The 288,358-nt window shown below is 38.4% G+C and overlaps 1 protein-coding gene across 1 annotated transcript; it reads left to right on the forward strand.

The window, feature by feature from the left end:
- The first annotated feature begins 22,554 nt into the window (after positions 1–22,554).
- Positions 22,555–166,213, forward strand: BMP5 (bone morphogenetic protein 5). Its single transcript, XM_070777766.1, has 7 exons — positions 22,555–23,770; positions 96,626–96,818; positions 119,447–119,595; positions 143,064–143,258; positions 158,264–158,340; positions 160,214–160,324; positions 164,382–166,213. Exons 1-7 carry the CDS (start codon positions 23,281–23,283, stop codon positions 164,529–164,531), a joined length of 1,365 nt encoding a protein of 454 aa, XP_070633867.1. The 5' UTR covers positions 22,555–23,280; the 3' UTR covers positions 164,532–166,213.
- The last annotated feature ends 122,145 nt before the right edge of the window (positions 166,214–288,358 follow it).

Here is a 288,358-nt window from a genome sequence, read left to right on the forward strand (position 1 = left end):
AGACTACATGGTATATTTCTGTCTTCACCAAACCTAAGGTAGAAACTATGTTAGTTGTTAAGATAGACATTGTATCACATTTTGGTATTTCCAAGACTTTGCACCAGTTGCTGCTGCTGCTAAGTCGCTTCAGTCGTGTCCGACTCTGTGCTACCCCATAGATGGCAGTCCACCAGGCTTCCCCGTCCCTGGGATTGTCCAGGCAAGAACACTGGAGTGGGTTGCCATTTCCTTCTCCAATGCATGAAAGTGAAAAGTGAAAGTGAGGCCACTCAGTCGTGTCTGACTCTTAGCGACCCCATGGACTGCAGCCTACCAGGCTCCTCCATCCATGGGATTTTCCAGGCAAAAGTACTGGAGTGGGGTGCCATTGCCTTCTCCGGTTTGCACCAGAGTGGAGAGCATTTACCAGGCAATGCCTATTGTATATGAGTGACTTTATGGAATATAGGGGATTCTGGTTTTAAAGGAGAACAAATAACTTTCATTTTTTACATGGTGAAACCAAGGTGTCATTGGTTTATTCCAGTTTTAAGTACTCAGTGGACAGCTAGAGATGTAGAACTTGAAGTTGAGAAATAATTCAGGACTAAAAATATTGGTTTGGTCGTAACCTTCAGGATGGTGTTAGCTGACGCATGAAAAGTAGACTTTATCTCTTTGGGCAAAGTGAAGCTGAAAGAGGCCAAATAACAGAAGTTTAAGATAAATACATATATGTATGTGTGTATATACATATATATATAAAGCATATTATTAAATTATAGGCATTATATATAACATACTATATTATTACTATAAAATATATATATATAACTGAATGCAAGTAAAATTGCATATATTGTATATTATATTATATTAATATACTATAAAATTCTATATAATTGAATATATATATTGTATGTGTTTACAGAAACAGTGGAAGACAAAGAGGTAGTAAAAAAGGTCAGAAACTTTCCTAAAATACAAAGAAGAGAATCAGTCCCATATAATTCAGCAGAAGAAAAAGTTTCATGTTGTAATAATGGGCCAACATTGTTAAATACTATAATTATAGTGTCAAATGCTGTTGAGATCTATCTAAGATGTCAAGAATGGAGAAAATCCATGTTTAGTATAATTAAGATGTTAGAGTTGACATGTAAGGAAATAGTTTCAGCTAAGTAGTGGAGACAAAAATCTTAATATCATAGTTGACAAATGCATGGTGATTTAATGGTGGGAGTCAGAATAGGAGAGAGATTGAATGATAAGGAATTGGCAGGTGAAAGCAAAGAGTTTGTCTTATATTGAGACCAATGTATATTTGGAAGGGGTATGTATTTGTTCAATGATTGACAATGCTGATGGTAGGAAAACATCAAAAAGGAATGAGTGGTACAGGATGGTATTGGGCAAAGTAGGATGCAAGTGCAAGTGGAGGCGATGGGAGGGCTTCAAGGCACCTTTTCACAGGACGTGAAAAAGAGAAAGAAAGTAGATAGAGGCACGCAACCATCTTGGGGTAAACTGAGAATTCATTTCAGGTTTGTTAAAAGTTCTCTGTAATTTATGATATCAGCTGAAGATGGGCAAGATGAGTACAGAGTTGGAGTGGGAGACTGAGGAGACTAGACCAGTGGAGGAACCACTGGGAACACACTCAACACAGGGCCAGCAATCTGGCAATGAATGACTTGTGGTGCAGTGATGAGGGCCCAGTTGATAGAGCATGGTGGTCTGAAGAGAAACAGAGAACAGGCAGTGGACATGACCTGAGGAAATAGATCTGCTAGATGGGAATGTTGATTTAAGGAGATGTTCCATTGATCTCTCTGTCTTTGTGCCAGTACCTTATTGTTTGGGGTATTGTAGCTTTGTAATATAGTCTGAAGTCAGGGAGCATGATTCCTTCAGCCATGGTTGAAAATAGTAAGGAGGTTTTTCAAGAAATTAAAAATAAAACTACCATATGACCCAGCAATTCCATTCCTGGGCATATATCTGAATGAAAGGAAAACTCTAATTTGAAAAGATACATGCAACCCAGTGTTTATAGTAGCACTTGCCAAGGTATGGAAGCAACTTAACTATTCATCAGTAGACGAACAGATACATATATCTGTTGTATATATAAAACAAACTGTTACTCAGCCATAAAGAAGAAGGAAATTTTGCCATTCGCACCATCATGGACAAACTATGGTGGGCATCATGCTTAGTGAAATAAGTCAGACAGAGAAAGAGAAATTCTGTGTGATATCACTTGTATGTGGAATCTACAAAATACAGCAGACTAGTGAGTAAAACAGAAAAGAATCAGACTCACAGATGTAGAGACCAAACTAGGGGTTTCCAATGGGCAGAGGGTGAAAAAAGGATGGGTAACATAGTGGGGGAGGGGGAAAAGGGTTATTGGGGAATGACATGAAATCACGTGTGTGAAACTTTTGAAAATTGTAAAACACTATAGAATTGAAATAACCTTTTATTCAATTAAAACAATGGTTAGGAGATGAGGATAGTGGCCCTGAAGTAAGCGATCTTTTTAACTATGAGTAAGACAACAAAGAGTGAATGGATTGAGAAATATAGTGTAGAAATCAGTGGCAAGAAATAGTAAAAACACAGGGTAACAGGAAATAGTTTTAGTGGGATGAGAGTTGCTTTGTTGTTTGATGAGAATTTTTCTGTGTTTTTGCTCCTCCAGTGGTCCATATGAAAATGTTATCCTCAGATTCTGTATGACTCCCAGATTTTTAGATTTCACAAACGAATAAAGTTTCAAATTTTACTGACATGAAGTTGCCAGGTTTTAAATTTTTAAACTTATTTTTAACAAATAGCCTCCAATTAAAATAAATATATTAATTAAAATTTGTTTAACAAAATAAAAAAAAACCTGCCATATGCTCTCACTATAACGTGCTAACATAAATGTGCATTTTAATATAAAAACAATCAGAAAAGGCAAAACCTTAGAATAAGAAAATAAAGTTTCCCTAACAAAGCACATTTTGAAATTATATTAATCCCTAAGCTTAAATATATATGCACATTCATATGCATCTATCTATCTTCTGCCCTTATTGCTGTACCAACATTTCTGTAAATTATTTTCTGTTTAATTTGTCACAAAAGCTCACATAACCACCCAGAACCTCAGAATATCTCTTTTTTGGGAAATGTAAATTCCCTTGTAGATAAAATTAATTAAGATGAAGTCATACAGGATTATGACTTCTAAGATCTGTCTATACAGCCAGATCACTCTTTAGGTAGCCTTTGTGGGCTGGTCCACAACACAATTCAACACACTATTTTTACACCATTTGTGGCCCAAATCTGTCCTATAGAAAATCCTCAAATAGCTTTTGCTTTATTAAATTCTTGGAATAAGAGCCCATCTCAAGTCAGACACTCTCCTTACTTTTCCCATCACTGGAGAAATTAACCAATGGTTCCTTGCCTTTAATATTTCCTAGATGCAATGGCACCCCACTCCAGTACTCTTGCCTGGAAATCCCATGGGCGGAGGAGCCTGGTAGGCTGCAGTCCATGGGGTTGCGAAGAGTCGGACACGACTGAACGACTTCACTTTCGCTTTTCACTTTCATGCATTGGAGAAGGAAATGGCAACTCACTCCAGTGTTCTTGCCTGAGGAATCCCAGGGACGGCAGAGCCTGGTGGGCTGCCGTCTATAGGGTCACACAGAGTCAGACACGACTGAAGCGACTTAGCATTAGATGGGAGATGGAAAGCTCAACAGTGGCCACAGGACTGGAAAAGGTCAGTTTTCATGCCAATCCCAAAGAAAGGCAATGCCAAAGAATGTTCAAGCTACTGAACAATTGCACTCATTTCACATGCTAGCAAAGTAATGCTCAAAATTCTCCAAGCTAGGCTTCAAAAGTATGTGAACCAAGAACTTCCAGGTGTTCAAGCTGGATTTAGAAAAGGCAGAGGAACCAGAGATCAATTTGCCAACATCTGTTGGATCACATAAAAAGCAAGAGAATTCCAGAAGAATATCTACTTCTGTTTCATTGACTATGCCAAAGCCTTTGACTGTGTGGACCACACAAACTGGAAAGTTCTTCAAGAGATGGGAATACCAGACCACCTTACCTGCCTCCTGAGAAATCGGTATGCAGGTCAAGAAGCAACAGTTAGAACCTGACATGGAACAATGAACTGGTTCCAAATTGGGAAAGCAGTATGTTAAGGCTATATACTGTCACCCTGCTTATTTAACTTACATGCAGAGTATATCATGTAAAATGCTGGGCTGGATGAAGCACAATCTGGAATCAATATTGCCAATAGAAGTATCAATAACCTCAGATAGGCAGATTACACTACCCTTATGGCAGAAAGCAAAGAGAAATTAAAGAGCCTCTTGATGAAAGTGAAAGAGGAGAGTGAAAAATCTGGCTAAAAACTACATTCAAAAAATGAAGATCATGGCATCTGGTCCCACCCCTTCATAGCAAATAGTTGGGGAAACAGTGACAGACTTTATTTTCTTGGACTCCAATAATCACTGCAGATAGTGACTGCAGCCATGAAATTGAAAGACTCTTGTTCCTTGGAAGAAAAGCTATGACCAACCTAGACCAGATCAGATCAGTTGCTCAGTCATATCCGACTCTTTGCGACCCCATGAATCGCAGCACGCCAGGCCTCCCTGTCCATCACCAACTCCCAGAGTTCACTCAGATTCACGTCCATCAAGAAGGTGATGCCATCCAGCCATCTCATCCTCTGTCGTCCCCTTCTCCTTTTGCCCCCAATCCGTCCCAGCATCAGAGTCTTTTCCAATGAGTCAACTCTTCCCATGAGGTGGCCAAAGTACTGGAGTTTCAGCTTTAGCATCATTCCTTCCAAAGAAATCCCAGGGCTGATCTCCTTCAGAATGGACTGCTTGGATCTCCTTGCAGTCCAAGGGACTCTCAAGAGTCTTATCCAACACCACAGTTCAAAAGCATCAATTCTTCGGCACTCAGCCTTCTTCACAGTCCAGCTCTCACATCCATACATGACCACAGGAAAAACCATAGCCTTGACTAGATGAACCTTTGTTGGCAAAGTAATGTCTCTGCTTTTCAATATGCTATCTAGGTTGGTCATAACTTTCCTTCCAAGGAGTAAGCGTCTTTTAATTTCATGGCTGCAGTCACCATCTGCAGTGATTTTGGAGCCCAGGAAAATAAAGTCTGACACTGTTTCTACTGTTTCCCCATCTATTTCCCATAAAGTGATGGGACAGGATGCCATGATCTTCGTTTTCTGAATGTTGAGCTTTAAGCCAACTTTTTCACTTTCCACTTTTACTTTCATCAACAGGCTCTTTAGTTTTTCTTTGCTTTCTGCCATAAGGGTTGTGTCATCTGCATATCTGAGATTATTGATATTTCTCCCGGCAATCTTGATTCCAGCTTGTGTTTCTTCCTGTCCAGCATTTCTTATGATGTACTCTGCATATAAGTTAAATAAGCAGGGTGACAATATACAGCCTTGACGTACTCCTTTTCCTATTTGGAACCAGTCTGTTGTTCCATGTCCAGTTCTAACTGTTGCTTCCTGACCTGCATACAAATTTCTCAAGAGGCAGATCAGGTGGTCTGGTATTCCCATATCTTAAGCAGAGATATTACTTTGCCAACAAAGGTCCATCTAGTCAAAGCTATGGTTTTTCCATTAGTCATGTAAGACTAAAATGACTTACTAAGTCATGTAAGTCATGTAAGATGTGAGAGTTGGACCATAAAGAAAGCTGAGCACTGAAGAATTGATGTTTGAACTGTGGTGTTGGAGAAGACTCTTGAGAGTCCCTTGGACTGCAAGGAGACCAAACCCAGTCCATCCTAAAGGAAATCAGTCCTGAATATTTCTTGGAAGGACCGATGCTGAAGTTAAAACTCCAATACTTTGGCCACGTGATGCAAAGAACTGACTCTTTAGAAAAGACCCTGATGCTGAGAAAGATTGAAGGCAGGAGGAGAAGGGGACGACAGAGGATGAGATGGTTGGATGGCATCACTGACTTAATGAACATCAGTTGGAGCAGGCTTTGGGAGATGGTTGAGGTCAGGGAAGCCTGGAGTGCTACCATCCACGGGGTCGCAAAGAGTCAGACACAAATGAGCGACCGAACAACAACAAGATGGGAGTAACACACCATCTACTACAACCCCCAGCTTTAAGGAACACACATCAAGTTCTCTGATGGACTCATTTAATCTGTAATTCAGTCTGATGTTAGAAGCAGACACCATGTCCGACTCTTCCCTCTGAAAAGGAGGGACCTTCAACACACAACAGTTTTCTCTATTTTTGACCACTGACTACTCTTGGGTTGGAGGACTTTAGGGATGATTAACTGGTGTTTGTGGAGAAGGCGATGGCACCCCACTCCAGTACTCTTGCCTGTAAAACCCCATGGATGGAGGAGCCTGGTAGGCTGCAGTCCACGGGGTCGCTAAGAGTTGGACAGGACTGAGTGACTTCACTTTCACTTTTCACTTTCGTGCATTGGAGAAGGAAATGGCAACCCACTCCGGTGTTCTTGCCTGGAGAATCCCAGGGACGGGGGAGCCTGGTGGCCTGCCGTCTATGGGGTCGCACAGAGTTGGACATGACTGAAGTGACTTAGCAGCAAAAGCAACTGGTGTTTGTAGACCTCCCTCAAAATATTTTACATTTGATGTCTGATATTTGTCATTTTAAGGTGTTGGTTGAAACTTCCACCTTATTGTCTTTTAACTTGTGATCCACTGTTTAATGTCTGCTTCTTCCTTAAACATATTTTTTCCTAACAAATGTATTCCCAGTATGGACACAAATGCTTAACTTATGGTACTATAAGATAATAAATACAATATTTATTGAATAAATGAGTCAATGTAATTACAGAAGAATTATTTTCCCCCATTACTAAATTTTAAAACTAAAATTTCATGTGATGTTTTAAGAGGACTATGTAGAGAGATGGACAATGTTCTCAATATCAATATCAGAGAAGCTTTATTCTAAAATAATTTATTTTACACCTCATGCTTAGATCAAGTTTTCTCAAGGAGTGAATGGATGGCATGTCCATCAGATGATTTTTTTCTAAGTTAGCTTGTTCATTAACTATTTTTAAAAACAAGAAATCAGATTTTGATATTAATTTATTTGAAGAATTGATATCTGTAAAGTTGATTGATGGCTGATTCAAACCTTCAGAACTAGACTCTCAAGTGATAACACTTCACATTACATTTTTGATGTTGAGATACTGGTACCAGTACCTTTCCTAAGTTAAATGACATCTTGCTCATGTAAGTAACTATTCACTGCTACATAACAAATAGCTCCCCAAGTTAGAAGCTTAAAACAAAAACATTTACTATTTCATAGTATTTGTGGGTCAGAAATCTGACCCTAGCCTACACAGATGTCTGTGGCTAGAGATCTCTCATGATGATGCAGTTAACCTGGTGGTTGTGGCTGTGGGATCCTCTGATGGTTTGATGGTGATGGATGAGGGGAGAGAGATGCCTCTACACTCACTCATGTGGCTGCTAGAAGCTCTCAGCTCTTTACTTCATGGACTTCCCCATAGGCTGATGGGATGTCCCCACAACAGGACAGCTTGCTGGTGGTTCAAGGGAGAGAGCCAGAGAGGGAGAGAGAGCCCTGCAACGGAGCTATAGTTTCTTATAACCTAATATTGGAAGCAAGATCTCATTAGTTCTTTTTTTTTAAAACCATATTAATTTTATTATCTATTCAGAGTTTAAAAGTTTCCCAGCAATACAAAGAATATTTTAGATTTGAGATGTTAATTAAAACTATACGATATATATAGCCTTTACCACTAATATAAATTGCTCTTTAGATTCAAACGTTTTTCAAGATAGTGAGTTGAGTCTTTGTACAAAAATTTCATATTCTTTTTATTTTATAATGTTGCCTTTGTGTAATGTCCATAAGTTGATATCAATTGCATTAGCATTTATTAAGTTACAAAGTCATAAAATACATAAAATGTCAGCAGTTTGATAACATTATTCTTTATACCCAGCCTGTAAAATGACAGGCTTAAATAGAGTTACCCTAATTTTGAAACGTCTGTTTTAAATATCGATCTCTTTTACTTTTAAGGGCAAGTCAATATGATCAATCCACATTTTCAGGGAACCAGTTGCGCTTGAGCACAAATACAGAAGAAGCTATTTTAGAGACCTCCCGTTATATTTAGGGGACCTAATGGCAAAGCTAGAATTATCTTGAAGAATTCAAGTTTCTACATTGTAGAGCATGTAAAAATTCTTAACTTCAGTAATTTAAAAAGCTCTCATTATTTGGCAACTTGCGCATAAATTCTTTTCTTATTATTTCAAGCAATATTTGAGAAGACAGCAGTGGTGATAAACAGAGGAGTTATTCCTGAAATCTGCTTATACATTTTTCATTGAGAAAAACACCCTAAGTTTATTGAAGAGAAACTTGCCATAATATTTTGCAGAGATTTCCAGCGCTTCCTTTTTGCATGTGTTTCTCACTTTATATTTTGAGTGCCTTTGGGTAGACTTCCCAGGTAGATCTTCTGGTTCATTCCTTTTTCTTTCAGTTGTGTCTGGTTGGTTGTTTAAATCATTCACTGATTTTTTTTAAAAAATGGTAATAATTTAAATTTTTTAAATTAAATTTCCCCCCTAAATCATCACATTCTTTTTTATATCCTGCTTTTAAAAATTATGGTTTCTATTTCTTCTGTTATCTCTTTCACCATTTTAAGCATATTTTAAAACAATCTATTTCAGATGGCTTTACTTCCTCCAGGCTGGCATGGGTGACGCCTCTAGCTGTTTTATTTAAGGGCTCCTGCTAATTATTAGATGGTTTGCTTGTGCAGTTTGCAATTTATGATTTTGAAGTTCTCTTCAGTTCCTTTGTTGGAATACTGTGTACCTTAGGATATGATATTATATACTCATGTTTGTTCAATTGGTTTCACACTAGTTTTTTTTTTTTTTTTTTTCCCCTAGACTTGAGGATTTCACTATAATCCTTGGGGATTCGGAAATGACTGAGTGTCTGAACTGAACTTGGAGATTAGTATTGTGAAGTCATTTGTTTTAATTTTTAAAAGGGAATATTGTTTTCCTATTTAGATCCTCAAGCAGAATCAAATATCCTTGTTACTTGGCTTCCCTTGTGGCTCAACTGGTGAAGAATTCACCTGCAATGAGGGAGACCTGGGTTCGATCCCTGGGTTGGGAAGATCCCCTGGAGAAGGGAAAGGCCACCCACTCCAGTATTCTGGCCTGAGAATTCCGTGGACTGTATCGTCTACGGGTTGCAAAGAGTCAGACACGACTGAGCGACTTTCACTTTTCTGCCACTCAGGAGTCATTCTTCCGTTCTCCTGGCTTTTTACAGGGATCTCAGGTCCTTCACCCAAGCTCACGTCCAAGGTCATGTTCTTATCCCAAATAGACATCTAATCCATTGCATCTAAGAATGAGGTTTCATTTGGGTCTAATAACCCCTTCAACATCTACTGAGTCACTTTACAAAGCTTTTGTTTTACATTTCTTTTTTACTGGCTCTCAGGGATTTCTCTTTCTTTTCTTTAAACTCAGGAAAGACAGTGTTAGTTGCTCATTCATTTCTAACTCCTCCTGACCCCATGGACTGTAGTGCACCTGGTTCCTCTGTCCATGGAATTCTCCAGGTAAGAATATTGGAGTGGGTAGCCCTTCCCTTCTCCAAGGGAACTTCCTGACCCAAGGATTGAACCCAGGTTTCTTGCATTGCAGGCAGATTGTTTACCATCTGAGCCACCAGGGAACTCATATGTATATTTTAATTATTATTTTGATTATATGTTGCATACTGTTTTTCCACTTTTATAGCCAGAGGACTGGGTAATAACTGGACTGACAAAAAATAGTATAATATACTGTTCAACTGGGCTTGCCTTGTGGCTCAGCTGGTACAGAGTCCGCCTGCCATGTGAGAGACCTGGGTTCAATCCCTGTGTTGGGAAGATCCCCTGGGGAAAGGAAAGGGCACTCACTCCAGTGGGCTGGAGAATTCCACGGATTCTATAGTCCATGGGGTCACAAAGAGTTGGACACGACTGAGTGACTTTAGCTTTCATCACTTTCATCTGTTCAACCAGTTCTTTTCTTTACTTTATTTGTTAAGTCTGTCTACTCTTCCATTCTTTATTTTCCTTGTTTTGTCCCCATGCTTAGAAAAACATCATAATTTCAGATCCTGCCCTACATGAAATCTATGTCTCCATGTAGCCCTTCATTTCTTCTCATCCGCCAATTATCCCCTATATGCACCTAGGCACCCACTGTATCACTTCTTTTACCCTATAATTTAAAACTGTATACATAAAACACTTATGGGTGAGAAGACATAAATCCTTCTAGCTGAAAGAAATGCAATTAGTGATTTGGGGAATTTGAGTGTGTCATTTCAAAATCCTGTTCCACAGAGTAGCGGTGTTGTTTGGTACAAAGAGAAATAAAAGAAATATTCACAACAGAGCCCCAGGATAGAAAAGTCTCATTGTGTTTTTCATTACTGGGTCATTACTTGCCATTTTTTTTTTAAACAAAATAAACAGGAAGAATTGTTTCCAGGTTTAAAGTTGAAGAATTTGGGGACAAACTTGCAAAATGGAGACTGAAATGCCTAAAAAGTGAAGGACCAAAAGAATGAAAGTCTAAAGATGGGTGTTTTCATGCCAACAGAGAGAGCGTTACTATTTCTAAAAGATGGAAGTATGTCTACGTATTTAGACTGAGAAAAACTAGCAGTGAACTCCTGCAACCTTACAATTTCTATAACCAAAAGGTGGCAGTGTTCCATTTGGTTTCCTCCTGAGCCTCATTTTTCTAGAGGTATAATTTTTAGATATATTCTGTCTCTAATTTACTTTTAAAACAAACATTAAGCAATATTACTATTATCACATGTGCCGGAAGATAATTATGATTGAGAAGAAAAAAAATTTTTTTTGACGACAGGAGCTTTAAAGGATTTATTGTATAGAATACTTTAATCTGGACAGCCAAAATAAAAAAAGATAGACATTTTAAAGATCAGCCTATTGGTAAGTCATATCTCAAATATTTCATTCGTTATTTGATTATCTCTTTGGTCTACTCTCTCTTAAATATTGATTGATTGATGTTATAACACTGTGGAAGATTGATTCATTTCCAGGTCTCACAAATTAATGAGGGAAACGATTTGGCTTTTGTGTTTACAGAAGACAATATGTTTTCATCACCATGATTAAAAATTTTCTTCAAGAAACAAATAATAAATATTTATGGCCCCTGACAAATAGGTTGAAATATATGCAAATATATTCTTAAGCTATTAATATTACAGTGAAAGCAACTACAATAAGCAATTGAAAAAGCTTTCAACCCCAAATCCTAAATCTGCTCCAAAATCTTAAATGAAAGCTTACATGAGGCAAAAATTCTTTTATGAGTGTATCCTGGCAAGAATTGACCTAACAGTCAATTATTATAAACAAAGTCCAGCTTTCTTAATTAAAATACAAAATATTGGCTGTCGTTCTTAGCCTGAAATAAGTTCTGTCTTAAGGAGACTGCAATTATGGTGGCGCCTTCTATTGCCACTGGTGATCAGAGCCTGTCAGTATTTGTATAAAACCCTCTTTTTTAGAACTTTGCAACAGTGCTGCGGATTGTTACTTCCTTAGCCAAAGTTTGGCATCAAAATTCTAAAACAGAAGTTTAGGAATTTTGTTTGGAGTTTGGTCTGAACACCAGAAGACTTTCATTTTTATTCTTATAAATGTGGGGGGGGGTGGGAAATACTCTTCTATTTATTATGGTTACATTTTTGGACTTGGAGATTTTATCTCTGTTCACCTACTATATATAAAAAAATTATAACTGGTTATATTTGGCAAATAATACTGAATATAAATTAGTGAAACATTCATAGTACTTTTCACTTTAAAATGACTTTTAAAGACAGCCTTCAGGTAATTAAATAACAGCTATTTTTAGTTGGTAAACCAAATTAGTTTTTATACCTGATTCTATCAAGATGAGTAAACATTTATTTTCCAGTTATCTGTGTTAGTGGCAAAGTCCTTTTAAATGACTTGACTTATTCCTTTGAAGCTCCTTTACCATCTAACCTAAGAAAAAATTTGTAGGACAGAACAGGTTTGACTAATTCTTATTCCATTTTCTTCTGAGTCCTTATTTCCCAATTGAAAGAATGCAAGTGATAGTAAAATTGACTGCAGTTTGTCAGTGAAAAGAAGAGAAGTGAAAGTCACAAACTGATTTTTCTTACCTTGTTCTCGTATTATGACTGTTTTTTTTTTTCCCCATGGAGTGTTTCTCTTGGTATTTATACAATTAAAAAAAGTAAAACTGTCTTTCCAACATAAGAACACTACCGTTAAAAGCATGTGTTTCTAGATTCTTTTGTTATAGCTCATCTGTCGCCTTTGACTAGTGATGGTACAGTTCACACTGGCACAAGAAAACGTCCTTTAGGAGATAAGCATTGGACCTTTTGTGTATTCAAATGTGGGGTAAACTTTGTGTGCTGCTTTATCAATGTGAAACACTTCTCTGGACCGGTCACAATCATGGCCTATAGTTAGATTGCAGCTATGTGGGTCAGGTAATTAGATGTGTAAATACCTACTGATTTAATAGTCACTGTTGTTTACCTACAGATATATGCTTAGTAAACGTTTTTGAAACAGATGAATGAACATTCATTCTATCGGGTATTTATGTGCCAAATGCTGTGTACAGGCATGGAGGAGATGGTGTGGGGTGGGGGTCTTGTGAGACATGAGAAGAAAGCCCTGTCCTCCAGAAACCGGTCACTAAGCAGTGAAACTGAATGGTAATTGGCATTTATCATTTATTATGTGCCAGGCCCTATGCCAAGTCTTTTTACACTTATATACTCATTTAATCCTTATAAAATCCTGTGTAGGAGGAAATTTGATGAACCCCATTTTACAGATCTGGATACTGAGACAAAGTCTGGTTATACAGCTAGGAAATAGTGGAGCCAGGAATCAAATTCAGTTTGATTTCTGAGGCTGGACTCTTGATCACTGTTTTATCTTGTCTTTCCAACGATAACGAGACACAGATTAATTCTTTCCCAAAATGTGCTGTTTGCAGACCAGTCCTAGGATGTGTTTTTCAAAATAGTAATCAGCTCCTTAGAAAAATGGTAACATTTGCTTGGAAAATACTGTATACTATAACTCCTCTTCATCACCAGCACAATTAAAATATCTTCGCTTATTCTATTGCTAAATGCTTTGGGTCATCTCTCTGTAAAGGTGTGAGAATTGTCAGTTCATTCTCAATGACAGAATTCTGAGTAGTAAATGTGGTGTCATTTTCCCTGTCTAAGATGCGGGAGACCTGGGTTTGATCCCTGGGTTGGGAAGATCCCTTGAGAAGGAAATGGCAATCCACTCCAGTACTATTGCCTGGAAAATCCCATGGACAAAGGAGCCTGGTAGGCTACAGTCCATGGGGTCGCAAAGAGTTGGACACGACTGAGCGACTTCACGTTCACGTTCAAGGTGAAATAACTGAGGAACTTCCCTGGTGATCCAGGGATTAAGACTCTGAGCTTCTAATGTTAAGGTCACAGGCTCGATCCCAGGTTGAGGAACTAAGATCCACATGCCAAGTGGCATGGCCAAAAAAATTTTTTTAAGTTAAAAAAAAAAGATGAAGTAACTGAAGCAGGGGTGTTAGGCGAGCTTTCTTACCTGGAACAAAGTGGGCAGCACAGAGACCTCTGCTTGAATTAATTCTCCTGATTCAAAGCACAGTGCTCTAGATTGTATAGAGCAAACCTCTCCCCAGTCTTTCATCTGTGCCAGTGTGCTCTGGACAGCCCTCTGTCCAAGTCCTCAGTTATGTGTTGCTTATCTGAGTCAAAGTTGAGCAGGCTAACTCTCCCCATTGTTTCACTCACCAAATTTCCATTAACACAAGCAGAAAACCTCAAAGTAGATGTGCATTTTACATTTTCTTTCTTGCACAGTGGAGGAGCAGTTAGCCAATCAAAGCTCTTTTTTTTTTTTTGCCACCGCACTGGGATACTAACAACCACGATGGAAATGGACTGATCAAAGGAGGAGCGAGAAGAGGCTGTCACCAAGGAGAGAGAGCCTTCATGCCTTTGAGATGGTAGGAGATTGTGGGTGAAATTCCTGGCTTTGCCTAGCTTTGTCTATTTGTAGACATAACAACCTTCATTGAGGGAATGATCTTTCTATAATAATTCTGAAGTGTTTTTCTCCCCATCCAGTGATTCAATAGGAATACAAAATGTACATCGACTAGTGGAAAAGCTTACAGATGGAATTCTTTTGGGCTATGTGGCCATGATGAGTTAAGAAATATATCAACCTTTATGAACCATTTGTTCATGTAGTCTCTTCTTTTAATGGGCTCAGTCTTACCCATGGTGAGGTGTTTTTTTTTTTTTTTTCCCCGTTTCACAGATGAAGAAATTTAGATTCCAGAAAGTGACTCCTTCCTGTTTATTCTCTGATTGGATTATTTCAATTTGACCTTCCCAAGATCATTCGGACAGTTAAAGTGGCAAAACCAAGATCTAAATCTAGGCTCTTGGCTGACATTCTCTGAGCATGAGTTAAGTGATAAAATATAGTGGATCCCTAGGAAAACATTCAAGCATCCATTCAAGATGACATTTGGAAACTTGCCAAGAAAATAGCATGGGCAGTGAGTTTTAAGCTCATGCCCTGTAGTTATTGATTTTATCCTTATAAGTAGTTCCAAATAATTCACTACTTTGTTTTGGTAGAAGGATTATGCCAACAAATTCCCATAGAATCAAACATCCATTAACATCTATAGATTTGGAAGAGAAAAGCTCAGGGTGACTGAACTACTCCAGACTTCCAAAGAAATAACTTTTGCCACCTAGAAAACACTCGAAAAGCTTAAGGAGTCCTGAACACTGCATTTAAGCAGCTCTGTTTAAGGAAGGGATCTTATCAGATTGATCTTTACCTAATGAGTCTTTCACTGATTCAGGAAGCTTGTTTGAAAATTTATGTAAATGAGCTTTATATCTACATATAAGGGATTCTTGGATTATGTTAGAAATTATATATGCTCTGGCTTAACTTTATTTCCTCAAAATAATTGGAACATACAATTGATAAGCATTATATCTAGATAGTTTTATAGAAAAGTATTAAAAGACATTTTAAAAGATAATATTAAATTATATTGCATATATAATCAAAGCCTCCTATTAAAAACAGTGTATCTCATGTCAGAATATATAGACATCGAGACTAAGAAATTAATGCTTTGGACTCAAAGGTAATTATCCATTATGTGAGGTATGGACTGGCAATGAGGTATAATTTCTGTAGCTATTTAGATTATTTTCTTGTATTTTCACTATAATGCTGAATACACATTCAAAATCATAATTATTATTATTTGTTTTTAACATTTTAGACAGAAATAATAGAAATTTGTGAATGTAAAGTGTTTGTATCTGCATCTGAAAACACTGTTGGATTGACAGGCTACAGAATTTACTTCTGGTTCTCCTAAAGCAACCTAAAAGTAAAGTGAGTTTGTCTAATGGGAAGAATATTATTATACCACCATTTGATGTTATCACTGCCTTGCTAATGAACATGCAGTGATGGAAAATGCAACTCTTCTAGAAGGAAGAAAGAAGTGGAGATTAGGAGGGGGGGTGGGGGTGGGGAGGGTGGTGGTGGGGGGGTGGGGAGGGTGGTGGTGGGGGGGGTGGGGAGGGTGGTGGTGGGGAGGGGAGCAGGATTACCCTGCAGGAAGAGAGAGGTGGTGAAAGGTAAGAGATAAAGGAAGCAGTTACACACTTGAAAGAGAGTTCTAGATAAGGAAACTAGGCAGGATAAAGTTTTTAAAAATGGAGACACTGAGATAAAGAGTTTATTGTAAAATGGAAGAACAAAAGATGTCAAGAGAATGCAAGGGTGACAAAGAAAAAATCCATAGCTTTTAAATATAGAAAGTATCTGGGAAAGAAGACGACAGAAGCCCCAGTGCCAGAGGGAGTTTCGGAAGTGCATGTGCTCCTCTGAGGAGCGCCAGTGCCTCCACACACAGACACAGAATATACACAACTCTCTAACAGCAGCACGGCATATTCAGAACTGAACCTACTGGGGATAGGCATGAGGGGCATCTGCTCTGTGATTTCAGATGACTTTTTTTTTTTTTTTTTCAGTCGAATTTTAAAGAGTTACATAATGGAGCAGGCCTTGCGATTCACCTTACATTATAATACAGGAAGGAACTGGAAATGTGAGCAAAGAGGAAAGTGTGATAAACAGATACCATTTGAAGGATATATTCTTTCCATCTGTGTGTCTAAGAAATTGCATTTTAAGCTCAGCATTCAAGTATAAATACTTAAGGAAATCATTCTAGAAACAACTAACCTCCAAATTTGGAAAGATTGGACACTGTGTGTTTTATTCATTGCTATAGCAGATGCTGAATAAATTGTATTTAGTATATAAATAAGTGCAAACATTTTTCTGGATGCAAGCATTGTGTATTTCTTTAAACAATGTATTGCTTACCTGGGACTCAGCAGCAACCAAGGAAAAATCAAAAGCCTTGTTCTAATTTGGAAACTCTATTATGATACTGAAACATCCTCATGTGTATAATGGGTTGGAAGCTGCCAAGACTATTTGTTATGGGTTCTAAGTTTGGCTGCTTATTCATAAGTATTAAAAAAAATACTACTGCCTCCTTAGGAGATACGATTTAGTTGGTCTTCTGGCCTAGTCATACTAATGACTAGTGAACCAGTCATTAGTATTTTTTTTTCTTTTTTAAATTGAGGCATAATTGATATATATTATATTAGCTTCAGATATACAACATGATTCAATATTTGTATATATTGAAAAATGATCATTAAAGTCTAGTCTAGTAAGATCTACTCCCTTAACAACATCAATAGTATTTCTCAAAAGTTCTCTCTGCTCCCCATTTGTAGTTATGTAACCTGGCTTGAGAACTTTTGTGTTACAGGGTTAGTGTTATACACTTACACCTTGATATCAATCATTTTTGTCCATCCTTCTCATTATTAGTTCTATTTCCTTGTCATATTATGTCTTAGGGAACAGAGTTTGTATCCTCTAATGATGCAGAATAGGAATGGGTCTTGGGTGACATATACACAGGTCTTTTTGTTGTTGTTGCTGTTGGACAGTTTTTGTGATATAATTGGGGCTAATTTGTGAGGCTCTAAATTTGTCCTATAGCGTTACCCTAAAGCTACTGATGAGGATGCTATGAAATAGTCTCAATTTCCTTAAAAAAGACAATATGGAAAAGTAGGGCTATTTAGGCTCCCCAGGTGGCGCTAGTGGTTAAGAACCTGCCTGCCAATGCAGAAGATGTAAGAAACGTGGGTTCGATCCCTGGGTCAGGAAATCCCCTGGAGGAGAGCACAGCAACCCACTCCAGTATTCATGCCTAGAGAATCCCATGGCCAGAGGAGCCTGGCAGGCTACAGGCCATAGGGTAGCCCTATGTACTGAAGTGACTTAGCAGCACACAGGGCTATTTAATTAAACCACTACTGCTGTCAAGGAACATTTGCATTAGGTAAAGTAATTAAAAAATTTCCTTTGAACTGTCTCATTTTGAATGCGTCGATGGGAAGAACATTTATAGGTTATATCTTCCACTGAGGACTGAAGCACCATTTGTGGGAATTACAGGGGTACGTTGGCAATCATGCCTTCCATTCATCTGTGAGACACCTACAAATTTTGAATTGGTTAGTATGTTGGTGAGATACTTCTAGAGTCTTCCACCTGCTAAAGTGTGAAGGATGGAAAACATGGGTTGAAAGACTTTGACTTTTGGACACCCCAACCTGCTTTATCAAATGCCTCTTCCACCCTCCACGTGTGTTCAGACCTCATCCCAGTGTGTGTCTCAACACTCTACACCTACTTGAATCTTAGCAGGTGTGGTGTTCACTGCTAATGTCTGTTAAACAAAAAGTGGTCCCCTTCAGGGCTTCTTGTAATATGTGTCATAAAACAGCACGCAAACTCAAAACAAATAAGCCATTACAAGCCAAAGGCGGTATTAATTGACAGGAATAGAAGTTGCTCTTTTGGGTGAAGGACCACTTTAATTCAATGGGCACTCACCTCATCAGAGCTCCCTGTGATGACAGACCAAGATATTTTGTAAATGCTAACACAATTCACTGTTGTTTAGGCGCTAAGTCATGTCTGACTCTTTTGTGACCCCATGGACTGTAGCCCATCAGGTTCCTCTGTCCATTGGATTCTCCAGGCAAGAACACTGGAGTGGGTTGCCATTCCCTTCTCCAGGCGATCTTCCCGACCCAGGGATCAAACTTGTGTCTTCTGTTGGCAAGCAGATTCTTTACCATTGAAACACCAGGGAAGCCCTAATGTGACTCATTATATGATGCTTTTAGATATTTGCACTCTGATTCTTGGCTGTGGGATGAGGCCTATAATAGGCTAGTTTCCTTGCAAAAGGAGCCTTTGGTACTGTAGGTGAGGCTTCCTATTAAGAGATAGGGGAATTTGTCGATGAGTATGTCAGAGAAGGCATTGGCACCCCACTCCAGTACTCTTGCCTGCAAAATCCCATGGATGGAGGAGCCTGGTAGGCTGCAGTCCATGGGGTCGCTAAGAGTTGGACACAACTGAGCGACTTCACTTTGACTTTTCACTTTCATGCATTGGAGAAGGAAATGGCAACCCACTCCAGTGTTCTTGCCTGGAGAATCCCAGGGACAGGGGAGCCTGGTGGGCTGCCGTCTATAGGGTCGCACAGAGTCGGACACGACTGAAGCGACTTAGCAGCTGCAGCAGCAGCACGTCTATGAATCCTTACAATTTATAATGCTTCCAGAGAACACTGCTCTTTAAAAAAAAATCCCTGAAATATTGTTCATCTTTATTAAAAAGTCAATTGTTCAACAAATATTAATTGAGCTGCTAATATGTACTGTTTAACAGTGATGAACAAAATTAACTCAGCCCCTGCTTTTATGGTGCTTGTATTCTAGCTAAACTCTCAAGCAAAAAGTGAAATTACCTTTTGAGTAACAATAACATTTAAATAATAATTTTATGCCCTTAAATCAACTGAATCTATAAAACATGATTGTAAGCTTTTTGAAGGCAAGTATATTGTTTGATTTGATTTTACTGTATATGCAAAACAGATAACACATAATAATCATATATAGGCATTCAATAAATGCTTGTTGAATTAATAAATTATTCCAAATGTCCAGTCATTGTGAATGAGTTTTTAAAATTAAGAAGTGTACTCTATAAATGAAATTATTCTTTAATGGTTAACTAAATAACAGCTTAATGCTCAATCTACCTATTTAAATAATCTGTCAATTTGGATGACAGATAAATCCTCTGCCTTAGTAATTTGATTTACCAGTCTCTTAGGGTCAGTTAATTGGAGTCTGTTTGTCAGATGAACACTTAGATCAGTATTTCATTAACAGTGTTTTCTTTCTAATGATTAAATGTTGGTTCATTCTTCCTTAAGTAACTACCAGACTACCTACTCTCATGAAATAAAATAAAACAATCTTAGGAACATGGGCTAATACCAAAGCATATTGATGTATGTTCTCTTCACTTAAAAATATTCAATAATGTCACCATTCATTAAAAATAATACCAACCAAAAGTTTCAAATCTTTTGGGTCACTATCTTTCATTATTCACATTCAATATTTCTTTAACAACTATTAACCCAGCAGAAGGTGGAGGCTATATCCACAATTAACATCGCTTTTGGGTTACTGCAGACGTGTCCAAGTCAGATGGAATGAAACAGAAAGACCTTTCCAGAACCACACAGATTTATAGATACTGCAACCTTCTTTTGAAAGGCTGGGGAAAATTGATCTGTCTGCTGAATGTTGTCGGTTTGCGTATCTGTGGACTAAATGTGTCCAATTTTTGTGAGGGATAGGGAAAAATGAACAGGAGGGACTGTTCCCTCCTGGGAAGGACTTCTTCCATGTATTCAATCTTCTCTGTTTCCAACCAGAAGGCCACTTATATTAGCATATACCCTAGGCAAAGACTACTCTGTGAGAGGTGGGTTTTTACCAAGGCCCCTCTTCTTGGAATGTGCTTATCTTTAGGAACAATTCTTGTGATGCCATGGATTTTTCTCCTGTCCCAACTTCTTCCATACTGAATATATTTCTTCGGTCTGTTCAATGACTTATGCAGCTTTTAAATATATGCTCTGAAATTTGGAACATTGATACGTTGCCACTGCAAAATGCTTAATCTTCTAAATTGCCTTTACATACTTAGATACACACCCACCTGGAAATCCAATGATGTGGCATGACACCTTTACTTTTAAGTTGGAATAAATCTAGCTTTTCGCTTTGTGGTTAGCATTTCCCCTCTCTTTCTGGTAGGTTTTTTTCTTCTTTATTTTCTTTCCCTCTTTACACATGTTGATCCTTTTGAAAATGAATGTTTGCCAAATCTGGTCTGAGTTGGAAGGGAGGTGGGGAAGAGTTGATACGAAAAGCTCTGACTAAGAACGCTAGCAACTGATTTCTAGTCTAGAGGTGGGCTCTGTGCCTGGTGAAGCAATTAAATTACAGTTACACTGATTGATATTATAAATCAGACTTTGGGAAAATGAGTTTGGGGACTGGTGACACCTAGACTCATTTTTATTTTTCACTTCCATCTTAGGAGAAAAATCAGCACTTGTGGAAGATAAGAGTTGTTTCTTCCTCTAGGGTAGCTAGTTTTCACTTGTAACTCTAAGCTGTGCTCTAGAGACAGGAAGCAAATTCATAACCTTGACCATCTCTTCTAAAATGTAAAGAGAAAAACTGCAGTATCTTTTATCTGGGGACATGTTAAATAAATTCAGGGGAGAAAGTTTTTATCTACAAGTAATTGATTTGAATCCTCACCATTGGCCAAAAAAATCTTAGTTTGTTTTGGATGTGAAATCAAGGAGTTTAGTGGTTTCAATCATTTCTTACTGAAATGGTATGCTTTAATTCACTTTCAAGCTGAACTACTGCTATTCATGGGATAGCTATGTTATAGAAGTGTGTCAGTGTTTGGGTCTGCTCCTGGGGCATGCTACTTGGCTGTTAATAAAGTATTGTCAGTAGGGCAAATATTCAACAGCGTCATCAAGTTTGAATGCAGTAAGTTTGTATTAGAAAAATCATGCAGACAATAAGATTCCACAAGCCCTTTTGGTATCTTGCCTTCACCAATAAATTGTAGATTTATGAGAAATATGACTTTGCTTTAAACCCTCAGAGGAAATATTTAAAAAGAATTAAATAAGAAACCAGGCACCTCTAGGTAAAGGAAAAACATTAAAATTTCATAATAGTTTGAGAATTTGTTTGATAAATCTACACTGGTATCAGAATATCCTCCCAGACAATGAAAGCGCTGTGAGCCCTAAGGTTAAGGGAGAGCTTCTAAGGAAAATTATAGCTGCACAGAAACATTGTAGACTTCCAAAGTTTAAAGGCATTAAACATTAAGGATAAACACGCACTTTGCTCATTTCCCTGGATTAAGTGGGGTATGTTAGAAAGGTGTGCACGTACCCCATTATGCCCATCAGATTTTGAAAATGCAAATCTGCATGTAGTCAGAAAGCATATTTGACTTCTGTTTATTTGTATGGGTTAAGGCAAATCAAAATACTGAGTACAACATATGGGAAATATCTAATTTGTAAATCTGCTTATATTTCAACTGAAATGAGTTGAAAGTTAAGAGTCATGACACTATATCTTAGGCTATTTGTATTTCAAATGCACTGCATTAACTAGGGAAGTATGAATATACTTTGGTGCTTAAAATCTTGATATTCAAAGATCACTAAAGCCGGGCTCTCTCATCACCATTATTGAATTATTATAACTACGGCTTTGGGAACTAGAATATATTTACTGATGATGAATTCTCTACTGTATTTTATTCTGAAAAGATCTGGCTGTCATTAACAAACAACAAATTAATCTTCATTTATGAAACTTCCTTTTCTTTTGTAAGAAGTAAACTTAAACAACTTGTAAAAACTAGAAACAACCTCAAATATAGGATAGAGACATCTCATGTTAATTCAGCCACGACCTGAGACTTAATATAGAAATGCACTAAATGTGTACTATTAGAAAAAAAGATCTGAAAGGGTCCTCTATAAAACTGGTGACCAAATTTTCAGTCTGCTGCTTGAAAACTGGCTTTCCCCCACTAGAACTTACATGCTCCATGCATCCCTGTGCTGTGTGAGATGCGTGTCTATGAAATTGTGAAAATGGAGGCTTTTCTGGTAGCAAAGGGGTTAAGTTCTTTTTGCTTTACCAGTTTCAAATTACAATGAGAAGCCTCTTCTTTCCCAGCAGGGTTGTGCTTACATTACTCTTTAGATCTCCCTTGAAGAGGGCTGGTATATTTGTGTCTGCTGGAGGTGGAATTAACACTAAGAAGGAGAAAGAGAGTGAAGGGACTTACAGGAAGGTTTGCAAGTAAATTCAGGAAAACACATTGACTTGAATAGTACAACCTTGAGTCTTGTTTTACACTAAGACGACACAAAAGATGTTAAAGTTATCACCAAGCTGCCGGACAAATATATATTCCAACACCAAGGTGCAGATCAGCATAGATCTGTGATTCAGAAATCAGGATTTATCTTGGAAAGAGCTCAAGGGTTGAGAAGAACTCAAGAGCAAGTGAAGATCACTGTGGGAACTACAGTTTATTAGAAGATCAACTTTCGTTCATTCCAATACCAAAGGCCTGATTATCATATATTGATATAGGAATGCATAGGTCATCTGATCAAATAATATTAGCCGCCTTCTGCTCCATCCATGCAGCAAAAGCTCTTAACAACTGTGGATAATTGGAAATTCGAGTTTCAGCTTTCTTAGAAATAACTACTCGTGACATATTTCAAAATACTGAAAATAGAGCAGGAAAATCAGTGAGAATGTGTGTTCAGAAATGTCACTCTCACTTCAGAAATGAAGAATAGGTAAATTTGTTTTTCAGCTACTGGGAAAATATACCTCCTAAGAACTTAGATCTTTTTTTTTTTTTTCTTTCTGGTAAGAGGACAAGAAGGACTAAAAATATCAACTTTTGCTTTTGGACAAAAATGCATCTGACTGTATTTTTACTTAGGGGTATTGTGGGTTTCCTCTGGAGCTGCTGGGTTCTAGTGGGTTCTGCAAAAGGAAGTTTGGGAGACAATCATGTTCACTCCAGTTTTATTTATAGAAGACTACGGAACCACGAAAGACGGGAAATACAGAGGGAAATTCTCTCTATCTTGGGTTTGCCTCACAGACCCAGACCATTTTCACCTGGAAAACAAGCTTCCTCTGCACCTCTGTTTATGCTGGACCTGTACAACGCCATGGCCAGTGAGGAGAACCCCGAGGAGCTGGAGTACTCCGTGAGGGCGCCCCTGGCTGCAGACTCCCGGGGAGCCAGGAAGGGCTCCCCAGCCTCTCCCAATGGGTACCCTCGCCGCATCCAGTTGTCTCGAGCGTCTCCCCTGACCACCCAGAGTCCTCCGCTAGCCAGCCTACATGATGCCAACTTTCTGAATGATGCTGACATGGTCATGAGCTTTGTCAATTTAGGTATGTTGTTCATTTATTTGTTCATCTATGTTATCGCAAAGTGGAGGTTTTCCTAATGGCTAAGTAGCTGCTTGGTAGGTGGTCATGTTTATGTAAAGTCATTTTCTATAACTCTCCTCTCCAGCTTCTGTTTCCTTTTTTTCGTTGATGTAATATAAGATTTTTGCCTTAGGCAACAGAGTCATATGTACATATATATATTATTTTAATATAGTTAAAATTAAACATGTGGTTTGGGTAGATTTGGGTCTTTTCACATCTTGTAAAATTTCAATTTTGTTTAAATGTATGCATAAACAGACAATAGTCTAAAGAATTTATGAGGACAGCTAATCTATGGGCCAAATAATAATAACGCAGATATTTACAGATGGAAAGGTAAAAGTGACATTCTGAACCTTTTTTTTGTTTGTTTAGTAATTTAAAAAGCATATAAATGTAACTTAACTGCCACTTAAGAACTCTCATTTCAGGGCAGAAACTACTGTGAAAATATTGATGTGAAACTAATTAAGATCAAATAATATTGTAAAAGATTACTATCAGAGACTTTCAAGGACAGATTCTGAAATTCTGTGAAAAATATTTTGGAAAATAATTTTCACTCTAACATTTTTTTACTAGAATGATTAAAATACATCATACTTACTTGATTTTTTTCAGAGGCAAGAGAAATGCAAAACATGCTATGATGGTCTTTACCTATATAAAACTTTCCTTGTCATATAAGATAAAAATATGTCAATCAAAAAATTATTTAATTAACAGAATTCTTAGAGAATAATTTTTTAAATTATATTTTACTGAGTGCTGATACTGACAATACCAAAAAATTGATCTTGACAATATCAAATGATAAATTAATGCCTTGTTTTCATCTTGCAATATTATTAAAGAGTCTTCACTTTAAAATGATTTTACAAGGGCTGTGGTTTTCCTTAAATTTTTTGGTAGCCACTGAAGGTAAAAGTTTGCTATCTTTAGACTCTAAAAAAGAAACTAAATAGAATCAACAAATGTAATCAATTCTTAATGTTAGAGTTTTTAAAACTTTGTTTTAAAGTGCAATCTGCTTGGAGTTAAAATTGACATGTTCTATTAGACACTTAATTAAAAACTTCCTCATATATCAAAAAATATTCTTTGAAAAGTCAGATAGCAACAAATCTTAATGACACATGAAGCTTTTATAATATGTGTTGCTTAATATGCCCCGTTCATTTGCTCTGAGCAATCCTAGTAGGAAGGATAAGGTGCCTGATAAATCATATGTTTCATGTTATAAGAGACAAAGCTCTCATTATAAGCTGTAGTAAGTCATTGGTGGTTGCCTTAATCAAGTGTCCTGGGGGCCTTTTCTTCTCTATGTAATTAACAGGTTCCGTTTGGAACTTTCAAGCCATCAAAATATGTCTTAATTCTAAATTAGTTTGATTGTTTTTTCCTCATAGGAGTGACATGCAAATTTGACTCATGGTATATTTGACTTTGTAGCAATTTCTCAAGATTATTCAATAACTTAACTTTCTTTTTAATATTTTTATAGAAAAAGTACAATCTAGCATGATTTATATATTCATAAATCACTGAAAAAGCAGTGATTGTTTTATTGATTTATAAAACAATAGCTAAGTCTTGAATCTGTCCTAGTAATATATTATATTACAATTGAATACTTTGATCATTCACAAGAGAAGTGTATTTGTTTTTTTAGAAAGGAATGAAATACTATTTTTGAACCCTTGCTCCATTGCTTTTTATAAATTTACATAGAATAAGAAAGCCAACAATAATAATAAACAGTTTTATTCAGGGACTTCTGGGACCATTTTTATCATTAAAGCATATTTATATTTTTAGATCAATAAAATTTTCATTACTTGGATTATAATTACAGAGCAGTAAATTAATTATATTATGAATATAAGTATTAATTTTACACTAAAGAGACAATACTGGGTATGAGTTTCAGAAAATGTTTATTTATTTATTCATATCATGCTTAACTTGCTGAGTAATGATTTATCTTCAGTAATAAACTGTGTTACTTTTTCTTTAAAAATTCCAAACTAAATGTCTCACATGAAATTATTGACTAATTAATTGTGATACTAAGTGAGTTTTTCCTAGGAGTCTCTGAGGAAAATTAAACCACAATTTTATTTTATTCTCTTTAGACTATGCCTTCTAATACAGCCAAAGCTTGAACTCAATCACTACTTAGTAAAAAGCTTTGACTCCTGTATTTCTTCTGTAATAAAATAGGTCAAAGCATACTTATAAAAGGTAAAAGTGTAATATCATTATTAACTGTGCTAAGAATTTCAGTGTTTCTTATGGTAACATTAATTAACAAAGACTCAAGAGGATTTTATTTTATTTTTTTAGTGTCTTTAAAAATATGTATAGAGTGGAGACTGAGGGCAAATGATCAAATTAGCAAGAGGCAAGGGATTTGTGTTGAGGAAGCCACCTGATATTTAAATATGTGAAAAGAATCTGTTGATATTTCCCATCATAAGTTGAATTATATAAAAAGGGTCTAGTAACATCCTTGTTATTCATGCCTGCCTGGGTCATTTTCAAGTTACATAATGGATTTTCTACAATTATCTTGTCATTTAGAAACACTTTTTTTTTTTCCAACATAAGTTTTGCTCCCCAAGAACAATTAAATTTAATTCAAACTGTGATTAATTTTATGTTTATAAGCAGAAAACAGATTGGAAATTACTAGAAGGAAAAATAAAATGTGAATAAATTGCCTCAAAGGCAATGTAATAACTAAATATGAAATTAAACACATTATTCTAATCTGACCTTTAAGTTATTTTTTGTGATTTGTTCACTTTGAAGAAACAAATATTAATTATTAACTGTGTGAAGAGAAACTTTCTGCCTAATTTTATTCATTATTCTTAGGCCAACTTTTATCAGTCTCCTAGTCAACAGCTTTTACAGACTGATTTCTCTGGTTTGTCCTTAAAACTATTTAATATCAGTGGAATTTTGCTTATTCAATTCCACATTATTTTGTTAGTGACAAAAACATCATTCTGGTAATTTTTTTTTAGCTATCACTTTTTCAAAAATGTTAAGGGTTAGTTTATATATCAAATATCTTTGCAAATGAAAGGAATAATTAGGTAGCTTGTTCACAATATTTGAGTACATCTCTAGTTCACATAAAGAGAAACAAGCAGTGCATTTCTAAGACCTTTTAGTTAGAAACTAACTTCACTTGATTGCTTGGTTACTGTATAATTAAAATGATGTAACATTTGTAGACATTTCAGAGGAAAGTACAGAAAACAGCAAACACAGGAAATTCACTTCTATATTACTCTTTGTCTACATGTAGTTCTCTGATAAAGAACTTTAGGCTTATTAATGGGCTTTGATCAGTTGGCTTGGAGTCAAATACCTAGGTACAATTCAAGAATGTAAACTCATTCTCATGCATAAAAGTATGAAAATGTGGTGCTTACATTTGTTTTTGTTTTGTATTTTATAACTACATGTTTAGCATGTTAAAGTATGAAATAGAAAAATAGTTTCACAATTTTAAATGAAAGCCTTCTCCCTTACTCTCCCCAATCATTAAACTCTCCTGGTACTGGAAGAAAAAAATGTGCTTATACTCTCAGTTGACAGATTTGAAAGACATCATTGATATTTATTGTTGGTTTTGGCTGACTCAAGTGCCCAGTGGAGAGGAATTTATACACAGATCTACCTAAAGAAGCCTATCTATGTAGTCCCTCCAACAGGGTTATTAACACTTGTGTAACATAAACACACCTATAAACACACGCAAGTTTTTTTTCTTTTTTTGAGGAAGGGGGGATGGGAGGGAAAAAAAATCTAAAACCATTATAGTACATATTCAAGGTTTATGCCTGGAATAACAAACGCTAATATCGGGTGAAATAGTCATTTTTTCCCCACTCTTCACTTTTGAAAAGAAATTGCTGAGAGTGGAGACCTTTATCTTTTTTCTCCGTGAACTCCTGGCATTCTTGACCATGCCCCAGGGGGGGACCCTGTTCTTCTCTAGTGCTATGTCCTTGTTGATGGACGGCATGGCTGCAGAGATAATTATAACCATAGTTTAATTAGAAGTGTTTTGCAGGTTTGAATGGTCACTCACAAATTGCTAATTTTAGAAGTTCGATCAGGAGTCCCGGTTGGAGAGAAGGTATTGACATGACGACCCACTCTGGAAGGCTTGGGGCGGCTCACACGCCGCCTCCAGCTCCTTCCCTTGCATCCTTCCATTTCTGCAGTACCACCGCCCTGTCTTCTTTGCCTCCCCCCTCCCCCACCCCTGTCTTTCGGCCTTTCCTCTGGAGTTCTAGGGCCTCTCCAGCTCCAGGCTGTCTTGGCATCCCTCTCCTCACTGCCCCACCTCTCCTGGGGTCTGCCTTTGGTCCTTCTTTCTTCATGGCTGGAGGCTTAGATGAGCTGAAAATCAATTTGTCACAGCTCCATAATTGAGGTACAGTCTCCTGTTTTCTCTCTCCTCGAGAAGGAAAAGGATACTAAGGGCCCATGGCAGCCTCCACGCATCAGGAGCAAAGCTCCCCAGGGCATCGGAACCTCTCCAGCAGGCTGTTGACTCCACTTTAATTGCTTCTCTACCATCCCCATTCTTCCTTGCCTCCTCACCTCTCCCTGAAGATCTCCTGGACTATATTTAATTGTTTGTGCCTCTCCTAATTTATAACACTATTAAAATTTAAAAGGAGGAGATTCAAGGACAAGTGTTTCAAAAGGGAAAAACCGCATCACTGAACAAAAATCACGCTCATCAAAAATGCAACTCGTTTTTGCGTTAGAAAACCCTTTGACTGATAGAATTTTTATGGAATACACGTCGTATGTCTGAAGAGTGATGGTTTCCTTTTTTGAGTTGAGGAGAGATGTTGAGAAAATATAAAGAGATCAAGAATAAACTGGTGGAGGCAGGGAATAGGGAGGATGAGACGGAGAAAGAAAAAGTATTTTTCTAAAGCCCTGGAAAGGAGGAAAATGAATGGAATGAGTGTGAGGGGCCGCCTCTGGGCCTCGCAGGTGGAGGCTGTGGGGAAACCCTCCGTCCGCCTCATCCTGAGATGGCAGCTCACGCCACATCCCCAACCGCATCAGCTCCGGGGGAAGCCCTTTCATCCTTGCAGACTGGAATACCGAAGCGGGGCGGAGGGAGGGGGCACTCAGTGTGTGTGTAGAAGGAGCACACAGACGGGCCACTCACATTTGCAGTCATAAATAATGTAGTAACTCAGCTTGAAAAAACCACAGGTTCAAGGAAGAGGCTTCCCTGACGCAGAGAGGGGCTGAGATCAGAGGAGCCACTGAAAGGGTGGGAGGGAAACAATGCGTCCCTTGTTCTAGGGAATATTTATGAGTGCTTCTTTGCACCTTCAGTTCATATTTTATTGGCCGGGCTGTGGGGTTTCCCCATTTGCTCATCCCTTAAAATAATACCCTTGGCTAAGATAGCCTTTAAAATACACCAGTTAGTCCTGACAACTGGCTCATTTATTCGGGGAGAGGGAAAGGGAGCTGCTGAGATGCCCATGTCTGATGGGGATGTTTAAGATCCAGTCCTGGGTCTTAAAATTACAACTCAGATAAAAATCGTAGTGGGAGTATTCACCTGCCATTTTCAGAGATGTTTACAAGAATCTATGGAACCAAATAGTAACCCAGGTTTGTGAAAGTCTTGTTTTAATGGCTGTGATAAAACTGATAATATAATAAGGTATTATAGAAACAAAATCTGTTGAAAAGTACAATGTTCCAATTGAAAAAAAAAATCATTTGTAAGTTAGTAAAAAGTCTGCTTAGTGGTTTGAGGAGAAAAGGAAATAACCTTCATAACCAGAGAGCACATATACTATACTTGGAAAGCAGTGAACTACCCACCTATTGTAGAGAATGTAGAAACCCAGATCTTGTATAAAGTTGAATTGTTTGGTTGGTATAGAAATTAAGCCAAGGTTTAATTATTTTATAATTTCTAAGATGATGAAGATCCTTGGCTTCACAATGATGTGTCCTTGCACTGTATTTTCCCTAAACAAGGCAGTCTTGGGAATTGCGTTACAAAAAGAATGCTGCGTTTTAGAAATAAATCCATCTAATTACATTATCTCTTACATATTGTGTTTATTTAACTTCTTTCTGGAAGTAAAGAACAACTTTTATTGTGCCTGTGGTTTAATCGCTTTTTTGAAGTTGTTTGCAATAAAGAAAATAGTTTAAAGAGGTCAGATGCAAATCTCATTTAGATTTTATGCAGGCCTAGAAGACATGTCAACATTAAAAGATTTATTAACATTTACAAACCCCTTCAGCTATGCTGTCTTGATATGAGAAATTCAATATTATTTGTTGTGCACAGATTTCCTGTCCTTAGTGTAACTTTGCAATTAGCCTTCCTATGCAGGGAGATGGAGTCTATTTGCAGAATCCTAAAGTCCATGGTATATTACTGCTCAAACAGCTATTAGGTTAATTATAAATGGAATCTAATTGCAGAGTAGCAGAGAAGAAGCCAGAATGCCTGTATTAGAATCCCATAGGCTACACTTTCTTTCAGGGTGACCTCAGGCAAGTTATCAATGCTTACATTCTCAAGGTGCCTCTGGTTCTTTGACTAAGAAGTTCTAAAGATAATAATAACACCTTTCTCCTTGAGTGTTGAGAGAATTAAATGAGTTAATTACATACAATTTTAAGAAGAGTATTTGGAGCATGCTGCTGCTGCTAAGTCGCTTCAGTCGTGTCCGACTCTGTGCGACCCCATAGATGGCTGCCCACCAGGCTTCCCCCTCCCTGGGATTCTCCAGGCAAGAATACTGGAGTGGGTTGCCATTTCCTTAGACCTCTTGAAATGGCAGTGATTGTTGTTGGAATTGCATTTGTAGCCAACATCTGTATTGCATTTGCAGGAGCCGCTAAGTAATTTGTGGAGCCCAATGTAAAATGAAAATGTGGGGCCACTTGTTTAAAAGTTATCAAGACTTCCAAGATGGTGGCTGCAGGGTATTAGACCCAGCATAGGGCCCTCCTAAGTGCATATTTGATGACATGTAACACTAGCAGGAATCAAGCCCTATTCATCTATTTTTATCCCCAGTGGAAAGAGACATTGCACAAACTGAGGCATTTGTGGGGAATTTAATTAAGGTTATAATGTTTCTAATGTAGTGGGTGGGGCTTTCTGGAAAAACTGGAGATAATGCAGCACCTGGACTTGCAGGGGAGCCTTCCTTGTCAACTGCTGGGATGGGATGGGAGCAGAAACAGCTACCAGCAAAAGAGCTGTAGGAGAAGGCACCCTAGTGGGACTGGTGGTCTTTGTGAGAGGGGTGCCAGGCAGCCAACTCTAGGTGCTCAGCAGGGAGCGAGGCCTGGGAGTAAACAGCAGACTTCACTCCTCTGCTGTCTCTCCTGTTGGCTGATGGTCACTGAAAGCCCAGGGTCATGGGGCCCATTGGATCGGCTCCCAAAAAATCAGCCTCTTGGTGCAGACAGCTGAGCAGAGAAATGTGGAGAGTGGATCTTGAGGCATAAACTGAAGATCTCTGGGACAAATGGATAAATGCATATTGAGTGTTTAGTCAACAAGAGTTCTAGAATCAGGCCAATGTACAGGTTAATTGCAAAATTTAAGAGATAATGATTTACTGTGAGAGCTGATTACATCACAAGTTGGTTGAGTGGCAAAAACAGGCATGGGATGCTGAAAAAAGTTCTTAAATTGTATCTGGATCTGTAATTTTATATTATACATTAAAAGTATTGTATAGCAAACTAAAATTAAAATCAAAGACCCACAGGAACTTCCCTGGTAGTTGAGTGGTTAAGACTCCAAGTTTCTAGCGCTGGGGGTGTGGGCCCTATCTGTGCTGGGGAACTAAGATCCCACGTGACAGGTGACATGGCCATTTTTTTTTTAATTAAAAAAAACAAGTAGTAAAAAAAAAGCAGAAAACAAACCCACAATATAAACAGTAGACTACCATTGCCAATCACAAAAACTCAGTATAGAAAATACTAGCATAAATGCAGGGAAAATATAAAGAGCAGTATATGTTTGCAATCTCAGGTCTGTTGATTCTCAATCCTATGTCATTCTTCCTCACATGGCCCATGAGTGTGTGACAGGTTTTTAAATTCTGAGTGGAATCACATGATACCGTCTACAGTTCCTGTTGCAGGCAGAAATCATTTCAGGAGGAGGTAAATTAAAATAATTGTCTTTTTCTTTGCTACCTCTCTTCCCCCCTGGCAGAGTTCCTGTGACTCCCAGATGTGTAATTTCATGGGGGAACAGGTGTGTCTGCTATTTAGTTCTCATAAATAACCAACCTCTAAGCCTGGAGGCCAGAGCATCCCCTATCCTTTAATCCCAGATGAGCATCGAGTAGAAGAGCTTCTTCCCAGTATAGACCCTGCTCCCCTTTAAATTGCCGCAGGATGGTTGATTTTAACCTGAGTTTACTTCTATAATTGTCAAAAGCAGAGGAAGAGAGAGTTCCGTTTGGAAATGTTGTAGGCTTCTCAGCAGATAATCTTCATGTAGACATTGATGACTAATTTCATGAGGAAATAGTACAGGTCATCATTTATATGGGCCTTATGGTTAATATTTTGCAGATGTTTTCTTTGCTGAGAGTGAGGACAGGTTACTTAGTCTCCTAACCATCTCAGTAAAATGTTTTGGAGTCGGAATGGCTTGAATACCAACTTTGCATTAATACCTGCATGTGCTGCTTCCCTGGTGGCTCAGATGCTAAAGAATCTGCAATGCAGGAGACCTGGGCTTGATTCCTGGTCAGGAAGATCCCTGGAGAAGGGATTGGCAACCCACTCCAGTATTCTTGCCTGGAAAATCCCCCAGACAGAGAAGCCTGGTCGGCTACAGTCCACGGGGTCGCAAAGAGTCAGATACGACTGAACACTAACACACACACATCTTTGAACAAATTATTTCACGTCGTTGGGACTGTCGCCTTGTCTGTAAAGTGGAGATCATAATACAGAATTGTATTAATAGTTAGAACTTAACAAGGTGGGATTATAGCTCTTTGAGCCAACATGAGCTAAGGATGAAGTTAACAGCTACTGTAACAACTTCTGCTCGAGTAAGGTCCACGGGGTTCTAATGCTGGGGTTGGTGTTTTAAGCCCAGTCCACCAGATATCATCAGATCATTTTCTAACTGAAACTGTGGGACGTTACACACATGAATTTTGCTCTATCCAAAAGAAAATGAACTGGAATTTTCAGGGACTCTGTCTTCAAGTTGGACAGTTGATGGACTCTGCTCAGTCCTTGGGGTGTCCAGGGAAATGTCAGTCCACAGCTGAACTTTTGGGTAACTGGGAAGTCTCCCTGTGATCATCTGAAGGCAATGCTTTCTGGGAGGGGCTACTGAAAGATGCTTTTAAATTACTTTTGGACCCATTCCTAGAAGGAACCCAACATTTTACTTTCATTCCAGATATTCCCTGTTCCATTCCCTTGCTTGTTATGGAGAAGGGGAAATTGCTGGTAGGCTAGTGTTGTAATGAAGACGTGGCCACTCTCTAAAAGACCCTTTGAAAGGATGGAAAAAAATCTTGAGTTTGAAAGTTTGTTTTCAGAAGCTAACATTTTTTTTTTGTTTTCTTTTAATTTTGAAAAAAAGTTGACTCATGATGAAAATCTCAGTGAATAAACTTCTGAACTCTAAAAAGGAAAACCACTCTGTTCAAATAATCATGCAGTCCTGGTGTTCTGAGTGTTATCTGTTTCTCAGATCATATTTGAATTTATGATTTTCTAATTTCTAGCTGTTCTCATTACTGTTTGTATCATTGTTGAAATTTTGTTTCTATTTCACGCAATCCAGCCTGAAGCATTTTGACTTTTCTAGACTATGAGTTTGAATTTTGTTTTGTTTTCTTTTTTTCCAGATGACAGTTGGATCTTTTTATTAATTTTTCTTGAATTGTTTCTTGTTTTAATATTTTAAAGCAAGATGGGAATGCATGGATTTTATCCAAAAAGTCACACAAAAGGCCTTGCATGAATGTGGACCTCTTGTGTTTACACTATCCATATTGTAAAGTCATCACATGGACTTTTGTTATTTCCTGATATGTTGAGTGGAAAAATATGGATTTATTGTTTTTTCATTATTTGATAACATGCTGAAAGATAAGTCATCATGATGCTCTTTGCTAAAGTTTTCATTGTGATGAGTTAAGTTCTTATGATATGGATTCCGACATGTTCTGACATGTTCAAATCAACAATTAAGATTTTTTTCTTCTACAGTGTCATATCAAAAATGGTCAGCATTTTACAGTTGTTTACTTGGAGGAAGAATTTGTCAGAATTAAGCAAGCTGGTTATCATTGTTTTTTTTTGTGTATGTGATACATATAAATTATACATTGTCACATAATTTTATTTTACTTTCAAAAAAAAACTCATTTATGTATTTTGCTACACCAGGTCTTAGTTGCGGCATGTGGGATCTTCAGTTAAAGTAGTATGTGAGCTCTTAGTTGTTGTAGCACTTGGGATCTGCTTCCCCAACCAGAGATCGAATCTGGGCCCCCTGCATTGGGAGCATGGAGTCTTAGCCCCTGGACCAGCAGGGAAGTCCCTGTCACAAAATTTTAAATGATAGTATAGTTGTAGCAGTAGTCATTAAATCAACAATAACAGCAATTAAATATAATTCCTCTGCCTGGACTGGACTAAGTGATTCACATGCCTTTTTTCAGTTAATCTGTGTCTAAAACCCACTGTTATGGGTAAATATCTTTCTGTTCCCTTTTTTTTTTTTTTGGTGTGAAAATTGAGACTCATTAGAAGTTAAATAACTTACAAAGTTCACTCAGCTGATAAAGGCAGAATCAGTACGGGGACCACAATCTGGCTATTCATTTTTTTGTTCTTTGCCACTGCTCTTTAGGTAGGTAGGTAACCTACTTTTGAAATATATAGACAGCAGTGAAACTTCTAACAATAATAATCATGGTTTGCGCTTTTGTACACCATCCTTGCATCCAGCACTCAGGGAAGCAGATAGGACCACAGTACACATCTGTGGGCACTGGAGAGCTGAGACGTTTGTTACTCATTCAGTGACTGGGCCAATGCAGCTGACTACCTACTACTGGGTCAGGCACTGTGGAGAGATTGCCTGTCCCACTGCCAAGATCACAGGGCAAGACACTCGAGGTCCAGGCTCTTGATTCTTATGCCAGGAATTTTTTTTTTCTTTTTTGCTTAATGTCACCTACTTTCAAAAAATCACAAAAATTCCAGCCCCAAGTTAAAAGAAAAGCATTAACAAACATTCTCTAAAACAATGTGTTCCTTTGTTGTTGAACTAACCAGGTAGAATTAACCTCTAGTGTACAGGAAAAAGTTTTCAAACCCCCATCCCTTTAAAGAAAGTTTTTAAAAAGAAGAGAAAAAAAGCTTCTCATCAGCAAACAGAACCTAAGGAAGCCCGTTAGTCCAAAAAGCATAATGCAGAGGTAGCCTGAGGCTTCAGCACAGCTTAGAGGCTCTCTCTGAAATCTGCTCTGTATCACATAGGACCTTACTATGTGAAAGTCCAGTGATTTTAGGGGCAATATTTCAAAAGAAGATTCATATTTTGCACCACATGCTTATTGTATGTTCCAGAGAAGTGTGGCTTAAACATTTATTATTTATTGTGGTGTGCTTGGAGAAGGAATTGTGCTGTGCTTAGAAAACAGGGGTAAAGATCACACAATTTTTCAACATTAGATTATTGGATGTGTCTGAATTTTCACCCCGGACCCTATGTTACTTTTTCACACGTGTGCTAACAAGCTTGTGTTTGCTATCTCCTCTGTTATTGTACATATTGCACATAGTATGGATTCAAGATATACTCAGTCAATGAAGACACACTTTGTCACGTGCAGAATAACAAAAATTCAAAAAACTGGTATACAGAACTTTTGGATATGAAGCTTTGAATCTTCTCAGGATCCTGGGCAGTAGACCATTATTATTTCAACTTGATTATTGAGAAACATTGCTCAGTATTTTACCACTGCTTGACTCTTTACTAGCTATCTTCTGTGATCGTGAAATGAACATATACTGCAAAAAGTAAATCTAAGTCTCCTGGGACGCCATCCCTGTGATTGGTGCTTACCCAAGAATTCATATCAACAAAACACCAGATCGTCAAAGTGAAATCATAGAGGAAGGACTTAAGACTCACCCTGATTTCTGCTCTAGTGGAAGGCACTGTCTTCCTCGGCTAACACTTACTCGGTGCTTCTAAGGTGCCGGCCAGTGTGCCAATAGTATTTCAAGTGCTAACATTTAATTCCCACAAAATGACCTTATTTTACAGATGAGGGAACTGAGATCCAAAGATGTTGTCCCTGGTCCAAAGTCCTACATCCTGTGAGAGGAGGACGTGGATTCAGAGTGCAAGCTTCCCCCTGCTCTGCTGTCTCTCCTTTGTAAATGCTGTCAGGAAGGCTGTTGGTTGGGGCATGGTTTGAACTCTGTCAAACTTCTGTATATTTTTCCAACATTTCCTATATTGGACTTGGGATAGTTTCACTTCATTAGCAATGCTTTAGAATTTAGAGGGGAAAAATCCCTAGGAATGAGCTTACTCAAAGTCTTCTCCCTGGAGCTGGGCTCCTCTAAGCCTTCTTCTGAATGGGGATGCGTGGCCTTTTGAAGAAGGCAGATCCTCATGACACTCGCAAGGCAGAGGGAAGCAAGCAGTCTGCAGACCCCAGGGATGCTGACCTTTGTGACATTTGACCAGTTGGCCAGTAATGAACGAGGGAAAGGGGATCTGTGTTGAGTCTTACCTTCAAAAGTCAGACTTGAGAGGAACAGGAGTAATGTTTGGCCAGAAAGAGAAGAGGTAGACTGTCAAAGCTGTAAACACTAATAGGCCTCAAAAGCAGAGGTTGGAGGGTGGAATAAATAATAGTTCATTTGGATGCTGGAAAACTACCAGATTGCTGGCCAGTGTAGAAGGGCAAGTAACAGGTCTGCCCTGCAGCTAGGATGAAGGCCTTGTCACAGCTTTTGTGACCCAATCCTAGACTGGCTAGCAAATGTCATGAAGAACCTATTAAACTGGAAGTTTGGGCTGCAGGACCCCGTGAACCTACAGGTTAGGAAATCCCTGTGATTGCAGATGGGAGCCCTGGCAGCTAGCCTCTGCTCCATCCTGCTGGTTATGGCGAGGTCTCCTCCGTGTTCTATATAACACTGAACACTCCACATAGAAAGCACGTCTCCTGATTTGTAGCAGCTACAGCCCTAATCTCTTGCATGTGTAAAGTGAGTGCCTTTCACACAGCTCATTCATGGCCCCTACATCACACCAAAGCTAAATCTATTGTTTCTGCTTTTCACATATCTTATGAATTTAAAGCTAAGGCCTTGGGATATTTAGGGCTTCCATCTGGTGGCTCAGATGGTAAAGAATCTGCCTATAGTATGGGAGACCTGGGTGAGATCCCTGGGTTGGCAAGATCCCCTGGAAAAGGGAATGGCTACCCACTCCAGTATTCTTGCCTGAAGAATTCCACAGACAGAGAAGCCTGGTGGGCTACAGTCCATGTGGTCGCAATGGGATATTTAAATAAATAAATATTTATTTAAATAAGTATTAAATAAGTATTTAAATAAATAAATGTTTATTTATTTTCTCTTGTTTTTCAAGAAAAAATATCTTTGGGACAAGGTGCTTGGGGACTCTCAGCTGCCCCCAGCCCTCAGTGGGCTTCCCTGGTGACTCAGATGGTAAAGAATCTGCTTGAAATGCAAGAGTCCTGGGTTTGATCCCTGGGTCTTAATACAAAGCCAAGAAATCAAAAAAGGACTTGTAAAAAGCAAGGATGTTTATTTATGTATCAAATTTCAGCAATAAACCTGAGGACTAATCTCTGCTTTGAAAGGCAAATCAAGAAGTAGCTGCAGCATAAAGATGAACATTTAAGATGGAACCTGCTTGTTTTTAAAAATTCTATTTTCTTTCTCTCTCTCTTCCTCCCTTTACCTGACCACTCCCACCCAATCAATCCACAGTTGTAATGTAAGGGGAAGTATAAACAATCTCAGTAGCTGATTTCTAATTATTTACACTGAGATATGCTTGAGTCGGATATGACTGAAGTGACATAGCAGCAGCAGAATACTTAGAAGGTCAGAAGATAAAATTATTGTTTATGACTGGCTCATAAATCATATTTAATTTTAATTCCACTAACTTCATTGATATACAATAACTCATTCAGTTCAGTTCAGTCGATCAGTCATGTCCGACTCTTTGCTACCCCATGAACCACAGCACGCCAGGCCTCCCTGTCCATCATCAATTACCGGAGTTCAGCCAAACTCATGTGCATTGAGTCGGTGATGCCATCCAGCCATCTCATCCTGTGTTGTTCCCTTCTCCTCCTGCCCCCAATCCCTCCCAGCATCAGGATCTTTTCCAATGAGTCAACTCTTCACATGAGGTGGCCAAAGTATTGGAGTTTCAGCCTCAGCATCCGTCCTTCCAATGAACACCCAGGACTGATCTCCTTTAGGATGGACTGGTTGGATCTCCTTGCAGTCCAAGGGACTCTCAAGAGTCTTCTCCAACACCACAGTTCAAAAGCATCAATTCTTTGGCACTCAGCTTTCTTTATAGTCCAACTCTCACATCCATACGTGGCTACTGGAAAAACCATAGCCTTGACTAGATGGACCTCTGTTGACAAAGTAATGTCTGCTTTTTAATATGCTGTCTAGGTTGGTCATAACTTTCCTTCCAAGGAGAAAGTGTCTTTTAATTTCAAGGCTGCAATCAACAACTGCAGTGATTTAAAGTCAGCCACTGTTTCCACTGTTTCCCCAAATATTTGCCATGACGTCATGGGACCAGATGCCATGATCTTAGTTTTCTGAATGTTGAGCTTTAAGCCAATGTTTTCACTCTCCTCTTTCACTTTCATCAAGAGGCTCTTTAGCTCCTCTTCACTTCCTGCCATTAGGGTGGTGTCATCTGCATATCTGAGGTTATTGATATTTCTCCCGGCAATCTCGATTCCAGCTTGTGCTTCTTCTAGCCTAGTGTTTCTCATGATGTACTCTGCATATAAGTTAAATAAGCAGGGTAACAATATACAGCCTTGATGTGCTCCTTTTCCTATTTGGAACCAGTCTGTTGTTCCATGTCCAGTTCTAACTGTTGCTTCCTGACCTGCATATAGGTTTCTCAAGAGGCAGGTCAGGTGGTCTGGTATTCCCATCTCTTTCAGAATTTCCACAGTTTATTGTGATCGACACAGTCAAAGGCTTTGGCATAGTCAATAAAGCAGAAATAGATGTTTTTCTGGAACTCTCTTGCTTTTTCGACAATCCAGCAGATGTTGGCAATTTGATCTCTGGTTCCTCTGCCTTTTCTAAAACAAGCTTGAACATCTGGAAGTTCACGGTTCACGTATTGCTGAAGCCTGACTTGGAGAATTTTGAGCATTACTTTACTAGCATGTGAGATGAGTGCAATTGTGCAGTAGTTTGAACATTCCTTGGCATTGCCTTTCTTTGGGATTGGAATGAAAACTGACCTTTTCCAGTCCTGTGGCCACTGCTGAGTTTTCCAAATTTGCTGGCATGTTGAATGCAGCACTTTCACAGCATCATCTTTCAGGATTTGAAATAGCTCACCTGGAATTCCATCACCTCCACTAGCTTTGTTTTTAGTGATACTTCCTAAGGCCCACTTGTCACATTCCAGGATGTCTGGCTCTAGGTGAGTGATCACACCATCGTGATTATCTGGGTCGTGAAGATCTTTTTTGTATAGTTCTGTGTATTCTTGCCATCTCTTCTTAATATATTCTGCTTCTGTTAGGTCCATACTATTTCTGTCCCTTATTGAGCCCATCTTTGCATGAAATGTTCCCTTGGTGTCTCTAATAACTCAACCCCCTGCTGAAACATGATTGTTTAAATCTGTTGGACACCTTCAACCACTGACTCTTTTAAATCAGAATTCTTAGCATTTGTAAGGGGATTTCCTTGAAAGTGTTTTAAGTTCTTCTATAAGGGGTGGATCTGAAATTTTACAGTCAAATAAATTTGAACTGTGCTGACAAACAGTCATTAAATAAGGTTTGATATATCCAAGAGAAGACTTCTCAGTATCTTTATTATGTCAATGAGCATTGTGTATCTCTGCAAGGAGGATATGGGTTATGAGGTTTCCAAGGCACATGAACTCTGGAGCTCTCCTGACAGAACCATGGATCCCCAGTGTTGCAGCGATCTCACTCTGAGAAACACTCCTCCTGAGGAAATTCTATTATATGAAATCATTTTTGGAAACAATGGCAAGCAAAGAATTATGATAAGCTAGTTTGTTGACACCATGACCACTTTATTTCCAAAATTAAAAAGAAGCAGCAAAAAAGTTTAAATCTATTATCTAGAACTACTATGGTTGATGTTTTAATATTTCTTTCCATACTTTACAAGCATTCACTTTTTTAGAATTAAGCAATGTTTACGCAATGTTGTGCTCTTAGTTTAGTCTTGATTTTTTTTAGTATATGACTGTTCTCATTTCTTCATGTGCTCTTTATGAGCATATTGTGATGACAATAATATTTCAGCTGAATAAATTATAGTCTGGCATGCAATTTTTCCTTTTTTTTGTTGTTGTTTATTGCTGCTGTTTAGTAGCTGTGTCCAATTCTTTTGCCACCCCATGGACTGTATCCCGCCAGGCTTCTCTATCCATGGGATTTCCCAAGCAAGAATACTGGAGTGGGGTGGCATTTCCTTCTCCAGGGGATCTTCCCGACCCAGGGACAGAACTTGTGTCTCCTTCATTGCAGGTGAATTCTTTACCGCCGAACTACCAGTGAAGCCCTTTTCCAGTTTTCACTATTATGTAATCTGTTGAAATGAACATCTTTATATAAGTGTTCATAAACATTTTTGACAATTTCTGATCACTTTCTTAGAGTCTATTCTTTAAAATTGAGTTAGAATAAAATTATCTTTTAAATCTTCTGAAAAATATTACTAAATATTACTAAATTGTTTTTCAGTAAACTTGTTTCAATTACTATTTGCACCAACCATAAATGCTAGTATTATTTTATCGTGTGTGTGTGTGTGTGGGGGGGTGTTAGTCGCTCAGTTGTGTCCGACTCTTTGCGACCTTGTGGACTATAGACCACCAGGCTCCTCTGTCCATGGAATTCTCCAGGCAAGAATACTGGAGTGGGTTGCTATTCCCTTCTATAGACTATTTTATCATACTGAAATCTAAATTAAGTTGAATATATTTACATTCTTAACTATCTTAAATCTTTTTTTTTTGAATTTGTATTTCTTCTGAATTAAAAAATTTCAGAAAAACTGAAAAACACTTCCATTATTTAACAGTTTGGAAAATATTTCATTCACATCCCTCTCCAGAAATAACTGTTTGAAGGTGCCATGCAGCTGATTACTGGAATAGAAATCACTAAGAATGGAAAGTACATAGTCTTCAAGGAACCATATTTGAGAATAAAAATCCGCAGAAGAAATAAATTTTGGCCTAAATAAACTAATGCCCTAATAATCTCCTATAATTTAATTATAAAACATGCATTTATAGCTAACCTAAGAACAGGGATGGCAGAGGGGTGTAAGTGTCTCATTTATTATACTATTTAAAGGTGGCATTTGGGGACTGGAGGGAGGAACACTAAGTAAACACACAAATGAAAAAAAATATTGTTTTATTTTTGGCTGCACTGTGTCTTCGTTGCCGCATGCGGGCTTTCTAGAGCTGCAGAGAGCAGGGGCTACTCTTCCTTGATGTGCACAGGCTTCTCAATGCGGTGGTTTTTCTTGTTGGGGCACACAGGCTTAGCTGCCCCATGACATGTGGTATCTACCTGGACCATGTATCAGACTTGTGTGGACCACCAAGGTGGTCTCTACACAAATTATTTTTAATTGATTATCCATTGCCTGCATTTACCCACAATTACATACCTTCTAGTTTAGTCTCAAGTTTGATTATTGGTCTAAACCTTTTTCACAGAATCCCAAGATGTGTTGGAATCACTTCTTGCCACCAGCTGTTGTTTAAATGATCATATTGATGAGGAACATTCATGACCCACTTTCATTTTTTTTTTTTTAAAGAAGAAAATAGGAGATCATTTTACTCTCATTCATATAAAAGCATATTATAAAATATAAACTAATAATGCAGTAGGACAGATCTATGAATTTAAAGAGATACAGAGTCAAACATAAATAGAATTTAGGAAATAATAAACCAACTTTTCAAATTAATGGAGTGAAGATTCAATAATTGATGCTGGAACACTTGGAAGTTATTGGAAATTCATAGTTTCCAATATAAACTAAATTTTAAAAGTCTTTATATATACAAAATGCTTAAAAAATAAATACATAATACTAGAGATTATGTAAACATGTAAAAATAAACAAATACAAAGATATAAATTTTAAAGTTCTTCTTTTGCATGAAAAATACCATAAACAAAATAGATGCTTCAGTGACAAATTAGAAAATATTATTTGTAACATACAGGACAAAGAAAATATCACAAATAACCTGGAAGAACTTCTATTATCGAGGAAAAGAGAGATAAAGATAAATAATGCTATTTTGAATGATTGATAGATATAACTACAGATAAAACAAAGATAATGTTATAGGTACATTTTTGTCAAATCTTCAAAGAACAGATAGTCTATTTTTTTTTTTAAAGTGTATCTCTAAATTGGAATTTTATTTTATTTTATTTTTAAACTTTACAATAATGTATTGGTTTTGCCATATATCTAAATGAATCCGCCACAGGTATACCTGTGTTCCCCATCCTGAACCCTCCTCCCTCCTCCCTCCCCATACCCTCCCTCTGGGTCGTCCCAGTGCACCAGCCCCAAGCATCCAGTGTCATGCATCGAACCTGGACTGGCGACTCATTTCATACATGATATTATACATATTTCAATGCCATTCTCCCAAATCATCCCACCTTCTCCCTCTCTCAAAGAGTCCAAAAGACTGTTCTATACATCAGTGTCTCTTTTGCTGTCTCGTATACAGGGTTACTGTTACCATCTTTCTAAATTCCATATATATGCGTTAGTATACTGTATTGGTGTTTTTCTTTCTGGCTTACTTCACTCTGTATAATAGGCTCCAGTTTCATCCACCTCATTAGAACTGATTCAAATGTATTCTTTTTAATGGCTGAGTAATACTCCATTGTGTATATGCACCACTCATTATCAGAGAAATGCAAATCAAAACCACTATGAAGTACCATTTCACGCCAGTCAGAATGGCTGCGATCCAAAAGTCTACAAGCAATAAATGCTGGAGAGGGTGTGGAGAAAAGGGAACCCTCTTACACTGTTGGTGGGAATGCAAACTAGTACAGCCACTATGGAGAACAGTGTGGAGATTCCTTAAAAAACTGGAAATAGAACTGCCTTATGATCCAGCAATCCCACTGCTGGGCATACACACTGAGGAAACCAGAATTGAAAGAGACACATGTACCCCAATGTTCATCGCAGCACTGTTTATAATAGCCAGGACATGGAAGCAACCTAGATGTCCATTAGCAGATGAATGGATAAGAAAGCCATGACCCACTTTCATTAGCTTGGCCTCTTTAGCATCTTCTAGACTGATCTGAGGTTAAGGAAGTATAGGATATGCTTACACTTTTGTTTTGGCTAAATCTGGTCTCTAAATCACGATTTTTCATTACACGTGTTCATCATGTTATCAACATCTCTTAGCCCTGAAAAGTTCAATGCTATATCATAGTGTAGTTTTTAAAAAAAGACATTTATGCAACAGTTAGAAATCTAAGTCGTGTCCGACTCTTTGTGACCTCTTTGCAGCCTACCAGGCTCCTCCATCCATGGGATTCTCCAGGCAAGAATACTGGAGTGGGTTGCCATTTCCTTCTCCAGGGGATCTTCCTGACTCAGGGGTCAAACTCAGGTCTCCCACATTGCAGGCAGACACTTTAACCTCTGAGCCACCAGGGAAGCCCTAGAAATCTAAGTATTAGTACAATGGTGTCCTAACTGCAAAAATTACTCAGCTGAAGTGACAATATCAAATAATTAGATAAATTCTGAATCAACAAACAAGGTGGTATATCAGAAACATACAAGCAGAAAAAATCAGGGGTCGTAATTTTATGTTAGCAAGTCTAAGATGCAAGGGAAAATGAATGACATAAAACAGAGCAAGTCAGTATAACATGGACGGTATAAAACTTGACCAAGCTCCAGGTTTGCCAAATCTTTGTATGTGAAGTAATAAATCAAAATGCATAGAATAAAAATTGTTAGAAGTGTAAGTAAAAATTGAAGCAAAGTTATAGTATGAAAACTTACCATGCAGTTAAAACTGCATAACAGAATACATACATACACAAATATAAAACAATGATGTACTTGAATAACACAGCTAAAAAAGTTAAATTAATTGAATTACCTCAAGGACTGTACTTTGAAATACATTTAGTTGTATCAAGTTGTGTATATACTTTTTCTAAAATTTAGTGGACTGTGTACATAAATCACTAATTTGATAGCACACATAACATTCAAAATATTACAATAGTGATTGGTAAGTGATAGGCACAAACCTGGAGAAGGCAATGGCACCCCACTTCAGTACTCTTGCCTGGAAAATCCCATGGACGGAGGAGCCTGGTAGGCTGCAGTCCATGGGATCGCTAAGAGTCGGACACGACTGAACGACTTCCCTTTCACTTTTCACTTTCATGCATTGGAGAAGGAAATGGAAACCCACTCCATTCTTCTTGCCTGGAGAATCCCAGGGACAGGGGAGCCTGGTGGGCTGCCATCTATGGGGTCACACAGAGTCGGACACGACTGAAGCGACTTAGCAGCAGCAGCAGCAGCAGGCACGAACCATGTTCACCGCCATTAAGGAAATGCTAATTAAAAGTACAATAAGATAGCACTACACATCATAGAAGAAGCTAAAACGGGAAAAGGGGAAAAGAACAAAACCTCCCTGTGCCTGTACTGGTAAAGATATGGAACTCTCATAAATTGCTTCTAGGAATGCAAAATGACACGGCCTCTTTGAAAGAAATGTTGGTAGTTTCTCATAATATTACACATACACTAGCCCTGTGACCCAAATATATCACTTCTAGGTATTTATTATAGAGAAATGAAATCTGCACCTGAATTCCCGTACATAAAAATCTGTATGTGAATGTTTACAGAGACTCTTCATAATTACCCTAAAGTACAAAGAATTTAAATGTTCTTCAAAGGCTTAACCATTGTTGAGAATTCAATGAAATTCTCAACAGTAGAACTATTTATACATGCCAAGATTAATTAATGGTTAAATATCTATTCAGTGGAATTCTCAATGATAGAACTATTTTATACATGCTAAGATAGAGGGGCTTCCAAGGTGGCGCTAATGTTAAAGTACCCACCTGTCAATGCAAGAGACACAAGAGACCTGATTTTGACCCCTGAGTTGGGGAGATCCCCTGAAGGAGAGCGTGGCAACCCACTCCCGTATTCTTGCCTGGAGAATCCCATGGAAAAATATAACATGACTGAAGCAACTTCACATACTTAGATACAGGTGAACTTAAATTACATTTTTCTAAGTGTAAAACCACCAGACCCAAAGGCTACATATTGTATGATTGTATTTATATGTAATTCTAGGAAAAGCATGGAGAAGGAAATGGCACCCCACTCCAGTCCTCTTGCCTGGAAAATCCCATGGACGGAGGAGGATGGTAGGCTGTAGTCCATGGGGTCACTAAGAGTCAGACACGACTGAGCGACTTCACTTCACTTTACAGGAAAAGCAGAGCTATGGAGATGGGGAATAGATGAGTTTTTGCCAGGAATTAAAGATAGGAAGTGTTTGATTACAGAGAAGCTACAATAGTGAAGGGAGTTCTGTGAATCTATATTGTGGGGGTGGTTACAAACTTCTGCATTTGTCAAAAGCCACAGAGCTAGTAGCAGCTTATTTGTGAAAATAAATTGCAAACAGGCAGATAGTTTACATGTCATATTTATAACTGAATAGTCATAAACCATATAATAACTACATAAATTCCCTGACTAAATTAAGAAGAAATTAGATGTTTAAGGAATCAGTTCAGTCCAGTTCAGTCGCTCAGTGGTGTCCAACTCTTTGCTACCCCATGAATCGCAGCACGCCAGGCCTCCCTGTCCATCATCAATTACCAGAGTTTAGCCAAACTCATGTGCATTGAGTCGGTGATGCCATCCAGCCATCTCATCCTCTGTTGTTCCCTTCTCCTCCTGCCCCCAATCCCTCCCAGCATCAGTCTTTTCCAATGAGTCAACTCTTCGCATGAGGTGGCCAAAGTATTGGAGTTTCAGCCTCAGCATCAGTCCTACCAATGAACACCCAGGACCGATTTCCTTTAGGATGGACTGGTTGAATCTCCTTGCAGTCCAAGGGACTCTCAAGAGTCTTCTCCAACACCACAGTTCAAAAGTATCAATTCTTCGGCGCTCAGCTTTCTCTATAGTCCAACTCTCACATCCATAGATGACCACTGGAAAAACCATAGCCTTGACTAGACAGACCTTTGTTGGCAAAGTAATGTCTCTGCTTTTGAATATGCTGTCTAGTTTCATCATAACTTTCCTTCCAAGGAGTAAGTGTCTTTTAATTTCATGGCTGCAATCACCATCTGAAGTCATTTTGGAACCCCCCAAAATAAAGTCTGACACTGTTTCCACTGTTTCCCCATCTGTTTCCCATGAAGTGATGGGACCAGATGCCATGATCTTCATTTTCTGAATGTTGAGCTTTAAGCCAATTTTTTCACTCTCCTCTTCACTTTCATCAAGAGGCTCTTTAGCTCCTCTTCACTTTCTGCCATTAGGGTGGTGTCATCTGCATATCTGAGGTTATTGATGTTTCTCCTGGCAATCTTGATTCCAGCTTGTGCTTCCTCCAGCCCAGCGTTTCTCATGATGTACTCTGCATAGAAGTTAAATAAGCAGGGTGACAATATACAGTCTTCATGTACTACTTATCCTGTTTGGAATCAGTCTGTTGTTCCATGTCCACATGTCCAGTTCTAACTGTTGCTTCCTGACCTGCATATAGGTTTCTCAAGATGCAGGTCAGATGGTCTGGTATTGGTCATAAGTTTTAATAAAAATACCATTTATGAAACTTTATCAAAACATAAGAATGGTTGCCATAGCTATACTCTAGGATAAATTCATGCCTTTAGAGCTTTAACACTAAAAGGAAAAGAATAGAAATGAAGGGAGATTAATGAATTAAGCATTTTACTGAACATGCCCCATTAAGTCCAAAAAGTATAACATATAGAAATAAAAAACAAAATACACTGAATAGGAGACAGACTATGAATTGATTAATTTAAAACTATTAATTTGAAAGATGAAGTAATCAGTGAACTTCTAATAAATACTATTAAAATGGAAATAAAATAGATAAATGACATATAATTATTTATAAAATTTAACACTTTATGGAGTACTACATTAATTCTATGCCAATAAGTTGAAAATGAAATACCTTAAGAATGAGAAATATGAATAGGTAAGCATTGGTAATTATTGAAAATTTGATCAAAATATTTTTTTAAGAGATTTGGAACTTTGTCATTTGGAGCAGAGAAGTGAAAAAATTAAGAATCAGAGAAGCAAATGCTAATAAACTGGTCCAGAATACTAAACAAAAAAGTCATCGAGTAATTTTTAACAATTTAACAAATGTAGATAGAAAATATGAAACAGAATTTAAAAAAATTTTTCAATTAAAATTACTTGCAAATCAAAAAAGAATGCTGTGGCAAAATTTTAATTAAAATATGTGCAAATTGAAATTAATTTAAAATAGCCATAATCTTTATGAAATGAGTTTGATTCTAAAAATGAATGGATATTTAATATCAGGAAATCTGTCAATTCAAAGACTTACATAATCTTGATTGATGGCACACAGAAAATACTGATACTCAGAGTACATGATACCTAGCTCCTCTGACAAAATATATTCAATAATAATCATGAAATAAATTCATCAAAATAAGACCACAAAGAAAATACAGTGAACAATTTCCTTATTGAATGATACGTGTATATATATATATACACATCTATGTCACTAAAATAATAATAAAAAAATAAGAAGAAGAAATAACAAGAAAGGAGGTACTGGATTAACACTTTTAAATTGCACTAAAGAGTTTGTTGAAATAAAGGAAAATAAAAATACTGACTAATATTAGTATTATATTTGGTAAAATCTTCTGAAATTCATAATGGTTCAGAATTTTTCAAGCTCAGTCTGGGTTTTATTTATGTCTCCAAGTCATGTGATATTATATAGTCTCCATTTAAATAGCAGATTTGGTATAAATGTGCAGTGAATATAAAGAAAAATATGTAATTGTACTTAATTTCTTACTCACCCATGTGCATTAGGGTTCACTGTATAAACAGTAGTTCTCCACATTAACATCCACAGAATAAAATGTTTATTAAAGGATATATAATAAAAATGTGCTCATTTGAGGCTTACATGTGTATTATGAAAATGCAACAGTAGTAATAGCAATTTTTTGAACACTGATCAATACAACATTTTTTCTATGAAGAGTATTCTGTCACTGACACTGTTTAGAATTGTGAAGCATGGTGATAATAAAAAGCAGAATGACTTATAGTTGGTTTTATTATTATCCTTAATGAATGCCTTTCTTTTCTAGACCCACAGTAGATTGCTCTAACTGCCTGCTCTTGGTACACCAATGATCTTCATAAAATTAATGGTGTACAATAAAATTCAATTCCCAATCCTGTTAGAGAGCAAGAGGAAGAGAGAGAGAACTGAGAATAGAAAGATATTTTAGTCACATGGTAGAATCTATCACAAATCAAGAACAACATTTTAACACTTTAGTCCTTTTTTTTTTCAAAAAAAAGGACAAACTAAACAAGAAAACCACAACAGCAAAAACAAACCGTGCTGGTTATGATCATGAATAATAAACAGAAGTCTGGGAGTTCTGGAAAATGCAGTCTAACCATACACCATTAACATTATTGCTCACTTTAGAAATCAACTGAAAAGGTACTAGGATAAATTGGTTCAGCTAAATGAACAGGAATAAAATGAAAATCATGCCTACTTCTTGAAAATAACAGCAGCCAGTTAGAATCTATAATGAAAAATTATATCCCAATTACAGGAGAAGTAACGCCACACACAACACAATGAGGTAAAAGGTTCAATGGACCCCTCAACGGAAACATGTGCAGCCTTTGTGAATAAAAAGCTTTACATAAATTAAAAAATAGTATTAAAAAAGGTATAAATCAATTCAGGGACAAGCTATTTCTGAATGAAAAGAGACGTAAAGAATTGTCTTTTACAGATTTATTATTAACTGTACTCACCATGCTGTACATATTAATGTTTACTTTGAAGGAAGAAGTTCTGCTCTTAGTGGGAGTGAAAAAAAACTTGGAAAAAAGTAAGATTTAACTATATCACAAATGAGCAAAGGGAAATAGAAAAAGAAGATCAACAACCAGTTGGATTAAAAAAATCTGGAGTCAACATAAAATATAAAATTTGCATGCTAGCTGTATAATGAGCTTATATAAATAAAAATAAACACCAAGACTCTAACTGAAAAAAGAGGGAATATATTATAGATATGGATCAAACTACTGTTATTAAATATATAACTACTTCTTAATAAGATTTAAAAAATATATCACAGAATCCCTAAAAAAAATGAACCAAGTTTAAATAGATCAATCTCTGGAAATTTAATCAGTGATTTTCTAATTTTATTCTTTATATACTTTGTTACTGTTTTTTCCAAATATAATGAGGTTGTATTTTTATCATTACAAATAATTTTTTTTAAAAATACCTACACCAAAGTCTCTTTCAGTTCAGTTCAGTCACTCAGTCATGTCCAACTCTTTGTGACCAAGTGGACTTTAGCACATCAGGCTTTCCTGTTCATCACCAACTCCCATAGCTTGCTCAAACTCATGTCCATCGAGTCGGGTATACCATCCAAACATCTCATCCTCTGTCGTCCCCTTCTCCTCTGCCTTCAATCTTTCCCAGCATCAGGGTCTTTTCCAATGAGTCAGTTCTTTGCATCAGGTGGCCAAAGGATTGGAGCTCCAGCTTCAGCATCAGTCCTTCCAATGAATATTCAGGACTAATTTCCATTAGGATTGATTGATTTGATCTCCTTGCAGTCCAAGGGACTCTCAAGAGTCTTCTCCAACACCACAGTTCAAAACGATCAATTCTTTGGCATTCAGTTTCTTTATGGTCCAACTCTCACATCCATACATGACTACTGGAAAAACCATAGCTTTGACTATATGGACTTTTATTTTACTCTATTTTAGAAAAATCTCTTTACTTTCTCTATTTTATATAAATTCCAGAGTTTACTCCATATCTTTTTCCTTCTGTTTTTTTCTTCTTTAATGATCACTTATTATTTGCAACTGTATAGTAATTTCAACAATCTTTGGCATTGCCTTTCTTTGGGATTGGAATGAAAACTGGTCTTTTCCAGTGATGGGGCCACCACTGAGTTTTCCACGTTTGCTGGCATAATGAATGTAGCACTTTAACAGTATCATCATTTAGGGTTTAAAATAGTTCAGTTAGAATTCCACCACTTCCACTAGCTTTGTTTGTAGTAATGCTTCCTAAGGTCTACTGGACTTCACACTCAAGGATGCCTGGCTCTAGGTGAGTGACCACACCATTGTAGTTATCTGGGTCATTATGATCTTTTTTGTGTAGTTCTTCTGTGTATTCTTGCCATCTCTTCTTAATATCTTCTGCTTCTGTTAGGTCCATAACATTTCTGTGCTTTACTGTGCCCAGCTTTGCATGAAATTTTCCCTTGGTATCTCTAATTTTCTTGAAGAGATCTCTAGACTTTCCCATTCTATTGTTTTCCTCTATTTCTTTGCATTGTTCACTTAAGATTTTCTTATCTCTCTGTTCTTTCTTATCTCTGCTGTTCTCTGGAACTCTGCATTCAGTTGGGTATATTCTTCTCCTTTCTCCTTTGTCTTTCCCTTCTCTTCATTTCTCAGTTATTTGTAAATCTCCTCAGACAACTACTTTGCTTTCTTGCATTTCTTTTTTGTAGGATGGTTTTGGTCACCACCTCCTGTATAATCTTAACAAACTCTGTCCATAGTTCTTCAGGCACTCTGTCTCTAATCTTTCAAGCTAGGCTTCAGCAGGACATGAACTGAGAACTTTCAGATGTACAAGCTGGATTTAGAAAAGACAGAGGAAGCAGAGATAAAATTGTCAACATTCATTGGATCATAGAAAAAGCAAGGGAATTCCAAAGAAAATCTAAATCCTTTGACTGTGTGGAACACAATAGACTGTGGAATATTCCAGAAGAGATGAAAACATCAGACCACCTTACCTTCCTCCTGAGAAACATCTATGCAGGACAAGAAGCAACGGATAGAACTGAACATGGAACAATGGACAGATTTCAAATTGGGTAAGGAGAACATCAAGGCTGTATATATTATCACTCTGTTTAATTTATATGCAGAGTACGTCATATGAAGTGATGGGCTGGATGACTCACAAGCAATAGTGATGATTGCTGGAGAAATATCAACAACTTCAGATATACAGATGATGTCACTTTAATGGCAGAGAGTGAAGAAGAGCTGAAGAGTCTCTTGATGAAGGTAAAAGGGGAGTGTGGAAAAGCTGGCTTAAAACTCAACTTTCAAAAAACGAAGATTCATGGCATCCAGTCCCATCACTTCATGGCAAAGAGATGGGGAAACAATGGCAACAGTGACAGACTTTATTTTCTTAGGCTCCAAAATCACTGCAGATGGTGATTCAACCATGAAATTAAAAGACACTTGCTCCTTGGAAGAGAAGTTATGACCAACCTAGACAGGATATTAAAAAGAAGAGACATCACTTTGCTGACCAAGGTCCTTACAGTCAAAGCTATGGTTTTTCCAGTAGTCACGTATGGATGTGAGAGTTGGACCATAAAGAAGGCTGAGTGCTGAAGAATTGATGCTTTCGAATGTGGTATTGGAGAAGACTCTTGAGGGTCCCTTGGACAACAAGGAGATCAAACCAGTCAATCCTAAAGGAAATCAACACTGAATATTGATTGTAAGGACTGATGCTGAAGCTGAAGCTCCAATACTCTGGCCACCTGATGTGATAAGTCAAAAGACCTTGATGCTGGGAAAGATTTACGGAAAGAGGAAAAGGGGACAATAGAAGATGAGATGGTTGGGGTAACACTGACTCAATGGACATGAGTTTCAGCAAACTAAGAGAGACAGTGAAGGACAGGGAAGCCTGGTGGGCTGGAGTTCATGGGGTTGCAAAAAGTTGGACCTAACAGCTACTGAACAACAAATTGTTTCAAAGCAAGATTTTATATGTCATATTTACTGAATTGGATCAATTTCAATATAGTGAGGGCAGATATATAAACAAAATTTTTCTTTTTTATGTTTTTGTACTAAAGATGTCTGGTACTTAAATTTATTTTTAAAAAATTGATAAAGAGATATGAAATTTTAGGTGTCTTTTTTTTCCTGAATTTATTGGGAAATCAGTAGAATCTTCACCTTTTTTGTAAATTTATGCTCACAGGGTAGGTTTCAATAAAATATACTTCTTAAAAATCTGACAAAGCCCAATCTTAAAGGTTTTTATAATTTTAAAGTCATTTTTAAAATTTACTGTAAGAAACAGGTAGATGAACTCTTTTTAGATGCTTTCAATGACATCTGATCAGTGTAATAACACTATAGATATGCTTAGTGCTTAAAATGAACAAGTACCTTTGGAATTCTTAATCCTTCTAGGTTGATTTTGATTTTTACCAAAATTATACATGCACGTTTTAAACCATGAGGCAAAGCCCTGTTAAAACGAAAAACCTGCTCTATTTTTCAAGCCCACAGGTTCCTATAAAGTGCAATGTCCCTGTGCCAGTCTGTCTCTTGAGAAAGATTCCAAGAACATTCCCTGGGATTGAAAGCCGACTTCCCATACCCCTTTCAGAGATGTTACCACCTGCTGGCTCCAAGAAGGACCTGGCTCTGGACCCCTTCCACTGTATTGGGGAATCTTTCTGCTCTGCCTGTGGTGCCTGTCCATCTCCATTCAGAAGCATTTTTTTAGCCTCTGTGTCTTCATATCTGACATACTTAGCATAATCCCATCAATAACATTAAGTTATAAGCCTAAAAAAGCCAGGAAGGGATTTTTGTTTGCTGTCATAAAACACAATCATTCCCTGAAAGAGAAGTTTGCATAAAGCCCTATATAGCTTCTTGGAATGGGGAGAGGAAAATTAAAAGAAGAAAATCATAAATGGCTTTATTTTTTTCTTTATTAAAACAGAAAAATATGCAAGCAAAACACAACAGAAAGATAAAAACTATAACTTTGGTAATAACCACCTGTTAACAAGCCCCTGGCTTTGCAATCCACAAAGTGACTGATGTTGCAGATACATTTTATCCTTTGAACCAGTTCCCATCCTGTTATGTAAGTCCTGGTGCTTATGCCATATTTGCAGATGAAGCACTTGAGGCTTGAAAAAGCCAGGTAAACTGCCCAAAGTCACACTACCCATAGGTTAAGAAGATGGGATTGGAAATTATTCTACCCATTCCCATGGCAAATGGCCTCAAGATATATACATTGAGTCGATGCTAAATAAATATTTGATGAAAGAATTTACGATAATAAACACATAGTTAATAGCATATGACAGTGCTGCTGTCAAATAACTGTGAGTGCTTTTGTTGGAAAAGAGCATACTGCTGAGTAGACAGAGGAGATGGTGAAAAACACACACTGAATAAGGCTTACGTGGGGTCAGGTTTAAGCTGGATGGGAATAGCAGAGCTCTGTGGGGTAGAGTGGCATGGAAGTACAGGAGTGTTGCATGTATGAATGGGGCCAGCACCCCTGGTTAGGGATTTACGAGGGAGATTGATAGATTTGTATATAAAAAATCTGTAATGCAGATATTGTCTATAAGGGCTTCCCAAGTGGTGTTAGTGGTAAAGAATCCACATGTCAATGCAGAAGATACGAGAGATGTGGGTTAGATCCTGGGGTCAGAAAGATTCCCTGGAGTAGGAAATGGCAACCCATTCCAGTATTCTTGCCTGGAGAATTCCATGGGCATAGGAGCCTGATGGACTACAGTCCATGGGGCTGCAAATGTTGGACGTGATTGAGCAACTGAGCACATTATCTATAAATGTACATAAATCCATCCCTATATATGAATAGGCTTCATGTCAGGTGAAATTAACTTTTATCTATTGCTTATCATTCATTCAACAGGCATGTTCTAAGCATTTTATATCTACTATTTCAATCCTCAACAGCATCATTATTATATAAATATAATTGTTAATCTTCATCTTACAGATAATTAAAATGAGATTGGAAAAGTTAAGTCATGGGAAATGGCAACTAGTCAATGTCAACTCTGATTTGAATCCAAGTCCTCCAAGATATATTCAAGAGAAACTGGAAGCTTCACTCTAGGTTGAAAACAAGAAGGAAAATACAGCACTGATAGATCTTGACAATTACCACGTGTGTTTCAAAAGACTCCAGAATGTTCTTTGACCATAAGCTCAATAAAAAAACACTTGATAGAAACTAAATGTGATTTAATGGAATACAATTTAAACTTTATTAATAGAATAGATTATCAAAACTTGGGTGGAAACAGTCCTATTCTAGGTGCTTCCCAGGTAGGGCAGTGGTAGAAAATCTGCCTGCCAGTGCAGGAGATGTGAGATGTGGGTTTCATTCCTGAATGGGGAAGATCGCCTGGAGTAGGAAATGCAATCTAATTGAGTATTCTTGCCTGGTATATTCCATTGACAGAGGAATCTGGTGGGTTACAGTCCATGGGGTCACAAAGCCAAATATGACTGAGTGACTGAGAACGCAAGTCCTATTATAATTTTTGATCAGAGAAATTAGTGTTGTTTTCATTACCTTCCAGTCCCCATGATTTAGCAAAAGAGACACTGATGTATAGATCAGTCTTATGGACTCTGTTGCAGAGGGAGAGGGTGGGAAGATTTGAGAGAATGGCATTGAAACATGTATAATATCATGTATGAAACGAGTTGCCAGTCCAGGTTCAATGCACAATACTGGATGCTTGGGGCTTGTGCACTGGGACGACCCAGAGGGATGGTATGGGGAGGGAGAAGGGAGGAGGGTTCAGGATGGGGAACACATGTATACTTGTGGCGGATTCATTTCGATATTTGGCGAAACTAATACAATATTGTAAAGTTTAAAAATAAAATAAAATTTAAAAAAATAACTAAAAACTAAAAAAAAAAATAAAAGACATGTAGAGATAGTTCAGCAAATTCATGGGAGATCACTGCAGGATGTGAGTCATTTTGTTAGTTCAGGAGAGCTTGAAAGAAATAAAAAAGCTTTCCATTACAAAGAATAAAATTCAAACTCCTCGTCTGTTCAACAAGACCCTAAGTAATTCAGTTTCTGATTTGCTTTCTTACATTTTCCTCTGACTCTTCCTGCAGTTCACTTGACCCTTGTCTGATTGCCCTTGAGTGAGTCAAACACCATCATGCCTCAGGGCCTTTGCACCTGTCATCCACATCACCTAAATGTTCTTCCCCAAATGTATGTATGTGGCTTATATTCACCTTACTAAATTACCACTTCTGCAGAAAGCCCTTCCTTGATCAGAAAAAAAAAAAATAGCCCCTGTGTTACTGACTATTCACTTATCCTTTGTGAATGTATGCATATATACATGTATGTATATGTACACCCATAAATTGCATTTATCACCATCTGATGTTATTTCTGTATTCATCAATTCTTAGTCAATGCCATTGCTGCTTTCGCTAGTAGAATATGAACTTGAACCCCATAAAGACTGGGATTTTTCATTGTTCCACCCCTAGAGCTATGGTTTTTCCAATAGTCATGTATGGATGTGAGAGCTGGACTATGAAGAAAGGTGAGTGTTGAAGAATTGATGCTTTGGAACTGTGGTGTTGGAGAAGACTCTTGAGAGTCCCTTGGACTGCAAGGAGATCCAACCAGTCCATCCTAAAGGAAATTAGTCCTGAACATTCATTGGAAGGACTGATGCTGAAGCTGAAACTCCAATACTTTGGCCACCTGAAACAAGAACCAACTCAATGGAAAAAAACAAAAAAACTTGATGCCGGGCAAGATTGAAGGCTGGAGGAGAAAGGGATGACAGAGGATGAGATGGCTGGATGGCATCACTGACTCAATGGACATGAATTTGACCAAGCTCGGTGGGTTGGTGATGGACGGGGAAGTCTGGCGTGCTGCAGTCCATGGGGTCTCAAAGAGTCGGATACAACTGAGTGACTGAACTGAACTGTATCACCCTCCAACCCCCAGAACTGAGTGTGGCACACAGTAAAGTGAAAGTGAAAGCGATGTCTCTCAGTCGTGTCCGACTCCTTGCGACCCCGTGGACTGTAGCCTACCAGGCTTCTCTGTCCATGGGATTCTCCAGGCAAGAATAATGGCGTGGGTTACCATTTCCTTCTCCAGGGGATCTTCCTGACCCAGGGATCAAACCCAGGTCTCCCATATTGGAGGCAGACGCTTTAACCTCTGAGCCACCAGGGAAGCCCTACTGTGTGGCACACAGTAGGCTCACAATAAATATTTCCTGGAGGAATAAATGACTGATCAAATGATCAGGCTGGAGTATGGAAAATGCAGCGAGGCTAAGCATTATCCTCAAATATTTGAATTGCTTTTGTACAGATGTATAATCTGACATAATCAGATTATATAGTAGAGCTCAAGATGACGAAGGACTCTAATAGTCCCAGCTGTCAAAGATGAAATGCACTGTTAGGGGAGTGTTTGTTCCCTGTTACCAAGGATGTTCAAGCAGTGTCTGCCTAACTTCTTAATTAAAGTTTACACACGATCCTGCTCAGACTAGAGGAACATCAAAAGCTCATTTAATCCCCAGTCTTTTATGACTGGGTAGAAGAGGAAAATGCCTTCCATAGCACAGTCAGAACCATAACAGTTTAGGGCTGACAGACAAGAGATATCTTATAGAAAATGAAGTTGCAATCCCTCTGTGGCCATCCACCAATCACAGATAAAGTCCTGGCTCCTCACTCAACAACAAACATTTATTAAGCTCCAATTACACCAGGCGTTGCTTTCAATCCTGGGGTTACAGCAGGGAATGAGATAAACAAGAACTTTCTTCTCATTGAAATTCCATCCGTCATTTGGAAGCCAGACTTACATATGTGTGCAAAATGTATGTGTATAATTATATTGAGTTTATGAACTGGATGAATATATCAGACTATGAGTGGTGGACAAATCAACTCAACTTTGTGTGTTATGATTAAAACAAAAGATAGAGAATAGAATGTAGCGACTGGAATGCAATGTTTTCTCTGTTTACAGATTTGCATTCTTTTGGCCTTTGAATGATTACACCAAAGTGACAGCAATTGGTCAACCAGAAACCAGGAGTCAGCTGAATTTTCACAGGATATTTATTCATACATTAGGGTGGTCTTCCAGGAAACAGAACAACAAACAGAACATTTTACAAGCAGCATTATAGAAGTATATACAAAGAAGCGTTCTGGTTGGAAAGCTGAAACTTGGTTTCACACTGGGAAGTCTAAATGGAATTTAGGCTACCCCAGAAATTTTGACTAAGAAAGTAAGTCAGTTCAGTTCAGTTCAGTCGCTCAGTTGTGTCTGCTGCCTCTTTGCGACCCCATGAATCACAGCACGCCAGGCTTCCCTGTCCATCACCATCTCCCAGAGTTCACTCAAACTCACGTCCATCAAGTCGGTGATGCCATCCAGCCATCTCATCCTCTGTCATCCCCTTCTCCTCCTGCCCCCAACCCCTCCCAGTATCAGAGTCTTTTCCAATGAGTCAACTCTTTGCATGAGGTGGCCAAAGTACTGGAGTTTCAGCTTTAGCATCATTCCTTCCAAAGAACACCCAGGGCTGATCTCCTTCAGAATGGACTGGTTGGATCTCCTTGCAGTCCAAGGGACTCTCAAGAGTCTTCTCCAACACCACAGTTCAAAAGCAAATAGGAGTCATTAAAAAATTGTTTTAAAAATAATAGCTTAAGAATCAAACCTTGCATGTTAGAATCATTTATCCTTCTAAGGAAAATTAATTGGAATAACATTAAAAGTACTCTTTATTGAGAATATTAGTGATCGCTATGAAAACTATCAGTTTAGTCAGTTCAGTTGCTCAGTCATCTCCAACTCTTTGCAACCCCATGGATGGCAGCACACCAGGCCTCCCTGTCCATCACCAACTCCCAGATCCTGCTCAAACTCATGTCCATCGCATCGGTGATATGGCATCACCAACAATCTCATCCTTTGTCCTCCCCTTCTCCTCCCACCTTCAATCTTTCCCAGCATCAGGGTCTTTTCAAGTGGGTCAGTTGTTCGCATCAGGTGGCCAAAGTATTGGAGTTTCAGGACCAGTCCTTCCAATGAATATTCAGGACTTATTTCCTTTAGGGTTGATTGGTTGTATTTCCTAGCAGTCCAAGGGACTCTCAAGAGTCTTCTTCAACACTACAGTTCAAAAGTATCAATTTTTTGGTGTTCAGATTTTTTTATGCTCCAACTCTCACATCCATACATGACTAGTGGAAAAACCATAGCCTTGACTAGATGGACATTTGTTGGTAAAGTAATGTCTCTGCTTTTTAGTGGGTTGTCTAGGTTGGTCATTTTGAGCATTATTTTACTAGGATGTGAGATGAGTGCAATTGTATGGTAGTTTGAGCATTCTTTGACATTACCTTTCTTTGGGATTGGAATGAAAACTGACCTTTTCCAGTCCTGTGGCCATTGCTGAGTTTTCCAAATTTGCTGGCATATTGAGTTCAGCACTTTCACAGCATCATCTTTTAGGATTTGAAATTGCTCAACTGGAATTCCATCCCCACCACTAGCTTTGTTCATAGTGATGCTTCCTAAGGCCCACTTGACTTCACATTCCAGATTGCCCTAGGTGAGTGACCACACCATCATGGTTATCTGGATCGTGAAGATCTTTTTTGTATAGTTCTGTGTATTCTTGCCACCTCTTCTTAGTATCTTCTGCTTCTGTTAGGTCCATACCATTTCTGTCCTTTATTTTGCTCATCTTTGCATGAAATATTCCCTTGGTGTCTCTAATTTTATTGAGTAGATCTCTTGTGTTTCCCATTCTATTGTTTTCCTCTATTTTTTTGCATTGATCACTGAGGAAGGCTTTCTTATCTCTCCTTGCTATTCTTTGGAACTCTGCATTCAAATGGGTATATCTTTCCTTTTCTCCTTTGACTTTAGCTTCTCTTCACTTTGCAGCTATTTGCAAGGCCTCATCAGACAACCATTTTGCCTTTTTGCATTTCTTTTTCTTGGGAATGGTCTTGATCACTGCCTCTTATACAATGTCACGAACCTCCATCCATAGTTCTTCAGGCACTCTATCAGATTTAATCCCTTGAATCTATTTGTCACTTCCACTGTATAATTGTAAGCGATTTGATTTATGTCATACCTGACTAGTCTAGTGGTTTTCCCTACTTTCTTCAATTTAAATATCTGAAACTTGCAGGATCTTAGTTTCCCAACAGTGGATTGAACCTTCACCCTTGACAGTGAAAGTACAGAGTCCTAACTGCTGTATCATTGTGGGTGAACTTTAGAATGCGTTGACTTTGCATCCAAGCTTCAGGACTTTCTAGTGCAAACCTGGACAAATAAATCCCTTGGAACCTCAGATTCTACACCTACAAAATAGAAATGTAATTCTCACTATAGGAGATAATGGAGTTGTGGTTACACAAGGCTGGGGACATGCCTGGTCCATAGTTAGCCATCAGGGGTCACTTCTTCTCCCTACTTTAGAGCAGAGATTTCATGTTGAAATTACCTTTTAACTCCAAATATTTACTTTTCTGGAATGAAAAGCATCTCAAAACATTGTCTGCTGCTGCTGTTGCTGTTAAGTCGCTTCAGTCGTGTCCAACTCTGTGCGACCCCATAGACAGCAGCCCATCAGGTTTCTCTGTCCCTGGGACTCTCCAGGCAAGAATACTGGAGTGGTTGCCATTTCCTTCTCTAATGCATGCATGCATGCCAAGTCACTTCAGCTACATCCGTCTCTTTGTGACCCTATGGACAGCAGCCCACCAGGCTTCTCTGTCCATAGGATTCTCTAGGCAGGAATACTGGAGTGGGTTGCCATTTCCTTCTCCCATAATATAATCTACCTACACCTAATTATAAAATGTCAGTAGATGTTTAAATGTGGTTGATATATATAGGAATAATAAAAAGAAAACTTTCAAAATATTATATATTTAGATATATAAAACTTGAGTCTTGCTTCAATAGATGAAGCAATAAAATAGTTGCTTGAACTTACTAGAAATGAAAATATTGAAATTGAAGAGACATGATGTCAGAAAAAAAAAACACGTTGAAATAAAAGAGAAGATATTCAGGGAAAGAGGAGCTTGTTAAGTAGTATAAAGTGACATGAAACTGAACCGCGTGCACAAGATAAGAGAAGGAGGATGGTCATAAGTGTGTGGCTCAGAGTTCAAGTTTAACTGAAGACATACACACAAAAAATTACCAACTGTTGATATGGAGAAAATGAGGGGCTATTAAAATCTTCCCAGTGAGAATGTAAACAATGCTCCTGTGAGCCCCTTGGGGTGCCATCTGTTCTAGCCTGCCTAAGGTGGTCAGCATTTCTCTCTAATAATGTAGTGAGGACCCTCCCAAACAACTATCATGTGTCCTCAGTAATAATAAGCAAAATAGGAAAAAGCAAAATTTATCCAATTAACACTTGCATTTTCCTTTCTATTTTATTTTACCATCAATGCATAGCATTTAGATTATACATTGGCTACAGTATAGAGTAGCAAGTCCATACTTCACTATAATACTTCACTAATTTCAAGATATTGCCTTTATTCCACTTAGACTTCCCTTTCTGTGTTGAACTTTTGCTGAATTACTGGTGTTTTTTGTGTAAGTTGGGCTTCCCTGGTGGCTCAGAGGTTAAAGCGTCTGCCTGCAATGCGGGAGACCCCAGTTTGATCCCTGGGTCGGGAAGATCCCCTGGTGAAGGAAATGGCAACCTGCTCCAGTATTCTTGCCTGGAGAATCCCATGGATGGAGGAGCCTGGTAGGCTACAGTCCACGGGATCGCAAAGAGTTGGACATGACTGAAAGACTTCACTTGGTCTTGATCACTTTGTGTAAGTTATGGTAAAAACTGTTCAGTATTTATTATGTGCTGAAGAGTGCCCAGTTTCTATTTGCTGGAGGAGACATTTGTCCAAGTACAAGCACTACAGCAAAGGGGCCCAGGTCCCAGCCTGTCTCATTAGAATATTGTAAGGAGGGTTTTGGGGAGGAGAAGGAATTGGATTTCATGTCCTTCTTCCCAAATACTTGATTCCATTAAAGTATAAGAACGATGAATTAAAATAGCTACCTAATGACACAATATGGGCTTCCCAAGTTGGCGCTGGTGGTAAAGAACCAATCTGCCAATGCAGGAGATGTAAGAGACATTGGTTTGATTCCTACATTGGGAAGATCCCGTGGAGAAAGAAATGGCAACCCACTCCAGTATTCTTGCCTGGAGAATCACATTGACAGAGGAACCTGGCAGGTTACAGTCCATAGGGTCACAAAGAGTCAGATAGGACTGAAGCAACTTAGCACAGAAGCAATGAAACAATATACGCTTTCCAAGAAGACTGACAATCGGAAATCCAATATGTTGAGCCAAGAGGGTACATAGTCTTCCCTCCAAATTACAGAAGGATGAAAGCAACATAGCCTTGTCCCTGTATGAGAGAAAAACCAATTCTCACTTTCCCGAGTTTCTCTGAAAGGCTTCTTACTGTGGTTTTGTGATATATGTGTTAGTCACTCAGCCGTATCCAGTTCTTTGTGACCCATGGACTGTAGCCCACCATGCCCCAGGCTCCTCTATCTGGGATTCTCCAGGTAGGAATACTGGAGTGGGTTGCCACTACCTTCTCCAGGTTTGTGATATGACCAACCTCATATTTTAATCCAAATAAGTATATTGGCTATTTAAGTAATTTTCAAGTAGCAGTACACTATTGCTATCATCCGTAGGTCTGCTCAGTAAGTGAAAATCATCTTAAGCTTGTAGAAGACACTATCTTCATACTAAATGAAGCACTGTATATCCACACATTCATGGAAATCCCTCCATATCCTGATTGCATCTTTCCGTCAAACCATCCAGACTATACATAACTTGGATTCAAGAGTTGGTTTACAGACTCATTTAATTTTTCAGGTGAATTTGCTGCAGGATGATTCAGTTACTTACAGATGTCAAATAATTTGTATGGTAAAATTTTATCTTGGAATAATTTATAAGGTTTCATGTTTATTTTTCATTGTCTCAGCATATCTGACTTGTTGTGAAACTTGGATTTCTTGGCAAAAACAGAAATCTCATTATAAATGTCCATTGAAGTAAATATGACAGCTCTGTTGCTTATTACTTGCATGTGCAGTGTAAAGACATTAGCCGTAACATTTGGTGAATGCCCTCTAGGGATTTCAAATTTTAGTATGTTTCAAATAACTTGCAGAATAGCATTTGTTTATAGTTTTTTTCACATGTATAGGAAATAATAAATACAACTGACAGTCATGTACATGGTGAATTAAACTGAAGCTATGTGATATATACAAGGTGTCATGCTTTGGCTTTTGAAATAAACTTAAAATGAAATTAGCATGTCAAAATCAATATTTCAAAATGTACCTTTTTAGCTAAACATTTAAGTCTTTTGGAAAATATTTTGGTAGGTGTTAAACAGCATTATTGCTTTTTTTTCTTAGATAAGTTTCATGCCAAATATTATTTGGTATGAAATCATAAGTATTTATCTGTATAATTTCAAAATTGCTTATAGGAAGAGTTAGACTGTACATTAACTAGATTTTAAAGGGCAAGGAAACAAAATTTCAATGGATCATGTAATTAATAAAATTGTTAACAAAAAGTATTACTATTGCATTTACTGACAAGCAATTGAATTATAACAATCTGCTGTGAGCTTTTTTGGGGTTTGAAGTTTGGAAAACAATGTAATCTCCAATTTGAAGAACTAAAAATATCACTTTCAAGGAAAAAGGTCATCATAAAAAGGAAATTGCTTCTAGTTTAAATACATAACCTTAAAAATGAATTCAGAAATACACATAATCTGTTGCAGGTATAAAATTACATAACTTCATGATACTGTATCTTTCCTCATCTGATAGTTTTTGTTTTGAATTTTGAAAAAGTTTGCACTTTTTAGATTGATGTCACAGAGAAGAAAACCTGAGGATGTTTTTATTCAGTTATCTAAATCAAAATTAGATTGATGAGTCATGGTGATAGCAGTGCAGTTAAAAGAACTGATAAATTATCAGGGGACTGTCTCCAAACTCTGGCTGCAAAACTTATGAATGCAAAATCTTAGTGGGGAAAGTAACTTAATGGAGAAGACAGAGCAATCAACTCCTTGGCTCCCACTGTGCAGATAAATAATAAGATGCTTTATCCAAGGGCGGATGGAAACTTCATTAAACTAAAAGCAACTCATCCTGTAGTGTAAATACTGATTCCGCTGAAGACTCCCCCCGACCCTTTCCCTCATGTATGTGTTGGTAGAGACATGAAAAGAGCTACTCAGGGTCAAGTTTGGCTTTCATTAAAAACCTGCTCACTAAGACCTAAGTAAATTAAAGGATTTCCTTTTTTACTTAAACACAAAAGTAACAATAATCTGAATTTTTAAACTATTCAGATAATTCAAGCTTCTTGCAGGATATTATTCAGGAAGGATTTTGAGTCATGCAAACCTCCATTTGAATCTTGTCTCAGGCAGTATTGAAAAGCCTCGTTAATTTATTGAAAATTCATTCATTAAGTGAATGCCATGTATCAACGATTGCACTTGGTATGATAGAACACTAAACAAATCATTTCTATTTCAAATTAGTTACTTTTTTCTGAATATCAGATTACTCCACTGTACACTGTGAATACTAATTCCTCCATTTTATTAAATAAAATAATTATATAAAGCCTTAGCTCAAAACTAGTGCCTAATTTTTGTTGTTATTAGAATAAAAAAAATTCACAAAAGTACATACTTGTCTAGTATCCATTTGTGTTTTTCAGTTAGTGATGTTGAAATAACAAAACCTAGAAAATAAATGTATCAAATTCATATAGTGCTCAAATTATCTTCAGCAGTAACTTGACTTACTACAAACACTTTTATCCAAATATATTTATATCTATTTAAATTTTATAGCTTTTAATATTTTTAAATTACTGAACTTAGGAATCATGTCATTCTTTAAGGCAGCCTAACCAATGTGAAATACAGGACATATATATTACAGTCATGCAGAAAAAATATAAATTCTGCACTTGGGAGAAAAACATTACATCAAGCAAGATCAAACGGTTATGCCAGTATGCAAGTAATTGAAGTTTTTGCTCCAAATGTCATTATAGAGATGTACACTTATGCTTTGGTTGGCTATATTTCTTGACTGCAGAAAGGTATTAATTTATACAGTTTATAAAATGCTTAAATGCTTAACTATTTAAAAGAAACTTAAAAAAAATTATACTTGTACCAAGCAATCCAGTGAATCAGCCAGTCTGCTTTCAAAGCTAATCTTTTATCAGTCAGTCTTAAAATCATGTATTCGAACTAAAGATACTTAGAGAGAGAATGACGGAATGTTTTGTCGTTCTTGTTGTCCAGTTGATGAATCATGTCTAACTCTCTGTGGCCCCATGGACTGCAGCACACCAGGCTCCCCTGTCTTCCACGATCTCATGGAATTTGCTCAAATTCTTGTTCATTGATTTGGTCGGTGATACTATTTAACCATCTCATCCTCTGCTGCCCCCAGTTCCTTTTGCCTACAATATTTTCCAATCAGTTGGTTCTTCACATCAGGTTGACACAATATTGGAACTTCAACTTCAGCATCAGTCCTTCTAGTCAATATTCAGGATTGAGTTCCTTTAGGATTGACTGGTTTGATCTCCTTGCTGTCCAAAAGACTCTTAAGAGTCTTCTCCAACATCACAATTCAAAAGCATCAATTTTTGGCACTCAGTCTTCTTTATGGTCCAACTCTCACTTCTGTACCTGACTACTAGGAAAACAGTAGCTTTGACTCTAGGGACATTTGTCAGCAGAATGATATGTCTGCTTTTTAATATGCTGTCTAGGTTTGTCCTAGCTTTCCTCCAAATGAGCAAGCGTCTTTTAATTTCATGGCTGCAGTCACCATCTGCAGTGATTTTGGAGCCCAAGAAAATAAAGTCTATCACTGTTTCCATTGTTTCCCCATCTCTTTGCCATGACGTGATGGGACCAGATGCCATAATCCTCATTTTTTGAATGTTGAGTTTTAAGCCAGGTTTTTCACTCTCTTCTTTCACCTTCAGCAAGAGACTCTTTAGTTTCTGTTCGCTTTCTGCCATAAGGGTGGTGTGTCTGCATATTTGAGGTTATGGATATTTCTCCCGGCAATCTTGATTCCAGCTTGTGCTTCATCCAGCCCAGTACATCCATCATGTACTCTTCATATAAGTTAAAAAAGCAGGCTGGCAATATACAGCCTTGATGTACTCCTTTCCCAATTCAGAACCAGTGCATTGTTCCATGTCCAGTTCTAAGGTTCTTGACCTGCATACAGGTTTCTCAGGAGGCTCATAAGGTGGTCTGGTTTCCCATCTCTTTAAGAATTTTCCTTAGTTTGTTGTGATCCACACAGTCAAAGATTTAGCATAGTCAATGAAGCATAAGTAAAAGTTTCTCTGGAATTGTCTTGCTTTTTCAAGAGTCCAACACCTGATGGTAACTTGAACTCTGGCTCCTTTGCTTTTTCTAAATCTGTCTTGAACATCTGGAATTTCTTGGTTCACATACTGCTGAAGCCTCACTTGGAGAATGTTGAGCATTACTTTGCTAGCATGTGAAATGATGGGAATTGTGAAGTAGTTTGAACATTCTTTGGCATTGCTTTTCTTTGGGATTGGAATGAAAACGGATCTTTTTCAGTCCTGTGGCCACTGCTGAGTTTTCCAAATTTGCTGGTATGTTGAGTGCAACACTTGCACAGCATCATCTTTTAGGATTTGAAATAGCTCAACTGGAATTCCATCACCTCCTCTAGCTTTGTTTGTAACGATGATTCCTAAGGCCACTTGACTTTGCACTTCAGGGTATTTGGCTCTAGGTGAGTGATCACACCATAGTGGCTATCTGGGTCATTAAGATCTTTTATATAGTTTTCTGTGTATACTTGCTACCTCTTCTAAATATGTTCTGCTTCTTTTAGGTCCATACTGTTTCTGTCCTTTATTGTGCTCATCTTTGCATGAAATGTTCCCTTGGTATCTCTAATTTTCTTGAAGAAAGAGATCTTTAGTCTTTCCTATTCTAATATTTTCCTTTATTTCTTTGCATTGTTCACTTAGGAAATTTTTAAAAAATCTTTCCTTGCTATGCTTTGGAACTCTGCATTCAGATGGGTATATTTTTCCTTTTCTCCTTTGCCTTTTGCTTCTCTTCTTTTCTCACCTATTTGTAAGGCCTCCTCAGACAACTATTTGGCCTTTTGGCATTTCTTTTTCTGGAGATGATTCAATCATTGCCTACTATACTCTTTCACACTTTCACACTTTCCAACATTACAAACGTCCATCCACAATTCTTCAGGCACTCTGCCTATCAGATCTAATCTTTTATTATTGTATCTATTAAGTATAAATCGGGAGTTCCCAGGTGGTGCAAATGACAAGAATTTGCCTGACAGTTCAGGGGACACAGATTCCTTCTCTGGTCTGGAAGAGTCCACATGCTGCAGAGCAACTGAACCCCCGGGTCCCAACACTGAGCCAGTGCTCTGCAGCCTGTGAGCCACAGCCAGTGAAGCCCCGGAACCTACAGCCTGTGCTCCACAAGACAAGCCACCAAAGGGAGAAGCCTGCACACCACAAAGAAGAGTAGCCACAGCTTGCCACAACTAAAGAAAAATCATGCAAAGCAGCAAAGACCCAGTACGGCCAAAAATAAATTGATTAAAAAAATTTTTTTTAAGTATAAAACATAGCTGGAATACATTAAGGAGATTTAAACAAATGAAGGCGTAGACTGACCTCACCGAAATCTCAATATTGTTAAGACGACAATCTTCCTCTACTTGAATTATGTATTCAACGTTACAACAAATGGAATACCAATGGTCTTAAAAAATATAAATTGACAAACTGTTTCTGAAATGTATATGGAAGCAGAAAAGACCTAGCATGGCCAAAATGATCTTGGGAAAAGGAGAAACAAAGACGGAAAGCTTGTATTATTCAATTCAGAGTTTAGTGTGAAGTTACAATGATCAGGGCTATGTGGTATTGGAAGAAGAACTAAGAAATAGAGTAAAGGAACAACAGATGCTGAAACAAACCCACAGGATTACATTAAAGAATGTTTGACAAAGGTGTCAAGGAGAAAAGGAAATTCAATGAAAAAGGATAGTCTTCTGGACAACAGGACTAAGACAATTGGGAAACATCTAGGAAAAATGAGCTTCAGTTCCTGTCTCACACCATATAATACTAATTGATAATTAAAAATGGACCCTAGAATTAAAGGAAGTTAAATTATCTTGCTTCTAGCCAAAAATAGGACAGTATCTTTATGACTCTGAAAGAACTAAGTAATTAAACCCCCTATCTCTCTTTATATAGATTATAACTGTGTGAATGGGTGGTTAAATACCCCTCTACCATTGATTAAAACAAGCATGTTGTTAAGAGTGAGACTACTCATGTGCTTAGAACAAAATGTTTTAAATGAAATTATCAATATGTAGACTTTGGAATAAATTTTTCTACAAAGAAATTTCCTTTATAACTAATACACATACATGTGTGTGTATATACATATATATGTGTGTGTGTGTGTGTGTGTGTGTGTAAAAGACTCTGATGCTGGGAGGGATTGGGGGCAGGAGGAGAAGGGGATGACAGAGGATGAGATGGCTGGATGGCATCACTGACTCGATGGACGTGAGTCTGAGTGAACTCCCAGAGTTGGTGATGGACAGGGAGGCCTGGCGTGCTGTGATTCATGGGGTCGCAAACAGTCGGACACGACTGAGCGACTGAACTGAACTGAGATAGATATATATATATATATATATATATATATAGAGAGAGAGAGAGAGAGGTGGGAGGGTGGAAGGAAGAGGAGTGGAGAGAGGGAAAGAGGGAAGGAAAGAGGGAGGTATTTTGAGGGGTGGATGGCCTATAGTAGCTTTTGAACGAATGAATAAAAGTGAGTGTTAGTCTCTCAGTCACGTGCACTCTGCTATGCCATGGACTGTAGCCTGCCAGGCTCCTCTGTTTATGGAATTCTCCAGGCAAGAATATTGGAGTGGGTAGCCATTCCTTTCTCCAGGGGATCTTCCTGACTCGGGGATCAAACCCAGGTCTCGTTACCATTTGAGCCTCCAGGGAAGCCCCATAGTAGCCTCTGCTGCTGCTGCTAAGTCGCTTCAGTCATGTCTGATTCTGTGCGACCCATAGATGGCAGCCCACCACACTGCCCTGTCCCTGGGATTCTCCAGGCAAGAACACTGGAGTGGGTTGTTGCCAATTCCTTCTCTAATGCATGAAAGTGAAAAGTGAAAGTGAAGTCGCTCAGTCGTGTCCGACTCTTAGTGACCCCATGGGTGGCAGCCTACCAGGCATGGGATTTTCCAGGCAAGAATACTGGAGTGGGGTGCCATCACCTTCCCCATAGTAGCCTCTGCTGCTGCTGCTGCTAAGTCACTTCAGTCGTGTCTGACTCTGTGTGACCCCATGGCCTGCAGCTCACCAGGCTGCCCCATCCCTGGGATTCTCCAGGCAAGAACACTGGAGTGGGTTGCCATTTCCTTCTCCAATGCATGAAAGTGAAAAGTGAAAGTGAAGTCGCTCAGTCGTGTCTGACTCTTAGCGACCCCATGGACGGCAGCCTACCAGGCTCCTCTGTCCATGGGATTTTCCAGGCAAGAGTACTGGAGTGGGGTCCCATCGCCTTCTCCATAGTAGCCTCTAGTAGGTGTCATTTTACTATTTTCTGAGTTTGTTGAACTAACAGCAACTTTTATGTCTTTATATCCCCTGTCCTTTTCTTGACCTCTCAACATTTCAATTCATTACAAAGCTTTATAACAATACTGACACAAAAATACAAAACTAAAAGTATTTTTACACAATAGATGATACTCAGCATGCCAGTACTCTTGCCTGGAAAATCCCACGGATGGAGGAGCCTGATAGGCTGCAGTCCATGGGGTCGCGAAGAGTCGGACACGACTGGGTGACTTCACTTTCACTTTTCACTTTCATGCATTGGAGAAGGAAATGGCAACCCACTCCAGTGTTCTTGCCTGGAGAATCCCAGGGACGGGGGAGCCTGGTGGGCTGCCGTCTATCGGGTCGCACATAGTCGGACACGACTGAAGCGACTTAGCAGCAGCAGCAGTATGTCCTAAAAGTCACCTAGGAACTGGAATAGACAGAAAATGGAATATGTATCAGTGATGAGGATGAAAACAAATACTGTTGTCTTCATCATTTCAGGTTTTCCCTCTTTTTCGTGTTAGAAAATATTTAAGGCAGTCTAATCAAGGAGGCAGATTAAAACATCAAATGGAATAATAACTGTTAAAGAACCTGTGGTGAACATGTTACATTGGGAAAATTAGTCAAATCGTCCCATAAATGCCATAGTACACTTCAAACACTGAAGGATTCTTTTTTCAAAATAATTCAATCTAATAGTTCTATTCTAAATTTATCCTTGCTGTCATTTCTATAAATATATTTTTAAAGCTTTCTCTTTTTTTTGAGTTGTGTGAAATTACAAAATGCAATTAAAAGGAAAAGGGATATGGAACATGTTGTTATTTATAATTTATAAAGTTCCACAGAAATGCAGCAGGAAAACCACCATGATATATGTGATTTATTCATATTTCTCCGAGCTAATAGTGAGACAAAGAGATATATTTTTTAAAGATATGAATAACTTGGAGTTATAGATCTGGAGAACACCTCTAGCATTTCTTAAAACATTATTTAATGTGACAGCTTAAAAAGATAGGACTGATTTAGTTCAAAATAACTACCTATTTTATCTGTATTTCCATCTTCTATTTATCCATTCAACTATCTAACATATCTAACATCTATCTATTCATTTACCTATCTAAATTAGTTGTATTTATAAGATGTAAATGACTATTTAAAAATGTTTTGCAGTTATAGAGTTTTCAGTATTTCTTCCCATACTCTCAATATAAAAAAAGCACATTTTGCTCTATTAATTTAAAGAATTTTGCTTATAGTGTGTTTATTCTAGTCTTCTATGATATTTTTTCTGATTTGAATTTTTGTAAACCTCAAGTACAATGGAAAAAGTGTTTTTTAAATTGTGCTGTAAAACAGTACTTAAGGTAGGTCTGTGACCATCCTAACACTGATGTTTCATACTGAAATAAGAAATTACAAAGTCCAGCCACGTGAGTCCAGAATTGGCAGTGCTTTCTGAAATGTTGGGGTTTCCCTGGTGACTCAGATGGTAAAGAATCTGCCTGCAAAGTGGGAGACCAAGTTTGATCCCTGGGTTGGGAAGATCCCCTGGAAAAGAGAATGTCAACCCACTCTGGTTTTCTTGCCTGGAGAATTCCATGACAGAGGCTATAGTCCATGGGGTCTCAAAGAGTAGGACACAACTGAGCCACTAACACTTTCACTTTTCTGGAATGTTAGTTGGCATCAGGCTGAAGGAAGGAGGGCAAACTAGATGATCTGGGAGGTCTTCCAAAGAGTGATACCTATTTGTGTGTGTTTGTGGGGAGAGGGGTTAAATCTCTACAGCTTAGAGCCTGTCAACAGGAAATCTGGTGTCAGTGGACAAAAATCTCATTCTTATTATTGATTCATCATAAAACTTCATTCACCAAGATTAGATTCGATTTTCAGTCTGGATATTGCTACTCTGAAGAAAGGTGCTTGTTTGTTTGCTTGTTTTGCTTTTGAAATACGCACTGTAGTCCTTGCAGAAAGTTCTATGTGTGTAGAAGATCCAGGACGTGGTTAATGTTTACTCTTTATTGTTAACAGTTTTGTTGCAAAAATGTAATAGCAATCACTTTTAAGGTTATTTTTAATTTTATAGATTTTATACAGTATTTAACAAAAAGGCATTTATAACCTTTAATTTATTGCATAGTTTACCTTAAATGCTCAATAAACACTTGTAATTATAATAATTATTCATTCCCTGATTCAACTTCACAGAGTGTCAATTTGACATTTGTTTTTGCTTTCTTTTGTTTTCGTTGGGAATACTGAGGGAATACTGAGTAGGCTATACTTAAATAATTAACATTACAGTGTTATTACTCCACTTACTACTGAAGGAAGAAAGAACAGAATCAGTACTTTATTTGTGTAAAATCAAAATGTATTGCAAACATACCAAGAGTGGTGTAGATGATATGTCTGTTTTTTTAATTTCTAAACTAGTACCAGTTAACTTTAAATTCAGCTCTCACTTTGGCTTTAAATTGAAATTGAAAACTGTTTGTAACACTTTCCCCCAAATACTTTCTGACAGAAAATTCCTTTCTCAGTCCCTTGCCACCGAAGTGTTTTTCAAGTGTTGCAACTCTGCTCTCTCTGCTGCCTTTACTCTTGAACACAATGAAGGCCGGAGCTGGCATTCTGGAAGGGAAAAACAGGTTCCTGAAAACTGGACGGAAGCCGAGACTCAGACAGAGGGAGACGGGAAAATAGAACTGTATACCCTTGAGCCCTGAACAATGTAATTTAGTCTCAAACCCCAAAACAGTGTTTATAACATATATTCCACTGCCCCTTCCGCAACTTCGAGTTGAGGAACGGATACAAAATAGGTGCTAAGTAAATATGAGTGAAATTCACTTTGCCACTTATTTTCAAGGCAGTAAGTAATGCAAAAGGTAAAACAGCATCACTTAACCAAATCCAAGTTGTCCTGTACATGTGCATTTAAAGTCAAAGAGATCACCCCTGTTCAATTAGGAAGTTTTGCCCCAATCCATGTTACACTTGTTTTTGATGAAATCTTGCATTCTTTTATCTATTCATTGTTTGGAATTCGGTGGAGGGAATTTGGAATAGGGTCTTGGTTCTCATACAACTATTTTTTTAGATGGTAAATTAAGTAAAAGGTGACTATTTCCCTGTCAATTAGGGAAATTGTCCTAATCATCTCTGTGTCAGAAACAGGAGACTAGTTACATTAAACACAGGAGGATTTAGCTTCACTTACCCATTTAATCTCCATAACATCAAGTATATTTACTTTTATTGAATTCTTTTCTCAGAATATGACTAGGAGGGAAAGAAAAGCAGGATTCTAGGACAAAGGAGAGGCAGTGTTTGAGCGTGAAATCTAACTGAAAGTAGCCCTAAGAGGACACACAATTTCATGTTTCAATAATCAAGGCACTCGTCACAGATGGAAAAGGTGCTCTGATTTAATTAACAGGAATTTCCTGTTACTTTCTGTGATCTTTATTTCTTCTAGTCAAAATAACATTGGAGTATAAGTAGACACTTACAGGTAGAGAACGTTTAAAAAGCTTTATTTTATTGACCGACAGTTGATTTACTATGTTGTGTTAATTTCTGTTGTGCAGCAAGGCGACTCAGTTTATACATATGTATGTGTACACACATATGCATATGTGTTCTTTTTCATATGCTTTTCCATTACGGTTTATAACTGGATACTGAGCATAGTTCTCTGTGCTCTACAGTGGGACCTTGGTGCTCATCCATTCTGTATATAATAGTTTGCATCTGCTAATCCCAAACTCCTACTCCATCCCTCTCCGACTTCCTGTCCTCTCTATGTCTACAAGTCTTTTTCCATTGATAACTTTTTGTTTCTACCTCCTTGGTCTCCTTTCTGTTCCCTAACTGTCTCTGCTAAAAATGGTGACTGAATAATAAGCATTCAATTAATGTTAGCTGAATTTCTGTCTTCTCTCACTAAATACATATTGCATTAAATAAGATTATGTGCATTGGGTATAAAGTCTCATAAATGTTAGTTATAAGTTTATAATAATTTTTATTACTACTTAGTCTGAATAGTCTAAGGCTTTGAAACTAATCTTCGTTAAGTTCATCAGGATTGCGTGATTGAATACAGTGAGAAGAAAGGAGATCCTGACACAGACGCTGCTTTATTTTTTCTATGTTGCTGTTGATTGACATATTCTTTTGACATCCTTGCTTGAAAGTATCAGGTCGTGAATATTAATAACCCTTATTAACCCGTTACTCTCTCACATGCAGTTTCTCTTTCAAATGGGTTCCTCAACCATTTCCATGACTGTCGTCGGCTCTCTTTAGGTGAATGATTCTTTCCATGGTTATTATCAACTTTAGCTGGTTTCCTTCAGGAAGCAAAAAAAAAAAAATAGGTAGCTAGTTTAACTGGAAATGCGTGAAACATATCTTAGCTTTGGGATTACTTTTGTTTTCAGTGTGTTAAGAGCAATGTAGAATAAAACTGCTTGGTGACGGTCCTATGCTTTCAGAGTTACGCTCTGGTTGCCCTTGAGAATGTGCATCTAAAGATGAGAAGACAAAACAGAACTTCAAGTGTATTTTCTGTTTGTATGTAAGAGCCACTCTTGCTGTACTTAAGTGTGATTTAGGAATAACACTTGCATTTTGCAGAGTCTAAATATTCATGTTGATGTATGGCAAAACCAATACAATATTGTAAAGTAATTAACCTCTAATGAAAATAAATAAATTTAAATTAAAAAAATAAATTTAAAACAGAAAAAAAATATTAAATAAATATTCTGTGCTGTGATCAGTGCATGAGGATGGCTAAAAATCCTTCCTAGTGTTAGATGTTCCAGATCACACTATGGTTCCTTTATAAAGGAAATATGTCCAAAGGAAACGTGAGAAAAAGTAGACTTTTGGAATTAATATAAATACTGGTGCAGAGGATAAAGGTAAAAGTTCCAAAAAAAAAAAAAAATTCTGTAGCCTCTTGGAACTTTTCTTTAGAGGTGCTGAGGTGGTTAGACCTGCCTTTGAATCCATACTTTAAGAATCACTGTATATGTGAACTTGAATAAATACTTTTCTCTATCTCAATGAGAGTTTCTGTTTTAATTGGATGTATTTCATATACTAGTAAATATAAAACCAGTTATTATTAAAACTAATAGGAAACACAAGCTCCTTATTTAAGTGGAAGCGTTTTGGTGAATGTTGACAGAAGATGAGCTAAGCACGCCTGTGAGTAACTTATGGTTCATTTGCTTGGCGGTTTTTAAATGCCCTTTTTAGGGAGTGGTGTCCTGGGAATTTGGGGGGCTGTAAGGTGGGGAGGCCGGGTATGACCCAGTCCACTGAAGCCAAGAGGGAGTATGGGCTGTGACGTGATCTCAGCTTCCAGGTTTAGTGTCAACAGCCAATTTGGAGGGATATGGCAAAAGAAAACCCAAAACATTTTTATGGGAAAAGTGAGTATTCTCAGATGACTTGGGCAGCAGGACTTTGAAGAGAGAGCAGGAACTTCATAAACACATGTCAGGAAGGGTACGTCTGTGTCCAAGTGTGACTTGGGCTCACTTAGACTTTGTCAAGGTCAAAGGTTGGTGCCAATGGGAAAAGAGATCTTTAGCCTTAAAGTATCTTTCTGTGGAGTCACACTGCTCCAATACGGACTGTTCGCCTCTGTGCCCAGAGCACAGCTGTCATCCTGGGATTTCCTTCATCATCATTCTGGGAATTATCTTTGCTTCTCCCACATCAAACCTCCTTTTTTCCTGTAGCCTATGCCTTCACCTTCTTTCTGGCTGATACTTTTGTTTGTTTGTAAGATTTTTTTTTTACTTGAGAAGAACTTTTTATTTAAATTTGTTTTTTATTTTATTCAAGTACAGTAGGTCTTTGTTGGTTATCTGTTTTTTTTTTAATATAAATTTATTTATTTTAATTGGAGGCTAATTACTTTACAATATTGTATTGGTTTTGCCATACATCAGCATGAATCTGCCATGGGTGTACACGTGTTCCCCATCCTGAACCCCCCCTCCCACCTCCCTCTCCATACCATCCCTCTCGGTCATCCCAGTGCACCAGCCCCGAGCATAGCAGTATATACATGTCAATCCCAAACTCCCAATCTATCCCTCCCTTCTCACTCTTCCCCCGGTAACCACAAGTTTTTTTTTTTTTTTTATCATATCTCTCTGCGTCTGTTTCTATTTTTAAGTAGATCCATTTGTATCTTTTTTTTTTTTTTTTTTTTTTGTCTTTTAGATTCCACATATAAGTGATATATGATATTTGTCTTTCTCTGTCCGACTTCACTTAGTGGGATGCTTTTGGTGAAGCAAAGTCTTCAGGTAATTCCTAAGAAATGTTTTATGGGAATCAAATTTTGGATACCCTGCACATCAGGAAGTATCCTTGTTATACCTTCATTTTGATGGGTACTTGAGTTGAATTGGAAATATATTTTCATCGTGATTTTGAAGTTAATGTCTCCTTGTCTTGTAGATGGCAATGTTGTTTTTGAGAAGTCTAAATCCTTTTTGATTCCTGATCCCCATGTATGGAACTTATATTTTGTGTCTGGAAACATGTAGAAACTTCTTTTTGTTGACAGAGCAGACATTTTCAATCTTGAAACTTTTGCATTTGGCTCAGTGAACTGAATTATTTCTTTGATGATTTCTTTGTCACTTCCTAATCTCTCTTTTTGGAACCACTATTATTAGGGCTCATTCTGAACTACTCCCCTTATTTTTGCTTTCTTAATGTCTTCCATCTTTCCTTTCTTTCTCGTCTATTTTTCATTCTTTTGACTAATTGCTCTCCTTTTTGAAAATTTCTTCAACTTAATCTTTCAAGCTGAGACTGATTTTCAGCTTCATTTTCAAGAGATGTTTTAGCATCGAGTATTTGCCTTTCGTAGCATCTTGTTTCATGGATACAAAAGCGTCTCTTAACTCTCAAAGGCTGTTTAGTATTTTTTAGTAATTTTTTTCCTTTTATTGAAATACATCCAAGTTTATTTTTAAAAAAGTCTCCTCGTCTCTATATTTACAGGGAGAGGATTTTCTCAGCTATCTAGTAATCTTTGCTTGTTAGCTCTTACTTAATTTCAAGAGATTAAAAAGCTGATTAGAGAGTGGGTGGCTGAGTCTCTGATGTCTCAAACAGTAAAGTATCTACCTGCAATGTGAGAGACCTGGGTTGGGAAGATCTCCTGGAGGGGGGCACGGCAACCCACTTCAGTAGTCTTGCCTGGAGAATCCCCACGGACAGAGGAGGCTGGGGGGCTACAGTCCTTGGGGTTGCAAAGAGTCAGACATGACTGAGGGACTAAGTACATCTTAGAGACTCTTAGCATGAGGGTGGAACTTGGTATTATTTTCCAAGATATTTTTGCATTGCCATTTTGTGGAGACATTCTTTTTTGCTAGGAATGGTCAGATTTCAATAAGAGGGCTCTTTTATCCTCTTGTCTGGAAGGCACGGGCCTGGTTGTCAACATTCAGGAAACTGAGTGGGGAAAGAAGCCTAGGACTCAGCATCAGTCTGCATGGTTTGGTCTAGTTCCTCTGTTTGCAGAATACGACATTCTCAACTGTGCTGGTGATGCCAGTTCTCCAGAAAACTTCCGAACTTCTCCCCATGTGGCCAGAGCACTAAGTACCACAGGTGTGGAGGGTGATCTAGACCCCACCAGCTTCTTAAATGTCTAATACTTAAACATTCTTGCTTTAGCCGCATTCTCACACCTGTTCTGTGTACTCACTTCTAGGTATTAGGTCTCACCAAGTGCTGCCATTTGGAGGAATATGTGGGTTAAATGAGGTTGGTATCCAGCTTTTCTCATGGCTGAATTTTGTTCTTTATGTGACAGCATATATGGGTAGTTGGATGGATTATGAAATAACATTAAGAACAAATCAAACTATTAGCAATAAAAGCATCAGAAAACAGTTCATCTGATAATTAATATAAAATTGAATTGGAGACTCAGGAAGTTATTAAATTTGAATCTAAAATGGGATCATCTGAGCTGGATCTCAGAAGACTTATTTTTTCTCCAGGTGTGCGTCTGAAGAATCTTGGAGGATTTGTATAGTTTGAACTCAAAACCAGATACTGCTCAATGATTCTTCACTGAATTTTGCTCTGAGTTTTGTGGTTGACCTGAAATCCCAAAACAAAGGAAAAACCCAGGAGTGTGAAACCAGATCAACCAAAACATGAAACTGTTCATATGAAAACTCCGTGACCTGAGACCACTAAGAATCCCTTGACTCTAATTACAATGTGGTCTCATTCCATAAATGTGGAAAGGTCATGTGATTTCTTTATTGATTCTGGCACCTGTTACATCTTTATTAAATCTAGCACATGTTCTTAAGTAGGTCTCCAATTATAAAAAGCATTTTTAATACAATGTATTGATTCATCTAACACAATTTTAATAATGTGTTGCAAAGAAATGTTTAAACAAGTCATGTATTATGTATTCCAGTTTCTATCTTTAAACACTCAGACTGATGAAATGAACTTTCACTTTCAAGGATGATGCTAGAAAAACATACCAAATAAAAACAGTTCTAATAATTTTTTATAATGAAAAAGAAACTAAAAAAGCAAAGCATATTTCTGAAAGAAGCAATTATTTTCATTATTTTTGGAAGAAGATTAAAAATATTATGAACATGTTACCAAATATTTGTTTATATTACATATTGCAGAGGAGAAATTCATGTTTTTATATAAATAGAGAAAAATTAACAGAATATATAAATTATTATATTAAATACATATTCTTTTCTACAGCACATGATTCATTTTGCAAATTATTTTAAGTATAATTCTATTAATAACCATAAAATAGACCAATGTTAATTTTTCTATTACCTTTTTCTTCTTTCCTAATATATCCATTGAAGAATAAGAGATTCTATTATTTCAGCATTTGTCTTTAAGTGTCATTCTAGTTGGTGGAAACAAAATAAATATAAAATATTAGGGTTATAAATTATCCTTACTTATTTGAATCCCTTTCAAAGAAGAAAGGGAAAAGAAATATACCATTAGGAAGAATACTATTTTGAAACATGAGAAAGACTCATTTAAGAATAAATGGTTAAATTATAAATCAACCAGACTTCAAATTTTTGAAAAAGAACAAATGGTTGAGGGGCTTAGTTGGTTCAATGGAAAAGTGAAAGTGAAAGTCGATCAGTCATGTCCGACTCTTTGAGACCCCATGGATTATACAGTCCATGGAATTCTCCAGGCCAGAATACCAGAGTGGGCAGCCTTTCCATTGTCCAGGGGATCTTCCCAACCCAGGGATCAAACCCAGGTCTCCTTCATTGCAGGCAGATTCTTTGCCAGCTGAAAGGAAAGCCCAGTTGGTTCATTGGAGTCTGTATTTATTCTCCCTCCTGAAACAAACAAAAAGAAATAGAATCAGACATAAATGCCTATATTCTCATATTCATTCTCTTCCTATGTATATTCCTCACCTACTATGTATCAGAGATTGAAGAAGGAATGGAGTACACAGCAATGAGACAAGCAGAACTGTTGTTGTCAAGCTTAAAATCTGGTGCCAGGGGCAGCAATAGCAACTATCGGAAACAGACTTGGGCCACCATGACCACGTATGGGCCTTGCCCAAGCAGAACAGATGAATTAGTTATAGAGCATATAGGTAATACATTCATATATACCATTTTATTCCTTTATTAAAAACCTGTAAAACCACATAATTGTGTTTCTGATAACTTGATACGGCTTTAAGTCCAGTCACATTTCTCTGTGTCCTCCTTCCTATACCAAACTTCATTGATGCAACCCATTAGGCAGAAAAAATGTAGTTCGGCTTGAACCACAGACTGAATTTGAGTGAACTCTATAAAAGTTATCATACTGATTTCAAATTTAAAGCAGCTCACTCGAGAAACACATTTGTTCAGCTACAGAAATTCTCATATCCTTAAAACAATGCAAATGTCTTAAACTTCCTTCATTTCCCCCCATAGAGAAATTTTGAACACACTTAATGGCAAGTTTTCTAGTTTTCCTTTTTTTTCCACTAAGGATGATTATTATTATTTTTTCCTGGACAAGATGTTTCTGAAATTCTCCAAAATGAACATTGAGTACACTAAAAATGTGATATGAAAACAGTATTTCTTTACTGTATAAATAAAAACTTGCAAACCCTAACGATTAATACACTTAGGGTGGGTGGTTTCACTTTGACCTCGCATATATCATGGCATCACGATATCTCTCAATTATAACCAAAGCAAGTGAGAATGGATTTCAGGCCTGGAGAAGAGCTCTTAAGGGGATAATAGACTTTTGATGTTTGCCTTTTCACAGCAGCACAATGGCTAATTCCTGTAACCCCTGACCTCGTAGTGTCTCCTAACCAAGTATTGACATTAATCTACTGCTCATCTGTCACCCATCACATTTGGGAGTCCAGCCTCTGTTTCCAATTATCAGTCATTAGAGAAGACCCTGAGCAATTTCAGAGAAAACTCACAAAACCTTTGACCTGTTTTTGTCAGATAACCACAAGTATTTGCTGTAGATAAACTATCATTTCATTTCATGGTATCCAAGATGTAAAAGAGGGCTCTTTGCTTTATAGCATTTACTGTAACCTCCGTCACCTTCAGGTGGTTAAAAATGAACTGTGTTATTTTACCAATGGAGCAGATGGATTCACGAGGTCATTCAGTAAAATCTGGTGTGATTGGGATGGTTGACCTCTAGCTGCCAGGCAATCTACAAAGTCCACAGATTTTTCCACTAAAGAACACAAGATAAATATTTACCAAAAGGTGATTATCAGATAGTTGTGTTTTTACATTGACTTCTTGTAGGTAAACACAAAATTTCTCAAATATTTGTATATAGCTTAACTGAAATCCATTATTTACATACTAAGTATATTCACTCACCATTAAGTAATCATTTTTTATTACACAGAATGAATTAATCAGGTACCATCCTCTGGGGATATTAATTCTAAACTGACTTTTGAAGTTTAATATTAACATCCAACCCACAAAAGATGAATATTTGCTTTAAAGTCCAAATAATTATTTCCTGTATAAAACATCTATAATAAAAAAACAACAAAATATTTTCTACATGTCAGGATGCATTATTGTCTTCAAGGGTAAAAAAGCTAAGTGACTTTCAGACTCCTTTAAGGAGGAAATGTTTGAGGACCTGCTAATTTGACTGGATTGATGAGTAATGAATATGTCGAATGAGTGTGCATGTCAAAATGTATGCTGCTGTGTCCTCTATCTTGTAGATGTGAAATATTTAAAACAAGATATCGAGTAAATACAATTATTTTCTAACTACCCACAGCTGTAAAAATCTAGCCTGATTTTTCTCTGTTGCTGTTGTTCAGTCACTAAGCTGTGCCTGACTCTTTGTGAGCCCTGTCCTTCATCATCTCCCGGAGTTTGCCCAAACTCATGTCCATGAATCCATGTTACCATCAAACCACCTCATCTTCTGTTACCCCCTCTTCCTCCTGCCTTCAATCTTTCCCAGCATCAGGGGTGTCTTTTCCAATGGGTCAGCTCTTCATATCAGGTGGCCAAAGTATTGGAGATTCAGTCCTTCCAATGAATATTCAGGGTTGATTTCTTTTAGGCTTGACTGGTTTGATCTCCTTGCTGTCTAAGGGACTCTCAAGAGTCTTCTCCAGCACCACAATTTGAAAGCATCAATTCTTCAGCACTCAGCTTTCTTTATGGACCAACTCTCACATCCATACATGACTACTGGAAAAACCATAGCTTTGACTATATGGATCTTTGTCAGCAAAATGATGTCTCTGCTTTTTAATATGCTACCTAGGTTTGTCATAGCTTTTCTTCCAAGGAGCAAACGTCTTTTAATTTCACAGCTGCAGTCACCATCCACAGTGATTTTGGAGTCCAGGAAAATAAAGTCTGTCACTGTTTCCATTGTCTTCCCATCTATTTGCCATGAAGTAACGGGACTGGATGCCATGATCTTTGGTTTTTGAATGTTGAGTTTTAAGCCAGGTTTTCATTCTTCTCTTTCACCTTTATCAAGAGGCTCTTGATAGTTCCTCTTTGCTTTCAGCCATTAGGGTGTTATCATCTGCATATCTGAGGTTATTGATATTTCTCCCCTCAGTCTTGATTCCAGCTTGAGCTTCATTCAGCCCAGCAGCATCTCACATGGTGTACTCTGCACAGATGTTAAATAAGCAGGGTGACAATATACAGCCTTGATGTACTCTTTTCCCACTTTTGAAACAGCCAGTTTTTTCAAGTCCGGTTCTAACTGTTGCTTCTTGTCCTGCATACAAGCCTTTGTTCTGCATACAGGTTGCTCTGATTTTCTTAATGCCACTTCAGCAACATATGAAAATTTAATTATATAACTATAACTAAACAAATAAAAGTTAAAAAAACTATTACACTGTAACAAAATTACATAGCAAAATTAGAAACCAAAAAATTTTGTATTTTCAATTTGATAACAAAGTTAAACATTACAACAAAATTAAAACATGATAATAGTCATCACCTTTATTAACATGTCTATAGTCCAGATATAGAAATGGACTTTTAGATCATCAGCATAGCTGTGTTTCAGACCAGGTAGCAATTTTGTACAGTTAAATTTTTATTGATCATTTACTGTTTTGGTGATATATGTATAAATACAAAGAAAAGGGACAAGACAAAATGGATATTCCTCTAAACTATCTTACTCAATGGGATTAATATAAAGTTATATAATAATTATAATGTAAATGGAAAGTAATTCACACAAGAGCTACATCTTTTTGAGAAATTGCTCTGTTTCAGAAACTATGTAATGATCCTCTCTCTCAAATATTATTTAACTTCTATAGTACACTGTGGAGAAAGCCTTTCCTGATCAATCTCCATGTTAAAGATAGATAAATAAAGTCTCAGGGATGTTGAAAATCTCTTCTAATATCACCAAAGTATTAGAGCTTCAGTCCTTCCAATGAATATTCAGGGTTGATTTCTTTTCGTATTGACTGGTTTGATCTCCTTGCTGTCCAAGGGATAGATTAGGGAACTAAAGTGAATGTGTTAGTCGCTCAGTTGTGTCCAACTCTTTGCGACCCCATGGACTGTAGCCTGCCAGGCTTCTCTGTCCATGGAATCTCCAGGCAAGAACACTGGAGTGGGTAGCTTTTTTCTTCTCCAGGGGATTGTCCCCACCCAGGGACTGAAGCCAGGTCTCCTGCAATTCAGGCAGACTCTTCGTTATCTGAGTCACCAGGGAAGAGCTAGGGAACTAAGGCTTCCAGCAGGAGAAATTAATTTGGGGGAGATTTCGAAGTAGTCTTTGAAGAATTCAAACTAGAGATTTTAAGTTCAGTTCAGTTCAGTTCATTTGCTCAGTCATATCCGACTCTTTGCAACCCCATGGACTGCTGCATGACAGGCCTCCCTGTCTATCACCAACTCCCGGAGTTTACACAAACTCATGTCCATTGAGTCAGTGATGCCGTCCAACCATCTCATCCTCTGTCATTCCCTTCTCCTCCCACCTTCAATGTTTCCCAGGATCAGGGTCTTTTCAAATAAGTCAGCTCTTTAGATTAGGTGGCCAAAGTATCAGAGTTTCAGCTTCAACATCAGTCCTTCCAATGAATATTCAGGACTGACTTCCTTTTGGATGGACTGGTTGGATCTCCTTGCAGTCCAAGGGACTCTCAAGAGTCTTCTCCAACACCACAGTTCAAAAGCATCAGTTCTTCAGTACTCAGCTTTCTTTATAGTCCAACTCTCATATCCATACATGACTACTGGAAAAACCATAGCCTTGACTAGATGGACCTTTGTTGACAAAATAATGTCTCTGTTTTTTAATAGGTTGTCTAGGTTGGTCATAACTTTCCTTCCAAGGAGTAAGCGTCTTTTTATTTCATGGCTGCAATCACCATTTGCAGTGATTTTGGAGCTCCCCAAAATAAAGTCTGACACTGTTTCCACTGTTTCCCCATCTATTTGCCATGAAGTCATGGGACTGGATGCCATAATCTTAGTTTTCTGAATGTTGAGTTGTGTTTTTTTTAACTTTACAATATTGTATTGGTTTTGCCATATATCAAAATGAATCCACCACAGGTATACATGTGTTCCCCATCCTGAACCCTCCTCCTTCCTCCCTCCCCATACCATCCCTCTGGGTCGTCCCAATGCACCAGCCCCAAGCATCCAATATCATGTATAGAACCTGGACTGGTGACTCGTTTCATACATGATATTATACATGATTCAATGCCATTCTCCCAAATCATCCCACCCTCTCCCTCTCCCACAGAGTCCAAAAGACTGTTCTATACATCTGTGTCTCTTTTGCTGTCTCGTATACAGGGTTATTGTTACCGTCTTTCTAAATTCCATATGTATGCGTTAGTATACTGTATTGGTGTTTTTCTTTCTGGCTTACTTCACTCTGTATAATGGGCTCCAGTTTCATCCACCTCATTAGAACTGATTCAAATGTATTCTTTTTAATGGCTGAGTAATACTCCATTGTGTATATGTACCATGGCTTTCTTATCCATTCATCTGCTAATGGACATCTAGGTTGCTTCCATGTCCTGGCTATTATAAACAGTGCTGCGATGAACATTGGGGTACACATGTCTCTTTCCCTTCTGGTTTCCTCAGTGTGTATGCCCAGCAGTGGGATTGCTGGATCATAAGGCAGTTCTATTTCCAGTTTTTTAAGGAATCTCCACACTGTTCTCCATAGTGGCTGTACTAGTTTGCATTCCCACCAACAGTGTAAGAGGGTTCCCTTTTCTCCACACCCTCTCCAGCGTTCATTGCTTGTAGACTTTTGGATTGCAGCCATTTTGACTGGCATGAAGTGGTACCTGACTGTGGTTTTGATTTGCATTTCTCTGATAATGAGTGATGTTGAGCATCTTTTCATGTGTTTGTTAGCCATCTGTATGTCTTCTTTGGAGAAATGTCTATTTAGGTCTTTGGTCCATTTTTTGATTGGGTCATTTATTTTTCTGGAATTGAGCTGTAGGAGTTGCTTGTATATTTTTGAGATTAGTTGTTTGTCAGTTGGTTCATTTGCTATTATTTTCTCCCATTCTGAAGGCTGTCTTTTCACCTTGCTTATAGTTTCCTTTGTTGTGCAGAAGCTTTTAAGTTTAATTAGGTCCCATTTGGTTATTTTTGCTTTTATTTCCAATATTCCTGGAGGTGGGTCATAGAGGATCCTGCTGTGATGTATGTCGGAGAGTGTTTTGCCTATGTTCTCCTCTAGGAGTTTTATAAATCTAGCCTTGGTAAATTCAAAAACAATTGAAATCATTCCAAGCATCTTTTCTGACCACAATGAAGTAAGATTAGATCTCAATTACAAGAGAAATACTATTAAAAATTCCAACATATGGAGGCTGAACAACACACTGCTGAATAATCAACAAATCACAGAAGAAATCAAAAAAGAAATCAAAATTTGCATAGAAACAAATGAAAATGAAAACTCAACAACCCAAAACCTGTGGGACACTGTAAAAGCAGTCCTATGGGGAAAGTTCATAGCAATACAGGCATACCTCAAGAAACAGGAAAAAAGTCAAATAAATAACCTAACTCTACACCTAAAGAAACTAGAAAAGGAAGAAATGAAGAACCCCAGGGTTAGTAGAAGGAAAGAAATCTTAAAAATTAAGGCAGAAATAAATGCAAAAGAAACAAAAGAGACCATAGCAAAAATCAACAAAACCAAAAGCTGGTTCTTTGAAAGGATAAATAAAATTGACAAACCATTAGCCAGACTCATCAAGAAACAAAGGGAGAAAAATCAAATCAATAAAATTAGAAATGAAAGTGGAGAGATCACAACAGACAACACAGAAATACAAAGAACAAGAGACTACTATCAGCAATTATATGCCAATAAAATGGACAACGGGGAAGAAATGGACAAATTCTTAGAAAAGTACAACTTTCCAAAACTGGACCAGGAAGAAATAGAAAATCTTAACAAACCCATCACAAGCACAGAAATTGAAACTGTAATCAGAAATCTTCCAGCAAACAAAAGCCCAGGTCCAGACAGCTTCACAGCTGAATTCTACCAAAAATTTAGAGAAGAGCTAACACCTATCCTACTCAAACTCTTCCAGAAAATTGCAGAGGAAGGTAAACTTCCAAACTCATTCCATGAGGCCACCATCACCCTAATACCAAAACCTGACAGAGATGCCATAAAAAAAGAAAACTACAGGCCAATATCACTGATGAACATAGATGCAAAAATCCTTAACAAAATTCTAGCAATCAGAATCCAACAACACATTAAAAAGATCATACACCATGACCAAGTGGGCTTTATCCCAGGGATGCAAGGATTCTTCAGTATCTACAAATCAATGAATGTTGAGTTTTAAGCCAACTTTTTCACTCTTCTCTTTCACTTTCATCAACAGGCTCTTCAGTTTTTCTTTGCTTTCTGCCATAAGGGTGGTGTCATCTGCATATCTGAGGTTATTGATATATCTCCTGGCAATCTTGATTCCAGCTTGTGCTTCCTCCAGCCCAGCATTTCTCATGATGTACTCTGCATATAAGTTAAATAAGCAGAGTGACAATATACAGCCTTGATGAACTCCTTTTCCTATTTGGAACCACTCTGTTGTTCCACGTTCGTTTCTAACTGTTGCTTCTTGACCTGCATACAGATTTCTCAGGAGGCAGGTCAGGTGGTCTGGTATTCCCATCTCTTTTAGAATTTTCCACAGTTTGTGATGATCCACACAGTCAAAGGCTTTGGCATAGTCAATAAAGCAGAAATAGATATTTTTCTGGAACTCTCTTGCTTTTTCGATGATCCAACAGATGTTGGGAATTTGGTTTCTGGTTCCTCTGCCTTTTCTAAAACCAGCTTGAACATCTGGAAGTTCACGGTTCACATATTGTTGAAGCCTGACTTGGAGAATTTTGAGCATTACTTTACTAGTGTGTGAGATGAGTGCAATTGTGCAGTAGTTTGAGCATTCTTTGGCATTGCCTTTTAAATAGAAGATTTTAAGGATATTTAAGTAGGAGATTTTAAGCAGTGGGATTTGGACTTTGAACATGTGGGAAGTGTCTTAGAGGATCTTAGGTCTAGGATCTAGGTCCACCCTCAACCCACTGTGTGCAAGCACAATGAACTACTTATTATTCACTCCTGTGGCCCTAAATTTCACATCTAATTCCACCTATACAAACTCCTTTCTCTATGTGGTGATGATTCTTTAAGGCCAAGTTCAAAATGACCTCCTTTGAAGCCTCCTGCACCCTGTGTTGCTCCTTCCTTCGTTATTCTGTCCCCACACATGTCTTCCTCAAAACCCCACCCCACTCTGCCACATGGTGCTTCTCCACATCTGTTCTCATCCAGAGCTCCTAGCTCTTTGCTTCTGAGATCTCTGACCCAGAGCAGTTATCCAATTAATATTTTTGGCTTGATTAAAGTTAGAGGTAGTACCGTGGCTATTTTCAGGATAATCAAGACATGTGTATATGGAAGACCAGAGAGAGAAAAGCAGCTCCCTGACAGCCAGGACTGGGATTGGATCAAGGAAGGGAGAAAAAGTTAAAAATGAAAATGTCTTAATCTTATGAAATCAACAAGTGCTTAATTTATTGCTATTACTGTTTATTACTGAACACATCAATTTTTATTCCAATGCTTGGTTTAACTATTATTATTGAATTCTAATAACCACTGATGGCTGAGTGCTGGGCCCCATCCAGTCTGAGAAGTGAGAGGAAATCTTAAGACAGTCTTCCTTCCAGTTCCAAAGCTCTTTTTGTAGAAGACTTAATGAATTATAGTTGATTTACAAGGTTGTGTTTAATCTCTGCTCTACAGCAAAGTGACTCAATTATGCATATATATGCTTCCTCATCGGAGAAAGCAATGGCACCCCACTCCAGTACTCTTGCCTGGAAAATCCCATGGACGGAGGAGCTTGGTGGGCTGCAGTCCATGGGGTCGCTAAGAGTCGGACACGACTGAGCGACTTCACTTTCACCTTTCACTTTCACGCATTGGAGAAGGAAATGGCAACCCACTCCAGTGTTCTTGCCTGGAGAATCCCAGGGACGGGGGATCCTGGTGGGCTGCTGTCTATGGTGTCACACAGAGTCGGACACGACTGAAGCGACTTAGCAGCAGCAGCAGCATGCTTCCTCATATTGTTTTCCATATGATTTATCACAGGATATTGAATTTTGCTCCCTGTGCTCTACAGCAGGACCTGTTGTTTATCCAGCCTATGTATAACAGTTTGTACCTGCTAATCCCAAACTCCCACCCCCTCCCTCTCACACCTCCCTCCTACTTGGCAGTCACAAGTCTGTTCTGTATATCTCAGGTTTAATTCTTTGGGTCCCTAAATTGCTCATATTTTTAAAGCAAAGTAATATATAAATATTGGATCAGTAATTTAACTTTGTCAATTTCAAAATTATGAGCAGCATTGTTTTAATTAGTTCAGGAAATTAATTTCTTTACCTATCACAGACAAGATTTAAATAATTTAACCATCTAACTATTGTTTTGAAATTTTTCCTCCTTATAAAACTATATTCATGAAGCATTTATGAGTACCAGTAAGAAGACTTCAACTATAGGACATTCAAAAGTCAATTGAAATTGTTCTTTGCAACAGACCATTCCGGGGGACAGTTTTCCCTTTTTCAAGTCACACATGGCTACGGTATTAAGAGGCTCTTAGGGTTTCTGGAATCTGGAGTTTACCACACTCTCTGGGATGGTTATCCTTTCAAAGAAACATGTAACATGTGCATTCACTGACCAATGAATAGGCCTTTATAGGCCCAAGTTTATGTTTCTCGGTGGACTAGTCAGTGAAGAATGCCTTGCAGAGTGAGGCATCTCAGTAGTCACATGACAGCTTTGCTATTTTTTTTTTCACTTTAAAATGTAATACAGATTAATAATTCTATGAGTAATCTCTTAATGATTTTTTGCACTCAGCAGCAAACAATGATCTGTATTCTTTCAACAGCTGGCTGTGCTCCTGGGAAAACACTATCTTTGTCTTGCAGCTACTGGTTCTGTTTGAATCTTCCAAGTTACAGCCCTGTGTGGGAGATTAAGACTGATTACCCATGGATGCATCCCCTTAAAACGGCAGATAAATCACTAAACAGATAAAACTGCAATTCTCTGTTAATTAGCCCTACTCTTCAGATATTGCAGACAGCAAAATATTTAGTTAGGACATTTCTATCCAATTTCTACTTATGATAAAGTCATTCAGAGAGGTGTCTGTTTGGAAAAAAAGGGAATGCCATCAGTCATTGACTTCTGGAAAGTTATATCTCAACAAGAAAATGCCTCAGTGTATGTCTTGTCTTTAAACACAAGAAGCTTAATCTTTGCAGAACTTTGACAATTTAGAGCATTTAGAATGTAGTTTGGGGTTTCTATAAAGGCGATCCTGTTTCTTTTCACTCTCAGCCCATTACTCATGGAATGTGAATCTTCTGATTCATATATTACCTCTTGCATGCTTTGATGTTGCCACTTTTAAAATAAACTATAAAAATAAATCCACTCTCTGTTTCTGCCAGTGTAGGCGACCTTTCAGTTGTTCTAGGTGGTTTGTAGATGGAAATGTTTGGAAGACACAAAACATGCTTTCTGAAAGCAGAATGAGGTGCATTTCCCATCACCATTATAATTCTGTTTTGAGTGGTAAGCTGTATTAATTTTGCTGACTTTTTGATGTTTTTTTTTTTCTGTGAGCTGAGGTGTGTGTGTGTGTGTGTGTGTGTGTGTGTGCGTGTGCAGGAAGCAAATCTTTCATTTTTGTAGAGAGCGCTGTGGGCCACCATCAGCTGAAATGTTAAATAAACAACCCTGTGTTGATGCACTTGTTTAATATACGATGATCTTCGCCGGTTTTCATGTAACAGTCTTCCAAACAAGAGTGTATCACAAACGACAGTGGGAGAGGAGCCTGTGGCATTTGGGTTGTATTTGCATGGCTGTTTGGCAAAATATAACCCCTTGGTCTGGTTAGATACATAAGCAGATAAGAAAATAGAAGTCTAGGCAGGTTGTCCTCTTCTCTTTTTAAATACAATTTTCAAAGGTGAGTCAATTGATAAAGATGTATGTTTTAAATCTAGCTATATTTGTTCCTAAGGGCTTCCCAAGTAGCTCAGCTGATAAAGAATCCACCTGCAATGCAGGAGACCCTGGTTTGATTCCTGGGTTGGGAAGTTCCCCTGGAGAAGGGATACATTACCCATTCTAGTAGTCTTGGGCTTCCCTGGTGGTTCAGATGGTAAAGAATCCACCTGTAATGCGGGAGACCTGGGTTCAGTCCCTTGGTTGGGAAGATCCCCTTGAGGAGGGCATGCATGGCAACCCTCTCCAGTGTTCTTGCCTGGAGAATCGCCATGGATAGAGGAGCCTGGTGGACTACAGTCTTTGGGGTTACAGAGAGTCAGACACGACTGAGCGATTGAGCACATATTTGTTCGTATACTCTCTTTTGCATTTCATATGAGAGAAACTGTGAAGTGTTGTGGGATGAAGAGATGATCCCCCCCAGAAACAAGTGTTAACCTCCTGGTCTCAGCCTATTTCAACCCCTGCATCATTTTATCCCCCTGGACAAGTCTTGGTGTGACTTGAGTGAGCTCACCCTTCTTTTTTATTGCTTTGTTTCCTTTTTGTTTTTATTTGTCTTGTCTGGCAATGAGATCTTTTCTACTCTCGAATAGGAATGTATTGACAGTTATGGTTTTTATAAGATCTGGCAGATCTTAATCTTATAAGGCAGACTTTATTAGAAATGATAATAAGGTTGTATTGGAAACTCATGCATAGCATTTGTTGATTTAACACAGAAGTAAAATAATGAATTGAAAGCTCCAAATATTTAATACATTGTGAATCAAATCAAAACCTCCAAATATTTTGTACATATTGCAATGATTTTTTCTACTTTTTTATTATCTTTTAAGCTTTCCAAGCCATTTACAATTGCATTGAGTTATGTAGCACAGTGTAATATACAGAGAAACACAATATATTTAATATAAAAGTAATCACAATATGAACAAGGCAAAGATAGCTCCTATAAAAAGCTTACATTTAAAGAGTATGAGATGTATGTGTTCTCGTTCATCTATTTTGGAAGTGTTGTTTTAGTAGTAGGTCAGATGGAGAAAGCTAACAGCTAGTGAGTTACAATCATTTTAAAATGTAGTTGTAGGAAAAGGATGGACTTGTTTGCTAATAGATATATTATATAAGGGCTTTTCTGGCAGTCCAGTGGTTAAGCTCTGTCTTCCACTGCAGGGGATACAAGTTGGAACCCTATTTGGAGAACTGGGATCCCACAAACCATGCAATGTGGCTAAAAAAAGAAAAGAAAAAGAAATATTATATAATATTAATTCAACTTGTGAATACAATCGCTTGCTTGTTCATAAACATTTCCTTGGATAAGAAATGGAGTAAGTATTAAAAAAGTGAATATAATATAAAGTTTTCTAAGATAAAGGTTGGAGGGAGTGATTTCTAGAATGAGTGGAGTTCAGAATGTAAGGCATCCTCTCTAGGGTAGGAACATCTCATAGAGGAGAACGAAAGCATTGAAAGATCAACTCTCCTGAGGGATAATTAGACAAAATGAACAAACAAAATGACATCCAGGAAAAGCTAACACACAGTGTCTTGTTGGGGCTTGTGAAGTTGACATCTTGATCTTGGGTTGAAATCTGTTCTCTCCCAATTATAGGCTGTGGGCTCTTGAGCAAGTAAGAGAAACTTACAGACATAAGTAAAGTTGCAAGGATTAAATAAAATATATGTCCCCCCCTCCCCTCAAATGAGAGGCAAATAAATCTGGATGCCCTCAGTCAGTGGGCAATGTGGCTTGATGGTTCTGAGGGAAAACACAGAAACAGCCTTTGATCTATTCATAGTCTTTCATTCAACCAAAGTTTATTAGGAGATTTCTTTGAATCAATATTTTGTTGGGTTAGATGCTGATTATACACTGGTGATCAAACCCTTGCTACTTCACCTGTCCTCCACATTTTTGTGTATTGTTGATAAAGATTGTTGAAATATACAATTGATCCCCCAAACAACACAGTTGGAACTGCATGGATCCTCTAATATGCAGATTTTTTCAATAAACATGCTGGAAACATTTTCGGAGATCTGAAGCAGTTTGAAAAAGCTCAGACATGAACATTATAACCTAGAAAAATCAGAAAAATTAAGAAAAAGTTAAGTATGTCATGAATGTATACAATATACATAGATATAACATACAAAATATGTGTTAATCAAAAGTTTATGATATAAGTAAGGCTTCCAGTCAACTGTAGGCTATTAGTAGTTAAGTTTTGTGGAGTCAAACTTAAACACAGATTTTTGACTGTGCAGGAGGTCAGTTTTCCTGGCCCCTGCATTGTTCAAGAGTCACCTGTACTAACAATGAACTAGTCCCTAAGTAGGATGTCATTATGTAGGTGGTATGGATATTGAACAAAGATTTATAATGAGCTTTAGAAGACGGACATCTGTTACTGCCTAGCTGTCATCACCCAATTTCTTATTCTTAAGTTGGGGATATTAGTATTTGACACTTCCCTAGGTAACTGAGATTACCTTGTGAATATTTGTGAGCATCATTAGGAGTGCAAGGCTATATAAATACTACTTTTATTCCATTACTCATTGCAACATGTCCCATGGAATTTACTGGTGCAATTATAATTCAAAGCAGTAGGATATAGGAATTTGAATTGCTGGACAAATCTGCACTGCAACTTTATTCTGTGTGGTATATTTAATATAAAATTTTATTAAACTCTTTGAAAATCTGCCCCCTTAAGGGGTTAGGTTAAAGAGCCTGGATTAGAAAACTGAAATTTTATAATAACAGCTGAAACTCTAGCTTTCCACTTTATTACACTAACATCTCACAGGGGATTCCAGAACAGTAGATGACTTTACATAATATGAATTCAATACTCATCTGCATCATGCAGGTGCATGCTCTAGATTGGACCTTAACAAACTCATGTCAAAGTTCTGATGTTCAAAATTACAGTTATTCTTGTCTAAATTTCAAATGCAAAATTGATTGTTAGTGGAAAATTGAATAATGGTTGTTATCACTCAGAATTTTGAATATTGACTTTCAGAATAGAGAATATATACTTTTGAATGACTGATGAGTGCTTAGAGTCTAAAGTGTGGAATTTCTCAAGCAGAGTCTGGATCCGTGCCACCCACTCAAACAAACAGAACACTTCTGCAGCAAAGCAATAAATATAAAGTGGGGATAAATGGGGACTTTAAAAATCATCTCAAATTGGTTAATTTTCAGTTTTTATGCCAATTGAAGCTAAAGCCAAAATTGCAGTTTACAGAGTTTTTTGGATTTTGGACTTGTAAATGCAAAATTTCAGATCTTTTATTTCCTTTTTTAAAAAATGAAATATAGTTTATTTACAATGTTGTGTTAGTTTCAAGTGTGCAGCAAAATGATTCATATATATACATATATGTATGCATATATATATATATATATATCCTTTTTCAGATTCTTTTCCACTATAGGTTATTACAAGGTATTGAGTATAGCTCCCTGTGCTATAGAGTAGGTCCTGTTGTTTACTTATTTTATATATGGTACTGTGTATCTGTTAATCCCAAATTTCAAATTTATCTGATCTTTATTAAAGCATAAATACTTAGGACAAAGTAACAGTCTCTTAGCACAAGCAGCCCAGCCTCGTGTTAAGAATCACAGTTTGGTTCAAGTGCTTGGATTTGTCAGGTCAGTTTATTTCTCTTCCTCGGTTCTTATCTTGTCACATCAAAAATTTGGAGCAATGGAGTAAAAGGTGTAGAACAACAGACAAGTTACAGCTCAGTTCAGCTCATGGATCTTTTATAAGACAGACACTCCCAAGACACGGGAGCAGGCTGACCCCGAAGGAGTTCTCATCCTTCCTATCGATCCCTCTTGGCTTCCCCCTTTCATACTTCCAGTTCCTACTTTTGGCTATGCCCTGTGCAAAGCAGGACTTGTACCCACCACCAATTAATGAAAGGGAATTCAAATGGGCATACCCTCAAGGCCAATTGACAATTCCAAGTTATATAACAACAAGCTGTGTTGTTTATGTCTTCCCATAATTCAGTCTGTTATAATTAAATGTAAAATATTCATGAGCCCTTAATGGACTCCTTACTGCCCAAAGTTACTTAGAGAAGCCCCTGTGGTTATTTTGCACTGCCTGTGTACCTAGGGTGCCTGTGCAGGAGTGGAAAAGTCTGTGTGATTACTTTGAAGCATATCTGTGAGCTCTCCTGGGTGTGCCTGGCATGGAGTTTAGAGATCAGTTTGCATCCCTTTAGACAGGACACTGCTTGTTGCTGATGCCTAACTTTCTACCTCACAGATTCAAATTATTTCGCAAAGTTTCTTTGCCTCCTCAGTTTCTTCATCTTCAAAATTAGGATGATAATAGAACCTACCCCACAGATTGTTATGAAGTATAATGTGTTAATGTTAATAAAATACTTAAACCAGTTTTATTTAAATATGTTTCATGATATCTGTGTTGTCTCAATGAGGATCAAAAAAGAAGACGTTTACAGTGAATGAAACGTAGTGTGTAAAAAAAGAGTTTTGGCCAATTTTAAATTCATATGTACACTCTAGCTATTAGAAGTCCAGTTTGTAGGTAATTTTCTGTGCTTACACTTTTGAGGTGGAGACATGTTCATAGCAGACTACACTATAGTCAGCTGAAGTTTAAACATAAAAGCGATTTAATTTATGGAACACAATAGGATCTTAAAAATGCAGTCATCTTTCTTATTTAGGGAAAGGTTAATTAATTTCTCCAGGGATGAACCTCTTTTAGGACCAGTGAAAGTTGCTCAGTCATGTTCAGCTCTTTGTGATCCCATGGACTATACTATACAGTCCATGGAATTCTCCATGCCAGAATACTGGAGTGGGTAGCCTTTTGCTTCTCCAGGGATCTTCCCAACCCAGGGATCCAACCCAAATCTCCTGCGTTGCAGGTGGATTCTTTACCAGCTGAGCCACAGGGGAAGCCCTTAGGACCAAGATAATGATACTTAAATAAAACAAAAGTTCATGAGTCATGGGAGATAGTGTTGGTGTAGCCAGGCAGCCTGAGAGCACCGTTCTCTCCAAGTTCATGGGATGAAGATGACTCCAGGCATAGCTTACCTTTTCCTTTTTGCTGGGGTAGGTATCTAAGGTGGAGGTGGGGCTGAGTTTCTTGCTCTCCTAAACCACCTGCTACTCCTCTAGGGAAAATAAACCAGAGATTATTTTAGAGGATAAAGGCAAAGATTGTGGGTTTCTTTATCATGAGTTTCCTCTCAGACTTGGAACCTGTCTGATGCTGGTACTTAAGCAGCCTTGGTTCCCCAAAATCACTCCTCAATGATCATGACTACCTTCTCTCTTTCTTAATCCTGACCTTCCTCTGGTTTAGGACCCCAATGTCATAAATTTCCAGCAGTGTTGGTAATGACATTTTAATTAATCTCCTAAAGATATTCTTGTATCTTAATGCCATTAACAAACTTTGGGAGTTGTTTTTATAGCATACATCTTTTATCTTCTTTAATGACATTTTAGCAATGAAATATCACTGAATGTAGGTAAAAAATATTATTGTAGGTTTGTGAGACACTTGGAACACAGTACTTTGCAGTGGATTTTTTGTAACCTGTCCTATGCGTGCTAAATTGCTTCTGTCATGTCTCTTTGGACCATCATCTGCCAGGCTTCACTGTCCAATATTATCTGCGATAACTGAGATTTTAAGAAACCTACCAATGCTGCGAAACTTAATTCCATCAAATGATATGTCATTACTAAACATGTGCCCTTTCATTAGGTGGCTCTTTAAGAAAGACTTTGGTACCCAGCATGAGACAAGGTGGGATGCAGGACTCCTCACTGCAGTGCTGCGCCTGGACTGGTCTCCTTGAGTAAAAAAATACAAAGAAACTATAAGGGGCTAAAAATAACTATGTGTATGCCAGTTGGGGCAAAATAGAGACAACAAATACAAAAAGATCAAAAACTCAACTGCCACTTCTAAAGAGCCTGGAGCAAAACCAGGGTGTTGAGAGCAAAAGCAGCGTCCTGCACATGTCCCCTGCACACAGCACCACCTGTCTGAGCCATTTCTCTGGTCTGACTCCTGGACCCTGGACCCTCAGCTCCTATAAGGAGCCGGCTCACTGCCACCCTCCCCTCAGCAGGAAGCAAGGGCATCTATTGCTTTTGCTCCCTGCTGCTGTAACAGGGGCCCCAGTAAAGCCTTGTCTGAATTTCTTGTCTGACCTCTGATCAATTTCTATTGATTAGGGAAGGCCAAGACCCCTGATGGATAACAAGCATAGACTGTATCAAGCAATGCAGCATTTTATAAAGCCAGATTATGTAATGATATGCCTGACACTTCCTGTCCTGAGTTCTTCAACACTCCTTCACATTCCCAAGAGGAAAAATTCTCTGACCTCTTTTGGTAGGAAGGTTGCTGAAGGCGGAATCGTGTTCCTCTCTCAATTACGGAGCCTAAGAACAGGCGGAGGGCTTTGGGAGACTGGATGCTGCTGCACCACCGGTGCAGAGGCGGGGACGGAGGGAGGGGGGCTCAATTGGGGAGGTTGCACTCAGTAACCACTAAGAACTAATGAAAGTGCATTAAAAAAAAAATAGAGCACTGCATTTGCTAAAAGGAGGAAAAAACTCTCCTGGGAAGACATTTTAGAAATAATCTTCCTTGTGAAAATGAATTTGTTTTATTTCCTTGACCTCTAAAATTTCATAAACACAGTCCCGCTGTGCCGGCAGCTCCCTGGGCCGCCTTCCGATTTTCCTCCCTTGGCTGTACTAAATCTCACCGCTGACCTCACCTGGAACTCTGGAGCTTTCTATCACAGAGTCCTAATTCTTGTATGAAGCCTCCTCTGTTCCGGTACTGGATACACACACTAGTAATAACTTTACAACCATCCCTTTAAAAAACATTTTTGGATAACCTTTCCATTTAGGAGCCAGGAATTTGTATAAAACCGCAGAGGTTATATTGCTTTTGAACTAAAGGCTGTTGGTTTGTGGAATTTCCTTTAACTAGAAACACATATGAGTCTGTGGTTTTAGTGTTTTCCCAGTTTTATAACATCCTGCTTGTTTGTTTTCCAAAGTGAAAGAATTTACCATTAATTTCCATACTTAATAAAGGACTAACGTTTTACTTCCTTTTCTGTTTGTTGGTTTCAGTTGAAAGAGACAAAGATTTTTCGCACCAGCGAAGGCATTACAAAGAATTCCGGTTCGATCTTACGCAGATTCCTCAAGGAGAAGCAGTGACGGCTGCCGAATTCCGGATATACAAGGATAGGAGCAACGGCCGGTTTGAAAATGAAACGATTAAGATTAGCATATATCAGATCATCAAGGAATACGCAAATAGGTATCAGTATTTCATCTGGCTTATTATCCTAGCAGATGTACATTACACTGTAGTAAAATCCGTTGATAACCCGTGTAATGTGTCGAATCATGCTTGTTTGCATGTGATGGCACCAAGGCATGTATAGACACGTGGAAGACGCATGTAACTGACTGAAACGTGCCTCGTATATTTCACAGCTTTTTCGTACTCCCGACACCCATCTGTGCTCTATGGTCTTATGCTCCCCTGTATGTGTTCTCCAGGCCTGTTGCCTCGTTTCTAAAATGAGAAGACTTCCATTTTAATTCTGCACATATGGAATTTATGATTAACATTATTTAAATCACTTGTCTTTTAAGTTACAGTGACTTTATTTTTTCCTGGTGTTAAGTGTAAACTGTGTATACTTGTTATGTGGGTTTTGTATTTGCAGTACATTCGGACAGCTAATCTGTATGTCTTCTGTTTATAAAATGCTTAATTCAAAATGGTACAAAAATGGACGAAGAATCTGAAACATGAAATGTATGAAAACCTCAGCTGATAATTACTGCAAATGAGCTATCAAATATAAGAATTAGAAAGAGACTTTAGTGGTATTTTCAGACCTTCTACCAATATAGAAATTGGTAAACCTTTTATTTATATAAAACCTTTGACAACTGATAAGCACTTTTGTTAGACTGCTCTTACTTTTTAATTCTCATTGAGATATTACGTTAAGGTGGAATTTGTTTTCCATTCATTAAATCTAGATTTCCACTTTAATGAAATACTATTCCTTCTTTGACAAGACAAACATTTAGAGACAGCTATCATGAACCTGCTGAGGCCTCTCTCTCCTTATTGAATATTTCTAGCTCCTGACATTTGCTTTTTTTTTTTTTTGGTGTTAGAGTGTACAGGATTTTCCAGTGAGTGTTCCATAGAAACTAACTCCTTATAATACTCAATGAAAGAAGAGAATAAAATGCTTCCGGGGTCAAATGCATTTCAAAAGTCTACTTGTCAGGCTGTGTTTTAGGTGCTTCACCGTTCATATCAAAATAGTAAAGTCTTGTCAGCAAAGAAACCTGTCAATTTAGTTTTACCTAGTCTTTTTCAAAATTAATCAACTACAGAATCTTTTCCTTTGGTTATCCTTAATATCCTATGAAACACTAGTTCAACAGGACACACCTTAATAGAAGCTTATCTCTGTACACTGTTATTTTCAGAGCAGTGATCTCAAAGCAGAAACAAATCTCTCTGCTCTTTTCTCAGCTGTAACACATATACTAGCTGCTTGTTTATGGGTGAGTTTTTTTTGTTTGTTTTAAATTTCAGTCTGGTGGTTCTATTTATAAAAAGATACTAATTATTTTCTCACTACTTTATTTTTTAAAAAATACTAAATAATGGTGGTGTCTTTTAAAATTAAATGAATAGAATTGAAAATAATGATTCAAATACTATTTAATTATATTGCCATAGTTAATAAATCCTTCACTTATTTTCTCTTTTAACTATGTCTGTTTTGACATTTGGGCTTGTGACATCCTGAAAAAAGGGACAGTGTGTTAAGTAACTTTTTATTTTTAGAATCACAACTATGAATTTGTTTGATATGATTTACAATTTTGAAACTGTCATTAGCCACGAATGGGGTACTTCCTCCATGCTGCTGCTGCTGCTGCTAAGTCACGTCAGTCGTGTCCAACTCTGTGCGACCACACAGACATCAGCTCACCAGGCTCCCCCATCCCTGGGGTTCTCCAGGCAAGAACACTGGAGTGGGTTGCCATTTCCTTCTCCAATGCATGAAAGTGAAAAGTGAAAGTGAAGTCGCTCAGCAAACCCATGGACTGCAGCTACTTCGTCCATGGACATATCCTAAAATGCTTGAATTATCTTACTTTTTGACTATTTGCAAAGTATTACTATGTATGTTAAATCTGTACTTGGTTATTCAACATGCCAAGTATTTTTTACAGGAACTGTTTGTACACCAGGCTCCTATTACTTTGTTTGAATCTAAATATAGACATTTACACTGACCACAGTTAAAGGTCCTAACTTTATTTAGGTCCATTGTTCTATCTGCTCAGGATATTTTTGAATGTCCTCCACTGAACTAGCTATGCTTTGAGCTTGTTTTCATTCTATGTTGTAAGTATGGTAACTACAGTTACATAATTTATGACATAATAACAATGATGAGAATAAAGGACTAATACACTTGTAATTAGAAAATAATGCTAATATTTATAATTATTTAATAATTATTCATTGATATTTATAGGTTTATTTATGAATGAATATATGCTGAGTTTTATTAATAATACATTTTGAAATATTTATGAGTATTGATGCTTAATCAGATATAATAGTTTTGGAAAATTTCATTTCTCTCCAAAAATGAAACATTTGTCTATTTTGAAACTTTGGTATTTCTCTAATTATAGCTGATAAACATGTGTTCTGTCTGACTGCTCTATCACTATTCTTGGGTATAATTTGGTTAAGTCTTTACTTATTTTAATATGTGTTTAAATCTACTGTAAGATCCAGAATTTCACTAATATTTTTCCTAATTCTTTGAAAATGATTTTTGAAATCTGAACTACATGTATCTCCTTGATTGATGTTTTCTCACCCTACCATTCCAGACTCTAGAATGGCATAGCTTGGATAGGATTCCATTCAATTTAATGAACATTTTTTTGAAATATTTAACTCAGTGAATTCAACTGAATATTAATTCAGTTCTACCAAGTTCACATTTTTTAATATTTACTATTAAGTACTGTTGCCCTTTGTGATTTTCTCCTGTCCAGTTCAGTTCAATTCAGTTGACCAGTTGTCCGACTCTTTGTGACTCAGTGGACTGCAGCATTCCAGGCTTCCCTGTCCATCACCAACTCCTGGAGCTTGCCTCAGACTCATGTCCATCGAGTTGGTGATGCCATCCAACCATCTCATTCTCAATCTTCTTCTCCTGCCTTCAATATTTCCCAGCATCAGGGTCTTTTCAAATGAGTCAGTTCTTCACATCAGGTGGCCAAAGTATTGGCGTTTCAGCTTCAGCATCAGTCCTTCCAACGAATATTCAGGACTGATTTCCTTTAGGATGGACTGGTTGGATCTCCTTGAAATCCAAGGGACTCTCAAGAGTCTTCTCCAACCCCACAGTTCAGAAGCATCAGTTCTTCGGTGCTCAGCTTTCCTTATGGTCCAAATTCACATCCATACATGACCAATAGAAAAACCATAACCTTGACTAGATGGACCTTTGTTGAAAAAGTAATGTCTCTGCTTTTTAATAGGCTGTCTAGGTTTGTCATAGTTTTTCTTCCAAGGAGCAAGTGTCTTTTACTTTCATGGCTGCAGTCACCATCTGCAGTGATTTTTGGAGCCCAAGAAAATAGTCTGTTACCTGTTTCCACTGTTTCCCCATCTATTTGCCATGAAGTGATGGGACTGGGTGCCATGATCTTAGTTTTCTGAATGTTTTAAGCCAGCTTTTTCACTCTCTTTCACGTTCATCAAAAAGCTTTTTAGTTCCTCTTTGCTTTCTGCCATAAGGGTTATGTCATCTGCATATCTGAGGTTATTGATATTTCTCCCGGCAATCTTGGTTCCAACTTGTGCTTCATCCAGCCTGGCATTTCACATGAACTGAACTGAACTGAACTCTTCATATAAGTTAAGTAAGCAAGGTGACAATATACAGTGTTAACATACTCCTTTCCCAGTTTGGAACCAGTCTATTGTTCCATGTCCAGTTCTAACTGTTGCTTCTTGACCTGCATGCAGATTTCTCAGAAGGCAGGTAAGGTGGTCTGGTATTCCCTTCTCTTTAGGAATTTTCCAGTTTGTTGTGATCCACACAGTCAAAGTCTTTGGCGTAGTCAATAAAACATAAGTAGATGCTTTTCTGGAACTCTCTTGCTTTTTCTGTGATCCAACGGATGTTGGTAATTTAATCTTGTTCCTCTGCCTTTTCTTAATCCATCTTGAATATCTGGAAGTTCTCGGTTTTCTCCTATAGGGTTATGCTATACTTATTGTCTTCTGTGTATTTGCTAATATGTATGGAATTTGTTCCTTATTATTTGTTTAAATCTCTGAAACATACAAATGTACACATGCATCCCTGACACTTCAATTTTATGTATCATTGTCCAGGTGGGAGAATCTCTTGCAAATGCCTTCCTTATATGTGAAAAAAACATGCTTCCACTGCCAATGGTTCGTTAATCCACAGTGTGCATGTGTGCTAAGTCGCTTCAGTTGTGTCCAGCTTTGTGCAACTGTACGGACTGTAGCCCGCCAGGCTCTTCTGTCCATGGGATTCTCCAGCCAAGAATACTGGAGTGGGCTGGCATGCCCTTCTCCAGGGGATCTTCCAGACCCTGGGATGGAACCAGTGTCTCTTATGTCCCCTGCATTGGCAGGAGGGTTCTTTACCTCTAGTGTCACCTGGGAAGCCCTAGCCACAGTGTAATAAATGCAAAATCCTATACTGTGCCATTGTCTGTAAGTCTAGGACCCCCTTTTTGCACTCCAGCTTCTCTGCCAAAGAAAGACATTTAAGGGCCAGAAGCGGTAGAAAGGGCACATACTCTTGCCTCCTTTGTCAAAGATAAGGTGTCCTTATGTACATGGATTTGTCTCTGGGCTTTCTATTTTATTCCATTGATCTATATTTCTGTCTTTGTGCCAGTACCATGCTGTCTTGATAACTGTGGCTTTGTAGTAGAGCCTGAAGTCAGGTAGGTTGATTCCTCCAGTTCCATTCTTCTTTCTCAAGATCGCTTTGGCTATTCGAGGTTTTTTGTTTTTCCATACAAATTGTGAAATTATTTGTTCTAGCTCTGTGAAGAATACCGTTGGTAGCTTGATAGGGATTGCATTGAATCTATAAATTGCTTTGGGTAGTATACTCATTTTCACTATATTGATTCTTCCAATCCATGAACATGGTATATTTCTCCATCTATTAGTGTCCTCTTTGATTTCTTTCACCAGTGTTTTATAGTTTTCTATATATAGGTCTTTAGTTTCTTTAGGTAGATATATTCCTAAGTATTTTATTCTTTCCGTTGCAATGGTGAATGGAATTGTTTCCTTAATTTCTCTGTTTTCTCATTATTAGTGTATAGGAATGCAAGGGATTTCTGTGTGTTGATTTTATATCCTGCAACTTTACTATAGTCATTGATTATTTCTAGTAACTTTCTGGTGGAATCTTTAGGGTTTTCTATGTAGAGGATCATGTCATCTGCAAATAGAGAGAGTTTTACTTCTTCTTTTCCAATTTGGATTCCTTTTATTTCTTTTTCTGCTCTGATTGCTGTGGCCAAAACTTCCAAAACTATGTTGAATAGTAATGGTGAAAGTGGGCACCCATGTCTTGTTCCTGACTTTAGAGGAAATGCTTTCAATTTTTCACCATTGAGGATAATGTTTGCTGTGGGTTTGTCATATATAGCTTTTATTATGTTGAGGTATGTTCCTTCTATTCCTGCTTTCTGGAGAGTTTTTTATCATAAATGGATGTTGAATTTTGTCAAAGGCTTTCTCTGCATCTATTGAGATAATCATATGGTTTTTATTTTTCAATTTGTTAATGTGGTGTATTACATTGATTGATTTGCAGATATTGAAGAATCCTTGCATCCCTGGGATAAAGCCCACTTGATCATGGTGTATGATCTTTTTAATGTGTTGTTGGATTCTGATTGCTAGAATTTTGTTAAGGATTTTTGCATCTATGTTCATCAGTGATATTGGCCTGTAGTTTTCTTTTTTTGTGGGATCTTTGTCAGGTTTTGGTATTAGGGTGATGGTGGCCTCATAGAATGAGTTTGGAAGTTTACCTTCCTCTGCAATTTTCTGGAAGAGTTTGAGCAGGATAGGTGTTAGCTCTTCTCTAAATTTTTGGTAGAATTCAGCTGTGAAGCCGTCTGGACCTGGGCTTTTGTTTGCTGGAAGATTTCTGATTACAGTTTCAATTTCCATGCTTGTGATGGGTCTGTTAAGATTTTCTATTTCTGGGAAATCTGGTCAACCACTTGTAAAAGAATGAAACTAGACCACTTTCTAACACCATACACAAAAATAAACTCAAAATGGATTAAAGATCTAAACATAAGACCAGAAACTATAAAACTCCTAGAGGAGAACATAGGCAAAACACTCTCTGACATACATCACAGCAGGATCCTCTATGACCCACCTCCCAGAATATTGGAAATAAAATAAAAAATAAACAAATGGGACCTAATTAACCTTAAAAGCTTCTGCACATCAAAGGAAACTATTAGCAAGGTGAAAAGGCAGCCTTCAGAATGGGAGAAAATAATAGCAAATGAAGCAACTGACAAACAACTAATCTCAAAAATATACAAGCAACTCCTACAGCTCAACTCCAGAAAAATAAACGACCCAATCAAAAAATGGGCCAAAGAACTAAATAGACATTTCTCCAAAGAAGACATACAGATGGCTAACAAACACATGAAAAGATGCTCAAATCACTCATTATCAGAGAAATGCAAATCAAAACCACTATGAGGTACCATTTCACACCAGTCAGAATGGCTGCGATCCAAAAGTCTACAAATAATAAATGCTGGAGAGGGTGTGGAGAAAAGGGAACCCTCTTACACTGTTGGTGGGAATGCAAACTAGTACAGCCACTATGGAGAACAGTGTGGAGATTCCTTAAAAAACTGGAAATAGAACTGCCTTGTGACCCACAATTCCCACTGCTGGGCATACACACGGGGGAAACCAGAAGGGAAAGAGACACATGTACCCCAATATTCATCGCAGCACTGTTTATAATAGCCAGGACATGGAAGCAACCTAGATGTCCCTCAGCAGATGAATGGATAAGAAAGCTGTGGTACATGTACACAATGGTGTATTACTCAGCCATTCAAAAGAATACATTTGAATCAGTTCTAATGAGGTGGATGAAACTGGAGTCTATTATACAAAGTGAAGTAAGCCAGAAGGAAAAACATAAATACAGTATACTAACGCATATATATGGAATTTAGAAAGATGGTAACAATAACCCGGTGTACGAGACAGCAAAAGAGACACTGATGTATAGAACAGTCTTATGGACTCTGTGGGAGAGGGAGAGGGTGGGAAGATTTGGGAGAATGACATTGAAACATGTAAAATATCATGTAAGAAACGAGTTGCCAGTCCAGGTTCGATACACGATACTGGATGCTTGGGGCTAGTGCACTGGGACGACCCAGAGGGATGGTATGGGGAGGGAGGAGGGAGGAGGTTTCAGGATAGGGAACACATGTATACCTGTGGTGGATTCATTTTGATATTTGGCAAAACTAATACAATTATGTAAAGTTTAAAAAGAAAATAAAGTTTAAAAAGAAAAAAAAGAAAAAAAATAGAGAGGAAGGAAAAAAAAAAAAAAAAGAAAGGGCACATACACTTCGTAGTGTATTTCACGTTTCTATATAGGATTTCAAAGTCATTGTAGACGATGGTAGTGCATAGTAATAACAGCACAGTCTTCAGAATTCCCATATGGAGAAAGCACATCTTGAAGTTTCAGTTTATAAATCTAAGCAAAAATAACCATTTGAGAACAATAAACATATTTCAGATGTTGTGGGAAGGACTAGTGCTTATCACAGTGCTAAGACCAGAGTTGATACTTAATAAATATATCAACAGCTTTCTAGGAGCATCTATTTTATTAGGATTTAGGGAGTTGTATACAAAGGGTAACAAAAAGTACGTGGTTACTATAATAACAGTAGCTACCTTTTATGTCAAGATAAATAATAGAAAATGGTAGCTACTGTTATTATAGTAACCACCTGCTTTTTGTTACCCTTTGTATACAGCTCCTTATATGTCAAGATAACGGAGAAGGCAGTGGCACCCCACTCCAGTACTCTTGCCTGGAAAATCCCATGGACGGAGGAGCCCGATGGGCTAAGAGTCGGACACGACTGAGTGACTTCCCTTTCACTTTTCACTTTCACGCATTGGAGAAGGAAATGGCAACCCACTCCAGTGTTCTTGTCTGGAGAATCCCAGGGATGAGGGAGCCTGGTGGGCTGCTGTGTGTGGGGTTGCACAGAGTCAGACACGAATGAAGCAGCTTAGCAGTAGCCGCAGCAGCAGCATGTCATGATAAAGTAAGCAAAATGATGATAGTTGACTTTGTTTAAAAAATTACCTGATCTTTGATTCATACTAAGGGTAATGGTACATCCTTAAGTCTAATAATGAAATGAACACCATCCAGCTTATGAGCAGTTGAAGCTATTTGTGAGCTTGTTCCTGAAAACCCAAGTTTTAAATAAATAATCTAATTTTCCTCTAAAATACAGTCAAAGCGGATGAGAGACTGCTTATCCGTGAATTTATTTTACAGAAATATCGGAGATATAGAAAATTAGACAAAGATTCACATATAAATGTTTATCACAGTATCATTGTTTACCATTGCATAAGTTGAGAATATTTCAGTTTTAAAGAGAAGAGAAAAAGTTGTACTTTGTTTTCTGAAATACTGAAATGCTACACTTTATACAGCAAGTAGAAATTGTGTTTTATTTTATTTATTTTTTTAAAAAAAGAAATTATGTTTTAAAGATATTTTATTTAATAGTAACACTGAAAAGTGCTTAGGCTGTAATGTTAATTAAATAAAAGTATGAAACAAATTTTATTTATACATTATACATATATTAGTTAAAATAAATTCATGTGCAAAACAAAGGAAGCAGCAAGCTTTCATGAACAGCTTGGTGGTAACTTTAAATTTTAATTCAGTCCCCTTTCTGTACTTTCTAAATTTTTATAGTAAAAATTATTTTTATAATCAGAAGCAAGCATAAGCATTGTTGAGTGAAAGAAGATAATGAAACAGGTTTACATGTTTCTTTACAAAATAGTAATTCAACATTTCCAGGCAGACAAAGGCAAAGAGCTAAACTAAACTGAACAAAACATCAGGATTAAAAAAAAAAAAAAGTTTCTCTTATTTTTCTTAGGCTACGAGAGGCTTAGGAGGAACACAGATAATTTATTTCTTTCCATTTTTTATGGAAAATGTTCTTGACAATTAAAAACCTTGTCTGTAATTCTCTGAAAGTGAGAAGAATGGATTTAAAATACTTTATTTATCAGGTGATCACAGTTAAAATGCAAAGAATTTCAATTTGAAAAACTAATTTTAATACTGAATTGCTGTTATTAGTTCTGGAGTATTAATTATTTGTGGCTTCATATATTTCTCAACTTAAGAACTGAAATGGAGATGGGAAAAGAAACTAGTACTTTCAGACACTTTCAAGTCTTGGTCACCTCTTAAAACTTCTGTTGTCAAGCATGTGGGTTTTATGTATGTACTTCGTTGTTGCTGTTCATTTGCTCAGTTGTGTCCAATTCTTTGCGATCCCATGGATTATAGAACGCCAGGCTCCCCTGTCCATCACCAACTCCCGGAGCTTGCTCAAACTTATGTCCATCGAGTCGGTGATACCATCCAATCATCTCATTCTCTGTCTTCTCCCCCTGCCTTCAATATTTCCCAGCATAAGGGTCTTTTCCAATGAGTCAGCTCTTTGAATCAGGTGACCAAAGTATTGGAGTTTCAGCTACAGCATCAGTCCTTCCATTGAATATTCAGGACTGATTTCCTTTAGTCTGGACTGGTTGGATCTCCTTGCAGTCCAAGGGACACTCAAGAGTCTTCTCCAACACCACAGTTCAAAAGCACCAATTCTTCAGCACTCAGCTTTCTTTATAGTCCAACTCTCACACCTATACATGACTACTGGAAAAACCATAGCTTTGACTATATGAAATTTTGTTGGCAAAACAATGTCTCTGCTTTTTATATGCTGTCTAGGTTGGTCATAACTATACTTCCAAGGAGCAAGGGTCTTTTAATTTTGTGGCTGTAGTCACCATCTTCGTGATTTTGGAGCCCAAGAAAATAAAGTCTGTCACTGTTTCCCCATCTATTTTCCCTGAACTGATGGGACTGAATGCCATAATCTTAGTTTTCCAAATGTTGAGTTTTAAGCCAGATTTTCACTTTCCTCTTTCAGTTTCATCAAAAGGCTCTTTAGTTCCTCTTCTCTTTCTGCAGTAAGGGTGGTGTCCTCTGCATATCTGAGGTTAATTTATATTTCTCCCAGCAATCTTGATTCCAGCTTGTGCTTCATCCAGCCTGGCGTTTCTCATGATGTACCCAGCATATAAGTTAAATAAGCAAGGTGACGATATATAGCCTTGATGTACTCCTTTAGTGTTTAAAAAAAATTTTTTTTATTTAAATACAGTTGATTTATAATGTTGTGTTAGTTTCAAGTGAACTGCCAAGTGATTCAGTCATACATTTATACATACATATATGTTGTTGTTTAGTTGCTAAGTCGTGTCTGACTCTTTTGTGATCCCACAGACTATCGCCTGCCAGGGTCCTCTCTGTCCATGGAATTGCCCAGCTAAGAATACTGGAGTGGATTGCCATTTCCTTCTCCAGGGGATTCTTTCAACCTGGGGATCAACCTGTATCTCCTATTTGGCAGGCATATTCTTACATCTGAGCCACCAGAGAAGCCCAACATCTTCTACATTCTCATCTATTACAGGTTATTAAAATATATTAACTGTAGCACTTTCCTTCTGCTATGCAGTAGGTCCTTGTAGGCTTCTGTCTCATATATAGTATAAGATGTAATAGTGTTTTGAATTCAACTAAGGAAAAATTAACTTCTCATCTATTAAAAGGAAAACTCCTACAATTATGGGGGAGGATCTATATGGTTAACACCAGGCTATGGTCATTTAAGTTTAAAGGCTCCTCTATGTTGGGAACGGTTAAATAATACTAAAAATGATCAATCTAGTAATTATGAGACAAGGCTGGGTGCTTTATGAACTATGCCTGTTATTACCCTTAGAGAGAGTGATTGGTATAGAACTCAGTGGATTTGTGGCACCAAATTATGGCCTTGACATCTACAGGGATGATACAAAGGTGTAGTCTGGGATTCCCATGAATTTAAGGTCGTACATATTAACAAATTACAGGTAACCACAACCAATCTACCATTGGTATGATCCCAATGGGTCAAAGATCTGTATTATACTGGTATGACCATTTAGCAGCTTGTATGTGTGTGTGTGTGTGCCTTCAATGGGGTTGGAGGATGTAATTGACTATATCTAAGCCTTGACAATAACCCTTAAATGATAGTAACCGGGCTATCAGCCTATTGAATTCTGAGATCTCTATGATGAGAAAGGCAGTGCTACACAACTGCAAGACCCTTGACACCTTACAGCATCATCTGTGTTATTCAGTTCAGTTCAGTCCAGTTGCTCAGTCGTGTCTGACTCTTTGCGACCCCATGAATCGCAGCATGCCAGGCCTCCCTGTCCATCACCAACTCCCGGAGTTCACTCAAACTCACATCCATCGAGTTGACGATGCCATCCAGCCATCTCATCCTCTGTCGTCCCCTTCTCCTCCTGCCCCCAATCCCTCGCAGCATCAGAGCTTTTTCCAATGAGTCAACTCTTCGCATGAGGTGGTCAAAGTACTGGAGTTTCAGCTTTAGCATCATTCCTTCCAAAGAACACCCAGGGCTGATCTCCTTTAGAATGGACTGGTTGGATCTCCTTGCAGTCCAAGGGACTCTCAAGAATCTTCTCCAACACCACAGTTCAAAAGCATCAATTCTTCGGCGCTCAGTTTTCTTCACAGTCCAACTCTCACGTCCATACATGGCCACTGGAAAAACCATAGCCTTGACTAGACGGACCTTTGTTGGCAAAGTAATGTCTCTGCTTCTGAGTATGCTATCTAGGTTGGTCATAACTTTCCTCCCAAGGAGTAAGCATCTTTTAATTTCATGGCTGCAGTCACCATCTGCAGTGATTTTGAAGCCCCCAAAAATAAAGTCTGACACTGTTTCCACTGTTACCCCATCTATTTGCCATGAAGTGATGGGACCAGATGCCTTGATCTTAGTTTTCTGAACTTTTTCACTCTCCTCTTTCACTTTCATCAAGAGGCATATAATTCAAACTAAATGCTGTATTTTTGTACCTGATAAATCCTTTAATGCAACACATTTGAACAACATGAAAAATCAGATTTCTGCTCTAAGTGACCCATTCCCTAGTCTTGACAATCTTTAAAAAACACTAGTGAGGGAGGCTCATGGCTAAAACATTTACTTTTAATTCCACTAATGTTATTAACTATACCATTTGCATTTTGCTTGTTTCACAAGATTATTATTTCTTGTATTACCAAGTATATGACTGAGCCTTCAACGGAAATGATGACTAGACTTGAAGCAGTTGATCAAATGTATAGTTCGATATATGATCAATGATTGTAATAGTGTAACTCTAGAAGGCAATGGCAACCCACTCCAGTACTCTTGCCTGGAAAATCCCATGGATGGAGGAGCCTGGTGGGCCACAGTCCATGGGGTTGCGAAGAGTCGGACACGACTGAGCGTCTTTTTTTTCACTTTTCACTTTCATGCACTGGAGAAGGAAATGGCAACCCACTCCAGTGTTCTTGCCTGGAGAATCCCAGGGACGGGGGAGCCTGGTGGGCTGCCGTCTATGGGGTTGCACAGAGTCGGACACGACTGAAGTGACTTAGCAGCAAGAAAGAACTGAAAAGTCAATGCAGGCTGTACTCTTTAAGGCAGTGCATTTCATACTGCAATTGTGCACGTGTGTGTGTGTGTGTGTGTGTATGTAGGTGTCTGTGTGCGAAGTTACTTCGGTCATGACTGACTCTGTGATCCTATAGATTTTAGCCCGCCAAGCTCCTCTATCCATGGAATTCTCCAGGCAAGAATACTGGGATGGGTTGCCATGCCCTTCTCCAAGGAATCTTCCCTCCAAGAATCAAACCCACATCTCTTATGACTCTTGCATTGGCAGGCAAGTTCTTTACCAATAGCGCCACCTGGGAAGCCCATGTATGTGTGTGCATATATATAATTTCACAAATTTAAAGCTTACTTCCCCTAAGGTATCGTCTAGGAGTGTCAGGGTGGGGGTCCTTGTAGTAATTTAGGTTTATGCTTTATAGATATATTTTATGTTCAAGACACTGTCTGATCTATTAACCCTCTACTCTATAAATACTTTGATAGTGTTATGTAATCAAATATGAAAGAGACAGACACATGATGTCATCTCTTTTCACACTTATTTATCTTAGTAAGATCCCAAACACTTAAAATTATATATTTTATTCCTATCATCTCCCACCTCCTTCATTTATTCATACTCTTATTTAAATGTGTGCCATTTAAAAGAGTGTTCTGATATTTATCCAAATCTTTATTTTTCTTGGTAAAAATGTAACATGCTTTGCATCATTTCACTTATTTAATCTTTTCGTGTGAGGCAGACAGCCTCATATTCTGTATAGAAAGCATCACTTTTCAGTCACACCTCATATATCTGGCATTATTGGGAAATGAGGTTTCCACATGATTGAATTTTCCAGATAATACATCTGAGTTGACCGGGCTTTTGCTGAGCACCTTGCACAGGGCCAGCGCAGGGCACACAAGCCTAGTAAGTAAGATTCCCACAGTTCATAGCCTGAGGCTGGGGGTGAGGTGGGCTTGCCACACACAGGCTTTAATAACTGTAAAACAACGCGCTAAGCAGTATGATGTAAGTATGTACTAAGCGTTGTGGAAATACAAATGAGGGTAATTAATTCATGTAGGAGGGTGAAGAACCTTGGGGAAAGCCACTGGGAGGCATTTACCCCTGAGTTGGGCCTTTGAAAATGAGTAAGAACTTTTTTAATGTCTAAGTATATTTTTCTGACTCTTTATTGAAGTATAGCTGATTTACAAGGTAGTGTGAATTTCTACTGTGCAGTAAAGTGACTCAGTTATGTGTGAGTGTATATATATATATATAATTTTCCATATCCTCTTTCATTATGGTTTATCATGGGATGTTAAATACAGTTCTCTGTGCTAGACTGGAGGACCTTGTTGTTTATCCATCCTATATATAATAGTTTGCATCTGCTAATCCCAAACTCCACTCCTTCCCTCCCCGCAGAGTCTCCTCAACCTTGGCGACCACAAATCTGTTCTCTATGACTGAGTCTATTGCTGTTTCATAGATAGGTTGATCTGTGTCATGTTTTAGATTCTGCACATAATTGACACCGTGTGGATTTGTCATTCTCTTTCTGGCTTACTTCACTTCGTATGATATTCACTAGATCATCCACGTTGCTGCTAGTGGCACGGTTTTGTTTACGGTTGAGTCGTATCCCATTGTATCTAGGTACCACATCTTTATCCATTCCCTTATCCATGGACGTGTAGATGGTTTCCATGTGTTGGCTATTGTGAATAATGCTGCTGTGAACGTACGGGCACATGCATCATTTTGAACTTTAGCTTTTTCCTGGATATATCTCCAGGAGTGGGATTTCTGGATCATAGAGTAAATCTATTTTTAGCTTTTTGAGAAACCCCCATGCTTTACCAACTTATATGCCCATCAATAGTGTAGGAGAAACTTCTATAATGAGAGGGAGTGGGGTGGTGGTTGGGAGAGATGTGAAAGAGATCCTAAGAGAAATATTCCTAAGCATTGACCTGTCTAAGTACATAAAGAATTGAATAATTAAATGGTAAGAACAATGCCACTAGTCCTACGACTAAGCAAAGCAGTCAGCACGTGTCCACTTAGGGGGTACTCACTGTGTGTCTAGCACTGTGCTAAGTGCTTTCCTTGAGTTAATGTTTTTCACAAATATACACACATTTTCTTTGAAAGAAAATGTGCTGTGTAGAATTCAACCCCTTCCTAATGTTCTACTGTGAATATAAATGTCTGTGCCCCATTGCAAACACATTTTAAGCCGGCCTGCTGGCTGTCATTCGCCACCTCCCCTACTTGGATATATTTAGTTGAGCTGTCATCATTCCAATCCACAGTCAGTTTCACATTGACATCATCTCCCCCTCTGGCTTCTCTAGGATTTGTGACTCTTCTCTGGACGTACTTCAGGATGCACACTGACAGTAACACCCGGGGGATTTCTTGGGCTCTTGAGAGCGGTGGAAATAACACTCAGATGGGCGGTGCCCTTGGCTCTGAGAATACAGGACAGCACCCAAGCATGACTTGCGTTCCTGCACTTGCAGAGATCAAGCTCTAGCTTCAGTTCTCCACTGAGAGGATTCACCCCCAGGAGACATTTAGTGGTATCTGGAGGCATTTTTGGGTTTCACTGTTGGCGAGGGTGGAGGCCTACTGACATCCAACGGGTAGTAACGCTGGGGTAACAAAAGATGCTGCTGAAACTTCTGCCATAAACAGGGTACCCCCACCCAACAGAGAACGATCTGGTCAAAATTGTCCATAATGCTGAGGTCGAGAAATGCTGCTCTAGCTATAGATTTACGTTATAAAGCTAAAAATGGGAATAATTCATGCCCTAAAAACTCATTTTTTTCCTTGACTGTTTCATATCCATTGGGGTCATAAGAGTCATAGCATAGAAGAATTCTTAGAAACTTGAACGGGGTATATCATTCATTCATTAGGGAAGTTAAAAGTAGTTCGTTTGTGTATGTAATACTCTCACTTCTTTGTTTCTTGTTGAGTGAGGGACTCTCTCATGCTGTGCATGTGTGTGTGTATTCAGTAGCCCATGCATAGATCTCTCTGCAAGGGAAAAATATGAAATGGTGTAGTGCCAGGAATCCTACTAATATTATCAGTATCTTGGCAATTTAAAAAAATCTGCAAAGAGAAAAGTGGTTGAATTTTCATAATGGGAATTCAGCTTGTTTTCCATTTTTGCCATTCGAGTCCATGTTATATTACTATTTTACCAGTTTGTATCTATTCCTTTTCAGTGTAAACACAGCATTGAATTAGATAATCTGAAAATGGGTGTTCTGTGAGATTTACAGAAGCTTATTATTTCTTATTTGTTTGGGGAGAAAAAACAATTACCATCTGAAAATACCAAAGTCAAATTCTAACACTTTTAAAGTTGCTCATGATAGAAACTGTCGACATTATAAACTCCAGAGAATAACATTTGCATCCATTGTTAATTTGTCCCATGCTTGAACCGCATGTCACATTCCTCAGATGGTGTGTATTTACAGTCGGATACCCAGAAAAAGATGTATGCTTTCTTCTTAGGTGGTAATCATTCCATTTCTACTAGCCATGGTAAGCTATTCAGAGACAAAGGAGATGAAAAGAGTTGAAAAAGTTATAATGGAGAAAGTTTGGGAAAAGTGGAGATATCACTGTGCTCTTTAAGGTTCTTGCCTCATGGAAATAGAGTATTTCAACTTTTGCCTGGAAATTTATCTCTGTATCTTCCAGACAGTTTCCCAAAACTTTTCTTGACCAGATTTAGAGCTTTTTGGTTAGACAGTAGAATGTTTATGCTCCTGGATAACTGCTTCTTCTTCATCTTCTCTCTGTTACTCTCTCTTTCTCTCTATATATACATATTTGTGTGTGTATATATATATATCGGAGAAGGCAATGGCACCCCACTCCAGTACTCTTGCCTGGAAAACCCCATGGATGGAGGAGCCTGGAAGGCTGCAGTCCATGGGGTCGCTGAGGGTCGGACACGACTGAGCGACTTCACTTTCACTTTTCACTTCCATGCATTGGAGAAGGAAATGGCAACCCACTCCAGTGTTCTTGCCTGGAGAATCCCGGGGACGGGGGAGCCTGGTAGGTTGCCATCTATGGGGTTGCACAGAGTCGGACACGACTGAAGCGACTTAGCAGCATATATATATATATATATATATATACACATATACACACACACACACACATATACATGCGTACATATGATTGAAACTGTAACAATATGAAGACTACTTCTCTTTCACCATTTTATTGTTGATTATATAAATAACTTTACTTCCTTTTGATGTTTTCAATTTCATTTTTTCCTCTTGTGGCAAAAGATTCAACTATAATTTTCCTCTCTTCCAAACAGAGATCCAGATTATATTACATTTGGTCTGCACACACTCTTTTAAGGCAGGGATTATCATACTCTTTTTATGCATGGGGAAACTGAGGCTGAGGAATTCCTTAATTGTTCAAGCTCTGTCTGCTCCCTAAATCCTTATTTACTTCATTATAATACATTGATATTTATATAAAGATGATAAAAATTGTTTTAGCTCTTCTAATGTCATAGTCTTAGATGTGCATGCATGCTCAGTCCTATCCAACTCTTTGCGACCCCATGGACTGTAGCCTCCCAGCTCCTCTTGTCCATGAAGTTTTCTAAGCAAGAATACTAGAGTGAGTGACCATTTCCTACTCCAGGGGATCTTCCTGACAACAATCAAACCCATGTCTCCTGTGTCTCCTGTATTGGTAGTTGGATTCTTTACCATTAGCGCCACCTGGGAAGCCCAATGTCATAGTCTTAGATATGTAAAACTATTTTCAGATGTGTGGTTTTAGGATGATGGTAAATCAACTTTTACTGAATTTGGCTCCTGCTGCTCAGTCCTTAGTTGAAGTTCCTACCCTTTTGGTATTTCAAGACTCCCAAGGCACATGTACAAGAACCTTTCCTCTGTCAGTAAAATAAAGTGTATTCTTCCAATTTCCCATGAATAGACATGTTTAAACCTCTGGTCATGAATGAAGTAAAATATGCTCATGTGTTTGTAGCAAACTCTAACTGTATCTACACATTTACATATTATTTTTCACCTGTGAGTAATTACATTTAATATATCTATATATTTCATATCTAATATATCTATCTTTGCTGCAAATCCTATATCTGTTCTCTGTGACTCTATATTTAACACCTGCATGATAGCTTAATTTAGCTTTATGAGGAATTTGTATGCAAATCTATATCATACTCAATACAAAGGTTCAAATTTTACCTGAAAAATAAAAATACAAATTTTAGTCATTATGAGTTATTTTGGTCAATGTAAATTGACTTCCTTGTTTTTTAAAGCATTTCAGTGTTGATAATTGCTATAATGTCAATAAACTGAATGCTCACATCTAGGATTATTCCTGCCTTTTAAAATTTTTTTCAAAAATAGTATTATGGGTTAAACTGTGCTCGTCTCTTTCCCCCATCCATATGTTGAAGTTCTAGCCTCCAGTACCTCTGAATGTCACATTACTTGGAAACAGTCTTTAAAGAGATAACTCAAATATTCTTTAAAGAGGTAATTTTAAAGTAGTCTTTAAAGAGACAATTCAAAATATTCTGCTATTTCCAGGGAGTTAAGTACTGTTCTTTAGTGGAGTAATTTTATACTTCTAAAGAAATCACATCTAGATTTCTATAGAATGGATAGAATTTATTTTTAAGATGCTATTATGAGAGTTGGTGCATGACTGAAAATTATGTAATTATTAACATTGTGCTTGTTAAAAATAGACTTGATTCTCCTAAAGCATATTCTCTTGTCTATAGTTAATGCAGAAGAGTTCTTTATGCAAAAAGAAAGAGGAGAAATTTAAAAGTAGAAGTTAAGGGTCAAAAATAAAATAGCTTTACTCAAGAATAGGAAACCATGAAGCTTATGAAGGTAACTGAACGTTTATAACTTTTCAGAGGTGAGCTAGAAATATATAGATTTTTCAAATCATACTGTTTGCCTAGGTTTCCTTCCAGTGCCTTGCGATTTGCATCACAGAAATTCAAGTATTTAGGCTTTGCTTGGATCTGTTGGCTGATGCGTCTTCTAAGTATTTTTAAAACTGAAACTATTTTCCTAATAGACTTGCTTAAGTTTTGAGATTTGAATGTTAATAGTTTGGGAATGCTTTTTTCTGAAAAAGTAGCACGATTTAAGAATAATAAATAACTACCTAAAGGTAAAGCTTCCTGGATGACTTAACTGGTAAAGAATCCACCTGCAATGCGGGAGACCTGGGTTCGATCCCTGGGTTAGGAAGATCCCCTGGAGAAGGGTAAGGCTACCCACTCCAGTATTCTGGCCTGGAGAATTCCACAGACTGTAGAGTCCATGGGGTCGCAAAGAGTTGGACACAACTGAGCGACTTTGACTTTCACTTCACTTTCACCTAAAGATATTTGTTAACTAGCTGAAATTGCTCTCAGAACTTACCTCTGTGACCTGTTTTGTTATTCAAATGTTTATTTATATCATGCCAAGGATTGGTAATGCTTTGCAGGGTTTATTAGAACACCTTTCAGTTCAGTTCAGTTTAGTCGCTCAGTCGTGTCTGACTCTTTGCGACCCTATGAATCACAGCACGCCAGGCCTCCCTGTCCATCACCAACTCCCGGAGTTCACTCAGACTCATGTCCATTGAGTTGGTGATGCCATCCAGCCATCCCATCCTCTGTCGTCCCCTTTTGCTCCTGCCACCAACCCTTCCCAGCATCAGGGTCTTTTCCAATGAGTCAACTCTTTGCATGAGGTGGCCAAAGTACTGGAGTTTCAGCTTTAGAATCATTCCTTCCAATGGACACCCAGGACTGATCTCTTTTAGGATGGACTGGTTGAATCTCCTTGCAGTCCAAGGGACTCTCAAGAGTCTTCTCCAACACCACAGTTCAAAAGCATCAATTCTTCAGCACTCAGCTTTCTTCACAGTCCAACTCTCACATCCATACATAACCACTGGAAAAACCATAGCCTTGACTAGACAGACCTTTGTTGGCAAAGTAATGTCTCTGCTTTTGAATATGCTGTCTAGTTTCATCATAACTTTCCTTCCAAGGAGTAAGCATCTTTTAATTTCATGGCTGCAGTCACCATCTGCAGTGATTTTGGAGCCCACAAATAATACAGTCTGACACTGTTTCCACTGTTTCCCTATTTCCCATGAAGTGATGGGACCAGATGCCATGATCTTCGTTTTCTGAATGTTGAGCTTTAAGCCAACTTTTTCACTCTCCTCTTTTACTTTCATCAAGAGGCTTTTTAGTTACTCTTCACTTTCTGCCATAAGGGTGGTGTCATCTGCATATCTGAGGTTATTGATATTTCTCCCGGCAATCTTGATTCCATCTTGTGCTTCTTCCAGCCCAGCGTTTCTCATGATGTACTCTGCATAGAAGTTAAATAAGCAGGGTGACAATATACAGCCTTGACGTACTCCTTTTCCTATTTGGAACCAGTCTGTTGTTCCATGTCCAGTTCTAACTGTTGCTTCCTGACCTGCATATAGTTTTCTCAAGAGGCAGGTCAGGTGGTCTGCTTTCCCATCTCTTTCAGAACACCTTTACCACATTTCAAATAAAATCAGGATAGCACTTGAGTAGTTTCAAAACTGCAAGGTGGATCCTTCTCTTAGGAAGTTAGCAATGTGATTAAATTAATTCCAAGATAACAGTCTCAAAGATAGTTTTAAAATATATCAAAATTTTAAAGATAATCAGTTTTTCTTAGATTTGTTTATTTGGTATATTTTTCAAGTTACGAGAGGCAGGGAGAATTTTACTTTTGTTCAACCACAGTGTGAATATGATAGATCCTTAAACTTCAACTGGGAAAAAATTAATCTTTTCATTTCATTGTATTATATGCTTGTTGTATATCTGCAGTAACTCAAACTGAGTCCTGTATTGGATGTGAAAAAGTGTCTGTAACCCTTCCTTGGTAAGAAAATTGTGAAGGAGAATGAAAGCTGCATTTTTGGGTGTATGGTAGCTGGTCAATTTAATTGATTGCATCATTAATACATTTATTTTAACCTCTCTAGGTTAATGGAAGGATGGTTTAAATCAAGTTTAAGTAAAGAAATGGAGCTATAGCCTCTAAAATATTGACTGAGATTCTTCTTTTACGGTTCACTTTTTAATGATCACTGATGACTTTTTTCCTAAGGAAATAATAAATGTACATGATTTTACTCAAAATTAATTGTTTAAATTTTGTAAGCCATCTTTGAAGTGACTTCTAAGATACAGATTGATGGAAAATACAATAGAACAATAGAGCATAACTTATTATGACATAGCTCTGATCTTCCTCATGAATGACATGCTGCCAAATTCAGCACCATCATCAATGCATAATAGTATATTTCTGTTCTACTTTGATGGATTTCCTTTGTTTTTACCACCAAACTCCCTGAGCCTCAATTTCATCAATATAAGAGATCTATTGTAAAGACTAAATGTCAGATAGAGTACAGATTTGTGATTGCCAAGAATGAGGGGGAATGGCAGAGGGATGGAGTAGGAATTTGGGATTAGCAGATGTAAACTATTGATATATAGAGGATGGATGAACAACAAGATCCTGCTTAATAGCAAGATCTTGCTATATTCTCTTGCATATAGCAAGATCTGCATCTTGTTTCTGTATAGCAGAAATTAAAAGAACACTGTAAATCAACTATATTTTGATAAAATAAATTTAGAAAAAGATTAAATGTCAAAAATATGTAGCATTTGCCTCAGAGGCTGCCTATAGAAAGGAAATAATAAAATAATTCATTATACAGATACTCATACATTTGTAAAGTTAATACTAAAGTTAAGATTGATAAATATTAGTAACAGTAACACCATGGAGATCATTCTAAAACATACAAGTTTATATTCATAGCTGTTACTGCCCTCAGGGAACTTGTGCACACAGATGATGTTAAAGCAAGTCAGGGTAGATCCATAGCTCAATCCATGGGAAAAGTGAAAGTTGCTCAGTCATGTCTGACTCTTTGTGACCCCATGGACTATACAGTCCATGGACTTCTCCTGGCAAGAATACTGGAGTGGATAGCTTTTCCCTTCTCCAGAGGATCTTCCCAACCCAGAGGTCAAACCCAGGTCTCCAGCATTACAGGTAGATTCTTAACCAGCTGAGCCACCAAGGAAACCCAAGAACTCTGGAGTGGGTAGCCTATCCCTTCTCCAGCATGTCTTCCTGACCCAGGAATCAAACCCGGCTCTCCTGCATTGCAGGCAGATTCTTTAGCAACGTAGCTACCAGGGAATCCCCAATCTATAGGACTTCTCCCTTAATCCAATGATGTATTTGGTGACCTTCTTTTGGCCTGGTATCCATAAAATAATTATATAACAAAAACATAAAATGAAATAAAAATGGGAAAAAGTGTAATAAAGTGGAAACTAAAGGAAAATGATCTCTAAAAGAGAAAATGATCTCTGAAAGGCTTGCATCACAGACTGCCTGCCCTCCACCTCCATGGAGAATCCACAGCCACTCAGACTGGAGCAGCTGCTGTCGCTTCCTCTCTATTCAGTTCAACAGTTGCTCATGAACTTGCCAGTGTCCTGTTCCTTACAGGTAGTGGTTAGGGGAAATACTGATTATCAGGGACTAAATCAAGACCACTAAGCCAGTTTGTAAAGGAAACTTGACAGTGAAGAGCAGGAAAATGGAAATTACTTTCAGATATTCCTAATCTGCACCAGATTTGGGTTGGGATTCTAGCAATAAAACATCCTGTATCTTATTAGTCATCACTTGAGTAATTTGTTCCCCTTGCTCCTTAATCAACTCCTGTCATTTTAAGAGTGGTTTTGTAGAGCTTTCACTTAAGTGTAGGGAATGATGATTTTCACTCAAACCTGTAACTGTTTTTGTTGTTGTTTTCTTTCTCCTTAGGGACGCAGATCTATTCTTGTTAGACACAAGGAAAACCCAAGCTCTCGATGTGGGTTGGCTTGTCTTTGATATCACTGTGACCAGCAATCATTGGGTGATTAATCCACAGAACAATTTGGGCTTACAACTTTGTGCAGAAACAGGAGATGGTAAGCACTGAATTTTGTACATTTTGTGGTACTGGTTTGTACCCATTGAGAGTTACAGCTTTTTGTGGGATTTAACCAATGTATTTTTTATACACACAATGTGCAAAGTGGTGCAGTCTATAAGACAGAGCAATATATTGATTAGTTAATTGATTTGTAAACAACATGCATTTATTGTCAGGCTCTGCAATGGCTGTGGGAGGTAAAGACAACTTAAGCCCTCTTCTTGGTCTTGGGGTTTTTATTCTTGTGTTGAAGGCCTGTATGTAGATAAACAGCACAACTGTAATATAGCAATACTGAAAGAAAGTGATGTGTGAGGTGCTGTGGATCCATGTCTTAACTGTGGTGGTGGTTACACAGCTATGTAATTTGTAAAAACGTATAGAACTGTACTCTAAAGAAGAATAAATATTACCATAGTCAAAGAATGTCTCAAAACTTGACTTAAAAAAGAAATATATATCAAAGCAGGCGATAGGGAAACAGACAAATGGCCTACCATAACACAGAGGAGGGTGAGGATGGAACAAAAGACTCACGAATATGCAGAAGATGTTACTGAGTTAGATCTTAACATACTGTAATATTTGATCAAAAGACAACAGCTCCAGGATCACTTCTGGGAGAGATTTGTTGACTTTAAAAAAAGAAAAGAGCAACCTAAAAGTTGAGAGTTATGTTTTACTTGGTGGACACAACTGAGGACTTAGGCCTAGGATGCAGCCTCTTATATGACTAAGTTCAGTTCAGTTCAGTCACTCAGTCGTGTCCGACTCTTCGTGACCCCATGGACTACAGCATGCCAGGCCTCCCTGTCTATCAGCAACTCCCGGAGTTTACTCAAACTCATGTCCATTGAGTCAGTGATGCCATCCAACCATCTCATCCTTGCATGACTAAGGGACTGCTCTAAAGAGGTAAGGGGGGAGCCAGGATATACAGAGATTTTTTTACAACAAAGACCAGGTAGTTGGAATATCAAGGGATTACTGTTAATTAAAGAAAGCAAGACATCTCAAGTTAGTGAATTTAGGGCTTTTCTATGTATGGGAAGATGCAAGGGTCTGGGCTCACTGAAATCATCCCTCTGATATGCACCTCAGCTATTGGGGGCCAGTATCCTGTACTTTCTCATCCGGAGTCTCCTCCGGTGCACTGCTGCGGGGATTGGGTGGCTGTGGCGGCTGACAGTTTGATAGGGAGGCATCCTGTTTCCACCCTGAGTTCCCTCGGGGCTGACTGGGGCGTCTGTAATGGGATGGCTTGATGCTGCAATGACCTTTGTTTACTGATACGGCAGGTGGTATTCTTAGTACACAGGTCTATAGGAAATCTTTGCTGAGAAGCTTCAGAAGGTATTTTTATGCTCAGAAGTACTCATTGAATAAGGATGTGCTATGTGCTTGGCTTAATGCTGGAGATAAAATGGTGAACAAGTACAGAGGTGGCTTCCTGAGGCTTGCAGCTAAATGAGGCATAAGTAGTCCGCACATAATATCATTGAGTCCGTGTCGCTACACGCTGAGTGTCAAACAGTGAGAAAATTCTGGCTGCAATGATAACGTTCAGGAAAATGTGATTGGCAAAGAAATTGGAGGGCAGGCATTTTGGGCAAACAAAAGAGTGTTCACAAAGTCTATGATGAGAAGGATTTTGGCCTGTTTGATCAAGAGGTCAGGGAGTGCAAGGCTTTGTTCACCTTTGATCACTCAGAGTCCAAAGTTTTAAATTCAAATCTAGACTTCCAGGTCATTTAAAATTATATTTGTTACCACAGGAGGATAAAACATCCTTTAATGATTTGTTTCCTTGATCAGTGCTTTCAAAATATTCAGAAGTCTACCAAGTGGGCCTAACTTATGCTTTTGCTCAACACCCGAAAATAGTAGGATCATGGCTGCAGAGTGTGGTTTTAAAAGTGATGTTTTCATCAACATGCATCTGCCACAGGTGTACACATGATGCATGTTGATGTATGGCAAAATCAATACAATATTGTAAAGTAAAAAAAAATAATAAAAAAATTAAAAAAAATAAAAGTGATGATTTATTAGAGAATGTGCCCTATTTTAGTTTACTATCTTTAGCTTTTTGCAGGATCCAGCAATAGAAACATCAGCCCTAGAATCCTTCTCCTTTCTATATTACACTAAAGCCTTGCTTAATAAACTGCTGAGTTAAGTAAAAGTTAGGTCTGCCCTGGGTCTTTTTCAAGGAGGATCATTACTGATGCAATTGGACTTCATGGAAACATTGTTTTACCTGCAACCAGATTTGTAGCCTGAGAATCAGACCATGCCCAGTGCTGTTACCCCAAAGATTGTGTATGTGGAGTGAGGTTGACAGACACAAATCAAACATATTCCAGAGTTTGTCTACTGAAGGTTTCACGTGCCTCAGATCTTGAGCTAGAAAAGGAAGGCTCTTATTGAAAGTGTTACAGACAAGTTTGAGACATCTGCTCCCAATCCAGACTTTTCCATAGATTTTAATTACAATACTGATGTTTTAAATTCTCATAAGCAATTAAGATATTTTGAATTATAAGATATTTTCCATAATGGCTTTGAGACTATCATTGAAGATTTTCAGAGTTCAGTCATTGTAAATGTAGACAGAAAGGCATACATCTAAATAATCTCCCTTAAATTTTTACAGTGTTCAACTACTCTACATTTATGGTCAGAAATGTGACAGGGAAATGTACCCGGAGGGGCTGAGCCAGGAGTCTCTTCCCTGGTATGCGGTCCAAAGAAAAATTAAATTAGTGGTATGTGCTTCCCTCAGTCTTTTCCTTGGAGATATGCTGAAATGTCTAACTAAACAAAACTCAGGAGATCTGTGAAATATGACCCCTGTTTCTTTTTAACTTCCTCACCCTTCCCTCCCAACTAGAAAATTCTGAAATTTCTCTATTTTTTTTTTTTACTTCTTCTCTTATGTTGGTTTTCTTTCCTTTACACTCTAAACTGTTTAGTTCTTTCTTGCTTCCAATTCATCCTTTCCTTTGAGAACTACTTTATATTTTGTTTATCCTTTTCCTTTGATTGATTTCTCTTATATTTTAGGAGTAATTTTACTTTAAATGACTCATATTATTTATGGGTCTTTTTTGGGGCCTAAACTAAACTCACATTTAACTTCTTTCAAAGGTTTCCAAATTCTTTATTTAAAAGTTAGGCTTGAGATAGACAGCATTATGTTGCTTTTCTTTGATTTTTTAGTATTGTCTGATACAAAAATGTTAAAAGGATTAAATATGCTGGCAACCTGGCCTTTTGTATTTAAGCGATACTTAACTTTTAAACACTTAACAGATTTTAACCGGCATTAGAGCATATATGGCTCTGGGAAAGCAAGTGACCCTCTGGGGTCACCTTAGTTTTATTAACTACAACCTCATGGAAACTAGGCTTGTGGCATGCTTCTGTAAACATAGATAACCAGATGCCCCAACTTATTACTGCTCCTTCATCACTGCTGATGTTCTCAATGTTCTATTGGAATATTGCTTCAAACGGATTAGACAGACATCTTTTATTTGCAATAATGGATTCTGAACATGTTTACTTCTCAGCAAAGTAGTTGGAAATCGTAAAAAATGAAGCTCAGGAAAGCCAGCTTTCAAATTCTTTTGTTGACCATTATTCATTTATTGATTTGTTTGGCACAAAATCTTCTAGTGCCTATCCAGGCAAGACAAAGTGTTGGGAACTTCCTGGCAGTCCTGTGGTTAAAACTACAGACTTCCAATGCAGGGGCCAAGGGTTTGATCCCTACATGGGGAACTAAGATCCCACACGCTGTGTGACACAGCCAAAAAGTAAAAATAAATAAAGGCAAAGTGTTAAGGAGACTATGAACTGGGAGATAGACATTTGTAGTTACTTTAGAAGGAATAAAGTGCCTTAAATCCGAAAAATAGTAATACAATCAAGACACTACAGGAAAATGTGAGAGAGGTGGTTAAGTCCAAATGGAGCCAAAAGCACCACGGCCCAGGTGACTTTTTGGGCTCCGTCACTTGGCTAAGATTTCAAGAAATGAAGATGAGGAGGGAGTGGAGTTGGTGTAAGGAAGGAGGAGTGAGTTAGTTCTTGGATGAAGAAACAGTGGGAGTAAATCCATAGAAGGGCAAAATGGCATGGTATACTTCAGAAAAACCAGAAGTCCAGACTGGGCTAGAACAGCTTTCATGTATTTCTACGGTTGCGAGTGCTGTTATTTTATGAAAGGGACTGGGAGATCAGTTATGGACAAGCCATGACATTTATGTATATATTCTTGTAGCTTGACCACAAGTCATTGAAGAACTAGACTTGCTGCTTTAATCAATCAGAGTAACACTTGCATGATTACATATTTGAATATCTGTTTCATAAGATCATAGATGTGTATTTCTGGCTCACAGTGGCATCCTTGGTATTTGGTACCGTGCAGGTTGTAGGTATTAAAAACATGTTATGAATGATCACTGAATGAATTTGTGAAGTAAAAGATTCTTGCAGACCACCTGTCCTTCAACATGTTATTCTTTTTTTTTTTTTAAGTTGAAGTATAGTGGATTTACAATGTGTTTGTTTCTGGTGTGCAGTAAATTGTTTCAGTTATATAAATATACTTGTTCATTTTCTTTTCCATTTTGATTTATTACATGATATTGAATATAGTTCCCTGTGCCATATAATAGGACCTTGGTGTTTATCTATTTTACATATATGAACATGTTACTCTTAAGAAGAAATTCCAAACTATAAATTTGGGTTGATTATTAACCAAACAATTTTGGTTTAACACAGGAGAACTTTATACCACAAACCACAGTACAGTAGTTAAAACTGCTTCAATCTTAAAGTGGGGAGGAAATCACTGATACGGATTGTTAAATTTTGTTTACCCTGCTCTCACAAAGAAAAAACAGCTAAGAAGCCGAAATATATTTTGGAAATCAAAAGACTGTTGAAATCAAAAGTAACATCATGATTCCTCAGAGGACATGTGGAAAGTATGTCAGTTTGTAAAATATTCTTTTTAGTAATTTGATAAATGAACTGCCATGGATTTGGCAGGAGAGTTTAAGGATATTCTATTGATTTTTTTCAGGCAGAATAGAAAATTCTCTGAGTTCCATATGTCTGTTTCAGCTAAAGAAAGCAAACTTATGAGCAAGCAAATGGAAAAGAAACATTGCTACTTCTTAACAGCAAAATTTAGAAATTCCATACAAGTGGTTGTACCAATTGTGCTAAATTAGTTTCAGAATTCTCGAACACTCTCTCATAGTAGTCAATAACCTGGTAAAATAGTTACTTTGTCTTTTTTTTTTTTTTTTTAAGCAGGAAATGATTAGGTTTAGATCTATCTTAAAATCTAAGATTTTCAGTTCCCTGATTTATAAAGATACATTAATTACATGCCTTGTTAGATCTTTATTAAAATTGCTAGTAAATCTGCAGTAATTACGATCCTTTACATATATAAACATGCACACACTCACATATACATGCAAACACACAGACAAATGTGTATGTACACAGAGTTTATTATCCAGAGAGCAATTTACTCTAGATTTTAACACTTGGGTTTTCTCGGCAAACACTATAATTTTCCATTGTTTGATGCTTTATATAGTTTAAACCTTCCAAGTAAATTAATTCTTTTTTTTTTTTTTTTTCAAATTTGGGTTTATAGAATAATTTAAAGATGGAAAACAAAGATAGTATTTTTGGGACCATTAGAATGTCTTTTTAAAAACCCTGTGTTTTCAGACGTTTTAGGTTTGGCAATACTCAGGGTAAATTTTGCCAATGACTTTTTCCTTTCTATTCAAACCCACTTATATGTCAAGGAAAATTCAATCCGTATGTTTCTGATTCATTTGTATTCAAGTCATCAAAATGTTGTTCTGTCAGAGTATTGTTTAATGTCCAAGAAACAGTATAAGATTCTTTAAAAAAAAATAAGACTCTAAAATCCATTTTTCTTTGAACAAAGTTTGGGGCATAATTTCCAAGTGTATCAAGGTAAAAAATCAGATTTTAAGTCAGGGATTTCAAAGTTTTAGTAAATTTTGTAGCCAAATAAAGGGCAAGAAAATTTCAGAGGTATGAAACTATCAAATTAAATTCATTATAATGTTTAATATAATATAAAGAAATTTATAGGTCTTGTATGAGAACTTAGATTTTAAGGTTTTGATACTTAATTTAAATAAGGAGGATAAACAAAATAGAAAGCTCCATTCTGGAAATACAATTTCTAGGAAGAAATCATTAGGAAAACTAGATTAAAATTTTGGCTTTGACAAAATAGTTTACATTTTAACCATAGCATTAGCTAAATGAGTAAACGGGTAACACCTTTCAAGACTGTTGCACGGTTATATTAGACAGTAGTACCTTAAACATGGTAGGACAAGAATAAAATCTCTAGGTTGAATTGGATGAGAAAATACACAAAGACTTACTCCACATGACACTCCTTTAATTTAGGGTCAGTGCTTTTATTGTGGAGATTTTACAGATGATTTAATACGGTTTCAGATGAATTCACAAATGATAGTCCACTGGAGAGAGGCCGCATTGCAGGAGGATTCTTTACCGTCTGAGCCACAAGGGAAGCCCCAAGATTATTGACATATGTTCTTAAATCTTGAGTTGGAAGCATAATGTATTAGGTGCACGTCTAGTAACTTCGGTTAACATAATGATTATTGGTAGGAAGCTTTTAAGTACATTCAGATCTAGGGTATGAAGCCAACAGAAATGAACATTCAGTGATATGTGCCATGATCAATTGAATGCTTATATTGGCTAGGTCTTCATAGGCATCAGGAAATATCAAGTTATTAATAATATGATAGCTTTAAGACTCAATCATTTTATTTTTAAGAAAGAATAATATAGTTATTTGGGAAATAACTAGTTACATCAATGAATATAAGGGAAACAGCAGTTGTTATAGGGTAATGTGTATTGTACAAGCATAATTGATTAAAGGCTGAAAAGGCTGACCTATATAAGACAAAAATTTCAACCCAGAGATACATCAGTGTAAATTACTATCATTTGGCTTCATAAACTCTTCATAAAACTATTAACAAACCTTGCACATCAATATGGCTTCTTTCAAAGACAGTTGAATTACAAGCAGTATTTTAATAGAACACGTGATTAAAACACGCTGATTGTCTTTGTTGAAGAGTTGGGCCCAAGAGCTCCTAATGTGTTAAGATTTTTAGCAAATTGTATAAAATCCCCACTACATAAATGATATTTTCCATTAAGAAAATCAGAAAACTGAAGATACTCTATGCATTGATTGGAAAAACATCATAGATGACCTCTGAAAGTCAAGGAAATGAACTCTTAAAATTGTTGCTTTCTCAGATTATAACCCATATTGGTTAGCAGCTGTATTTCCCATACACTATAAAGGGGTAAAGTTATGGCTTTTAAATTTTTTTTTCTGCTTACTGTGTGCTCAGTCTTGTTTGACTGTTTACAACCACACAGAGTCAGACACGACTGAAGCAACGCAGCAGCAGCAGCAACCCCATGAAGAGAGCACATGCCTGCCAGGCTCCTCTGTGCTTGGGATTTCCCAGGCAAGAAGACTGGAATGGGTTGCTGTTTCCCTCTGCAGGGGACTTTCCTGACCCAGGGATCAAACCCGTGTCTCTTCCCTCTCTTGTGCCACCTAGGAAGACTATTTTTCCTGCTTGTTGGTACACAAAAACTTCTCTATTCCATATAGAGAAGGCTGAGTGTGGAAGAATTGATGCTTTCGAACTGTGGTTTTGGAGAAGACTCGAGGGTCCCTTGGACTGCAAGGAGATCCAACCAGTCCATCCTAAAGGATATTAACCCTGAATATTCATTGGAAGGACTGATGCTGACATTGAAGCTTCAATACTTGGGCCACTTGACGTGCAGAGCCGATTCACTGGAAAAGACCCTGATGCTGGGAAAGATTGAGGGCAAGAGGAGAAAGGAGTGACAGAGGATAAGATGGTTGTATGGCATCATTGACTCAATGGACATGAGTTCGAGCAAACTCCAGGAGATAGTGAAGGACAGGGATACTCCATGAAGGACACTGCATGGCTTGCTGTAGTTCATGGAGTTGCAGAGAATCAAACACGACTTGGCGACTGAACAGCATCAGAGCTTTTCTAAAAGCACCAACAATTTAATCCTCTTGTATTTTCACCAACATAATTATTCAAGCTATATAAAAGATCTTGAGTTAGTGCAATTAAATTGAAAGTGCATATTTTTAAAACTTTTATTACCCAAGTTTTTGCCATGCTCTCTACTCTTCACTTGTGGGAATTTTAGGGTTCATTCCTGGAAATTGATAGCTGCCACACTTACATTAATAAGAAATGGGATTCCATTTTGTTTCTCCAAAAATATGAATGGGTTGCTTATTTCTATTGTCACTTCTTAGGTGCAGAGTAATTTAACATACTGATAAATTTTTCTTTTCCAAAACTGCAATATTTGTGAGGTCTTCTTAATGTGTTACCTTAAAAATTAGATTTTTCAAAAATTCCATGATATATTTTGAATTAAAGAATATATACTCCTAATTAGAAAAATCTATTCTAGAATCTAAAGTTTTCATGTTGCCATACATTAACCAAATGTGCGGGTTACTCACTTTGACATTCTTTTCCTTTTATTAAATGTGAACACTTCTGTCTGAGAGAGATGTGGAGTTCTGAATGTGATATCTGCTTAAAGTTAGTAAGTCCTGGAATCTGTTTCTTTTCAATTCAAGTATCTGATTAAATAAGTTTGCTGAGTTATCCCTGGATTCCCTAACACAATCTTTTTTACTTCAGGGGGAAATTTTCCAAATTAAGCCCCTGTGTTGTCAATGACTATCTATCTGTGTTAAGGGTCAGATGATCTATATGGCTGCTTAATCTGAATATCAGCTGACATGGTGCTAATAAGTAGCAGAAGAAATTCAGAGATCAAGTGTGATATTTTTCTTTTTGTCCTGCTGTTTTGACTACAGTTTCTCATTATTATGCATCTCACTTCAGAAAGTTGAGGTATGTTCCCTTATCAGAAGATCTCTTAAACATTTTAAGATTTGATAATAGCTTTTCCCTTATCTGAACTTGATGTTTTAAAGCAATTAAGTCATTTTTGTTCATAAAACCATGTGCTTCCCTGCTGCTGAATTTATGGTGATGACAATTGGTTTCAAATAAATAAATGAGGGTCTCTACTTCCAAGAAAATGTAAGAATCACATATCTTGCTAAATGTTCTAATAGGAAAAAGGAACATATAGTCCTATGATTTGTTTTCAGTAAATATTACTATAAATGAAGTGGTTCTTTATGTACTGTTTACTGTTGAGGATAACTAGAGCATACTTGCTTGACTTTAGGATGAACATTTAAGAATAAATTAGGAAGATAGTCAAGGAATGCATGTGTGTGTGCTTAGTCGCTCAGTTGTGTCTGACTCTTTGTGACCCCATCAACTGTAGCCTGTCAGGCTCTTCTGTCCATGGGGATTCTCCAGGCAAGAATACTGGACTGGGTTGCCATGGCCTCCTCCAGGGGATCTTCCCAATCAAGGGATCTAACCCAGGTCTCCTGCATTGCAGGCAGATTTTACCATTTGAGCCACTACGGTCAGTCAAGGAATCTTCAAAAACTTAAATGCAATGAAGATGTAAAATTAAAATTTCCCCTTAGTTCAGAAATTAAATCCGTGTGTGAAAAAGGGCAGGTTGAAGGCATTAGATTAAAAATAGTGCCCCAAGACCTGGGTGTTAATGGCTATGGAATTGTTTGTATCATGAAGGAGTGAGTTCATGTGACTAGAAGAATTCACTGCTTATTTGACCTTTGTCTAGGGATTATTATATCTCCTGAGATAATTTCTCAGATAACTGCAATTTATAAGCATATATTTATACTTTTAGCATGATACATATATCAATATTATATTCAGAGGGGGTACAGTGAATTCAAAACAAAACTCAAGATATTATATAAAATCAGAGATGGAGAAATAGGTAAAGGGAAATAAATGTTAGATATCCCATGAACTTTCTTTTGGGGTAAATGTGTATGTGTATACAAAGAGGCAAAATACTTGGGCATAAACAGATTCCCAACTAATCATGTGAAGGACCAGATAAGCTCACAGTTGAAAATCTATAATTATTAAGGTATCTAGAGAGCTCTTATTACAGCATTTAGTAGGATTATATTTTTTCTTTTCTTTAAGTGCCACAATGGAAACCTAAATTTCTCTAAAACATTTTAAAACGGCTTCTATTTCTATAAATTTTAAAAACACTAAAGCATAAATAAATCTATGGCAATATGTCATTTTTCAATTTTTTTTTTTGTATGAATCAAGCCAAAGCAAGATTTAGAAGATAGCTAAACAAAACAACTGCCTAGGTCAATTTATGTGAATGATTTAGAAGAGTTTCCATTGAGAAGAATTTTTTTCTGTATCTTTATGGTAAAAATGACTAGATTTCTACTAAAAATAAATATGACATAGATTTCCTTTGGGGTTTAAGATCAGTATTTGTTAATTTTCCAAACCCATGTAAGCTGTGACCTATGGATTTTCTAACTTGTGTTATGTCTTAAAGCACATCAGAGAACATAAATCTTTCCTGGCTTTAGATTTTTGCTCTTTTCCCACTGCATAAAAATGAGCAAAGTCATCAATATGCCTTTCATGGCTAGAGTAACTAAACAGAAACATTGAGGCACTGTTAAATTTCTACCTTGTTCAACCTAACATCTTATTAATTCTCCTCTTAGTCATATACTATTTTTATAAACTATACTTTATGTATTTTCAAATTGACTCAACCTAGTAAAACATTTTCTGTCTATACAAAGAACTGCTTTTTAATAATCTGATTTTGTCGGTATGTTTAATAATTCCATACTCATATTTTGTATTTTTTTAGTTTTCATGATCAATTCAGGTTTTATTTCCTAAGTATATCTGTAGCTCATATAAAATAAGCATTCAAACATGTATTTGCAGTGGTGGTCAACCAATATAATATTAATAACTTATGGAAACTTACATTTCTTGAGAGGGTGCTAGATGTCAGCCATTTGGTGAGATTTTTAAATGGAATGTCTGCTTTATTTTCACTGTTTTCTCATTTTGTACACGAGGAAACAGTCTTATAAAGCTCAAGAATCTTGCCCATGAATCTAAAAATGATTTGTCTTCCAAGTCAGATCTTATATACTATGACTCTCACAAATGAGATGAATTTTATATAAATTCCAAACTGAAAAACAATGCATTTTTATAATTTCCAAACAGAACAGTGGATTAATCATGCTTGTTATGGAACAAAATTGAGCTTTATGTTGGATTGTTGGGAATTGCCTTTGGGTTTTATATTTTCTGCCTGGAATCTAACTGTGATCTGACCGACAAAAGGTAACTGCATTTTTGGCCAGTTTTTTGTTTTTTAAAATCTATCTACTTCAATATTTCTTATAGCTCCATGCACAGTTACTGTTAACTTGATAATTTGTAGAGTGAAAAGAAGAAACTGTAACTTTTTCTGCCAGTGATCAGCTTCAACATGTAATTAAATTTAGTCAAATTCCATTTCTTTATTTTGATAACAGACGTCTCCTTTTCTCTGTGCCCTGGGTTGCTCACTAATGTATTTTTCTAGGTTCTCCCTCCCACCCCTCGCTTCCTCTCCTTCTGTTTTTGTACCCTTAGTCCAAACTTCCCATCATGGAATCCTCAGGTCTGCTCTCCCATCATCCTTTACTAAGTCTCAACTGGTACCCAAGTTTGTAGTTTCAATCACGGTGCAACGAACTCACTTGAGGTGAGTCAAACATGCAGTTTGCATAGTTTATTGATTATTTGCAAAATTTCAGTATGAAATTCGTCCTGTGTCTTACCTCATCAATTCTCTTCCCAGCATCTAGGCTGATGGTGACCTGTTATTATGCCAGCCCTAAAGAGTATTCCCTGAATTGTGTTTTGGGGAGCAACAAATTGGTATAAAATTTTCCTCCAAAATTGAAAAGACAAAGTATCTGGCAATGAATCACACTTTTAATTTGTCAATGTGCTTAGCTTTGCTTTCTAATTTTTTCCCCTATGAGCAGAGTTACATTGGGTTAGCCATAAAAGCTTTGCTAAAAACATCATATTTTGAACAAAATTGTTTCAATGTAAATTACACATCCCTTAGTTCTTTTGGATATAACAACTCATGCTGATGGTTTCTTTTTAAATATCTATTTTGCTATCTCTATTATTATATTTTTCTTTAGTTGGTATCTGAAATGAGCCTCCATAGCCTAGTTGAGTTTTGTATAATGATCAGTAGAGGGAAAATAACTTTTCTTTAAAAATAGATTTGACTATAGTATATATTCAGTAATAAATTGAAAATATTGAGTGTGGTGTTTTATGTCCACTATGTATACAGTGTTTTAAAACCAAAATTTAAATCAACTTATTTGTTTTAATTTATAGTATGTTTATATTTGAATAAGAGCCACTTGGTAAACATCATTTACTTATCCAAATTTTAGCATCACAACTCAGAAACACACATGAAAAATAGTTTTGGAACCAAACAGGAGTTCGTGCTGCTTCACTACCTGGTGAAAGAGGTATTTTACCATGTTTTAGATTTCCCTTAATGAAAAGGGAAATGGAAGCGTTTGGCGACATCTGTATTCCTGTTTTTGATTTTCCCTAATTCAAAACAGTAACTATGGAGCACCCATCTTGCCAAACAAATGCCAAGGTCAGGAACATATTCCAGTTTTTCTAGGCCCTAACTCTGCTTTGACTGATGATCTGAAGGGTAAATATTTTCGTGGTAATATTTCATTTAGGGGCATGAAGAATATGAGATTACCCTTTTCTCATCGTGCACAGAAATTAACTCTGTCTCTTCCATTGTTCTTTCCCCTCTAAGTTGAATATTGTTGAATGTATTTCTTAAAGACATATTGCAGAATAAGGGCAGTGCTGGTTTTGCATCTTGAGTATGGAGTACAGTGGGAAGAAGTAGTTAGTTCAGTCACTCAGTCATGTCCAGCTCTTTGCAATCCCATGGACTGCAGCACACCAGGCTTCCCTGTCCATCACCAAGTCCTGGAGCTTACTCAAACTCATGTCCATCGAGTCCATGATGCCATCCAACCATTTCATCCTCTGTTGTCCCTTTCTCCTCCCACCTTCAATATTTCCAAAATATTTCAATATTTCTAAATCCAGCTTGAACATCTGGAAGTTCACGGCTCATGTACTATTGAAACTTGGCTTGGAGAAGTTTGAGCATTATTTTGCTAGCGTGTGAGATGAGAGCAATTGTGCAGTAGTTTGAACGTTCTTTGGCATTGCCTTTCTTTGGGATTGGAATGAAAACTGACCTTTTCCAGTCCTGTGGCCACTGCTGAGTTTTCCAAATTTGCTGGCATATTGAGTGCTGCACTTTCACAGCATCATCTTTTAGGATTTGAAATAGCTCAACTGGAATTCCATCACCTCCACTAGCTTTGTTCGTAGTGATGCTTCCTAAGGCCCATGTGACTTCACATTCCAGGATGTCTGGCTCTAGGTGACTGATCACACCATCATGATTATCTGGGTCATGAAGATCTTTTCGGTATTGTTCTTCTGTGTATTCTTGCCACCTTTTCTTAATAACTTCTGCTTCTGTTAGGTCCATATCATTTCTGTCCTTTATTGTGCTCATCTTTGCCTGAAATGTTCCCTTGGTATCTCTAATTTTCTTGAGTAGATCTCTAGTCTTTCCCATTCTATTGTTTCCCTCTATTTCTTGGCATTGATCACTGAGGAAGGCTTTTTTTTATCTCCTCTTGCTATCCTTTGGAACTCTGCATTCAAATGGGTATATCTTTCCTTTTCTCCTTTGCCTTTAGCTTTTCTTCTTTCCTTAGCTATTTGTAAGCCCTCACCAGACAACCATTTTGCCTTTTTTCATATCTTTTTCTTGGGGATGGTCTTGATCACTGCCTCCTGTACAATGTCACAAACAGGTCCATAGTTCTCAGGCACTGTATCAGATTTAATCCCATCAATCTATTTGTCACTTCCATTGTATAATTGTAAGGGATTTGATTTAGATCATACGTGAATGGTCTAGTGGTTTTCCTTACTTTCTTCAATTTAAGTCTGAATTTGACAATAAAGAGTTCATGAGCTGAGGAAGAAGAGAGAGCTCTTAGTCCGTGAAAGGCATCGACAGTCACTGGTGACTTGGCTAAACTTTGGCTCACTCACAGGAACGAAGGAAAATCATAACAAACCAGAGCATCCACCCACCTAAGTCAACAGTGAGTATTGTAAGTGAGGACCAAAACTTGAAATTGGAGGGAAGATGCTTCGATAGGAAAATCACGAGTCCCTAATCCTTGAACATGGGTTATAATTTCTCTGTAGTCAAACTAGTCAAGTTTTAATTTGAAAGGAATGGAAAGGGGTAGGGGGACCACCCGTGTTGTGGATGTAGGAAGTGTTGAGTGGTCTTCCCTCTTGATGTTGTTGCTGTTGTTCAGTTGCTAAGTTGTGTTGTTGTTGTTCAGTTGCTAAGTTGTATCTGACTCTTTGTGGTACCATGGACTTCAGCACGCCAGGCTTCCCTGTCCTCTACCTTAAACGTCACAAAACCAGCAGCTACCACAGCATCCTTGACAGATGCAGTGTAGATGTCACTGCCAGACCCAGGAGATGTTTGGATTTCCTCCAGTCTTCTCAAGGTGGGGAGCAGAGACCCAAGAGGAAGGCATTAGCCCTAAAGGATCCCTAACAAAAGGGCACTCTGTGTGCTGAAAGGAATAGAGTGGGCAGGGATGACTTAAAAACATGACCCTTCTCGGACCTTTATTTATTCCTTTAAAAAGTATAATCATTATTTTACTGGGAAGAATACATAAGACATTGTGTGTAAAACAACTGTTAAATTACCACATGTCAACATGGCAGCTGCTTCTTCCTTTTTAACTTTAGAAACATTGAATTGGCTCCTCTCCTCAATTCCCAGTTTCCCTGACCCCTCTGAAAGGCTTGCTGGCTACAACTTTTGGGTATCAGCTCTATTTATGAGTGGAGGTACTCACATGATTTCTCTGGGAGGTAATAAAATGATAGAAGCATGACAGTTGAGGTGTGTTTCTGACTCGAGCAGACCAATAAGTAAACACCTGGGAAGTACCTGTTATTTTGCTTCCAGACAGCTCAGTAGGATGCTTTTGCTCTGGGGGCCACCATGGAATCATGAGGTCTCACTTGGTCCCTTATGTGTAAGTAAGGCTCCACTTTTCTTCACTCAAAAGAATGGTTTGTGATCCAACCATCATATGTGAAGGATTAAACTAAGTCCCAAATATCTTAACTCCATTTTTTTTCTTTTTTGACAAAAAGTAGACACTTATCATGGTATATACATTAGGTATCCAGTATCAGGCTTTCACTATGTGTATTTTGGAAAGTATCTTTTACTCCTTTCACTCTTTCTTTTTATTAAGCGTCAAAATGATTTATTTCTCTTGCATTTTGGTAGTTCTGCACTATTCTAAGGCTTCTAGAAGTAGCTTATGATCATTTCATAGGTTCATGTATCAAATTGAAAGGGAAGGTCAAACATTTAATGAACTATGTTTTTCTATATGATAAAAGTTCTTTTTGCATAATCTGTCATATAAGCTGGTAAAAAAGAATGTTTCCTTTAGAGACTCATAAATTTCCCAAGTAACTGCATTAAGTTCATTGCAAAGACCACTTTCATCCACTACAGATAAAATTCAGCGTCTGAAATTAATTTCAGTGCTATGAAACAAACCCAAACGAGGCTTGACGTCTAAAAGCTTTTCTTCATTGATATCTTAACACGTAGTAATATATAGTTTTTAAAAACTTTTTGGTTGATTTCTGCTGAAATCCTGCTTTCATTATAGTTTTATTGAACTCTCCTGTGATTTTAAAGGAAAGACGTGTATGTGTGTGTACACGTTTCTTATTTTAAAAAGTCACATAAGAACTGGAAAAGATACTAAAAATAATTCACTCTTCCCATGGTTTTGTGAAAAGAATGTTTCTGCTTTCTTAAAATAAATGAGACCTGTAAGACCAACTGTAACCAAGCTTTTGGGGGCGTGTGACAGATGATGTCTGTAAAACTCTTAGGGCCTCAGGGGAAAGGCTCTATATATAAAGAGAAGAGCTATTAAAAAGTAAGTGCTTATGTGAAGGTAAACTACAATTCCTAGTTTGAGATTCATATTTCCACTAGCTGAAAAGAGAGCTTCAGTAAAAAGCATTTGTGAGGCTGGTCCCGCCTGAGACGGTGAGCCGCTGTGTTTCAGACAATGTCCCTGGAAGGAGACTAATCCTTTTCCATCACTCAGGCCCACCCTAAGCACAATAAAACATTTGCGCGTTCTGGAAAGCTTCCCCCATGAGGCACAAACCTCTGGCCCTGCTCCTTTATGTTTCTCTTCCTTTCTTCCTTCTGCCCCGGCCCCCCTCCAGAAGCCTCTTGAACTGCAGGTCTCAGCTGTTTGAGTTTCCCTCTATCTTGCCTTGAGCCACGATACCCATATTTCTAACGGAGAATCCCAATTTCTTTTATCACCTCCATGATTTTCTCAGGTAGATGATAATGATTCCTTCCACAAACTTCACAAAGAATTGAAACTCCTTAAAAAATCTTTTCCTCCTTCAAACTTCTCTATCCTTCACGTATCCCAATCCTAGAGGAAAATGAATTTCTTCCATTGCACTGTTACCAAAAACTGCGACTGCATTTCTTGTCTGCCGGTATAACTCAACCCCAGCTCATGCTGGCTCCTCAGGAGCTGGTCCCCAGCTGTCCTCTGTGGGTGTCATACCTCCAGTGTTATCTTTTCCTCTTTATCATCAGCCACAGAATTCTTTCCTTATTTGCACACATTATTACATTTGACCGTTCTTTTCTTGTTGACACTTTTTAGTAATGAATATATATATATATAATTGCTAATATATAATACTTAATATAAGATGAAGTAGTTATTTTTAATTTACTCTTTTAAATTTAAATATAGCAAAGGGATTGCATGAAGCACCTGGCTTGTTAAATAGTGTTAAATAAAAGCTTAGAATCACCATGAAGAATCACTAAAAATTCTAACCACCTTGCACTCTGAAGTTCAAGAATATATGTAATTTGCTAATACCACATTACTGGGAGTTTTAAGTATCACTGAAATAGTTTAAAATCCCAGCTTTTCCTTGTTTTTGTTTGAGATTACAAGGCAATGTAAACCATCTTCACAACAGGAAAATTCTGAGCATGAATGTAAAATTCTATTTATGATACTTCAAGTATCTGGCAATAGGTCTGTGCTTTTACTATAAAAATAGAAACTGCAAATTTTTCATCAAGTTATAACACAGTTGAAATTCATAGCTAGATTGCAATTTGCTTAGTTTAAGATTTCACTGAGTTAAAATGTATATGGAATTTAAGTAGACAAAATTCTATCTCCCCCACATTCCTTAAAATCGGATATAAAAATGATTTAGTCTATATGCCTGGTAGAGAATTCTGCACATTTTAAATCATCTGTTTCTAAAAAAGGTACAATTCCAGTATAATTTAGAGCCGGGGAACTATAATTTAAGAGCACCAAAATCAAATTTAATCACAGATTGAAACTAAGCAAAAAGCAAGAGAGTATGTGAATAAGAAACAGTGCAGTGATTTGTTTTCTGTGAACTAGCCCACAGCGGATGCTGTGAGCTCTTCTGAAGTGAAGAATAGGTAATTTGTGCACAAGTTTCATCACAGGTGTTTTGGGTTAAGCATTCAATTACTGTGGGTTTATAGGGGGAAAAAAAACAAAGTGGAATTTATGCTAACATCTTACAGTGATATCAATGTTTGGGCTCTGATAAATCCTCAAATGAATGTTTTTCAAATTGTGTATTCTGGAGGAAACTGAATGCTCATATTTGGAACCACTTATCCTTATAACATCAACATGTCTCTAAAGAGCTGTTTTATGTCAGAGGCTCCTTTAATAACCCTGTTTCTAAAGAAATAAACATTTCAAAAGTCACATTTTCCCCAAAAAAACAGTCTGAAATACAAAACGAATCAGTTGAGGATGGATCCTTGGTTTGCCAGTGTACCTTCTGCATGATTCCAAACTTTAAATAGTTGTGTTCAGAGGCAGACATGAATACAATACTCTGACACCCAGGACTTATATAAAGTCATACAGATCAGGGGAGCAAATCTGGAATCTTTATCTTCAGTTATGGCAAAATGTGTAGGTTAAAGCTCCAGCATCACATACTTTCCTAATGATTCTTGTGTGAAAAGAATAATTATTTCCTTAGAAGATACTATCCTAACTCCATCTTTATTCATTTCGCAGTTAATAAAACTGAGAAATGTCCCAATATTCACTTCTCAAATTCTTCCTCTTCCCTTGATACTGTACAGTAATTTTGAAATGAAAGCAAGATGGCCAAAATAGGAATAGTTCTAAAAAAATTCACATGGAAAGATTTAATGGGCATTCTTTGTTCAAATGTGAAAGATGATAACTCTGGACTCCCATACTTGTCCTGATCACCCCTTTTATTTTATAATCCAAGAATTCTGTGATACATAAACCTGGAATAATTGGGCACCATGTTCTTTTGGGTCCTGTTGCCATCAGTGAAATCACTGGAATGCTGATATATCCTTCAGAGAAGCTTTTCTATCTTCTCTCCCATTTTGTGTGGGAGATTCCAACTGAATTTAAACTTGAACAAATCCCAACAATCAAGTTCTTCTCCCTCTCTTGCTCTCACCCTGCCCATTTCCTCTTTCCAGTGAACAAGATCAGGACATGGATGTGACATAAAGAAAGTGTCCTCCTGTTCTAGGACCATTTATTCCCATCACTTGCCCTGCCCCTCACTTTGAGACGGTTTTGGATCTACCTTAAAACCTCCAAAGCCATCAGATTGCTGCTTGGCGTACCTCTGAACTGCTGCAACTCTCTGAAGCTGACGCTGCTATAGTAGGTCATCTGAACCCACCTTCATCCTGGGGCTGCCGTCTTGTACCAGTGTGGAGCTACTTGGAAACCACTTTTCTGAGGTAGGAAGAATCTTTGGCCATCACTTGTGTTACATCATTAACCAAACGCCAAAGTAGGGCTCCCTTGCTGTCTGAGGATTTTATAGGGACTTTGGGTAAAAATAGATCTGTTAGATTTCCATGAATCCCCTTGGTTCTTAAGGAATTCATCATGCAAACATTGGAGCAAGGCCAGAAGGAAGACTGAGTTACAGACTCAAAATCCCTGCTTCCTCATACTCACTGGGACATTATTCTGAATCTGTACTCTAGGGCTTCACCTTTTCCTTATGATGAGTTCTCTCCCTTTAGGTCTTTCTATTCTCTTCCAAATATATGCCTGATGTTTTGCTTACCCATCTTCTAGCTATGCCTAGACTTGTCTGAATCCTAAAATGATTAAGCGTGGATTCCAAGTTGGTGTCCCTTATCACCATTTTATTACTCTTTTTATTTCCCCAGGTCATTTTTATTTCCAGTTTATATTCTTTTATATTTTAATTTTTCAATGATATATATGTATATATATTCTTTATATATAGTATAGTGATAGTGAAAGTGAAGTCACTCAGTCATGTCCGACTCTTTGCGACCCCATGGACTGTAGCCTACCAGGCTTCTCCCTCTATGGGATTTTCCAGGCAAGAGTACTGGAGTGGGGTGCCATTTCCTTCTCCAGAGGATCTTCCCGACCCAGGGATTGAACCCGGGTCTCCCGCATTGCAGGCAGATGCTTTACCATCTGAGCCAATGCGTATATTTACATATACATTCTTCTTCATATTCTCTCCCATCATGGTTTATCAGAGGGTGTTGAGCATAGTTCCACGTGCTGTACAGCGGGACCTTGTTTCCTATCCACGTTTTCTAATGAGAAGTCAAAAATGAGGATTAGCTTTGAAAAATAAAACCACTGCAATACACGTCTACGTACATAATGGTTTTCCTAAATCACAATGTTTCACATAGGTTTCTTTACTGATATATTTGCAGTATCTAAATCACCCTGTATCTTAAATAGTAAAAGTCAGCATTGTTAAATAGACTTTATGAAAGATTCCCTACTTTTAATACCTGCAATAGAGTCTGGATTTCTTTAGCACTTCTAAGGAGAACGACTGTTCAGCCCTATTCAAAAGGTTCAGTCAACATCATCAGTGGAGGTGTAATGTGTCTGAAGGAGAAGGCCAAATAATGCTTCCATGGTGTGGCTCAAGATCAAGACCCACTGAGCAAGTATTAACTTATGGAATCTTAATAGTCACCTCATTGCTGAAGTGGAAAGGAAACCAAGAGGAAACTTAATAATATCAAAAGTTATTTTAAAAGGAGTTCACGTTTGTTTGAAGGGGACTTTGCCTCACACACAATGTCCCCCTTTGTAAAGACCAAGAAACCCATATTTGTCACACATACACACACACACACACCTTTATAGTTTTCAAAGCATAAATCTTGAGAGCAATCTTCTTTCTCCAGAGATAAAAATCAAAATATTGAAAGTCTTTCAAATAATTACAAAAGGTACCCTCTTATAAACCAAAGACATTTGGAACTTTGGGCTCAGTGCCTATTTAATGAGAATAGGGTCAGTGCGTTGTAATGAATAGAAAACTGATTTTATTGTATTCCATTTGTGTGTCGTGTGGCAACCTATTTCAATATTAGAAAGATCATCTACTAAAAATGATTTCTGCAGTTATCCGTGTATACAAGTAAAAAATTTCGTTCCTGTTAAATTAACACTTCATTAAAACATCAAACTCAAAGCTCAACAAATACTTTTTATGTTGTGTTCCAGGACAGAAAAAAAAAAAAAAAATCCAAAATTTAAAGAACAGATCGCCAGTTATTCTAGTCCATCACAGTCAGGTTTCTCAGTTCTGGTTTTCTTTTTTTCTTTTGCTGTGCTCTCTGTCACTGGAAACATCTTAAACCAATTTCAAGGGCTACACCTGAATAAACATGTTGTAAAAGTGTTTATGTATCGAGGTGGGTCAGTTCAAGGTATGGTATTTGGCTGGAACTTCTAATTTCTCTTTTTACAGCAAAAGGGCTGCCAGAAGGAGGAAGTCTGAGCTGAATTAATACATTTGTTACAGTGGAAGTAGAATGGAAACTACTCTGACCACAAATCAAACTGCCTCTTTCATTTATGCCAGTGATAGAGTTTTTCTAAGAAATATAGACTCTGGCATGGAGCCACTGTAAGTTTGCATTTAAAAGAGAAACCCATAGGCTTATTTGTTTAAGGTTTACTGCTCTGATTATTTTGAAGTTCTTTCTCTGCTAGGATGGAGTGGAGTGGCATTTGGGAAGGGAGCGGCTATTTTCACGTTTGTAGGAATGTAACAAGTTTTCCCAATGAGCGATTGTTGAGGACACCAGTGAATGCTGTCTGCATTGACACACATGCATTTTTTCAACCAATATCTCCACATTTGAAGGACTTCTGTGTCCCTTGCAACAGCTGCACCACCTCACTTAACACAGTCTCGTTTTCTGACGGTAGAAGGTCCCTGCACGATACAAGTATACACAAAAGTGTTTATGCTGCCAAAATAAATTGTGTTAAGAGCAAGAGTTTATTTGCTAAAATGCCACTGATGCCATTTCAGGGACTTGATTTCTTTCTTCCAAGGTGGGTTAGGTCTTATAATGCACTGAAGCTGCTGCACAGTCTTGACTGAATAAATATTTTAAGAAAACTGGCACATCCCTCCAGGGGCAAGGCACAGCCAATCATGCACGTATTTCTAACCACATGATATATTACTCTGAAAAGATTGGTAACTTTTGTATCTGGAGTAGAATTTGTTTTTGCATGAGCTTTGAGTAATTTTCAACTAAATGTACAACTTAAAGTTAAATACTTCATTCTCTCTGGGTAATTTTCACTGAAATTTTTATCGGTCAATAGTTTTCTTTATATATATGCACATACATACATAAACACACACACACATATATAATTTTCTGGGATATTTATTTTAAATGAGAAGATCATAACAAGAGTGAATTGTAAAATGTATAACAAATGCCTAACTCCTAAGGTATTTGTGAAATCAAATCAAATAATGCATGGAAACCACTAAGAAAATTGCCTATCACAGAGTCAGAAAGTATCATGGTAGATGCCAGTGGCTGCAGGTGTTGAAAGAGATGGGGAAGGGGGACGGGGACTAGCGTTTAATAGTGACACGAGTTTCAGTTTAGGAAGGTGAAAAATTCAGGACATGGATGATGGTTGGAGTTGCACAACAGTGTGAATGTACTTAGTGCCACTGAACTGTGCAAGGTATGGTTAAAATAGTATATTTTATATTAATATTTTGTGGCTTTTATCACAATAAAAATATTAAAATAGAAAAGAATACCTAGTGTACATAGCAAGTGCTCCAAATGCATTTGATGTTGTTATAGTGATGAGTATTATTTTTGCTACTCCAATGGGAGAAGCACGTGATCAACATCTACTTCTAGTCTCTAGGGCAGCTGACTTCTCACCCACTATAGCGCAGACCCTGTGCGCACTCCTTTTCTGATAAACACCCACCGCAGTGGACTCAGAAGGGTCTAGGACACAGACTGCTTTAGACTAAGCTCATCTGGAATTTTTCTCCTTTCTGAGCATTTCCAGGCTTGATTTGCATCCTCTGAAATCCTTTCAGTAAACATCATTCAAGTGTGTCCAAGCGCAGAGAAAATTTTGAAGTTTTCATGTTTGCTTCAAAATCCTCTACATAGAGAAAGACCTGGTGCTTAAAGTAAAGCTCCATGCCCAGCAGGGGCCTCTGGAAGGTTCTTTGAAGTGCTTTAAGTGGATCACAGCTTTGTAAAGTTTGCTGGGCACAGGCCCGAAGTGAGGAGGGGTTTATCAACCCTGGAAAGTCTCCAAAGAAGCAGGGAAAAGTAGAAACACCCAGCCAGCTATCCAGCTTTAATCACACAAAGGAAAATTATAAGGCATTTAATGCAGAAGTGCCTGTAGCTAATATTTCTGAAATCACTGGTTAACACGGACATTTCCAGCCTAATGGTGGTCAAGCCATTTAGAACGTTACCAACTTTCAGGTCTGAGAAAGAGCCCAACAGTGAAGGCCTGGGGGTGTTGTGTGGCTAAAGGGTGATACGAAATGGAAAGCCAAGAATGGATAATCGTCTGTAACAGTACATTTTCCACGTTTATGAGATTCTTTGGCCCGCAAATAAAAGGTTCTGACGGTGTTTTCAAACATTTACCTTTTTCCACGGACCCTCTGAGCTCACCCCTCAGCAGCTGAACTTCATCTCTTCTTAATAAACCCAGTGCCCCTTCCTTGGTTCCAGGTCACAGCATCAACGTGAAGTCGGCCGGCCTCGTGGGACGACATGGGCCTCAGTCAAAACAGCCGTTCATGGTGGCCTTCTTCAAGGCAAGCGAGGTACTTCTCCGATCTGTGAGAGCAGCCAACAAGAGAAAAAATCAAAACCGCAATAAATCCGGCTCTCATCAGGACTCCTCTAGAATGTCCAGTGTTGGAGGTAAGATAAAACCAGAGCTGCAGTTCTGCACAGAGAGTTATGGGGTCGTATGTTGCAAATCAAGTAGCCACAGTAAATTTACCCCCTGGTATACCCTCATTTGGTCTATTAAATCATCCAGCCGTGTTTCTCGCATCCCCCAAATGTTTCATTAGCAAATCATTCAGCAATTCATTTTAAAGTAAGTGGGACTTACCTAAATCTGCTGAAAGATGCAATTCAAATTCAAATCAAGCTGGCAATAATAAAATTATTAAATGGCTACATCAACAAAAGCTAGTCCAAACTGAACTCCACAACTTGTGAGCTGACCTTTCCCAGGAATCTCACATGGATGGGTAACAAGTAAATTCAAAATAAAAATATTCCTTTGGTACTTAAAACAGTACATGTGAATCATGAGCTTAATTTTTCTGCCAAAAGAAGCAGGGTAGATTGTATGGAAATTAAGTTAATATTTATATTCCCATTAATTATTTAGAGAGATGTTATGTGGATAATTTGCTTTGAGTGTGTGTATACATATACATGCTCATATGAAATCAAACAAAATGTTGTAAATGCACAGTTGATCCCACTGTACTTGCAATTTAATCTATTAATTGATAGATAAAAAATACACTTGATCTGAACTTATCTACATGATAAAATCTGAAGTAGTTTAATTATATACTTTGTACCAATGAGTACCTTGTTTAGTTCAGTTGCAAACAAATTTTTATAAGCTGTTCTTAGATGAAAATGATGGCTATTTTATTCCTAGGAATTGTCTTATCTATGAAAAATAAACCTATTTGAAGGAGAAAACTTGCCCTAGAACATCGCTAGTTAGTACGAAGTGTTTGTTCATTTGTAAAATGTGTCTTCTTCTGTGTCGATGGCCACCATATGCAGTGTACTTGTGAGGCACCATGAATGAGCTGGTGAACAAAACAGATATGACCTCTGCATAGGTATTTCAGCAAATACGAATGTTTTGCTCTTCCAGAAAGACACATCCACACAGTGTTTGCCATTAATGATTATAAATGAAACAAAAATATATAGAATTTTTTTTGATCCTGGGACTCTTAGCAAAAATACTAAGTGGAATTCACTGGAACCCTCCTAGAGTGAAGGCACAGGAGAAGTGTGTTAGAGAGAAGTCTATTTTATGTATCTAGCAACAGAAGCACAAGGAAGGGTTCTATGAAATTGCATTATAGTAAATTACATTCTACACAGAAATCATGCTTTAAAATAATTTTCCATCAAATAAGCTTCACTGTCTTTTTCACTTGAAAGTAAATGTGATATTAGTACCTTATTACAAGGCTATTTTATAAAGATCTTCACAAGATATTTAGTTTGGCAAAAATTTTAATTGCTTAATATGAAAGATGGAGAAAAATAACTTTCTAAGAACTTTTCTTCCTTGTAAATACTAGCCTGTCAAAGTTGTATATTTTTCTTTTCATATAGAATGGTTCTGAAATGGGTTGAAATGTTTTTAATTTAATGTAGCAGATTGCATTAAGAAAAAGATTTGTTAAATCTTGAATAGAACAGTAAATAATTTTTGAGAAAATTTCAAAGGGAAAAGTCACCTGCGTATTATTAGAGCTGGTAATGACTCTGGCAGAGGCATTGCAGCAAATGAAATCATCTAAGTCTTTCTCCCTATTGGTGAAATCTATTTATCTTCCCTTCCTGACCACAGGTAACAAATGTGCTTCTATAACTAGAAATGAATAAAACACATGAAGCAGAAATCACGTAACTTTTCACCAGTTTCCTAACACCATTTAGAGTACAAAATTATTCTAATATAGACCAATATTTTCTTTTCAAAAAGTGTGTCATTGGCACCCATTTCTGTGAAATATGTAGTAGGTGGTTTTGGAACATGTTCATATTTTGATAATAAGAAGAAAGAAAGTAGTTGGTCTGTGTGTATGAGACTTAACCTTTCAATAGGTAGTAATCAAGCAGACGGGAAAAGTTCTCGCAGGATTTGACCCAAAAGACAGGGGTTTAATATAAACATAAAATCTGATACTTAGGAGACTTGAAATGCTAGTGAAATTTTAAAATTATCCATGATTGAAACACTGTGTGAAGATGCTGTAACTAAGAAAGGGGGTCAGTAGGGAGAATGGAGAGATGTATTCGAAGTTTGCTTGGTTGCATTTTTTTTTGTTTGTTTTTGCAAAGTATATTCTCAAATGTTAAAAATCTCCAACAGTGCAGAACCCAGGTCATTCTTGCTGTCTTTACCTCATCCCTTTCTTCTTTCAAAGAGTCCTGTCTTCTGACTTCTTAGTGCCCTTTTACTATTCTGTGCCCCTGTGGGAGAACCTAGAACAGTGTCCAACACAAAACAGCAACTGCACCAACACACATTCAGGAAATTAACATGGTCACTGTCTGGGAGAACCAGCTTCCTTTTTCAGCTGTGCATATATAGAACCACTGCCCGTAGACTTTCTGCCGAAACCCTCTGTCTTTGCTGCTCTTTAGGTTTTTAGCAAGAACTTTGAGCAGACACTTTGTGAGAGATGTTACTTACTTCACAATGAGCCACCACAGTTGATTTTCCTTTGAACTTGGGTTTAGGGGAAAGGAAATGTAGGCAATAGCTGAATATTAACGTTACCACCCTTTGGGTTGGAGAGGCACTAAGTTGATAAGATTTTAAAGCACCTACCAAGAGCAAGATGCTATTTGAAGGACTATATCAGTATGCAAAAACAATAGAGCATTCAAAATTTAAAGTATTTGCAAGGCACAGAGCAAGTTCTTGTTTACTGCAGAACTGCTTGAAAAGGTGCTTATCACAAGCTTGGTATCACGACCACTGGTGCCCTGCCTGCAACTCCCAACTCTGACAGGTGCTATATCTTGCCTAATGGATACAATGTAAAGTCATTCCTCTTGGACAAACATTTTAATCAAAACCAGAAAGAACAATCCATTGAAATTATTTGTTTAGAGTATGTTGTTATATAATTAATACATAATTTTATTTTTTAAAAATAATCACAAATAAAGCTAAAATTCTCCTTTAATCACTTAATTCTTTTAAGATAAGTTATGCTGATATACTGTTATCAACATAATACAAGTACTTCCAAGTTTTTTCCTCCCTATATGCGTCACTTTTGGAGAATATGATTTTATCATGTGTTATATAGATACATATTCTTTTTCAGATTCATTTCTCTTATAGGTCATAATAAGATACTGGATATCGCTCTCTGTGTGGTACAATAGGTCCTTGTTATTTATCTGTCTTATATACAGTAGTGTATATCTGCTGATGCCAAACTCCTAATTTCTCTCTCCTCTTCCAGCCCCCTTTGGTAACTATTAGCTTGTTTTCTATATCTAAGTCTGTCTTTGTTTTGTACATAAGTTAATTTGTATCTTTTTTTTTTTTTTTAGGATTCCACATATAAGTGTATCACATAATATTTGTCTTTCTCTGTTTTACTTATTTCACTTGTATGATAGTCTGCAGGTCCATTCATGTTGCTGCGAATGGCATTATTTCATTCTGTTTTATGGCTGAGTAATATTCCATTGTATCAATACATGTTTACTACTTCTTTTTTTATCCATTCACCTCTTGTTGGACATTTAAATTGTCTCCGTGTCTCAATTTTGTAAATAGTGCTGCTATGAACACTGGGGTGCATGTGCCTTTTCAAATTATAGTTTTCTCACTCAGAAGCGGGATTGCTGGATCGTATGATAGTTCTATTTTCACTTTTTAAAGAAACTTCCAGACTGTTCTCCATAGTGGGCACCAATTTACATTCTCCCCAACAGTCTAGGAGGGTTCCTATTTTTATGAACTTTTTTAAGAGCAGTTAAGTTCACAATATTGAAAGGAAGGTACATAGATTTCCCATGTACTCCCTACCCCACAAATGCATCGTCTCCTCTGCTATCAACACCACTCACCATGGTGGTGCATTTCTTACCAAAGATGAACCTACACGGACACATCACAATCAACTACAGTCTATGGTTTACCTAATGTTCACTCTTGGTATCATATAGTTGGTCTTATGGATTTTTTAAACAACATATTTCAACCATCTTTCAAATTAGTGACTTCATTTTTTTATACTGCTACAATATATTCAACACTCCTTTTTTAAATTTTGTTTTATTTTTAAACTTTACATAATTGTATTAGTTTTGCCAAATATCAAAATGAATCCGCCACTCCTTTTGTCAGAATTTATTTAGTCATGTCACTCTTAAAAAGACATTTTGGCTGTTTTTAAATTGGGGCTTTCAAAATCAATGCTGCAGTAAAAATCCTGCAAGGCTGCACCAGTGAGAATGGTTTTAATCCACATGGTTTTATAGTAATTAACACTAAAAGCTCTGAATATGCAAAATTTTGAAGATCCCTTCTCAAATAATAGTTAGCTTGTTACCTAGATCTAGTTCGATCCATCTTTTTATCTATCTATTCATCTGTGTGTGTGTGTGTGTGTGTTCACGCGCACACTCAGTTGTGTCTGACTTTGCAACACTATGAAATTGTAGTCCTCCAGGCTCCTCTGTCCATGGGATTTCCCAGGCAAGAATATTGAAGTGGGTTGCCATTTCCTTCTCCGGGGCATCTTCCTGACCCAGGGATAGAACCTGTGTCTCCTGCTTGATGGGTGGATTCTTTATCACTGAGCCACCTGGGAAGCCCCATTCATCTGTACCTTTATCTTTCCTTCTGTCATTTAACCCTGGGTCCACCTCTTAGTAGCTGTGTAATCTTGGACAGGGCATGTTACATCTATTTCTTCATCTGGAAAGTGAGAACATTAATGATACCTGCCTCACAGAATAAAATTACATGAGTTGCAAGGATTAAACGAGTTAATGGGTATAAAGAATGGAGAACACTGTGTATACTTATTCAGGGTTAAACATAATCATTATTACCAAATTATGGTTTGATTTTTCCGAACTGGTGCCTAAAGAGTTCAGACTTTTGCATCCGTACCCATTCCGCTGATCACTTATTGTCAAGTTTCTATCTAGAGAGAATTCTAGAGATGATATGTCTGGGTGTGGTTTATTGCAAAATATTTATTCATTGTTAAATGAATGTGTCACAGTGTGACACAGCATTAACTACATGATCATGCAAGATGGGTAGCATCAGAATCTTGCTTCTGAAAAGGCATTCCCTTAGACAGTGGCAAAGATGTGCATGCTAGTAATTATCAGGAGATCAATTCTACTAGAGTAGGTACAAGGAAGTGTGGGAGCAGTAAGGATAGAGCATGATTCCAATGAGAAAAAATAGATACTTTTCATAAATGGAGGTGAAGTCATTTCAGAACTTATATGCAGTTACAGAACCACATAGCAGTGTCTGATGGCCATGGAGTGCTAGTATTCTTGTATGAGAGCGGTGTGATATCAGCTAGAAAGTTATGCAGGGACCAAGTCATAATGGTCAGTAACTGTGGTATTTCCATGCAGGCATTTGGAAAAAGGAGTGTCACCATCAGATACGCATTTTTAAAAAGTTCAATTTGGCATCAGAAAGAAGGATGGTATGCCAAAGGGAGAAACTGGATGCCAAAATATGATTAGGAATCTAGTCTAACCCTCCAAGCAATGAAGATTATAGATTGGAGACAAGGGAAGTGGGATCCAAAATACATGGAATGGAGTTAGCAGGACTCCAGAGATGGGGGTGTGAGTGGAATATGTAAGGCGCACGCAGCCTTGAGCCCCAATGGTTAGATGAAGCACAAGACTCGAAGCTGAGCACAAGTCAGTAAGCTGAGTGCTTACTAGAAACTGGAGTAAGAGAGAAACATTAAGGATGGATCCTCCACTGGGAACATTAGTACTTTAAGTAAAGGCAAAAGAAAAAGAGCAATTCCATCAACAAGGCAAAAGACTCAAGGTCAGAGAGCAAAGAGGAGTCAGGGATGAAGGGTTATCCTAGGCCCAAGTTCCCAGAAAGGATGTTGGGGGAGTACGAGGTACCCAAGAGTGCAGAGGACTCTGATAGGTTAACTAGGCTAGAGGGTGGTCGCTTAAAGGGAGTGTGGACAGATTCAATGTTGGGTAGGAGTGAGAATGAAAGAAAATCAAGAAATGTATTTATTAAATTTTCTGGCTTGAGCCACTAGATCCTATTAACCAAGTAGAAGGAATGGAAAGAGTATGAGGTCAGAAGCCAAAATAGTGAGTTGGAGGCATTTGAGAAACTTTCATGCAGAGACATCTTGCAGGCATTTGGAGACAGGTTTGTGGATGGGTTTTTATGTCAACAAGCTCTAAGGTGAGCACGTCCTCTGCATCATCCACAAAGACACATTTTGAGCAGAGTCAAGCGAACACACCAGACAGTTATTGTGTTGTGGTGTCTGTTCTGTGTCACACATTTGTACACAAATCCCTACACAAATAAATAACTGTGACTCCTACTGGGTTATATGTCAGTTCGGTGAGGGGTTCATTGGATGTGGGACTTGGGGATTAAACCAGGGTAGCAGTAGCATTTGAAATGCCTCATCTTTGGGGGTGGTGTTATTTATTTGGGATTTATCATGATTTTCTCTACCCCAAAGGCCATGTCAAAATTTACATTATTGAATACTCCAGTAACACTGCACCTGCCACTTTATAGGCAGGTCATGCCTTCATTCATTTGACATTTTCATTTTCTATTAATTAATGAACTCCTGCAGCGTGGAGACTGATGTCTGTGACCTCCCCCAGGGTATTAAGCAAGAGATGTTGATGTCTCTTCCTCTGTTTTGAGACACAGCATCTCGTTCTATTTGGCTAGGTTAAGCTGTTGATTGTTTAAATGTTGAATTCTATTTTGGACTTTTTTTTTCTTCTCTTACAGATTTAACCATATTTTATTCCTCAAAGACACTAACACCAGACTTTAAAAAAACAAAGAATCCTGTACCTGTTTGTGGAGTTTTTTGGATATTCTTTTGTGCTCTTCACAGCTTACCTAGCATGTGTCCATTTATCTGGTGGTTTCTTCAGGGACTAGTGGACAAACCATTGAGGCCCTGTGTAGACCTCAGAAGTTTTATTTACCATGCATTTCACTTTTTTCTAACATAAAATGAATTTTAACAAATCAAACTAAGACAAAGGTTAAATTTGTATTATTGAAATGAGAAGGGGGAACGGGAAGAAGGTAGTCAAATAGTATAAACTCCCACTTGTAATAGAAATACTAAGGATACAACATGATAAATATAATTAACACTGTTGTATGTTAATATGAATGTTGTTAGAAGAGTAAATCCTAAGAGTTCTTATCAGAAAACAAGAACATCTTTTATTTCTTTAATTTTGTGTATATCCGAGATCACTGTTCAGTAGCTAAGTCGTGTCCGACGCTTTGTGATGCCATGGACTGCACCATGCCAATCTTCCCTGTCCCTCACTGTCTCCTGGAATTTGCTCAAACTCATGTCCATTGAGTCAGTGATGCCATCCAACAATCTCATCCTCTGTCGTCCCCTTCTCCTCCCACCTTCAGTCTTTCCCAGCATCAGGGTCTTTTCCAATGAGTTAGCTCTTCGCATCAGGTGGCCAAAGTATTAGACTTGATCTCCAGCATCGTCCTTCCAGTGAATATTTAGGGTTGATCTCCTTTAGGATGGACTGGTTTGATCTCCTTGCTCTCCAAGGAACTCTCAAGAGTCTTCTCCAGCACAGTTTGAAAGCATCAATTTTTTGGTGCTCAGCCTTTATGGTCCAATTCTCACATCCATACATGACTACTGAAAAAACCACAGCTTTGACTATATGAACTTTTGTTTGCAAAGTAATGTCTCTGGTTATTAATATGCTGTCTAGATTTGTCATAGCTTTTCTTCCAAGGAGCAAGCGTCTTTTAATTTCGTGGCTGCAGTCACTGTCTGCAGTGATTTTGGAGCCTAAGAAAATAAAATCTGTCACTGTTTCCACTTTTTCCCCATTTATTTGCCATGAAGTGATGGGATCAGCCCTGGGATTTCTTTGGAAGGAATGATGCTAAAGCTGAAACTCCAGTACTTTGGCCACCTCATGCAAAGAGTTGACTCATTGAAGACTCTGATGCTGGGAGGGCTTGGGGGCAGGAGGAGAAGGGGACGACAGAGGATGAGATGGCTGGATGGCATCACCAACTCGATGGACGTGAATCTGAGTGAACTCCGGGAGTTGGTGATGGACAAGGAGGCCTGGCGTGCTGCCATTCATGGGGTCGCAAAGAGTCGGATATGACTGAGCAACTGAACTGAACTGATGGGACCAGATACCATGATCTTGGTTTTTTGAATGTTGAATTTTAAGCCAGCTTTTTCACTCTCCTCTTTGTCCCTCATCAATAGGCTGTTTCATCCTCTTCACTTTCTGTCATTAGAGTTATATCATCTGCATGTCTGAGATTATTGATGTTTCTCTTGGCAATCTTGATTCCAGCTTATAATTCATCCAGCCCAGCATTTCCCATGATGTACTCTGCATATAAGTTAAATAAGCAGGGTGACAATATATAGTCTTGACACATATTGACTCCTTTCCCAATTTTGAACCAGTCTGTTGTTTCATGTCTGTTCTAACTATTGCTTCTGGACCTGCATACAGGTTTCTCAGGAGGCAGGTCAGGTAGTCTAGTATTCTGATCCTTTTAAGAATTTTCCAAAGTTTGTTGTGATTCACATAGTCAAAGGCTTTAGCGTAGTCAATGAAGCAGATTTCTTTCTTTCTTTTAAAATTTTATATCCTGCAACTTTACTATAATCATTGATTAGTTCTAGTAATTTTCTGGTGGAGTCTTTAGGGTTTTCTATGTAGAGGATCATGTCATCTGCAAATAGTGAGAGTTTTTCTTCTTCTTTTCCAATTTGGATTCCTTTTATTTCTTTTTCTGCTCTGATTGCTGTGGCCAAAACTTCCAATATAAAATCAACACACAGAAATCCCTTGCATTCCTATACACTAATAATGAGAAAACAGAAAGAGAAATTAAGGAAACAATTCCATTCACCATTGCAACGGAAAGAATAAAATACTTAGGAATATATCTACCTAAAGAAACTAAAGACCTATATATAGAAAACTATAAAACACTGGTGAAAGAAATCAAAGAGGACACTAATAGATGGAGAAATATACCATGTTCATGGATTGAAAGAATCAATATAGTGAAAATGAGTATACTACCCAAAGCAATTTATAGATTCAATGCAATCCCTATCAAGCTACCAACAGTATTCTTCACAGAGCTAGAACAAATAATTTCACAATTTGTATGGAAATACAAAAAACCTCGAATAGCCAAAGCGATCTTGAGAAAGAAGAATGGAACTGGAGGAATCAACCTACCTGACTTCAGGCTCTACTACAAAGCCACAGTTATCAAGACAGTATGGTACTGGCACAAAGACAGAAATATAGATCAATGGAACAAAATAGAAAGCCCAGAGATAAATCCATGCACATATGGACACCTTATCTTTGACAAAGGAGGCAAGAATATACAATGGATTAAAGACAATCTCTTTAACAAGTGGTGCTGGGAAATCTGGTCAACCACTTGTAAAAGAATGAAACTAGAACACTTTCTAACACCATATACAAAAATAAACTCAAAATGGATTAAAGATCTCAACGTAAGACCAGAAACTATAAAACTCCTAGAGGAGAACATAGGCAAAACACTCTCTGACATACATCACAGCAGGATCCTCTATGACCCACCTCCCAGAATATTGGAAATAAAAGCAAAAATAAACAAATGGGACCTAATTAAACTTAAAAGCTTCTGCACATCAAAGGAAACTATTAGCAAGGTGAAAAGACAGCCTTCAGAATGGGAGAAAATAATAGCAAATGAAGCAACCGACAAACAACTAATCTCAAAAATATACAAGCAACTCCTACAGCTCAACTCCAGAAAAATAAATGACCCAATCAAAAAATGGGCCAAAGATCTAAATAGACATTTCTCCAAAGAAGACATACAGATGGCTAACAAACACATGAAAAGATGCTCAACATCACTCATTATCAGAGAAATGCAAATCAAAACTACTATGAGGTACCATTTCACACCAGTCAGAATGGCTGTGATCCAAAAGTCTACAAATAATAAATGCTGGAGAGGGTGTGGAGAAAAGGGAACCCTCTTACACTGTTGGTGGGAATGCAAACTAGTACAGCCACTATGGAGAACAGTGTGGAGATTCCTTAAAAAACTGGAAATAGAACTGCCTTATGATCCAGCAATCCCACTGCTGGGCATACACACTGAGGAAACCAGAAGGGAAAGAGACACGTGTACCCCAATGTTCATTGCAGCACTGTTTATAATAGCCAGGACATGGAAGCAACCTAGATGTCCATCAGCAGATGAATGGATAAGAAAGCTGTGGTACATATACACAATGGAGTATTACTCAGCCATTGAAAAGAATACATTTGAATCAGTTCTAATGAGGTGGATGAAACTGGAGCCTATTATACAGAGTGAAGTAAGCCAGAAGGAAAAACACCAATACAGTATACTAACGCATATATATGGAATTTAGAAAGATGGTAACAATAACCCTGTATATGAGACAGCAAAAGAGACACTGATGTATAGAACAGTCTTATGGACTCTGTGGGAGAGGGAGAGGGTGGGAAGATTTGGGAGAATGGCATTGAAACATGTGAAATGTCATGTATGAAACGAGATGCCAGTCCAGGTTCAATGCACGATGCTGGATGCTTGGGGCTGGTGCACTGGGACGACCCAGAGGGATGGTATGGGGAGGGAGGAGGGAGGAGGGTCCAGGATGGGGAACACATGTATACCTGTGGTGGATTCATTTTGATATTTGGCAAAACTAATACAATTATGTAAGGTTTAAAAATAAAATAAAATTAATTAAAAAAAATAAATAATAATAATAATAAAATTTTATTATTATTATTTTTTACTTTACAATATTGTATTGGTTTTGCCATACATCAGCATGCATCCGCCATGGGTGTACACGTGTTCCCCATCCTGAACCCCCCTCCCACCTCTGTTGGTTTTTCTATGATCCAGTGGATGTTTGGCAGTTTGGTCTCTGGTTCCTCTGCCTTTTCTAAACCCAGCTTGTTCAGCTGTAAGTCCTTGATCATGGATGTTCACTAAACTTACTGTGGTGATCATTTCATGATGGATGTAAGTCAAACAATTATGCAGTACATCTTAAAGTTGTACAGTGCTGTATGTCAATTACATCTCAATAAAACTGGAAGAAAAAATAATCAAATAGCTTGTAAAACATAAATTTGCATTTTTTTCCAGAAATTGATCATAAACAAATTGGCAACAAGTATTTAACAATAGTCATTGTTTTGGCACTGGTTTCCAATATTATTGCCATTAACAGGCAAAACAGAAATACTGTGTCTGTGGTACCTGCCTTGTGGTTGAGGAATGCTTTTCTAGTGTTGGCTGTGACTTCAGAATGTGTAGCAGTTTCTGGTGACACTCTTGAATTCTAGGCGGGTTTGTCAAGAGCAGCGTCATGTCCAGCTCATTTTCATATTTGAAGGGTTGCCGATCAATGTTTTTAAAAAATATAAATCTAATTTCTTTGCCTTTCTTCTCAGAGGTTTTTCTGCCAACCATTTAGTAAAGCTAACTACAGACTTTGCTGGTTTGGGTACAACATTTACTCAGTATCCATTAATTTTTATTTCTGACCAACTAAGCATATGGTCCGAATGCTCTATGAAATCAGACTCTTGGAACCAGATTCTGTTATAAATTTCATTGCTCGTTACCTTTATGTGATGTTGCAGTATATACATCACTTAGCCTGCATGAAAAGCTGCATAGATGGAACAGATCTATTTTGACTTTTAAGTTTTACTTTCTTTTTTTATAAACACAGAATTCAAATGGCCATAGACATAGTTATAGTTTTTCACATATACTCAGATGTGTTATTGGATATAAGGTCTTTATTCACATTCAATGGTTTTTATTAAGACAAGGATGGATGAATAAATATTCCCATGACTGTCTGATGCAGGATTTGGCAAAATAAGCCATTGCCTGTTTTTGTATGACCTAACAATGGTTTTTACATTTTTAGATGTGTAAAAAACACTTAGAATAATATTTTGTTTCATGCAGAAATCATGTGAAATTCAAATTTTAGGACCCATAAGCAAAGTTTGTTTGAAATACAGTCACATCCATCCTTTTATCAATACGTCCTAAATCCTGCGTTCATGCTACTGGGGCAACGCTGAATCATTGTGAAGGAAACCCCGTAGCCTGAAATATATATTATCTGTCCTTTTTGAGGAAAAATAAATTGCTCTCCCTTGCTCTAATGCATAGCTGACACTTTAAAATTTTTATTTATTTATTTAAATATCAAGAAGTTTATCCAGTCAAACTAATACCAGACTTGAGTTATTCCTTTTTCCTAAAAATGATGTAATATTCAAACTTACCCATTTCATGGTATTACACCTACTGTACTCTATGCTGCTTCATTGCTTGGGCAAAGTTAACTTTTTTTGCTATTTCAATTAAAAGTTTACCCAAAAAAGAGGAGTGCTAAATCTCAAATAAATTCTCTTTCCTCCATTTTCTGTCATTATCTATATACTTATTGTTTTCAGATCTTTTAGTTTATTGTTAATAAAACAGCGAGCATCTTAAGGACAGAAGTTGTATTCATTCTCCTGTGCTCAGTGTTGGCATGTAGGTGCTTACTAAATGTAGTTAGTGCATGAATGATTGTGTGCATGCATGAACAAAGTGTCAGAGTTTCCTTGCTCGAGTTTTCTATGTTTTGTTTGACTGATGTGTTTTTATGATAGGAATTTTTTAAAATTTATTTTTAATTGAAGGATAACTTTTACAATATTGTATTGGTTTCTGCCATACATCAACATGAATCAGCCATAGGTACACATATGTCCACTCCCTCCTGAACCTTGTTCCCACCCCACCCCATCCCACCCCTCTAGGTTGTCACAGAGCTCTGGTTTGAGCTCCCTGAGTCACAGCAAATTCCTACTGGCTCTCTGTTTTACATGGTTTAATGAAGGTAGTCACACATAGGAATAACACTGGTCTAGAAGTAAAAGGATTTCTGCATTCAGATTTAATCATTACCTTCTTTGCTAGACTCACATTAATTAAATAATTAGCTGATGTCACTATGAAAGGTAGATGACAGGATGTGTTAAGACAGGTCTTTTAGATCTTTGATGTGACTTCATTTTCATTAGAGGTTGAGGATAATTAAACTGGAAGGTGACACCTTACGACAGGCTGCTCTTTATAGCAAACTTCTATGTTGATTTGCCAGAGACAACTGTCAGATGAAAGTAGCATTTATTCCTAGAAGAAAACATTAGCTGTCTTCTTTAAAAATAAATTATTTTGCAGTTCCCATCACCCTAAATTTTTTCCTCTTTCATTTTTTTGCATTGGAAATAATTAAAATGGGTTCCATTATAAAGCATGACTAGACATTTTCTGTAATGGTCTGTTTTTCTTTTGTATTTTACTTTATTCCAGATGCAAGTGGAATTCTTAATTTTTTTCAACAATTATCAAAGGTTATGGATTTTTCAGATTATATTCCAAAATAAGTTACGGAAAGTGTGTATTTCCTTTGCTTCAAGCCATTCCTGGAACATTCTGAAGCATCCATTCTTCAGTTCCTAATTATTTAGTATCTACTGTGTGCCAGGCCCTGTTTCTGACATTTGGGGTATCAGAGAACCAAATGGAGCCAGGCAAGATATTTACCCCTAGAGAGCTGACACTCTATTCTAGAGGGAAGAAACAGACAAGAAATGGTGTACATGGTGAACGAGTAAGTGGTGTAACATATTAAGGGATGTAAGCAAAATGGAAAAAAAAATCAGAGCAGGAGGGGTGAGAAATATGAGAGCAGGGGTTAGGATATGAAACAGGGGAGTCAGTGAAGGCTCTGTTGACAAGATGATGCTTAAGAGCTGAGGAAGCTCTGAGCGTTGGCTAAGTAGATATTCAGGGGAAGAGCATTGCAGGGAAGGGTGGGGTTGTTGAGAGTAAAGGAACTAAGGTGAGAGAAAGCAGACCTGTGTGCAAAACAGCGCAGAGGCTGTTTGGAGTAGAGTGAAGGAGAGCAAATGGGCCAGAGGGTGATGGGGCTGGATCACGTAGAACCTTGGGAGCCTTGATGATGCAGGAACCACTGTGAGACTTTATGCTGGAGCGTGACGCTTGGTCCACTTGGCTGCGTTGATGGGATGGGGACAGTGCAGAGCAGGACGAATAGCAGCGAGCATGTGGCAGTGATTCAGGAAAGAGAGGATAGCAGCGTGGACCAGAGCCAGTCATGGAGCTGGTGAGGGTGGCTGAGTTTCAAATGAAGGTAAAATGAGTAAGGATTTCCTGACAGATTGGTTGTGGAGGTGAGAGGCCAGAGTATGTTTTGACTACAGTGTTTGTTTTGCCTGAGAAGTTGCTCGCAGTCATCTGCAGGTGAAATTGGTCTGGGGGTGGGGGGCAATCAGCAGCTCCACTTTGGGGATCCTGAGTTTAAGATACATATTAAGATAACATGTACTCTGGAACATCCCAGTTGGTACTTTCCCAGTGCCTGCCTTGTGAAAGAATACAAAACATAGTGTTTGAATATTTTATATGCTTAAGTATAGTAAGCACAACTGCGGTTTGAGTTAGTTAATGAATGAGCACTCACTGAATGGCAGGTATCAGGCTACTGTTGTCATAACACAAAGGACCCAACCTGATCCTCGTCCGGACCCCTCAAGGTCTGCATTTTACAGAAGCAGAAACTCAGCACAAGTGACTTGCTTGAAGTTCACATAGTTAGTAAGCGGCTTTCGCTTTGAGATTCAAACTCATGTTCTACAACTTCAAATACAGATTGCTTTTGACTTTATAAGTGACCTCACAAAAGAAATATTAATATACCCGATAGACTGCCATTTGTTGACAATCTGATTTTCACCTTCAGATTATAACACCAGTGAACAAAAACAAGCCTGTAAAAAGCATGAACTCTATGTGAGTTTCCGGGATCTGGGATGGCAGGTAAGAATGGTCGGTCAAATTGGTTGCTTCTTTTCTGCTTTGTATCAATCCTAAATCTCTTTTAATCTTTGTAACCTTTCCTATACAGCAGCCAGTTATTTTTTATAATTTATTTTATTTTTTATTGGAGTATCATTGCTTTACAATGTTGTCTGCTGTTAAAATAATGTGGATCAGTTATCTGTGTACCTGTATCCCCTCCCCTTGCCCTCCTTCCCACCTGCCCCCAGTCTCACCCTCTGGGTCATCACGGAGCACCGAGCTGAGCCCCACTCACTCCCTGTTCTACAGATGGTAGTGAACATACGGCTGTGCTGCTCTCTCAGTTCGTCCCACCCTCTCCTTCCCCTGCTGGGTTCACACACCCTTTCCCTGCATCTGTGTCTCTATTGCTATCCTCAGGAACAGGCGCATCTGGACCATCTTTCTAGATTCTGTATATAGATACTTGTTTTTCTCTTTCTGACTTCACTCTGTATAACAAACTCTCGTCCATCCACATCACTGCAAATGACCCAATTCTGTTTCTTCTTCTGGCTGAGTACTGTTCCACTGTATATATGTACCACATCTTCTTTATCCATTCATCTGTCAATGGACATTCAGATTGCTTCTATGTCTTGGCTATTGTAAACAGTGCTGCAATGAACATACCAATTATTTTTGACATTGTCTGTTCCATATAAGGATTATGCACATCATTTTTATTTCTGCATTATCCTTTCACTATTGAAACATAATTAATAGAGTTTATGGTAAAAAAAAATTATGCTGAAGAACAAATGCAACCTTAGAAAGTGAAAAAAAAGAAGCCCTGTTGTTTAAATATACCCAAATTTCCATTTTAGTTCCCATTTTTCAGATTAACTCAAGCAATTTCCATTTGCCTCCTACAGTCACAAATTATTGGTATAGGAAGTAGAATCCTTGACTCTGTCTGTGGTAAGTTAGACGTAGAGAAAAAATTTTTTTTTTACTTAGAAATCATATTGCTGTGTTTTACATAAGCTTCACAAACAGTGAGGAGGAAGATTTAACCACAGTAATTTTCATATGCCAAAAGAGTTTAAATTAAATTGTTAGATTATTCCATTACAATGGATCCTCAGAATAGAAGCTATTATATTGAGAAGTGATAGTCACATGTGAGCATTTTCAACTTTATGATAAACCTTCAACATTAATTGTTCAATAATTTTACATCAGTGACAAGTTTTATATCTCTGGAAAAAAAAAATCAGGGCCACCATCTGAAGTGCCAATGTTTTAGCTTCCTAAAATCTTTCGTATACAATGCTTAGGATTTTTCTCCAACTCATTTCTTCTGAAGAGACTATAAAGTTGACACATGATTGGAAAGAAAAACAGGACAAGGAACAAATCTTAGCGCCTTAAGAGGTTGTCAAGCTTCTAAAGCAGGACTGAGTTATTAAGAAGTAATGAGAATTATCTCAATTAAGTTATTCTTCTTTTCCTTTCTGGTTCAGTTGAACTTTGCAGAGTTCATCATTTCCTGTTTAAACAATATTTAGAACGCTATTTCATGATTGCAGCTTTATTCATGAATATATGGGCTAATACAGGCTAGGAATATCTTATGTAGTGACCTCTGGGAGAAATTACAGAGGACAATTCCTTGTGAAAATATTTATACTTTTGTTGTAAACTTTAGCTTAATCATAAATTAAAGGCTTTGGGGGAGCCTGTCTTATTAGAATAATTGTTGGACCAAAAAGAGAAACCAATCCAGAGTATTTAATTTAATATTATATTATATTGAATTATATTAATTCTATTTAAGTATTCTGTAAGAATTGTTTTTCTGTGCTTTTATGTTGGTGATATTATTTCTTCTGCTTTCGTGCATTTTTAGGACTGGATTATAGCGCCAGAAGGATATGCTGCATTTTATTGTGATGGAGAATGTTCTTTTCCACTCAATGCCCATATGAATGCCACCAATCATGCCATAGTTCAGACTCTGGTAAGTTTTCTTTTGGTAGAATAGAAAGTGGTTTATGATGCAAGCTTCTTATAAAGTTACTTTAAAGAAAAGCATCTATTTGGAGTTAAAAATGCATTTTCTTCTCTTCTCAAACTCCTAATGTAAAAATTGTGCCAGAGTAAGAAATGTGGATATAGTCAGGAAATTCAGGCTGCTCTAAAGAAAAATCCTAATTCCAAAATGAGGAAAGATTCAGCAAGGAAAATTGGAGCAATCACACAAAATGGTATTTTGCACTGATTTCTTCAGTAGACAATATGATTAACCACGCAGGGGCTGTTTCTAACCTAACCATTCATTAGCAGTCATTACAAAAACTTTGAATAATAGCTGTGCTGAATTTCATCTGATGGCTTTTAAACTCCTTGTTTAAGAATGTTCCATAACATACTTTGGTATCATGGAAGCTCTTCAGTGTAGAATACAAGTAGATTTGTTTCCTTTTTTTTGATATCTTTTTCATTTATAATCATTAAGGTGGAAATTAATCTTCATTTCTTCCCTCCCATACTTAGGAATGTAACAGTGATTTAATCTCTACTAATGTAGGCTAATTTTTATGAAGGAGATAATGAAATGTTAATCTCATGGTCTCTCAGTGATTGTACTTATCTAATGAGCTCAGGAAAACCCTTGAGAGTCCGACTCCAACATCCGTACCTTTTAATGTGATGGGGGAGCGGCCTCTGGCAGACGAGGAAGAGGTTCTAGAAGATGCTTAGGCTGTGTGATGTGACCCCACATCAAAATTGGGTTCACAGGAGCATTTCAACTATAAGTAATCAGGACAGAAGGAAGAGAACAAATAATTTTGGAATCAAGACACTGATGGGAATAGAGTTATTTGGTAGATAACAGTAGGAGAGCAGGAGCTGTAGAAAAAAAAATCTATCTTTGTGGGTGAAGCTTATTTATGACCAACAGAAAGAGCAGCTATTAGAATGTGTGAAGAGTTGACTCTTCAGAAAGTTATCTTCTTTTGAAATTTATTGAAAAGTTAAAGTTGATGGAAATAACATCCCAGTTCCCTTCTGAATAAGAATGGTGTATACACCTTGACAGATGAAATCCTTGACTTGACGTTTTGTTGGCATCTTACTGACCTCAGAGGCACTAGCGGATAGCTAGACCACAGAGATGCACCTCTGTGGCAACTAGAACATAGATTTTGTTAAAGACTTTGGAAATAACCTTGGAGTAGAGTGGAAGCAGAGAACTAAAACAAATATGTATTTTGAAAGGTAGTCACTTATAAATATTCTTTTCTCCCCCAAGTTTGAAGAGATTTATTTCAGAATACAATCATGTAAAATTATCAAGTTGCTTTTTAATAATGAATGGAAAACATTTGCTCATGTCTATCCTTCCCTAACACTGATTTTTACACCCTAAATTTCTTTAATATATCATACTCAGCAAACTTATAGGTGTGGGGAGAAACTATTATTTCTTCCTTGATTGCAAAATTTATATAAATTGAAAGAAAACCTTAGGTTGCTACAGCTCTTATTTCACTGTCTAAAGTGAAGAAATGGAGTCTAAATTTCAACCAGCATTTTCTTTCATGCTTGCTTTGTGTTGCCAATGCCATAGAAATATTCTTCTTTTTGTTGATTTTTGACCAATGAGCCTCCCATATGCAAGTATAGAGTCAATTCCTGGGGGTATTTTAAGTTTTGATATGTCCATGCTATGTCTATGATATGTTTTTATGCTATCCATAAAAATAAGCACTTCTTTAACAAATTTTATTTAGTTTTTTTTTTTTTTTGCCTGCCCTGGGTGTGCACTGCTGCAGTTGGGTTTTCTCTAGTTGCATCAAGTAAGGGCTGCTCTCTAGCTGCGGTGCTCAGGCTTCTCATTCTGGTGGCTTCTCTTGTTGCAGAGCGTAGGTTCTACGTGCATGGACTTTAGCAGTTGCAGTGTGCAGGCTTAGGTACCCTTGGCATGTGGAATCTTCCCAGACCAGGGATTGAATCCCTGTCCCTTGCTTTGGCAGGTTGATTCTTAACCACTGAACCATGAGGGAAGCCCTATAAGCGCGTCCTGATATATGGTATCAGTGTTGGGGCAGGGAGAGCAGGTATGCAGCATAAGAAAAGTTGTTATATTCAGATGTCCTCCAGTAAGATGAATGTCTGGGGGTCCAGCCTTCTATCAGCTGAAAGCCCGTTGCAGAGAGAAGGATGCTTCCATTTCATGCCTTAGAGGAAGAGCCCTCCTCACTGTCCATCTGTAGGGTCACAGATGAACAGCCACTATTTATAGAGAAATGCCACTTAATTTCCCAGAAATTAAGCTCTTTGTACTGTCATTTCAATGACTCAGAGAGCTTTCGCTGTTTCCTTAGATATGCATCTAACACATCCAAGTTCGCTCAGGCTCTGCAAAGCTGAATTATTGAAAAACCTCTGTCAAATACCCCTATCTCTCTCTTTTTTTTTCTTTTCTTAAAAATAAATATATAATTACATACTGTCAGCTTTTAGGACTGTAGTCTAGAAGGCAGCGTCTAAAAACAAACATTTTTTAAATCGCTGACAAGGACTTGGAACAGGCCCCTCGTCTGTATCGCTGTCCTGGGATGTGGAGCATAAGTCATCACAGAACTTGAAGGGAACATGGGAAGTTCAGTGTTTCTGTTTTTTTTTTTTTTCCTGGCATTGTGCATTCTGTTTATTTTGTGACGGACATGAAACAAGAACACAGGCACATTTGTTGTTAAAGGAAAGCAGGTTTGTGGCGAACACGTTTGAGACATGATGGAAGAACAATCTCATTTTTTTTCAGAACAATGGCTGGGTGAGGTGATCCTTGAAGCAGGGGGTTATCCATCCATCACGGGTGAGGGGGTTGAGGAGGATAAAGCCAAGGAGGGCTTCAGGCTGCCTCTGAAATTTGGAGAACCATCCAGCTTGCAGCTTTGTGAGGTCTTAGGAAATTTCACGTCCGTGTCGGATCACCTCATTTTTCCTGCCATGTCTGTCCATAGGCAGGACTCCTATATCATTTCAGCCAGGAGGGTTTGCAGCCAAGATTCTAAGAGCTGTATTTTCTCTTTGTCGATCCCCGAGGACTCTGCAGTGGGACTTCCCATAAACTCCTCTGGGGGAAGGGCCGGGGTAGGCGGGTGGAAAGGGGGAACTGAGTTCTGGCTCCTTCTTTGATTGTTGAAGATCAGAGGTAAACGTGCCAGTTTGCAGAAAATGAGAACAAATCCTTTACTTAAGCATTTCACTGTCCGTGTTTCAGCTACCTTTTCAGGCTTTGTAGGGGGAGAGGTAGGGATGTATATTCAAGTTGTAACATATCTAGGCTTCTTTCTTCTGATTGAACTTAGCTTGATTTTGGGCACTTGTCTAGGGGAGAAAGCAAGTCAAAGGATGCTAAACTCTGGCCAATCTGGTAAAACATTATGGGGAGAAGAGTTGAAATCATTGCTTTAAAGCAAGTATTGGATTTTTACCTGGAGTTTATTTTGCTGTGATTTTTATGCTTCCTTTATCAAAGGAAATGCAGAATTTGCATGCTTTTAATTTTATTGTTAAAAATGCGTTGATTTATTGTTTAGTTATCCTTTTACGAATAATTCTTAGATCCAGATCTTTCTACAGTCGAGTGCTGTGGCTTTGTGGATTTTGCATTCGTAACTTACGTGTTTCTCATGAAGTACCTAGAAGTGGCCGTTTTAACTAAAAGCAGCCCAGTCCTAGTTACCATGTTCTTTCCTCCAGGAAAATTTCCACTGAATATTCCATAGAGAGAGTTTTCCTTCCTTGGTAGAATGTTTTTCAAAGCCCCAACATGTAATTAGAACCAGTGGGTCGAGTCTAGGTGTTAATACTTAAGGATACACATCCTTCACTACCAGCTCCCAGCTCACCTCACCATGGAGCAAAAAATAGAAGAGAGGGAGGTAACTTAAGAGAGTGCCTGATCGTCAGTGATAAAACAAGAATGTCACCTTAAAACTGCAGACAAAATATCTATTTTATTTCTTAAAAAGTAAAACCTTTTCTTCCTCCCACCCAACCAGGTTCACCTGATGTTTCCTGACCACGTACCAAAGCCTTGCTGCGCGCCAACCAAACTAAATGCCATCTCTGTGTTGTACTTTGATGACAGCTCCAATGTCATTTTGAAAAAGTACAGAAATATGGTCGTGCGTTCGTGTGGTTGCCACTAATAGTGCATAATAATGGTAATAAGAAAAAAGATCTGTATGGAGGTTTATGACTACAATAAAAAATATCCTTTCAGATAAAAGGGGAATTTAATAAAATTAGTCTGGCTCATTTCATCTCTGTAACCTATGTACAAGAGCATGTATATAGTCACTTTTATTTATTTAAAGGTATATATTCTCTTTTGTGGATGCCTTTGCAGTAAAATGTATTTTAGCTCACTTCATTATGCAAAAAATTGCCCAGTCTAATTTTTAATAGGATATGCTGAGTCCAATTCAATTCAATATTTTTAATGTAATTTTTATACGATTTTCTGAAATTAGACAGAACTCCTTTGACTGTTAAGTATTGTTGAAGGAAGCTGAATGCATTTGGTTATGCTGTGCCAATGTAAACTGATAGGATATTTATTGATATTTAGAATGAAACTTAAAAAAATAACCAGCCCCCCAAAAAAATGCTTGGAGGAACACAATTTTTCTTTGAGAGTTTCTGCTTCATTAGATAAAGTGAAATGTTGAGCTCGATTTGAGTAAATAAACGGGAGCAGAACACAGAAGCTGAAAGATTGCACGTAATTGTTGTGACTGTTTGCTTGAACAGAATTGGTTTAGCTGTAGGAAAGCGTTCCTTCTTGGCTCACCGGTTGTAGATTTTGCAAAGAGCTCAAAGCTTCAGGAATTCTGTGGAGACAGACTTGAGCCTGTGTCCATAATTTTCCAAGTTAACACTAAAAAAGCGTAGTACAACCTTCTTACCTCAAATAAATCATGTCTGCCTATTATCTAGAACACTACTACTGCAGTGTTTTTTTTTTTTTTTTTTAGATTTAAAAACAGTCCAAAATAAAGAAACATTTACACGTGCTCCCCTTCCCTCCCCACAGATGAGAGTCACTGCATGCATAAAATATACCCGAGCAAAGCGACCGACAGAGCCGCTTTCTGTAGCTCTCTTTTATAACTGAGTTTGCTGATTGATGTGATGCAAGGGATTTTATTTAGGGTAAAAGCACTGAAACTCAACTGGAGGAAATTACCCCAAATCCCAGAATGGCTTTGACAGAATTGCCATTTCGAAAGAACAGCTGAAATCCATTTTTCATATCTTGGAGAATGAGCTCATTGAAAACCTTATTTTGGAGGGGGATTTTGTAAACCTTCCTCCAAGCACAAATAATTCCAAGTGGGAAGGTTCTGTTGCGTGTATGTGCCTGTGTGTTCTTCCCTCTGAAATTAATTTATTTTCTCTCTCTGTTTCTCTCTCTGCCTTTTAAGGCTTGTCTTTAACCCACTGACTTTTGGAAGAATGACATTTAGTGCATAAGTTGCTATTTATGTGGGCTCCACGGCTAGGATTATTTACAGTTCATCTAAAATACTCATAAAGCATCATTTATTAATCACCCTTTTGGACTTTTTAAGTAAAACTTGTATCAAAAATAGCTTAAAAATGTTATGGGTTTGTTCATGATTCAGGAATATTGCAATGTTGTTTTAAAATACAGATTATCTTAAAGTAAACTTGATAATAACTCTATTGGGGGTACATTAAGTAATATATTTTTGAATTAATGGTATACCATTATAAGAATAAGAAATGAAAGTCTATTATATTATTCTTTAAATGTGCTGTTGAAATATATTTCTATGTTTTAAAATATATTAAACTTGTGATGCTAGTTTCTATTGTGGTTCTTGATTTGGCTTTTTATTTTTTTAAGAGGGATACAAAATATAAGTATGTCCTAAATGAGACTCTAAGCATATCAGATCTAAAATGTTTGTGGATTACATGATTTTAATCGCCAAAACTAGTTTTTGTGTTGTTGATAAGTAACTCACTATTAAATGAGCAAAGAAACCATCCATGAGTTAAATATTTTCTTAATCTGTTCCAACAATACGGAAAATTTTTAAATAGCAAAAAAATAAATGATTAGAGTGGGAATTGACCTTATTTATTCTCTTTCATTTAAGAAGGGAGATATTTAGCATGAGTATTTTTATATTTTCTCAAAATATGTATGCATATATATATATATAATATCTGCGCATATGGTCAGTCACTTTATTTTCAAATAACTGTTAGAGAAAATGCTTAGTATTACTTTGAATACTCAAACTATTACAAGAAATCAGAATAATTTGGTCTGTTTTAACAGGATCCAAACTACTCAGGTCTTTTTGGCTAGTTATGCATTGACTTTTCTGTTGGTATGTTTCTAATTTTTCTGCTTTGTAAAGTGGTCCTAATCATTTTTGATACTAGAAGGGCAAAAATGACAAATACTCATTGTTTTTTAAAACTAAGGCAAAAATAAGTTTGTCTATATTGAAGAACAAAACACACACAGAAAAGAAAATGCAAAAACATTTTTTTTCTCAAGTAAAGAACTGTCATTTAATAATTCCTGTATCACCAGTGTTGAATCTAAACCAGCATCTAGGGGCAACTATATAGCCTGCAAATGTCATCTCTCAAGACATTTACAATAAATAGGTAGCTTATAGTGTAACTTCACTCAAGGCAGAAGAAATCCTCATTCCCAAACACAAGTCACTGTCTCATAACAATTCAGTCAGTTGTGCAGTCGATCATGCAATCTGGCTCTCAGATTACCTGCTTTTCTGTGTTCTTTCTTTTGCATTTTTGGGGGAGGAGCCTGGTGCTTTTCAAAGTTACAAGTGAAGATGCCTTTGTTGATGAAGCATATATATCACTACGTATTTATCTATACATCTGTATTTTATCGTTTGCTTTCTTTTTAACCAAAGGAAAAAGTAGGAAAAGTAACATGGACAGTATTTACTCTTATGTAGGCAAAAAGGTGACACTCTATTCAAGTTAACAATTAAAAAAAAAGAGCCAAGTTTTGCAAGATTACTTCCAAGTCTGTTGTCATACTTGTTAAAGGTTGTTTGAAAGATGGGGATTTCAAAGACAGGAGAACCAGGATCATACCAGCCGTTAAAAGTACAAAGAAACTTCAGACTTTGAAAAACATACACTTTAACCTTTGCATCTTAGTTTCAACTTTACAGAGGCAGCTAGCCTCCAGTCGGTGGGTAGAGGATGGGGAGAAGCAATTCAGCCTCAAATCCAGCGGCTCAAGTACAGGAGGATGAGACGAAGCACTGCAAAAACAGCTTCCAGACTAAGCATCTGGAAACAAGACCAAAGCTGATGGTTCAGTGGGGTGTGGTTGGTGTTTTCTTCCCAGTTCATTGTGGCTCTGATGACATGATGAAATACAATAGAACCAACCTAAAAAAAAAAAAAAGAACTAGACTGGTTATTTTCCTGTCAATACCTATAGGAAAAGCCCAAACTAGGAAAATAATTTTCTACCTTGAGCCACAGGCCAATAAGATGTCTCTGATTATCTTTACTCTTTCTCCATTAAAACGTACTTATTACACAATCACTTATAAATAAGTGTATTTATTTAAACAAAATGCACACACTCACATATTTATAAAGACATATTGTTTTAAAGAAGAGAGAATAAGAACATGAGTGTGAGTACATGTGCTCAGTTGTGCCCAGCTCTTTTGTGACCCCATGAACTGTAGCCTGCCAGGTTCTTCTGTCCATGGAGTTCTAGGCAAGAATACTGGAGCGAGTTGCCATTTCCTACTCCAGGGGATCCAATCCATGTCTCCGGCATTTCCTGCATTGGCAGACAGATTCTTTACTGCTGGCTCGCTTGGGAAGCCCACAAAAACATGAATGCAAAATGTTTTAGGAACTCGCCTGACAGTCCAGTGTTTAACACTCTGCACTTCCAATGAAGGGGGCACACGTTCCATCCCTGGTCAGGGAACAAAGATTCCATATGCTGATGGTGTGGCCAAAAAAAATTTTTTTTAAAGCAAAATGTTTTAAATGAAGAACAGAACTTCTATGAAGGAAAAATATAATACTGAATTTAAACTTTATGGGATATGTTATGGGAAACACAGTGGGTGGAAAGACAGATAAGAAAGAATTATCCAGAAGACAACATTGAAACAGATAAAGTGATGGAAAGTCAAAAAGAATTTAAAGTTAACAAAGTTGTAATATCCATTTAATCAATATCGCAGTGAACTGGGGACGCTTTAGGGGCAAACAGCAGACCTATGAATCAAAGCTGGCTTCTCAACTTGGAAGGCAGTGAACAGATAGTCACTATCTTCAAATTGCTCAGGATAAATAGCTGTCATTTGGAAGTCTGTATCCAGCAACTCTATCTGTATCCAACAAAACATTAGGGCAAAAGAAAAACATTCCTAGGCAAATAAAAATTAGAATTTACCATCAATGGTAAAGCCACTGCTAAAGGTTTTACCTCAGGAAGAACCAAAATTAACCCCCAATGGTAATGTATACAAATATAATGAACAAGAAAATAATTAACATGGAGTAGATTAGAATAAAAATGTCTAGCAATTGTGGTTTAAAACAGCAAGAGAGTTAAATTAAGTAGGGCTAGCCTGGAAAATCCCATGGACGGAAGGGCCTGGTGGGCTGCAGTCCATGGGGTTGCTAGGAGTCGGACACGACTGAGCGATTTCACTTTATTTTTTTGCTTTCATGCATTGGAGAAAGAAATGGCAACCCACTCCAGTGTTCTTGCCTTGAGAATCCCAGGGATGGGGGAGCCTGGTGGGCTGCCGTCTGTGGGGTCGCACAGAGTTGGACACGATCGAAGTGACGCAGCAGCAGCTATAGCGAAATATTGTACAACTATAGAATGTATTGGAAGGTAGATGTTTGAAAATATAGCTTTTGAGTTTTGCTCAATGATGATGATTAAATTAGACTCATAAACAATGTATATTTTGAACCAGGGTTGGGCAAACTCTTTCTGTAAAAATGTGGTAATAAATTTTAATGCTTTGTGTTTGCAACCACTCACCTCTGCTACTGCAGTGTGAAAGTAGCCATTGTCCATATGTACACTAGTATGTATGGATCTCTTCCAATAAAACTTTATTTACAAAAACAAGTTGTGAGTGGGATATGGCTCATTGGCTATTGTTTGCTGACCTCTATTCTAATCCAGTAGAGGGAATAATTGCAATGTGGTAAAATGAAATCAGTTCAACAAGATGAGAAAAAAGAGAGAAAGGGATAAAAAGAAACATAACCAAAAGGAAGTATTGCATAATAATAATAATACGATAGAATTAAATCCAACATAATTGTATAATATTAAATGTAAATGGCCTAAAAAGATCACTAGTGGCAGGTTGGATATAAAATAATAATGTCAACAACCAGCTACAGTCTGTTCAAAGGAGGCACACTTAAAACTTAATAACACAGGAAGGTTGAAAGCAAAATGAAAGTAAATATGTATCAGGTAATACCCATCAGAGCAAAACTGGATAAGCATACCAAGCCTTCAGGGAAATGAGAAGCAAAGCATGTCAGTAAGATTTTAATCACTATTGTCATTTCTCAGCTTAATAAGTAAGAGAATTCTATGTTTTAGAACCACATAAATCAAAAATTGACAGAATTATGAAAAGAAATTAAAACTTCACCTTTTTAGTGAGAAATTTTAACAAATCTCTCTGATTAATTGACATACTGAGGAAAGATAATCAGTGAAGCTAGAGCAGATATGCCCAATTAACAAACATTAACTAATGAACATGTACAGAACATTAAAAAATATACATGATTTTCCAGAAAATATGGAAAATCTTTGAAAATTGATCATTTCAAGCAACTCTAAAAAATAAGGTTCCTAAGTCAAATCACTTTGGTGACAATAATATTGGAAGAATTTCTCTCTTCCTTGTCTTTCTTCTTTGAGATGTGCAAGTAAATAAAGAAGAGACTATGTCCTTAGAAAGATTGCAGCTGTGGGGATAGATTGCCTCCTTTTCTTTTAAATATAAGGACATATTGTTAGACTAATAATTGTTTTTCTGTCTCCCCCCCACACACACTAAATTCCTTCAGAAGGATGTTAGTAGTCGCTCAGTCGTTTCCAACTCTTTGTAACCCTATGGATTTTAGCCCACCAGGCTCTTCTGTCCATGGGATTCTCCAGGCAGGAATACTGGAATGGGTTGCCATTTCCTTCTCCAGGAGATCTTCCCGACCCAGGGATCAAACCCAGGCTTCCCACACTGCAGGCAGATCCTTTACCATCCGAGGATGGGAAACACATTATTATACTTTGTGCTTCCTCCATTCTTCAAAATCATGATGTATTACTACGTCTTTTTTTAAATTTAGAAGTATCTACAAAAGTTTAATTATAACATTATTTTAGGAAATGAGGTAAAAAGAAATAAAATGATAACTAAAATGCAAAATATAAAAGCATTTTTGCCTATTCAACTTTTGACATAACTTCTTGTAAAACGAGAGAAGGAAATTAGAGAACAAAATGGCAACCCACTCCAATATTCTTAACTGGAAAATCCCATGGACAGAGGAGTCTGGTGGGCTACAGTCCATGGGGTCATAAAGAGTCAGACACAACTGAGAGACTTCACTTTCTTTCTCATAAAATGGTCTCTAGAATGCCTTTTAAAATTGCCAGTTTAAAATGGGTAAAGAAAAATGATTTTAGTTTGGCATATAGTATCATAGTCTTAAGGCTATTAAGACGTCATTTGAAAACTACTTGTCTATAATATTCAATATTATTAATTGAATTTCAATACCTGCTGATGTTAGTAAGTCTTTCTAAGTTATCCTACTTAGAACATGAAATAAAGCATTAGGAAATGAACAAGCAATTAATCAAAGATGCTATGATAAAAAATAAGAATATTTGAACAGTCTTGGCTATGGACTACAATGGATCCAATGAATCTCATCTCATACTAAACTCCTAGGGTTATTATTAAGTGAAAATAAAGTACTTTTGTATTCCCAATACATAAATAGATTCTGGACCTTGATAACAATTTTCCATTCCTGGGAAATATCTTCCCTAAATTCTGCTCACTGACATTCTACCAATTCCTGAGGGCTCTTCTCATTTGCCATTTCTTCAAAAAGACCAAATACGCCAAACCACACGTGTTTGATCTGGTTAATAAGCCACTGCAGCCCTCTTGCTTCTGAGACATGCCTCTCATTGTGCCAGTTACTATAGTTACTTGGGAAAACCTTATACTCCTAAATTGTAAGAGGAAGAAATTTACCATATCCATTTTAAGGAATTTATTAATTCCTTAAAAATTATCATAAAGATATTCTTGGAGTTGATGTTCTACAAATGACTTGGAAAAGCATAGCTTAATGTACTACTTTATTGGGAAATAAACAGCAAACATAAAGACACTACTGTCAACATTGGTGTAAAGGTACAAGATGGTAAAGGTACAAGAGTTCTTATTTTATTCACTTTTCACTTTCATGCATTGGAGAAGGAAATGGCAACCCACTCCAGTGTTCTTGCCTGAAGGATACCAGGGACGGAGGAGCCTGGTGGGCTGCCATCTATGGGGTCGCACAGAGTCGGATACGACGGAAGCGACTTAGCAGCAGCAGCAGCAGTCCCTAAAGTATCTTTCACTTTTAGGGCATTTGAACCTCCATTTTGTCAAGGTTTTGTCTGAGTTTTTATCTTGTTCTTTTGCTTGGAACATATTCTTCTGTTTCTTCATTTTGCTTGACTGTCTGTGTTGGTTTCTATGAATTACATGAAACAGCCGCCTTCTTCCAGTCTTGTAGAGTTGGTGCTGGATAGAAGATGAAAGTTGTTATTCAGCCCTGCCCTGGCTCTTGGCCATTTCTCAAATTTCTGTAATTGCCCAAGCAACATATTTTACTTTAATTGCTCCCAGTAGTTGAAGGTGAGCCAAGATAGTCAGTGTCCCAAAGGGGAAGATCTCAGTCAATACCTAGATTCAGACAGATTGGCAGCTTGACACTCAGGGAGCAGCTCTTAAGGGATGCAACTATACACTGTCCTGTGGGACCAGAAGCATAAGCCCTGCTGACCACTAGGGTCAGGAGATCTGGAGTTATTCCTTGGCAACAGCTGCAAAAATTTGGGCTCCATAGGAATGTGTAAGCTTCTTTCTGGGAGTGAGCTGCATTGAGGCAGAGGGAGAGTGCGAAGCTGGCATCCCCCAGCCCATGTTCTGTGAGGGCACTCTTGTAGCCTGTAGATGTCTGTTGACTCTGAAGCCTGCCCCTCAGGTTAAGCCAGTACCAGCAGGTAGAAAGGAAGGTGTGTGTTCTGGCTGCTCTCTGTGCACTGGCCTGGGGTGGAAGCCAGTCAAGAACTCTCTGACTGTTTCAGCCCCATGCAGCCCAGGGAACACAAGGCCCCCTGGGCACCAGAGTCAGACGATGTAGATGCATCCCCTGCAGTGGCTGCAAAACTCAGGGCACCAGACATATACGAGCTCCTGTTCAAGAGATGTTGTGTTCTGAGACAGAGGAGCTGATGTGAAATTGGTATCCACCTTCTGAGTTTTCGGGGAAGGCTTACTGTCAGCCCTCGGATGTGTGCTTCATTAGGAGCCTAATGAAAGGCTGTTGTTGAGCCATGAAAGATGCTGGGATTCTTGGTCTCCGGAGGAGAGCAATTCAATCCGGGGCCAGTGATGAGGCTTGATCGCTCACAGTTTTCGTGTGATAAAGTTTTATTAAAGTATAAAAGGGATAGACAAAGCTTCTGACATAGACATCAGAAGGGGGCAGAAAGAGTGCCCCCTTGATAGTCTTTAGCAGTATGTTATATACCTACCAGCAGGCTGCTAATTACAGCAAGGAAATGTCTCAAAACTCAGAGAGTGGCACCAGATCCCTCACCCGCAACATGCATATTGAGATAACATTGGCACAATGTGAACCATCCTGGGCCATGAAATGATCGACATGAGTCTTGAAGAAAGGCAGGTTTCCAAGCAAATATATAGTTTCATTAACATAGATTAGGAGAACAATTGCATGAGTAAAATACACTGGTTTGCTGAGTTATTATCGGTTCTTAGGTGGATTATTATTAGGTTCTTAGTTATTATCAAGTCTTAGGTGGAACCGACTTGAAGAAAGACAGAGTCTAGGGTAAATACATAGTTTATTAACATAGTTTAAGGAAAACACTTTCATAAGGAAAACGCATTGGTTAGCTCAAGGTTTGAGAAAAGTCAAGTTCAGGTGGAACCAGGTGTCCTCATGACAACAGAGAATTTTAAAAGAAACCTCCTTTGGCCTTTGTATAGAGAAGGGGGAAAAAATCTAACACTTGTAGTTTGTTTCCTCCTGCCACTTAACAGAGAGAGAAAAAATGTCTGACACTTGCAGCCCGTTTTCTCAGTTTGGAGAACCCTAGCCTTCCTGCCCATTACCCTCTCAATGCCACACAGGCTGCAGCTATAGCAATGGGATAACAGGTTTCATTCACTTAAAGACAGCTTCTGTGTCTGTGGCCTCTTGCTGAACCCTGGGGGTGCTAGATTTTTGATACCTCCTTCTAGGTAGCTTACAGTCCTGGGACCCCCCTCAAGCCTAAGCCTGCTGGCCACCCAGAACAGAAATGCAGAGGTGAGCCCTGGAAACCCCCACAGCAATCAGAGCATCAGATGAACTCCCTTCTGCAGAGAACAGAGATGACATCCCAGGTCAGGAGCAGCTCATGGGACCTCCAGAAGAGACTCCTCAGAAGAGCTCCAAACCAGGAGCCTATCCCCCCAGGCCAATGCTGTTGGATGGAAAAGAGGCTTCTTTCTCAGAAAGGCTGCTGTATATCTCTGCCTGTGCAGCCCTGGGTTTGCAGCTGGCCAAGAACTACCTTTCAGACTGTCACAGTCCCCTGAGACCCAGGAACTCAAGCCCCAAACCACCACCCCCACTCAGGCCTCCAGAGCCAGGTGATGAAAGGGCATCCCCCGGGGGGCAGCCACAAGATACCTGGTCACCAGATGTAAAAACTGGGACACCAGACATTGGAGATATCGGAGCTCTGGATGGTGTGGAGATGGTGCCCATTGGCTAGAGGGAAATAGAGGGGCAGTGCTAAGATGGCCCTCAATGAAAAAAGGGGGAAAGAGTTAAAAAAGAAGAAGAAAAGGAAAGAAAAAAAATTGAAGAATAAGGAAAATAGAGGGGAAAAAAAGAGGAAAATCATTCAGAAAATAAAAATGAGAAAGAAAACAGAGAGAGATGGTCCCTGCGGGGTGGCCCAGGAGCAGGAGACGTGCCTGTGCCTCCACCGTGGAGAGTCTCAGCAGGACCCTGCCTCAAACCATTGCTTCAGAATGAGCAAACACTTGGATCTCTTGGATCAAATCTGAGTGGTTTTCTTGGGCTGCCTCTGCCTGGGCCGAGTCTTTGGCAGCTTGGAAGAGGTGTCCTAGCACACCACAGGTCATGGGTTTCTATGCAAGAGCCACTTAATCTTAAAACCCTGCCTTCTATGGGCTCCTATCTTGGGTACTGGGTGTAGCGGAGGATGCTTTGCTCCTGGGGAAGCCATGGTGTGAGCTCCCTGCCAACTGCGGGCCCTGCACCTAGGGAGGTCAGGGAGAGACCGCCTCAACCACTTATACCCACTTGGGAGAGATTTCCCTCTCGTTTGCCCCATGTGTAGGGGCTACTCTACCAGTTTTTAGGTCTTTTTCAGTGAACATTGTTCCCACATAGCTGTGGATTGAGTGCACCCTGCCGCTGCTGCTGCTGCTGCTGCTGCTAAGTCGCTTCAGTCGTGTCCGACTCTGTGCGACCCCATAGACGGCAGCCCACCAGGCTCCCCCGTTCCTGGGATTCTCCAGGCAAGAACACTGGAGTGGGTTGCCATTTCCTTCTCCAATGCATGAAAGTAAAAAGTGAAAGTGAAGTTGCTTAGTCGTGTCTGACTCGTAGCGACCCCATGGACTGCAGCCCACCATGCCCCTCAGTCCATGGGATTTTCCAGGCAAGAGTACTGGAGTGGGGTGCCATTGCCTTCTCCGTCAGTGCACCCTAGGAGGAGGTAAATTCAGAATCTCACCTGTCTTGAACCAGAACCTGTAATTCTACTCTGGTAAAACAAAGAGCACAAGGAGCCCACAGGATGATTAGTTCTTAACTGTAGGAGCAGAGAAAGACCTCTGTAAAGGTAGGAAGAGCTGGCTGGTTCCTACAGAGGAGAAGCAGAGAGAACACAGACAGGAGGAGTGAATTCTGTAGTCCGTGGGAAGAGAACTCCAGATTCTTTCTCCCATGAACACAGCCTGGGCAAGGGGAAAGGAGGTAGGGAGAATTTCCCGAGCTTCAGCAGAGGATGGATTGCACCGAGTTCTTGAGTGTGTGATTTGGGGCATGTCAATTTCTGAGTGAAATATCCAGAAAAGTAGTTAAAAACAGGAGACCTGAGATTACTAGACAGGGCTGACCAGACATAAATCCATAGGTCATCAACATATCATTTTGATATTTGGCAAAACTAATACAATTATGTAAAGTTTAAAAATAAAATAAAATTAAAAAAAAATAAAAATAAAAAATAAAACCATGTGATCAGAGAGATCACCACTGCCGGTAGAGACACTGCTGTGAATGAGACCCTTCCCCAACTTCTTACCCACAGCTCATTCATACCCAAGGTCTACCTGTGGGAATCAGGTACAAGAAGTTCCCTTTATATGAATCTTCAAGTTGTGACCTTTCAAAGATGTGAATATGTGTTTCTGTGTCCAGTTATGTAAGTTCACATGTCTGGTGTACTTTGTCACGTGCATCCAACCTCCACAACTGGTTGTGCTTTTGTGTACCTTACTATACAGGGCTTCCCTGGTGGCTCAGCTGGTAAAGAAGCCACCTGCAATGCAGGAGACCCCGGTTCATTTCCTGGGTTGGGAAGATCCACTGGAGAAGGGATAGGCTACCCACTCCAGTTTTCTTGGGCTTCCCTGGTGGCTAAGACAGTAAAGAATCCACCTGCAATGCAAGAGACCTGGGTTCGATCCCTGGTCTGGGAAGATCCCCTGGAGGAGGGCTTGGCAACCCACTCCATCTTCTTGCCTGGAGAACCCCCATGGACAGAGGAGCCTGGCGGGTTACAGTCCATGAGGTCACAAAGAGTCTGACACAACCAAGTGATTAAACACAGCACAGCATTATATAGAGTTCAGTTCAGTTCAGTTCAGTTCAGTCACTCAGTCGTGTCCGACTCTTTGCGACCCCATGAATTGCAGCACACCAGGCCTCCATGTCCATCATCAACTCCCGGAGTTCACCCAGACTCACGTCCATTGAGTCAGTGATGCCATCCGGCCATCTCATCCTCTGTCGTCCCCTTCTCCTCCTGTACCCAATCCCTCCCAGCATCAGAGTCTTTTCCAATGAGTCAGCTCTTTGCATGAGGTGGCCAAAGTACTGGAGTTTCTTTATTTCAAGCCCTGAATGTCCTGAAGCAAGCGTAAAAGCAAGGGTGTACAGCCATTGTGCTAGCTGGGTACCTAGGCTAATTTTGTTGGACTTAGAAACATACTCTCAGAATGGAACTCAGTCATATATAGAGGACTTACTGTATTGACACGAAGGCAATCACTGTTCTGCTTCTGGCTTCCAGGGGGCTTTCTGAATCATATTATCTCTGTTTGCAGTCAATTGGAACTCCCTGAAATCTATGCAGAAAATAGAATGTAGGTATTAATTTACTAAACATATTTAAATAATTTTGTGATAATGTTTGCGGTGCATTTAAGAGTCCAAGGAGCTTTGGGATCACGAACATGGCAGTGAGACAAAGCACAGTATCCTGGAACATTGGTATAAAATGTCATTGATATAAATGCTATATGCATATGAGTTCTTAATAAAGGACACATTAAAAAGTAATGCATCTTGGCATTAATGAACCTATCTACAAAACAGAAACATATTCACAGATATAGAGAAGAGATTTGTGGTTGTCAAGAGAGAAGTGGAGAGGGAGAGGGATAGGCTGGGAGTTTGTGGTTAGTGGGTGCAAGCTATCGCATTTAGAATGGATAAACAACCGTGTTCTACAGTGTAGCACAGGGAACTATATCCAGTCTCCTGGCACAAACCATAACGGAAAAGAATATGGAAAAGAAACACACACACACAAGCTTAGTTACTTTGATATACAGCAGAATTACCACAACATTGTAAATCAACTATACGTCAATTAAAAATGTTTTTAAGGAATTCATTTTCTATCAGTTCTATATATGTAATAACAAGGGGAAAGAGCTTTAGTGATAGCATTAAAGGTTTAGGAGAGATATAAGGAGGCATTTACAATTCTACTGAACACTGAAAAGGTTCTCCAAGAAAATACTTTGAAAGACTATAGAAGTGCTGTTGAATTTCATCATCCCTATCTCTCAACTTTTACAAAGTACAATTCTGCCTTTTTGCTGTAAATTTCTTTGTATATTATTAAAATTTCTTTTATTTACCCACTTTTATTTAGAACTAAATTTATAGCTGTTTGCTTCTTGTAAAACTGAAACTTTTTCTGCATTAAGACCTACTTAGTAAGAAACTTTGTTTTTTATAAAACTGAATATACTAATGCCAAAGAATTTGTATTATAAGGAAATAATGTGAATATCAGTCCATTTTTTCTAGCTGTTGTAGCATTAATGCAACTATTCTGTAAGTGAACACTATTATTGTTGGGTTAAGGTGCGTTATTTACCACTAGATATAATCACATATCATGTGTTAATACTAATTATAAAAATAGAATATATGGATTTTTTTTCTGATACCTTTCTTGAATATGTGCTGGTAGCTTTTATTTCAGTTTTACTAGCTTTAGATAGCAATGCTTCAGCTTTTGTATCCAGAGCCTGGAGAAGTCTTTAAAATATATTCTGTATTTTATTTGTTTTATTATTCTATGTTGCTAACAACTCTCTTAGGAAGTACTTTATCCTACGTGATATCGTGGGAGTTGATTTAGAAGAGTTTAGCTGAGTGTGTTAAATGTTTAACTAGAATGAACATTCTGAAGAAGTCTGTTTTCTCTCTTTACCTTTTAAACCTCTCCTCACGAAGATGTGGAAAGGACCAAACCATCAAATGCTTTAACTGTTTGGAAATAAGTGCCACAAGCCCAGGTTTTATCTGTGAAAAATAAAAATAAAATTAGAAAAATGCTCGTGCTGAAAGGCTGTGTAAATTGACATGTGTCATCCTTTTTTATTTAGGTCTTTTTAAAAACTTTTATTTATTTTTAATTGGAGGGTGATTACAGTATTGTGTTGGTTTATACTATACATCAACATGAATCAGCCATAGGTGTACACATGCTCCCTCCCTCCTGAACCTTCCTCCCGCCCCTCTAGTTTGTCACAGAGCATCAGATTTGATCTCCCTGCATCACACAGAAGCTCCCACTGGCTATTTTATATATGGTAATGTATATTTTTCAATGCTACTCTCTCAATTCATCTCACTCTCTCTTTCCCCCACTGTGCCCACAAGTCTGTTCTTTATGTCTGCATCTCTATTGCTGCCCTGCAAATAGGATCATCAATACCATCTTTCTAGATTCCATATATATGCATTAATATACCATATTTGTTTTCCTCTGACTTACTTCACTCTGTATGCTAAGTCTCTTCAGTCGTGTCCAACTCTGTGCGACCCCATAGATGGCAGCCCACCAGGCTCCCCTGTCCCTGGGATTCTCCAGGCAAGAACACTGGAGTGGGTTGCCATTTCCTTCTCCAATGCATGAAAGTGAAAAATAAAGTGAAGTCGCTCAGTCGTATCCGACTCCTAGCGACCCCATGGACTGCAACCCACTAGGCCCCTCCATCCATGGGATTTTCCAGGCAAGAGTACTGGAGTGGGTTGCCATTGCCTTCTCCGTCACTCTGTATAATAGGCTGTATATAATAGGTTCATCCACTTTATTAGAACTGACACAAATGTGTTACTTTTTATAGGTGAGTAATATTCCATTCCATATACCATAATTTCTTTATCCATTCATCTATTGATAGACATTTAGGTTGCTACCATATGTCATTCTTGATGGTCTAGGAAAAGCTTTTCTTGTGGAAGATTTTAAGTTGCTACTTATGAAACTTACATGAGACACACTCTAAAGATAATAGAAATGAAATGAGTGTCCTCCTACTTTCCTGTATATTCAGTCTGTTAATTTTTGAGAGTTTGATATTGAAACTCCAACTAAAAATCTTAATTTATCTATTTAAAAATAATACATAGTGGAACTATGTGTAACTTTGTTCTGTATTTTCCAAGTCTCCCATAAATGTGTTGTCATACCTTCATAGCAAACACCCTCTTCCAAAGACATAAGAAATGACTCTACACATGGACGTCACCAGATGGTCATTATTCAGTATTAAAATCAAATTGATTACATTTTTTGCAGCCAAAGATGGAGAAGCTCTATACAATCAGGAAAAACAAGACTTGGAGCTGACTGTGGCTCAAATCATGAACCCTTTTGCAAAGTTCAGACTTAAATTGAAGAAAGTAGGGAAAATCACCAGGCCATTCAAGTATGACCTAAATCAAATCCCTCATGATTATACAGTGGAAGTGAGAAATAGATTCAAGGAATTATATCTGATTGACAGAGTGCCTGAAGAACTATGGATAGAGTATTCATAACATTATACAGGAGGCAGTGATCAAAACTATCCCCAAGAAACAGAAATGCAAAAAGGCAAAATGGTTGTCTGAGAAGGCCAGAAAAATAGCTGAGAAAAGAAGAGAAGTGAAAGGCAAAGGGGAAAAGGAAAGATATACCCTGAATCTAGAGTTCCAAAGAATAGCAAAGAGAGATAAGAAAGCCTTCCTAAGTAAATAGTGCAAAGAAATACAGGAAAATAATAGAGTGGGAAAAACTAGAAATCTCAGAGAAAATTAGAGATACCAAGGGAACATTTCATGCAAAAATGGGCAATATAAAGGACAGAAACAGTATGGACCTAACAGAACCAGAAGATATTAAGAAGAGGTGACAAGAATACACAGAACTATACAGAAAGGGTCTTAATGAACTGGATAACCATAATGGTATAATTACTCACCTAGAGCCAGACATCTTGGAGTGTGCAGTTAAGTGGGCCTTAGGAAGCATTACTATGAACAAAGCTAGTGAAGGTAATGGAATTCTAGCTAAGCTATTTCAAATCCTGAAAGATGATGCTCTTAAAGAGCTGCACTCAATATGCCAGCAAATTTGGAAAACTCAGCAGTGGCCACAGGACTGGAAAATGTCAATTTTCATTCCAAACCCAAAGAAGGGCAATGTCAAAGAATGTTCAAACTACTGCACAATTATATTCTATTTATATGCTAGCAAGGTAATGCTCAGAATTCTTCAAGCTAGGCTTCAATAGTATGTGAACTGGGAACTTCCAAATGTACAAGCTGGATTTAATAAAGGCAGAGGAGTCAGAAATCAAACTGGCAACATTCATTGGATCACAGAAACAGTAAGAGAATTCCATAAAACCATCTACTTCTACTTCATTGAGTACACTAAAGCCTTTGGCTGTGTGGATCACAACAAACTGTGGAAAATTCTTAAAGAATGGGAATATCAGACCATCTTACCTGCCTCCTGAGAAACCTGTATACAGGACAAGAAGCAACAGTTAGAACCGGACATGGAACAGACTGGCTCCTAATTGGGAAAGGAGTACGTAAATGTGTATGTTGTCACCCTGCTTATTTAATTTATGTGCAGAGCACATCATGCGAAACCCTGGGCTAGAAGAAGCTCAAGCTGGACTCAAGATTGCTGGGAGAAATATCAATAACCTCAGATATGCAGATAACACCACTCTTATGGCAGAAAGTGAAGAGGAACTAAAGAGGCTCTTGATGAAGGTGAAAGAGGAGAATGAAAAAACTGGTTTAAAAACTCAACATTCAAAAAGTAAAGATCCTGGCATCTGGTCCCATCCCTTCATGGCAAATAGACGGGGAAACAATGCAGCAGTAACAGACTTCATTTTCTTGGATTCCAAAATCACTGCAGAGGGTGACTGTAGCCACTTGCTCCTTGGAAGAAAAGCTATGACAAACCTAGACAGCATACTAAGAAGCAGAGACATCATTTTGTGGACAAAGTTTCATATAGTAAAAGCTATGGTTTTTCAGGAGTCATGTATGTATGTGAGAGCTGGACCATATAGAAGGTTGAGTGCAGAAGAATCGATGCTTTCAAACTGTGGTACTAGAGAAGACCCTTGAGAGTCCCTTGGACTGCAAAGAGATCAAACCAGTCAATCCTAAAGGTAATCAGTCCTTAATATTCATTGGAAGGACTGATGCTGAAGCTGAAGTTCCATTACTTTGGCCACATGATGCAAAAAGCCAACTCATTGGAAAGACTCTGACACTGGGCAAGATTGAAGGCAGGAGGAGAAGGGGATGACAAAGGATGAGATGGTTGGAAGGCGTTACTGATTCAATGGTCATGAGTTTGAGCAAAGTCCAGGATACAGTGAAGGACAGGGAAATCTGGTGTGTTGCAGTTGATGGGGTCACAAAAATTTGGACAAAACTGAGAGATTGAACAACATACTTTTATAACTTAAAAAAATAAAAATTAAAAAAAAGAATACAATATTGGGGATTTCTCTGCAGAAAAAAAGAAAATGAAATGAGAATAATAGTTGAGAAAAGGTATAGAAACATCTAGCAGAAAAATGAGTAAAAGTTTGAACAGGCAATTCCCCCAAAAGGAAAGAGTTATGGCAAAGTAATATGTGAAACAACGTTCAGCTTCACACTATTTACCAAAAGATAAATAAAGACCACTATGAAATAACATTTCACACCAGATTGCCAAATAATTTTATCAAGAAATGTTTTAACATTGACTGTTGGGAAAAATATGGATCAATATGCTGCTACAGGTAGTGTAAATTGGTAAAAATATTTTTGAAAACAATCTAGCTGAATCGCATAAAGAATATTCACATATTCTACCACCCAGTGATTCCTTTTCTAAACATTCATCATGGAAACACTTTGGGAGATGTGAGCTAGGAAACTATCTTGTTGTTTAGCTGCTAAGTCATCTCTGACTGTTTTGTGACCCCATGGACTATAGCCCACTAAGTTTCTCTGTCCTTCGGATTTTCCAGCAAGAATATTGGAGTGGGTTGTCATTTCCTTTCTCCAGGAGATCTTCCTGACTCAGGATTTGAGCTTTCATCTCCTGCATTGCAGGCAGATTCTTTACCATTGAACCACTGAGAAGGGAAACTATACCAGAAGACTTTGTGACAAAGCTATTTACTTTAGCAAATAGTAATAAATAACCAAATGCCTGTATGTTACAGCTAAAAACCTGGACACAGAGATGTTTATCTACAGAAAATGGACAGATAAATCGTATTGTACTGCAGGGAAAATGAATAAGCGATAAATCTCACCAACATAATGTTGAAAAAACAAAGTACATTGTAAAACACTCTGGTTTGATGTAAATTTTATAAATCTCAAAATAAAAAATTCTGAATGAAATATTTGTAGGTGTATATATGTATATGTAAGTTAAATAGCAAGAAAATAGTAAAACAAATATTCAAAATTCAAGAAAATAATTATCCCAAAGGGATGGGAAAGTAGTTTTAATTGAAATAGAGCCATCTGTAATGTTACTTTTTGGTATGAATACATGATTGAGGGCTTTCCAGGTGGTGTTAGTGATAAAGAACCCACCTGCCAATGCAAGCTATAAGAGACATGGGTTCGATCCTTGGGTAGGGAAAATCCCCTGGAGGAGGGCATAGCAACCCACTCTAGTATTCTTGCCTGGAGAATCCCATGGACAGAGGAGAATGCTGGGCTACAGTCCATGGCGTCACACAGAGTTGGACACAACTGAAGTGCCTTAGCATGCAAATTTATGGCTGAGTTCATTAATATTTTAAAAATGTATACATACTTCGTGTTTCAGTTAGCTTTTGCTATGTAAAAGAACACCTTTGCATCTTAGTGGGACACAACAATGATTTATTAACTCACAGTTTTGTGGATCAGTTCATTCAAATAGACTCAGCTGTGATTGTTCTACTGATCATGCCTGAACTCACTCCTCAGTTATAGTCAGCCTATGAATCTGCCGGGGTTGAATGTTCTGTGACAGCCTCATTTGTGTCTGGTAGTTGATGCAAGCTCCTTGGTCGGTGCCAGCTCCTTTGGTCAGTGCCAGCAGTCAGCTAAGAGTAATATGGTGGGCAGGCCTATGTCTCTAGCAGGCTCACACAGGCTTGTTTTCATGCTGATAGGCACAGAATTCCTAAGAGATCATGTGTATAACCTCAGATACCACGTTCCCTTCACCACTTCCCCAAATAAGCTTTTTGGAAGAAGTGTTTGCTCAGTGGTGTCTTTATGGATCAAGAAGGGTTTGGTCCTATTTAAGTTAATTGTGAACGGCTTGAGCGATGCATGATATGTCTAAAAGCAAATGAAAACCAGCAGTAAAAAATGTGAAAGCCCTCAGGCCTGCGGAGTCAGAGAAGAGGAAGGAAGCCAGAGGAGAAGCTGGAGCAGATTTCCGTGTGTTACAGCAGGGGTTATGGCAGATGATGTTAACAGATCCACTTACCACCACCACCACCCCAGAATCCACATCTTGTGTCATCAAACTGTGAGGTTCCTCTCACTAAAAGGTGAGGTGTGTTTCTACAATCGGTGCCTTTGAACTTGAACCCATAACTTACATTGTCTAATGGATGATTGGTGGATGTGATATGAAAAAAAGTCATTGGAATCTACTTGAATGATTGGGTTTTCTCTATTGCCCCCCCTGCCAATTCCCTAAGGATGTATTTAGGCTAGCTCCCTCTTCCAGGAGAAGGGTGCGTGCTCAGTCACTTCAGTCGTATCCCACTCTTTGCAGCCGTATGGACTGTAGCCACCAGGCTTCTCTGTCCATGGGATTCTCCAGGCAAGAATACTGGAGTGGGTTGCTATGCCCTCCTCCAGGGGATCTTCCCTGTATCTATCTCTCCAGGGATCAAACCAGTATCTCATGCATCTCCTGCATTGCAGGCAGATTATTTACCACTGAGCCACGAAGGAAGACCAGGAGAAGGATAAGAAACTGAGAGCTAGGAAACCATGGAAACATGAAAGAGCCCAGTCAATACCAAAAGAGCTGCTAGTCTTTCCCAGTTTAGATCAATTAACCTACAAATTGCAGGAGACTCTTGAGAGTCCCTTGGACTGCAAAGAGATCCAGCCAGTCCATCCTAAAGGAGATCAGTCCTGGTGTTCATTGGAAGGACTGATGTTGAAGCTGAAACTCCAATACTTTGGCCACCTGATACAAAGAGCTGACTCAGTTGAAAAGACCCTGATGCTGGGAGGGATTGGGGGCAGGAGGAGAAGGGGACGACAGAGGATGAGATGTCTGAATGGCATCACCGACTCAATGGACATGGGTTTGGGTGGACTTTGGGGGTTGGTGATGGACAGGGAGGCCTGGCGTGCTGCAGTTCATGGGGTTGCAAAGAGTTGGACACGACTGAGTGACTGAATTGAACTGAACTGAACCTACAAGTGAACTGCAGAAGTGTGAGTCAATAAATGCTTATTCCTGTATGCTGTTGAGATGTTTGTGGGTGAATTTTAGACAGCATTATTTAGAATTTAGCTCACTGATACAGAGCTATAAACATGTGGAGTTTTGTTCCGAGATCTCTCTCTCTTCACTGAAGAAACCACATTTTGTTGATTAGACCTAGTGTGAGTATCACTATGCTTTGGTTTCCCAAAAATGTTAGTTCTGGGCAAGTGCAGGTATCTGTTTTGGTTTTTATTTGTTTCTTTGTTTTTTTAAAGAATTTTTTTTTTTCATTTTGATGTGGGTCATTTTTAAAGTCTTCATTGAATTTGCTACAATATTGCTTCTGTTTCTTTATGTTTTGGTTTTTTTTGGTTTTTATTTATTTATTTTTTTTTTGGCTGCAAGGCATGTAGGAGCTTAGCTCCCAGACTAGGGATAGAACCTACATCCTCTGCTTTGAAAGGCAAAGTCTTAGCCCCTGGATCACCAGGGAAGTCCCAGAGATCTGTTTTGTATTGCCCTTTCTAAAATGTATGTCAATGTCCAATATGTCTCATATGTTTATTATTTTTTTGAAGGGAATTAAACTCAAGATTTACTCTTAGAATCACATCTCATGTTACATTGTGATAAAAGAGAAAGAAACCAAAGCTGATTTTTGCTATACATGTCAGATAATTTTCAATAAGACTATTAAATCACAAAGGTAAATATTATTATATTCTTTAAACAAACACCATTTACTTGCTGTTGAAATTATTTTCAGTGTCAGTTCCGTTCAGTCACTCAGTTGTGTCCGGCTTTTTGTGACCCCATGGACTGCAGCACGTCAGGCATCTCTGTCCATCAGGAGAGAAATAACTTAATCACAATTTTTAAATACCTTTTTTTTAAATTAAAATTCTATTGGAAAATCGGGGGTAGTTTGTAGTTTAATTACAACTAGTAGAAGAATTCTGATACTTGTATATTGCAAATCGGGGGTAGTTTGTAGTTTAATTACAACTAGTAGAAGAATTCTGATACTTGTATGTTGCCTCCTATCAGCTGCTGCATTTTGTTTTATGAACATCTGTATACCTATTGTTCCTTATATGTTTTAGTGAAAATAAGGTTATATTTTGACAAAAATGGTTATTTATCCCCTGATAGGATACATATGAAAAACATTTCATTTTAGAAATGCTTATAACAGAAAATGTTCCAAAGGAACATACTGTGATGAATAACATACATGAGAAAAGTAGTTGCTGTGTTGAGTTGGTCGACCCTGAGAAATATGATAAACTAGAACTACCTTGCCCTTCACCTGTACCCATTACTCTTCCTCAATATCTTCTTCGTAGACTATCATACCAGTTCTGGTTCAGCTCTGGTTACTTCTGTCCCAGGTATATGTACACCCACACCCCTCAAGAGTTCATGACATGCCTGCATAGGTTTAGACATGCCTGCGTAGGTCCCTGATACCAGAAACCTCTTTTGTCTCTTTCTTGTTCTGCTGAAGCAACCGCATACCATATACTAGAGGTTACCATTTTTGTTTGGTCCTGCTCTTCTTGTGTTTATGTCTGGGAATTCATGAGGGTGCTGTCACCGGTTTAATGTCTCGTCCTAGCTCAAGCAATATATTTCAGCTTCCACAGACTCAAGATTTCACTGGTAGATACAAGCTGTAGTTACAATATGAAAGGAAGTGGTGTGATAATAAGAATTACAGAAACTACTCAGAGAGGAAGATATTTTTGTATAGGTGGGTCATATGCAGCCTTACTGTACTTTCCTTGTCCAGGGCTCAACTCTCAGAGACTTATGCTCTGAAACATTGGCCTTGAGCCACTGGCTATAATGTCTTCCAGTTCAAAAAAATGACATTGTGTATGATGTTTTCTAGGATAAAAACAATATTGACAGCAACAGTAACAATAAATAACCTCCAAAAGAGCAGCAGCAATTCTCAACTATTGAGACTTAGTTAAAAACTCTGTATGCCATATGAAACCAGGAAAAAGGGAGTTCAATAAAAATAAGTGCCCTTAACAGTTTTTATATATTATTACATGCTAAAAAGAAGGGTGTTAGACGCAATACAAGAAAAGAAAGACGATATCAATAACTGACCTATATATCTACTTTACCAAGCATCTCAGTCAGTTTAATTGAGATGAGAGTCTTTTACAAATAATGTATTAAAATTTAAAATTTTTGACCAGAATTTCTCACTCACAGAGAATCAATGAAATTAATCACAATTTCTTGCATCTGGATTTCAGCATATATAACAGAACTGACAAACCAGAGCTCTAGAGCTGATTTATAAACATTTTATTAGGACACAAAAACTTCAGTTTTACCTTAAAATTGTCAAATACAATTTAAACTCCATGAAAATTAAGTGCTTTAGATTTAAAATTTAACCTTGAATATCTTTAAGGAAAATCCTAATAACCAAAGAAATGTAGTTTCTATTTAGTCAACCACACTAAATAGATACAATTTGAGATTGTTTTTTAATTGGAATGTAAATGGGTATAGTTTATAGGATAGGACAATAATTTTATTTTGAAAACGGGATTCTTATTTTAGAATTAACAACTTAAAATCTAAGATCATATGAAGTGCTAATATGAAAAATTAATTTCAAACCTCATCTCCAAAACCAATGCGAGTTTTTAATTCCCATTATGCAATTACCCAAGTTCCATAGTAACTGAAAAGAAAGGAAATGGAGTATGAGTGAAACAATGAGCAGCTGGTTAAATCTTTACATGTTTTAGCTCCACGTTGATCTAATGAAATAGGCAATTACTTTCTCACCTGGTGAAGATGATATATAATATGCTTTTCTATAAAAGCTGGTTAGATATATTTTGTAGAATCAGAAACAGTGTGTTGGTGGAAAGGAATTTGAACCTAAATTGGAAATTTTAATTGCCCCATTGTTCTGAGGTAATTCTTGAACCAAACATAGTATTTCTTGAGCCAATTTATCATTAATGATCAAACTGCTGGAATTATATTTTTATCAATGGTAGCCTATGAGAATTTAATTGATATATCTAATGCAGCAAAAACAAGACCAGGAGCTGACTGTGCCTCAGATCATGAACTCCTTATTGCCAAATTCAGACTTAAGTTGAAGAAAGTAGGGAAAACCACTAGACCATTCAGGTAGGACCTAAATCAAATCCCTTATGATTATACAGTGGAAGTGAGAAATAGTTTTAAGGGACTAGATCTGATAGATAGAGTGCCTGATGAACTATGGACAGAGGTTTGTGACGTTGTATAGAAGACAGGGATCAAGACCATCCCCATGGAAAAGAAATGCAAAAAAGCAAAATGGCTGTCTGGGAGGCCTTACAAATAGCTGTGAAAAGAAGAGAAATGAAAAGCAAAGGAGAAAAGGAAAGATATAAGCATCTGAATGCAGAGTTCCAAAGAACAGCAAGAAGAGATAAGAAAGCCTTCCTCAGTGATCAATGCAAAGAAATAGAGGAAAACAACAGAATGGGAAAGACTAGAGATCTCTTCAAGAAAATTACAGATACCAAGGGAACATTTCATGCAAAGATGGGCTCAATAAAGGACAGAAATGTTATGGACCTAACAGAAGCAGAAGATATTAAGAAGAGATGGCAAGAATACACAGAAGAACTGTACAAAAAAGAGCTTCACAACCCAGATAATCAGGATGGTGTGACCACTCACCTAGAGCCAGACATCCTGGAATGTGAAGTCATGTGGGCCTTAGAAAGCATCACTACGAACAAAGCTAGTGGAGGTGATGGAATTCCAGTTGAGCTATTTCAAATCCTGAAAGATGATGCTGTGAAAGTGCTGCACTCAATATGCCAGCACATTTGAAAAACTCAGCAGTGGCCACAGGACTGGAAAAGGTCAGTTTTCATTCCAATGCCAAAGAAAGGCAATGCCAAAGAATGCTCACACTACCGCACAATTGCACTCATCTCACACGCTAGTAAAGTAATGCTCAAAATTCTCCAAGCCAGGCTTTAGCAATATGTGAACCGTGAACTTCCAGATGTTCAAGCTGGTTTTAGAAAAGGCAGAGGAACCAGAGACCAAATTGCCAACATCTGCTGGATCATGGAAAAAGCAAGAGAGTTCCAGAAAAACATCTATTTCTGCTTTATTGACTATGCCAAAGCCTTTGACTGTGTCGATCACAATAAACTGTGGAAAATTCTTGAAGAGATGGAAATACCAGACCACCTGACCTGCCTCTTGAGAAACCTATATGCAGGTCAGGAAGCAATGGTTAGAACTGGACATGGAACAACAGACTGGTTCCAAATAGGAAAAGGAGTACATCAAGGCTGTATATTGTCACCCTGCTTATTTAACTTCTATGCAGAGTACATCATGAGAAACGCTGGGCTGGAAGAAGCACAAGCTGGAATCAAGATTGCCAGGAGAAACATCAATAACCTCATATATGCAGATTACATCACCCTTATGGCAGAAAGTGAAGAGAAATTAAAAAGCCTTTTTTTGAAAGTGAAAGAGGAGAGTGAAAAAGTTAGCTTAAAGCTCAACATTCAGAAAATGAAGATCATGGCATCCGGTCCCATCACTTCATGGGAAATAGATGGGGAAACAGTGGAAACAGTGTCAGACTTTATTTTTTTGGGCTCCAAAATCACTGCAGATGGTGCTTGCAGCCATGAAATTGAAAGATGCTTACTCCTTGGAAGGAAAATTATGACCAACCTAGATAGCATATTCAAAAGCAGAGACATTACTTTGCCAACAAAGGTCCATCTAGTCAAGGCTATGGTTTTTCCAGTAATCATGTATGGATGTAAGAGTTGGACTGTGAAGAAAGCTGAGGGCCAAAGAATTGATGCTTTTGAACTGTGGTGTTGGAGAAGACTCTTGAGAGTCCCTTGGACTGCAAGGAGATCCAACCAGTCCATTCTAAAGAGATCAGTCCTGGGTGTTCTTTGGAAGAAATGATGCTAAAGCTGAATCTCCAGTACTTTGGCCATCTCATGCAAAGAGTTGACTCATTAGAAAAGACTCTGATGCTGGGAGGGATTGAGGGCAGGAGGAGAAGGGGACGACAGAGGATGAGATGGCTGGATGGGATCATTGACTTGATGTATGTGAGTTTGAGTGAACTCTGGGAGTTGGTGATGGACAGGGAGGCCTGGCGTGCTGCAATTCATGGGGTCGCAAAGAGTCGGATATGACTGAGTGACTGAACTGAATGTATTAAATATCATATAAGTATATATATATACATATGTATATATATGTGTGTGTGTATCTTATATTTAGGATTCTATGTCTGTCCTACAGTATGGGACTGTAAGCTTCCAGAAGGCAAAGACTGTTTGTGTGTGTGTGTGTGTTGAAGTATCCCTGTTATTTCTAGCAACTACCCAGGTGACAAGATATCATAGACAACACTCAGATGTCAATGAATTGATGAAAGAAAGAATGAATGGAATCATCTATCTCATTTAGGTTTTTTCACTTTTTAGGTAAAGAGCAGTGTAAGAATATGTGTTACTGGAATTATTCTTTAAGCTTATAATTTAGTCTTTAGATTCATGGGGTTTTTTCTCTATAAAATTTCCAAATCCAAATGTATTACTCGTTTTAGTCTTTAATTTCTCTACACCATTTATACTGTTCCCTGGTACCCACCTAAGTATACCCCAGATCTTTGCCTCCATAGGATGCTTGATAACTGATGTCCCTAGATAACACATTTAATCAGATGTAATCAGTTCACGTTGAGATTTGTTTCATTCCAACCTTGAAATATTAATGAGACTGTTGCTGCCTTCTACCCTATTTCAGTCATATGCCCAATACAAAATTTCTTACATTTTCTGTAGGTTTTTTCCCAGCCATGTTGTGCAAATCTCATGTTGTAAAAAAAATAGAAACTGACATCTTAGGGGGAAAAAAAAGGCTGTTCAAGATTGAAAACTAACAATTACCATCATAGAAAATCAATGGATTGCTGAAGAGTGAGACTTGGAAAATGGATGTTTAGAGAGGTGTTACTGCTCTGAAATCCTGAAAACACAATGGCAGAGTGTCTAAAAGGATGATGAAGTGAAGAGGAGTATAGTAAATTTTGTCAGTGCTTATCCGAGAACCCTTTCTACAGTTCTGTTTTCCTCACATCAGGCAGAAAGCCAGAAGTACCTGGGGATTCATGTATGAACTAAGAAACAGCAAGGGCAGGCGAACATCTCCAAGCTGCAGGCCCCTGTCGTGTGAGGCGGTTCCAGCACTGCAGGGACACCCGTGGGGCCAGGCCAGAGATGGTCTCTGATGGGCTTCCCTGCGCTTTCCCCGTGCTGATGAATGAGTTTCTCATCACCCTTCACGGATGACCACAGACTCAGAGGCTTAAAGCTACACAAGCTACACATGATGGGCTCAACACTCCGGGCTAATAGACTGTTACCAGTGCTGCCCTCTGCCAGGAGGTCCCGTCCTGCTTCTCCACTTCTGAGCCCTCCCTCCATCTTCGTCTCCAAGGCCATCTCCCAGCATTGTCAGCTCCCTTTCAGTCTCTGACTGCTGTCTCCCTCTTTCACTTGCAAAGGCCCTTGTGATGGCATTTGGCTCACTTGGATAATCCAGGTAATCTCTCTGTCTCAAGATCCCTAATTTAATCACTGCTGTGAAGTTCCTCCTGCCATGTGATATAACCATACTCATAAGCTCCGGAGATGGAATGCGACGTTTTTGAGGGAAAGGGGTATTATTTGCTTATCACGTTTGCCGTCCTTCGTCCTTGACCGTCCCCTGCCCCCAACTCTCATACAAGCTCCCTCCCACCTGAGCAGCGTTTCCTCAATAAATCACTTACATAGGAATCATTGTCTAAGGATATGTTTTGGGGGAACATGACTAAATACAGGGCAATTGGAAATAAAAAATGATGAATATCTATTAAAGCCAAGGTCTGTAATTTATTCAGGAAAGCTTCCGGTATACATAAATACTTCCCCTCCTACCCACAGTTTCATGAAAATGATTGGAATCAACATTTTAAATTAAAGCACCCAAACACAATCATGTTGGAAAACAGGAAATAGAGCTACCAGTGGACCAGAAAGTTTAAACAAACCCTAGAAGCTAAAAAAAACAGGTGGGATGGAATTAATGGGGAAAACAGAGCAGAAGAATCGAAGCCAAGATTCCAGAAGTGAAAGCAATCAATCCTAATGGAGCCCATGAGAAATTCTAAGATCAGAGACAATGCAAAGATGAGGAGAGGGTCCTGGGAATCATTGGGGAAATTAATTAATTAAATAACTGCTTTCGAAACAGCAGGGCCTGAAGAAACGTATTCCCTCTCCCTTCTCCTTTGCCATATCTGCAGATACAGTGACTGACAGCAGCAGTATTTGCCTCCAGGATAGAACCTAATACCTGTCTAGGGAGGTATTCTAGAATGAATTTGGGCCCGTGAGAGAAGTAGAGATGGTTTTGAAATGACTCCAGACCTTTACATCAGACACTGAGAAAACACCAAAAAAGAGAGAGTGAGAGAGAGACAAAAAAGCTCAGTCTGGTATGAAATACAGTAAATTACTTTATCCCCAGAGAAAACTCTCTTTAAATTGATAATAATTAGTTTGCGTGCTCTATAATCAAGCACTCTACAGTATATTGACCTGTTGATATGACCCTACTCTCTAACAGAAACCAATAATTAGGTCTCTCAGTTAAGCTCCTGGGATGATAGACAACACGACCCAAGAGAAAATTCATGAAATAACTGTGAACTAGGAACGAAGATCAACGCATATTTGGAAAACACACACACAGATACACACACAAATCAGAAATAGATGGAAGAAAGCATAACAACTAATTCCAAAGGAATTCAAAGTGGTATATGGAACAAAGGTAACTTTCAGTTTCTAACAGGTACATTCCCGTGTTTCTCAACTTTGGTACTATGGACATTTCGGGCCAGATACTTCTTCTAGTGGGTGTTCCTATAAATTGTAGGATATTTAGCAACACCTCTGACCTATGCCCACTAGATATCAGTTAGTAAATCTCATCTGTGATGAGCAAATGTTGTCAAACTTCCCCTGGGAGGCTGATTCATGTGCAACACTGGGAGGATTCATAGAAAGTTGAAAGAGTATATATAAATAAATTAAGAATTGATTGCTACTGAAGAATGAACAAGTTAGAAATCAAGACAGAAATTTTAAACAATGAATACCTTTTTCCCCAAAACTGTAACACATTAAGTGAACCAGCTAAAGAATAAAATGGTTCAGGTTAAAAAACCAAATGAGTGATCTATCTAAAAGTATGGAACTTCCATATAATGCAGAGCTAAAGAAAAATTCAAAAATGACATGAGAGGAATCTGAGAGAAGATTGAAAATGGAGGAATTTATTAAATAAAACATGTTCAGAAGCAGAGTGAAAGAGACAAGAAGATGGAATAAGTCAATCAAAAAATAATAAAAGAAAATGTCCCCAAGATATGGCAAGACATGGTTCTTCAAATTCAAAGGACCCAAAATTGCCCAAAGGAATGAACAAAAAAGGGTTCACACATGCATAGTTTCAATCCCAATGAAGAAAAACATTCCAAAATCTTGCCAGTAAATTGATTAAACACAAGAAATTGATTACACACAGATAAGATCAATCAATGGATCGATCAATGGACCAAAGATAACATCAGGCAATAGGATACAATAGAGCAAAGATTTCAGTTTCTTTTAAACAATATTTTCAACTTAGAATTCTATACCAAACCATGTTATCAAGAAAGTAGGAGGACAATATAAACACACTTAAAACTAAGAATATTTTCTGCTCATGTGTCCCTAAGAAAGATATAATTTCTCAAGTAAATTTGAGAGCACAATAAGAAGAGGACGCCTTCAGATAAGAGTGACAGCGGATGAAGACTATCAAAACCAGGGGAAGCTGAAAAGCCTAGTAAAGAGTATGTTGGACTTCGGTGTTTGGCACATTCCCCTGTGGTCTTCAGGGACTTAGTGACATAGGAATGCACTTTCTTCTCTAAGCATTTCAGTCCATTTCTTAATTTTGCATTAAGGTTCAGTTCAGTTCAGTTCAGTTGCTCAGTCATGTCCGACTCTCTGCAACCCCATGGACTGCAGCACGCCTGGCCTCCCTGTCCATCATCAACTCCTGGAATTTGTGCAGACTCATGTCCATTGAGTCAGTGATGCCATCCAACCATCTCAACCTCTGTCATCCTCTGCAATGATATATTTATATAATTCTAATATGCTAAATTTTATTTTTATTCTTTATATATGAAAATGGTCAGTATCATACCATCTGTAGAACAGTGACAGTTTTACTTCTTCTTTTCCAATTTGGATTCCTTTTATTTCTTTTTCTTCTCTGATTGCTGTGGCTAGGGTTTCCAAAACTATGTTGGATACAAAGTCATGAGTATGGGCATCCTTATCATATGACCCAGAAATCCCAATCCTGGGTATATATCCAAAAACAAAAACACTAATGAAAAAAGATGCAGCATCCCAATGTTCATATGTTCATAGTAGCATTATTTACAATAGCCATGATATGGAAACAACCCAAGTGTTTATCAACAGATGAATGGGTGAAGTGTGTATATATATATATAGTCCATGGGGTCGTACAGAGTTGGACACGACTGAGCGACTTTCACTTTCACATAAATATATATATACACCTACATACGGTGGACGCTTAAAAGACGCTTACTCCTTGGAAGGAAAGTTATGACCAACCTAGATAGCATATTCAAAAGCAGAGACATTACTTTGCCAACAAAGGTCCATCTAGTCAAGGCTATGGTTTTTCCAGTGGTCATGTATGGATGTGAGAGTTGGACTGTGCAGAAAGCTGAGTGTGGAAGACTTGATGCTTTTGAACTGTGGTGTTGGAGAAGACTCTTGAGAGTCCCTTGGAGTGCAAGGAGATCCAACCAGTCCATTCTGAAGGAGATCAGTCCTGGGTGTTCATTAGAAGGACTGATGCTGAAGCTGAAACTCCAATACTTTGGCCACCTCATGCGAAGAGTTGACTCATTTGAAAAGACTCTGATGCTGGGAGGGATTGGGGGCAGGAGGAGAAGGGGACGACAGAGGATGAGATGGCTGGATGGCATCACTGACTCAATGGACGTGAGTTTGAGTGAACTCTGGGAGTTGGTGATGGACAGGGAGACCTAGCGTGCTGCGATTCGTGGGGTTGCAAAGAGTTGGACACAACAGAGCGACTAAATTGAACTGAACTGAGCATACAGTGGAATGTTAGCCATAAAAAGCATGAAGTTTTGCCATTTGCAGAATATGGATGGACATAACAATGGGCATTGTTCTAAGTGAAATAAATAAGTCAGACAGGATAACAAATTTATTAAATCACTTATACTTGGAATTTAAAATACAATAAACTAGTGAATATAACAACAAAAAAGAAGAAGCAGACTTCAAATATAGAGAAGAAACTAATGGTTGGTTACCAGTGGACATAGGAAGGGCAACATAGGGGTGGGGAGTGGGAGGTACACACAACCAGCTGTGAGATAGGGTCAAGAGTACATTGTACAGCACAGGGGATACAGCCAGTATTTTTTAATAACCATAAATGGAATATAATCTTTAAAAGTTGTATAAAAAATAAAACCAGAAAAAAATATTCATCAAATCCAACAAAACTATGATGGAATTTCTGACCAGAATCCTGAGACAATAGCACTTAATATAAAATATAGATACAATTGTCCCAGTTATCTATTGTTGACCCAAAACCTAATGGCTTAAAACAACAAGCACGTTATTATTATCTCTCATGGTTTGGGTATTGACTTGACTCAGCTACTCTGGATTTCTCAGTGATGACTGTCACATGGCGACTGGACTTTGCAAAATCTCCAAGGCTTCCTCACGTGTCTGGAGTTTTATCCTGGCTGTCAGCGAGGACCTCAGCTGGGTCCTACACATGGCCCCTCTTTGTCATCAGGGTTTCTTCGGAGTCTGGTGGGTGGGTTCCAAGAATGAATATCCCAAGAGAACCGTGAGAAAACTGTGTTGTCTTTTATGACCTACCCTTGAAGGTCATGCTACATTACTTCTGCTGTTTTCACGAGCATGTGAGATTCAAGGGAAGGGAATGAACATCCCACACCTCAGTGGAAGGAAGGGGAGTCAGCATCACACTGTCAGATAAGGGGTGAAAGATCTTATCTTGGAAAACAAAATTTGCCACAGTCACTTGGGATGTGAGTGAAAGGAGGCAATGGAGTGCAGTTTTGGTGAATTCCTCCTTCTTTACAATGGCACAAGCAATAAGTACATTCTGCATCAAAACAGAAAAATATATTATTTGGAGTCATAACTATAACATTGGGACGATGTAAACTGGAGAATTTGCCAGTTCTGGGAAAGCACCAAGGGGTAGGAAATGGGGTGATGGAGTGTTGTCTTTTTTTTTAATGTTGCCAGTATTACTCATTTACAGTGTTATAGGAATTTTTATTTAAATACATAATGGAATATGTATTTTATTTAAATACATAATGGAATATGTATTTAATATATACATATTATAAATATGTACATATTATATATTATATAATATATACATACATATATATTGTATACATATATACATACATATGTATATATTATATCATATATACATAATATAAACCAATATTAATATAATTTTTTTATATTATAGTAGTTTTATAAAAGACAACTAAAAAAGATATAAGGGTAGTATTTGCCAATCATGGCCATGTATTTCATCTCAAACAACAAATATTTATTGGATACTAACTGAACGTTTGTCCTGTGCAAAAGTCAGGAGATTTTAGGTAAAGACACAGAACTGGAAAGAAAGTTAACACATATTTGGTCTAATTTCTTAATTTTGCAATAGGAAACTGAGTCTAAGGGAAGGCTCCTTCTTTGCCCAGTATCACACAAGTTTTTCCTAGTAAAATTATTATAGGCAGAATTCCAAAGTTGTGTTTTCCTCCCAAGCTTTCCTTGCTTGGGTTGTTTAATCATAAATGAATTTAGGCACTACTGTTAAGAGGCTTTGCATATGAAATTAAGGTTGCTAGACAGGTGACTTTAAAATGGGGAGATTAGCTTGGACTATCAGGTGTATTCAGGGTATTCACACGAACTCTTAGAAGATGGAGACAGAAGAGGCACCCAGAGAAATGCAGCCAAGAGGAAGATGGACAGGGGTGGTGGGAGGAGGAAGGTAAATGAAGAGAAGCCCTTGACCAGCTTTACTGGCTTGGAAGATGAGGAAGGAGGGCATGAGCTGGAGAATATGGACAGCCTTTAGAAGCTGCAAATGATCACAACTGATGAACGGCAAGAAGATGGGAACCTCAGTCCTACACCCACAGGGAACAATCTGTGTCACCCGGGATGCAGATCCTTTCTTAGACTCTAAGCATCCTAGTAAGAGCCTATTCTGCTGACATTTTGATTACAGCCCGTGAAAAGAAAGGAGTTGAGACTCCTGAGTTACAAAATTCAGAGCTAATAAATTTCTATTGGTTTAAGCTAAATTACTAGAGAGCTCTTCAAGAAAATTAGAAATACCAAGGGAACTTTTCATGCAAAGATGGGCTCAAGAAAGGACAGAAACCGTATGGACCTGACAGAAGTAGAAGATATTAAGAAGAGATGGCAAGAATACACAGAAGAACTGTACAAAAAAGAGCTTCACAACCCAGATAATCAGGATGGTGTGACCACTCACCTAGAGCCAGACATCCTGGAATGTGAAGTCAAGTGGGCCTTAGAAAGCATCACTACGAATAAAGCTAGTGGAGGTGATGGAATTCCAGTTGAGCTATTTCAAATCCTAAAAGATGATGCTGTGAAAGTGCTGCACTCAATATGCCAGCAAATTTGGAAAACTCAGTAGTGGCCACAGGACTGGAAAAGGTCAGTTTTCATTCCAATCCCAAAGAAAGGCAATGCCAAAGAATGTTCAAACTACCGCACACAATTACACTCGTCTCACACACTAGTAAAGTAATGCTTAAAATTTCTCCAAGCCAGGCTTCAGCAATATATGAACCGTGAATACTTTATTCATGGAATCACTTTATTTTCCAGATGTTCAAGCTGGTTTTAGAAAAGGCAGAGGAACCAGAGATCAAATTGCCAACATCCACTGGATCATGGAAAAAGCAAGAGAGTTCCAGAAAAACATCTATTTCTGCTTTATTGACTATGCCAAAGCCTTTGACTGTGTGGATCACAATAAACTGTGGAAAATTCTGAAAGAGAGGGGAATACCAGACCACCTGATCTGCCTCTTGAGAAACATGTATGCAGCACAAGAAGCAACGGTTAGAACTGGACATGGAACAACAGACTGGTTCCAAATAGGAAAGAGTACGTCAAGGCTGTATACTGTCACCCTGCTTATTTAACTTCTATACAGAGTACACCATGAAAAACTCTGGGCTGGAAGATGCACAAGCTGGAATCAAGATTGTCGGGAGAAATATCAGTAACCTCAGATATGCAGATGACACCACCCTTATGGCAGAAAATGAAGAACTAAAGAGCCTCATGATGAAAGTGAAAGAGGAGAGTGAAAAAGTTGGCTTAAAGCTCAACATTTAGAAAACGAAGATCATGGCATCCAATCCCATCTCTTCATGGCAAATAGATGGGGAAACAGTGAGAAACTTAATTTTTCTGGGCTCCAAAATCACTGCAGATGGTGACTGAAGCCATGAAATTAAAAGGCACTTGCTCTTGGAAAGAAAGTTATGACCAACCAGGACAGCATATTAAAAAACAGAGACATTACATTGTCAACAAAGGTCTGTCTCATCAAGGTTATGGTTTTTCCAGTGGTCATGTATGGATGTGAGAGTTGGACTATAAAGAAAGCTGAGTGCAGAAGAATTGATGGTTTTGAACTGTGGTGTTGGAGAAGACTCTTGAGAATCCCTTGGACTGCAGGGAGATGCAACCAGTCCTTCCTAAAGGAGATCAGCCCTGGGTGTTCATTGGAAGGACTGATGTTGAAGCTGAAACTCCAACACTTTGGCCACCTGATGAGAAGAGCTGACTCATTTGAAAAGACTGTGATGCTGGGAAAGATTGAGGGCAGAAGGAGAAGGGGACACAGAGGATGAGATGGTTGGATGGTATCACTGATTCAACGGACATAAGTTTGGGTAAACTCTGGGAGTTGGTGATGGACAGGCAGGCCTGGCGTGCTATGATTCATGGGGTCACAAAGAGTTGGACATGACTGAGCGACTGAACTGAAGCTAAATTTGTGGCGATTTTTATGGCAGCAACAGAAAATAAACACAAACACTAAAACTAAAATCCAGTGCTTCTGATATTTCATTTTATTTTCTTTTCAATGGACAAAGACTAGAAAAGATAGTATCTTTAACTCAAATTTTTACAGTTTAGTTTGTTGGGGAAAAATAAACAGAGGTACATCTGAAAGGAAAATGTCAAATGAGATCGTCCAACTGACAGTCCTTTCCATGCCAGACTTTCTATAGGTCCCCCTAACAAGTTCCTTTAGGCCCACTTGAGACAACATTAGGTGATCACTCACAACCCTTACTTCTCTGTTAGATTATAGAGTGAACTGACTATTTCTCACACAGATCGGGGCTTTCCAGGTGGTGCTAGTGGTAAAGAACCCACCTGCCACTGGATTGAGAAGATCCCCTGGAGGAGGGCATGGCAACCCACTCCGGTATTCTTCCCTGGAGAATCCTATGGGATTGCAAAGAGTTGGGCATGGCTGAGGTGACTTAGCACACACACACACACACACACACACACAGATTATGTTTCCCTTTGTGAAACAGCCATTTTAAACCACAAGGTCACATCTATATAGATTACAGACATTGCAGTGAAGGGCATTCTACTTTTGCATGATTTATAGTCAAGTCTGTATTTTTGTACTACATTTAGTACATTTTGTACTGTGTGTATATAAATGTGCAGAAATGAATATAGTGTGATTTCAAGTCACTGATCTTCTAAATTAAAAAAATGGGAAACTAATTTAAGTCAAAATGTGTAAATTATTGAAATGTTCACAGTGATAATGCTGTGTATATAGACATAAGAAGTATCTGTGGATTTGACTATATCTAGAGTAAATGCTACTAATAAATCATTTAAAAATGCTAACAAAGTACTAAAATACTTTGGTGGGAAGCACCATTTTTGAAAAAAAGCATTGCATCTCCTAGTGTTTAGAGATAAACTTATCTCTTTTTTCTTCACCCATAAACTTCATTTGTTAAATATCCAACTCTAGTCCCAGTCTATATTTATATTAATCATATAATTATGATTAATAATATTTGCACAGGAAAAAGCTCTGTGGAAAGCAGTTTTCAAAAAAGCAAAAGTATGTGGTTCACAAGTCTGTACAAAGCTAGATATTTTTCTTTCTTGTCCCATCTCTTTTCCTTTATCTGTTACAGAGAGTTTCTTACAGATAGTTTGAAATTAAGAGTGCCTAATACTTCCTCCTAACTCTTGGTGATTTCATAGTCATTCATGTTATACCTGTACTGATTTCAGGTAATGTAATCATTCAGAAGGGAAGAGGAGAAGGCAATGGCATCCCACTCCAGTACTCTTGCCTGGAAAATCCCATGGACTGAGGGGCCTGGTGGGCTGCAGTCCATGGGGTCGCTAGGAGTCAAACACAACTGGGTGACTTCACTTTCACTTTTCACTTTCATGCATTGGAGAAAGAAATGGCAACCCACTCCAGTGTTCTTGCCTGGAGAATCCCAGGGAAGGGGGAGCCTGGTGGGCTGCTGTCTATGGGGTCACACAGAGTCGGACACAACTGAAGCGACTTAGCAGCAGCAGCAGAAGGGAAGAAAAGTGTAGGGCTTTTCTCATTATTCCTACTACATCCCTGGTGGCTCAGACGATAAAGCATCTACCTGCAATGCGGGAGACCCAGGTTCAATCCATTGGTTGGGAAGATCTCCTGGAGAAGGAAATGGCAACCCACTCCACTGTTCTTGCCTGGAAAATCCATGGACGGAGAAGCCTGGTACACTACGGCGGTCCATGAGGTCGCAGAGAGTCGGACAAGACTGAGCGACTTCACTTTCACTTTCTCATTATTAGAGATGTTCTTGGTTTGATGCTTCTTTGAATGGAAGTTCATTTTCTTTCGACCTCTTCTCCCAAGGAACAAAATAAGATACATAGAAAATTGAAAATTGATTCTTTTCTTTGTAGTATTGATGGTTTCTATGGGGGTAAAGAGTTAAGAGTTTGAAGAATCTATTTTAATGCATTTGGACTGGGACTGAATCAGCAGCATAAAGAATTTCAAAGTTGAGAATTCTATGGTGATTAGAACTATTTGCATCCACTGCAGGGGGTGCAGGTTCCATACCTGTTCTGGGAACTAAGATCCAAGTGACCCGTGCAGCCAAAAAAAGAGGGGGGAGGGGCTGGGAGACAGACAGACAGAGAGAAAGAATTCCTAAGCATTCTGTAGTAAATTATGTTTTTGTGTTTATTTCTACCCCCCAACCCCCTATAAATGACATGGTTGCATAAAATAACTTATTTTTAAAATGAGTTATTTAAACATGTTAAAAACATGTTTAAAAAACATGTTAAAAAACACCCATCAAATAATATTTCCTGGCACAAACACACACACACAAAATCAAACTAAGCTGGTTTGCTATCCATACATATACTCTAAGAATTAATCATTCACTGGTATTCATTCTGCTTTCTTATATAATTAGCCTCTTGAGAAACCTATATGCAGGTCAGGAAGCAACAGTTAGAACTGGACATGGAACAACAGATTGGTTCCAAATAGGAAAAGGAGTACGTCAAGGCTGTATATTGTCACCCTGCTTATTTAACTTCTATGCAGAGTGCATCATGAGAAACGCTGGTCTGGAAGAAGCACGGGCTGGAATCAGGATTGCTAGGAGAAATATCAATAACCTCAGATACGCAGAGGACACCACCCTTATGGCAGAAAGTGAAGAGGAACTAAAAAGCTTCTTGATGAAAGTGAAAGAGGAGAGTGAAAAAGTTGGCTTAAAGCTCAACATTCAGAAAACGAAGATCATGGCATCTGGTCCCATCACTTCATGGCAAATAGATGGGGAAACATGGAAACAGTGTCAGACTTTATTTTTTGGGGCTCCAAAATCACTGCAGATGGTGATTGCAGTCATGAAACTAAAAGATGCTTACTCCTTGGAAGGAAAGTTGTGACCAACCTAGATAGCATCTTCAAAAGCAGAGACATTACTTTGCCAACAAAGGTCCATCTAGTCAAGGCTATGGTTTTTCCAGTGGTCATGTATGGATGTGAGAGTTGGACTGTGAAGAAGGCTGAGTACGGAAGAATTGATGCTTTTGAACTGTGGTGTTGGAGAAAACTCTTGAGAGTCCCTTGGACTGCAAGGAGATCCAACCAGTCCATTCTGAAGGAGATCAGCCCTGGGATTTCTTTGGAAGGAATGATGCTAAAGCTGAAACTCCAGTACTTTGGCCACCTCATGCAAAGAGTTGACTCATTGGAAAAGATTCAGATGCTGGGAGGGATTGGGGGCAGGAGGAGAAGGGGACGACAGAGGATGAGATGGCTGGATGGCATCACTGACTCCATGGACATGAGTCTGAGTGAACTCTGAGAGTTGGTGATGGACAGGGAGACCTGGCGTGCTGCGATTCATGGGGTCGCAAGGAGTCGGACACGACTGAGTGAACTGAACTGATATCTTTTGAAGGAATAAATAAAGATAGCTTATTATTTGCAATTTATTTCAGTGTTTTATTCACCTAAAAGATATTTTCTTTAAGTAATCTCTTTGAGTTAATGAAATATGTGATCTTAGTAATATCAAAGATAATTAGTATATTCATTGCTAAATTCATACTGACTCATCCCTACCATGGCAACTATATAGACTGATTCTTTTCATGAAAGAAAAAGTTAGACTTCATTAAAATTAAAATTGTCCTACAAAGGTATTTGTGGAATGAATATACAAGACTCAGACTGGGGGAAATATTTGCAGGAAAAAAAAAAAAAGCATTTGATAAAGACCCATATCAAAAAATACAGAAACTCCTAAAATTCAACAATAAGATAAACAGCCTAATTTAATACGTAGTCAATTGATCTGAACAGATCTCTCATCAAAGATGTAAAGGTGAATAAACATATGAAAAAATATTTAACATCATTTGTTTTTAGCTATATTTGTTTCCTGTTATTTCTATAATAAACTTAGTGATATAATCCAATACAAATTTGTTATTTTATAATTTGGAGGTTAGATGTCCAAAGTGGATTTCTTAAATTATTTTAAAAAATTGGAATATAGTTAACTTGCAATGTTGTGTTATACATGTTCTTTCTCAGATTCTTTTCCATTGTAAATTATGAATTAGACTGACTTTTAAATGTCAAGTTTTATTTCAGGACAAATTTTATCAACTAAAATTTTTCATTTATCCAAGTAAGTGCTTTTTAGTAACTTCAGCAGTTTAAAAAATTACACCCTTTAAGAACAGATTTTCTTTAAAAAAATAGAATTATAATCCAAATTTGAAGCATAAAGTTCATGGTCAAATTTACAATCCTACATGAGGTCAAAATTTAAAAGACAACTGATTTTATTATGTGATTGATGGTCTATCCCTGGAGATATTTAACACCCTGGAATTAAATACAGAGACACTACAGAGGGCAGCAGACAATTGTGCTAAATTTATGAGTTATATTGATTTGATTATCATAAAGTGACTTTTAAATTTAGTTATTATAATCATTTTCAGACAAGTCAAACTGCAATACCTTCTCCCTGTGAAAACTTACAAAGAATTGAGTTTACCTCTTAATCTAGAATCTGTGTTTTTAATACAAACAAATGGCATTTTTCTACTTGGGTAAATAATTTAACTATTTAGAATTCATTTCCTTTGCTTTAGCTGCAAATAGCCTACCAAATTACATACATATAATTATAGTTCATCCCCTTAATTGCTTTCTCTGTGTGCACATTTAACAACAGAAATGTTGCAACATAGCATTTCTTAGAGTATTAGGGCATAGAAACCCACATCCACAGGACATTAATATGTGTTCTAGGAAAAAAGGGAGATATTTACATTTATATTTGGAAAATATTGAGTTAAAGACATTTAAATAGGTTTATTTATTGTAGGAATTCTCTATTCTTTTTAATAGACTAATGCACATTTTGAACTCCTAGTAAGAAAATACATACCACAGAAAATATTTGGCAATAAAATTCTTTTACAATAGGCACTTTCAAAGGTAGTATTAATACTATTCTTTTGAACCCTTTTTGTGAAACACTGATGTAAGGAATAAAGAACATATGACTAATTTATTTATTTAAGAATAAATATTGTAACGTCTCTTACAAGTTTAGGTGATAAGACATAGTCTCTGTCCTCAAGAATTTAGAGTTCACTGATTGAGATCAACGCATAAACTCTTAAAAGAATCATTGCAATAAAAATAATAATATTTTGAAATCTAGTGAAACTTACACAAAAGGAGAGAACAAAAGAAAGATGGGCTGAGTCTGGTTGAGGCAGACAAAGGGAATTTCATATGATAGTTGATATGTTGGCTGACTCTCAAACCGTTTGCCAGGAAAAAAAAAAGGTACATGTTTCATGTAGGCAAATATAAAATATTTTGCAAGGTTCAGAACTACAGAGGACCTACCACAATAGATGTATACAATATTATAAAGTACTGATCCTTCTAGGTTTGGGAGTTTGGGATTAACAGATGTGAACTATTACATATAGGATGGATAAACAATGAGGTCCTACTGTAGAGCACAGGGAATTCTATTCAATATCCTGCGATAAACCATAATGGAAAAAAGCATGAAAAAGAATAGGTATATGTATAACTGAATCACTTTGCTGTACAGCAGAAGTTAACACAATGTTGGAAATCAAAAATACTTCAATAGAATTCAAAAGAAAAACAGGAAGCATTCATCCTTCTAAATTCATTGCCTTTCTGCTTGGAAATTTAGTTACTCATATAATCTATATAACATACTGCTTTATAACAAGTATTTCTAAGACAGAAAAACCAGAAAATGTTTGTAAGCTTAAAGCAAGTGATAAAAACTCAGCTTAAAGAAAGAACCAAACTATATGAACATGCAAAACAGCTACCTCATAAAGATGGTGTAAAAATACAAATCTGTGTGACAAAGGACATAGAACTCTAACAATTGTATAACTTCAATTCAGTTCAGTTGCTCAGTCGTGTGCGACTCTTTGCGACGTCATGGACTGCAGCGTGTGAGGCTTCTCTGTCCATCACCAACACCCAGAGCTTGCTCAAACTCATGTCCATTGAGTCGGTGATGCCATCCGACCATCTCATTTTCTGTTGTCTCCTTCTCCTCCTGCCTTCAACTTTTCCCAGCATCAGAGTCTTTTCAAATGAGTCAGCTCTTCGCATCAGGTGGCCAAAGTATTGGAGCTTCAGCTTCAGCATCAGTCCTTCCAATGAATATTCAGGACTGATTTCCTTTAGGGTGGACTGATTGGATCTCCTTGCAGTCCAAGGGGCTCTCAAGAGTCTTCCCTAACACCACAGTTCAAAAGCATCAATTCTTCAGCGCTCAATTTTCTTTGTAGTCCAAATCTCACACCCATACGTGACTACTAGAAAAACCACAGCTAAAACTAGAAGGACCTTTGATGGCAAGGTAATGTCTCTGCTTTTTAATATGCTGTCTAGGTTGCTCTTAGCTTTTCTTGAGGAGCAAGTCTTTTAATTTCATGGCTGCAGTCACCATCTGCAGTGATTTTGGAGCCCCAAAAAATAAAGTCTGTCACTATTTCTACTGTTTCTCCATCTATTTTCCATGAAGAGATGAGACGAGATGCCATGATCTTCGTTTTCTGAATGTTGAGCTTTAAGCCAACTTTTTCACTCTCTTCTTTCACTTTCATTAAGAGGCGCTTTAGTTCTTCTTCACTTTCTACCATAAGGGTGGTGTCATCTGCATATCTGAGGTTATTGATATTTCTCCCAGCAATCTTGATTTCAGCTTGTGCTTCATCCAGCCCAGCTTTTCTCATGATGTACTCTGCATATATGTTAAATAAGCAGGGTGACAATATACAGTCTTGACGTACTCCTTTCCTTATTTGGAACCAGTCTGTTGTTCCATGTCCATTTCTAACTTGCTTCTTGACCTGCATACAGATTTCTCAGAAGGCAAGTCAGGTGGTATTCCCATCTCTTTCAGAGTTTTCCAGTTTGTTGTGATCCACACAATCAAAGGCTTTGGCGCAGTCAATAAAGCAGAAGTAGATGTTTTACTGGAACTCTCTTGGTTTTTCGATGATCCAACAGATTTTGGCAATTTGATCTCTGCTTCTTCTGCCTTTTCTAAATCCAGCTTGAACGTCTGGAAATTCATAGTTCACATACTGTTGATGTCTCACTTTGAGAATTTTGATCATTATTCTGATAGTGTCTGAGATGAGTGCAATTGTGTGGTAGTTTGAACATTTTTTGGCATTGTTTTTCTTTAGGATTGGAGTGAAAACTGACCTTTTCCAGTCCTGTGTCCACTGCTGAGTTTTCCAAATTTGCTGGCATATTGAGCACAACACTTTAACTGCATCATCTTCTAGGATTTGAAATAGATCAACTGAAATTCCATCACCTCCACTAGTTTTGTTCATAGTGATGCTTTCTAAGGCCCACTTGACTTTGCATTCCAGCATGTCTGGCTCTAGGTGAGTGGTCACACCATTGTGGTTTTCAGAGTCATTAAGATCTTTTTGGTATAGTTCTTCTGTGTATTCTTGCCACCTCTTCTTAATATCTTCTGCTTCTGTTAGGTCCATACTATTTCTGTCCTTTCTTGAGCCCATCTTTGCATGAAATGTTATCTTGGTGTCTTTAATTTTCTTGAAGAGATCTCTAGTCTTTCCCGTTCTTTTTTCCCCTCTATTTCTTTGCACTGATCACTGAGGAATGCTTTCTTATCTCTCCTTGCTATTCTTTGGAACTCTGGATTCAGATGGATATATCTTTCCTTTTCTCCTTTGCCTTTAGCTTCTCTTTTTTTCTCAGCTATTTGTAAGATATTCTCAGACAACCATTTTGCCTTTTTGTGTTTCCTTTTCTTGGGGATGGTCTTGATCACCACCTCATGTACAAGATTACAAACCTCTGTCCACATTTCTTTGGCACTCTGCCTATCAAATCTTATCCCTTGAATCTATTTCTCACTTCTACTGTGTAATCATAAGAGATTTTATTTATGTCATACATGAATATTCTAGTGGTTTTCCCTACTTTTCAGTTTAAGTCTGAATTTTGTAATAAGGAGTTCATGATCTGAACTTTGTTCCAGCCTTGTTTTTGCTGACTGTATAGAGCTTCTCCATCTTTGCCTGCAAAGAATATAATCAATCTGATTTCAGTATTAGCCATCTGGTGAAGTCCATGTGTAAGATCATCGCTTGTGTTGTTGAAAGAGGGTGTTTGCTATGACCTGGTAACTGATATTGATATTTCTCACTACATGGGTAAGGACAAAATACCCAAATTTAATGTTTTATGTGATGGTAGGAAGATTTTTAGAACATTGGTCTCCAAACTTATAAAAATCATACAGTCATTCAAGTTTTGTAGCATGATTATAATATATTGTATATTTTTGTTGCTGTCGTTTAGTTGCCCAGTCATATCTGACTCTTTGCAACCCCATGGATGGCAGCACTGAGGCCTCCCTATCCTTTACCATCTCCCTAAGTTTGCCCATCTTCATGTCCATTGCATTGGTGATGCCATCCTCTGATGCCCTCTTCTTCTGCCTTCAAAATTTCCTAGCTGCAGGGACTTTCCCAATGAGTCAACTTTTTGCATCAGGTGACCATAATACTGAAGCTTCATCTTCAGCAGCAATCCTTCCAACAAGTAATCAGGGTTGGTTTCCCTTAAGATTGACTGGTTTGACCTCTTTGCTGTCCAGGGGACTTTCAGGAGTCTTCTCCAGCACCACAGTTTGGAAGCATCAATTGTTGGTGCTCTGCCTTCTGTGTAGTCCAGCTCTCACAACCATACATGACCACTCGAGTATATGGACCTTTGTCAGCAAAGTAATGTCTCTGCTTTTCAACATGCTATCTAGGTTTGTCATAGCTTTCCTTACAAGAAGTAATCGTCCTCTGATTTCATAGCTGCAGCCACCATCTGCAGTTATTTTAGAGCCCAAGAAGAGGAAATCTGCCACTAGTTTTACCTTTTCCCCTTCTATTTGCCATGAAGTCGACTTCAGTTTCCCTTTTCACTTCCATGCATTGGAGAAGGCAACGGCAGCCCACTCCAACGTTCTTGCCTGGAGAATCCCAGGGACAGGGGAGCCTGGTGGGCTGCTGTCTATGGGGTCGCACAGAGTCGGACACGACTGAAGCGACTTAGCATGCATGCATAGCAATGGGGTCAGATGCCATGATCTTAGTTTTGTTAATACTTACTTTGAAGCCAGGTTTTTCACTCTGCTTCTTCACCCTCATTAAGAGGATCTTAGTTCCTCTTCACTTTCTGCCACTAGAGTGGTGTCATCTACGTATCTGAGATTGTTGATGTTTCTGCCACCCACCTTGATTCTAGCTTGTAACTCATCCAACCTGGCATTTCTCATGATATGCTCAGGGTATAGGATAAACAAACAGGATGACAGCAGGCAGCCCTGTCGTACTCCTTTCTCAACCTTGAACCAATCAGTTGTTCCATACAGGGTTCTAACTGTTGCTTCTTGACCCGCATCCAGGTTTCTCAGGAGACAGGTAAGATGGTCTGGTGTTATCATCACTTTAAGAGCTTTCCACAGTTTGTTATGATCCACACAGTCAAGGCTTTAGCATAGTCGATAAAACAGAGGTAGATGTTTTTCTGAAATTCCTTTGTTTTCTCTATGAGCCAGTGAATGTTGGCAACTTGATTTCTGGTTCCTCTTCCTCTTCTAAATCCAGCTTGGATATCTGGGAGTTCTTGGTTCACATAAATGCTGAAGCCTAGCATCCAAGATTTTAAGCGTGACCTTAGCATGGAAGATGAATGCAATTGTCTGGTGTTCAGCACATTCATTAGTACTACTCTTCTTGGGAACTGGGTTGAGGATTGATATTTCCAGTCCTGTGGCCGCTGCTGGGTCTTCCAAATTTGCTAACATATTGAATGCAACACCTTGATAGCATCATCCTTCAGGGTCTGCATAGCTCTACTGGAATCCTTTTGCTTCCACTAGCTTCGTTAACAGCAGTGCTTTCTAAGGCCCACTTGACTTCACTCTCCAGAATGTCTGGCTCTGGGTGACTGGCCACTTCGCCATAGTAATCTGGTTCATTAAGATCTTTGTTTTTACAGTTCTTCCATGTATTCTTTCCATCTCTTCTTGATCTCTTCACCATCTACTAGGTCTCTCTCCCTTCTGTCCTTTATTGTGTCCACGTTTGGACAAAATTTTCCCTTGATATTTCCAATTTTCCTGAAGAGATCTCTATATTTAAAAATTAAATTGTATATTTATTCATATATAAATGATATACATAAACCACTGGAATAGCAAACAATAAACATTATGCAGTACACAAAATACACATTTAAAAGGAGATAAAGTGATAATTTAAAAGTTAACAGATATATAAATTAATGAATAGATTTGGAAAAAAGTATATATTTGAATTAAATATTTTAATAAAGTTGTAATTTACTTTATCTGTTAATGGTAAAACCAATTTATCAATACTAATACTGCAGTGAGTGTAATGTAACTGAATTAATTTTATTACTTTTACACTCTGTTTAATAATGTGGGACAACAATAGAATGTTCATACTGATTTCAAGTTTGTTCTTTTCAAGCTTGGTTTTGAAGCTGTCAGCTACAAAAGATAATTCAAAATGATCTATAGATCTAAACTTTTTTATGGTAATAGGGTTATTAAATCTTCATCTTCTTAGATGTCAAACAGTTTTCTTATTATCATTACTATTTTGAAGTTGTATCTGTATATTTTAGTGATTATAACAAACTGGTTAAGTTCTTACTGAAAATCTTCATGTGAAATGTTTTAAGAGTACTTAATAAATACCTTTTTTCACAACTTTTTAAAATATGTATGGGATGGATCTAGAGATTATCATACTAAATGAAGTAAGTCAGAAAGAGAAACAAACATCATAAGATATTGCTTATCTGTGGAATAAAAAAAAAATGATACAAATGAACTTACTTATGAAATAGAGTCACAGATGCAGAAAACAAACTTATGGTTACTGGAGGGGAAAAAGGAAATGGGATAAATTGGGAAATCAGGATTGACATGTACACACTACGTATAAAATAGATAATAAGGACCTGCTGTACAGCACAGGGAGCTCTACTCTGTATTGGCCTATGTGGGAAAAGAATCTAAAAAGGAGAGGCTATATGTATCTACATAACTGATTCATTTTGCTGTGCATCTGAAACTACAACATTATAAATCAGTAAATGTTTTTTAAAATATATATGTATATGACTTTATAGATAGCACAAATTATTTTTAATTATAAAACTCTTAGAATGGTAAAAACATTTTCTAAAGTGAATTTTCAAAATTCTCTCATTCTTTTTAAAAACATTATCTTTTTTTTGAAGGTCACATGAAACATGATCCACACCACTCACTCCACATATACCTTAAACAACATGTATTATCAAGTTATCATTACAGAAAAGGTCAGCAAACTGAGAACACATGTCTTTTTGTAAAAAAACAAAAACAAAACTGTAATTCATTCTCATACTTTTTTTTCCTCTCTCTCCTCCCTCCTTATTGCTTGGAGGGATATATATATATATATATATATATATATATATTTAATTATGAAATATATCATATATGCCAAAGTAAATAAAATGCACACATATAATTTAAAAATAATAAAAGTATATATATCCATATAGCCACTGTCAAAGTGAAAGAATAGAAAAGAACCTTATTTCTAGAAGTTAATCACTCACTTTATTAGCTCTCTTTCAAAGTCATTTCTTACCTCCACTAGTTAGCAGCCATCATACTGGATTCACTTGCTTTTCTCACAGCATTTATATATACATATAAAATCTTGATAAATTGTCTTGTTTCCCCTGTTTTTGACACTTATATAAATAGAATCATACTATATATTTTATTTGTGACTTCTTTCATAAAACGATATGCTTTTTAGATTCTAATCTATTGCTGCATGTTGTAATCGATTTTCGCTGCTCTTCAATGTTTCATAGCATAAATATACCATGTCTTATTTGTTCATTTCATTAATCTGTTTACCTTGCCTTCATTTCTTCTGCAGCCCATGAAACCATTTCTATTCTTTTCTAGAAAAAAATCAGCAAAGAGTTGTTACCAATGTTCATTACTCGTTGGTCTCTATTAATCAAAATCCTGGCAACTAGTTTTTTTTTTTTTCCCCCCACAATTCTTTCACAGTTCCTCTAGAATGCCTAAGCTTTTCTTGGATAAATCAATTGACAAAGTTTATACTGCATATACTTAAAATTTTTGTATCTATTTTCCTATTTGCTCATTAGACATATGGATTATACTGAATTTCATCTCCTCACTTATCTCTCCCCAAATACTCTGGGAAATGTAACTCCCATTTATCATTCTATCTTTGTTCCACATGGCTTTCTCAAATAAGACGTTTTCATAACCTGGTGCTGTTTCCTTGACTACAGTTGATTAGAACCAAGGAGGGACCCAAGGTAAGCTCCTCACACATTAGCCTGTTGATTGATCTATAGATAAGCTTTGCCAAAGTTTAACCAGTCAGGGCTCTTCTCTCTGCCTCTGGGTCCCAGAGAGTGAGGCCATTCTCTCTTCAGTGTGTGAATCTGTAAGAATTTAAGCTCCAGACCTGTTGGCAGCCATGTGTACCAGTGCAGCTGAGGCCTTTGGTCTCCAGAGAGAATCAAAAAAATGAAGCAATGAAGCAATAAAGATAAAAGAAATGAAGTTGTGACGCATGTTACAACATGGATGAACCTTGAAAACATTAGGCTCCTTGAAAGAAGCCAGATGCAAAAAGCCACATGTTACATGATCCCATCGATATGAAATGTCCAGAATAGGCAAATCCATAGGGACCGAACTTGGATTATTGGGTGACTAGGGCTGCAGGGAGGGAGAATGGGGAGCCACTGCTAATAAATATGGGGTTTGTTTTGGGATAATGAAAATATTCTGCAATTAGATGGTGGGGAAACTTGCATAATCTCGTGCACTGTACACTCTAAAAGGGTGAATTTTATGCTATACAAATTACATCCCAAGAAAACTGCTATTAAAAAATGAATGAGGGAGAGGTTTGAAAACAGATGGGAAGAAGATAAAGTTCTGGTAACAAACAAGTGACAGGTTTTAGGTATATTTAAGATTTAGGGGCTCTCCTGATTCAAGACTGTGACACAAATTGCTCATAAAACAGTTGGTTTTCCTTCATCTCATGTGAAAGCGTCTAGCTTATATCATTTTTATTACCCTCATTTTGCATATGAGGAAATTGGCCTCAGGATAGCCTAAAATAAAGGGGAACATACTTTACCCCATATCCTTATTTTAATTTATTTCTATTGCCCTCTTTACAAGTTTAAGCCTATTGTAAATATACATTTTTCACATTTAGTATATTCACTAATTATTTAATTTAATTGCTTTTCCCACTTCCCAATGTAGGATTATTTTGTTCTCAGGATGATTTTTTTTCCTTCATTCCTTTTTTTTCGCTTCTGTATTCATCAGTAATCCTCCACCTAAATTCTGCACTAAAGGCACATTTTCTTGAAACTACTTCTTTAGGCAAAGTTCAAAGAAAGACCAAGTAACAGATTGCGATGGTGATTAGTTTAATGGGAATTAATATAAGGATACTATGTAATGTTTCCATACCTCATGGAGCCATTGCATCAAGTTATGGAAACCAAAGACTAGGAAGCCATAACCTTTCCTGTGTGTATGTCCCTTGAGGAGACCTTTCCTCTCTTGCTCTATAGACCAACTACCTCTGTTCTCAAGTCCACAAAGAATACACATCGCATTAATCCCAAAGATTATTCATTTCTCATCCTAAGCCAGGATTTCTCAACCTTCGTACTATTAATGTTTTGGGGTGGTCAATCCTTTTTTATTTTTAATTGAGAAAAAATTGGCATATAACACTGTATTTAGTTTTAGGTGTAAAACATAATGATTCAATATTTTTATATATTGCAAAATGACCACCACACATAGTTACATACATTATTTTATTCATTATGAGAACTTTTAAGATTTACTGTCTCAGAACTTGCAAATATGCAGCGCAATATTAACTATGGTCACCCTGTTGTGTATAACATTCAAGGACTTAGGTATTTTACAATTGGTAATTTCTACCTTGACTCTCTTTACCTATTTTGTCCACCAATCTGTTCTCTGCATCAATTATCATCAATAATTCTGTATCTTAGAAGAATATGAAACCCTGTAAATTAAATTTAAAACAAACAAAGCAAACAGTTAATAAAAAAAAAAGTAGGTAGAATTAAAAAGTCTTAACGTCAGGGAAGTAGAAACCAAAAGATCAACTGTGGTCATCAAAATATTAACTGTGGTCATCTCCGGGTCATGGAATTACATATGAGACTTTCTTTGTACTTTTCTAATTGTTTTTACAGGCCATGTCTTGGATTTTAATCAACATACAGTCATTAGCTTTGAGAAGCTAAATGAAAATATATTAATTTAATGAATTCTTTAGTAAAATGCTATTCATTTATTTGGGAACATTTGCTTAGGTTAAATGTTTGGCAATTTTGAGCTCGTTTCAAGTAAGGTGTGACCTCTGGATGGTCATTTCTCAAGTGAGGAAGTAGTGGGGATAAGCCCTAGTGAACAATCAGAATCAAAACAATGGAGCTTCTGCAGTGCTGCAAATGTATTTAGTCTGTGTCTGTGTGACACCCAGAGTAAAGGCAGTCCTGGCAAATCAGACTGTCCAGGAGCCAAATTCAATAAAATATAAAAATCAGCCCCAAGAGGTTTTTGACAGTTGTGAAATCTAACCTGAAATTTCCTTTATCGCCTTGTGTTTGACTATAACCTAAGGAGATAGAAAAAAGTGTGGCTGGATAATGTATTTCTTTTTCAGAATAAGAAGAGTCTGTTAAGTGGTTTTTTAAATGCTAGAATAGGCCTCACTATACCTATTTTTCTTTCTTATTCATTAATTTATAAAGAGAAGGCTCTAGCCTTTTCATGCTATTCATGATCCATTGGGAGAAAAGGTTCAAAATATGCTTCGGAAAACCCACAGAACGTGTAGAATAGAGTCAGATCTCCTTACCATAGTCTCTAAGGCACAGTGAAAACTACTGCCTGTAGTTCTCTAAGCTCAGGTTATGCTGGATTTTTGTCTGTTCCTGAGACACATCACACCCATTCCCCACAGGACTTTTGCACTTGTCATTCATTATGCAGATTATGACAACTTTTAACTCCAGTTCTCTCATGACTGACTGTTTTTCGTCACTGAGTCTTACACCAGGAGACGCCAATTTCAGGAAGGTCTACCTTGACCAGTACAGCAGGCTGCTCACCCACCCCGATCTCCCCACTGTTTCTCAGTTCTGTTGCTTGCTCATTTCTTCATTTACTGCCTGACTCTTAAGGCAATGGCACCCCACTCCAGTACTCTTGCCTGGAAAATCCCATGGACAGAGGAGCCTGGTAGGCTGCAGTCCATGGGGTCGCTAAGAGTCGGACACGACTGAGCGACTCACTTTCACTTTTCACTTTCATGCATTGGAGGAGGAAATGGCAACCCACTCCAGTGTTCTTGCCTGGAGAATCCCAGGGACGGCGGGGCCTGGTGGGCTGCCATCTATGGGGTTGCACAGAGTCGGACAGGACTGAAGCAACTTAGCAGCAGCAGCAGCTTCTCATTAAGTAGAGTTACCCTCTGAGCCCATTGAGTTACCTTCTGTCCTGTTCACACTTGTATCACCAATGTCTAGAACTGTGCCCAGCATGAAAGAGACTCTAAAAAATATTTCTTGAATAAAAGAATAATCTCTGAATAAATGACACATAAGGCTATTGACAATAAATATAAAATTTTGCATGGGATATTTTATTCATGTAGATTATTTTTCCTAAAAGCGATATTGATAATGACATGACAAAACAAGGAAAAGAAGAAAAGTCAATTTAACTATAAAAATTAATTTCATAGGTTACCACATCTTAAATAATGTTCTTCTTATTTAAACTTTTGGCATTTTCTCTGAATATTAATTTTTATTAAAAAAAGTTATTGAAATCTATATCAAAATAGTATGTGTGTATTGTTTTAGTTTTTATCTTCTACAACAGTTTGATTTGTACAGATGGGAGATTTCCTTTTTGCATTTTGGCCACGTTCAACCCCGATTTGTTATTGTTTGAAATTCTGAGAATGTTTTACACACGTTTACAAAAGAGAAACATTTGGCCTCTGATAAACGAATGACGAGCATGATATAAACGCTCGGGGAAGATGCTTCAGGATCCCAGCAGGAGACCCACACATCTGTCTCCAGCTGTGCCGCTCCTCAGAACCAAAATGACTAATCCTGCTCTGGCCACTGCCAGTAATTATTTTTACTGTTGATCTGAAGATCAAAGGTTATTCCCAGGAAGTAAGGCTAGGGCGTTGGACTTTGCTATCTAACGACAGTGGAGATTTATGAAGCTATGGTGGGGCTCACGGCTTGCACTTAACCTGGCGCTAATGCATATGGATGACAGCAGAAATGTAAACAGCCTTGATGTGATATTCAGTATAATTGGCTCAAAGTAAATGAATCTACTGGTCTTGAATCATCTTTGCCCTTTTGCCTGGCCTCGCATCCTGACCCCAAATGTTAGAAAAACTTACAGCAATTGCATCCCACTTTTAAAAGAAAATATGTAACGCTCTGAATCCTTGCTCCTATTCAAAACTTTTTTTGACCTTCTCCTCATTAAGATCATTTTACATCAAAAGCTCTTACTTTCAATGACTTGCACAGGTGAGAACAGTCTAATCATCCTGATAAATTCCTAAGAAATCCTTAAAATGTAAGTGTTCAGTATTATTTTTACATCAAGCAGAGCATTATTTCTTCCCGTCAGTTTGCAGTATGATGTGCTCTATATTTTCATTGTTCTCTGATATTGAGCCAGACCATTCTGCAGGGGATGTTTCCATAAGAAATCATAAAATTTTGATCAAGGACCTGCTCTTTTGGGGCCACATTTATAAACATACATATATTATGTCATGCGTATTTTCAAGATATACATATATCTTTAAAAATTATTTTAATCTTATCATATGTTATACATAAGAGAAAATCAAGTATGGTTAAGAATAAACATTAAAATTATAAGAGTGTATACATTCTATGTATACAGCAAACTCCTCTGTTTTTGAAATTTTAACTTTATTGATTTACAACTTTATGTTAGTTTCAGGTGCTTAGCAAGTTCGTCTTTAGTAGGAACGTTAGAGACTATATACACATTGAAAAGAGCATACTGATTTGGGCACATACCATACTTACTAGGGATGTTTTTATTTTGCTACATTGCCTTAATGCATTAATATTTTGATTAGTCATCCTTGAAGAAACAGATGATTTATTTACCCCATAGTTTCATGGAGTCTTATTTACAAATATCTGTCACACAGTAGTAAATATATTAAGGATATACTCTATATTTAACTGTCCCAGAAATGATACCAATAGCATTTAGTTCTCTTTAAAGCTATATCTCTTTGAAATAAAGCAGCCCCAGACTTAACACTTCTTGATGTTCATAAAACATCCAGGATAACAACCTGTACAGTGGGTATTTTCAGCACTGTAGCTGGCTAGAACCGTCACCTACTTGATGCTATTAAAGTTACCAAAAAAATCTAAAGCCCTCTCTTCTCTATTAGTATTTTGTCCGTTTGGTAGCTTTATGCTTTAAACTAAAAAGTCACTTATCAATGAAACAGCACCTAATTCTCCGAGTTCACCATTTCAGCAATAACATTTGCTCTAAGAAAGGCTCGTGTTTAGAGAGCTACAATGATTTCTAGCTACATTTTTTTTTTTTTTTTTTTGGCAAAATGATACCAGCTAAGTGAACATTTTTTTTTTAATTTTTCAAGAGTTGCTGGCATTTAGATATATTTCTTATTGTTTTTCTTTGAATTTTCTTTCTTTATTTCCTGCCTTCCTTTCTTTTATGCAGAGGATGTTGAAAATCATTTAAACACTTCTTAACATTATGGACTTTCAATTGCTGTGAAAGTTTGGCATGGTCTCATGATCTCTTTCTCATTTTGCTCATTGGCAGTAAAGTTATTGAAGATCCTAAAGTTACAATCAGTGATGTAAAATTTGATGAGTAGGATTTATATGAATTGAAGAAAGGTAAAACTATCAGGCCATTCAGGTATGACCTAAATCAAATCCCTTAAGATTATTCAGTGAAAGTGACAAACAGGTTCAAGGAATTATATCTGAGAAACAGAGTGCCCAAAGAATTATGGGATGAAGTTCGTAACATTACACAGGAAGCAGTGATCAAAACTATCCCAAAGATAAAGAAATGCAAGAAGGCAAAATGGTTGTCTGAGGAGGCCTTATAAATAACAGAGAGAAGAAGAGAAGCAAAAGGCAAAGGAGAAATGGAAAGATATACCAAACTGAACGCAGAGTTCCAAAGAATATCAAGGAGGTATAAAAAGCTTTCTTAAGTGAACAATGCGAAGAAACAGAGGAAAACAATAAAATGGGAAAGATGAGAGATCTCTTCAAGAAAATTAGAGATACCAAGGGACTATTTCATGCAAAGATGGGCACAATAAAGGACAGAAACAGCAAAGACCTAAAAAAAGCAGAAGATATAAAGAAGAGGTGGCAAGAATACATAAAACTATACAAAAGAGGCCTTGATGACCTGGATAACCACGATGGTGTGATCACTCACCTAGAGCTAGACATCCTGGAATGTGAAGTCAAGTGGGCCTTAGGAAGCATCACTACAAACAAAGCTAGTGGAGGTGATGGAATTCTAGCTGAGCTATTTCAAATCCTAAAAGATGATGCAGTTAAAGAGCTGTGCTCAGTATGCCAGCAAATCTGTAAAACTCAGCAGTGGTCACAGGACTGGAAAAGATCAGTTTTCATTCCAATCCTAGGGAAAGGCCATGCCAAAGAATGTTCAGACGACCATACACTTGTGCTCAGTTCACATGCCAGCAAGGTAATACTCAAAATCCTCAAGCCAAGCTTCGACAGTACATGAACTGAGAACTTCTAGAGGTACAAACTGGATTTAGAAAAGGCAGAGGAACCAGAAATCAAATTGCCAGCGTCTGCTGGATCATAGAAAAAGTAAAAGAATTCCAGAAAAACATCTACTTCTGCTTCATTGACTATGCTAAAACTTTTTATTGTGTGGATCACAACAAACTGTTGAAAATTGGTAAAGAGATGGATATACTAGACCACCTTACCTGCCTCCTGAGAAAGCTGTATGCAGGTCAAGAAGCAACAGAACTGGACATGGAACAATGAACTGGTTCAAAATTGGGAAATGAGTACGTCAAGGCTGTATATTGCTAGACTCTTATTTAACTTATATGCAGAGTACATCATGAAAAATGCTGGGCTGGATGAATCACAAGCTGGAATCAAGATTGCCGGGAGAAACGTCAACAACCTCAGATATGCAGATAATACCACACTAATGGCAGAAAGTGAAGAGGAACTAAAGAGATTCCTGATGAGAGTGAAAGAGGAGAGTGAAAAAGCTGACCTAACACTCAGCATTCAAAAAACTAAGATCGTGGCATCTGGTCCAATCACTTCTTGGCAAATAATGGTGAAAAAGTGGAAACAGTGGCATATTTTCTTTTCTTGGGCTCCAAAATCACTGCAGATGGTGACTGCAGCCATGAAATTAAAAGACGCTTGTTCCTTGGAAGAGAAGCTATGACTAACCTAGACAGTGTATTAAAAAGCAGAGACATCTGCTTTTTTTAATATAAATTTATTTATTTTAATTGGAGGCTAATTACTTTTCAATATTGTATGGGTTTTGCCTGCTTTTTAAAGCCAACAAACGTCCGTATAGTCAGAGCTCTGGTTTTTCTGGTAGTCGTGTACATGTGAGAGTTGGACCAAAAAGAAGCCTGAATGCTGAAGAACTGATTTTTTTCAAACTGTGGTGCTAGAGAAGAGTCTTGTGAGTCCCTTGGACGGCAAGGAGATCAAACACATCAATCCTAAACGAAATCAACATTGAATATTCATTGGATAGACTGATGCTGAAGCTGAAGCCAATACTTTGGCCCCCTGATGCAAGAGCTGACTCCTTGGAAAAGACCTTGATGCTGAGAAAGATTGAAGGCAGGAGGTGAAAGGGACGACAGAGGATGAGATGGTTGGATGGCATCATTGACTCAATGGACATGAGTTTGTGCAAACTCTGGGAGATATTGAAGGATAGGGAAGCCTGGTGTGCTGCAGTCCATAGGATTGCCAAGAGTTGGCACAGTAAATGAACTCTGAAGGATCCGTAGCTGAAGTCTCACATACAGATATAGTTTGGAATTTGCCTATCAGTCTATTGATTATGTTTAATTGCTATTGTGTGATAAACACAGTGCTAGACAGGATTAGAACCTGTATCTGCTCTGATTCAAAATAAATCTGATACAATATGGTCTCTGGAAAAGTCAAAATGATGATTTCAATGCTAACTTCTACAATTACATGGAATTAGAAAATCTAGTCTGCTATTCAGCTATTTAGCATTTTCTTTGTTTTGATACAATTACATTTTATGATTATGAGCATTCCATGAAGGATAAAAATTCCATGGGTGGCTAGACATTTTTCCTCCAGTCATTAGAATATAAAGTTTATTTATATAAGCTTCCACATGAATTTCATCTTCTTGGGAGTGATAGTCTTTCATTTTAATAAAATTTTTATTTGTGTAGCCCTTATAGAAATTGCATACAACAAGCACTCAATAAATTCAACAAATGTTGAATTTTTTCACAAATTTATACGCAAATATCAATTCAGCGTGACTTGAGAAAGAGGTCAAGGCAATTAGAAAACCATTTGAATTTTTTTCACAAATTTTTTGTAATTGTTGACAGAAAATGAATATATATGGGCACAAGATTCTACTGTTCATTCTGTTATTCAGAAATTTATATCACTCTTCCAAGGACTTTTCTCCATGAGGATGTCTTTGATTTTATTAAGTCCAGTGACATATGGAATCTTTTGAAAAAGGGTATAAGTATACAGCTTGAGAAAAAGTTTTGCATTCAGTTCAGTTTGGTTCAGTTCAGTTGTGTCTGACTCTTTGAGACCCCATGAACCACAGCACACCGGCCTCCCTGTCCATCACCAACTCCCGGAGTCCACCCAAACCCATGTCCATTGAGTCGGTGATGCCATCCAACCATCTCAACCTCTGTTGTCCCCTTCTCCTCCTGCCCTCAATCTTTCCCAGCATCAGGGTCTTTTCCAATGAGTCAGCTCTTTGCATCTGGTGGCCAAAATATTGGAATTTCGGCTTCAAAATCAGTTCTTCCAAAATGAACACCCAGGGCTGATCTCCTTTAGGATGGACTGGTTGGATTTCCTTGCAGTCCAAGGGACTCTCAAGAGTCTTCTCCAACACCACAGTCAAAAGCATCAATTCTTTTGCGCTCAGCTTTCTTTACAGGGGACCTTGGGTTTAGGTAGAGATGAGGAAGGGAAAAAAACAATGTTTATTATGGAATTCATTGTCTTGTCTAATGACTTGTTAAATAGTAAGAGATGACTTCTAAAGAAATAAGGACAGTGTAGGGAAATTAACAAGATAGTGCCCGTCAGGCTCTCACCCCAGCTCTCATGCCCTCTTGCCCCATATTGTGTAAAAAATGACTTTGCATGGTTATGTAGCAGCTGAGATAACTTATAACACTGCACATGCACGTCATGAGGTACTTACTTGGCCACGGGCTACTTCTGTTCTGTAAATATAAATAAGCTTTACCTGGAAAACCCTGAGAATTTGTGTGGTTATATTGTGTTATGTTATGTCTGCTACTATGGCTGCTGTGCCATCCAGGAAAGAATAAATGCATCTGCAGTTCCTATGGCTCCTCGCATTTTCTTCCAGCCGCTTAGCTCCTTCCTTTCTACCACAGGTCCAGGGAACAGTGTGTACGTGAGATAACAGTGAGACAACTGGTGCTGTGAGCAGGATCGCAGTTGGCATAGTCAATAGACTATTGGCATAGCCGGCAGGATACCCAGCAGGTAGGGGAATGTGAGGCTCCACTGGATGGAGGAAACCAGTGAGCACCATATAGCATGTGGTACAGTGTGGCCGCGATCCTCTCAGCATGAGCTCCAGTGGAAGACTGGGAGGTGATGGACAGTTCAGCAGATAGCATTGAAAAAGCATTGCAGGCCTTGAGTTTCTGTTTGCTGAATAAGGTGGTATGGACTGCAGCTGGCACTGTGGGTGGATTTTCCTGAGTGCTCCGATAGTGAATATAGATCCTGCCCTATGCAATGCAGTGCAGTGCACAATGTGCAGAGACACTTGTAAGATCTGGAGCAGCATATATTGGTGTTAGAGCAAGAACCCTGTGGCCTTGAAGAACTCAGCATCTCTGACAGTGAGGTGGTAAGTGACGGTGATGATGAACGTTATGAGCCCGTGGGTCCCCACTTGGCAGTGAGGCCCGCTGTGCAACAGAAAGTGAAGCATGAGCAGCCTAAGGCCAAAGATGGGGGGGGGCATCATCAAGGGACCCCAGTGTGAGTTCATGATATATCAACCATATACTCAGGCAGAGTTGGTTGACTTGGGTACGCAATTTTGGCAAAAGCAAAAGGAACCTTTGGCAGCATGGCTCTTGTGACTTTGGGACACACAGTAGCATATATGTTGGGGATGAACTAGAATGGTTGGCATCCACAGCCACTCACCGCTTGTTGAGACAAAGGTTGCCAAACACTAGGTGACTGACTCAAGGGGCACCTAACCAAATGCGCACACTTATGGAATGGATTAACGCTGCCATCCACATGGTGGGGTCAAACATGGGAGAGCTCCAGATACTGTGAGTCAACGGCCTACCCATGCCAAACTGACCCAAGTGGTGAGAGAACTGGGCATGAAGCAGTCAGTATTTAACCCAAACGCTCAGGGCCCAGATGACGAGCGCTTCTGCCGGCGGCGTTGAGGACGCCCTCTTGACCGCTGCCACATCTGCCTCGATTCCTGGCTGCTGTGCTTGCACCCCATGTGCGGCGCCCCATCTAGGTGGGGACCTCTGTGGGGGCTAGCTCGACAGACAGAGGGGGACAGCCGCAGGCAAAGGGTATTGTAAGCGTGAAGACCCTGAAGGGGGCCTGAGATGGTAAAGCCTCCAATCGAGCGATGAGAATGCAAATGTGGGCTGATTTTCTGGCCTTTGGAGTTGACAGAAATAAACACCTGTTAGACACCCAGGGCTCTGGGCCTAGAGCCATGGAGGCAACTGAGAGCAGAGCAAGTTTACAAGTTTGGGAAGCACCCACAGCAAGAGATACGGGCGGTTCAGTTAAAAGATTGCATGACACGCAAGGATGTTACTTTAGAGGATGCCCTTTTCTGCTTTGAAGAGGGCTCGGACCAAGGTGTCTTCCTGAAGAGCCCAAGCAGGGACGGGAGGCCCCCCTGTAGAACTTGCAATTCACTGGTCACCAGCTAATGGACAGAGAGTAATGGCCTGGGTTGACAGTGGTGCTGAATGCAGCCTTCTTTATGGCAAGTCCGAGCAGTTTCCTGGCCTTAGTGCATACATTGATGGCTATGGCAGCCAAATGATTAAGATTTAGGCTGTGTCCTGTGATGCAGATTTAGCAGAAGAGTGTACAGTAAAGACTGTGTCCTCTGATTTTCTTGCAAATTTAGAACAATAGGAAAGCATTTGGAATTATGTGGTGGGGGGGCGGAGCTGTAAATGCCACACACACACACAAAATCCCATCTTTGAAGGGATGGGCCCAGTGCCTGTGGGGGGTTTTGTGGGTCCTTAATAAAACTCCACAGGGGTGGGACTGCCCCTGTAGAGGCTTTCCTGCAGTTTCACAAGGACAGACAGTGGATTGGACTTGGCCCTGAAAGATAAAGGCTCTCTCCATGTGGTGGGTGATTCTTCTAGCCCCATAAGGGCAGGGACTGCAACAGGAGTTCCAGGTGATACCTGGCATTAGGTTTTGCTGTGTATTGGGGATATAACTGTTTGTTGTTGTAGCTACTGTTGTTGTGGGGTGTGGGTTCAAGCGGCGGCACTGTGTACTAGGAGGATGCCGCAGAGGTTAGAACCTGCATAATCTGTGGGACAAGAGACCCTGAAGGGATGGAATGTGGGGAAATTAACAAGACGCACCAGTCAGGCTCTCTCACCCCACGCTCCCATGCCCTCTTGTCCCACGTTCTGTAAACAATGACTTTGCATGGTTATGTAACAGCTGACATCACTTATAGCTCTGTGCATGCACATCACGAGGTACTCGCTTGGCCACAGGCTACTTTTGTTCTGTAGGTGTTTGTAAGCTTCACCTGGAAAAGCCCTGCAGGGTTGTGTGGTTATGTTGTGTTATGTTATGTCTGGTGCTATGGCTGCTGTGCCAGCCAGAAGAGAATGAACGCATCTGCAGTTCCTATGGCTCCTCACATTTTCTTCCAGCCTCTTAGCTTGCTCCTTGCCTACCATGGGTTCAGCGAACAGTGAGTATAGTGAGAAAACAGCAAGGCAATTGGTGCTGTGAACAGGATCAGCAATACAGACAGCTCATCTCACCTCCTCCTGCCACATGCATGCATGCGCATGCACGCGCACACACACACACACACACACACACACACACACACAGAGTCCAAGAAGCTCCTTACCCAAAGGCATATACACCACAGATTTTCCCAGGGACAAATTTGTTTGAGCTGATTAACCACTCTTGGGAGGAGGAGCTATATTCTCCTTTTCCATTCAAAAGCCATAAAGCATTCATTAATTACTGACTGGGGGGCATTGTGCCAAACCAGGGGGCCCCAGAACAAACTACATGTGGCTTTTAAAGAGCTCATGGCTCCAAAGGGGAGACTGGATAGTAAAAGACTATTCCATAAAGACACTATTTAAAAATGCTGTGAGAGATAATGATTCAAGCATTTAACAGGGGCATCTTAATTCAGGGCCATCATTGAAGGATGATGCATTTACACTGGATTTTGAACCTGATTAAGTACATATTCCTTTGTTCAGTTCCTTTGAGTGACCTCAGCAGGTAATGGAACTTTCTTGAACGGAAATTTTAGTTAGAGGAGGATGAATGTTTTTAGTATATGAAATGCTTCCCCAGAGCACCTCTTTATCTCCACACCAGCTTCCTGGACCTGGAAAACATCTCTTCTGCTAAACGATATGAGCCTCCTCACCAGTTGTTTGAGATCCACTTTGCCCCTTACTGCTTTTCCACACCGCAGTCAAGTAATAACCTGGCATGTTTGATCAAGTACTTTCTTAATTCAAAATCTTTCAGGGATGCCCCCAGTGTCTTTAAGAGAAAACGCCTTCAGACAGCTGACACCTCCCTGTGATCGCTCCCTTCCTGCCTCTGCAGCCCTTCTGGCACCACAGTCTGGTCAGTTTCTGCAGTTGGCAGACCTGCCCTTTGAGTGCACTGTATTTATCCATCCAGCAGACGGCTGGATCCAAGCCCCCTCTGCCATCTACCAGCTGCCTCTCTGTGGGCAAGTTGCCTAACTTCCCTGTACTTTAGCTTCCTGTCTGTATAAAGGGGATAACAATCTCCCCATGTACATCATAGTGTGAGGATTATACTAGTAAAAATGTAGATGGGAACATGATAGCAACTAAAGGTTTTAAACTGTTATCATTTATTGAGAGCCTAGGATATGCAGGAAACTCTGCGAGACATTTTGTATATTCTATACATTGTTACATTTAATCTTGATCCAGCCTTTCTTTCTTTACTTAGCTCTATTAATGTCCAAATTTCCTATATACTGCATCCCTCCAAAGCGGAGGAAATCATGCCAAAAAAACAAGACAAAGAAAAAATTCATGAAAATCAAGTGAGTCCTCAGACACTAGACAAAAAGTTTACTCAACATTTTCACAATTTAAATGGCTAAATTACATATATGGTCCAAAGGTAGATAAAATCAAAACTTTATTTTCTTTAAAACTTTTCAGGGGTGAATTTTGCATTTTCATTAAATTTTAAAAAATTGAAATATTGTTGATTTACAGTATGTTAAATTTTTGCTGTACAGTAAAGTGACTCAGTTCATATTTACATTTGTTTATATATATATATATGTGTGTGTCAGTCCTGTCTGATTCTTTGTAACCCTGTGGACTGCAGCACACCAGGCTTCCCTGTCCTTCACTTTTCATGGAGTTTGCTCAAACTCATGTCCACTGAGTCAATGATGCCATATATACATATGCATATACATACTTTTTCAGAGAAGGCGATGGCACCCCACTCCAGTACTCTTGCCTGGAAAATCCCATGGACGGAGGAGCCTGGTAGGCTGCAGTCCATGGGGTCGCTAAAATCAGACATGCCTGAGCGACTTCACTTTCACTTTTCACTTTCCTGCATTGGAGAAGGAAATGGCAACCCACTCCAGTGTTCTTGCCTGGAGAATCCCAGGGACGGGGGAGCCTGGTGGGCTGCCATCTATGGGGTCGCACAGAGTCGGACACAACTGAAGCGACTTAGCAGCAGCAGAAGCAGCACACACTCTTTAATATTCTTTTCCATTATGATTTATCACAGGATATTGGTATAGTTCCCTGTGCTACACAGTAGGACCTTATTGTTTTCAAAGGTTTTTAATATCACAGGCTTCCAGATCCAAAAGTCATCAGGCCTATATTGGCAATGGTTCCTGGCAAATTTAAAGAACATTTTCAAATAATTATCAGCATTTCCTTCTAGAAGTTTGTTAAGTACTTTTCAGATGTATAGTCCACTATTATCCCCAAAGTTCATTCTATGAAGCTTATTCAGACCTCCTCCTGACCAATATTTACCTACATTTCTGAAAAAATAAGCATCAGTTCAGTTCAGTTCATAGTTCCCTAATTAAGTATCAGGAAATTTGAAAGATACTATCCTGTTTTTAATAGAAAAAAAGGGATCTAGTTACAAACCAGTCCACCTACTAAAAAATACCCTGGGGCTTATGTGCACTCATGAGTTTAAGTTGAACGCTTTTTAGAGAAGTGCCATGAGAAAAGTTGAGCCATGAGAAAAGTTACATAACTCAGCATTCATTTCAAAGGTAATTTCAAAATCATTTAATCATAAGATTAAAATCATCCTTAAGAAAACAGCATGTGTGCCAATTCACAATCTTTTAATCATTGTGTGTGTGTGTGTGTGTGTCTGTGTGTAATTGTGATCTTGACAACTACCTACAGGAGTCTAGGAAACAAAACGCATGCATGCCCAATCCATCCTGATGCCTCTTTGCCTTCCTGTTTCAGCTCCAAGGATGCTGGTGAGGTACACACCTCTATCACTCAAGGTTGAAGTGGGTGTGGTACCAGGGAGCACTTCCTCTCTCTTTTCTCCTATTTGCCTCACATCTTCTATGACCCACCCACTGCCTCATCTGACTGTCTGTCTTGCTTGCCTCTAGGACATTATTTTACTGGCCTCAAGAAAATACTTCTCACTCACTTCATGGGTAGAAGGCATGGATCAAATTGTTTAAAAATAGAGAATTTTCAAAATAAAGAGCATTAATTTGATCCATCATTGCTGTTGAATAGAATGGTACTCTAAGAGGTTCGACATTAAGGCAACACTGTGGATATTTGGAAAGGGCCATGGAAGGGCTTATGAATGTGGCCTTATATGTAAATTTCCCATGAGCCCTGGAATGGTGGCACTTTTCAAAAGGAAAAACTTAGTTTTCCTCTCTCTCTTTTTTTTTAAGTTTCTTCTTGCTAAAAGAAGATGGGTTATCCACATGATAAGATTTCAACTCCATTGAATGTGGTAGTCAGTGGCTTTTCTAGGATAGAACTTCATAAATTCTACATAATATATGTAAATATATCATTTATTATTTTTTAATACATCATTTAAAATTGAAAAAAAAATGTGGAGAAAGTTTTTTTCTATTACTGCTTTTCAGTTCAGTTCAGTTGCTCAGTAATGTCCGACTCTTTGCGACCCCATGAACCGCAGCACGATGGACCTCCCTGTCCATCACAAAGTCCCAGAGTTCACTCAAACCCATGTCCATTGAGTCGGTGATACCATCCAACCATCTCATCCTCTGTCATCCCCTTCTCCTCCTGCCCTCAGTCTTTCCCAGCATCAGGGTCTTTCAAATGAGTCAGCTCTTCGCATCAGGTGGCCAAAATATTAAAGTTTCAGCTTCAACATCAGTCCCTCCAATGAACATCTAGGATTGATCTCCTTTAGGATGGACTGGTTGGATCTCCTGCAGTCCAAGGGACTCTCAAGAGTCTTCTCCAACACCACAATTTAAAACCATCAATTCTTTGGCACTCAGCTTTCTTTATAGTCCAACTCTCACTTCCATACATGACTACTGGAAAAACCCTAACCTTGACTAGACAGACCTTTGATGACAAAGTAATGTCTCTGCTTTTTAATATGCTGTCTATGTTGGTCATAACTTTCCTTCCAAGGAGTAAGCATCTTTTAATTTCATGGCTGCAGTCACCATCTGCAGTGATTTTGGAGCCCCCCAAAATAAAGTCAGCCACTGTTTCCACTGTTTCCTCATCTGTTGGCCATGAAGTGATGGGACCAGATGCCATGATCTTAGTTTTCTGAATGTTTAGCTTTAAGCCAACTTTTTCACTCTCCTTTTTCACTTTCATCAAGAGGCTCTTTAGTTCTTCTTCACTTTCTTCCATAAGAGTGGTGTCATCTGCATATCTGAAGTTATTGATATTTCTCCCGGCAATCTTGATTCCAGCTTGTGCTTCTTCCAGCCCTGCGTTTCTCATGATGTACTCTGCACGTAAGTTAAATAAGCAGGGTGACAACATACAGCCTTGACATACTCCTTTTCCTATTTAGAACCAGTCTGTTGTTCCATGTCCAGTTCTAACTGGTGTTTCCTGACCTGCATAGCTATTTCTCAAGAGGCAGGTCAGGTGGTCTGGTATTCCCATCTCTTTCAGAGTTTTCCACAGTTCATTGTGATTCACACAGTCAAAGGCTTTGGTATAATCAGTAAAGCAGAAATAGATGTTTTTCTGGAACTCTGTTGCTTTTTCGATGATCCAGCGGATGTTGGTAATTTGATCTCTTGTTCCTCTGCCTTTTCTAAAACCAGCTTGAACATCTGGAAGTTCACAGTTCACATATTGCTGAAGCCTGGCTTGGAGAATTTTGAGCATTACTTTACTAGCCTGTGAGATGAGTGCAATTGTGTGGTAGTTTGAGCATTCTTTGGCATTGCCTTTCTTTGGGATTGGAATGAAAACTGACCTTTTCCAGTCCTGTGGCCACTGCTGAGTTTTCCAAATTTGCTGGCATATTGAGTGCAACACTTTCACAGCATCATCTTTCAGGATTTGAAATAGCTCAACTGGAATTCCATCACCTCCACTAGCTTTGTTCATAGTGATGCTTTCTAAGGCCCACTTGACTTCACATTCCAGGATGTCTGGCTCTAGGTGAGTGATCACACCATCGTGATTACCTACATTGTGAAGATCTTTTTAGTACAGTTCTTCTGTATATTCTTGCCATCTCTTCTTAATATCTTCTGCTTCTGTTAGGTCCATACCATTTCTGTCCTTTATGGAGCCCATCTTTGCATGAAATGTTCCCTTGGTACCTCTAATTTTCTTGGAGAGATCCCTAGTCTTTCCCATTCATCTGTTTTCCTCTATTTCCTTGCATTGATCACTGAAAAAGGCTTTCTTATCTCTTCTTGCTATTCTTTGGAACTCTGCTTTCAAATGGGTATATCTTTCCTTTTCTTCTCTGCTTTTTGCTTTCCTTCTTTTCACAGCTATTTATAAGGACTCCCTAGACAGCCATTTTGCTTTTTTGCATTTCTTTTTCTTGGGGATGGTCTTGATTCCTGTCTCTTGTACAATGTTATGAACTTCCATCCATAGTTCATCTGGCACTCTGTCTATCAGATATAGTGTCTTAAATTTATTTCTCACTTACACTCTATAGTCATAAAGGATTTGATTTAGGTCATACGTGAATGGTCTAGTGGTTTTCCCCACTTTCTTCAATTTAAGTCTGAATTTGGCAATAAGGAGTTCATGATCAGAGCCACAGTCAGCTCCTGGTCTTGTTTTTGTGACTGTATAGAGCTTCTCCATCTTTGGCTGCAAAGCATATAATCAATCTGATTTTGGTGTTGACCATCTGGTGATGTCCATGTGTAGAGTCTTCTCTTGTGTTGTTGGAAGAAGATGTTTGCTATGACCAGTGCGTTCTCTTGGCAGAACTCTATTAGCCTTTGCCCTGCTTCATTCTGTACTCCAAGGCCAAATTTGCCTGTTACTCCAGTTGTTTCTTGACTTCCTACTTTTATAACAAGAAAAAAATCTGTCACTTGTTCTGTGAGTTTTTTACTACCATCTTGCTCAGATAATCATTTCAAAGTTTTTGGAGTATAATACTAGCTCTTCTTTTCTTTTTTTTTTTTTTTTTTACCTTCTCTTCATTTAAGAAATCTGAGTTCCTGTTCTTAAACAAATTGAGAATATTTCAAATTAATAAAAAAACACAATGTTGGATTTTATTTATTTACATGGAAAGGAGTTACATGGAAAGTTTTTTTTTATAGTAAAAAAAAAACCATAAAGAATGTTAAGCTTTAAAAGAACGCCTCTGTCCATGGGATTTCCCCAACAAAAATACTGGAGGAATTAAGTATTCCTTAATTAGGAAATTACCATTTCCTTCTCCAGGGAATCTGTCTGACCCAGGGATTGAACCCAGGTCACGTGCCTTGCAGGTGGTTTCCTGCATTGCAGGCAAATTCTTTACCAACTGAGCCAATAGGGAAGAAAAACACATTATTTAATGGATCTAACCCCTAGTAATCAGGAGTAACACAGCTGAAGTGAAGAGAAAATACTAGGTCACATGAAAGAGGATTCTGAATTTTCTTAGGATAAGGCAAGTCAAGTGTTGTAACAAGATGAGAATGTTGACTGTTTATGGTTGCTTCTAAAATAAGTAATCTGTGTTTCTCGTTTTATGAATGAGGGTTCATATTGCCTTCTAATATATTTTCACAAGGTCTGTTAGATTTGTGAAACTACAAAAATAACTTTAAAAAGTAGAATTTGGGATAAGTATTAATATCAGGATGGAACTGTAGAGAAAGGCCTCTATCAAGGGCAAGGGAAGTAGATAACAGGCCAAACGAAAGAAGGAAAGAATTGAAATGTTCTCGCTTTAGGAAAAAGGGGTTTCCATAAGGAATGAATACGATCCAGCAAAAAGCAGCATTTCCATGTCATATGAATCTTTCTGGGTTTAATAACTGATCCTAATTATCTTTAAATCAAATTCCTTTCACTGAGCTAGAGGAAAGACTGATTTGAAATCATTACACAAGGGCAGAAATAGCCATAGATTGACTAGATTCAAGAGATTAGATCTGGTAGACAGAGTGCCTGAAGAGCTATGGACTGAGCTTTGTAACATTGTATATCAGGTGGTGACCAAAATCATCCCTAAGCAGAAGAAATGCCAGATGGCCAAGTAGTTGTCTGAGGAGGCCTAACAAATAGCTGAGAAAAGAAGAGATGTGAAAGGCAAAGGAGACAGGGACGGATATACCCAAATAAATGCAGAGTTCCAGAGAATAACACGGAGAGATAAGAAAGCCTTCTTACGTGACCAATGCTAAGAAACAGAGGAAAACAATAGAATGGGAAAGACGAGAGGTCTCTTCAAGAAAATCAGAGATACCAAGGGAACATTTCATGCAAAGGTGGGCACAATAAAGGACAGAAATGATATGGTCCTAACAGAAGCAGAAGATACTAAGGAAAGGTGGCAAGAATACACAGAATAACTGTACCCAAAAATGTCTTAATGACCCAGATAACCATGATGGTGTGATCACTCACCTAGAGACAGCCTGGAATGTGAAGTCAAGTGGGCCTTAGGAAGCATTAATACAAACAAAGCTAGTGAAGGTTATGGAATTCCAGCTGAGCTCTTTCAAATCCTAAAAGCTGCTGCTGCTGCCGCTAAGTTGCTTCAGTGGTGTCCGACTCTGTGCGACCCCAGAGACGGCAGCCCACCAGGCTCCCCCGTGCCTGGGATTCTCCAGGCAAGAACACTGGAGTGGGTTGCCATTTCCTTCTCCAGTGCGTGAAAGTGAAGTCGCTCAGGCATGTCTGACTCTTTGTGACCCCATGGACTACAGCGCACCAGGCTCCTCCATCCATGGGATTTTCCAGGCAAGAGTACTGGAGTGGGGTGCCATTGCCTTCTCCTTCACATCAGGTGAAAATTTATTAATTTCAGTAGACACAAAATTAAAGAGTAGAATACATTTTGGGATTAGAAGATACTTTGGAACTATCCAGGCTAAGGAAACTTTTAGTATTATTAGGAAGAGAGATATTTATAAAGGAAATACTCAGAGTTTCATAGCTTTTCACCTGGGTAATAATAAACAGACAGCAGTGGGGGTTTGGTACTAAATCAACAGTTGAAATGGAAAACAAAAGAAAAAATAGCTCAAGGTCCAGAGTTTGGGTGTTTGAGCTTGTGAAATGGCCTAATACCACGTAGGTATGAAAACAAATACTCTCATTACAATTTATGTGGAAAGAAAGGTTCTCAGTAAGCTAATTTTACTCAGTAACAGACCACAGTTTCTCAGGGTTTACTGTCAATCATCCATGCATTTCACCCCTTCACCACTTGAGATTTACAGATAGCAGGTATAATTGCAGCATTTTGTGCTCTGGCACTTTTATCTTTACACCTTTTAATATAATTGCAGTTTCTTTTCTTTTTCTGAAACCAGGAAGGTTCCTCTATCGTATCTTGCAAGAAAGAGGTGAAGTCTTCTTTTGGCTTAATTTCTTCTTGTAATGCTTCCTCTTTGCCATATAATCATTTTCAAAGAAGTTCAACTGTGCTTTTTTAATGCAGATTTAAATCAAGAAATAGAGACCAAATGCTTGTTTTTTATTTCACACATTTGAAGATTGAAAGGTAAGCGTATTTTTAGCTGGACTCACCTCCCTAAATTCTTAGTCTTCTTACATTTTAGGGAATGGAAAAGAAACTTGTGTTGGCATTCTACTTGGTGTCATTTGGATCCTCGATTTTCTGGCTTCAGTTTACATGTTAAGCATTTGACATAGTGAGGCCAAGACCATTATAAATATACCCCTGGCTTCTGAAATACTTGGAGCATTATGCTCATAATGCAAGAAAGCTTAAAACATTGCCTTCATTATAATTAGAGCCTCTATAACAATCCTACAGACGTACTGTTTATATCTGGATTTATTTTTCTCAATTTTATTTTGTAGATGGCTTTAAAAAATGGTTAAAATGAAATCAAGATGTGTGGATGCCAGAAAGATGTGTAGGCCATGAAAAATATGATGACTTCAAGAGTTGATTTTGTCCCTACATCATTCAGGCTTACCACTTACCCTATTCACACACATTGGAGACCTGCCATCTTTCTACTTTGCAGTAGGAAGAACTGGCCCAGAAGCTTCCTCTTTATATATTTATGTGGGTGGGAAAGGAAATCTTCTGGAAAATTTACTTTGGTAAAATTATTGTCATTTCTGTGCAACTGAATCTCAGTGCCCATAGAAAAGTTTAAATTATTTTCTAAATCGATTTATTTTAAACTTAATTAAGCTAATAATTTGACTATCCATGTGGACAGACTCAGTAACAAATACTCAGGTAGAAAAGGTTGTATTTACGATGGAGGTAAGAATTACATTTGTCCTGAAGGGTGCTATTTACAAACAGAAGGAACTCTTTGCATGACTTTAAACACAAATTAAGACATAATTTTTAGGGAAAATAATTGAAAATTATTTGTGATAACCATCGCATTATATCTGTAGCTTGGCTTTCTGGCCCCAATTTCAGATTTGAAGGTTTTTAACCTAAACAACAGGAAGAGTGGGCTTGTCTGAGGATGAACATCATAGATCATTAGGTGTATTAAGGTTTAAATTCATTAACATTCTCAGTAAAAATAGGACCTGTCAGCATTTAAATACAAGGTACCATTGGGACCTGGTATTTATAGCCAGGAGACTGGCTGAGATCATCCAGGGAGTCAGTGCAGATGAAGAAGAGAAGATGAAAAATGAGCCCTGTCATTTTGCACATGCAGTGTCTGGGGACGAGGGCAGAAAAAATGAATGGAGCTGGAAAGGAAGAGTAAGTAGGTGAATCAGGAGGTAAATGAAGAAATTGTGACATCCTGGAAGACAAGTGAAAAAGTGCATTAATGAGGTTAAAGAGTTGAAGCTGAATCTGGTTTCTGTACCCTGGCACTGAGTTAAATCTTAGAGACAGTGTTGTGGGTGAATTTAAAAAAAAATAAAATAAACTTTATTGGTTTGCCAAGCACAGCAGACCACAGCAGGCTAATGCCCTCAAACCTGTGTGTCCCACCCTGGAGTAGATAGTGAGAAGATGTATAGTAAGAATTCAAAGAGGGCATGACCAGCTCATGAATGCTTTTCTGATTGGTTGATGGTGAGGGAGTTGGTGATGGACAGGGAGGCCTGGAGTGCTGCGATTCATGGGGTCGCAAAGAGTCAGACACGACTGAGCAACTGATCTGATCTGATCTGATCATCAACCTGGTTCCAACCAATATGGAGTCTAAGTGCTTGTGGACAGCATACAGTTAACTTTTCCCACGTGGTGAGGGTTTCAGCATCTGCAAACCAGCTTAAAGATATTGTTGTGTGTATCTTTTGAGGGGGAATCAGGACCCTGCCCCAAGGCTGTACTACTGTTTCTTGCCTACTCCTTCCTTGTTTTAGCATCCCTTCTCTTTCCTGGTTACAGCTGCTTGAACTTGCTTGTTGGAACTCAAGGAAGGTCAAGGAGGCTGAATGAAGCTTATTTTCTGTAATCAAGAAGTAGTGGACACAGGAAGACTTTTGTGAACAGGAGCCCCACAGGATTCTGCTTGGTATTTAAGGTCCTGAGAAGTCAATTAAGATGAGGTGTGGAAGTTTTGGCTACCCTTAATGGACAAAAGAAAGTGAAAGTCGCTCAGTCATGTCTGACTCTTTGCGACCTCACAGACTATTGAGTCCATGGAATTCTTCAGGTCAGAATACTTGGAGTAGGTAGCCTTTCCCTTCTCCAGTAGATCTTCCCAACCCAGGAATCAAGGTCTCCCACATTGCAGGTGGATTCTTTACCAGCTGAGCCACAAGGGAAGCCCAAGAATACTGGAGTAGGTAGCCTATCCCTTCTTCAGTGGATTTGTCTGACCCAGGAATTGAACTGGGGCCTCCTGCATTACATGCAGATTCTTTACCAACTGAGCTATCAGGGAAGCCTAATGAACAAAGGATTAGGGCAAATATTTTTTTAGAGTGGTTTGAAAAAACTGAAGGGGGAGGCAAGTGTAGACACTTCCATCCTTAACTGTTTCTCTTATCTACTCCATTGTCTCGTGGCCAAATTTCTTGAGACAGGAGCTGGAGTTCCCCTTTTAAAATGGAAGTCAGATGTGGTCACTCTCTACTACAGACTCCCCTGTTTTATGGAGAACAAGGAAGGCATCTCCCCTGGCTCATCCCCTCCCCCTCTCCCTGGTCCCCTCCCTTCCAGCCATCCAGGTGTCCTGCCTACCCATCAGACTTCAGCCCCTTTTTCTCATTCTGTTTTTTCTTTGATAGAGATGCTCTTCTAAATATCCACAACCTTCAGTCTTTCCATGAATATCATTTCAATGAGGCTTTTTGGGTGATACTATAGCAAATCATACTCTCCTCTGTCGCCTCCCACACTGACATTCACTTTTGGACTTCAACTTTTGTCCTAGGCACTAGCCAACATTTTACATATTTATCATCCTTATTGTTTGCTTCTCTCTCCACCAAGTCAGCTCCAGAAGGGCAGGAATTAAATGTGTTTTGTGTCCTAGTGTAGACCCTGTACTTAAGAACACCACTCATCACCAATGGGAATGCAATAAATATTTGCTGAAAAAGTAAATGAGAGACATGCTATTCACCTCTGTATAAAATAAAACAAATCTCTGTTGTAGTTTTCCCATAGCAAAGATAAACACCAGCAAATAACATCACTGTCTACTTCCAAGTCATTAGGTGAAACATGTATGACTATCCTAAATGGCAATACATATAAGTAATAATTGATGAAATTATTACAGAAGACCTGTGTTTTGAAGTAAATTCAAATGTAGAATAAAGAAAAGATAAAGGCACCTTGACATAACCCTATATGAAACTAGAAAATGGTACTTTTTGAAAATATTTATCCAAAGTGAAAAGATATTGAAACAGAAGACCTTTGATGATTATCTTTGCTTTTATGAAATTAATAAACTAAACTGTTTGTTGTTGTTTAGTCACTATGCTTTGTCCAATTCTTTTGTGACTCCTTGGACTATAGCCTGCTAGGCTCCTTTGTCCATAGGATTTCCCAGGCAAGCATACTGGAGTGTGTTCCCATTTCTTTCTCCAGGGTTCTTCCTAACCCAGGGATCAAATCCATGTCTCTCGTGTTGGTAGGCAGATTCTTCACCACTGAGTCACTAGGGAAGCCCGAACCAAACTACTAGGAAGTAGCACTTTTTTGCAGATCACACTCAGGTACATTTTCTTAGACTAAAAATGATCTGAAATGTTTTTTCAATCATGAGTTCTGCTCTCATAAAGAAGTGTTATTGAATGGTATTACAATATATAAAACAGAAAAAAGAATTAGATTCCAGGAAATATGAAAATTTCTGTACCTCAATAAGAAACAGCAAAAAAAAAAAAAAAGCTAATAGAGAAGTGAGTGAAGAATATTATAGCCAGAATGGTTAATAAACTATTGACAAAATTCTCAATTGCCCTAGAATTCAGGAAAATGTTCATTAAATGGTAATGCAGTAGTATTTTATATGCAGATTGACACACATTTAAAGTCTGGAAATGCCAAATATTGGTTTGGTTAAGGAAGAAAACTCTGTCGAAGGAAAGTAACTGATACAATTTGACAGTTTCTACAAAAGCTGAAATATATATATATCATATGATCCAGCTTTTCTACATTAGTAAAGTACAGTGACCACATCTTAAAACTCCAGCTAAGTTGACTTGATTACAATCTTAGGGATACAGGAATGGACTATATTTGGGACCAGAAAGGTAAAATCTAATGAGCTATGTTTGTAGCCTGGTTGGAGGCTTCTGAATGAAGGGTTGATAAATGATCAGCATGGAGGATAGAAATGCGGAACATAAAGGAAAAAAAAAAAGTATTAATGTACCTCCAGTACTTCCTGTGAAAGAAGACAGAGGGTCGGTTGGGATGAATTGCTTGCATCAGTGGACTAATGTGTGCCTCTATTGCAGAGTTTTAAAATCTTGGCTCCTTGGATTTTTGGGCTGAATCATTGTTTATCATAGGCAGGAATGTGGGGGTACATCTTATGCAATGTAGGATGCTTAGCTGCATTCCTGGTCTCGCCTTACTAGATGTCAGTAGTAGCCCTCTGTTGTGAGAATTAAAATGTCTTCAGGCTTAGGTAATGGCCCAGGAAGTTAAAAGAACTCCTCTGTAGAGAGCTGCACTCATCAAATGCCTTGAATATTTCATTTGACATGAAGGTAATAGTCCTGATTCCATCAACTGGCATTTCTACTTGAGGCTGGTACCATTCTCTCTGAACCTTGTATTCACTAATAAAAATTCAATTTCTTGACTTTTGAAACTGAGGACCTGAATATTGAAATGGTGAAACACACCCACATATGGTCACTCTTTCGAAGCCTGCCTTTATGGCTGGCTGGTCTCCAGGATAACGATGTCATGGTTCTTTTAACTGCAGCAATAGCCAGTAAGATTTTGATATATTCAGTTCCCTCTAGGAATCTATAATAAGAAAATAGGAAGAAATTAGGACAAAGGTTTATGCACTGAGAATTCGTAGCTGCTGCTGCTGCTGCTAAGTCGCTTCAGTCGTGTCCGACTCTGTGCGACCCCATAGATGGCAGCCCACCAGGCTCCCCCGTCCCCAGGATTCTCCTGCAAGAACAATGGAGTGAATTCATAGCTATGTAATCCATAATAGCCATTATATTAATCTCTTTATACCAATTTGATTCAAATGATTAAAAAATTACCCACTAAATCTACATAGAAAAAAACAAAAGCAAATGAAATAAACAAAAACAAAGTATAAGTGACATATTTGTAAATTTAATAAAATTGCAGGGAGGGAAAATGGGGAGCTGAATTTATGCAGCTGGATCCAGAAACCCAAATGATGTCAACACACCCTTGTTCTAACTTTGTCATCCTTGCTTCTCATAAATTATAGATGAATGTTCCTGTGTGGGGTGGAGCATAAATACTGTTGAAAAAGTATTTTTAAGTCATCCGGCATCCAAAGATATGCACTACTAAGTCTTCCCTTCCAGGATTCATGTATATAATTTTTTGCATACATAATGCCCCAAACACACATACAAGCGTAAATAATCATTTGGGGACCAAACTATTTACAGTTTTGTAGCTTGCTTTTATTACTTAGTACCTTTTAAATCAAAGTTATTACTATTAAACTTTATTTAAAGTTGATGCTCAAAGACGGCCTCCTGATTCATTCTATCTTATCTTTATGTAACCGTGTCCTGCAAGGTGCTGTCAACATTTAAGATGATTTCAATGCTTCATCATTAAAACACAAAATAAAAGCAATCAGATAAACATTTCCAGCTGTAAAATAAATGTCATGACGATGTAATGAACAGCCTGGAGACTATAATTAACAATACTGCATTGCATATTAAAAAGTCACTAAAAGAGTTGGTCTTAGAAGTCTTTATCATAGGCACACAAAAAAAGATAAGTTCTGTTACTCTGTATGGTGTTGGATGTTAACTAGACTTTTTATGATAATTACGTCACAGTGTATACAAATATCAAATCGTGATGTTATACACCCAAAACTAAAAATAATGTTAGGTGTTAATTATACTTCAGAAAATCTGAAACAAATTTTTCATTGTGTCCAAGAACAAATTCCTAGACACAGAATTCACGGGTCAATGGATATGTACATATTTGAGGTTCATAAACATGATTCCCAAAGTCGAAGAAGTTTTTCTGATTTAACCTTTCATCAGCATTATATGAGAATGATTTTATTACTAGAAATCTGCCAACATTGGGAGTTATAATTTACAAATATGTTTGCCAACTTGACAGATACCTTAATTTGCTTAAATAATTCTTCATGTGTTTATTATTAATTTTCATGTTAAATGTTGAGAATTGCCTAAGTCTGTGTTTGCCAACTTTTATTGAAATATTTTTCTTTTCTTTATTGATTTAAAACATGCATTTATTTAATAAATTTACTAGCCGTTTATCATATATGCTGCAAACACTTTAAAGTGTTTTGTATTGTAATTTTGTGGTTTTGATACAAATAACTTCAGATTCATGGTCAAATTATCACTTCTTTCTTCTCCATTTTCCACAGTTACCAATACCCGTTGTTGTATTTAGACATTATTATAACTGCAGTACATACCTAGATCTAATTTCAAACATATGTCCCTTTTCAACTTTCCAACTCATATCCTCTTCCCTATAGGACTTTCTCTCTATCAATCCCTTTACTTTTCACTCTCCTTCAAGCCCAAATTTCCCTCCTTATCCAGCAAAAAGACCATCAAGATGATAACCTCCCAGAATACCTCCTAAACTCCCCTAACCCTCTTATTTTATTTGTTCTATACAAAAACCTCTTGATTGGATTCAATTCTAGACTGTTGGCAGCAAGACTCAGTGTGATGGGAGAAAAATACTGTGGTGTTGACTGGTTTCCCAATAAATCAATGACCGCTAACCTCAACAGGGCCTCCTTGCTGCAGTCATATAATAGTTCCAAGAGGACTCAGTGGTAAAGCCTCTGCCTGCCAACGCAGGAGAGGTGGGTTCAGTCCCAAGGTTGAGAAGATGCCCTGGAGAATGAAATGGCAACCCACTCCAGTATTCTTGCCTGGGAAATCACACGAACAGAGGAGCGAGGCAGGCTATAGTCCATGGGGTCACAAAAGAGTGGGAAAAGATTTAGTGACAAAACTACAACAAAAAATTGTTAATACCCTTCTTCCCTCCAACTACCAGCTTATAACTTTTGTTCCTACTACACTAAAAAAATAGAGTCTGTCATTGTTTCCATTATTTCCCCATCTATTTGCCATGAAGTGATGGGACCAGATGCCATAATCTTCATTTTTTTTAATGTTAAGTTTTAACTCAGGTTTTTCACTCTCCTCTTTCACTTTCATCAAGAGGCTCTATAGTTCTTTTTCACTTTCTGCCATAAGGGTGGTGCCATCTACATATCTGCTACTGCTGCTGCTGCTAAGTTGCTTCAGTCGTGTAGAATAGGGAAAAGGAGTCCAAAATGGCAGTGGCTAAAAGACAAGGAAGGGAAAAGCCAGCGAAAATAGAACAAAGAAAGGTCCGAGGACTGGAGTGAGGACCTCAGGTAAAACAAACAACACTTCTGGCTGGCCCAGTTTACATAAGACAGGCACAGGGAGAAAAAAAAAAAACATAAAAAGAGGAGCCAAAGCTAGCTCTCTCTCTCTCTCTCCCCCACGTGCTGGGAGGTCTTCTCTTCTCGTCTTTGGATCGATGTGCCCTCACGGCTTGAAGATGGATTTTCCTGCTATCTTCTAAATAAAATAGAGCTGTAACACTGAGCTGTAACACTGATTTGTCTAAGAGCTATAACACGGTCCTTTCGAGACCTGAGAGCTATACCACGGTCTATCCAAGACCCAAGAGCTGTGACACGCCAAGGAGGCTTTAATGTCCATCGTTCCAAATCTTTGTTGTGACGAGACAAAAACCGAGGAACATACACTCGCATGACATCTATGGTGTGGCAACCCAGTCCAGTAATCTTGCCTCCCCCTCCAAAAAAGGGGCTCAAAGAAATACATATCTGAGGTTATTGATATTTCTCCCAGCAATCTTGATTCCACCTTGTGCTTCATCCAGCCCAGCATTTCTCATGATGTATTCTGCATAAAAGTTAAATAAGCAGGGTGACAATATATAGCCTTGACATACTCCTTTTCCTATTTGGACCCAGTCTGTTGTTCTATGTCCAGTTCTAACTGTTGCTTCCTGACCTGCATACAGGTTTCTCAGGAGGCAGATCAGGTGGTCTGGTATTCCCATTTCTTTAAGAATTTTCTACAGTTTATTGTGGTCCACACAGTCAAAGCCTTTGGCATAGTCAATAAAGTAGAAGTAGATATTTTTCTGGAACTCTCTTCCTTTTGAGGATCTAATGGATGTTGGCAATTTGATCTCTGGTTCCTCTGCCTTTTCTAAATCCAGCTTGAACATCTGGAAATTCTCAATTCAGATACTGTTGAAGCCTCACTTGGAGAATTTTCAGCATTATTTGCTAGTGTGTCAAACAACTGCAATTGTGTGGTATTTTGAACATTCTTTGGCACTGCCTTTCTTTGAGACTGGAATGAAAACTGACCTTTTCCTGTCCTGTGTCCACAGCTGAGTTTTCCAAATTTGCTGGCATATTGAGTGCAACACTTTCACAGCATTGTCTTTTAGGATTTTAAAATAGTTCAACTGGAATTCCATCACCTCCACTAGCTTTGTTCATTGTGATGTTTCCTAAGGCCCACTTGACTTTGCATTCCAGTATGTCTGGCACTAGATAAGTGATCACATGATCATGGTTATCTGGGTCATTAAGGTCTTTTTCATAAAGTTCTGTGTATTCTTGCCACCTCTTCTTAATATCTTCAGCTTATGTTAGATCCATACCATTTCTGTCCTTTATTCTGCCCATCTTTGCATGAAATGTTCCCTTGGTATCTCTAATTTTCTTGAAGAGATCTTTACTCTTTCCCATTCTATTGTTTTCCTCTATTTCTTTGCATTGATCACTGAGGAAGGCTTTCTTATCTCTCCTTGCTATTCTTTGGAACTCTGGATTCAGATGGGTTTATCTTTCCTTTTCTCCTTTGCCTTTCACTTCTCTCCTTTTTTCAGCTATTTGTAAATCCTGCTCAGACAACCATCTTGCCTTTTTGCATTTCTTTTTCTTGGGGATGGTCTTGATCACTGCCTCATGTGCAATGTCACGAACCTCTGTCCATAGTTCTTCAGGCACTCTGTTTATCAGATCTAATCCCTTGCATCTATTTGTCACTTCCACTGTATAATCATAAGGCATTTTATTTGGGTCATACCTAAATGGCCTAGTAGTTTTCCCTACTTTTTCAATTTAAGTCTGAATTTTGCAATAAGTAGTTCATGATCCGAGCCACAGTCATCTCCCAGACTTTTTTTTTGTGACTGTATAGAGCTTCTCCATCTTTACTTGCAAGGAGGGGAGTTCATCTTTCAGTGTCATATCTTTTTGCTTTTTCATATTGTTCATGGGGTTCTCAAGGCAGGAATATTGAAGTGGTTTGCCATTCCCTTCTCCAACGGACCACGTTTTGTCAGAACTCTCCACCATGACCAGTCTGCCTTGAGTAGCCCTACATGGTATGGCTCATAGTTTCATTGAGTTAGACAAGGCTGTGTTCCATGTAATCAGTTTGGTTAGTTTTGTGTGATTGTGGTTTTCATTCTGTCTGCCCTCTGAAGGATAAGCATAAGAGGCTTATGGAAGCTTCCTGATGGGAGAAACTGACTGTGGGGAAACTGGGTCTTCTTCTGATGGGTGGGGCCATTCTCAGTAGATCTTTAATCCAATTTTCTGTTAATGGGCTGAACTATGATCTTGCCCTGTTGGCCTGAGGTCAAGCTGTGGTGGGGGTAATGACACCTCCTTCAAAAAGACGTGAACTCGCACTGTTGTATTCAGTGCCCCTGACCCCACAGCAGGCCACTGTCCACCCACACTGCACCAGAGACTCCTGGACACTCACAGGAAAGTCTGGCTTAGTCTCTTGTGAGGACATTTCTCCTTTCTTCCGGCTCCAGTTGCACACAAGGTTTTGTTTGTGCCCTCCAAGAGTCTGTTTCCCCAATCCTGTGGAAGTTTTGTAATCAAATCTCACTGACCTCCAAAGTGAAATTCCCCAGGGGTTCTCAGTCTCTTTGCTGGATCCCCAGGATGGGAAATCTGTTGTGGGTCCTAGAACTTTCTTAACAGTGCGACAATTTCTTTGATATAATTGTTCTGCAGCTTGCGGGTTGTCTGCTCAGTGGCTCTATGGTGGGGCAAATGGCAACCTCCTCCAAGAGGTCTTATGCCACACACTGCATGACCCAAGTCTGCTGTAGTCAGAGCTCCTTTCCCCAGGGCAGGCCACTGCTGACCCATGCCTCCACTGAAGACACTCAAACACTCAAAGGCAGGTCTGGCTCAGTCTATGTGTCTTCTCTGGGTTCTGGTGCATGCAAGGCTTTGTTTGAGCCCTCCAAGCATCTCTGGTGGGTAGGGGGCTTGATTCTAAACATGATTTTGCCACTCCTACCATCTTATTGGGGCTTCTCTTTTGCCTTTAGACATGGGATATCTTTTTTGGTGGGATCCAACATTCTCCTGTTGATGAACAACTAATGGTTGTTCAGCAGTGAGTTGAAATTTTGGAATTCTATCAGGAGAAGATGAACTCACATCCTTTTACTCCACCATCTTGTCAAATGCCACTGCAAATGGTGACCACAGTCCTGAAATTAAAAGACACTTTATCCTTGGAAGAAACCTATGACCAACCTAGACAGCATAATAAAAAGCAGAGACATTACTTTACTGACAAAGATCTGTCTAGTCAATGCTATGGTTTTGCCAGTAGTCATGTATGGATGTAAGATTTGGACCATAAAAAAGCTGAGAACTGAAGAACTGATGCTTTTGAACAGCGGTGTTGGAGAAGACTCTTAAGAATCCCTTGGACAGCAAGGAGATACAACTAGTCCATCCTAAAGGAGATCAGTCCTGAATATTCATTAGAAGGACTGATGCTGAAGCTGAATCTCCAAAACTTTGGCCACCTGATGCAAAGAACTGACTCATTTGAAAAGACCCTGATGCTGGGAAAGATAGAAGGCAGGAGGAGAAGGGGACGACAGAGGACGAAATGGTTGGGTGGCCTCACTGATTTGATGGCCATGAGTTTGAGCAAGCTCCAGGAGTTGGTGATGGACAGAGAAACCTGGCTTGCTGCAGTCCATGGGGTCACAAAGAGTTGGACATGACTGAGTGACTGAACTGAACTGAACTTAAGGAAATAGAAGTCATCAGCAAAGAATCCATGTTCCCCAACAATCACACAGAGCATGCAGCCAAACCTCTGTTCCTATGGATGACCTGTCCTTGTTTCTATGAAGGGACAGTATTGTATTTGGTCACTTCATCCCAGTTCCTCTCCCTTAAGCATTACTTAGTTCCAGAAACAGTTCCCTCTGGATACTGCAGTGCAATTGTATCTAAGTAATCACTGTCCAGGGACAAGATCAGACTTGTGAATCTGCAGAGAATCCAGAACACATTCAGAACGTACTAAATGGTCACAGGGGTTGCTTCTCTATCATACTGAGATTACTCAAGCCCCTCAGTCCTTTTATAGATTCAGACGAAATACTGGAGACAAGCCAAGGATGGGAGAGTATTTCAAAGATAGCCTCCCCCCACCCTTTGGAGTCTGAGTTTCTGGTTAAAAAATACGTCAAACAGAAGACGGTATCCTGCTTTTTCAAAAAAAACCTTGAGTCCAATTTTCTCTATTCTCTTCTACTTAGCTTGGTGTAGACATTTTTTGTTAGCACTTTTGATTAGTATAATAAATTTTCAACACACAAAATGAATTTCTAGTTAAAGACGTAGTTGAGTGCCAACTTTCTTATTCTGTCTGAATAATATTAATATGAACTGGTAAATACAATGATGTAGGTGCCAACTTTCAGTGAATGGAAGTAAAGTAATTCCACCAGCTCTTTAATTAACTAAAAATATTTCAGAAGAAATATGTATTCTGAAGTAGCAACTTTATTTCTATAACAGTAAATTCGAGGCTATTTATTGCCACACTTACACAGAGCAGAATCTGTTATACATATTCTTTAATACCCCAAGTGAATATCCTCTTTCAGAAGTACATATGACCTACCAATACAGCTAGTGTAGGAGTCAGGTAGGGTCGTTTATAATAGTAAGTAGGAGGCAGAGAGACAGAAAAGTGAATTTTGCTCACAGTAAATTAGAATAAGTAGTCATCCACCTCTCCCTCCTTTCCTCAGGGTGTATTGAGGGTGGGTGGGAGGGGCTCTCTCGTTCCTCCTGAGTGTGTGGTGTGAAGCCACTCCTAGTCTCGCCAGTCCACCTACTCTGCGGTTAGGTGCATCATGGAAAACTTTTTACTTTATGACTGGTCACTGGCTGGGGCTTTCAGACCCAGGTCCCTACACACACACTGCTCTTCACCAGAAGAACCAGCAGAGAATCTGTTGTGGTGTGTAGTGCCTTCAAATTGCTTCCTTCTTCATTTCTTCACATCACAACTCCTATGACTTCATCAGATTTTCTCCAAATTTAGTGGTATTTATAAGGAATCAAAGCACAGGAGAATAAAACATAGGGGAATTTAAGTTTATTTTTTTAATCTCATTTTCCCCATATACCAATTAGTTTACTTTTGGGAGAACCCATTTTTTGAAGTCAGTTTTCTCCACTGCCAAATGACATCCCCCACTCATCCCCACCTGCTGTGGGTTGTCTTCTAACCTCTATCATGCAGGCCTTTTAGGATGCCTCATCTTCTATCTGCAGGTTGATTTGCTTGAAGACTCATCACATTCCCATCACAAAACCATAATCAACCTAGAGATGAATGATTCCAAAGCTCTGCGTGATTGGTCATAAAACCTACTTAGGCCTGAATGGTGGTGGGCATGCCAGGCTCGATCCTGGGGACTAAGGTACCTGGCTGTGCTTGTGATACCAGTGACATCTCTCCACTGGTATTGTTAAGTCTCCATGAAGTCTAGAAAATAAATGGTGAAATTTGAGCTTAAATCAATGTGATTCTCTCATGCTTTGGGAGACAATGGAGGTAACCTCATTACTTTGTTCTTTCTTCAGTCTATGTCTTTTGTTGTATGGCTGCACAGGCCTGCTGTATGATCTAAGCAATCTTTTTTTTTTTTTTTTACTAAATGTTTCTCTTCCTGTGAGACTTACTAAAAAGCAACTTAGTGGCAAAAAGTAATGTTGTACTTACACTTCTGTACAGAAATGATGAGTTGAATATATGGTTTTGCATAGTAGATATCCACTTGTGAAATGTGCAGGTCAGGAAGCAACAGTTAGAACTGGACATGGAACAACAGACTAGTTCCAAACAGGAAAAGGGGTACGTCAAGACTGTATATTGTCACCCTGCTTATTTAACTTATATGCAGAGTACATCATGAAAAATGCTGGGCTGGAAGAAGCACAAGCTGGAATCAAGATTGCTGGGAGAAATATCAATAACCTCAGATATGCAGATGACACCACCCTTATGGCAGAAAGCAAAGAGGAACTAAAAAGCCTCTTGATGAAAGTTAAAGAGGAGAGTGAAAACGTTGGCTTAAAGCTCAACATTCAGAAAACCAAGATCATGACATCTGGTCCCATAACTTCATGGGAAATAGATGGGGAAACAGTGGAAATAGTGTCAGACTTTATTTTTCTGGGCTCCAAAATCACTGAAGATGGTGACTGCAGCCATGAAATTAAAAGATGCTTACTCCTTGAAAGGAAAATTATGACCAACCTAGATAGCATATTCAAAAGCAGAGACATTACTTTGCCAACAAAGGTCCATCTAGTCAAGGCTATGGTTTTTCCTGTGGTCATGTATGGATGTGAGAGTTGGACTGTGAAGAAAGCTGAGTGCCAAAGAATTGATGCTTTTGAACTGTGGTGTTGGAGAAGACTCTTGAGAGTCCCTTGGACTGCAAGGAGATCCAACCAGTCCATTATAAAGGAGATTAGTCCTGGGTGTTCATTGGAAGGACTGATGTTGAAGCTGAAACTCCAATACTTTGGCCACCTCATGCGAAGAGTTGACTCATTGGAAAAGACCCTGACACTGGGAGGGATTGAGGGCAGGAGGAGAAGGGGACAACAGAGGATGAGATGGCTGGATGGTATCACTGACTCAATGGACATGAGTTTGGGTAAACTCCAGGAGTTGGTGATGGACAGGGAGGCCTGGCATGCTATGATTCATGGGGTTGCAAACAGTCGGACACGACTGAGTGACTGAAGTGAACTGAACTGAAGAAATATATCTTAGATTGATTGCCTTAAACAATGTTACTTTCTTATAGTGCTGGAGGTTTGAAAGTCTAAGATCAAGGTGCTGGCCGACCCAGTGTCTGATAAGACTCACTTCCTGGTTTGCAAATGCTCATCTTGTGTCCTCACGTGGCAGAGAGCCAAGGAGAAGTGAGTTCTGTTGTGTCTCTCCTTGTAAGAGTGCTACTTCCATTCATGAGCGTCCACTATCAGGGCCTAGTTACCTCTCAAAGATCCCACCTCCGGATGCCATGATATTGGGGATTAGGTTTCACATGATGAATTTTTGGGGTGGGGAAGCAAACATTCAGTCCATAGATGTGGTATATGCTGCTGGGGTGGAAGAGGGGTGCATATGACCTTGACAGTCTGGGTGGGGGTAGCTCTCGAGGAGGTCTTCCTAGAAGATGTGATCCTTAATTTGAAACGTGGAACTCCAGCAAGCATTAGCCAGTTAGAGGCAGAGGAAGGTGGTGGGGTATTTGATGATGGAGAATGTCCCAGGTAGGGAGGGCCACACCACAGAGTGTGCAAGGTCCAGAGGTGACAGAAAGCGTGTTTGTGGAACTGACATAAAACATGAAAACAGTAATCGCTCATCCCTTCTTTTAAAGATATATTTAATGCCTATTATGTGCCAGACCTAGTGCTAAACCAGAGAATAAACCTGTGATCAAGGCAGAATTGTTCTGATTACTATGAATATAATCAAGTGTTCTTATGACTTCATCTCTTGAATACCAGGCACTTGAAGTACTTCACCTTCGTTATCTCATCTCATTCTACAACAGCCATTTGAAACTTTTAGCATCACTATACAGATGAGTAAACTGAGGCACAGATGACCTCAGTAATTTCCCAAGGTCACTGTGCTGATGGGTTGAGGAGCCTAAATTCAGGCGATCCAAATCTAGAACTTAGTCTTGGTTCATAACTGACTGGATTATGTGCAAAGGACCATAAAGAAGGCTGAGTGATGAAGAACTGATGCTCTTGAACTGTGGTGCTGGAGAAGACTCTTGAGAGTCCCCTGGACAACAAGGAGATCCAACCAGTCCATTCTGAAGGAGATCAGTCCTGGGTGTTTATTGGAAGGACTGATGCTAAAGCTGAAACTCCAATAATTTGGCCACCTCATGCGAAGAGTTGACTCATTGGAAAAGACTCTGATGCTGGGAGGGATTGGGGGCAGGAGGAGAAGGGGACGACAGAGGATGAGATGGCTGGATGGCATCACCAACTCAATAGACATGGGTTTGGGTGAACTCTGGGAGTTGGTGATGGACAGGGAGGCCTGGCGTGCTGCAGTTCATGGGGTTGCAAAGAGTCGGACAGGACTGAGCGACTGAACTGAACTGAACTGAATGTTAAATGAAATGTGTGAAATTTAAAATAAAGAATATTTATTAACATGCAAAAGAACATATCCCCCTCTCCTAAATATAAGTATTAATTCTCAAGGCAGCAGAGTTTAATTCTACAATGAATAAAGAAATTATCTCTCCAACTGTTTCATCCTTTAAAATGTCTCTCACACGACACGAGTTCATCCATCTTGAGGAACGAGTTATGATAGACATGTATCATGTAAAATTTTACTTAAGCTTTGAAAAATGATTAAGTTCGTAAAATGAACATTTCTTGAGCACCATTTACCTGTAGGCTGCTGCTGCTGCTGCTGCTGCTAAGTTGCTTCAGTCGTGTCCAACTCTGTGTGACCCCACAGATAGCAGCCCACCAGGCTCCCCCATCCCTGGAATTCTCCAGGCAAGAACACTGGAGTGGGTTGCCATTTCCTTCTCCAATGCATGAAAGTGAAAAGTGAAAGTGAAGTCGCTCAGTCGTGTCCAACTCTTAGCGACCCCACAGACTGCAGCCTACCAGGCTCCTTTGTCCATGGATTTTCCAGGGTGCTGGCCTCTAAAACTGGAAATCTGGGTGAGATGCTCTTGCCCCAGCCTCCTGTACTCTTGGTCCGACACTAAGGATGGCTCATTCCTTGCATGAATGTTCTAGCAGATTGTATGCATCATGGTGCTGGGGGTCTATACTTCTTTTCTCTCTCTTGTCACCAACACTGAGCACAGTGTACATTACACAGTGTACATTTTGTGAACGTCATTAGCGCATTCAGAGTAGTTGTTTAAAACCTATTTTTGAGTGGATCAGTTATAAATTTCATAATAAGATCATTGACACTTTAGAGAAAAACAGGTATCTGTCTATGCAGCTGGTAAAAAATTGTGTGGAAGGATAATATACTGAAAGGTTGTTTTGTGGCTTATTTTTGTTACCACAGGGACAGAAAAATATGCCAGATACTTTTGCCTTCTTGAAAGAGTCCAAACATGTCTATATATACTTGTTTCTGAATCCTGGGTGGTGTTTTTTGTTTTTTAGTGGAATGGGAAGCAAAAATTCCTTTGTGTTTGTCAAAACTTCTTGATGAAAATCCCTACACAGATTGTATCTTGCTGGTTGAAGCTCACTGAGAAACTCATTTCAGGAACAGATTAAGTGAAAGGTATTTGACCCGGCAGGGAAGGATGTGAGCTTCTCCTTCTCAGGACCATGGCGGGGATAGCTGTGTGCAGTGTGTGGGGAGGCTGCACACTTGGCTGTGGTCCCAGAGCTCAAAACATCTTCTTAGTGTGGAAGGAGAATGAGTAGTCCTGGGCTTTCTCAGTGAAGTGAAGATGACCCTTGTCTGCCCAACCTAAATCCCTTATAATCCCTTATAATCTCAGCAATTCTCTGGGCATGGCTCATATGGGGACCCGCTGGCAATTGAGGGCTTGAAACCAAATTTCATGTGCTGCAAATTGTTCTAGAATAATCCAACCTCATGAACAACAGATGAAGTGATTTAGGAGAGGGCAGTGAGCAATTCATTTTTTCCCATGACTTAAGTGTGAGAGGGAGGGATATGAAACAGGAGTCTGTAAGCATTGATTAGACACAGAAGGGGAAGGGGCATCCCCTGGTGGTCTGGTATTTAGGGCTCCATACTCCCATTGCAGGGGACAGGAGTTTGATCCCTGGACATGCAAGAGTTCTACAGGTGTGTCTGATGAGAAGGTGAGAAACGTGGGGATAGAGGGGGAATTATAAAGAAAGAATCATGGGACTTTAGCCAAAACTGAGATAGACCTGGATTTTGAAGAATGTTGAACGTGTTCAAAGTTTGGAGTCTGAATGAAGGAAATTGCATCATCTTCCACATATTGTATATATTTTATTATACCTGCTTATGCCATTTTTTGTATTTATATTGCTACTCATTTTATCAGAATTTCCCCCACACTCCTTCCTTCTGTCCTTCATTTAATAAACACATTTTGAGCACCTCTTATATGTTAGACACAGAGGTATGTATGCAGATGTAAAATAAATAATCCTTGAGTTCAAGAAGTTCTTAGTACAGTTCTGTTAATACTTTACTAGACTTTTCATAAAGATTGAACCATTGGTTTGCAAGTTAGAACTTATGTCGACGAATTGTATATGGAAGCTTAATCTATTTCCAACAAAACCCCATATTTTCCCCCTAAAACTTTGAACGTTTTTACTTCTGAAGCAAAATTCTGCCTTTAACAGATATTTTAAGGAAGAAAACACTTACTAAGTCATAAGATCATTGCAATGAAATTCTAAATGAAACTTTGAAACCCTTACCACCCTGCTGGCCTTTGTAATTTAAATATTTACAAAACAGAATGAACATCTTTAAGAAATTTCACTCTTAGTTGTCTCTTAAAGAGTGATGATTGAAGTGGTTTTGATAGTGCCTTATTCTACATAACTTGATATATGCAGTATGTATGTATCTGGGTGTGTACACTTCCAGGTAGAATTACAGTTACAAATAGTTTAGGCTTTAGATTCAGGCCTCAGAAAATAATTCCAAACTCTGACACTTTCTCCTGTTGTAGGTTTATTTTCTATAACTTTATTTTGAAAAGGTGTATTATGGTTATTCCACAATTTCTTCACACAGAAATATCTCAAAAGTACAAAATATTAATCATAAAAGAACTGGAAGAACACGTTTCTTCCCTTATGAATGTGTTGGTCGGTCATGAAAATACCAAAAAAAAAAAAAATGCATTTTGTAGAATGCTGAAATAATATATGGACACTACAAGAGAGTAAAACTAGCACGCAATCTAAGGTGAAGTGAAGTGAAGTCTCTCAGTCGACTCCGACTCTTTGCGACCCCATGCACTGTAGCCTACCAGGCTCCTCTATCCATGGGATATTCCAGGCAATAGTACGGGAGTGGATTGCCATTTCCTTCTCCGGGATCTTTCCGACCCAGGGATAGAACCCAGGTCTCCCGCATTGTAGACAGACGCTTAACCGTCTGAGCCACCAGGGAAGTTTTAATCAATCAAAAGTAAATGCCCTATTTCTTTGCATCATGAGGCGTACAGAAGACACCTATTTTGATGGTGATTTTCTCATAGGAAGGAACAGTGTGTGGCCTGCATTCTCCTTAGTGAGAAGCACCAGAGGCCTTCCAGGTGTTCCGGAGCTGGAGCCCAGAAGTGGGTGGGCATAGGATGCTCCGGCAAGGCCACCTGCTGGCCCCACTCCTGGCTGCTCGGGAGGTTTGCGTTCCTGTGGCCTGCTCCCTGCAGGACCCCTCTCACCACCTCCCAGCCCCCTGGCCTGGTTAGCATCATGGCTGCCTTCCAGCCAGGGAGCCTCTCTTCTGTATTAACATCAGTTCTCAAGAATGAGGGCCCCTGCCACGATTTCTTTGCTTGGAATATGATGTTTTTACTTCATCGAGGCTACATAAAATAAAAGGAAATATTTTTCTACAGGCTGGATTAGGAACAAATAAATGTCTTCTTCCCTAAAATCATGAACAGATCATTTGTCCTCTCATGTTTCATGGAGGTAATGCTCCTCATTTTATTCTACAAATGGTGTAAGTTAGATAAAAAATACAAATCTTCACAATATTAATATCCATGAAATGCTTTGATTTTGTTCCTTTATATAATTAATATGTTATATAAATTATATAAAGGCCAGTAGAGTAAGTCACTTGAGTGTGTTAAAATCAGATGGCAAAGGTGGTGATCGGATTCATCTATAAACCTAAGGCATTTCAGGTTTCAGAGAGGAGATACAATATCTACAGCAGGCGGCAAGACTGTTGAGAAGATGATTCATAGCACAGCAGTGTGGAATATATTGAGAACACGAAGAGAAAGAGGAAGCTGTCATCGAAGGAACTTGCCAAAGAGTGATTTTTAAATTTTCTGAAGAGTGGCATAACTATCAGGAGTGTATACAGGTAGATTTGGTGCATTGCCCACGAGAAATTGAAACAATGGCTCATCCCAAGCACTAATGTCAGAGGGTAATGTCAGACAATATTTATGGGATGCATCTTTGTAGTTTTTCTTAAATAATTAAGGCTTCATATTAAAATGGAAAATTATATTTAATCCTATACTTATAGGTTGAAATAAAATATGTCTGATTCATAAAAAAAGACCTAAAGCATTTTGCATATATCTTTCTTGGTTTAAGGAACAATTACCTAAATTGAATCAACATTTTTAAAAATAAGCAATTCATGAGGGAACACTTTTACTATTCTGAGGTTCTCTAACATGTCAATAGGTTTCATGTACAAACCACTTATCATGGATTGAGAATTCATAGAAGACAGCATTTCCAAGCAACATTTAAACCTGATTGGACCTGGCTTTTAAATAATGTCACCTGTGACCTAAACAAGCATTGTTGTTGTTTGTTGTTCAGCACTCTAACAGAAAAGAGGAGTAATAAGTCTAATACTTCAAATACATTTATAGTATTGTTTTCAACATAATCACTGCCATTTTTCCTAAAGATAATTCATTTGAACTTTACCAGTAGTGAGGTAATTTTAAAAATTTTAATATAATTGGAAATGTTATGTTATTGCTTATGTTTATTCCATAGGATACTATGATAATTTAATAGTCAAATTTATTTTTTCTATGAATTGTACACTTATTCTAATTAAGAATTATTTTAAAAATATTAGCAAATTGAATTCAACAATATATAAAAAGTAGTATACAACATGATTAAGTGGGATTTATTCCAGGGAGATCATTCAATACCCTCAATGTGCTAGAACCACATTAACGAAAGGAAAGATTAAAAACCTCATGGTCATTCAGTAAATGCAGAAAAATCATTTGACATATTTCAACATCTATTCATGACAAAAATTGTCATCAAAGCTAACATCATAGTCAATGGCTTTATAGCCATTGGCTAATAGCTTTTATAGACAATGGCTATAATCTTTATAGTCAATTGCTAATAGCTTTTCCTCTAAAAAATTGAAACAAAGACAAAGATGCCCACTCTCACCACTTCTATTTAGCATAATATTAGAAGCTCTAGCCACAGCAATCAGACAAGAAAAAGAAAAGGCATTTAGATTGGAAGGGAAGAAGTAAAATTGTCACTGTGACATTTCCAAGAACAAAGAATTACCTAAATAAATTACAGCCTAACAACATACTGGGATAATTTGCAATGTCTTTAAACCTCAGTTGTTTCATCTGACAAATGGGGATAATGCCTACCCTTGACGTTGTTGTGAGGATTCTATGAGGTTACATAAGTAAGATAGCTAGCACGGTTCACTGCCAAGGCCATCCTCCACTTTATAAATTCATGTTTAGGTGAATAGAAATGTATTTGGAAGTATATAAAAGTAGGCATAGATTAGGGTTGGCATTGAACAGCTTTATAACTTTTTAATATTCTTCTTGTATCTGGCAATTTCCTTATAATAGAATCATGATATTTTACTTTATATTTAAGTCATCTGGACAACAATAACAACAATAATTTAATGGAATCAGCAAAGAAATTAAAGCAAAGATCTATTATTTAGAAGGATTATCTTATCTAGCTCCTTCTTTCTTTTTCCTATTTTTCAATTTATTCAAAATATTCAAATATTTATTCAAAATATTCAAAATATTCAAAATATTCTAATAATATTAATATGAGTTAATATTTTTAAGATATGCATTTTTATTTTATTGTATTTCTACTGAGCTCACATTTTATTACTCTTGCATATACACACATATTGATTTATAAACTAACTTAGTATGACTAATACAAATAGGAAAAAACAATACTATTTGAATAAAAATGAAATTTAAAAATCAAAAAATATACAATCCTTCAAAACCAACAAAACTTCTGAACAAAAGGTCAGAAGAGATTATAAAACTTCTCAGTGATACTTCAAAGTTAAGTGGTTTGTGAGGAAAAAAGTGACTCGATTCACTTCTTACCAAATAATTATTTTGACAAAAACTTTAATAGTTTCTTCTACATTATTTTCGACTGAATTGCATGTCTTTATTTTGGAGTTCAAGAACCTAAAACAGAGTAGTCAAGAGATTTCTGTCACAGGATATGCTAGAATTCCAGGAAATGCTTAATTCCAAATCTTAAATACTGTATTAATAAAAATGTTCTATTTTTCTAAAACAGTGGAAAGCACTGAAGGCTTTATTGGGCAGGACAGCAATGTCAGAAATGTGATCTTTAAGCAAAATTACTGTTGGCAGTGTGGTCAATGGATTGGAAGGGCAGAGTTAATTGAGTTGAAAACCAATATTGAGGAGCAAAGACTCATTTGTGGTTTGTTTTATGTGTGAAACTCTAGTTTCAGGCTTGGTCTAATGTAACAGGGCATTTTTCCTGGAAAAGTTGTTTTCACACCAGAGGGCTTTCCCAGAGGTCTTTATAATCCTCCTAGCATCATTGCACAAGGACACTGTCTGAAAAAAAGTTACTTTCTCTCCTATGGATCTGTTTCATACATTTGGATGTTAACTACAGATAGGGATGAGGGGTTTCACCTGAAAATCAAGACAACCACTGCTAAAACTCATTTGAAAAAAATTCATAATTCTGTAGCCCTGTAGTGTGTAAGCAGACAGCCTTCAGTTTCATAACTTCATCACTTTTATTGAAAGATTCCATTGTGAAACTACCTGCTTACTATCTGTCTTGAAGATATTGCAGGGTTGCTGCTTATTACAGTGCATCTGGAATGAGTCACTTTGATACTATTATCTACGTAGAGTGTGATCTTAGTCTTTGAGGCTGAAAGTCCTCATTTGAAGTTTAGGGAAAATACTTAACCCCTTTCTTGCAATCTGTTGTGTCGCTTGTAGGCAGGTGCTATTAAAACCTTCAGTTTTAAGCTAATGTGAATTGTGAAGTAGCACTACCCACAATGTCATCTCTGGACCAGTAACCCTGGCATCTCCTGGCAACCCGGGCCTCCTAAATCAGAGCCTGAACCTTACCCACAAAGCTCACATGATCCTGTGCCCATTAGCCTCAAAGCAGTGTCGTACAGAACATGCGGGCACCTGAGTCCAGGAAGTGAGAGGCACGGTGTGCCCTGGCAGTAGCTATTCATAGGAGAAACTACACTCGACTTTTCATGGAAAACACTAAGAAACGTTTAATAATACTTATGTGCTGGGGATTGTCCATTCATGTCCTTTCTCCTTTCCCCCAGCCCGCTCATCTGTTTTCTAACTAGTTAATACAGAGAATTCTGGGGAAGGTTTGTGTCTTTTTTCAAACTTGTACCTTCCATGGACAGGGAAAAACTGAAAAATCAGTGAGATGGTTGTTTTTCTAAATGATAGAAAACTGTTTTGAAGCTAAATGACAGGGAATGAGATTGCATTCCGTCAGAACAGCTACCTTCTCTTTGTGGCTTCCTTTCCTTTTTGCTCAGTATCACTAGGCAGGTTGGCTGTGACAGGCTCTAATCCTGACAGCACAAGTTCATTTCATTATCACCTTACTTCCAGTCCTTGTGTGTAGGTTGGTGCCCTCAGGACCATAAGTCAGCTTTCTAGGAATTTACTTTTTATTTTATTTGTTAGGAATTCTTCTTTATTTTTTATTTATCCCCTGTGTTTCCTTTTAGTCCACATGCTGTTTTTCTCATGCATCTAATAAACTGCCTCGAGGCTCCAAAGTTTGTGCCATTGGTCTTTTCCCGTTCCTGGTAAATTTGACAGTCTTCACAGGTGTATCTCCATTTTTAATCTAGGTGAGGAATAATGATAAAGGATTTAGAAAAGAAAAGCAAGGATAAATTAGGAATGACCTTTCCAGAGCAAATTTATCGGATCATGCCAAATATTTAAATCCCTACTTATTAGTATTATTGTAACAGGGAAGAACAAATCTGGCTCCGTATTAGGTCTGTTCTTTTTATTTTAACACTTGTGCTTTGCTGCCTGTGCTTGGGCATGCTAGCTTTGCATCTTTTGTAAAGGAATGCTGCCTATAGCCTGAAATATACAGGATAGCCCATTCTCAGGGCTCTGACCTTTAAGATTCCATTCATATTGAGATAAAAAGCTGTAGAGCTGAGAATAACATTTGTTTTGTTGACAGTTCACCTGAACATAATGACCTGACCTAAATGGACAGCTGCAAGAACAAAGGATTTTGACACCAAGAATTTTGCAACAACTTATCACACCCCTCCCTCACTTTGCCTTTAAAAAGGCTTTGCTAAAACCCTTCAGGGAGTTTGGGTTTTTTGAGAATGAGTCACCTGTCTCCTTGCATAGCCCTGTAATAAAACTTGCTCTATTCCAAACTCCAGTGTTTTAGTTTGTTTGGCCTGACTATGCATCAGGCACATGAACTTGTGTTCAGAAACATTATCTCAGTGGTAGCTCTTGACTCTCAAAATACCAGTCATGCATGTGGTGATGTCCTGATCTGGAGCCATTAATAATTCTTCATATACAGTAGCTTTCTGGCTGATAACATACCATATAGGTATTTTCAGCTTGACACTGTGGGAAGTGTCTGGAGGCTGGGTTGTGCCTCTGTATCTGTGGTATAAAAACACAGTCTCACTGAATGCCTGCAGATAAGTCATCATTGTCATCAATAATGCCATCATGATCAGATATTGATCCTTACAATTTTAATAAGGATTGTCCTTATTATTATTATTAAGTCCTAGTATTAAGTTGTAGTATTATTAAGTCCTTACACATGACAGGTGGAAGCAGTGAGTTAGCCAAGATGCCTAAAACATATGCCTTCTATCATTACCTTATGGGATAAGTGTGAAGATGAGACAAGATTCATATCGATGGCCTTCAGAAAGAGAGCATCACCCCTGTGATATGATCGTTTGAAGGTTGCTTCATGCTTACACTCTTCGCCTCTTGGATTTGACTATTTCCTTTTCCATGTTGGGGAAATTTTTGACTATAATCTCTTTAAAAATTTTCTCAGATACTTTCTTTTTCTCTTCTTCTAGGATCTACATAATCGAATTTTGGTGTGTTTAATATACCCCAGGGGTCTCTGAGACGATCCTCAGTTCTTTTCATTCGTTTTCCTTTATTCAGCCAATATTTCCAACATTCTATCTCCCAGCTCACTTATCCAATCTTTTGCCTCAGTTATTCTGCTATTGATTCCTTCTAGAGTATTTTTAATTTCAGTAATTGTGTTGTTTATCTCTGTTTGCTTATTCTTAGTTTCTTCTAGGTCCTTGTTAAATGTGTTAATTCATTTTTGCATTTTCTCCATTCCATTTTTGAAGTTTTGGATCGTTTTTACTATCTTCACTCTGAATTCTTTTTCAGGTAGTTTGTTTATCTTTATGTGAGTTTTAAGTGAGTTTCTAGCTTGTTCCCTCATTTGGGCAATGTTTCGCTGTCTTTTCTTTTCTTTTTTTCCTAACTTAATGTGTCTGAGGTCTTCTTTTCCTAAACTTTAATGTCAAATTCCTCCTTCCTTTTGGTTTCTGCCCTCAGTGATGGGCAGGGCCATGTGAAGTGGTAATCCTGTTACTGATGATTGGATTCTGTGTTTGTCTCATTTGCTGTTTGTGCGAGGCATCCTGCACTGGGTGCTGCTGGCCCGTGGGTAATGCCAGGTCTTGTATGCAGGTGGAGGCCTTTGTGGGAGTTCTAATTAATAACCCCTGGGGCTAGGAGTTCTCTGACAGTCTAGGGTCTTGTGCTTCCATTCCAAAGGCTCAAGGACCAATCTCTGGCTGAGGAACTGAGATTCCACAAGTGGTTCGTTATGGCATCAAAGGGGATTAAAACAAACACACAAAAGCAAGAAGCAAGAGCCCCAGACAAATGGTAAATACAAAATCAGGCAAATGCTAACAAAAACAATGGAATACACACACACACACACACACACACACACACACACACACACACACACAAATACACAAAATCAAAACAGTCCAAAAAAAGAAAGCAGATTGACCCAGTGAGAAAAGGAAACCAAAAATGATATCAACCAGTTAAAAACAAAACAGACTAAAGAACAAATTGGAAAACAAAACCAAGCAAGGTGCTAACTGGGAAATAAAGCAAAGAAAACAAAACAACCTAACATGGTGAGAAAAAGAAAGAAAAGGAAGAAAAGAAAGAAAGACTAGAAAAGCAAGTCAAACAGAGGTAGATAAAAATGATTTATATATATTAAAGAATAACTATGACAGGAAAAGAGTAAGAAAGGCAAATGAATAAATATAAAGATAATGAATTTTTAAAATTAAATTTAAAAAAAAGAGAAAAGAAACAAACCCACAGAACTGCAAAAGGCCAATGTAGAGGCAGAAGTATATCAAGGAAATACAAAGTGTGATTATCGAAAAAAATTCTCAAAAGCTTAAAATAGATTTATTAGTACTAATAAAATCAACAACTGTGGCAACAGAGGAAAAAAGAAGAAAAAAAACCCAGACACAACTATAGAACAAGTCAAAATATAAGAATAATGCAAAATGTTTTTCTTGATTCTCAACCGTCAATGTCCTTCCACCTTGCCTCCCTCAGATGCCCTCCAGGACTGGGCTTGTCTCTGGACCTGCTGTGTGGGCAGCTCAGACTCGAATCTGGTCCTCCTCCTGGGTGTTCCTGCCTCCAAGGTCCACAGCTGCCAGATCAAGTGCGTTTTCTTTTGTGCGAGCTCTTACTGTCTTTTTATATATTCCACAGGCATAGAGTCTGCCTAGTTGATTGTGTGGGTTTACTCTGCAGCTTTTCAGCTGGTGGGGAAACTTTGGGTCCTCGTCCTCAGCCATACTGCCACTGGGTTTCAATTCTGGTTTTTTCTCCACCTCTGCAAGTGAGTGGTCCACAGAGGTTTGCTCCTGAAGTTGACCTGGAGGACTTGGGTCTGCCCCAGTGAGAACTGGGTGTGGAGGGGGCGCAGCTGCCTGGACCACAGGAGTTCCGGCAGCACCAGGTGTTCAGGGGAGCCAGTGGCTAGAACAGCAGGAAATAAGGTGCTCTTAGGGTTTTTCCCTAGGCTCTGTGGGCTCTGCCTCAGTGGGGATCGAGTGTGGAGGTGGCATGGTTGCTTGGATCCTGGGGAATACGCAGGAGTACCGGTGGCTATTGTCCCAGGAGATGTGGTGCTATTATGGCTTTTCCTAGCCTCTAACATTTCTGCCCCAGTGAGGATCAAGCGTGGAGGTGGCATGGCTCTGCTTGGACTGAGGGTACCCTCATTGCATCAAGTGTTCAGGGACACCGACTGCCTCAGCCACAGGAGCTATGGCCCTAGTAGAGTCTTTTTCTAGCCTCTGGCAGCCGGTGGTCAGAGGGCCTATTTGGCTAGCCCTTCTCTGTTGCTTGGCCCATTCAGGTACTTAAAGGGCCCCCACTGGCTGGGGTCCTTCTCTGTTGCTCAACACATTAGGCACTCAAAGAGCCACATTCTTTGGGGTCTACAGTGATGGCTCCACCCCCTGCACGTGACTCAGCAGGATCCCCTTGCCTCCACAGCTGCCTGGTTCTCCTCCACAGGGATTTCCCACTACGATCCCCTCCCTCAGGTCCCCGAGGGCCGGCCCCCCACAGTTAGCAGCAGCCCTCACCCTGCGATTGCCCTCCAATCCCTACACTCCAGCTCCCAGCCGCTGTGCTTTCTAGGGGACTTGTGTCCCTGTCTGGGGTATATAGGGCTGGGGAAAGGATTGTCCGTGTGATTCTCATTCCATTCAGACTGTCACAAATCATCTCCTACACTCTCAAAAAGCCTCAAATGCTTCCCCTCTGCCCCAAACAGTTGCCCTGATATAGGGATCTGACCCCTGCTTCAGGTCCCCCACCCCCTAGGAACAAGTCCAGGCCTGCTCGCTCTCTTCTTTTTCTCCCTTCTTCCTTCATCCTCCTGAGTTTTGTGTAGGTCTGTGTTCTTCTCCAGTGGTCAGGTACTCCTACATGCGCTCAGCTTTTATTCTTCAAGATCTTCTGTGTCTGAAGGTGTTTTCCTGATGCATCTGAGGAGAGAGACGTACTCCATGCCCACCCACACCTCTGCTCTTGTCAAGTCTCCCCACTTACTCTCAGTTACTAAAGATCGGGCTGTAAATAGATGTGATTAGGTTCTTTGGCAAAATAAATTCCTCTCTATGCAATCATTTGAGAGCAGGGATAGTCTAAAGTAGGATGAGAGCATTTTGTGGCACATTAAAGCATGTCATATTTTAATTGAAGAATGACTGTAACAGAATTCCCAATCAGAGACACCTCAAAGATTCTTTTGACTCTGAAATAGCAGCCCAGGGACTTCCCTGGTGGTCCAGTGGCTAAGATTCTATGCTGTCAATGCAGAGGATCCAGGTTCAATCCGTGGTCATGGAACTAGATCCCACAGGCCACAACTAAGAGTCTGCACCCTGCAAATAAATATTCTACGTGCTGCAACAAAGACTGAAGATCCGGTAAGTCACAAGTAAGATATGGAGCAGCCAAATAAATTAGAAAATGATAATAAATAAAGTAAAATAAATATTAAAAATAAAATAGCAGCCCTTAGGTATCAGTAGTTTTTAGTATTATAAGAAAAACAGTCTTGGATTTAGATGTGTGGGTTTGGATGTGGTAAGTTTCTCCTCATAGTATATCTCAGGCTATAAAAGAATTATGTGGAACATATTTTGTAAAGTCATATCATTTAATTTTTCTATTCTCTGGGTTTGATGAAGCCTAGGAAATAGCAATTAGATGACATTTGCTAACACTCAGATTATACCTACCACAATACTACCCCTCCCTACCATTGTAACTAGGTGCTAACTGCCATTGTGTTCAAGTATATGAAGTCATAAATAGGCCCCAAGTGCCACGCGGATACAAAAGTAGACAAAGCACTTTTCCTTGCATATGGGAACCATCTCTTATGAATTTAATTTCAATCAAGATAGGCAGTTTGAATTGTTTCTCTATTTCCTTTGTTAAGAAACTCTTTATATTCTTGAAAACAAGCTTTCCCTTTTGGCCCTTGTATAAACACAGTGGACAACTTAAATATTTTGCAAACTGGAGAGTTTTGGTCCGTGGTGTTTGTCTCAGGCACTTTTTGAAAGTGTATGAGGATTATTATGACTTTGAATATTTCAGGTGCTGTAAAGATTAGGCTCCACAGTCAGACCCAGGCTGTCCCTGCGCTGACGTTATTAAGTTTAGGCAAATGTGTGCAGTGAGTGAGGGGAATGTTTGGACATGGGCCATGCAGAAGGGGTGAGGAAAAGCCAGACATGGAGGCTGCTGCCATCAGCACTTCCTCAGTGCAAGGTTATTTAATGAACTTAGCCTTCACAGATTTTTAATAAGTGTCAAAATTTTGGAAGGATATTAACGCTATTTTGCTTTTCTCATAAAAAAAAGAATTGAAGGAACATTTGCTACATCTCTGGATTGTCAGTACTTTACAGTAGTTGCAAGGTAGCACCTTGTTTTTTGTTTATTTTTGCCTGTTTTTATGTTGGACCCTAAATGAGCCTAAGAATATTGTTTCTCTGACATGCAGAATTGCACGTTGATAGTCATTAAAACTTGGGAAATGAGTGGTGTTTGGTATTAACCAGCTGTGGCCTTGAGTGATGAAATTCTGAAAATATGTAGTGTGCCTTCTCAGAAAGCATATGCCTTAAATATGTAGAAGTAATTAAACACATAAGAGCAACCTTCAGGCAAAGTTAGCTGGAGGTGGTATAAGCGTTCGGTTCTCAACTCCAGGGACTATGGTTCAGGAGCTGGAGACTTTGATATGTAAATGGGAATAATTGCATAACTAACAATTCTCAAATGAGCAATAAATAAAAACATTCCTATTTTATTTTATATGTAGATATAATAAAAACGAGCACATGCACACACCCAAAGAATGCCATAACTAGGTCAGATCTATTAAAGGAGTCTTGATTTCAGAAAGGTTGATGCAAGATGGAAACAAAGCCAGTGACCCTCGGTATGTATATCTCTCGCCTAAATTCATATGCTACTTATTATTTCATATTGTTGATCTTTCAAATAGCTTAGGAATTTAGGTTTTGAAGAATCACAATAAGATAGCTAGTCACCACAGCATTAAAAAAAAATCCAGCATACATTAGTCAGCTAGAACATAGCCACTGACACCTGAGAAGGTTCATAATTTATTCCAAGAATGAAAAACTTTTTATTGTTACAAGCAGTGTTAATATCAGTGTAATCTGAAAGAATAAGAATAGACCAGAGAAAAATGTTTCCATTTTTTCTTTCACTTTTGTGAAAATAAAAAATTTATTCTTGAAACTCCCTGTAAATAGTTTTTAGTACATTCTATGCTAAGTCTCTATTAATTCTATGTTCTACTTTATGGCTATATTTACATGGAACTTTTCATTTAAGTACTTTAATCAAAGTATTCCTTTAGCATATTATCAGATGATGTAACAAAAAATACTACTTAGGCACAAGTAAATGTTTTTGTTTCCTTCCTGGAAAATGCATTGGAGAGAGTGGGGTTTTGTTTTTTATGAAATTCTTTACAAATATTTTAAAACATTAACTCATAGATTTTTTTCTTTTTACTTCCAAAAATATGGAGTCTTTATGTCAACTCAGCAGATGTCAAATCTAAATTTCTCTTGCCACAATTGAAGCCTGTCTCCTCTTCCTCTTGGTTCACTGGAAAAAGAGAACAGCTGTTGGATATTACCATCTAATAATAATAATTCCCCTCTTAACTTTCTCTTTTTCAGCTCATTTGAGAACTCCAAGCCCTAATTTTTCTCATAGGTCATATTATTCTTGCTAAAACTGTTGGATGCAATCTTAGAGTCACACTGCCATGGTCTAATACGTGCAGAGCCCCAAATTGGGAAAAGTTGCCTCACAGAGACGATGTTTATCACAAAGGTACTAAGATCATGGCTTCCGGTCCCATCACTTCATGGCAAATAGATGGGAAACAGTGGAAACAGTGGCTGACTTTATTTTTCTGGGCTCTAAGATTGCTGCAGATGGTGATTGCAGCCATGAAATTAAAAGACGCTTATTCCTTGGAAGGAAAGTTATGACCAGCCTAGACAGCATATCTAGGATCTTCCCTGGTGGCTCAGACAGTAAAGCATCTGCCTACAATCCCTACCATGTGGGAGACCTGGGTTCAATCCCTGGATCAGGAAGATCTCCTAGAGAAGGAAATGGCAACCCACAGTATTATTGCCTGGAAAATCCCATGGATGGTGGAACCTGGTAGGTTACAGTCCATGGGGCCTCAAAGAGTCAGACACCACTGAGCGACTTCACTTTCACTTTCAGACAGCATATTAAAAAGCAGAGACATTACTTTACCAACAAAGGTCCGTCTAGTCAAGGTTATGGTTTTTGCAGTGGTCATGTATGGATGTGAGAGTTGGACTATAAAGAAAGCTGAGCACCAAAGAATTGATGCTTTTGAACTGTGGTGTTGGAGGAGACTCTTGAGACTGCAAGGAGACCCAACCAGTCCATCCTAAAGGAGATCAGTCTTGGGTGTTCATTGGAAGGACTGATGTTGAAGCTGAAACTCCAATACTTTGGCCACCTGATGCAAAGAGCTGACTCATTTGAAAAGACCGTGATGCTGTGAAAGATTGAGGGAAGGAGGAGAAGGGGACGACAGAGGATGGATGAGATGGTTGGATGGCATCACTGACTTGATGGACATGGGTTTGGGTAAACTCCGGGAGTTGATGATGGACAGGGAGGCCTGGCGTGCTGCGGTTTATGGGGTCGCAAAGAGTTGGACACAACTGAACGGCTGAACTGAACTGAATGGTTGCCTAGCTCATTTGCATAATACTTCAAGTTTGATAAGACTATAGAGAGGGCTTCCCTGGTGGCTCAGTGCTAAAGCATATGCCTGCCAATGCAGGAGACAAGGGTTCAATCCCTGACCCGGGAAGATCTCACATGCAGCAGAAGAATCAAGTCCATGTGCCACAACTGTTAAGCCTGTGCTCTAGATCCTGGAAGCCACAACTGCTGAAGTTAAAGGCCACGTGCTTCAACTACGAAAGCCCACAGCTTGGAGCCAGTGCTCTGTAACAAGAAAAACCACTGCAATGAGAAGCTCATGCTCTGCAACTAGAGAATAGCCCTTGCTTGCTGCAACTGGAGAACAGGCCCATGCAGCAGTGAAGGCCCAGCACAGCCAAGTAGAAATAAATAGAAATGTATCTATATACATATATATATATGAATTGTACATTTAGATTCCATGTTATCCTTTCATTGCTTTTCATGATTTTGTATTTCATTTCATTTCAGTGAGGTATTCTTGTGACTTAGATCAAATTTTTTTTTTTTTCAAATTATCCATTCCATTTTAGGTTGCTGCTACTGCTAAGTTACTTCAGTTGTGTCCGACTCTGTGCGACCACATAGACGGCAGCCCACCAGGCGCCCCCGTCCCTGGGATTCTCCAAGCAAGAACACTGGAGTGGGTTGCCATTTCCTTCTCCAATGCATGAAAGTGAAAAGTGAAAGTGAAGTCGCTCAGTCGTGTCTGACCCTCAGGGACCCCATGGACTGCAGCCTTCCAGATTCCTCCGTCCATGGGATTTTCCAGGCAAGAGTACTGGAGTGGGGTGCCATTGCCTTCTCCGTCCATTTTAGGTTAGGTATTTAATTTATAAATAGAAGCCAGAATGGGTCATAGGGCACCTCACTTTTCCTGAAAAGGTATCTGATTGACTTACTAAAGTCCTTGCTGGAGTTAGGATCTATAAAAATTACGACATTGTGAGAATAATTTGAAAATGGTGATAATATAGCTACATCATTTTCATATACAAACGTGAAATACTAGTAACTTTTGAAGTAATCGCTTTCTTCCCTCATCACTCTCAAACGTATGAATCTATTTTTATTCTATTTGTATTCATAGATGCTAGCAGTATGTATACTATACATATGTACATGTATAGTAGTTAATAATGTGGGTTTTGAGTTTTACCTTTGATGTTTACTGTCTCTCTTATACACATGGATGTTCTGAGTATTTTTAAACTTTGGATAAAGAATTGTGTGCAGTGCAAGAAACACAGGTTTGATCCCTGGATCAGAAAGATCCCCTGGAGGAAGAAAATGACAACCTAGTCCAGTATTCTTGCCTGAAAAATCCCATGGACAGAGGAGCTTGGTGGGCTATAGTTCAAAGGGTAGAAAAGGGTTAGACAGGACTGAACAACTAAGCATGCACTTCACCTGTAAAATGGCAAAACCAAAGCTGACCACAATATCACAGCGTGGCTGCTAGAATTAAATTAAATTTGAAAAACTTGGAAGATACCTGACACAATGAGCATGCAATACATATTATCACAAGCCCTGCAATTCTATTATTTTTATTACTATCATTATCCCCCAAGTGACATCATCATTAACATAGAGTTCTCTGTTACACATTACTCAAGCCAAAGCTGTTGTGTATTAGTGACTTTACAAATATTTTAACGTGGTTGCTTTCTAATCCTACATTTTCATTGCTATTTTATTTGTTGTTTTGTTTATTTGCTTGTTTCATTCTGTTGAAGGTTCTTTACTATCTTCTCACAAGCTATTTGCCCTAGTACAGTTTAAACTGTTATTCCTAACTTGGTTATATATATATTTTTTCTTTTCTTTTTTTTTTTTGCACTGCATCATTTATCTTTATGTGGGTAATGTTTTTTTCTTTAAGTTTGATAATTGTATAACACAGGAAGAGGACAATCACCGTGTAAAAAACACTGAGAACAGCTGATTTCCCACAAACAAGGAGACCCAATTTCCTCTCTCTGACATTTACACAGGACCTATGAGGAGGCAGAGCCTCCTTTAACAGAGTTGGAAAACTCTGGACTTTCAAATTGACTCTAAAATCCTGTTAGCATGAGAAACATTTTCTATTTCTATTTGGACAATGACTTCCTGGGAAGTTTGTATATTAGTATTTATATCAATGTGGCCTTGGAGTCCACTTTGCTAAACTACTTTTTTTTTTTTGAATTGGAGGATAATTGCTTTAGAATGTTGTGTTGGTTTCTCCCATACAACAGTGTGAATCAGTCATAAGTATACATATATCTCCTCCCTCTTGGTCTTCCCTCCCATCCCCTACTCCATCCCACCCTTTTACATCACCATAGACTGCTGGGCTGGGCTTCCTGTCTTATATAGTAGCTCCCTACCAGCTTTCTGTTTTACACATGATGGTGTATATATGTCAGTGCTTCTGTTTCGATTCCTGCCACCCTCTCCTTCCCTCATTGTGTCCCCACAAGACCACTGTCTACATCTGCATCTCTATTCCTGCCCTGTAAAGCAGTTCATCAGTAACATTCTTCTAGATTCCACATGTATGCATTAATATATGATATTTGTTTCTCTCTTTCTGACTTACTTTGCTCTGTTTAACAGGTTCTAGGTTAATCTATCTCATTTCAACTAATTCAAATCTGTTCCTTCTTATGGCTGAGTAATATTCCATTGTATATATGTACCACAACTTCTTTATCCATTCATCTGTCAATGACCATCTAGGTTTCTCCCAGGTCCTGGCTATTGTAAATAATGCTGCAATGAACACAGTGGTACATGTGTCTTTTTGAATTACAGTTTTTTCAGGGTATATGCCCACTGGGCATATGGGTCATATGGCCATTTTATTCCTAGTTTTTTAAGGAATTTCCATACCATTCTCCGCAGTGGTTTTATCAATTTACATTTCCACCAACAGTGTAAAAATAATTCCCTTTTTCTGCTAAGCAGCCTTTTTTACTCTTACCTGGAAAATCCCATGGACGGAGGAGCCTGGTAGCCTGCAGTCCATGGGGTCGCTAAGAGTCGGACACGACTGAGCGACTTCACTTTCACTTTTCACTTTCATGCATTGGAGAAGGAAATGGCAACCCACTCCAGTGTTCTTGCCTGGAGAATCCCAGGGATGGGGGAGCCTGGTGGGCTGCCATCTATGGGGTCACACAGAGTCGGACACGACTGAAGTGACTTAGCATAGCATAGGAAGAGTTAGGGTCATCCAGGGGCTAAACTGAGTTATCAATGATGACTATTGGTTGAGAAAATTGAAATTTTAGTCTGGCAAAACTTGGAAAATAATTTCAACATCCGTGTTCCTAAAAGTTTCCTTGCTAATGACTAATATGCACTTATAATCAAATAGTTTCTATGGAAAAATCAATCATTTTACATTTAGCCTGCATGAGTACTAATTTTTAATAATACAAATTGGAAAATTCAAATAAGATATAGGTTCCTATAAACAGTAAAATCTGTAAAGATTTTATATAATTATGAAATAGTATATAACTACATAATAATAATTTCAGTGAGGTATATGCATGCTTAAATAGTTCTCCTTACGTTTAAACATGATGTTTGATAACAAGACACATTGGTGAGTGTCAGTTGCAAAGTGTCTACATCCCAACTTGGTCTGTTCTTTTCTTTTTCATTATTATATGCCTTAATCTCTGAAAGAAACAAGTTTTTGTGTGTGTGTGTGTGTGATTTTTTTTTTTTTTTTTTTTTGAGAATTAGTATGCCTGAGCTCTTTGGCAAGAATATACAAGATGTATTCCAGGAAAGAGAAAGTTTTTCCGTTTGATTATAATAGGAGGCTTATTAGGTCAGTTAGGAAGATAGATTAGGTATAAATGATCCAAAATCTGGACTGCTAAAGAAGGAATTAAAGTGTACTCTTTAAGCAAAGAATTTGAGTATAATAAATACACTTTATTTTATAAAACTTAAATTCATAAATTTATTTTTAAAGTTTATTCTAGACTACATGGAAGACATGGAAAAGTATGTGGACTAAATATTAAGGAGTCAGAAAATGTTAAAAGCATAGTAGTTTATTTCTCTTTCCTCTCTTTTCTATAAATGTAATTTTAAACATGGTCAGGATAACACTGATTTTTTAAAAAATAAAATTAGGTATTGATATTTGAAAAGGTAATAATCTCTCAAGGTTTAAAATTCAGAAAGCACAGACAGGGTGTGCACTGAAAATCTCCCTCTTAACTTCATTCCCTGGTATGTCCCCCAAAGTGTTGATTCACTTGCTTCCCAGGCTAATCATGAGCATCTGTCCTCACAGCACAGACATGCATCCTGCTAGCTGATGTTTACTTTCTTTTGCACCATATCATTTTCAACTAGCAATGTATCTTCAAGATCAGTCCACATCAGTATGAGACCTGTCTCATTATCTCATGTTCATATGGAATGTTATTATGTGAATGCTTTGTCCTTATTTAAATAGTACCCCTTTGGTGGACTGCATTGACCAAGAAATGCTAGATATTATTGTATTGAGAACAACAAACATCCCCAAGTCTTAGTTGCTTATATAACAGAAGTTTCATCTGGGTATCAAGCTCCATCTATTCCTTCTTCCAAGGAGAGTTGAAAGCCTTCATCATTTAAATGTAAATAAATGACAAATCTCATGATTAAGTTCTTACATATTTTTACTTGTTTTGTATATACTAGTTCTATCTATTACTGAGAAAGGAGTGTTGAAGTCTTCAACTAGAGACTAGCATCTATAATTCCAGTTCCATCAGTTTTCGCTTTATGTCAAAGTTCTTTCCTTATGTGTTTGCATTACTTTTCTATTGCTCATAACAACTTACACAAACTTAGTGGCTGCAATCCACTTCCATTTATGACCTGGAGTCCTAGGAGGGCTCATCTAGGAAGCAACAAGTCCAGGAGGGCTCATCTCAGTTCCAAAGAGAAGGGAAGAAATGCTCCAGTCATCATACATTTGGCGATACTTTGAATTTTGTGTCATTTCTTCTCCCCACCTGGTATATGCACTTTTCAGAGTCCTCTAAGGGTGACACATTAAACCTGTGCATTCTTTGTAGTTGTTCTCATGGAGGAAGGTAGGGTGCCATATTTTCACTCCCCTGGTATCCAGAACTTGAACCCCAACTCAGGGTTCTTAGAAGCATCAGGCTAGATGCCATGCTCCAGGGATGAAGCTCTTAATCCCATGATGGAATCCTCCTGCTCAGGGAACAGAAACTCATATTCCACAGTGGCTTCTGCTGTCCATAGGAAGTCAGTCTCCAAATCCAGAACCCAAACCAATGTTCATCTTTGTCTGCAATGCGTTCTTGCTCAAGCCACTCACTTCTAAATCCATGCTCTCATAGATGAATCTAATCTGTGAGAATTATAACACATGCCTCTATGTGCAAATCAAGTCACATACTTGTTATTTCTAACATTGAAATCCCAGGATGTGGAAGTGAGTTCTAGGGTCCTGCCCTATGAAAGGAAATTCCCTTAGCCCACCCAGGGTGTTCAAAATATGCTGGGCAACCAGGATATGTGACAAGTATCTACTGCACTTTGAGTATATTGTATAAAACAAAAGAAACTTTGATCCTGCCTATTTAATAACAATGTGTGATCAATTTTGTAGTTAAAACTATCGATGCTAAAGTGCTTTATATACCTAGAATGTTTAATGAAATCACCTGATATTTTTAAATGCTTTTCTTGTGACATTGAACATAGGTAGATGAGAAAAATATAATAGATTTTTGTATTATTTTGCTTAAGAATTCATTATGCCAAGTTTTTATTATAGGGCTGTGCTAGAAACAAACAACAAACACACACTGGATTCTTGCCTTCTAAAGTGTTTATGTCTTCACATATTTGTTATTGTTCAGTCACTCAGTCATACCCAACTCTTTGCGACCCTGTGGACTGGGGCACGCCAGGCTTCCGTATCCTTCACCACCTCCCAGAGCTTGCTCAAACTCATGTCCGTTGAGTCATTGATGCCATCCAACCATCTCATCCTCTGTGTCTACTTCTCCTCCCGCCTTCAATCTTCCCCAGCATCAAGGTCTTTTCCAATGAGTCAGCTCTTCACATCAGGTCAGTTCAGTTCAGTTCAGTCGCTCAGTCATGGCCATCTCTTGGCGATCCCATGGATGGCAGCACTCCAGGCCTCCCTGTCCATTGCCAGCTCCTGGAGTTTACTCAAATCCATGTCCACTGTGTCAGTGATGGCATCCAACCATCTTGTCCTTGGTCATCCCCTTCTCCTGCCACCTTCACTCTTTCCCAGCATCAGGGTCTTTTCAAATGATTTAGTTCTTCGCATCAGGTGGCCAAAGTATTGGAGTTTCCGCTTCAGCATCAGTCCTTCCAATGAATATCCAGGACTGATTTCCTTTAGGATGGACTGGTTTGATCTCCTTGTAGTCCAAGGGACTCAAGAGTCTTCAACATCACAGTTCAAAAGCATCAATTCTTCGGTGCTCAGCTTTCCTTATAGTCCAACTCTCACATGCATACAAGACTACTGGAAAAACCATAGCTTTGGCTAGATGGACCTTTGTTTGTAAAGTAATGTCTCTGCTTTTTAATATGCTGTTTATGTTGGTCATAACTTTCCTTCCAAGGAGCAAGCGTCTTTCAATTTTCAGTTCTTCTTCGCTTTCTGCCATAATAGTGGTGTCCTCTGTGTATCTGAGGTTATTGAAATTTCTCCCGGAAACCTTGATTCCAGCTTGTGCTTCATCCAGCCCAGCATTTCTCATGATGTACTCTGCATATAAGTTAAATAAGCAGGGTGAAAATATATAGCCTTGACATACTCCTTTCCCTATTTGGAATTAGTCTGTTCCATGTCCAGTTCTAACTATTGCTTCCTGACCTGCATATAGATTTTTCAGGAGGCAGGTTAGGTGGTCTGGTATTCCCGTCTCTTTAAGAATTTTCACATCAGATTCTGAAGTAAAAAAAAAAAAAAAAAAAAAGGCTGCCTTGTATCCTTGCTACCTGCTAAGTCACTTCAGTCATGTCTGACTCTGTGCGGCCCCATAGACGGAAGCCCACCAGGCTCCCCAGTCCCTGGGATTCTCCAGGCAAGAACACTGGAGTGGGTTGCCATTTCCTTCTCCAATGCATGAAAGTGAAAAGTGAAAGTGAAGTGGCTCAGTCATGCCCGACTCTTAGCGACCCCATGGACTGAAGCTACCAGGCTCCTCCATCCATGGGATTTTCCAAGCAAGAGTACTGGAGTGGGGTGCCATTGCCTTCTCAGGCCTTGTATCCTTACCTGCTACTTGATAGCTGAATAATCTAGAGCAAGTTAGTCAACATCTTGACATCCATGCTTAGCTTCTATAAAATGAGGCTGATAATACCAGTTTCAAGCTTGTAGAATTACTGAGGGGATGAATGGAGATAAAGGTAAAGCCACTACATAGAAAATGTTCAGTAAATGTTGCTGCTGCTGCTGCTGCTGCTGCTAAATCGCTTCAGTCGTGTGCGACTCTGCAACCCCATAGATAGCAGCCCACCAGGCTGCCCCGTCCCTGGGATTCTCCAGGCAAGAACACTGGAGTGGGTTGCCATTTCCTTCTCCAATGCATGAAAGGGAAAAGTGAAAGTGAAGTCGCTCAGTTGTGTCTGACTCCTAGCGACCCCATGGACTGCAGCCTACCAGGCTCCTCTATCCACGGGATTTTCCAGGCAAGAGTACTGGAGTGGGTTGCCATTGCCTTCTCCAAATGTTAGGTATGCTTAATGTTTTGGGTGCCTTTTTTCTTTTATATGATAATAAAATGTATTCATTTTACCTTCTAAGATACTGAAAAATATCTTTCATGTTGAGTAAAATGAAACCATCTGCTGCAACCAGTGGATATATCCTGATTCACTGTGCACTCTTGAAAAATGATTAGAAATAAATTGAAAGCATTCTAAATGTTCAACAGGTTCACCTTCTTGTATGTGGTGGTCTTAGCAAGTAGCTAAAATATGGATTCTCTCTCCTGGAAACCTGCTTATGTTTATCTTCAAACACACGCCACAGGACTGCTCAAAGTTAAGGAGCCAGGGCAAAGATCAATGGATAACCTAGGCTGTATAAGCCCATGATGTGCAGAACGTTGAGTCTTGCCCCAAGGTCACAGGTGCAAGACTTTGTACCAAAGCCACAGAAGTGGAGCCCAGAATCAAAGTCAGCTCCAAAGCTCACCGAGCCCCTTTGCAACTGTTGCCAAAAGCCCCCCGATCATCACCAGAAAGCTTCCAGACCCCAAATTAGGCAAAAATGCCCACCCTGGTAGTCACCGTATAGCAACCTAATCAATCGCCTAATGCCAGCCTTCCAGCAGGAATCTTCCTGAGGTCACCGGCTCCTAACCCGTGAAACACGTCGACTCTCCCTGGCCTGTCAGGAGCTTGGCCTGCTGTACTCTCAGTGTCCACACTATCTCTGTCCTTTGTTCTGAATAAACTCATTACTTTCTGAAATGCTCTATGTCTGGAAATTCTTTTCCAACCCGTGCTTGGACTGCCTCAACACTGAAGTCCAAACTTTTGAAAAAAAAATTGTGAATGTTTCTTGGCTTCTGTGTCTCATGTTATGATAAGAGAGATTCAACTGCAATGTCTTTTGGTCCTTCCCCTCTGTCTGTTTAAGGGTGTTTCATGCTGCTTTGGCAGATGATGCTTCCAAAATTATGAAATGTTTAACTGGTGCAGCTTTCTGAACTGGCTGCTACCCATGCAGTAGGATTTGTTTCCTTTTGGTATAAATCAAACGTTTAAGATGATAGCTCAGAGAAAATAATTGGAGTTTTATTGCTTTGGAAAGTATCTGTGTGAGTCCTTCATGCTCTGTTAGTCAGAAAATATTAACAAAGTGTATGAGTCCTGCTATGAATCTGGGATAACATGTGGACCGATCTCCCATAATAAAAAAAATAAAAAATAAAAACTCTAATCTTTACAAGACTTTAACATGTAACATTAGATGTAATAACATGTAAGTTTTTTTTTCCCCCCCTTTCACATGGGAACAAGTGAAAAAAAGAGAATGTAACCGCTTTTGCTTAAGGTCTTAGAAAATACCTCCCCTGACTAACTCAGGCACTTCACAAAGATCACTGACTTTTGATACTTTGAGTGGATAAAAATGTGGTTTTCCATGAAGAGGGTTAACTTATTACTGAGGACCCTGTGGGTTAATTCTTGAAATGGGAGCCAATTTCTGGCATATTGCACAGTTTAGTTAATGCTGGTTTTAGGCCCTCTTTGTAAAAATTATTTGCATGGCTGGGTCAGGTTGGCCCCATTACATTTTAGCATACAGCTGGGCCTGCAGAGTCTCTACACGATTCAGAACCAAAGAATAGGGTTTATAAAAATGCGTTCCTGTGGAGGGAAAGCTTGGGAGCTGAGAATTTATGAGCGCAGGGCTTCCTTTCCTCTGCTTCTCTATGTCCCGTCATTCTCAGAAGCTTATATTCTTGTCGAGGGAGCAGTAGTTCCTTGTGTGGATATTATGGGGCCATGCGGCCCTTCCTGTAGGTTTCAGTTATTTAATAGTTTACCAACTTTTCCAACTTCATAGTGGCTATATTGCATTGTTTTGTCTTTAGAATTAAATACATATACATTTTGTTGAAAAATAATTCAGTTATAATGTGGTAGTTTCAGGTTTGTAGTACTGTGATTCAACTGTACATACATGTCTATTTTTCAGATTATTTTCCTTTATAGATTATTACAAAATGTTGACTATAGTTATAGTTCCCTGTGCTATGAAATATATACTTGTTGTTCAGTCACTAAGTGGTGGTTGATTCTTTGCAACCCCATGTATTGCAGCACGCCAAAGATAAACATCACAATGATACTTTCCACCAATTTACTTTGAGAAATTTTAGAATAAGCTACATCTTAAAGAATTATTTTTAACAATAATTTTAAAAACTTCCTTCTGTAACTAGATCAGTTCACAGGACAATCTTTTGCACCATGGCTGAGATTTGAGACAGATGACTTTTCAGTAATGTTTTAATTCCAGTTAAAAGCTCAAGAGGATTTCCCAGCAAGAACAAAAGGAAGGGTTTGGAGCTGGCCTTGGATGAGGAAGCAACTTCCCCAGCTGCAAAACTGTCACATGGGGGGAAGCAGACAGATCACGTGCCAGGGACATTAGTAAGAGAAGGGCACCCCTTGTTTCAGCCTTGAGTCTCCCCCTAAATCTTATATTTCCCAGTCAACCATAATCTGACTGCCATTTTCCCTGTCTACAACATAAAGGAAATGTGTGCACTTGAAAATCACCTTGTAGCTGCTGTGATGAATGAAAACACCAATGACTCAGCCACGGAGTATATTCTTACTTTACAGTCAAAACCCTATTTGGAGTAAATCACATCACCTAACACTGCTGCTGCTGTGGCTAAGTCGCTTCAGTCGTGTCCGACTCTGTGCGACCCCATAGACGGAAGCCCCCCAGGCTCCCCCGTCCCTGGGATTCTCCAGGCAAGAACACTAGAGTGGGTTGCCATTTCCTTCTCCAATGCATGAAAGTGAAAAGTGAAAGTGAAGTTGCTCAGTCGTGTCCAACTCTTCTCGACCCCATGGACTGCAGCCCACCAGGCTCCTCCATCCATGGGACCCTCCAGGCAAGAGCACTGGAGTGGGTTGCCATTGCCTTCTCCATCACCTAACACTATTCACCAAATTTTTCAGTTTCAATTTAAGGAGATAACTGTTTGCCTCCAAAAATCAAACCAAAATCATCAAAAAGATAGCCCATGAAGCCAAAACTAAAATTCTCTTGCCTGATTTCGATAAACATCTATTCCCTTAACATCCAGACGTAAAACCATGCGTTAGGCAGCTTCTAAATGGCCCCTTGTATTCATCCCCTTGTGTAACCCCTTCTGCTTGAGTATGGGCTAAACCTATTCACTCACTTCTAAATGACTGTATGTGGTGGAAGGAATAGGATGACACTTATAAGCTTTGCTTATTAAAGCATCAGGGCTTTGTCTTGCTCACTCATTCTTATTCTCCCTCTGGGAAAAGCCAATGGCCATGTGGCTGAGGGGTTGCTATGTGTGTGGACAGACCAATGTAAGAAAGGACTAAGGGCTGCCAGCGACTATGTAAGTGAGCTTGAAAGTGGATCCTTAAGCTAATGAAGTTTTGAGATGACTGCAGCCTGGCTATTAATCTATACAATATCTTGACAGACCTTAACTGAGACACGTTCCAGCTAAGCCTCATCCCAGGTACTAAATCCGGAGAAATTGGTACATACATGTTTATCGTTCTAAGGCTCCAAGAACAATAATTGGGGATATTTGTTACAGACCATAATAGATAGTTCAGTTCAGTTCAGTTTAGTTCAGTCGCTCAATTGTGTCCGACTCTTTGTGACCCCATGGACAGCAGCATGCCAGGCCTCCTTGTCCATCACCAACTCCCAGAGTTTGCTCAAACTCATGTCCATAGAGTCGGTGATGCCGTCCAACCACCTCATCCTCTGTCGTCCCCTTCTCCTCCTGCCTTCAATCTTCCCCAGCATCAGGGTCTTTTCCAGTGAGCCAGTTCTTCACATCAGATGGCCAAAGTGTTGGAGCTTCAGCTTCAGCAGATAGATAGCTAAAAAATCAAAACACTTAAGTTGATTGTTTAAAAATGTAATGTTTTACTTCATCAGTTCAGTTCAGTTCAGTTCAGTCGCTCAGTCGTGTCCGATTCTTTGTGACCCCATGAATTGCAGCACGCCAGGCCTCCCTGTCCATCACCAACTCCCGGAGTTCACTCAGACTCACGTCCATCGAGTCAGTGATGCCATCCCACCATCTCATCCTCTGTCATCCCCTTCTCCTCCTGCCCCCAATCCCTCCCAGCATCAGAGTCTTTTCCAATGAGTCAACTCTTCGCATGAGGTGGCCAAAGTACTGGAGTTTCAGCTTCAGCATCATTCCTTATAGACATAGTTTTAATAGTATATTCACTAATGCATATCTGCACATATGTAATTCATCTCTGTAGATATCTGGAATGCAAGTTTCTCTCTCATTCTGTGCTCTTCATTCTCCAGTGCTCTTTCCAAGATGTAACCACTGTTACTATTTCATGTATCCATCTGAATATCCTCCATGCATACAAGTAGTTATGATTATACATCTTTTAAAGATATACAAGAGCCATCCACATAATGATTATACATGTTGCTTTCTAGCTTACTGACATATTTTTGAATCCAGTTATAAATTGCCTTATTTTTTTAATGTCCACATGCCATAATTTATCCATCAAATTCTAAACCAATGAACATTTTGATTTATAGTATTTTGCTGTCACAAAAATACCAAAATGAACATCTTGTATTTATTCCTATAGGAAAACTTTTTAGAAATAAAACTGCTTTGTCCAAAATTTTTTTAAAAAATTTAGTTTAGATAGATGTTGCCCAGTTTTCTATGTAAACTTTGTTCCAATTTACACCCCCACTGACAATGTAAGACAATTCCCCACAATTGTATTAACATGGTTCTCCAATTTTTATCTTTGCCAGTCTCAAAGTCTAGATAAATAAGTTCTTATGATCTAATCTTAATTGAAAGTGTGGCTGGACATTTCCTAAGATATTTAAAAACCCTTCATTTCCTTTCCTATGGACGGCATATTCATATTCTTTGCCCCTTTGTTAAAATCTGATCACTAACTTACATTTCTTTGTGGTTTATAGAAGCATTTTATATATAAGAACATCAGTCTTTTATGTTCAAAACATTTGCCCTCATTTTTCATCTGTTTTACTATTGTGGGCATAAGGACATGGAATATTGAGATAAGTGAATCAGGCATGAAAACATGGTTAATGGGAGTTCATCTGTGCTTAGATCACTTTGTGTGTTTTGAAGGCTACCTACAAAGTCTCAGTTGCAGGGATCTACACATGATCCAGGCCTGGCTGCTTTCCTTTGACCATATCAATGTGCGGGGGGATAGTGAAGATTTTAGGAAAGTGTTGTAGTTAGCACTTCATTTTGAAGAAGCCACAATAAAAGGAAGACAAAACTGTTCAGCAAAAGGAAAAAAGAAGATATCTGAAAAGACCCGGGCAAACATTAAAAAAAAAAAATTAAAAAGAAAAAGCAAACTGAGAGGCATTAAGTACACTGGTTTTGTCACAGGAAAGTGTAGAAAAAATTCCGAACTACACATTAATTACATAACTAAACTTATATAACTACTAACTAAATACTTACTAAATATTTGTTAGTCATTCACATATGTCAGGGGCATTACTGAGAATTCAGTTCGCTAACCAGTTGTTCATTCAATTGTCTCCTTTCTGAAATAGGGAAAATCTAGGCCGAATGAAAATTTTAAAGGATTTCACTCTGTGGATCACAACAAACTATGGAAAATTCTGAAAGAGATGGAAATACCAGACCAACTGACTGGCCTCCTGAGAAATCTGTATGCAGGTCAAGAAGCAGCAGTGAGAACTGGACATGGAACAACAGACTGGTTCCAAATAGGAAAAGGAGTACATCAAGGCTGTATATTGTCACCCTGTTTATTTAATTTATATGCAGAGTACATCATGAAAAATGCTGGGCTAGATGAAGCACAAGCTGGAATCAAGATTGCAAGGAGAAATTTCAATAAACTCAGATACACAGATGACACCACCTTTATGGCAGAAAGCAAAGAAGAACTGAAGAGCCTCTTGATGAAAGTGAGAGAGGGGAGTGAAAAAGTTGGCTTAAAACTCAACATTCAGAAAATTAAGATCATGGCGTCTGGACCCATCACTTCATGGCAAATAGATGGAGAAACAGTGGAAACAGTGGCTGACTTTATTTTCTTGGGCTCCAAAATCACTGCAGATGGTGACTGCTGCTGCTGCTAAGTCGCTTCAGTTGTGTCTGACTCTGTGCAACCCCCATAGACAGCAGCCCACCAGGCTCCCCTGTCCCTGTGATTCTCCAGGCAAGAATACTGGACTGGGTTGCCATTTCCTTCTCCAATGCATGAAAGTGAAAAGTGAAAGTGAAGTGGCTCAGTCATGCCCGACTCTTAGCGACCCCATGGACTGCAGCCTGCCAGGCTCCTCCATCCATGGGATTTTCCAGGCAAGAGTACTGGAGTGGGGTGCCATTGCCTTCTCTGGCAGATGGTGACTACAGCCATGAAATTAAAAGACGCTTGCTCCTTGGAAGAAAAGCTGTGTCAAACCTAGGCAGTATATTAAAAAGCAGAGACATTACTTTACCAACAAAGGTCCGACTAGTCAAAGCTATGGTTTTTCCAGTGGTCATGTATGGATGTGAGAGTTGGACTATAAAGAAAGCTGAGCATCAAAGAATTGATGCTTTTGAACTGTGGTGTTGGAGAAGATTCTTGAGAGTCCCTTGGACTGCAAGGAGATCCAACCAGTCCATCCTAAAGGAAATCAGTCTTTTTTTTTTTTTTTTTTTTCTTTTATTTTATTTTTAAACTTTACATAATTGTATTAGTTTTGCCAAATATAAAAATGAATCCGCCACAGGTATACATGTGTTCCCCATCCTGAACCCGCCTCCCTCCTCCCTCCCCATACCATCCCTCTGGGTCGTCCCAGTGCACTAGCCCCAAGCATCCAATATCGTGCATCGAACCTGGACTGGCAACTCGTTTCTTACATGATATTTTACATGTTTCAATGTCATTCTCCCAAATCTTCCCACCCTCTCCCTCTCCCACAGAGTCCAGAAGACTGTTCTATACATCAGTGTCTCTTTTGCTGTCTCGTACACCGGGTTATTGTTACCATCTTTCTAAATTCCATATATATGCGTTAGTATACTGTATTTGTTTTTCCTTCTGGCTTACTTCACTTTGTATAATAGGCTCCAGTTTCATCCACCTCATTAGAACTGATTCAAATGTATTCTTTTTAATGGCTGAGTAATACTCCATTGTGTATATGTACCACTGCTTTCTTATCCATTCATCTGCTGATGGACATCTAGGTTGCTTCCATGTCCTGGCTATTATAAACAGTGCTGCGATGAACATTGGGTTACACGTGTCTCTTTCCCTTCCGGTTTCCTCAGTGTATATGCCCAGCAGTGGGATTGCTGGATCATAAGGCAGTTCTATTTCCAGTTTTTTAAGGAATCTCCACACTGTTCTCCATAGTGGCTGTACTAGTTTGCATTCCCACCAACAGTGTAAGAGGGTTCCCTTTTCTCCACACCCTCTCCAGCATTTATTATTTGTAGCCTTTTGGATCGCAGCCGTTCTGACTGGTGTGAAATGGTACCTCATAGTGGTTTTGATTTGCATTTCTCTGATAATGAGTGATGTTGAGCATCTTTTCATGTGTTTGTTAGCCATCTGTATGTCTTCTTTGGAGAAATGTCTATTTAGTTCTTTGGCCCATTTTTTGATTGGGTCGTTTATTTTTCTGGAGTTGAGCTGTAGGAGTTGCTTGTATATTTTTGAGATTAGTTGTTTGTCAGTTGCTTCATTGGAAGCTGAAACTGAAACTCCAATATTTGGCTACCTTATGCGAGGAACCAACTCATTAGAAAAGACCCTGTTTCTGGGAAAGATTGATGAGGGGAGAAGAAGGGGATGAGAGAGAATGAGATGGTTGGATGGCATCACCAACACGCTGGATATGAGTTTGAGTAAACTCCAGGAGCCTGGTGTGCTGCAGTCCATAGGGTCACAAAGATTTGGACAGAACTGACTGACTGAACTGAACTGAAGTGGTGTAAGGAATAGTATGAAAATGCTAAGTTTAATTTATTAAAGGATCAGGGCTTTGAATTTACTTTTGAAGTAACGTTGTGCTCCCATGATACTGGTACCATAATACCCTGTGAATGTAGTGAATTAAACAAATTGTGAATTCTGTATCTCTCTGTTATGTGGTCAGAGAATGATATTTCCAAAATGTAAAGAGAGTTTAGTAGCTATTTGATCTTAGAGCTACATTATAAATTGCCATATCTCTTAGAAATGCTTTGGTAACTTAATGCTTGGAGGTTATTGTGGGGTCATTTACTCTCTCAGGAAGGAATTATCTGGTACCTACACAGCATAAACTGAAGATGCATGTCTGTGGAACTTCAGGATAAGTCACTAGTATACAAGAAAATCAACATGTCAGAAAAATGAAATACATATAAATATATCAGTACATCAGTCAATGAAAATTATACTTCTTGTACACCTCTTGGACAGAGGAAGAAAGAATATGATAGATATCCGAAAGTATGGAAAATTACCAAACTCTAATTACATTTCCTTCCCTCCTCACTTACTTGACAACCACCAATTAAGCAATTACACCAGTTATTTTCTTTAGCTTTCACTTTGACGTCTAAGACATATGTTTCTGATTCTATCTCTATAGACTGGATTGCCCCCTCAGAGAGAAAGAAAGAGAGACAGACAGACAGAGAGACAGATACAGAGAGGAAATAGACCATCAGGTTTTCATTCCTGAGAGTCTTTTAGATAATATCTAATGAAGTCATAAACTATTTCAGTTAGGTGTATCATATACTTCTAATTCATTATTCATTTAAAAAATAACCATTTGCCCCTCCCTGCTCCCACTTTCTATTTTTTTCTGTATCCTCTTTTTCAAGGAATGATATCTTCATACACTAAATTACATATGCCAGAAACATTGGCATGACCTTAACATGACACACTCTAAGCACGTACATCCATCAATGTGTGACAAATTGCTTCTCCCAAATGTCCTTTGATCTCTCCACTTCATTTTGCTTCCCAAGATCAATCAGAATCAATTACTATATGTATATGTATATATATATATAGTTGTATTTACATTATGAGCTAGTGAGTGAAAGTTGCTCATTCGTGTCCAATTCTTTGAGACACCATGGACTCTAGCCCATCAGACTCCTCTGCCTGTGGAACTCTCTAGGCAAGAATACTGGAGTGGGTTGCCATTCCCTTCTCCAGGGGATCTTCCCTACCCAGGAAATCCCACCTGGGTCTCCTGCATGACAGGCAGACTCTTTACCATTTGAGCCACAAGGGAAGCTCATATACATTTAATTTCTGGAGAATTCCATGGAGAGAGGAGCCTGATGGGCTACAGTCCTTGAGATCTCAAAGAGTTGGGCATGACTGAGCAATTAACACTTTCACTTTTTGCACACACACATTAATAGTATGTGTGTGTGTGTGTGTGTGTGTGTGTGTGTGTGTGGTAACTCAGTCAGTAAAGAATCCACCTGCAATGTGGGAGACCTGGGTTCAATCTCTGGGTTGGCAAGATCCCCTGAAGAAAGGCATGGCAGTCCACTCCAGTATTCTTGCTTGGAGAATCCCCATGGACACAGGAGCCTTGAGGGCTACAGTCCATAAGGTCGCAAAGAGTTGGACACGACTGAGCTACTAAGCATAGCATAAACTCAAAGACAGAAAACAACAATGCTGAGAAAGATGTGGAGTAAAGCGTATCCTTGTGCACTATTGAGGGGAATGTAAATTGGTGCAGACATTATCAAAATATGTATAGGTTTTCCTCAAAATATTAAAAATAGAACCACCACATAATCAAGCAATCCTACTTCTTGGTATATACACAAAGGAAATGAAAACTTTGAAGAGATATTCATTGCTGAATTATTCACAAGAGCCAAGATATGGAAACAGATTCAGTGTCCATTAATGGATGAATAGATAAAGAACATTGTACAGGAGGCAGGGATCAAGACCATCCTCAAGAAAAAGAAATGCAAAAAGGCAAAATGGTTTCTGAGGAGGCCTTACAAACAGCAGAGGCTAAGGAGAAGTGAAAGGAAAAGGAGAAAAGGAAAGACATACCCATTTGAATGTAGAGTTCCAAAGAATAGCAAGGAGAGAGAAGAAAGCCTTCCTCAGTGATCAGTGCAAAGAAATGATCAGAAGAAAACAATGGGAAAGACTAGAGATATCTTTGAGAAAATTAGAGACAACAAGGGAACATTTCATGCAAAGATGGGTACACTAAAGGACAGAAATGGTATGGACCTAACAGAAGCAGAAGATATTAAGAAGAGGTGGCAGGAATACACAGAACTGTACAAAAAAGATCATGACCCAGATAACCAAGATGGTGTGATCACTCACCTAGAGCCAGACATCCTGGAATGTGAAGTCAAGTGGGCCTTAGGAAGCATCACTACAAACAAAGCTAGTGGAGGTGATGGACTTTCAGTTGAGCTATTTCAAATCCTAAAAGATGATGCTGTGAAAGTGCTGTACTTAATATGCCAGCAAATTTGGAAAACTCAGCAGTGGCCACAGGACTGGAAAAGTTCAGTTTTCATTCCAATCCCAAAGAAACAATGTCAACGAATGCTCAAACTACTGCACAACTGCACTTATCTCACACACTAGAAAGTAATGCTCAAAATTCTCCAAGCCAGGCTCCAAGTTTTCAAGCCAATTTTTCAATAGTATGTGAAACATGAACTTCCAGATGTTCAAGCTGGATTAAGAAAAGGCAGAGGAACCAGAGATCAAATTGAAAACATCCACTGGATCATTGAAAAAGCAAAAGAGTTCCAGAAAAACATCTATTTCTGCTTTATTGACTATACCAAAAGCCTTTCTGTGTGGATCACAGCAAACTGTGGAAAATTCTGAAAGAGATAGGAATACCAGACCACCTGACCTGCCTCTTGAGAAATCTGTGTGCAGGTCAGGAAGCAACAGTTAGAACTGGACATGGAACAACAGACGGGTTCCAAATAGGGAAAGGATGTCAAGGCTGTATATCGTCACCTTGCTTATTCAACTTATATGCAGAGTACATCATGAGAAACACTGGGCTGAATGAAGCACAAACTGGAATCAAAATTTCTGGGTTAAATGTCAATGACCTCAGATATGCAGATGACACCACCCTTATGGCAGAAAGCAAAGAAGAACTAAAGAGCTTCTTGATGAAAGTGAGAGAGGAGAGTGAAAAAGTTGGCTTAAAGCTCAACATTCAGAAAACGAAGATCATGGCATCCAGTCCCATCACTTCATGGCAAACTGATGGGAAACAATAGAAACAGTGACAGACTTTATTTTTGGGGGCTCCAAAATCACTGCAGACGGTGACTGCAGCCATGGGGAGAAAAGCTATGATGCACCTAGACAGCATATTAACAAACAGAGACATTACCTTACCAACAAAAGTCCTTCTGGTCTCAGCTATGGTTTTTTCCAGTAGTCGTGTATGGATGTGAGAGCTGGACTATAAAGAAAGCTGAGCGCAGAAGAATTGATGCTTTTGAACTGTGGTATTAGAGAAGCCTCTTGAGAGTCCCTTGGACTGCAAGGAGATCCAACCAGTCCATCCGAAAGGAGATCAGTCCTGGGTGTTCATTGGAGGGATTGATGTTGAAGCTGAAACTCTAATACTTTGGCCACCTCATGTGAAGAGCTGACTCATTGGAAAAGACTCTGGTGCTGGGGATGATTGAGGGCAGGAGGAGAAGGGGACGACAGAGGACGAGATGTTTGAATGGCATCACCAACTCAATGGACGTGAGTTTGAGTAAACTCCCGGAGTTGGTGATGGACAGGGAGGCCTGGCGTGCTGCGGTCCATAGGGTCACAAAGAGTCGGACACGACTGAGTAAATGAACTGAACTGAGATAAAGAAAATGTATGTGTGTGTATATGCACACACATATACTATACATGTGTGTGCTGTGTTGTTCTTAGATTCTTTATCATCTGAGCCACCAGGGAATAGTCCTTCTAACAGGCATGAGGTGATATCTTACCATAGTTTTGATTTGCATTTCTGTGATCATTAGTGATATGAAACATTTTTTTAAAATGCCTATTCACCATTTGTATGTGTTTTTTGAAAAACATCCAAACAAGTTATTTTCCCACTTTTTAATTGAGTTATATACACATACACACACACACACACACACACACACACACACACAGGCTATTGAGTTAACTTCCTTGTTTATTTGGATATTGACTTCCTATCAGATGTAAGGTTTACAAAAATTTCTTTCATTCCATGGTTGGCTCCTAACTTGATTATTTCCTTAGCTCTTCAGAAAGCTTTTAGTTTGATGCAATCCCACTTGTCTACTTTTTTTTTTGTTGCCTGTGCTTTGGGGGTTATAGTCAAAAAACATTGCTCAGACCAGTGTCAAGATTCATAGGTAAAAATAGTTACATGGTTTCAGGTCTTACACTTATGTCTTTAATCTATTTTGTTTTGATTTTTATAAATGGTGTGAGATAAGGACCTCATTTCATTGTTCTGCATATGGATATTCACTTTTCCCAACACTATTTTTTAAACAGTCATTTTTCTGTTGCATCTTCTTGACATTCTTGTTACAGATTTCTTTTAAAATCAGAAAGTGTGGTGCCTCCAGCTTTGTTCTTCTTGCTCAAAGTAATTTTTGCTATTTGGGGTCTTTTGTGGTTCCATATGAATTTTAGGATTTTTTTTTTTCTTTTTCTGTTCAACATGGCAATGGAATTTTGATAGGAATTTTATTGAATCTGTAGATGACTTAGAGATATCATGAACATATTTAGATTATTCCAGTCCATACACATGGGATATTTTCCACGTATTCGTATTTTCTTAAAATTTTTTCATCAGTGTCTTACAGTTTTCAGTGTATGGATCTTTCACCTCCTTGGTTAAACTTATTCCTAAGTCACTCAACAAGAAAATTCTAAAAGCTTTTCCTTTAAAGTCAGGAACAAGTCAGGGATGCCCACCCTCACCACTTCTATTCAAAATAGTAGTGAAAGTCCTAGCCAGAGCAATTAGACAAGGAATAAAGAAAGCATTCAAATTAGAAAAGAAGAGATAAAATTGTCTCTGCTTGCAGATGCATGATATTATATACAGAAAATCTTGAAGACTCCAGACACACACACACACAACTGTTAAAACTAAGAAGCAAATTTGGTAAAGTTTTTTTTTTTTTTTTTCAGTTTTATTTATTTATTTTACCTTACAATATTGTAGTGGTTTTTGCCATACATTGACATGAATCCACCATGGGTGTACATGTGTTCCCCATCCTGAACCCCCCTCCCACCTCCCTACCCATACCATCCCTCTGGGTCATCCCAGTGCACCAGCCCCGAGCACCCTGTCTCATGCATTGAACCTGTACTGGCAATTCGTTTCACATATGATAATTTATGGGTTTCAATGCCATTCTCCCATATCATCCTGCCCTCGCCCTCTCCCACAGAGTCCAAAAGTCTATTCTATACATCTGTGTCTCTTTTGCTGCCTCGCATACAGGGTTATCGTTACCATCTTTCTAAATTCCATATATATGCATTAGTATACTGTATTTGTGGTTTTCTTTCTGGCTTACTTCACTCTGTATAATAGGCTCCAGTTTCATCCACCTCATTAGAACTGATTCAAATGTATTCTTTTTAATGGCTGAGTAATACTCCATTGTGTATATGTACCACAGCTTTCTTATCCATTCGTCTGCTGATGGACATCTAGGTTGCTTCCATGTCCTGGCTATTATAAACAGTGCTGCAATGAACATTGGGGTACACGTGTCTCTTTCGATTCTGGTGTCCTTGGTGTGTATGCCCAGCAGTGGGATTGCTGGGTCATAAGGCAGTTCTATTTCCAGTTTTTTAAGGAGTCTCCACACTGTTCTCCATAGTGGCTGTACTAGTTTGCATTCCCACCAACAGTGTAAGAGCGTTCCCTTTTCTCCACACCCTCTTCAGCATTTATTGCTTATAGACTTTTGGATAGCAGCCATTCTGACTGGAGTGAAATGGTACCTCATTGTGGTTTTGATTTGCATTTCTCTGATAATGAATGATGTTGAGCATCTTTTCGTGTGTTTGTTAGCCATCTGTATGTCTTCTTTGGAGAACTGTCTGTTTAGTTCTTTGGCCCACTTCTTGATTGGGTCGTTTATTTTTCTGGAATTGAGCTGCAGGAGTTGCTTGTATATTTTTGAGATTAGTTGTTTGTCAGTTGCTTCACTTGCCATTATTTTCTCCCATTCTGAAGGCTGTCTTTTCACCTTGCTTATAGTTTCCTTTGTTGTACAGAAGCTTTTAATTGTAACTAGGTCCCATCTGTTTATTTTTGTTTTTATTTCCATTTCTCTGCTCAGAAATTTCTAATAGATAAATTAGTAGATAAATTGTTTGCTGCTAAATATTGTCCTGCTAGTAATCGAAGCATTAGTGGTAGTAAAATATTATCAGTGAAAGTAGGGACAGACATGCTGGTGTCACTGATTGCAATGTTTTTCTTTGTACTAATAATGCCTAGTATTTAGTGAAATTGCACTACATGTCAGGAGTATGAATTATTTAATCCAATTATTTAATTTCAAAAAGTATACTTATCTCATTCAGTAGGTATAATTATCATTTCATGAATAAGAAAACTGAGTAAAGAAAGCATAAATAATTATCACTAATTACACTTAGAATTTACAGAGTAATTACACATGAACTAAAAAAAAATAGTCTTAATCCTTCAGATACTGGTAAACATCATTTCAGAGTTTGCTTGGGCTGCTAGGAAACACAGATTGAGAAATACAGCTCATCTTTAACAAAATTTCAGACTGTATGGTATAAATTTAGTGCTTATCATACACCTGGCTTTATTTCCCTGTTTCTATTTTTTGCTTGTGTTAATTTTCTAAAAACTTTAATTAGTCTGTCTTACTGTATATACTTTTGAAAGTTACCAAGTTACCTTCAAAAAAAAAAAAAAAAAAAGTCAGGAATAGATCAAAATAAAATTTCCCCTTGTCCTATTTCTTGTCATTTGTGCAAATACCCATGGATTAGGTAGGCTTACTAACTACATTTTACAAATGAAGAAATTTAGTTTTCAAGAAGTTCATGTGACTTTTGTATGATAGTAACAGCTGAAAAAGACTTTATTTCCAAAGTCTAGTATCACCTTGTCCTTCTCTGTACTGCAACCAAAAATGTGGTACCATGATCCAGACTGCAACACTGACATAACTGAATCAGTTTTGCTATGCTATGCTATGCTAAGTCACTTCAGTCGTGTCCAACTCTGTGCGACCCCATAGACGGCAGCCCACCAGGCTCCCCCGTCCCTGGGATTCTCCAGGCAAGAACACTGGAGTGGGTTGCCATTTCCTTCTCCAGTGCATGAAAGTAAAAAGTGAAAGTGAAGTCTCTCAGTCATGTCCGACCCTCAGCGACCCCATGGACTGCAGCCTTCCAGGCTCCTCCATCCATGGGATTTTCCAAGCAAGAGTACTGGAGTGGGGTGCCATTGCCTCCTCTGGAATCAGTTTTAGACACTGAATTCCAAGGGCAGAGTTATGTGCAACATGGGAAGATGAGCTTTGTAGCTCCACCGTTTGGCAGTGGTAGGGGTAAAATAAGTCATGGTTTGGGTGGCCACGGGACACTCTTCCCTTAAGGCCTCCACGCTGCTCTTTGCCTTGAACTCAAAACCCACTGTCATGACAAATGATTTACTCCCAGTTCCCTCCTGGGCAATTCTGTCAACTACACTGTACACGTATTATGTGTGCATATCAAATTGTAAGAAAGAGACCAGGGGAACTGCATCGCGCTTCATCCTGCTCATGACACCAATGGTCTTGCTCTCTCTCACTGTGCACACTGTTCCATGAACCCAGGGAAGGCAAGATGCGAGCTGAGAGGCTAGAAGACTTGATGAGCCGTAGGAACTGCAGACACATTTATTCCCTCTCCTGCCTGACGCAGCAGCCGTGGCAGAAGACACGCTATAGGCTGTCCTCTAGTGGCTGACCCAACTGACACAGCTGTGATGCAGCAATAACAATGCCGCTTATTTAGGTGAAGCTCACCTATGCACCATACACGTATGGTAACCTGAGATGAAGCCAGCTCCTCGGGAGGCACAGGGGCAGTGCTATATTTGATCTCAGCTGTTAAGTAGTCATTATTTACAGAACATGGGAGGAGAGAGCCTGCACACGCCGTTTTAGCTAACTTGCTCTCTCCCCGCACTCCATCCCTTTAGGGTCTCTTGCTCACATGCTATGCACCGTCCGTCTGCGATATTCCCTTGGCGAGTATCGCTGACCCTTGGATTTGCATCTTACCACAGTGGTAGCCACAACAACAAACAGTTACAACCCCAACACATAGCAAAACCCAACACCAGGTATCACTCGGGACTCCTGTTGCAGTCCTTGCCCTCATGGTGCTAGAAGAAACACCCACCATATTTGGAGTGCCTTTATCTTTCATGGCCAAGCCCAGTCCACTATCTGTCCTTGTGAGATTGTAGGAAAGCCTCCATAGGGGCAATTCCACTCCTGTGGAATT

Source organism: Bos indicus, chromosome 23 (assembly GCF_029378745.1).
Source record: "Bos indicus isolate NIAB-ARS_2022 breed Sahiwal x Tharparkar chromosome 23, NIAB-ARS_B.indTharparkar_mat_pri_1.0, whole genome shotgun sequence".
NCBI lineage: Eukaryota > Metazoa > Chordata > Mammalia > Artiodactyla > Bovidae > Bos > Bos indicus.

Coding starts and splice junctions, on each gene's coding strand:
- BMP5 (XM_070777766.1), top strand. CDS start 23,281: ATGCATCTGACTGTATTTTTACTTAGGGGTATTGTGGGTTTCCTCTGG. Junction 23,771..96,625: donor CATGAGCTTTGTCAATTTAG/GTATGTTGTTCA, acceptor TGTTGGTTTCAG/TTGAAAGAGACAAAGATTTT. Junction 158,341..160,213: donor TCCGGGATCTGGGATGGCAG/GTAAGAATGGTC, acceptor GTGCATTTTTAG/GACTGGATTATAGCGCCAGA.